The sequence below is a fragment of the Entelurus aequoreus genome, linkage group LG17, assembly GCF_033978785.1.
Source record: "Entelurus aequoreus isolate RoL-2023_Sb linkage group LG17, RoL_Eaeq_v1.1, whole genome shotgun sequence".
In the NCBI taxonomy this organism is placed as follows: Eukaryota; Metazoa; Chordata; class Actinopteri; order Syngnathiformes; family Syngnathidae; genus Entelurus; species Entelurus aequoreus.
Window position 1 is genome coordinate 32,816,626 of NC_084747.1, and position 288,358 is coordinate 33,104,983.

At 39.8% G+C, this 288,358-nt stretch overlaps 3 protein-coding genes across 12 annotated transcripts in view; 2 read left to right on the forward strand and 1 right to left on the reverse strand.

Annotated features, from left to right (window-relative positions):
- Nucleotides 1-77,772, forward strand: part of msh3 (mutS homolog 3 (E. coli)) — a 96,762-nt gene extending 18,990 nt beyond the window's left edge. For 2 of the 6 annotated variants that reach the window (XM_062025491.1, XM_062025493.1), the window contains exons 9-24: nucleotides 2,073-2,182; nucleotides 2,946-3,060; nucleotides 4,559-4,643; nucleotides 5,593-5,702; nucleotides 8,187-8,319; nucleotides 11,203-11,390; nucleotides 11,460-11,628; nucleotides 11,715-11,779; nucleotides 16,135-16,251; nucleotides 16,453-16,560; nucleotides 19,774-19,888; nucleotides 20,190-20,347; nucleotides 44,764-44,950; nucleotides 68,033-68,174; nucleotides 71,524-71,692; nucleotides 77,562-77,772. In XM_062025491.1, the coding sequence (XP_061881475.1) occupies nucleotides 2,073-2,182; nucleotides 2,946-3,060; nucleotides 4,559-4,643; nucleotides 5,593-5,702; nucleotides 8,187-8,319; nucleotides 11,203-11,390; nucleotides 11,460-11,628; nucleotides 11,715-11,779; nucleotides 16,135-16,251; nucleotides 16,453-16,560; nucleotides 19,774-19,888; nucleotides 20,190-20,347; nucleotides 44,764-44,950; nucleotides 68,033-68,174; nucleotides 71,524-71,692; nucleotides 77,562-77,643 (2,053 nt within the window). In that variant the 3' untranslated portion in view covers nucleotides 77,644-77,772. Of the gene's footprint in view, nucleotides 1-2,072; nucleotides 2,183-2,945; nucleotides 3,061-4,558; nucleotides 4,644-5,592; nucleotides 5,703-8,186; nucleotides 8,320-11,202; nucleotides 11,391-11,459; nucleotides 11,629-11,714; nucleotides 11,780-16,134; nucleotides 16,252-16,452; nucleotides 16,561-19,773; nucleotides 19,889-20,189; nucleotides 20,348-44,763; nucleotides 44,951-68,032; nucleotides 68,175-71,523; nucleotides 71,694-77,561 lie in introns of those variants that run through there. The other 4 variants (XM_062025492.1, XR_009821706.1, XM_062025495.1 and 1 more) reach the window with 4 other exon arrangements.
- A 28,164-nt stretch (nucleotides 77,773-105,936) lies between these two features.
- On the forward strand, nucleotides 105,937-242,334 carry rasgrf2b (Ras protein-specific guanine nucleotide-releasing factor 2b). 5 transcript variants are annotated; one of them, XM_062025497.1, is made up of 29 exons: nucleotides 105,937-106,520; nucleotides 172,885-172,991; nucleotides 177,445-177,592; nucleotides 188,763-188,852; nucleotides 188,932-189,068; nucleotides 190,168-190,284; nucleotides 190,382-190,461; nucleotides 194,416-194,609; nucleotides 196,280-196,389; nucleotides 196,468-196,586; nucleotides 198,700-198,860; nucleotides 198,940-199,006; nucleotides 199,228-199,364; nucleotides 199,757-199,839; nucleotides 202,398-202,646; nucleotides 206,660-206,752; nucleotides 211,365-211,849; nucleotides 221,183-221,308; nucleotides 223,452-223,541; nucleotides 223,627-223,736; nucleotides 226,678-226,790; nucleotides 226,983-227,043; nucleotides 227,141-227,244; nucleotides 227,695-227,779; nucleotides 234,490-234,687; nucleotides 236,209-236,288; nucleotides 236,369-236,486; nucleotides 236,567-236,635; nucleotides 240,922-242,334. In XM_062025497.1, the coding sequence occupies exons 1-29, from the start codon at nucleotides 106,245-106,247 to the stop codon at nucleotides 241,012-241,014; spliced, it is 3,900 nt and encodes a 1,299-aa protein (XP_061881481.1). In that variant the 5' UTR covers nucleotides 105,937-106,244; the 3' UTR covers nucleotides 241,015-242,334. The 5 variants fall into 5 exon arrangements, with proteins under 5 accessions (XP_061881481.1, XP_061881482.1, XP_061881483.1 ...); XM_062025498.1 differs by having other exon boundaries at nucleotides 105,938-106,520; nucleotides 223,630-223,736; XM_062025501.1 differs by lacking the exon at nucleotides 105,937-106,520 and adding an exon at nucleotides 170,294-170,365.
- A 30,949-nt stretch (nucleotides 242,335-273,283) lies between these two features.
- Nucleotides 273,284-287,991, reverse strand: LOC133632803 (corticotropin-releasing factor-binding protein-like). The gene is made up of 7 exons (XM_062025496.1): nucleotides 287,899-287,991; nucleotides 287,738-287,825; nucleotides 287,023-287,180; nucleotides 284,932-285,142; nucleotides 279,581-279,735; nucleotides 277,921-278,041; nucleotides 273,284-273,673 (listed from the first exon to the last, which is right to left on the reverse strand). Exons 1-7 carry the CDS (start codon nucleotides 287,977-287,979, stop codon nucleotides 273,519-273,521), a joined length of 969 nt encoding a protein of 322 aa, XP_061881480.1. The 5' UTR covers nucleotides 287,980-287,991; the 3' UTR covers nucleotides 273,284-273,518.
- Nucleotides 287,992-288,358: the final 367 nt, after the last annotated feature.

A 288,358-nucleotide genomic window follows, 5' to 3' on the forward strand; every position in this document is an offset into this window, starting at 1 on the left:
TCAAAGTCCTCCTGGTTGTGTTGCTACAGCCAGCCGCTAATACACCGATCCCACCTACAACTTTCTTCTTTGCAGTCTTCATTGTTCATTAAACAAATTGCAAAAGATTCACCAACACAGATGTCCAGAATACTGTGGAATTTTGAGATGAAAACAGAGCTTTTTTGTATTGGATTCAAAGGTGTACCAATACTTCCGTTTAACTAGTGACGTCACTCGCATATGTCATCATACAAAGACGTTTTCAACCGGAAGTTTAGCGGGAAATTTAAAATTGCACTTTATAAGTTAACCCGGCCGTATTGGCATGTGTTGCAATGTTAAGATTTCATCATTGATATATATACTATCAGACTGCGTGGTCGGTAGTAGTGGGTTTCAGTAGGCCTTTAATACATAAGATAACAAAATTGAGCATTATTATCTTTGCAGAGGCAGAATGTTTGATCCAGTGCTTGTCATATATTGCATTAGATTGGGAGGGTATTTATTTTATTTATTGAAGTGTATATTTTACCTACAAATGTCACAAAGAAGGCACAAAATACTTTAGAGACAGATATTACTATATTAAACAGAGTATAAGACAACTCATTTTTAAGGCCTAATTTTGGAGAAAAATACTCCTTTGGTACCTCGTTGAATTTTAGAACACTTTTTCAGCGGGTCTTTGTGTCGTGGCTTTATCTTTTCAGGTCACCAGAATGCATGAGTGACAAGAAGAAAAGCTCGGACTCGCTTGTATATAAGTCATTTTGCCGCCACCTGTTGGTTTACATGACATGTCGTCACCTTCCTAATATAACGGTCAAAGTCATTTTTTAGAATTATTTTACACTTAAATCAGCTCTTCATGAAAGAAAATAGCTGGGTTTGGTGTTTCTTTTGTCAAAAATGACTGAGAACATTATTATTAGAAGGTGACAATGTTCAAAAATCTCTAGATCAGGATCATAAAATTACCCGTTTCTTTCAGACTTTATTTAAAAGGAAAACATACCTTATCTTTTATGCCTCACATGTCTTGGCTTTTTATTTAAAGCTGAATTGTAGGGTGGCCAGTTCTGCGGGAGTGGTGGGAGATTGGACATCAGGACGTGTGTGCTCAGGGGTTTGCTGGTACCAGGTTAGGTTCGCCTGTGAAATTCATGGTGCATTTTGGCTTCATTCCGGGGTTTAACTGAAGCCTGATGTTCCAAGCCTTTTTGTGATCAGTGCATTTTGAGCACAGGAAGCGAAATAACTTATTGTAACAACTGATATGAAGAAGGGTTATGAGTAAATAAGCTTTGCTTCTTCCTATTGCCATTCGGACATGTTGAATGGTGACCTGTAAACAAGATATTCTGATGCAACTTTGTAAGCATGTTTGAATGGCAGTTATCAGAAGGCTCTTAAAAAGCAAAATATTCTGTAAACTGTATGTTAAATTAGGTCACTAAGGTGATTGACAGGAAATTAAACATCTGTATTGACATCAGGGATTTAGAGAAATCGCTTTGGTAATTCCTTGACATTATCAGTCTTCATGCAACGCTTACTACCTGCACAAATAGCGACAGTCCCCTGAGGCATAATGTTTATTTATTTCATGAGTATAAGGGAAATAATAACGGAAATAATTGGCTAAATATCCTATGACCCCGACTTGAGACATTTTTCAGCTGGTTTTATGTTTGCTAGAAGTGCTTCACTTTCTCTGCATCAATACAAATTCATAATTTAGTTAGGGGTGACTGGTTAAATAATTTATGAATGTTACTGGAATAATAACATTGTTGCACCGAGTCTGACCAGCGGTGGAAGTGATGAACCACAGTCCGTGTGTGTGTATTAAGAGATGGATAAAAGAAAACGGCATCCTTAAGGCACGTGCTTGCCTTGGTTGCCCTGGCAACAAAAGATCAGATAAACCCAACGAGTCCTTGAAAACAGCATTGCAGCGCAGCTGAATGGAGCAAGGGGGAGATGGGATGCAGTGTGTGTATGCGTGCAGAAAAAAAAGATGGATACAGGGTTGTCTTTTTATTTTCCTCTAGTAGAAAATGTGTATTTCTGTTGTTTCTCTTCAGTGCTAAGGCTGACGACAAAGTGCGAGTTGAGAAGAGGGACAGCGCCTGCTTTGAGTTTGCCTCTGCAATGAACACAGTCACTGAATTCTATTGCCACAACCAGGTTGAAGGTGTGTCTGCCGGTGTGTTAAGCTTCGGCATTAATACAACTACTTTTTTTCTTTTTTTTGTTGCTAAAACCGCTCCTGCTCACTACTCCCCTCACCTCCCAGGGGGTGAACATGGGGATGGGTCAAATGCAGAGGATAATTTCAGCACACCGAGTGTGTGTGTGTGACTATCGTTGGGAATTTAACTTTAAAAAAAGTTGACCACAAAAGCTGGTGAAACTGCAAATTGATCAAAAATGCTTTGTTCCTTCATTTTCCCAATAATAATCTGTACTTGTATTAACTGTACAGGCAATGTTTAAGTAACATTTAAATTTGAACATTCTTAACTGTGTAAAATTAACTTCATCACTAGTAAATTATTGTTAAGTAATATTATCTAAAAAAAAAAAGGATTTACATTTTGAAGTTGCCGGACACCAGACATAACACTGACTTTGCGCTGTGCATTACATTCTTTTTTAATTGATCATATCAACATACTTAGTAGCCAGGACAAAGACGAGTTTTACCGCCTTACATTACATTTTAGGGATAATTTTTGCTCTTATGGTCATCATCACACTTTTCCTGTTTTCATCATTGGTACATTTCTGTGGCGGAATTTTAAAAAAAAGCACATAAAAAGAACTTGCGGAGTTAATTTTGTCAATGCTTACAGAGCTGAACTCTTAGAGTTTATGAAGTTTTGATATGATGATTTTTTTGTGCAAGTTTTTCCACCCAGATATTTTCCAAACAGTGTAAGCTTTGTGTCCTCCAGGCTGTCACTCTCTATCCAGTGTGGTGTCCCTGGAAAGCCCAGTAATCTGCTGTTTGGGACCTCTCATCCAGTACCTTCAAGAGTTTAGCTTGGAGAGAGTGCTTAGGAGTGAAAGGTAGAGTCCAAACAAACTTAAACCCTTCCAAAAGACTAAATGGTTAAGTGAATACAATTGCTTTGTATTTACATGGACTGTGTACACACGTGTTGATTACCAGTTTTTGTGAAAGAGGAACATTTTTTCTGGTCCAATTTAGGTCCGATAGCATTTTAGGTAATGTTCAGTGCATCCGGAAAGTTTTAGCAGCGGCTCACTTTTTCCACATTTTGTTATGTTGAAACCTTATTCCAAAATTTAATAAATTAATATTTGAATAAAGATACAAAAAATGTAAATACCATGTACATAAGTACTCACAGCTTTTGCGCAATATTTTGTTGATGCATCTTTGGCAGCAGTTACAGCCTGAAGTCTTTGAATACGATGCCACAAGCTTGGCACACCTATCTTTGGGCAGTTTCACCCATTCCTCTTTGCCCATTCCTCTTTGCAGCGCCTCTCAACCTCCTTCAGGTTGGATGGGAAGCGTTGGTTTTCATCCATGATGTACATTGCTGCATTCATCTTAGTTTAGTCAGGAAGATGACCAAAAACCTTGTGGTCACTCTTGTCAGAGCTACAGCATTCCTCTGTGGAGAGAGGAGAACCTTCCAGAAGGACAACCGTCTGTGCAACGATCCACCAAACGGGCCTGTATGGCATAGTGACCAGACAAAAGGCAATTCTAGTAAAAAGTTTGCCAAAATACGCCTGAAAGACTCCAGACCATGAAAAAATAAAATTCTCTGTTCTGATGAGACAAATATTGAACTCTTTAGCATGAATGCCAGGCATCATGTTTGGAGGAAACCAGGCATCACCAGGCCAATACCATCCCTACAGGGAAGCATGGTGGTGGCAGCATCATGCTGTGGGGATGTTTTTCAGCAACAGGAACTGGGAGACTAGTCAGGATTGAGGGAAAGATGATTGCAGCAATGTATGAAGACATCCTAGATTAAAACCGATGCTTCCCATCCAACCTGATGGAGCTTGAGAGGTGCTGCAAAGAGGAATAGGCAAGGAAAAATGAGCAAAACTGCCCAAAGATAGGTGTGCCAAGTTTGTGGGATTTTACACAAAAAGACTTGAGACTATAATTGCTGCCAAAGGTGCATCAACAAAGTATTGAGCAAAAGCTGTGAATACCTTTTGTACATGCTTTTTTGAATTTGTTTAATACATTTGCAAAATTAAAGAAAAAATATTTTTTACATTGTCACTATGGGGTATTATCTCCTAAAATGTTGATGACAAAAATGAATATATTCAATTTTGAAATAAGGCTGTAACATAACAAAATGTGGAAAAAGTGAAGCGCCGTGAATACTTTCCGGATGCACTGTACACCTTCAAAGGGTACCACTTTGTGTTCACATTACACAGGTCAAATTAACCACTTTGAGGATTTGAAGCAACCCAAACTGAGGACCGAGGACACACTTGGCAACCACTGTATTCAGCAATGTTGTGTTGCCGCTGCTATATGATACAATGGTTTTGTCTTATGCAGCTCCTTCCAACGTCTGAGTTGTGAGTCGGAGGGGATGATACTCAATGCAGCCACCCTTAAAAACTTAGAAATCCTCAACAATCAGGTATTTATTTATTTTAACTTTTCCCATTTCACCATTTAATGTTTGGGTATTTATGTTGTGCATGTTTCACTCAATATTTCATTCTCACCAAATCAAGTACAGTGGTGCCTCGGTTTTTGTTAGTAATCCATTCTAAAAGGTATTACCAAGAACAAATAGTACGAAAACCGTATTTTTTTTTTCATAAGAATTGACATTTTTATCTTCATTACACATAAGGACAATTGGAATATATATTACACAATCAATAACTAATTTAGAAAATCTTACTGTCATGCTGGCCATTAAACTTGTACTGTATACACCTAAATTAGACTTCTGCATTTAAAACTTGAAAGTGAAAACAACATGTTTTCACACTGGGAACAGCTTTCCAGCACCCATAATGCAATTACGCGGACAGGGAGATTTTATAGATTTCAAGCAAAATGTTCTGTGTGCATGCAAAGTCAGAAACTGCCAAGTTTAATTCAGATCTGTTTCAGATTGCGCATTAATCATATATCTAAATTCAAAGTTTTTTGTAGTATTATTGTCTTATCCAAGCCGATCAGGCTGTATGTACGATTGTTATGCATTTTATATTCCCTTGCACCTACAAGTAGGTATAGTAGGGTTGTGCACATGAACAACAAATGCAACTTGTTTGCTAAAGCCGTCTCCGCACAGCAGGCCTGTAAAGATTTAACGCTTGACTTAAATCGTTCCCATCGAATTGTTCAGTGACAAGTTAGGCTTGCGTGGGCGACGGCTCAAAGGTTCAGCACCACTCCTGTGGGGCGCAGGGATGTCAGGCAGGAAGACATCCTGTGCACACATCATTCATGATTTACCCTTTTTCTCTCTAAAACGTCCACAACAAACCAGAAACTATTCTATTATAGTATTGTTCAATGTGTTAGACAACATGTATTACATACTCTCTCTTGTGTTATATGTTCAATAACAGACAGATGGGGATGTGAGGGGCAGTCTGCTGTGGGTGTTGGATCACACTCTTTCTTCGTTTGGGAGGAGGTTGATGAGGAAGTGGGTGACCCAGCCGCTCACAAACATACGGTGAGTTGAAGAGTTGTCGCACCTGTTTTTTAAAACCTTTAATTCCCATTTAGTGGGTAAAAAACACTACAAAAATATACACAGGAACTAATGACAATAAAATTAACACATTACAGGGAACTTCATAAAACTTAAAGCAATTCAGTTGAAATTCTATCCTACCTGTTGCATCCCTCACTGCAATACACACTACTTCCCATCGGGAAGTGCCTAAGCAAAAGACACTTATTAAAGTACAAATCACACAGTATGAAAATGTATTTCAATTTCTCTAGCAAGTGTCAAGTTTCGACAACGGTGGATCCTTGTCTATTGGAAGGAAATAAGGAAGGAACTTTATTGTCATTGACAAGTACAACGAAATATCATTTTCAGCACAAACCCATTCAAGAGCAGACACACATTGTACAGGGTGACCACTTACGACGCCCCGTAAAAGATGAGAAAAAGGTGGACGCGGGGATTGGTATGAGTAAAAAAAAGTAAATCTCATACTGGGCTCTTATGGGGTTGGGTGGGGGTTTCCAGTGCCGAAGCTGCGGCACTTCTGCCGCTATTCCAGCCGTTCATCAGCCCTAAGGACTTAAGCGGTGGAAAAGGCGTGGGGATATGTGTGCACATGTGCAGTCCATGGTGTGTGCGTGTTGTTAAGTCAATAGGCCTGGTGTCGCTCTGCAGGCACAGCAAACACAGGTCAACTCTCTAGGTGTTGTTGAAGGAGGGAAAACTTTCAGAGTGGCTATCATTGTGAAGTCTCCTAGGATATTTACAGCACAGCCTTTGCTAAAGCCATTTGAGGGAGCCGAATTGTAAATAAGCGATGTTTTCCAAGTGAGCAGACACATTTCAATGGCTTGTTCGATCTTAACCATCCATTCTGACTCTCGAGTTGATCAATCTTTGCATTTCAGAAAGACCCTACATAATGTTATCCAGTTTACAATTCAATACTGAGATTGCCAGAGTCTGTGTTCCCACTGCCCAACCCATGCGTCCATCACGACGAGCAGCCTTTGGGCTCCTTGAACCGCTGCCATCGTCTTTCGAATATTTTCCATGTCCTTGACGGAAAGCTCTGAGGGGCACAAGACCGGCCTTTTTTCCCACAAGTCCAGTTCCGTCAGGACAGGCAGGTTCCACCTAACTTCTGCTCCTTGTCGAGAAGATTTTGTCAATTGATTTGAGAGTCCAGTTTATCAATTCCATGTTTAATGTTTAGATTTCAGAGATCAGTGCAGAAAAAGAGGCTCTTAAAGTATAGACTGTACAAGACAAAGAGGCAAGCATGCAGAAGAAACAGAAAGGTAGGGGATGCGACTGCCTTCGCTTAGAGCCAAGGAGACTCAGCATTCGTGGCTCTGCATATTCACAGGTTTCCTATTGGTTTTTTTTACTTTACTTTACTTTTTTTTGTAAAAAGTCAAATGGTACCCTAAATTGGATACAGGTTAGTAAAAAAATGTAAGGTACATCATACATGTATAAAACAATGTCAGAGGGTGATGCCCTCTGTGGCTGCGGCCAAGATACTACTGTATCTTTCGACAATCATCTTTGTTTACTTCCGGCCAGTATTGAGGTAAGCAAAAATTAACAGAAGTTTGGAAGATATGACTGGAATTACAAAAGATAATCAGTCTGGATTATGTTGATGTGGCATTGGTGCAACATCTGCATCATTTCAGACCAGCAGAGCTGTGTACCACTTCTAGTCGATTTAGAGGGAGATTGAAGCGCAGTTGTTGCAGTAGCCTGAAGACCAGGCTATACTCGGATTTCATTTGTTCTTCTATCAATCATCATCATTCCTTAGTAGTTAGTACCTATACATTTTACTATTCAAAATTAATTTGACGAGTATACGATGCATGTTACAGAGCTTAAAGTGTAAACAATGTTGACTATTTATTTTTCGCTATTTGTGACGGATCCCAGTTAATAGCAGGTATCTACTGTATTTCCAAAACTCCCCATGTAATTGAAAATATAATGTGAAATTTTGTAAATGTACAATCATTTATCTGAAATAGCTTTAGGGGTCAAATGACACTTTAAATTGTCTTTAGCGCATGCCGCAAAAAACCTCTTGGTTTAATGTGGCAACTCTTTTCCAGTTCATTCTATTATTGTTATTCAAGTGTATGTGTTTGTCATGCTCACGGCTGAGGGATTAAAGATGTGATTGAGCACTTCTCTCAGATTATCCTGACAGCTCCTCTACACGATTTCAATGTTAATAAATCCCAGATTATGCCATTTAATTCCATGACAATGCATGAAACAAATATGTATTATGTTTCTTTAGGATTTATTTATTTTTTTGACTTTGGAAAGCTTTTCTTTCTTGTTTTTTTCTGTCTATTCTCGTGACAGAACAAGGGCAGGACTGTACACATTTATGTCAAATGAGTACAGTTGGAATTATTACAAGGACAGTGTTACTTTAAATTAATTTACTAAATTTCGCACTTGCGGACCTTGTAGGTCTATCCTGGAGAGGCAGGATGCAGTGCAGGAGATCCTTGATTCTGACTCCCAAACGTTAAATTCCACAAAATCCCTGCTGACCCATTTGCCTGATCTGGAGAGAGGACTTTGCTGCATATACAACAAAAAGGTAACAGCAATTGTCTAAATAGAGTTGAACCTCCAAAGTCAAACACAGTTCATGTATTGGCTGTAGTTCACGTTAAAATGTAATGTTTCAAAACAAATTCATCCCATAGGAAATGAAGTAGTCAATTTATTTGTCGCCATCATGAACATTTATTAACTTAAAAGCCAATATTCAAACATTCATAACTGTTATACAAGTGTAAAGAATACATTTTCCACCGTATAATTACCTAAATAAAACTCAAATAAATAAATAAAAGCTACTCCTTTTTGAAAGACAGATAGATACATGAGATTAATGGACAGTAACGTGCATGGTTTTATGGTTTCCTGTAACACTACATTTTTTGTATAATATCCCCACTTTATTCTTACAGTATACTAATTTTAATACTATGACTGTATTTTTTCTTGTAATATTTTGAATGTATTAACATATTAGGACTTTTTTTCTGTTAATATTACTATTTTGTGGATTTAAAAAGCTTTTAAATATGACTTTTTCCTTTGTATAATTCTGATTTAGTTTGTGTAATATTACTACTTTATTTCCATAAAACTACCACTTCTCTTGTAATATTTTGACTTTATTCATGTAATACTGTGACTTTTTGCACAATTTTCTTTTGCTTAGAAAATTAGTACTAAAAAAAACACACAAAAAAAATGAATAAAGAAAATTTGTACTATATTACTAGTCACTGAATTCTCTTACTGTAGTCTCATCTGGCTATGACACATCTAACCATGATACTTCTTTTAAAGCTTTTAAAGGTTTAAAAAGTATTGAGTCGCTTGAGCCTCTTGAAGGCCGCTGGCACTCCTTCCACTAGGCAATTGCTTGAATCATTTGGTGACATCAGTGTTTGTGTACAAATGTTCTTCATTCATGCTGGTTATCATTTGAATCCACAAAAACAGTTGAAACAACAGCACATCCTTTTTTTGTATTTTGTATGGACATGTTTCAACTTTCTTCAATTTGGCTGTCAATCAAGAAGTGCGTTATGAAATAAAGATAGTCGCCCCAGTGGCACGCACCTGGACATCTAACACGGTCTCATTTCCCATATGACCATTCTTGAAAATATCACAGCTTGTGTAATAGTGAAATGTAATTACGCACGCACGCACGCACGCACGCACGCACGCACGCACGCACGCACGCACGCACGCACGCACGCACGCACGCACACACACACACACACACAGAAAATATACATATATCGGTCATGTGTAGATTTCTGGGACTGTCTGTGTATGGTCGGTAGCTCTCTGACTCCACTCACATAATGACAGAAGGGGGTCATGCTATTGGGATGGTCCAGGTTTGTGTGCCAGGGGCTGCTTACATGAGGGAACCTTTAAAGCAGCGGCGTGTGATTCATACCTGAAAGCATTATCAGGTTGACTCTCATTAACCCTCCATGACTCGCAGCTCTCTTGCAATGCCGCTAATGGGAATCATAAAGTGCAATAGCCTTTCTTCCCCGAGAGGCATTTCCATGTGGTCCATGTGTTAGATCAATAGCTTTGATCTGAAGTGATCAAATGCACTGCCCAAGTTATGGTTTAAAAATTACATATCTTGCTGTTGCATTAAAATTGTATTAGTTCAAAGGCCGGAATGTGCTGATTGAGCCATTTTTTCTTTATTACTATAGTTACCACTCTGAGCATGTTTTTTTAAAAAGATTGTGTACTTTTTCAAATATGATGAAGGAAAAAGATAACATAACATGTACTGAATAAAAAAAGTAAAAAAAAAACATGAACTCCAGCCTCATGTCTTTTGATAAGCTAATAGGGATAATTATGGTTGACAGAAAAATAATAAATTAATATTTTTAAAGAATATTAATACAATTTTATGGGACGTTAATAATTTTTTTAAGATCCAACAATCAGTGCATTAACAGAGGGCAATGCAATAATTGCAACAAATTCGACTATACAATTATGAATTAAAAAGGGAAATAACACAAAAAAGGCTACCCATATTTACCTAGTAAGTCATAGATATACAAGTTTAAAGTTAACCACTGTATTTCTACTACTACTACTAAACTTAATACAAGTAAAATAAAGTAAAGGTGTTCACCCTTTTAACACCAATAATAGACACTAAAACAGTCATTTTGTTTATTGCTTTTATCCCCTATTTTTTTAAATTCTAGTCAATAGCTTTTGCACTTAGAGCTGAACGCTATATTTACTTTGTCATCTGCTTGGCAAAATTTACTTTTTACCCAATTGATCGGTAATTCTATTGCTCATTTTGCACTGAGCTGCACACCTGTTCCTATGTTGTAAGTTAAATTTCTGGTTGTGTGATTATGATCACACTTTTCAATCACTGGTTTCTCTTTTGTGGTGGTGTCACAGGAGACTGCCCTCAAGTTAGTGATTTAATAAAAAAAAATATTGTGTTGTAAATTGATTTAGGATATCGTTATGTTGATGTTTCTCTTTGTTTCTGGGTTTAAAGTACATGCTTTGGCTACAATATTAAGTGCAGATTGGATTTGTCATGCTAGATGCGAGTCATTGTGTTTACATTTTTCCTACAATATCAAGTGTAGACCAAATTTAGTGTGCTAATCTTGTTAAATTTCAGCATAACATCCATGCAAAGAAAAGGGTATGGATTTGGCTACAATATTAAGTGTAGATTGGATTTGTCATGCTAGATGCTAGTCATTGTGTTTACATTTTGCCTACAATATCAAGAGTAGACCAAATTTAGTGTGCTAATCTTGTTAAATTTCAGCATAACATCCATGCAAAGAAAAGGGTGTGGATTAAAAATGTATTTGGAAAAATAGCTTCATATTTTTTGTGTCTTTATGCTTCAAATATTGTAAATAGTGTTTATGTGCTTCAGTCCTCAACACAGGAGTTTTACCTCATCATTAGCAGCCTTTGTCGCTTGGCTCGGCAACTGCAGGCACTGCTGCCGGCTATCAGAGCAGAGATAACCTCTGAGCTGATTCAAGGACTCCTGGTGGACGTCCCGGACTTGTTGGAGCCAGCCCATGACTTCCTGAACGTGCTTAATGAAAAAGCGGCCAAGTAAGTATAAAGAAGAAGAAAAGGATGATCGGGCAATATGGAAAGTGAGTGATCTGTCTTATGTTGCAGGTGTGGGAATAAAACTGAGCTGTTCTCAGATCTGTCCAGCTTCCCAGTGCTGCAGGATAGAAAAGATCAGATCCAAAGTGTTTTAGAGGAGATTCAAAACCATCGCAAATACGTCAGACTGGCACTCAAGGCCCCCACCATGGACTACACCACTGTGTCGGGACTGGAGGTACCTGTGATGCAGCTGGTGAGATGGTGTTGGATGATGTGATGATGACTGTTTTGCTTTTTTGTCTTTGCCTCCTGTGTTGCCAGTTCCTGATTGAGGTGAAGAACTCACAGTCATCCATCGTTCCTCATGACTGGGTCAAAATCAACAGGTGATGGAACACTCAGTGCACACTGCTATGTACTACTATTCTTGCTATGTCTAATTAGCACCAGGTAAAAAAAAATCAGCATTAACAGCTGGTAAAGGGGACCTATGATGATTTCAATCTACATTTAAAACTTTGTTGTGGTCTAGATCAGTGTTTTTCAACCACTGTGCCGCGGCACACTAGTGTGCCGTGAGATACAGTCTGGTGTGCCGTGGGAGATTATCTAATTTCACCTATTTGGAGTATAACATTTTTTGCAAACCAGTAATTATAGTCTGCAAATGATGTGTTGTTGTTGAGTGTCGGCAGAGTAACCGTGTAATACTCTTTCATATCAGTAGGTGGCAGCAGGTAGCTAATCATGATCACAATTTTTCAGACGACAGCGGGAGGCAGTGTGCAGGTAAAAAGGTGTCTAATGCTTAAACTGAAAAATAAACAAAAGGTGAGTGCCCCTAAAAAAAGGCATTGAAGCTTAGGGAAGGCTATGCAGAACGAAACTACAACTGAACTGGCGACAAAGTGAAGAAAAACAGAATGCTGGACGACAGCAAAGACTTACAGCGTGTGGAGCAGACGGCGTTCACAAAGTACATCTGAACATGGCATGACAATCAACAATGTCCCCACAAAGAAGGATAAAAACAACTGCAATATTCTTGATTGCTAAAACAAAGCAGGTGCGGGGAATATCGCTTAAAGGAAGACATGAAACTGCTACAGGAAAATACCAACAAAACAGGAAAAGCCACCAAAATAGGAACGCAAGACAAGAACTAAAACACTACACATAAGAAAACAGCAACAAAGTCCAAATAAGTCAGGGTGTGATGTGACAGGTGGTGACAGTACACCTACTTTGAGATAAGAGCTATAGTGTTGCATGCTTAGTTATGCTTTAAAATCATATCCGACGACTTTTTATTGTCAATATTGAGTTTCATATTTTAATGATTTCTGCTGGTGGTGTGCCTTTGGATTTTTTCAATGAAAAAAATGTGCCTCGGCTCAAAAAACGTTGAAAAACACTGGTCTAGATAATATGTATTGGATATGCTTTGGTGAAAATTCTGTGCAAATTTTGCTCCACACTCACTTTTATAACATGTTTTGTGAGTAGGTGTGCAAAAGTAGCTGTAGAAGTTGCATCCTAGCAGTTCCACTGTACACACGTCACCGAAGCCAGGCGTGCAGTTTTTAACAAAGTTTTAATGTTCAACAATGAATCAAACTGTCCTTTCAGAAGTCTGTGACTTTTCAGTCTCTCCCAGTCCTTCTCCTCTCCCCTGCTCTCGGCCGCTTACTGTTAAAGACAACAGATGATTAGATTAACACGTACCACCTGTGAAATCTAATCACCTGTCAGCTGTGTCTCGCCGTCAGCACCATCTGATGGTGCTCGTCCTCAGCACCATAGACAGATGCGGTGACCTTTGCTCCTGCAGGCGCGCCGGCCACACCTCCCCCCACAGTATCATAATTTATCTTTTGGAAATGTGCACTGTTTAAATATACATCTTGAAGTCATCGCCAATATTTTTTTACAGACACAATCGAAAATAAACTTCATAGACAGTGTAAGGATTTACCCGGTCACAACATTAGGCACACCTGCAAACTATCCAATTGATTCAGACTTGCATAAAAAAGCTGCATGTGGCACTCGAAGTGAATTATATTCATAATCAACAGTGGAACCTTGATAAACAAACTTAAATGGTTCTTGAACATGGTTCGCGGACCGCAAAGTTCGTATAGTGAAACAGATTTCCCCATAAGAAACAATGTAAACATAAATAATTGGTTCTAGCCTCAAAAAAAGTCCCTATTTTATATTAAAAAATGTACAGTTTAAAACCAATATAATGTGTATATATACTGTATATGTATCAAAATAACATAAGTGGGTAATACTTCAACAATCAATTTTTTCATTCAAACATCGCAAAAACAGCTGGCTTAACTGTCAATGCGTCCGCACACACACAAAAGTCCCTTTAGTGCACTTCAAAATGTTACCAAACATGTTGCTACAATAAAACAAGAAGAAATTCCTTTTACCTTGTGTCCTTGAATGTTGTGGCATTTGTTAAACAGTCTGGGAGTGGGAAACAAGCATAGCGTCCACTTCCACATGTTCCAGCCACCGCCAGCATTGGCATTAGCACAAACTAGCAGTGTTTGTGCTAGTGTGCATCGGCTTGTGTCCCGGTACTGCATTCTTCTTCGCTGTAAGAAAGGTCCCGTCTGGTATCTTTTTCTAAAAAAGTCCGGTCTTAGCACAGCTAAAAAGATAGGTAGAAATCCCCCTTCATGGATAAAATCCAAGTTGAAACGTCAGCGTTGTCCAAGCAGCATGCAGCTCCTCTTTTGAAACTTTTCCAAACAGTTACGGCTCGCCTTAAAATTTAGTTCCGTGCTGGTTCCAGCATGCTCACTTTTGGACATCAAGTCGCCATATAAATGGCAAGCCTTCTCTCAAATGATAACCTCGGAAAGGCTTCTCATTTAGCTACACTAGCAACAGCTTATCTACATTGTCTTGCACGTTCTCTCCGTCCTTACGAAGATATTTAACTCCTTCGGCAAAGTCAGCCACCATTAAAACGTCCTTTTTGATAATGGTTGCAATTGTGGACTTGTTTTTGCCATACATGTGAGCAAATCCATGTGCTTTAAGCGTCACCACAGAGAGTAGTACTCTGATCAAAAATAAAAATGGCATGTGACGTTGGGGGCCTGCCTCTTGAAAATGGCTCCATAATGGTTGCAGAGGCAATATTTTTTTATATATAATTATAAAATGAATGAGGTGACCGCACACAGAGACATTGGTGGCACACCAAAGCATATTTGGCTCAATCTCAAAGTTCATAGACCGAAAAGAACACAAATTGAGGCGTTCGTCAATCGATGTTCCACTGTAGTTTTTTTCTCAAGAGATTCAAAGTGCATTATCCACATTTAAGGTATAGCCTGAAGCAGACGAGGCTTATGAATTTGATGCTTTGACAATGTTAAGTATCCAACATTGTGACAAGATTTATAAGTGAGAAAAGACGAAATTCATCATGGGTCCCCTTTAATAAATGGCAGTACTCACATTTGTGGGGTGGTCAGCATCAATAATCTTTATTTACCTACACCTTCGCTTTAAAACGTTAGCTGTGCTATCAGCGGTTGGTGTGAATCTCATGCGGTCAAAAACAGCAAATTTTCCCTTGCAGTTTCTCACACAATCCAAAAATGTTTAAATGTTTTAAATGTTATGTAGGACTTTTGTCCTTTTGCGATTTTGGTAAATAAGAATATTTAAAGATATCCATAATCTTGTCATTAGTTAGTTACTAATTAACTGAATTTAAATTATCAAGGGCATCTCTGCAACGCTCAGACTGTCAGAAATACGTGAACAGCTGCGGTTGTCAGTCGACTTTGTTACCCCCAAGTTACGGTCTACGCTAAAATCCAGCCATTTCCTACCGCTTGTCCCTTTCGGGGTCGCGGGGGGTGCTGCATTTGGGCGGAAGGCGGGGTACACCCTGGACAAGTCGCCACCTCATCGCAGGGCCAACACAGATAGACAGACCGCATTCACACTCACGTTCACACACTAGGGCCAAATTAGGGTTGCCAATCAATTTATCCCCCGGTGCATACCCTACTAATTATTGGACTCCCTAAATAACTGTTTAGAACTTTGAAATTAAGATCAAAGGCACAAAAGCAATATTTGTGAGGATACCGACAGCTGAAAATTCATTGTGCCCAAGGGTGCACTGATCTACATCTTTGCTTTGACCTTCAGTATGTTTTTACTGTTTGAATCAGAGTAGTGAGGTGCTGCTCCGCCGAACCCCTGAGGCCGACTCACCGAACACCTAGGGTTCGATCGAACCCAGGTTAAGAACCACTGCCCTAGTGTGTGAATGTGAGTGTGAATGGTTTCTGTCTCTCTGTTGGCCCTGTGATGAGGTGGCGACTTGTCCAGCGTGTACCCCGCCTTCTGCCCGAATGTAGCCAGGATAGGCTCCAGCACCCCACGCGACCCCGAGAGGGACAAGCGGCAGAAAATGGATGGTTGGATGGTTGGATGGATGGAAGGAGCTTTAATGTCATTGCACAAGTGCAACGAAATATAATTTCCAGCACATACTCGTTCAAGAGCAGACATACATTGTACAAGGTGACAGAACAGGAACGTGACTTGCAAAGGGAGGAGGAGGGGAAGGGTCCGAAGTGTTTAGTTTCTCCTAAACCCTCTGTACTGTATAATATTAGATGTATTTGCATTTATTATTGGTTTGATTTATTATTTAACATCCCCACCGTATCTCTTCTTCATTGCTGTGCAGCACCAAAACAGTCAGCAGGTATCATTCTCCATTTCTAGTGGAGCGCCTCAAGAAGCTGCTGCAGCTCCGAGAACAGCTGCTGCTGGACTGCCAGAAGGAGTGGACCACATTTATGGAGTATGACACATGCCCATTCACACATACATTCATTTATTTAAATAAAAACTAGCTTCGAGCACGCAGTCAGTTGAGAATGATGCCATAATCATGCTCTTTTTAAATGCACCAGCAGCGTGTCATCATCTGAGAATACATTTTACGCGTTTTGACTAATTTACACTTGCAAATCTCTTCCTTCCTTTCCTTGCTCTCTTCCAGTGAGTTTGGGGAGCACTATCACACCATGAAAAGGGCTATTAGTCACCTAGCAACCATGGACTGTCTTTTCTCATTGGCTGAGGTGGCCAAACAAGGGGACTATTGCAGGTGATGTCCTCTCATGGTGACCATAATTATACTGTGTCTACTTGTATTGTATGTGTGTGTGCACTGCTTGAAGGCGTATTTATATACAGTGTGCATGTACTATAATAATGTACGTGTGTGTTTACCGTGTTGTGTCCTATAGTCACGGGCAGGCTTTGCGTGGGTGTGTACATCGGGCTCAGCAGTGTGCTCAGCCACAACGCCAACATCTCTCCCACTCACTGAGAGAGTAACACACACACGTGCGCACACATTCACACACTCTACATAACACAGAGTTTTGTCAGGATCACAAGCAAGCAAAATCTGCAACAATAACATTGTTGTTTGTGTGTCACTCTACTGCAATATCAAAAGCCCTTACATTTCTGTACAATTATGAATATTTTGATTTTGTGTTGCAGTTTAGGGGGGGGGGGGGTGTATTTAAAAAAAAAAAAAAAAAAATTTAATTTTTATTTTTTTTAACATAAATTAATACAATCATGTGTGCTTACGGACTGTATCCCTGCAGACAGTATTGATCTATATTGATATATAATGTATATATTGTGTTTTTTATGTTGATTTCATAAAAAAAAAAAATATATATATATTTTTTATTTATTTATTTTTTTTAAATTTCTTGTGCGGCCCGGTACCAATCGGTCCGGCCCGGTGGTTGGGGACCACTGGTTTAGACCATATGACAATTTGATGTGTTGTGTTATGTGGGCCTGTAATGACACTTCAGTCTAGGTTGCTAATATAAACTGTAAAACCCAGTAATTTTAGCCAAAGTATACAAATATAAAGCTATTTTCATATCAGCAGAGGTGGTAGTAAGCCAGTGTATTGCAAGTCTTTAATCCCAAGTCCAAATCAAGTCTAGTCCCAAGGCAAGACAGGTCGAGTCACTGACTTTGTATTTTCGAGTTCCTCCAAGTCACTCAGTCTGTTAAAAGGGAAGTGCAGTTTTTTCTGAAAAAAAAAAGATTCCACAATCCTTATGTAAGAACACTTATGTTTTTTTTTAATGCATTATAGAGTCGTTATAAATACGCAAGTACAATGCAGCTAATGGGAATACTCTAACACGCCCTTAAAGCCCTCTAAAAAATATCTAAAAAATGCCAACAATACTTCATTTAGATGTCGTGACCTAGACTAGACTAGACTTCCTTTTTAATGTGATTCAAATTTGAACTTTACAGCACAGATAAGAACGAAATTTCGTTACATAAGCTCATGGTAGTGCAGGATAAAAAAGCAATAAGGTGCATATATAAATAAATAAATATATATAAATAATATATAAATATATATATATAAAATAAATAAATATATATAAATATATATAAATACATAAATAGATTACTGTACAGATAAATATATTGCACTTTTTCACATGCGTCCACGTTTATGGATGAATGTTATATTGTCTTTTTTATTCCAGCGAGTTAATCCATTTTGGGGGCAGTTGAGGGGATAATTTAATTATGATGCGTTCAAGAGTCTTACGGCCTGAGGGAAGAAGCTGTTACAGAACCTGGAGGTTCTGCTTCGGAGGCTGCGGAACCTCTTTCTAGAGTCCAGCAGTGAAAACAGTCCTTGGTGGGGGTGGGAGGAGTCTTTGCAGATTTTCTGAGCCCTGGTCAGGCAGCGGCTTTTTGCGATCTCTTTTTTACCTGACCTGAATATTAACCAAGTAATAGCGTCATTGTTATTATAAGAGCTAATGCAGAGGAAGTATTTTTAGTGGCACCTTGATCACAGAGAAATAACTGGCTTATGCAGCTACTGGCATAATGAGCTGGTGAGCTACTGCATCACCTTTGGGCTGGTGAAAGTTAATCATAGATTATATATAATGTCTCATCTGGATAGTAGATTGGTTGGATAGGTTGTAGCTGTAAAATGAGATGTTGGTCAACTTGACAGTGATTTGCAGTTGCATGGGACATGCAACTGCATGACAACATGTGCCTCATGCACTAAGACTTGGCTGGATTTTCTATTTAAAAAATGGTGTATGCTCAAATCCAGAAAACTTTGTACGAACAAAAAAATGTAGATGCATTAAAGTGTGCGCACGCATTAATCCAAGCACATTTCTTTTGTACATCCCAAACAACGTGGAATGGGGTGCACATGCCGGAGTGGCTGACCGCTAAATAAATCTCCCATGTCCTATGAAATAGCAATGCTAAAGTCCGAGTCAAGTCCAGAGTTAGTGATGTTAAAGTCCAAGTCCTTGTTGATATCCTCAAGTCGAGTCCAAAGTCATCAAAATTGCAACTCGAGTCTGACTTGAGTCCATGTTGCGTGACCCAAGGCCACACCTCTCCATATGAGCCCTTATGTTAAAAACCTTACTGCACTTCTATGTCACTATTAGGGCCACAATGGAAATACAATTATAAATAAATTAAGTATACAATGAAAAGAAAAACAACGTAATTCTAGTAGGATAAAAGACCCTTCCATTTTTTTAATAATCATAATTTGATGAGAAAAATTGTCTTATAATATAAAAATTTTACTCTATAAACTAAATTGAGAATTGTTGTTATGTTATAGAAATATGTCACGTATGAGTATTGTCATATTATTACAAAAAAGTCCTAATTTTATGAGAGTATGTTTGTAATATGAAAAAAAATCTTAACTTTATGAGAATAAAGTTCTTAAAATTACAGAAAAAAGTTTAATGCTAATAAATTGCATTGGTATGATGTTATGAGGGAAAAAGTAATATATTTATGACGAAATTGATTAATAAGTCAGAAATAGTTGGAATATTACAAGAAAACACTTTAAACTTTAAGATAGTACAGTTGGAATATTATGCCAAAAAAGCCTGCATCTAACGAGAGTAGCATTGCAATATTTTTAGGAAATAAGTCCTAATTTTATGAAAATACATGATTTTGATACAAAGGCTTGTAGTATAATATTAATAAGTATATTGCAATACACATATATACATGTGTTATGATAAGGACTGTTTACATTTGCAATATGTTCAAGTCACACTTTAATATAACTTCCTATAATAATTTGTGATACATTTATGCTAAAGGTTTTTAGTGTAGTGCATGCGTACAAATGTTTACTTTTGAATTGAATAGCTTAGTGAAGCAATATTACTAAACTGAATTATTGTTTTTGTTAAGACATATGCTATTCATTGGATGTTTGTCTGCAATTCACACTTGTTTTGTGATGCTGCAGGCCAGAGGTGTGCGACAGTGAACGTCAGATTGTCATCAGGGATGGCAGGCACCCAGCTATAGGCCTACTAATGGGACAGCACAGTCAGTTTGTGCCAAACTGTACACAACTGCAGGTATGTACACACAAAGGCTTTGACAAAAAGTAAAGCGAAAACAAACAGATGTTTGCATAAACAGGTCTGAAACAAGATGGCAGTTGCACAAATGCATGCTTTCGCATACAAAAAAACAGATGTGCCAACTGTCTCCAACATCAATATTTTGAGTGGGTTCATGTTGCAACAAGCCAAAGCTTCTAGTCCACCCACCTCCTGGGTTGTGCAGGACATCATCCAAATAGCTTATTATATCTGTCGTTGTCCTTCTGTCTGTGACAACTGCTCTCCTCTCCTCTCCTCTCCTACCTCACTGCAGGGTGATAGAAAGAGAACAATGATCATCACAGGTCCAAACATGGGCGGGAAGAGCTCCTATATTCGCCAGGTGGCTCTCATCTGTGTAATGGCACAGATGGGCTCCTACGTGCCAAGCTCTGAGGCCCGTCTGGGCATTTTGGACGGCATTTATACCAGGTAGGAATATAAGCTAGATCATATTTGATGAGAATATATAAGTGATTGTTCAGTTTAAACATGTACCTAGAGGTCAATGAAATACACTACATTAATGGACCTTCCCTATTAGTATTATTTCCATATTTGGATGGCAATCATATTTTTATTCATAATAATATAACATTTAGGATAATGATGTAGTAATATGTGAAAAAAAAAGTCTGAATTTTAATAGAATAACATTGTAATATTTTCAAAAGGCAGAATTTTATAAGAATAAAGTCTGAATATTATGAGAAAAAAGTCAGAATTTGTGATTATAACATAATTAAGTAAAATAATATAATTTTATGAGGAGCGATTCTTAGAATACCATTTAACTATTATAAAATATTAAAAGGATATTAGTGACTGTTAGTGATGGGTCATACGATACAGAAGCATTTGTTTTCAAATATCCTGGTATTTACTTAAGCACATTTTATTTATGCAAGCAAAAACTAACCAAGAGTGTGATTAAACATTAAGCACTGACAGCCATAGAAAAAACATTTGCAAGATGCAGCTAATGGGAGTCACCGTTGTAGCCTTCAAAGCCCTCCATTAACGTTTTATATATACGCTGCATGTATGTATAAACAGTATATAGCAACAGACACATTCATAACCAAATGTAATATTTACAATTGTTACCGTATTTTGGTAATTTTTGCAATTCCGAAAGTTATATCCTTTGCGCATTTATTTGCACGCTCAAAGCGGCGCACTTTCTACTTCCGGAAACAAATGTGTGTTTTCTAATCATGGCAGACTTGGATTCACAACCTTATCTTTTTGAAGCTGAATATACGGAGGATGAACTGCTGGCTTAGCGAGCAAGAAGAGAGGGTGAAATGTTGGAGCAGGCGGAAGCCAAGAGAGTCTTAACTGTGTAAATGTGGCGCTTGGAGCCAAGCTATGTTGACAGAAATGGAGTGCTTGCTCAAAATTAACTGGGAAGAAACGTTCCCGGTCAGCTTGACCAAACAACTGTTCATCGAGTAAGTCGCTATGCAGCATGTCATGCTTGTTATCACAACTACATACATTGTTAGTTGTGTAAAAACACAAAATTAAATGTGGGCTAATATTTTACAGATACTGTATTATGATTGTAACGGTAAGGCAGAAGATAGCAAGGCGATGAGTTACAATAACAATGTCTCTGCAGCTTGGTTATTATACAGTTTACGGAACGTAAATGAGGTATTGTTGGCGGTTTTTGGATGCATTTGTGTTTTAGAGGCAGGATGGATTGCTCCAATTAGCTGCTTTGCTAGGCACCTAAAACGAGCCGATTATTACAAGTTAGAATGCAACAAAAAAAAACAAACACGTGTGTATCATAAGGATTGTGAATGGCAAAACTCCAAAAAAACGTGTAGTTCCCCTTTAATAGATGGAACACAAATAGAACAAATGACTGGAGCGCCCCTTTTATTCCTCCCTCCTGACTTGAATAATAATAATAATGTTATTCATATTAATAAGTCATTCTATGTATAAATATATAAGTGCATCAATGCTACTGCTAATAATATCAAGAAAGGCTAACTGTCCATAATGAAATGCCTGGTGAGTGTTCGCAACAGCAGCATGGAAAATGACAGTATTTCTCTGGCTATTGATGGACAGTTGCTATGGCGACACTGAAGCGCTGTTATTTCCTATTAGAGTAATTGCATGTGACGAGTCTGTCTGACAACCTGAAGAGCAACAAAAAAATTAAATAAAAAAAGGATAAACTGTCTCCTAGTATCATCATGTGAAGTGTATTTTTAGGAGTGACTCTCAGACTAATCCGTGGTAATCTCATCGTGTCCTTTACCACACGGGAGATGAACCGTGGTGCAGCGGCATGGGAGCCCTCACATAATACAATACATGCGCGTCTTCATAGAGGAGATCCTTGAAGTCTATTAAGCCCTATTTCCACTTTCCACTCCCAACTATACAATATACAATATTCTGCCTGTGTTTGTGGCTGTGCTGCACTCTGCTGCACTCTGTGCTTAGACATAATGTCTTGCAGATGTGCGTAATAGTCCCTTTTTGTGGGTTTAAGCATGTTCTTATGAATTAACTCAGTGGGAGCCAAAACCCTGTCAGCATACGGGGAGCGTGCATGCATGTGTTTCTGTGTGTGTCTGTGTGTGCGTACGTGCGTTTTGCACTTACATTTTTTACCTAAGAAGAATGAGGTTCCATTTGATGTAAACAGGACTGTGATCGACTTTTATTATCACCCCTAGGTAACACTTTCTGCCCAATAGAAAAAGACAACAACAAAAAAACCCCACCTGACCCAGTTTTTCCAATTAGGGAAAAAAACTGCACTTCAAGATGTTCAATATTAATTGAAATGCAATTTTTGCGAACAAATATTGAGAGTCAATTTTTTATTTATGTTTGTTTACCTATTTAGGATAATTAAGTTATTAACCTTCCAATTACAATGATAAAAAATACTACAGTAAACACAGTGTGTTTGAAAGGGTTACTTGCATTGTTATTACTAGATATTATTATTACATTAGTGCTCAATTCAGCCACGGTTTATGCAAATTTTTCAACTATTTAACATTATTATTGTCAAATGCTTATAATTTTGTTTGTAGAGACATATTTATGCTTTTGACTATATACAGTGGGTACGGAAAGTATTCCGGCCCCTTTTAATTTTTCACTCTTTGTTTCATTGCATAATTCATTTGCTAAAATCAAAAACATACATTTTATTTCTCATTATTGTACACTCAACAAGAAAAAAACAAATGTCAAATTTTTTGCAAATGTATTTTAAAAAAACTAACTCAAAATTCACATGTACATCAGTATTCAGACCATTTGCTTAATACTTTGTTGATGCACCTTTGGCAGCAATTACAGCCTCAAGTCTTTATGAATACGATGCCACAAGCTTAGCACACCTATCTTTGGGTAGTTTCACCCATTCTTCTTTACCTATTCCTCTTTGCAGCATTTCTCAAGCGCCATCAAATTGAATGGGAAGCATTGTTTTTATCTCGGATGTCTCTATACATTGCTGCATTCATCTTTCCCTCTATCCTGACTAGTCTCCCAATTCCTGCCGCTGAAAAACATCCCCAGAGCATAATGCTGCCACCAACATGCTTCACTGTAGGGATGGTATTGGCCTGGTGATAAGCGGTGCCTGGTTTCCTCCAAACATGATGCCTGGCATTCACGCCAAAGAGTGAGCATCGAGTTCTTGGTCACTTCCCTGACTAGACTAAGATGAATGCAGCAAAGTACAGAGACATCCTGGATGAAAACCAACGCTTCCATCCAACTTCGATTTAGCTTGAAAGGTGTTGCAAAGAGAAATGGGTAAAGAGGAATGGCCGGAACTGCCAAAAGATAAGTGTGCTAAGCTTGTGGCATCATATTCAAAAAGACTTGAGGCTGTAACTGCTGCCAAAGATGCATCAACAAAGTATTGAGCAATTAGCAAACATTTCTACTATTCTGCTTTTTCTTTTTTTTAATTTAGCAAAGGCTGCAATAGGGCTGGGCGATATATCGATATACTCGATATATCGCGGGTTTGTCTCTGTGCGATATAGAAAATGACTATATCGTGATATTCGAGTATACATTCTCACGCAGTAGCTTATAGCTGCTGGCATTACACTACAGGCTCTTCCCACTCTTTCTTCTCACTCCTTCTCACAGACAGCAAGCGCACCTTGTTACATACGTCACATACGTATACGCCCTCGCGGAGCAGAGAGTTAGCAGCATGGGTAACGTTAGCTGTGGTGCGAGTGGTAATATGAGAGAAAGAAGGTGCGAATCTGGAAACAAATGAAGGAAGAATTAATTCCCAAGAAAAACAGCATGGGGTCCATCGTCTGGCGGTGGTTTGGCTTCAAGTGGGAATATGTCGAACAGACAACCGTCATTTGTCAAGTGTGGGGTAAAAGCGTTGCTACAAAAAGTAGCATTACTGCTAATATGTAGCATCATTTGAAAAGTCACCTGCTAGAGAATGAAGAGTGCTTAATCCGCATGTCAACATCTCCGTTCGGTGCCACACCAACAAAATGCCGAGGCAACCATTTCCACATCAACACCGTATGAAAAAAATAGTCCACAACATAAGGAGATAACGTCCGCCGGAACCTACCACATAGCGAAGGACATACACAATTTGATTTCCCATTTTGCAGCTCATTTTTATTTGACACTTATTGAAATATCTTGTGTGACATCATGCACAAAAGTGCACTTTATTTGTTTTAAAGTATTGTAGTGGCGTTCTGTACAAAAAGTGCACTTTAATTTAGTGTTGTTTTGATATGTCATCTTAGTGACATCATGCACACAAGTGCACTAATCGCTTGTTTTAAAATGTCTCTGACAATCTTGCACTTTCTCTTTTGAAATGACATGAATGTTTGTGCCACTGCTTAATAACTGTTTAATAAATACAGTTTTGGTCAATTGACTTAGTTGTGATTTCCCTCTCCGCATGAAAGTTTAAAATGAGCATATATTAATGCAGTATGAACAAGAATGTTTTAATGTAGACTAGGGCTGGGCGATATAGCCTTTTTTTAATATCGCGATATTTTAAGGCCATATCGCGATACACGATATATATCTCAATATTTTGCCTTAGCCTTGAATGAACACTTGATGCATATAATCACAGCAGTATGATGATTCTATGTGTCTACATTAAAACATTCTTCTTCATACTGCATTAACATATACTCATTTTAAACTTCCATGCAGAGAAGGAAATCACAACTAAAAAAATCACTATTTTTTTCATACGGTGTTGATCTGGAAATGTTTGCCTCGGCATTTTGATGGTGTGGGCGTGTGGCACCGAACAGAGATGTTGACATGCGGAGTAAGCACTCTTCATTCTCTAGCAGGTGACTTTTCAAATGATGCTACATATTAGCAGTAATGCTACTTTTTATAGCAACGCTTTTGCCCCACACTTGACAAATTACGGTTGTCTGTTCGACATATTCCCACTTGAAGCCAAACCACTGCCAGACGATGCTGTTTTTTTGGAGGGATTCATTATTCCTTAATTTGTTACCAGATTCGCACCTTCTCTCTCTCGTATTACCACTCGCCCGGCTGCGCTAGCATCACAGCTAACGTTACCCATGCTGCTACCTCTTTGCTGCGCGAGGGTGTATACGTATGACAGTATGTGACGTGTGTAAGAAGGTGCGCTTGTCTGTCTGTGAGAAGGAGACACAGGAAAGAGCGAGGAGAGCCTGTAGTGTAAGCTAAAAGCAACTGCGTGATAACGTATACTCGAATATCACGATATAGTCATTGTCTATATCGCACAGAGACAAACCCGCGATATATCGCGTATATCGCTATATCGCCCAGCCTTGATTATATGCATCAAGTGTTCATTCAAGGCTAAGGCAAAATATCGAGATATATATCGTGTATCGTGTCATGGCCTAAAAATATTGAGATATTAAAAAAAGGCCATATCGTCCAGCCCTAGGCTGCAATGACACAGAGTGAAAAAATTAAAGGGGTCTGAATACTTTCAGTACCCACTACATAATAAAGATCTGCAATAGGATATCATGGCCATTAAAATAGTTTTAAGTTGCATTATAAAAAGCATTAAAAAGCATCAAATTAGATTTTCTGATACCTGCAGACTAAAGACTAAACCAGGACAGGATGACTGCAAAAAAGAGACATGTTCGTGGACTAAAAAAAACAACTGTAGCTCTGCTTCCAATTTCAAAACAAATGGGCATGATTAAATTCCAAAAGGAATGTATGACTACGTAGAGTGGGTAGCGAGTCCATTCTCGCACTAGTTCATAACTATAAACAGGATTATGATTGGAATACTCTCTATACCTCTCATGTAGACATTGGTGAGACAGTGGTATTTTTTAATCTGTAAAAAAAAGTCAATATTCAGTTATTGCAGTTCATGTAAATATAGCCTTTGAGTCAGCTTGTAAGTAGTCAACACACATTCAGTACCAGTCAAACATTCAGACACACTTGCTGATTGAATAGCATAAGGCACGGAAACTTGTGACTTGTACTGTACAAATACATACAGTTTGACCACAAACATTCATGAATATTGTCCTATTTTTTTATTAGACTAGTGGAACCTTTCAAGTCAAAGTCCACTGCGGCAGTACAATTTGGAATCGGAAAAACATGCCTCCAAAGTCATAAAACTATGTGCCTGTTTTGCATTTTATTAAACTTTTTTCTGGCTTTTTGTTCCACTTTTTTCAAAAGGAAAATAAACAAAGAGGTGTTAAGAACATAAAAAGAAAATAATAATACTGTACATTTGGGCTGTCTTCAAATAGTCGACGATTCGATTCGGAGGAGTCTGATTCGACTTTCAATCTCGCAGTCGAATCGTCAGACATTAAACCCCATGGGAGGGAGGTGGAGTTGAGTACCTGCTGAGGCCCTGCTTACAGCAGGTGTGATGGGAGGATGAATCGATTGCGTTTATCATTAGTAAAAGATTTGTGTGTGCAGACAAATAGTTTTTATAGAGTAAGAGATCATTCTTTATGGCTTAAAGTTCCGTCTGTCACTACAAAGTGATCGCTGATTCCTGGTGAGATGTCACATGTCTAAAACAGCTGGTGGTATGTTGTCTCTTTAAAACCTATTTGTCTGCACACAAGAAGCTTTTACTAACAGTGTTGGTAAGGTGTTTCTTCATGCGGGACCGGGCTTGTCAGGAAGCCCCACAGTCAGACAGGAAGGTCTCCCTGGCACCGTGCGCCTCTGGCCGTCTGAATCCCACCATAGACACAGGTGGAATTAATTGGCAATTAGACATGACGGACACACGGACGCACCGCCTTGTGTAGCTCTTTTTGCTGGTAAAGTTTATGATCTTTTTGCAGATTCCCATACAGAAACTTTGTTACATCTTTTACTTTGTAGTCAAGTTTGATGTCTTATCCGCATACCACTACTAGATTGAGCCGAGGACCTCCCTAAACAATCCAATCCACCTCGTGTTTATTTGTTCATTAGAGTGGTTTAGCCTTTTCTTAAGGTGAGAAAAGTTGCAAATGAGATCTCTGTTTTGTTCACTTTAATGAAAGACTATTCCTGTATAAGCATCTGAAAGAATCACAGATCATGTGACGTTATATTGACGCTTAGTGCCCACTCACTATACACTACAATAATCACAATCTGCTTATTTTATCTTAAAAAAAAACAAACAATGCCATAGAGTCGATCGATAGTCGACTGTAGGAAAAATCTAAACAAACCAGATTCAGCTATGAAAATCTTTAGTCGAAGACAGCCTTACTGTACATACAGAAGGTCATAACCCATCCAACCATCCATTTTCTACCGCTTGTCCCTTTCATGGTCGCGGGGGTTGATGGAGCCTATCTCACACTTTTTATAAACATTTGTTGTTTGTTGTATATTGTAGACTTAGACTTAGACGACTTCCTTTTTATTGTCATTCAAATTTGAACTTTACAGCACAGATAAGAACGAAATTTCGTTACATAAACTCATGGTAGTGCAGGATAAAAAAGCAATAAGGTGCATATATAAATAAATAAATATATATAAATAATATATAATTATATATATAAACTAAATAAATATATATAAATATATATAAATAAATAAATAGATTACTGTACAGATAAATATATTGCACTTTTCCACATGCGTCCACGTTTATGGATGTATGTTATATTATCTTTTTGTATTCCAGCGAGTTAATCCATTTTGGGGGAGTTACAGTGGTTAACTTGTTTTTACATGTGTATGACTGTTGATGTCAAAAAGTTATATGCGTCATGAATCAACTTAATTCGTCATTAAAGTTAAGCTTGAGTGTTGTTGTTCATCCCTTCTATGTTAGACAATGGTTCACTTAATTTCCCCCAGGGATCAATAAAGTACTTTCTATTCTATTCTATTCCATTCTATTCTACTATAACAGTTAAGAATTTAAAAATGTTACTCTAAAAATTCCCTATAGAGTAAATATCATCATTGGGTTTCATTTGCAGTTTGCCGGTTGAGTTCAATGGATTGCCATTTCTCTCGATCTTGTGCCTTTCTGACACATTCACAGTAGCTGAGCCTGGTCCAGTCTCTGATGTTGGTCGTCTATGTTGCCCTGGGTCTCCATTTTCCTCTCTTTACATCCATCATCGTTTTAATAGCTGTTTTTGTAACAGCTGTCTATAGAGTAAATATAGGTTTCATGATAGTGACGGTTTAAGAAAAAAAAACCAGACACATTATAGTTTGTCCGCTGTACGCCAATGATCCACAAGTTCAGTTGAAGACCGTAATGTTGAGCTTCTCAGCAATTGAACTACATTTTTTTTTCAGAAAAAGTGGCCATGATAAACTTGCACGTCAGGTTTAGAGTCAACATTTGTTTCGAAATTAGGAAGCAATTATTGCATGCTCTAGGTAAAGGAATCATATTGCAGAGGCTGATTGTGTTTGATCGTGTGGGAGGGGTTAGTTCCTGTATTGTTGAGCCTGGGGATTTGATTGGGGGTGAAGGTTATTATTCCTGTCTATTAGAAAAATGCATCTGAGAGCTAATTAGTGTCCGCAGAGAAAAGAGTGCTGTCCTGTCTTTACCTCATCCGTCGCCTCTATCATCCTATTAGTTTCTAATTTGGACTGAAGTCACAGAAAGAAAGTTTTGTAAGTCCCTCTCCTATGGCATGTGATGTTTAATTTTGTTAGTTTTGTGCTCTAATGAATGACAAGGAAATGGATGGTGTGGATAGTTTAGAAGCAGATATGGTGAGGGGTAATAAAATGCTGCGTGGGTGTTTAATGGACTATCCTGTCTGAACTGATCCCCATGATTGATTGTCAATGAGCTTTAAAGCAGTGTGCTGTTTCACACAGTTTTAGATGCCACGCCATATATAAACAATGAGGAAAACAATTTTTTGATCTTATAAATATACAAACAGTCCAGAATTGTTATCATAGGTTTATTGTAACATACAGAAATATAATACAAAACTAAAAATTAATATTAAATTGGGGATTTATATTTGATTGAGGAAACTCCTGTAAATAGTTGATCGTTTATGTGCCCATGAAAGGTAAACAAATTTTGCTCTCTGAGGATACTTTAAACACCCAACTTGTTTTTTGGATCAAAACACTTGTCCCAGATACAGTCTCTCCCACTTAATTATAATAATGGATTAGATTTATATAACACTTTTTTAGACACTCAAAGCGCTTCACAGAGATCTGAGAACTCATCATTCATTCACACCACATTCACACGATGTGGTGGTAAGCTGCATTTGTAGCCACAACTGCCCTGCGGCAGACTGACGGAAGTGTGGCTACCAATTTGCGCCTGCGGCCCCTCCGACCGCCACAAAACATTCATACACCAGTGTGAGCGGCACTCACTACCTTTCCATGCACTAAATTAGTCCGATTTTATTTATATATAAATAGTTAGGTTTTTGTATTTTCACACCAATGTGTTAAGTCCAAGTGTCCATGCACTTTCTCTAATGCAACTATTGGTCATACGCCATGTGCCTCCCATACACTGAGGGGCATTCAATCGATCGCAACTAGACTGTTTGATTTGTCTTAGAAGAGGTTTTGCCTCTCATCTGTGTAGGCTTTGTCAGTTCATGCTCAAAGACTCAGATTGGTCAGATCTAGTGTAGACTTAGATTGGTCAGATCTAGTCTAGCGGCTGGTGGCTTCCTGTCCACAATCTTTACATTTTTGTTTTCAAAAGAGTGCTGTTTCTCCCTGAGTCGCAAGTAGACAGCTGAGTCTTGGCCTGAAGAGTTTGTCCGTCTATGCTGTGCCATGTGTCTGCTTTGTGGTTGTTTTGTTTCCCCAATATATGAATCAGTGCATACATCATTTCACTGGATAGTCTACACCAGATTGTTTTTGTGGGTGTGGGGTGTCCGGTCTTTAGGATGCACTAGTCACTGTCTCAAGGTGTTGCCTGGTTTGAAGATGTGTTGGTTAAGAATTATTCTGAGTTTCTTAGATAGACCTGATACATATGGAATGACAATATTTTTGCAGATGTCACATTTTTCCTTCTCATCCACTGTTCTTCTTGTTTCTGGAACTGGATGCACGTTTCACAAACAACTAGCTGGGGTAACCACAGGTTTTAAGGGATTCCTTCAAATGTCTATGCTCTTTCTCTTTGGCCTGTGGGCTGGTAAGAATGTTATCAGCTCTGTGTTGTACAGCTGATATGTTGTGCTGTAGCAAAGACTGACCGGCGTATTTCATTCATAAGACTCTGTCGATTGATGAAAGGAGTTTTGAATCCGAAGGAAAGGACCGTTTGTGCCATGGTTGATACTGTTCCAGATGAAGTTTGCAATGGTCTGAACTATCTTGCAAGTTGTGCAGAATACAGTTTGCAGTGCATAAATGGAGCGTGAAGAGGTTTGTGTACGCTTTATTATTCGCCTTTAATATACCTTCTTTATTATCTTTCATCTAATTCGTATTTCATTCGGGAGTCTGAATTACGCCAGCATTTTACATTTCCTTAGCTGTTCTGTTCTTTTAATTTGTGAAGCAAATAAAATTTCTGACAAATGTTGCTACGTTTTTATTGTATGGTATCTGCTTCCGGGTTGTATCCCACATGTTGAGACTGGCTCATACGTGATACGAAGGGTCCTTTCCGGCCGTACACACCAACTCAAGATATCTGGTTTTCAATCCAGGTGCGTTAGTCCAAAGGTAACAATCAACCGCCGTAGTTATGGAGCTTCATGCAAAATTTCATCTTATCCGGATTGTTTGTCTTTGCTAAGTGTCTATGGAAGACTTTACTGCATTAAGGGGCTGATGAACATGCCCTGTAGAGCCAGATGTTTTAATGTTTAGGTTTCTTATTCTGTCTGTCTCTGTTACAATAAGCCTACTGTTAAAGTTCTGAACTTTTCATATCTTTTGTAAGGGGGTATATCCTGCTGAAAAGCTCTATTAGTTGCATAACAAGGCTATTTTTTAACAGAAATTTGTAACGTTCACAAAAGAAATGGAGCAAAAACAAATGCTCACTGCAGAGGGCGCTGATCCTCATGAGGATATTTACAAATGCGGCATGGGATCAAATACAAAATGTACTTTTTTCCCAATCTGTATGATACTCTACAGTACATGAATAGATTAGTTTTTTCGCTCTTCGGCTGCAGACTACAGTCGTGTAATCCAGCAGGTGCCGCGTATATGTGATGCAAATGTGCATGTATGCAGCTCCAGTGTGTGTTTTCCTGCATGAAGTCCTGAAGGTTACAAAACTTCCATCCCTTCATGGTCGTTATGGAAACAGACGCCAAAAAGAGGCATTTCAAAGTGTGTTTTGAAATGGACTTGATGTCACCACTGGTGCAGGCAAGCAATTAGATATTATTGTTTATTCATCTAAGTGTTAAACAAATGTGTGAAATATCTGGAAAGTTCCGAGATAGTGTTTATGCATCATTATCCTCCTCATTTGAGCAGCGCTGAATCCCAAATGGGTTCCTGGGTTTTTAAAGTGCCGCAGTAGGTGTCAGACCGCCTGTTCCCTCTTGTAGGCGGTGCACATGTCTGCTCTGGTCTATCGCAGCAGGTGCAAGTCTAAAATCAGATATGTCGCAGGATATGCTCTCACACAGAAGTCCAAACTGCCAAGATAAGCAGTGTGTGAAGCATATAGTATTGTGTAACTTCTTACATTGGACACTCAGTATGGAGGTTAATTTGTGTCTGGTTTTTGGTGCAATATCTACATAGGTGTATAGAGGCCCATTTCCAGCAACTATCACTCCAGTGTTCTAGTGGTACAATGTGTTTGCTCATTGGCTCAGAAGGCTAATTGATGATTAGAAAACCCTTGTGCAACCATGTTCACACATCTGAAAACAGTTTAGCTCGTTACAGAGGCTACAAAACTGACCTTCCTTTGAGCAGATTGAGTTTCTGGAGCATCACGTTTGTGGGGTCAATTAAACGCTCAAAATGGCCAGAAAAAGAGAACTTTCATCTGAAACTCGACAGTCTATTCTTGTTCTTAGAAATGAAGGCTATTCCACAAAATTGTTTGGGTGACCCCAAACTTTTGAACGGTAGTGTATGTATATATATATATATATATATATATATATATATATATATATATATATATATATATATATATATATATATATATATATATATATATATATATATATATATATATATATATATATATTAGTTTTTTTTTAATAATATAATATTTGCTAACAATTTTATTTTCAATGAAATCTCACCGCATGGGCTCAGGAACACTTCAGAAAACCACTGTCAGTAACTACAGTTAGTTGCAACATCTGTAAGTGCAAGTTAAAACTCTACTTTGCAAATCGAAAGCCATTTATCAACAATACCCGGAAATGCTGCAGGCTTCGCTGGGCCCGAGCTCATCTAAGATGAACTGATGCAAAGTGGAAAAGTGTTCTGTAGTCTGACAAGTCAAAAGCGACATCGGTGTGTAAAGGATATCACCACATGGGCCCAGGAACACTTCAGAAAACCACTGTCAGTAACTACAGTTGGTCTCTACATCTGTAAGTGCAAGTTAAAACTCTACTATGCAAAGCGAAAGCCATTTATCAACAACACCCAGAAACGCTGCCGGCTTCGCTGGGCCTAAGCTCATCTAAGATGGACTGATGAAAAGTGTTCTGTGGTCTGACAAGTCCACATTTCAAATTGTTTTTGGAAACTGTGGACGTCGTGTCCTCCAGAACAAAGAGGAAAAGAACCATCTGGATTGTTATAGGCGCAAAGTTCAAAAGCCAGCATCTGTGATGGTATGGGGGTGTATTAGTGGCCAAGGCATGGGTAACTTACACATCTGTGAAGGCACCAATAATGCTGAAAGGTACATACAGGTTTTGAAGCAACATATGTTGCCATCCAAGCAACGTTATCATGGACGCCCCTGCTTATTTCAGCAAGGCAATGCCTAGCCATGTGTTACAACAGCGTGGCTTCATAGTAAAAGAGTGAATTGTTGGAATTGTGGCTGAGCATATCCAAATCTAAATTTACAACAAGACCTGCACTCCATGAGTATATCAATAAGTGCATTTCACACTAACCTTACAGTTATTATTTGAGCTGAAATTAAGCATTATTTTACATTTTTAAAAATATATGACTAAAAGGTCATATGAAGAAAATGTAATAACCCGTTAACTGCTACCAATCAAATGGTGAATAAGATACTCTTTAGGGTTCATATGTTTGTAAATCTGACTGTGATGAAGTCAGTGCCTCACCAGCCATGAACCTCACCGCACGTCACTGATATATATACATATCAATCAATCAATCAATCAATGTTTATTTATACAGCCCTAAATCACAAGTGTCTCAAAGGGCTGTACAAGCCACAACGACATCCTATATACTGTATATATATATACAGTATATAAGCATATGTACTGTATATGTATATATCAGTGACGTGCGGTGAGGTTCATGGCTGGTGAGGCACTGACTTCATCACAGTCAGATTTACAAACATATGAACCCTAAAGAGTATCTTATTCACCATTTGATTGGCAGCAGTTAACGGGTTATGTTTAAAAGCTCATACCAGCATTCTTCCCTGCTTGGCACTCAGCATCAAGGGTTGGAATTGGGGGTTAAATCACAAAAAATATTCCCGGGCGTGGCGCCGCTGCTGCCCACTGCTCCCCTCACCTCCCAGGGGGTGATCAAGGGATGGGTCAAATGCAGAGGACAAATTTCACCACACCTAGTGTGTGTGTGACAATCATTGGTACTTTAACTTAACTTTAACTTTACACATACAAACTGTAGCACACAAAAAAACACATTTAATAAAAAAAAACGTTATTATGGTCTTACCTTTACTTATAAATGAAGTCCATGCGCTGCTGTTGTGCTGGATTAATGCACCCCCGCCGTAGAATGCACCCCCTGACGGGAGTGTTATATGAACTAAAGCCCACACTTAAACATTCCACGTGCAAGATTGAATCTATTTAGAAAAGTTGTTTAATAAGAAGCCAAAAAGTGCAAAAACAATAAGGTTCGTGTGGAGGAGTTGTACCTAATGTTGTGGCCCTGCAGTCATTCACAACTCCTCCAACACGAACATTATTCTTTTTGCACTTTTTGGCTTCTTATTAAATAACTTTTTTAAATAGATTCAATCTTGCACGTGGAAAGTTTAAGTGTGGGCTTTAGTTGATATAACACTCCCGTCAGGGGGTGCATTCTACGGCGGGGGTGCATTAACCGGCACAAGGAGGCGGGATTACTGCGAGCCTCAGCCAGTGTGTCTTCGCAGCAGTTTTATGATTGCTCAGCACAAAAAATACGTTACACACATACAGTTGTTGACAAAATACATTGTACATTATATACCGCAGCTAACTAAACTATGGAAATGTATAATATAGTTCATATAGCAATACGGTCTCACTGCACAGCAGGCCAGCAGTTAGCCGAGTCCGCAATCCATGTTGAGGCACAACTGAGTGACGTGCCTCAACTGGCTGCTGATCACCGCACCATCTCTTCTCAGTATTTGAACGGCAAATGTGAAAATTCGGTGATTTTGAATAAAAATAATCTAAAACTGGTGAAGTTAAATGGAAAATAACTTTATAGTATAATCACTGGATACATACAGTATAACAATTTAATAAATTTTTTTTCTTTCCATGACGGCACGTGAGGCCCCGCCTCACCTGCCTCCAGTGACTGCACGTCACTGGTATATATGTATGTATATTTATATACACTAAACAAAAATATAATTGCAACACTTGTTTTTGCTCCCATTTCTCATGTTAAACTCAAAGATCTAAAACTTTTACTCTATACATAAAAACCTATTCCTCTGAGATATTGTTCACAAATCCGTCTAAATATATGTTAGTGAGCATATTTTATTTTCCAAGATAATCCATCCCACCTCACAGGTGTGGCATATCAAGATGCTGATTAAACAGTATGATTATTGCACAGGTGTGCCTTAGGCTGCCCACAATAAAAGGCCACTCTGAAGTAGTTTTATCACACAGCACAATGTCACAAATCTTGCAAAATTTGAGGGAGCGTGCAGTTGGCATGCTGACTGCAGGAATGTCCACCAGAGTTGTTGCCCGTTATTTGAATGTGGCAGTACACCCAACCAGTCTCACAACCGCAGACCACGTGTAACCACACCAGCCCGTGACCTCCACATCCAGCAGGTGCACTTCCACGATTGTCTTAGACCAGCCACTCGGACAGCTGCTGTAACAATTGGTTTGCATATCCAAATAATGTCTGCACAAATTATGAAAAACTGCCTCAGGAAAGCTCATTTGCATGCTTGTTGTCCTCATCGGGGTCTCGATCTGACTGCAGTTCGTCGTCGTAACCGACTTGAATGGGCAAATGCTCACATTCAATGGCGTCTGGCACGTTGGAGAGGTGTTCTCTCCCGGTTTTCACTGTTCAGGGCAGATGGTAGACAGCGTGTGTGGCGTTGTGTGGGAGAGTGGTTTGCTGATGTCAACATTGTGAATTGAGTGGCCCATGGTGGGGGTGGAGTTACGGTATATTATGGGCAGGCGTATGTTATGGACAAAAGAACGCAAGTGCATTTTATTGATGGTGTTTTGAATGCACACAGATACCGTGACTAGATCCTGATGCCCATTTTTGTGCCATTCACTCGAAACCATCACCTCATGTTGCAGCATGACAATGCATAGCCCCATGTTGGAAGGATCTGTACACAATTCCTGGAAGCTGAAAACATCCCAGTTCTTGCATGGCCAGCATACTCGCTGGACATGTCACCCATTGAGCATGTCTGGTATGCAGTGGATCGGCATATACGACAGTGTGGACATGACACAGATGTCTCCTAGAAGATAATAAAAAGATGTACAAGAGGCATCATTGTGGGAAAAAAATGTTTCTCAGCTTTTATTTCCCCTTTACCAAAAAGTGGCATGTCCAAAATTATTTGTACCCTCTGCAAACTGTCACAGTCCATGGGAAAATCCTACATTTTATACCATTCCAAAGAGTCCAAGCAGTTCTAAAGCATCTTAATTACGGTACCCTGATTCACTGGAACAGTTGTTTTAATAAACTGAAAAGGTGAAAAACACCACCTCTCTTCAGTTGGTTTGTGGACAGGGTGGAAAATCTCACAGGACGTGGTCGGATGCCGAAAGTGACACCTGTGCTGGCCAGGAGGTTTGTGAGAAGAGTGAAAAATAATCCAAGGATCACCACAAAGGCCATTTTGGTAAATCTTGGCTCTACTGGTGGCAACATCTCAAGGCGGACCGTCCAACGGACACAACACACTTCTGACTGCCATTTACGCAGGCCAAGGAAGACACCCTTCTCCTGATAACGAACTTTGAACTTTGGCCTTTGCAAATGTTCATCTGGACAAAGAACAATATTTCTGGTGTTCTGTTTTATGATGACATAAAAATGTAAATGTTTGTCTACAATAATGTATTCTTCATTTGGCGTAAAAACGGAGATGCCTTCAACCTTAAGGACATCATCCCTATTGTCAAACATGGTGGTTGGAACCTAATGCTTTGGGGGTGTTTTTCAACTAATTAACCAGGGAACCTAATCACAGTAAACAGCACCATTTAAAAAAGAGCAATACATCGAGATTCTCAACAAGTCTGCACAGACTTTTGACCTTGGGCACCAGTGGACATTTCAACACAACGACCCAACACAAACGGCAAAAGTGGTGAAGAAATGATTCGCGGACAAAAACATTAACGTTTTGCAGTGGCCTCGTCGGAGTCCTGACTTGAATCTAATTGAGAATCTGTAGAGGGAACTAAAGATCAGGGTGATGACTAGGAGACCTTGCAACTTGAAAGAGTTGGAGCTCCTCGCTAAAGATGAATGGGCAAAAATACCAGGCAAGACATGCAAAAAGGTGGTCTGCAATTATACGAAGCGTCTGATTGCTCTAATAGCCAATAAAGGGTTTTCTATTGATTATTGAGAAGTGTATGAATAATTTTGGACATGCCACTTTTTGTTTAAATGTAAATAAAAGCATACAAAGCAAAACATTTTTTTCCACAATGATACCTCTTGTGGGCAGCACGGTGGATTGATTGATTGATTTAAACTTTTATTAGTAGATTGCACAGTGAAGTACATATTCCGTACAATTGACCACTAAATGGTAACACCCGAATAAGTTTTTCAACTTGTTTAAGTCGGGGTCCACTTAAATTGATTCATGATACAGATATATACTATTATCATAATACAGTCATCACACAAGATAATCATCAGAGTATATACATATATACATTGAATTATTTACATTATTTACAATCCGGGGTGTGGGATATCGAGGGGGGGGGGTTAGGTTTGGTTGGTATCAACACTTCAGTCATCAACAATTGCATCATCAGAGAAATGGACATTGGAACAGTGTATGACTGACTTGGTAGGATATGTACAGCAAGTAGTGGACACAGAGAGAGATCAGAAAGTATAAGAAAAAGTGTCTACATTTGATTATTTACATTTAATTATTTACAATCCGTAGAGGTATGATGTGGAAGGGAGGGTGTTAGTTTAGGGTTGAATTAGTGCGGTTTTGAAGGAGGATAGAGATGCCCTTTCTTTTACACCTGTTAGGAGTGCATTCCATATTGATGTGGCATAAAAAGAGAATGAGTTAAGACCTTTGTTAGATCGGAATCTGGGTTTAACGTGGTTAGTGGAGCTCCCTCTGGTATTGTGGTTAAGAAAGTAGTTTGACATGTACTTCGGTATCAGGGAGGTGTAGCGGATTTTATGGGACAGGGGTTAGTCAGTGCATGTGCCTCACAATACAAAGGTCCTGAGTTCAATCCCGGGATCGGGATCTTTCTGTGGCATATCAAGATGCTGATTAAACAGTATGATTATTGCACAGGTGTGCCTTAGGCTGCCCACAATAAAAGGCCACTCTGTGCATGCAGTTGGCATGCTGACTTCAGGAATGTCTACCAGAGTTGTTGCCCGTTATTTGAATGTGGCAGTACACCCAATCTGTTTGCATGTTCTACCAGTAAGTGCGTGGGTTCCCTCCGGGTAGTCCAGCTTCCTCCCACCTCCAAAGACATGCACCTGGGGATAGGTTGATTGGCAACGCAAACAATTGGCCCTAGTGTGTGAATTTGAGTGTGAATGCTGTCTGTCTATCTGTGTTGGCCCTGCGATGAGGTGGCGACTTGTCCAGGGTCTACCCCGCCTTCCGCCCGAATGCAGCTGAGATAGGCTCCAGCAACCCCGAAAGGAACAAGCGGTAGAAAATGGATGGATGGATGGATACCCCTTGTTTCATTATCTTCTGCGTAACGCCTGTGTCATTCCCAATCAAGAAAATTTGGTGGTTGAATTAAAAGTAACTTTATGTCGAAATTTGCCAGGGGTATGAATACTTGTGTGCTTATATAGTGTGTGTGTGTGTGTGTGTGTGTGTGTGTGTGTGTGTGTGTGTGTGTGTGTGTGTGTGTGTGTGTGTGTGTGTGTGTGTGTGTGTATATATATATATATATATATATGTGTATTAGGGCTGGACGATTATGGCAAAAATAATCATAATTATATTGATAGATATTGTTATCACGATTAATAACACAATTATTCATTATTTTGGAAAACTTTCGTATTTATTGCACTACCAAAACTCATCTTTAATTTAAAAAAATATACAAACAAGTATTGAATAATCCACAACAAGTAAAATAACTATGCAATAAATAAAATTAAGTTTTTCTGTTTTACACCTATTTTACCACCATAGAGTATATGCTTTTTGTGTAAAATATAATGTTATAAAATGTTTCTCAATTTAAAGCAAAAATCCTCACATTTATTGGTGCAATACATCTTTGGACAATTTTGACCAGTATTTTGAGTCAAAGCATAATAATTTTATGAATGTATCAGTAAGTGCTTTAAGTACATTATGCTTGTCTAACGCACTTATTTGAAACCTTTATTTCGTTTGCGCAGTCAGACCGGATGTGGTGTACCGTGCTATTATCGTGAAGGGGGGAAGTGTGCTGTACTGTTTTTCTCAGCTTGATGAGTAAAAAAAGGACTGTCAAGTTGCGCCTGCAGGATACTGTTTTCCTGTTTTTACATTGATGTTACATCCATGATGTCGTTGCCGCTGTTTCGAGTTACCGTATCGACATTGTTGTCATGATCCGTTGCCCGGGTCATGTTTTGTTTGCTTTTTCTTAGTTGTTTATTTCTGTTTCAGCACCCTCGTTGGGTTTCCGAGTTGCCATGGGTGCTGATTTTCATCACCTGCCTCTGATTAGTTTATTGGGATGCTCACCTGCTCCTGGTCACTAATCAGAGAGCTATTTATTCATGCCTCGCGCCACACTCTGTCTGGCAGTGTCACTCGCTTTTTGCGACAGCTTGCGTTTTTGGTTTCTCCTATTTGTCACTCACCGTTGATCGTTCCTGAGTTAAGCTTTGCCGAAGATTTTTCCCCTCACTTATTGATGAATAAAGGAGCATCTTACCTGCATGTTGCCTCCCTGCCTTCCTTTTTGCCTCTTGGGGACACAACCACCGCAACCATGCGGCCAAGACGTAACAATTGTTTAGTTTGGGACGTGTTTTGGGGATGAAAGAGCGGTCCAGACACATTATTATGTATAAATATGTACTGTATGTATGTGTATATATATATATGTATATGTATGTATATATATATATATATATGTATATGTATATATATATAAAATGTATAGGTGTATATATAGGCATATGTGTGTATATATATATATATTTGTATGTGTATACATAAATATGTATATTTATGTGTATATACATGTATATAAAACGTTTAATCAGCCTTAGTCTCTCGCAACTGCCCCAATGAAGACCACTGATCTATACCACAAGGAAGTGTGATAAATGTAGATTAAATCTTAGGTCTCCTTATGATTTTTAAAACTAAACATAAGAAATGGCAAACTGCTGGTAGGTTACACAATTCTAAAAAAAAAAAAAAAAATAAGGACAGTTTTAACTTTTACTTTTTTAGGGAGTTAAAGTTCCTGTGCAGCATTAATAGCATTATTCCAGACAGAAGACTTTAGCAATGTAATAGGGTTTTTTAAGCTCTGGCTTCTCCTTGGCATGAGGTAGATCACCTCGACTTGGTCATTTGGTAAGTGGATCGCCTGCTGAAAAAGTGTGTGTGCACCCCTGTGCTAGACAAAGGCAGGGCTGCACTGCGAGGCAGTTTCCCAGTTACCCTTTATTCAGTACTTTCTCTGTGTCTCTGTTCAATGCTGTCTCTGTACTGCACCATGTTTCTACCTAAAAATCTGATTAGAGTAACATTTACGGATATACTCCTCTAGTACTTGTCGGACAGAAACGATTGTGTTCAACACCAGGCGGGTGAAATAGATTTAGGGTTCCACACAGCCATCCCACTTCTTTTACAGCTCTGATACTACTTCTGAAGCTTGTCGAAAATTGTAGTGTGAATTAACAAAACAAACTTTTTGACACAGCTTTTCAACTGTTGGTGTTCCTAATTTTGTGGTCAGTGAGGGAACACATCTCCCTAATAGAAAAACAATGCTTTTAAAGAGCTGATATATTTAAAAAATAAAGTATTCATTAATGTTAATGCATGCCATTATGCTCTACATGTGTGTGTCTTCCTGTAAGTTGTATTTAAGCTTTCATTTAGTGATCTCTCCACTTATGGTCCTGCCGCTAAAATGCCATAGGACTGTTTGATTATGCATGCAAACATGAGTGACAGCAGCACTTTAATGGAACTATTACTATGACCAGCATGATAATGGGATTGTGAATCCAGTGAGGCTGAATTTAAAACTCATGAAAAGAACAACACTAAATGCATGTTTTCTGGAAAGTTGTAAGTGATAATAAATGGAGACTACCTTCACCATTAATGTTTTGGATGGAATGTGAGATTTGCAAACAGGCACTGATAGTGCACGTCCTCCTGTCTGCCGACAGACGCGCGCCCTTTTCATTGGATTGTGCCCTTGTCTTACACACACACACACACACACACACACACACACACACACACACACACACACACACACACACACACACACACACACACACACACACACACACACACACACACACACACACACACACACACACACACACACACACACACACACACACGGCCATAATTTCCCCTGAGCCTTTGCTATGCCCGCACACACTCCTGTTGTAAATTAGCTAATGTAATGCAGCTGCATGCCCGCCACGCCCTACGCCCCTCTACCATATAGCGTGTGGCGTAACCATGGTAATAGGGGAGGATTAATGTCTGTGTGCTTCATTGAATGTTAGAATGTCGAGAGTCAATCAGGAGAGGAGAAGACACGCTTGAATGTGAATGGGAGACTGTCTTTGGAATTTATGTACATTTAAAAAAAAAAAAACAACTACAGTGGCACTCACTTGACTGCTTATCTCCTCCAAGGCCAAACACATTTTCATACAATCTACAATTGTATACTTGTGGGCATGAATGTCATCTATTTTGAGCTACAAAATTATTTGATCTGTTATTTTTCCAGGGTGGATGTACTTCTTAAATTATCTTTGAAAACAAGAATTGGGTGCACATTTTTTTTTAGTTTATGTTGGATTTTCCTTAATTTAGACAGGATCAAAATCATACATACAGTACGTGCTAAACACTATATGATTAATCTTTTCATAGTTAGAGCTGAAGGTTCCAGATAGCCCTATTAACTTATCACTAGTGACCACGACCGCTGGTAGTTTTTCCTTCGGGGTGTAGCAGTATGCCATAATCATATATTTTTTTCCCCCCAGGAATATAAATTACTTTTTTTCCACATTATTGGCTTTAGTGTTATGGTTGTGATTCAGCATTGTTGGCGTGATCCCAGGATGCAAAGAAGGCAGGTGGTGTGAGAGTAGAAGGTCCCTTTATTAGGTACCAGGAAATCAAGCATTACAAAAGAAAAAATTGCATTTACACATTTCACCAGAACACAGACTCGGAGCAGTTGGTAACGTCCAATGGGTTTTGGTCTAGGTCAGAGGTGTCAAACGTATGGCCCGTCCAATGAACAGGTTTAATACGGCCCGCAAAATAAGTTTAAGTATAAATTTAAGCTGTAGTTTTTTCATTAAATAACCTGCTGTTCTAAATGTGTCCACTGAATGTCGCAATAGCAATTCCAGTGTAACCCACATCACACTGTTTAGGATGACATGTCAGCTGACTTTAAGCGCCCTGTGGATTGGCTTCCGCTACTCCAATCAGCGCAAGTACTAGCAATCAGCTGCTCCTGTTGCGGCTGGTGGCAGACGAATGCTGTAGTGACGCACCATATCTTTTTTTATTGTAAATTATCCACTCAACAGATAAAGTAACAAAACGGTAAGATGCAAAGATTCAAGCCAACATGACCATTATCTTTGTTGTTAAAATTATGTGCAGCACTTGCAATTTGTTGACTGCATGAAATGCACTCTGAACTCCATTGTAAAAATGTGTTGTTTCTTCTATTTTATTTTATGCATAAATCTACGATGTTCACATTGGTTAAAGGCCTACTGAATTGAGATTTTCTTATTTAAACGGGGATAGCAGATCCATTCTATGTGTCATACTTGATAATTTCGCGATATTGCCATATTTTTGCTGAAAGGATTTAGTAGAGAACATCGACGATAAAGTTCACAACTTTTGGTCGCTGATAAAAAAAGCCTTGCCTGTACCGGAAGTAGCGTGACGTCACAGATTGAAGAGCTCCTCACATCTGCACATTGTTTTCAATCATGGACGCCAGCAGCGTGAGCGATTCGGACCGATAAAGCGACGATAACCCCATTAATTTGAGCGAGGATGAAAGATTCGTGGATGAGGAAAGTGAAGGATTAGAGGGCAGTGAAAGCGATTCAGATAGGGAAGATGCTGTGAGAGGCGGGTGGGACCTGATATTCAGCTGGGAATGACTAAAACAGTAAATAAACACAAGACATATATATACTCTATTAGCCACAACACAACCAGGCTTATATTTAATATGCCACAAATTAATCCCGCATAACAAACACCTCCCCCCTCCTGTCCATATAACCCGCCAATACAACTCAAACACCCGCACAACACACTCAATCCCACAGCCCAAAGTACAGTTCACTTCCGTAAAGTTCATACAGCACATATATTTCCCCAAAGTTACGTACGTGACATGCACATAGCGGCACGCACGTACGGGCAAGCGATTAAATGTTTGGAAGAAAGCTGCGTACTCACGGTAGCGCGTCTGCAATCCAACTCAAAGTCCTCCTGGTTGTGTTGCTGTAGCCAGCCGCTAATACACCGATCCCACCTACAGCTTTCTTCTTTGCTGTCTTCATTGTCCATTAAACAAATTGCAAAAGATTCACCAACACAGATGTCCAGAATACTGTGGAATTTTGCGATGAAAACAGAGCTGTTTGTATTGGGACACAATGGTGTCCCAATACTTCCACACAATCCGTGACGTCACGCGCAAACGTCATCATACCGAGACGTTTTCAGCCGGATATTTCCCCGGAAATTTAAAATTGCACTTTATAAGTTAACCCGGCCGTATTGGCATGTGTTGCAATGTTAAGATTTCATCATTGATGTATAAACTAACAGACTGTGTAGTCGGTAGTAGTGGGTTTCAGTAGGCCTTTAAGTTTCTAGTTATGTCGCCTTTAATTCGGTCATTTTGACAATTGTTTTGATTATATTATAATTGTAAGATTTGAATGATGATACATTAATGTGTTGTGGCAGTTGTGGATGTCAGTTGAGGAAACACTTGTTTTCTTTTCCAAACATGTCTTTAATGGTGAACTGCCAACATCAGAATGCTAAACAGGAAGTGCTTAACGTTTAATGGCTTTGTAAAAACACTAAGACAAAGTCTAAGTTCATTGTGTTCTTCATGGTGTTTTGAAACTGCACCAATTTTTTCCTCAGAATTTTTAACCTTATTAAAGTGTTTTGCCAATAAGATTATTTGTAATGTGTATATTTTTAGAATGAGATTGTTCTATTTTTGGCTAAGGTAAAACAAAGAAAACTATTTTCAAAGTTGTCTTTATTTTTAAATTATTATGCCATGATTTTACCTGTCCAGCCCGTGTGGGAATAGATTTTCCTCCACGCGACCTCTGAGCTAATGAGTTTGACACCCCTGGTCTAAGCATTCAATTTTTTTGAAGTTTTCTTTGTCTAAGCCATTTTATTCTTTGAACTCTCCTGTGTGCCTTGTCATCAGAATGGGAGCGTCCGACAACATCTACAAAGGGCGCAGCACCTTCATGGAGGAGCTGATGGAGGCGTCAGAGATTATTTCCCACGCAAGTGAGCGTTCCCTGGTCATCTTGGACGAGCTTGGTCGGGGCACCAGCACCCACGACGGCATCGCCATAGCCTATGCTACCCTTGAGTACTTCATCCGAGATGTAAGTCAGTGACTTCTTTGTCTTTTGACAATAAGCATTGTGGGATGTGGATGCCTGTTCTATTAACATTCAAGTTAATTGCCTTCAATAAGGAGATTTGAGTGCATGTTTGTGCGCGCCTTTGACCGAACTCGCAGGCCTTTTATTGTTTTGAAAAGAAAAGACACAAGGCAACTGGGAGGCTTGGGCAGGACAGCAGCTCTTCAGAACTAACATAAATTAAGGAACAACTTAATTGATAGTGTTAATAACAAGTTTTGCTGCAATGGAAAAGAAGGCATAAAGTGATCCCGCAGTGCCTCATTTGTTCACAGGGACACGTTGGTGCTGCAGCGGTCCTGTGAAACAGCAACACATAATAAAGACAGATGCAGGGCTGCTCACCTCTGTGGTCACAAGGGGATGTTTGTGTGCGACCCTGTGATGTTCATGTCTGTTTGTTATTATAGTGATTTATTCTGTGTGGATCCAGTTTAGAAACGTGCAGATACAGTGTATGGATTATAGGCGCCGTGCACATACAGGAAGTCAAAATACACCTCTTCCACTCTTTGATAGGCTTATTAGACCCCTATCTCCACCGTGCTGAACTTGGCCATAATCCCCCCTTTCTCTCCTGGCCTTGCCTGTGCTCACACTGGGTGTCTGTGCTTTTGCCAGTTTGCTTGTTTTATTGTGCAAGGTGGCGGCTGTTTCAATTAATTGAAAGAACCATGTTTACATTAATTGAATTTACTTCATTGTCATGCTGCTAAATGTAGTATTATATAGTCCGGAGTAAACAAGCATGCCATGAAGTTTGATTGCAAGATTGTTTTCAGTATTTGTGTTATGTTTCTATTGTCGTTAGTAACCTGCATTACAATCATATCATGACTTGGCTACATTGCGTGCATGCATGCAATTGCACTGTGCCATAGCCCGCCTATGTCCTTCATGCCTGAGGAGCTGAAGTGCTCTGAACTTAAAGGTGGCACACGATGCAAAACCAACTTTTCTTACCTTTTGGCACCTGTTTTTGTGTATTTGGGATCCCCATAACTCTCGGAAATTTGAATCCAAACCATGGAGGTGTGGCGTAGATATAATGAAAACACTTTTGCCTCTTTCCAAACAAGCCGTTTGGAATTTGAGACGATTGTGACGCATTTTGTCTTAGTATCTTTAGCGGATATCTCTATACATGGTAGAGGTTTACCCGAAGAGCTTTGCGTGTGTCCTCCATTTAATGTAGTCATATTCTGGAGTTGTAGTCAATAAGTTCCTTATTTTTCTCGATCCTCCTTTTGTAGGGCAGACTGGCTTGCATGGCTTTGCACATGCATGCTAAAGTCTTTCTTGCCATTTCTAAAAAAAAGTAGCGTATAGTTCTAACTAATATCTTTCAGTAGACTCAATAGTAAGTTCTAAAAACTACAACATGGCTAATGGCATGGAGACCAGTGTTGCCAACTTTTCAGTAAGGAAAACAGCTATTGGCTGTCCTAAAAGTCGCTAGATGATGCCATCGCCTCATTTGCATACTTCATTGCAATGATGCTTGAGAGGATAGGAATAACATTGTGCTAAGTATGATCAGAGCTGCAAGGTAAACTTTCTTCTGTTGATTTTTTAGCTTGTTTTCTTTAAATGTAAATCAATTGAAATATTGGAGAATCAAATTTGATCAAAAGACAGGAGGGTTGTGACATTATTCCCATCGATTTACTGACTCATTAACTGAAATGATGGGATTAGGACGTTGCAGTGAATTATTTTAGCTTGACATATTTTATCTTGCTTTTGAAAACCAAGGCGAAAACAGCGGCAGCTTTGCACATGCATATTTTGTTTGCAGTCTGTACTTTGAGTGGTGAGGGTCTCTGCTCTGTTCGCGCAGCAAACTGTCTGCCTGGGAATGCTCTGGAACGGGGGAGAGGCTTACGGCAGCACCCACCAATGCTTGTTGAGGACAGTAACTGCAGCGTGCTTTCACATCCGAGTCTCCAAGACACAAGAAAATCCTTCAATAACAACAGAAAAAGTCGCCAGATTTGTTGCTACAAGCTGTTTACAAAAAAAGTCGCCAAGAGGATTTGGAAAGTTGCTAGATTTAGCGACAAAGTCACCAAGTTAGCAACAATGATGGAGACGCAGTCGAGGGGGCTTGGCCTTGAAGAGGGCTTTTGCATGTAAATAAGACCACCTACAAAACTGTGAATTCTGAAGGGACAGTCAGAATGTGGCTAGAAAATGGTCTGTAAAACATGATCTATGCAAAATTTGGACCAAAGCACCACAATTGCATGTTATGTAGACCAAAAGGAAGTGTTTCAAATGTTGAAAAAAATCTGAATATGACCCCTTTAAGCATGTATCAAGCACCCACACTAATTGAAAAGCCATGTCTGAGGTCAAATGTCACAGATATTGAATAATGATGTGCTGCTGCTGGGTTTAGTGTAAAAAACAAAAATTGTTTATCTGCAACTGCTCTGTATGAAAGAGACTTTACATTTCGGTTAATATTGTGGCATCTTCCTACTTTCATTGAATATAGTGAACTGCCGTGGGTCAGAATAAAATACAAGCTATGTCTCAAAGCAAAAAGGTTTTTGATTACACGAGAAATCACACTACCAGAAATATCGACACAAATGATGGAGTACTCCTCAGAAATAAATAGGAACTATGTGTGTTCTGATGGGATTACTTGAACTGACTGACTCATCCTTCTTTTTTCTCCTTTTTATTCCCACTCTTTGAGAATGACACTTTTTTTGGACATTCGAATCAGAGGCAAAAAACTTTACAAAAGTGTGGGATAATTCTATTGTTGCCTTATTTGTATTTGACTTTATTAAATGTTTGGGTAGAATTTTACTAAACAAAACCTGTTTTCTTTTAAGTTATAAAGACATTTATCACAGCTGTTTACATATTTTATGTAGGAATGTAGTTAATCATAGAACTGGCACCCAATCTTATTAAAAATTATGAATTTTAAACCGAGAATCTTTTAAAATCGAGAAATCGATTCTGAATCGAATTGAATCGTGCGGTGCCCCAAGATTCACAGCCCTAATCGTTACCCAGAACTATCCTATTGGGCATGTAATTCACCAGAGCTGCACAGGTTGTTAATGTAATCTTCCATTTTTCTGGCAGATATTAGACACCTTGCATACTCTACCTTAGCCCTGCTTGAGGATGCTCCACAGGTGCTCAATTGGATTCAAGTGTGGCGGAGACATACTTGGCCACTCCATCACCTTCACTTTCAGCTTCCTCAGCAAGGCTCTTGTCATCATAGAGGTGTGTTTGGGCTCGCATCATGTTGGAAAACTGCCATGCAGCCCAGTTTCCCAAGGAAGGGGATCATGCTCCAATTCAGAATGTCACAGTGCATGTTAGAATGCATTCATCAATCAATAGATTGCAGCTCGTGCCAGTTGCACTCATGCTGCAGCCACAGACTATGATGCTAACCACAACCATATCTTGGTAATAGGGTTGTACTGTATACCGGTGCTAAAAAACTAATAAATTAAAAAAAGGTACCATACTGCCTTATTTTTTCATGGGCATGATGGCACGCCGTAGTAACGTTGTTGGTAATATGAGCCGAGGCACATGTTGAGTGAGTCAACACACACACATGGCAAACACAAGCGGAAACAGTGTGCAGAGGAAAAATGGCAGAAACTTCAATTTTACTGGTTAATAAAGAGGGTGATCGAAGCTCAATATGGAAGATTTGGCTTCAAAACTATTGATAAAAGTGAAGCTATTAAGACGGAAGCACCGCTCTGCAAGCGGTGCCTTAAAACATGCCTCGCCAAATGTGGCAATACTTCAAACTTATTTAAACATTTAAAGGACAAGCATCCAGATCTGCGTAAGGAGTTTAAAGACAGACAGGTAAGAATGTCGTTAACTAGCTTCCCTGTTGTGCCCATACAGATATGTAGACGTTGCATACAGGTGGTTGGCCAGTTGACAAATATTAGCATATTAGCGGAGTCAAAACCTCCCACATAGCCTAAACTAAATCAAGTGAATTGACCGAATTTCGTAACACATTTGTACAATTTGTGTTTTATCTTTAACAATGTGTGTTTTACCTGCTACCTGTCTTATCTGTGTAGTTTTAGCCAAAGTATCGTTTTTAGTATTTTACTATATATTGTATCCGTCTTAAAGCACAGACAAAGAGTAGCAAACATAAATCATGATGCATATAATACAATTTCCAAAAAATGCTGTATTGTATTTTAACAACATTAGTTACATGTGCCCACTTTCCGATCAATTCAGCATAAATCCTGCTGTTTTAGCAGTGTTTGTGTTCCTGCCTATCGCATGTCTGTGTTATTTTTACAAAAACAAGATTAAATGAAAATAATACTATAGCTTACATTTTTTTCGGTTTTCTAATTTTCTCCGGCTGAGAGCTTGACTTAAAGGCCTACTGAAATTAATTTTTTTTATTTAAACGGGGATAGCAGATCCATTCTATGTGTCATACTTGATCATTTCGCGATATTGCCATATTTTTGCTGAAAGGATAGGGTGTACCCCGCCTTCCGCCCGATTGTAGCTGAGATAGGCTCCAGCGCCCCCCGCGACCCCGAAGGGAATAAGCGGTAGAAAATGGATGGATGGATGGATTTAGTAGAGAACAACGACGATAAAGTTCGCAACTTTTGGTCGCTGATAAAAAAAGCCTTGCCTGTACCTGAAGTAGCGGTACGTCGCAGGTTGAAAGGCTCCTCACATTTCCCCATTGTTTACACGAGCAGCGAGAGCGATTTGGACCGAGAAAGCGACGATTACCCCATTAATTTGAGCGAGGATGAGAGATTTGTGGATGAGGAACGTGAGAGTGAAGGACTAGAGTGCAGTGCAGGACATATCTTTTTTCGCTCTGACCGTAACTTAGGTACAAGGGCTCATTGGATTCCACACTTTCTCCTTTTTCTATTGTGGATCACAAATTTGTATTTTAAACCACCTCGGATACTATATCCTCTTGAAAATGAGAGTCGAGAACGCGAAATGGACATTCACAGTTACTTTTATCTCCACGACAATACATCGGTGAAGCACTTTAGCTACGGAGCTAACGTGATAGCATCGTGCTTAAATGCAGATAGAAACAAAAGAAATAAACCCCTGACTGGAAGGATAGACAGAAAATCAACAATACTATTAAACCATGGACCTGTAACTACACGGTTAATGCTTTCCAGCCTGGCGAAGCTTAACAATGCTGTTGCTAACGACACCATTGACGCTAACATAGCAACGGGACCTCACAGAGCTATGCTAAAAACATTAGCTATCCACCTACGCCAGCCAGCCCTCATCTGCTCATCAACACCCGTGCTCACCTGCGTTCCAGCGATCGACGGAGCGACGAAGGACTTCACCCGATCATCGATGCGGTCGGCAGCTAGCGTCGGATAGCGCGTCTGCTATCCAAGTCAAAGTCCTCCTGGTTGTGTTGCTGCAGCCAGCCGCTAATACACCGATCCCACCTACAGCTTTCTTCTTTGCAGTCTTCATTGTTCATTAAACAAATTGCAAAAGATTCACCAACACAGATGTCCAGAATACTGTGGAATTTTGCGACGAAAACAGAGCTTTTTGTATTGGATACAATGGTGTCCGAATACTTCCGTTTCAACCATTGACGTCACGCGCATACGTCATCATACATAGATGTTTTCAACCGGAGGTTTCGCGGGAAATTTAAAATTGCACTTTATAAGTTAACCCGGCCGTATTGGCATGTGTTGCAATGTTAAGATTTCATCATTGATATATAAACTATCAGACTGCGTGGTCGGTAGTAGTGGGTTTCAGTAGGCCTTTAATGTATAAATAAGTGCTTTCCCACTTCATGATGAAGTCACAACGTAGCCAGACTGCAACACCTCGCGAACATAGGCATCCAAAACGGTGTGCAAGCTCCTGCAAAAATGCATGAATCTTATGATGTTTTGGTGTTGTTTAACATGAGTTTCCAATATTGTAACCACATTTATAAGTCAGAAAAGACAAAATTCATCATAGGTCCCATATAACATACATTATTTTCAGACAGAATCTTGTGGATTATAGAATTTTGCAGTAAAACAGAAATGATCAGACCAGTAAAGCTGGAGCTGCTGTATGTAACAACCTGTTGCATAACCACATTGATTTGTTAGAAAAGCCTAGCTAAAAAAAAATCAAAATAGAAGTTTGGCTTTGCAGCAAAAACCCTTCTTGGTATTCGAAGACCAACAATGGCTTTCATGCTCGCTTCCACCCACTCCTCCTCCACCTCTCTCTCCTCCTCCACTGCCACATCCTCTTCCTCCTCACCAGACTCGCCTGCTCGCGTCAAATTCAGACTTCTCCTCTTTTGACTCCGTTGTTATAGTAACACACCTTTCCCTGCCCTCAGCACTCACCCGGTAGGTAGTTAAGAATGTTGATAGATTTCATAATGCCACTCGTGGACGCGATGGCCTTGATGCTGAAAGAGAAAAAGCGAGAAAACTCACTTAAGCTACAAGTTGCTCGATTTAATACATGTAGGAGTCGCAGCCGGCATGCATTTTGGTGTTCCCTCCTTGTTAAAAAGTCTCATTGTGCCCTCCTTCGCCTCAGCCATTATTCTCTCGTGACTGTGAATTTTATCAGTTGACTTCACACTAGCAGCAGGTCATGCCATCAGCTTTACACCACAGTTAGCGCCACGTACACATCACACTCATCTTTTTGCATGACCCCAAATGGTACAGTAACACTTCAGTAAACAGGTGTGAGATGACACGTGTTCACTGCAAAACTACGACTCACAACATCTCACTTACGGCTTATGGTTTCTCAGAGAATCACACAGTGTGGCTGTAAACAGCCTAGTGTGCTGTTCGTTATGTCTGCACTAGTCTCCTTGCACTGTGCTAACATTGTATATTGTATAACACCTGCACAATCCAATTAAAACCATAAGCGGTAGCAAATGGATGGATGGATGGTGTTAGAGACATACATTTTTTTTTATTGTTTTCTCATAAATTCCAGTTGTCAATTAACTGACAAGTTAAAGTTAAAGTACCAATGATTGTCACACACACACTAGGTGTGGCAAAATTATTCTCTGCATTTGACCCATCACCCTTGATCATCCCCTGGGAGGTGAGGGGCGCAGTCTTCTTCTATGGCTGCTAGGTGTGTGGTCTACAAACACACAAATCGGGTAAAGAAAACATTGGAAATAACAGTTGTGGCTGTAGGAACCCTCAGGATTAAGTTTTTAAAATTCACAAGATGGTTGTAGTTGTATTTTAAGTATCATGAGTGGTTAGCATCCAGCACCTTTATCTACCTCTGCATGCACTGTAATTAATGCACAATCAACTTTCTGGACTGTTGTTTACAATCAAATTACATTTTATTTAATACACATTTTTGTAAATGTGTCAGTGTTAGCTATAGAGCTATTTTTAACTGTAGTCTCTCAGTAAGATATAGAATGCCAACAATTAATGCCAATAAAATGAAACAGGACATAATCATAAAGATGGTGGTAGCGGGGGGTATTTTGTAGCGTCCCGGAAGAGTTAGTACTGCAAAGGGTTCTGGGTATTTGTTCTGTTGTGTTTATGTTGTGTTACGGTGCGGATGTTCTCCCGAAATGTGTTTGTCATTCTTGTTTGGTGTGGATTCACAGTGTGGCGTATATTTCCAACAGTGTTAAAGTTGTTTATACGGCAACCCTCAGTGTAACGTGTATCGCTGTTGATCAAGTGTGCGTGGCATTCACGTGTGTGTGCGTTCAGAAGCTGCACATATCTTGTGACTGGACCGGCACGTTGTTAGAAGGGATGAAAAGCGGACGTGACGACAGCTCGTAGAGTACGTTAAAGGCAGTGCATTTAAGGCACGCCCCCAAGACTGTGGTCCGGGTGGACTACGAGATATAATGACTGATGAACACCTTCGTTCGATAATGAAGGTTGCCTCAGCTCAAAGCCTGAGCCCCGACATTAATGAACTAGCATCCAAGAAAAGATGGCAGGTATCTGGCTTGGGCACATCAGATTAGATCAGTGTGTTGCAAACTGAGCAGTTTAAAGTCCTGAATGGTTGGTTTATTCATTATTTTATTTTCAAATTTATTAGCCTGTGGAAAAAGTTAATGTTGATATTTACCTCAGAAGGCTGCAAATAGAAAAGAGGCATTCAATTTTTATTTAAATTGTATTTGATATGCCATTGATATTTTTTTTAAAATTATTATTATTATTATTTGAAACTCGATTTTGCATGTCACTATAAAGTTATATAAGCCTTGCTTGTTCAATATTCAATGCAAAACTTGTTTGGGTCCCTATTAAAAGGTTAATTTGTTCAACCTTGGCCCGCGGCTTTGTTCAGTTTTGAATTTTGGCCCACTCTGTATTTGAGTTTGACACCCCTGATGTGATGTCCAAAAACTGCTGTACAGATTTACTTTACAAAAGAGAAGTGTGGTATACTTCTCTTGTGTCCTTATTTGTATTTGACTTTATTAGATTGATTTATTTAATGTTTGGCGCAGCCTGACTGGAGCAGGGAGAATGGAAAGAAGAAAAAAAGGAAGACAGAGGGAGATAATTGCGAAGACAAAAGGGGGATACGACAGTGAGACAACAACAACAACATCAGCAAAAACGATATGTGCAAATATGATACGAAAAGTTATAGCAGAGAAGCAGTTAGTGAAGTAAATATTAATAACATAGAAATCCAATTAACATTATTGCACTACGAATGGAGCAATAAAAATACCAATAGAAATAGCACTATTGAGCATGAATGATGACAATAATTAACAATACAATTGTTTCAGATGAAACAATACATGTATGTAATGAAAACTTGAATTACGGGGAAAAAACAGATAAAAGAAAGAGGGAAAGAAAGAGAAGTGAACTTAAAAAAAAAAAAAAAAAATATATATATATATATATATATATATATATATATATATATATATATATATATAATGACTTTTTAAAGTCCGGACTCTCTTTAAGTATTGCTTGCTTTGAATTAACATGGTCATTTTAAATAGGTCCAGTTACAGTTATAGGTCTTTGGGTATCCTGATATGATAGACCAGTATCGTAAAGTCTATAAAAGCTGCGCCAATCAGTGTTTCAGCAAAACTTAAAATATTTCTTAAATGGGTCCAGATCTTTATAGGAACATGGTTCACCAGTTAGTGATCCCTGTGTAAGCGTGACAAGTTGGTGTCATCATATAAGCTTTATTAAATGATAAATTAATAATGATAAATGGGTTATACTTTTATAGCACTTTTCTACCTTTAAGGTACTCAAAGCGCTTTGACAGTATTTCCACATTCACCCATTCACACACACATTCACACACTGATGGCGGGAGCTGCTATGCAAGGCGCTAACCAGCAGCCATCAGAAGCAAGGGTGAAGTGTCTTGCCCAAGGACACAACGGACGTGACTAGGATGGTAGAAGGTGGGGATTGAACCCCAGTAACCAGCAACCCTCCGATTGCTGGCACGGCCACTCTACCAACTTCGCCACGCCGTCGTAACTATATTATAATTATTTTAAAGGGGACCTGATTGGGTCTAGACATGCTTTGGTGTTAATTTAGAGTAAATTTTGCTCCAGAGTCACTTTTACAAACCCGCTTTTTTGAGTGTCTGCATGATGTTTGTTTGTGGAGGCGTTCCCAGATTGCAAATGAAACCTCGCTCCACCCTCTCAAAAGTATAAGAATTTATCATTTGAAAAAAAAACACGGTTTCAATGTATATCTTCAACTTGTCACCACAATTGCTTTTCCAGACACGGTTAAAATTAAACTTCACAAAAACATTTTATAGATTCACCCAGCCACATTAAGTACACCTGCAAAAAAGCTGCTTTTAGCAGCATTTACTACAGCATGTCACTGCATGTCACACGCCTATGTTATGCCACGATTAGATGAAAATGAAAGTGTAGCCTACATTTTTTTGTCTTGCCTCACAGCCTGAAACATAGGGGGAAAGGCTTCTCCTCCTCGGACTGAGCGCTTTACTAAAGCCTGGTTTTTATTCTCGCGCCATGTAACTTACGTAATCGACGCTCTTGTCTCCTCCCGCTGCGCACCCTCCCGCAAGCCTTGCGTACACCTCCCAAAAATTACTAGCTTTGCGTCACCACAAAGCTGTGATTGGTAACTTTTGAAAATGGTCCCCAAGCACAGGAGAGAAAATGTTGTGCTCGAAGCACAAATTAATGTATGAGATAAAGCACCAGGAGTTGTGTACTTAATATCTTGGTGCACTTTAAAAACAATTACTTAATGGGTCGTTGCGTCCAGAAGAAGTCACAAAGTACGACACTCTTTTTAACTTTTATTGCCAAGCTTGTGCTAACAGGTTCAATTCTGACACATATTATTTTTCTTGCACACATGTCTTTTTCTCTCTCACACATTTCCTCAGTCTCCGTCAATCATCTTTCAAGCAGGTTATGTTCGCGAACATGAAAGCTCTGAACATCAGTAACACATGAACACAAAACATACTATCAGCAAGTCATTACAATAGTTATTTAACAGTTTTGTTAATTTAAAATTTCCTAACGTGTTCCAAACGACAAAATGTGTTGCAAATTTTCCCATCCTCTTCTGCGACTCGTTCAGGGCTTGCACAATCAATCTTCAAAAACAGATTTTTCTCTGGTTTATGAGTAAAACGTCCATTAAAATTAAACAGATGTTTCTGAATTATTAGTTCCAGTGCCAACAAAATTGTCGACCTTGTGGTTGTCTTTTGTTCGTCACAAGATGGTAAATATCTAGCCAACAACAGCTGTGTTTGCTTTTTCTGGAGACGCTGCCCTTTAGTGTTTTGGAAGAGAATTGCACTTTAAAAGTCAGCCCCAACGAATGGGCTAAAACCAACCAAAACGCCTTCACACGGGACGCAAGTTATGTAGCACGAGAGTGTATCCCAGCCTTAAGTGTCCTAAAAAGTGCATTCACCCCGCTGTGAGGTCACAATGTAGCCAGACTGCAAAACCACGTAAACAGAGACATCCAACACTGCGTACAAGCTCACACTAAAATGCATGAACCTTATGATTTGACGCTCTATTTTTTTAACATATATCCAACATTGTAACAGTTAAGTCAGAAAATAAGAAAATCATTGTAAGTCCCATTTAAGTAAATTCTTTAACCATTTTACCAATGTAAAGAAAAATTAACCACTGCAAAACAGAAAACATCACCATACTCTGATAACAAGTGACATTTTCACCACTTTCAATGAGAGACATTTTACCTCATGTAATTTAGGTATATTCTTCTATTTTGGGGATAAATGTCACCAAAATCTAAAGAAAAAGAAAAAAACATGTTTAATTATAGAGGCTTCCCTGAGGTCTGGTTACGTACGAGTAAGTCGAATAAAACTAATGAACTATCAATTCAACAACTTCCCAATTACATACCCCAAAACCAGTGAAGTTGGCACGTTGTCTAAATCGTAAATAAAAACAGAATACAATGATTTGCTAATCCTTTTCAACCTATGTTCAATTAAATAGACTGCAAAGACAAGATACTTAACGTTCGAACAGGAAACCTTTGTTATTTTTTGTAAATATTAGCTCATTTGGAATTTGATGCCTGCAACATGTTTCAAAAAAGCTGGCACAAGTGGCAAAACAGACTGAGAAAGTTGATGAATGCTCATCAGACACTTATTTGGAACATCCCACAGGTGAACAGGCTAACAGGTGGGTGCCATGATTGGGTATAAAAGCAGCTTCCATGAAATGCTCAGTCATTCACAAAGAAGGATGGGGCGAGAGTCACCACTTTGTGAACAAATGCGTGAGCAAATTGTCGAACAGTTTAAGAACAACATTTCTCAACGAGCTATTGCTAGGGATTTAGGGGTTTCACAATCTACGGTCCGTAATATCATCAAAAGGTTCAGAGAATCTGGAGAAATCACTGCACGTAAGCAATGATATTACGGACCTTCGATCCCTCAGGGAGTACTGCATCAAAAACCGACATCACTGTGTAAAGGATATCACATGGGCTCAGGAACACTTCAGAAAACCACTGTCAGTAACTACAGTTTGTCGCTACATCTGTAGTTAAAACTGTACTATGCAAACCGAAAGCCATTTATTAACAACACCCAGAAACGCTGCCGGCTTCGCTGGGCCCGAGCTCATCTAAGATGGACTGATGCAAAATGTAAAAGTGTTCTGTGGTCTGACGAGTCCACATTTCAAATTGTTTTTAGAAACTGTGGACGTTGTGTCCTCCGGAACAACGAGGAAAAGAACCATCCGGATTGTTACAGGCACAAAGTTCAAAAGCCAGCATCTGGAATGGTATGGGGGTGTATTAGTGCCCAAGGCATGGGTAACTTACACATCTGTGAAGGCACCATTAATGCTGAAAGGTACATACAGGTTTTGGAGCAACATATTTTGCCATCCAAGCAACATTATCATGGACGCCCCTGCTTATTTCAGCAAGACAATGCCTAGCCACGTATTACAACAGTGTGGCTTCTTTGGCCTGCCTGCAGTCCAGACCTGTCTCCCATTGAAAATGTGTGGCGCATTATGAAGCCTAAAATAGCACAACGGAGACCCCGGACTGTTGAACAACTTAAGCTGTACATCAAGCAAGAATGGAAAATAATTCCTCCTGAAAAGCTTCAAAAATTGGTCTCCTCAGGTCCCAAATGTTTACTGAGTGTTGTTAAAAGGAAAGGCCATGTAACACAGTGGTAAAAATGCTCCTGTGCCAACTTTTTTGCAACGTGTTGCTGCCATTAAATTCTTTGATTGATTTGATTATTTGCAAAAAAAAACATTGTCTTTGCAGTGTATTCAATTGAATATAAGTCAAATCATTGTATTCTAGTTTTATTTACGAATTACACTATGTGCCAACTTCACTGGTTTTGGGTTTTGTAGACGAATTGAGATTTTGGAAGACAAACTACAATATTTACATTGTGGTAGTATACTAGTTAACATAGTATTATTCTGGATAACCACAAAGTCTTTGTTCTTATGATGAAGCGACTCAACAGCATTGCAAACCACAACCATAAAAACGAACACATTACATCCCAAGTGTGTCCATATTATGGCATCATTTAGCTGAGCTTTATTCCTCAAGTTACCAGACTCCCAACCAGGCCCCATTAAGCTGCCTCTGTGCTGTCCACCTAATTGTTGAACCCAAACAAGATAACATATGAGCGACATGTTATTACATATAGTACTCTTTATCCATGTTGGCTCTTAAATGCACAGAGGAGAGCTTTGTTAGCTCTGAAGAATTGCAGTTGCGTCTAATTGGATGGAAAAGTACTACTGCGTGGAGATGGCGATGCTGTGCTGCCACCTCTAGCCTTTCGCTTAGGACCACATTGCCCGCAACTTCAATGTGTGCACATGCTGGCATCCCACTGGCTCTTTGACAGCATGTAATTAGGAAACAGCAATCAGAAGAGTCTCTATCGGGGACATGAGCCAGGCGACAATTTAGAGTGTAACATTACTGTAGAAGAGGAAGCTGGTGGAATTTTTTTTAGAGGATTTTACTTGGCTTTGTTGGATCTCTTTAGTGTATACACAGTAGGCACTTTATTATAAGTGTCTCATTGGCTCTTCAATCTTATCGAATGCTGCACTAATTGCATATTAGAACATGTTACATGCATTTATCATGTTACACTGACTGCACAATCATTGACGATTCCTAAACATCAAACTCCTTTCATTGAACATATTGAAGTGCCTGGTCAATGCTATTGCATTCTGGTCCTATACTGCAGTTGGTAGTGATGCACATGATAGCAGACTGTTTCTCCTTAACTCCATCTGTTTATTCTGGTAGTTCCCTTCCGCACTTTGTCTTACTTGTTTTTTGCGCGATCCTACAAATGTATTACCTCACAATTGTCAATTTAACTCGATTCACACTTGATTGTGGTAGAGCAGGGGTGTCAAACTCATTTTAGATCGGGGACCACATGGAGAAAAATCTACTCCCAAGTGGGCCGGACTAGTAAAATCACGTCACGATAACTTAAAATTAAAGACAACTTCAGATTGTTTTTTTTGTTTAAAAATAGAACAAGCACATTCTGAATTTTTTTTTTTTTTTACACTTACATGTTGCGGTTAATAGTATTCTACCTTTATTTGTCGTTATTTCCACTTTCTGAATAAATTATGTGATAATGTTCATCAGTCAACTCATTGGTGTTAATTTTCAATCTATCAAGATAAAAAAATAATATCAAATTAAAATTACAAGATGTTATTTATGTAGTTTGCTCATTTTCCTCGACTGATGTACTAACATCATGTGGTTTATTTATTTTTTACATATGTAGCATCATCTACAAAGATACAAAGAATTGCTATTGCGACATCTAGTGGACACATTTAGAACAGCAGTTTCTTTCATTCCAAAATTTCGGCTCATTTTTATACTTAGAAAACTCATCTCGCGGGCCGGATAAAACCTGTTCACGGACCTGATCCGGCCCACGTTTGACACCCCTGTGGTAGAGGTAATGAAAGTATTTTATTCTATTGTAAATTATTGTGAAACTGTGTTGCCGCTGCGATGAGAAGGTGACTTGTCCAGGGTGTACCCCGCCTTCCGCCTGAGTTCAGCTGGGATAGGCTCCAGCCCCTCTGCGACCCCGAGAGGGACAAGCGGTAGAAAATGGATGGATGGATGAAAACTTATAGGGGGGCTTTATTGCCTCAGAATTAAATGGAATAACATTTTAATTTTGACTAGTGAACAAATGAAATAAGTCGAGTAAGCTTTATTTGTATAGCTCCAATGAACAACAGAAGCTAACTCAAGACACATGTGGTTGTCCAAAAGTGGGGCCCAGTGGTCATTTTTGGACCCTGTCTTCTTTTAAAAATAAAATTGGTTGTCAATTAGATGTATTATTAAATATTACGGTAATTGGCTTTATCACATATACAGTTGTCCCTCGTTTTTTGCTGTTCATTGGTTCCAGATATGCTGCCGATAAATACATTTATGAGTCAGGAATCATTTACTATAAATCAAGTATTTTCATTGCTAGAACATAAAAAGACTGTTAAATACGTTTTTCAACATTTTGAGAGCTCTCTAGAGATGAAATAACACCCTTGTGTCACCTTTACACTCTTAATTCAATATAGTAATGCTGTCTGAGGCTGAGCCAATCAGTGGCCACAATACTGAACAGGGGCGACTGACAGTAGTTTTGATATTTTTAATTTATTTAGCCATTTTTATGCTTGAAAATGCTTAGTTTAGGACCAAGAAAATTGTAGAATATGCTAAAAAAAATACAAAAAAAAAGATTAAAAATAAATTGCAATGTTGTGAAGCCTCAATATTTGAAAGTGATGTGGCCAGGAATGACTGCAAAAAAAACGTATATAATTTATAATACAGTATATCGACCTACATTTGATGCGTTTTGGACTTCCGGTAGCTCTCTTGGCACGCGTCATTAATACCCAGTTGCCAAACAGAAGGTCGTGTGTCCGATCCTCGCTCATATTGAAAATATAGTAAGGTTTATTATTCGTTTTAATTATGTTAAAATTGTTTAATACGCTAAACTTCATCATATTAATAAAGTAGTCCATTCTTTCTATAACACCATCAAGCTTATTTCATTGCAGCGCCATCTGCTGGATGTGGTGGGTGACACCACAATGCAAGCAGACCCTAACAGGAATAAGTGAAAATCAATACTTTCCAGATCTGTATCAAGTCTTTTGTTAGCCCATCCCACACCTACAAAGTTTTCTTGAAATAAACGTTTTAGTTTTTGCTAACTAATTCAGCAACAAATCCACGCTTTGTAGTGTTAATAATTAATAATAATGTATTCTATTCTAAACAAAGATTGTTTTATTTATACTAAGGAATCCTAAATCTGTCTTTGAAAGTGTTTAAACTACCGTACTGTGCTGGCACTAAGATGTACAAGACTGGAAACAATCAAAGTGAATAATCTTCCCTAGCGCGTGAACTTTCTATCAACTAATCGATGACTGTCAACTAATCGCTTCAGCTCTAATTTCATCTGCAGCTTTGCCCAATGATGCTGTCAGTGCACCCTGGGGTGGTCTGCTAACGAGCGACCGTTAGCATCCAATCAGTCCATTATTCAGGTTGCCTGCCGCTGACATAGCTCTCCATTTGTTTGTACCTTTCAATGTAGGTGGACAACAGTGATTTAAAGTAATGTGAGTGTGTGTGTAATATATGCGTTACCGTGGGTTCAGGTCTGTCTTTAGTTGGGAAGTGTGTGGGCGTCGCCATGCTCGCCTCGTTTATAGAGAGGTATTTCTACTGACATGTGACCTTTGTCACACCAAGCAAGGTACAGTAGTAGACTGGATTTAAGAGCCAGCAGTTCTGATGGAAAACATGCAGAGAGCCATGTGTTGCCAACCCACAATGCATCATTCTTACTGGTGGTTTGGGACATATTTAATCCAACTTTCAGGACTATGTGTCCCATTTGCATCCGAGCGAGGCATTAAGATAAGCGGGAGAATTAAATGCATTTGTTGTGGTGAGGAGTCGTACTGCGAGGGCCAGCTGGTGCGTATTTGAGTTAGAAGCATAACAATTTAATGAGAGAGTATATTCAGTAACACTCAGGCTTGTCATTGTTGAGAAAATGAACGTCAGTGTTTCTGCCAAAAACCTGCAAAACTCATGTTTTCTAAAAGTGGTTTATTAGTCCACTAAGCTTGTCCTAATATGGATACAATGTAGTCACAAATCCTCTTTGTTCTTCAGCAGGGACAGACTGTTAATGGTTATAATGGTTACCACCTACCGTTTGTTGTGTGTTTTACTTTTTTTTAATCCTTATTTTTTCCGTTCTACATATCTCTCTTGTACTCGGATAAAGAAACCATCCTTGTCAAAGCATGTACATGAACAGTAAACATCACATCTTGTTAGAATAAAAGTCCAAGGACACACATTTTACAAACCCCAAAACCAGTGAAGTTGGCACGTTGTGTAAATCAAAAATAAAAACAGAATACGATGATTTGCAAATCCTTTTCAACCTATATTCAATTGAATAGACTGCAAAGACATGATACGTTAACGTTCGAACTGGAAAACGTTGTTATTTTTTGCAAATATTAGCTCATTTGGAATTTGATGCCTGCAACATGCTTCAAAAAGGCTGGCACAAGTGGCAAAAAAAGACTGAGAAAGTTGAGGAATGCTCATCAAACACTTATTTGGAAAATCCCACAGGTGAACAGGCTAATTGGGAACAGGTGGGTGCCATGATTGGGTATAAAAGCAGCTTCCATGAAATGCTCAGTATTCACAAACAAGGATGGTGCGATGGTCACCACTTTGTGAACAAATGCGTGAGCAAATTGTTTAAGAACAACATTTCTCAACCAGCTATTGCAAGAAATTTAGGGATTTCACCATCTCCCCTCTCCCCTCAGGCAGGAGACTACGCTCCATCCAGACCCACACCTCCCGCCACCTGAACAGTTTTTTCCCCTCGGCCATCAGGCACATGAACAATAACTCCTAACAGTAGCTCCTTGAATTCTTTGAATATCTTCTAAGTCTATAACAAGATCTGATAGCTCAGTACAGCTCTTTTTATTACCAAATATGTGTTATATGTGTTTCATGTTGCACGATTGCACCAAGAAAAATTCCTAGGTTGTGAACCCGTTCTCAAACAATGGCAATAAAACTATTCTTATTCTGATTCTGATTCTGATACAGTCCGTAATATCATCAAATGGTTCAGAAAATCTGGAGAAATCATATTTAATTCAGGAGTTGAATGTGCTTTGGTGGCTGTATCTCTCCTTGTCCATAAACATGGTATTGTGGGATTACATTATAATCACTTCATTGTATTGTTGTCAACTATTCCCCCATAGTAGTTAAAGTTGTGCGTGTGTGAGTAACCCTGTTATTATGTAACTGTATTATGCCTAACACTGGTTGTCAAACATCTCCTTTTCTTCCATATTTCTCCTTTAGTAGGTATTTCCATGGTTCTGTACTTCGGCTCTTTTCCATCTACAACTTGTTTATGCTGCTGCGTTTAGGCGAGCTCTGTCGTCCCCCTCCAAATCCTCTTGTGAGACTAACCTTGTGCAGCAGCTACGCCTCAAAGGCTGTAATTGGTTGGCTTTTAGTACCTGTCCTGTGTTGATGCGATTCAATGAGGCATACTGCCCACCTTTGCAAAAATGCCATCTTTGTTTGCAATTAAAGTATTGTAAAACAGCACCATTTCCTATGAAACGCAATCCCTCTCTAGTTACCATTATTTATTAGTAACAAAGGAAGCTAACAAGGTAAATCATGACACGTTAAGTGTCATAGTTTCTTACCAGAAAACACTGCCCCAAGAATTGAATGGCTGATGCAGAACTTTGAAAGACTCATGACGGTGCCTCATGGGACAGCGTATTTACTACAGTACACAGAAGCATAAACTAGCTGGAGTCGCAACAAAGGGATAGAAGAGCCGCAGGTTGCAGACCCCTGTTCTAGATTCATAATGCTAATTGTTGTATTTGAACGGGACAGTGGCCAAAACGCCTAATTGTGTACCCACAGTGTTGTAATACACAATATAAATTAAAACTAGTTTGTTTCTTCATTTGACCATTTTAGTCGTATTTTATTCAACAATTGAAAAAAATGCTTAATTTCAGCTAATCTCAGGGCATTCAATCGATCGCAACTGGACTGTTTGGTTTGTCTTAGAAGTCATCTGAACCAGCCGCTAGACTAGATCTGACCAATTTAAGTCTAAGACTAGATCTGACAAATCTAAGTCTTTGAGCATGAACTAGTGAAGCATACTCGGATGAGAGGCGATAGTCTTCTAAGACAAACCAAACAGTCCAGTTGCGATCAATTGAATGTCCTGAGATTACAAAGACCTGGATGAATGACAACATTCATAGACATTTTAATTTCAGCTAAAATAATATCACACAGTAAAGTTAGTGTGAAATTTACTTCTTGATCTATTTATTTAGTGCAGGTGTTGTTATGAATTTGTTTTTTGAGACGCTCTGCAATAACCTACCTACTGTATATAAAAGTGGTTTCGAGACAACTTCAAAGATATGTTATCCTATGTCTTATTTGTATGTATTTTAGTTGACAAAGTTTACTGTAATTTTATTCGACTAAAACTAGACTAAAACTAAATCAATTTAGTTTACTAAAATATGACTAAAACTAAAATACATTTTCCTCAAAAGACTATGACTAAAACTAAATTAAATACTGTCAAAATTAACACTGTTGTTCTGGAACACACAGGAAGTGGAGTCTCTGCTGTACATTTTTGACCAATGCTGCAATGTTGAGGTCCTCCAAGTTGTAAGTTCCCAGGCACTCAAATGAGGTCACAGTCTCCACACATGCTCCATTTACTACAAGTGGAGCATGTTCCCTTCTCTGTCTCCTAAAATCAATGACCATCTCCTTGGTCTTTGTGGTGTTCATCCTCAGGTTACTCTTGGTGCACCACACTGCCAGCGCCTGTATTTCCTCTCTGTAGGCTGTTGATAGAGTTTGAGGGATGAATGTGGACAGTCATATGTATATAGGGTGTACAGGAGTGGGCTCAACACGCAGCTCTGAGGGGAGCCAGTGCTGAGTGACAGGATGGAGGAGCACAGTTGACCCACATTAACAACCTGGGGTCGGTGGTCGCAAAGTTTTTTATCCAGGAACAGATGAGATGGGGTGGACCCAGTAAGCTCAACATCTCTACCAAAATGTCAGGGATGATGTCATCTGTTGTTGACGAACAGCATCCTGACATGGGTATTCGGGAGTTACAGATGTTTCACAGCTGATTGGGGAGCAGTGACGATGGCGTCCTCTGTTTACCGGTTTGGCCTTTAGTTCTTGGGGAGACAGGCTTTGATATATAGGAGAACAAGCCTTTCAAAACACTTCATAACCTGCAGACATCAGTGCCACTGGTCTGTAATCCATCCATCCATCCATTTTCTACCGCTTATTCCCTTCGGGGTCGCAGGGGGCGCTGGAGCCTATCTCAGCTACAATCGGGCGGAAGGCGGGGTATACCCTGGACAAGTCGCCACCTCATCGCAGGGCCAACACAGATAGACAGTCATTTAAGCCTTTTATGGCTTGTGGACTGGGATGACAGTGGCTGCCTTAAGTCAGGGCCGGACTCAGTCCCCGAGTACCTTGCCCAGTATGCCAACCGGCCCCTGGTGTTCTTGGAGGACGAGCAGCTGAGGACTATTGCGTAGGAGGGGCATGTAGGGTGTGGCTGGCCTGGGTGACTTGAAATGGGCAAGGAAGTGATTGAGTTCCTCCGCTAGTGAGTCTTTTAAATGATAAATGATAAATGGGTTATACTTGTATAGCGCTTTTCTACCTTCAAGGTACTCAAAGCGCTTTGACAGTATTTCCACATTCACCTATTCACACACACATTCACACACTGATGGCGGGAGCTGCCATGCAAGGCGCTAACCAGCAGCCATCAGGAGCAAGGGTGAAGTGTCTTGCCCAAGGACACAACGGACGTGACTAGGATGGTAGAAGGTGGGGATTGAACCCCAGTAACCAGCAACCCTCCAATTGCTGGCACAACCACTCTACCAACTTCGCCACGCCGTCCCTTTTGTGTTGTTTGCTGCTGATGAGTTACTTTTGTAGCTTGTCAGGTGTTGGATGTCTTGCCACACCTGCCGTGAGTCTTTCTGGTCCAGGTGTGCCTCCACTTTCCTCGTAAACCCCACTTTAGCAGCCTTAATGCCTATTCTGAGGTCAGATCAAGCCCTGCTGTAATGCTCTCTGTCCCCAGAGTGGAAGGCAAAGTTTCAGGGCCTCAAAAGTGCCTCTGAGGTCACATTCATACACTAAGGTCAATTTAGTGTTGCCAATAGCTGGGTTGCAATCACGTGACCTAGAGGCACATCCTGGCACTTATGGGCTTCAGGCAATGGTCTACAGCAGTGGTTCTCAAATGGGGGTACGCGTACCCCTGGGGGTACTTGAAGGTATGCCAAGGGGTAAATGAGATTTTTGAAAAATATTCTAAAAATAGCAACAATTCAAAAATCCTTTATAAATATATTTATTGAATAATACTTCAACAAAATACATGTTTAGAATTAAGTTCATGAATCCAGATGGATCTCTATTACAATCCCCAAAGAGGGCACTTTAAGTTGATGATTACTTCTATGTGTAGAAATCTTTATTTATAATTGAATCACTAGTTTATTTTTCAACAAGTTTTTAGTTATTTTTATATCTTTTTTTCCAAATAGTTCAAGAAAGACCACTACAAATGAGCAATATTTTGCACTGTTATACAATTTAATAAATCAGAAACTGATGACATAGTGCTGTATTTTACTTTTTTTTCTCTTTTTTTCAACCAAAAATGCTTTGCTCTGATTAGGGGGTACATCACTGAAAAAAGGTTGAGAACCACTGGTCTAGAGCCCCGTTAGGGTACTGTCTGCACCTGAATCAGTGCAGATTTGGGCGTGTTTTGAATGGTTTAGAGGCAAACATAAAAGCAATCATGAAAAAAATATTTAAAATGGTATAGAGTAGATTTTTACACTCTGAAGAAAAATATATTTTTTAAAGATTTAAACCATTTATCATCATCAAGAGGTTACTGTTCCCTATGATCTCTCTTCATTTGACACTCACGGTATTTAGAGAAGAAAAGATTGAAGGCACATGTCTTTACATCTAGAGGGGTCCACACATTAATCCGTAAAAGACAAAATTTGTATTATTTGTGCATCGCTAAGTATCGTACTTGATTGACATAAGTGCCGTGCTGCTGTGATTGGGACGATAATGAGAAAAAGGATATGTTTGTTTGCAGTTGATTTCCTGCTACAAATATTTCTCTCATCTACAATTCATGTTTGCGGTTGTTTTTATGGTGTGAAGTTCATATTTTGTCCCATTATTTATGTATTGGACAAACAATTAAAATATTTATGACGAGGACTTAACATGACGTTAGTTCATTTGCACAACCAGGTCGTCAGAGTTATTTTTAGGCATAGAAACTACAAAAGACCACAATGCGATCTTTTGTCCTTTCTTTTTGTTAAATTCTGCTCTCAAACACTACTAATATAGTAGAGAATAAACTCAATTGCATCACATAAATGTTCTCAAACAAATCAAATGTTCAAACAAACATTTTACAAAGTGATCGCCGCAGACACAAGCGGTCCGATTGTACTCCAAAAGATGATGAAAGTGATTTGTTTTAAGAGCCATTTCCTTCGACACACTTTCGTTTTTTTCCTGACTTTATTACCTTTTTGAACCACTTCTTTCGGGACTATATGAAAGCTTTTTCCTATCTCTCTATTTGAACAATTGGAACACCCAAGAACAGAACAGCAATACGGCATTTTCTGCTCAAACTCTACACTCACTCTCACTTGTATTGATGCTATGCTCAAGCTGCTTGACCATGGTGTGAATTAAGCCGTGAACAAGAAAAACGAATACAACGTCATATGAAACCCAGCTATCAGCCTATCCCCAGGTACATGTTTTTAGAGGTGGGAGGAAGTCGGAGTACCCAGAGAGAGAACCCTTGCAGTCACAGTGAATTGTAAATAGTATGCCCATTTTTCTGCATAATCATATTTATGTATGTTTGTATTTTCTTTCGGACCCCAGGAAGAATAAACAAACAAACAAACACAGCTAAAAAAACAAAACAACCTTTGGGTTTAGAGGCTTGCAAAGCATGTTAGTAGGTGGGGAGGGGGCGACTTGCTTACATGGCAGCTGTTGGTTCAATACCACTAACTTTAATCTCTTACTTTGTTTTCATACTTCTACTACCATACTCTATCCTTACTACATGTTGCAGACGTGATTGTTACTATCTCCTAATGTATGTTTTCTTTAACATAATGCATCACTAAGCACTTTTATCTCTGTCCTTTCACTACTACAGGTGAAGTCTCTCACCCTGTTTGTGACCCATTACCCTCCCCTGTGTGAGCTGGAGAGGATGTATCCACAATGTGTGGCCAACTACCACATGTCCTTCCTACTCAATGAACCTAATGAGGCCACTGACAAGGATGGTATGTACTGTATGTTTAATCCATATATTGTATGCACATGAGGATGTTTTATGCCCTTATTATGTCCAGCCTATTCAACTGCTGCCCCCTGCCAATTCAGTTCAAAACATACAAGCGACTTTGTACTGAAGATTACTAAAACTGCAGAGCACTATAGTCAGATATTTGCCCAGGTAACTAAAAACTATGCAGCGCTCCTGTCATAACCTCCTTAGAACCAACATCCTCTGTCTTCTGTCCACTACACTTCTGTCTGCTGCATAGAGAATCTTTGACTAGGGTTTCTTGCAGTAGGTCGTAAAAAACTGCAGAGCGATCTTCTCATTGAGAGAATCTTTGACTGGGATTCTTGCAGTAGGTGCTTAAGACAGCAGTAGAATCTGCACATCTTTGATTTGGATTTTTGCAGTAGGTCCAAAAACCGTCAAAGGGGAACTGCACTTTCGTTTGGAATTTTGCCCATCATTCACAATTCTAATGTGAAACAAGCACACATATTTTTTTAAATGCATTTTAACTTGTAAATAAACGCGAACAAAAGTCAGCTAAGAATGGAAGTAATGGGGTTCAATCAATGCCGCATGCTAAGCTCTCTAAAACATCCAAAAACCTCCACCAATGATTTATATACACACTGTAAGAATAGAATATGTGTAATGTGGTAACAGGCACATTCCTAATGAAATAATAATAATAATAAATATATATATATATATATATATAATAATAAAATGTAATGTGCATTACACGGCGTGGCGAAGTTGGTAGAGTGGCCGTGCCAGTAATCGGAGGGTTGCTGGTTACTGGGGTTCAATCCCCACCTTCTATCATCCTAGTCACGTCCGTTGTGTCCTTGGGCAAGACACTTCACCCTTGCTCCTGATGGGTGCAGGTAGCGCCTTGCATGGCAGTTCCCTCCATCAGTGTGTGAATGTGTGTGTGAATGGGTGAATGTGGAAATACTGTCAAAACGCTTTGAGTACCTTGAAGGTAGAAAAGCGCTATACAAGTATAACCGATTTATCATTTATTTATTTATCATTAATTTTACAGACGCATCACAATGTTTGCTATTTCCTTCAACAACAACTATCACTAATCATGGCAGCTTAATGAGAGCCAAAAACAACTAGTTTGGGACAAATAATGATCCAGAACGTTATTTTTTTTTTGCCAGAATATACGTAGGATGAGCTACATGTTTTAAAAGCTGAGTGATAAACCGATCCAACAAGTAACACTATTCCCAGTTAAAAGGGAACTGCATTTTTTGGGGGAATTTTGCCTATCGTTCACGATCATTATGAGAGACAAGAAAATGTGAATTTCTTGCTGTATAGTTTGTAAAAATCGGCTTGTTCTTGGTGGCTGGCAATGCAGCTAATAAGAGCAATCCATTCTGCCTCTAAATCACTTTAAAAATGCATCTATAAACTGCCAACAATACTTCATTTACGTTCCGTAACCTGTGTAATAACCAAGCTTTAGCAACATGGTTTTTGTTAGAGCGAACACTGAGAAACTGTTTATCTACCGTAGTAACATAACGCCTTGCGACGGCATACTACCTACCGCATTAGCTGTAAGCTAACTACGGCAAGAGGTAAGCTAGCTTTTGAGTTTGTAATTCACTACACAATGCGCAAGGACACCAATCTGTACTGACTGAAAAACATAAACAATCATATTACAGTATCTGTAAAATCTTAGCCCACATTTCATATCTTGTTTTTACACAGCTAGCTCAACAGTGTATGTAGTTGTAATAACACGCATGATGCATACATGAAAATATTGATCATGTATAATGATCAATTATATAGTGACTTACTCAAGGGACAGTTGTCTGTTTGGTCAAGCTGGCCGAGGAAGTTTTTTCAAGTTGATTTTGGGTAAACACGCCCTTTATGTCGGCATATCTTGGCCCCAAGTTCCACATTTGCACCGGAAAATCACACCAACCTTACTTTCTGGGCTTCCGTCTGCTCCAACGTTTCACACTTGGTTCGTGCTCGCTTCTATAACCAGCAGTTCATCCTCTGTATATTCAGCTTCAATAAGACAAGGTTGTGAATCATTGAATTTGTTCATCGTCTTTGTTGTCTGTTACTCAGTCTGCCATGATTATAACACACTCGCGTTTGTTTCCAAAAATAGCGATAGAAATGAATTAAAATGCTCTGAGGAAAGAAATTCCGGTAATGCATAAAATGACCAAAATACGGTAAATATTGAACATATTACATGTTGTCATTATTGTTTCTGTTACTACAATATATATATACTTGCAGTGTGTATATAAAATGTTGATGGAGGGTTTTGAAGTTGTTTTAGAGGGCTTTGAAGGCTAGCCTAGTGGTTAGAGTGACCGCCCTGAGATCGGTAGGTTGTGAGTTCAAACCCTGGCCGAGTCATACCAAAGACTATAAAAATGGGACCCATTACCTCCCTGCTTGGCACTCAGCATCAAGGGTTGGAATTGGGGGTTAAATCACCAAAAATGATTCCCGGGCACGGCCACCGCTGCTGCCCACTGCTCCCCTCACCTCCCAGGGGGTGAACAAGGGGATGGGTCAAATGCAGAGAACAAATTTCCCCACACCTAGTGTGTGTGTGACAATCATTGGTACTTTAACTTAACTTAACTTAACTACAACGGTGATTCCCATTAGCAGCATTTTGCAAGTGTTTATTGTCTTTAAAATCCTAAAAAAAAAGATGTGTTTTTGTCTGTCATGTTCATTGTGAACAATAGGCAAAATTCCGAAAAAAAGTGCCAAAAAAAGATATACAAACAAAATAAAACAATCACTTACTGTACAATGTCTGCTCTGACTGGAATGCCAAATGATGGGATGTTTATATAGTTTAGATAAAGAAGTAATCATAATCCACACGCAGGTTAAAAAAAAAAGGGTGGACCAAAGCAATCGTCTTTTCGTGTCTTTCTCGTCTAATTTGAATGTCAAAATTGACCAACTGCTCAGTTTTTAGGCCACAACCTTCTACTATACAAATGAGAGCCATTATTTATAACCCAGAATTAATTTACCAACTCAGATGCAGTGCAGCAGCTCTCTTAACCGCGTAGGCTAGTTATCTCTCTGTAAGGATTTTTGACTAACATACAGTAAACATATGCATTCTGATTTAGTGCAGGACTTAATTTTTTGGCTATAATAGCCGTTTGGTTTGTGAAGGTATGACACAGGCTGGCAATGTTACAGAATGTACACAATACGAATAATAGTGAAAGGAAAAATCTGATCCCCACAATCCTTGGCTTTCTGAATACAATTTAGTTGGCTCGAACTGGTAATGCTATATTTAATGACTGGAGACGTGTCTTGGTTGGCAGATGAAGAGATTCGACCACAGTTCATCACCTTCCTCTACCAGTTAAGCGAAGGAGCTGCAGCGAGGAGCTATGGCCTTAATGTCGCCCGCTTGGCTGACATCCCAATATCAATAATACACACTGCGGCCCTTAAAGCCCGAGAGCTGGAGGACACAGTCAACAAGCGAAGGTCAGCATACACTCAGTCACTTTTCCTTAACTCTTTTAAGTCAAATATGTTTTTTAAATGAACAAAAATCATAATACCAAAAATGTTAACATTTGTCATTGAAATGAGTGGGATCACCTTCCAGGATTAGCCTGTTCTGTGCTGCTTTGTAATTGGTCTTAGTTAAAGGTCAAATCATTAAGGCATCTATTTGAAGATATTCAGTATTCATTAAAAATTATGTCTCTGAAGGGGAGCGCTTCACATGGTGGGCTTCAATGACGATAGAAGAATATAATTTTCCAAATTTTTGCTTGCCAGTGAAGCCGTCCTTCATTGTGATCTACATCTCACACTCACCTTTCACAAAACACAGTCCTCTTACTAAGTGATTCTGACATCTGCATGTCGTGAGGGTGAATTCACAGCAGCTCCAGTGGCGCTAAATGGAGTGTTTATGTAAGGTTTAACACTCAAATGAACCTGATTTCATCCCTGAGCTTACAATTCTGAAGCCGAAATTGCACATAATATTCAGAGAAAGCTTTAAAAATGATTTGAATAATGTCCGAGTTATTACACAAAGCCTGTATAAATGAAGGACTTCTATTTTGTAGCCTCGTGTAAAATTTAATGTTTCCTATTATGCAAAATTGACTTTTTAAATGGTGTTCTATGTGTCCCTCGAGCCTGTTTATGAGCACCAAACATGAGAAAAATCTATTATCTTCCAAAATTCCATTTTTGAGATAAGTTTGGTGCTTTCATGAGGTCATGATGGACATGATGTCTCTTCTGTCCTGACCCTAGCTAGAGCAGCCCGCTCTGTTTATAATCAATGTTTATCAATCAATGTTTATTTATATAGCCCTAAATCACAAGTGTCTCAAAGGGCTGCGCAAGCCACAACGACATCCTCGGTTCAGAGCCCACATAAGGGCAAGGAAAAACTCACAACCCAGAGGGATGTCAATATGAATCACTGTGAGAAACCTTGGAGAGGACCGCAGATGTGGGTGACCCCACCCCCTAGGGGAGACAGGATGCAATGGACGTCGAGTGGGTCTAGCATAATATTGTGAAAGTCCAGTCCATAGTGGATCTAACATAATAGTGAGAGTCCAGTCCACAAGGGAGAGGGGGGCAGAAAAGAAAAACGGCACATCAACTGGTCTAAAAAGGGGGTCTATTTAAAGGCTAGAGTATACAAATGAGTTTTAAGATGGGACATAAATGCTTCTACTGAGGTAGCATCTCTAACTGTTACCGGGAGGGCGTTCCATAGTACTGGAGCCCGAATAGAAAACGCTCTATAGCCCGCAGACTTTTTTTGGGCTCTGGGAATCACTAATAAGCCGGAGTTCTTTGAACGCAGATTTTTTGCCGGGACATATGGTACAATACAATCGGATGCATACATGGATGAAGATAGGATGGAGCTAGACCGTGTAGTATTTTATATGTAAGTAGTAAAACCTTAAAATCACATCTTAAATGCACAGGAAGCCAGTGCAGTTGAGCCAGTATAGGCGTAATATGATCAAACTTTCTTGTTTTTGTTAAAAGTCGAGCAGCCGCATTTTGTACCAACTGTAATCTTTTAATGCTAGACATAGGGAGACCTGAAAATAATACGTTACAGTAATCGAGACGAGACGTAACGAACGCATGAATAATGATCTCAGCGTCGCTAGTGGACAAAATGGAACACATTTTAGTTTATAAGGCCCCCAATTTATGGAGAATGTTTTTTTAAACCCTTTCCCCCTCTCAAAAACTGGCTTGACCAAATATCTTAAAATGTCAGTGTAATGTTAGCATTGTAGCTCACATATGTTTGTGTCCTCCTGTCACACTCATTACTGTTACTATGTTGTTTGTCATATACTGTATGGCATCAATGGACAAGTGTGTAGTTACAGGCCACCGATCAGTATTGGCCAATTTTCTTGTAAAAGTACATTAACGCCACCGACTTTTATTGCCCATAACAAACGCCAATCTCCTCTGTCTGACACTGTATTTATTTTAAGTCCCCCAGCTGACCAGCGGCTAGCAGCCAATTGTGTGTCTCCGTACACAGTGTTGAGCCGCTGTCCGAATAAACTGCATTTCTTTGTATCTCAAACACCAATATGATACACCATTATCGTGTACCATTATCACTAGAGGACGAGGCGAAACATTTCGTATACGGAGAGGAAGCCAGTAGAGGGCTAAACTAATAATAATAATAATAGCTTTGATAACAATAATAATAGCTAAGATAATTACTGAGCTAGCTTAAAATGACACCATCAAATAAGTGTTTCTAAAGTCTAAGAAATGTAGATGGAAACACGTTACAGCATAAAGTAAGCAGTTATTAAAAGGACATTAATAAGTACAGTAGGAAAGGTATTCATATGGCCCCATTCCTGGGTGGACCCCCACGTGATGCAATGCAGTCTGCTGAAAATGATTGAAAGCGCCATTCTAAATAGAAACTGTCGCTGTGGTCAAAACTGGAATCACACATATCACATTTTAAGATATTCAACACTCTCCTGCCATCGGGCGTCTAAAGTGGATCGTGCACCCCCCCCAATTCGTGACGTTTCACGTGTCGAGTGAACCGCGGCGAATGGGGCCTTATGAATCCCCTTCCTACTGTGGATTAATAAGAGTCTAGAGCAGGGGTCCCCAAACTTTTTGATTCGGGGGTCGCATTGGGTTAAAAAAATTTGGCTGGGGGCCGAGCTGTGTGTATGTATGTATGTATGTATATATATATATATATATATATATATGTATATATATATATATATATATATATATATATATATATATATATATTAGAGATGCGCGGTTAGCGGGCACACCCGCGGAGTCCGCGGGTCAGGCGGATGAATGACGAAAAAAATAGATTTTAAATAGATTCGGGCGGGTGGCTGTTGAACCAATTCAGAAAAAAAAATACATAGTTAAATGTTGTTACCCATGTAAATGATCGAGGGCGAGTTCTTTGTTTCTTTAGGTGGGTTTATTGTAGGCAGTTTTCATGAACGTCCACCCAGTGCGGCAACATCACACAACAACAACAGTCACGTTTTTGTCCTACCGTAAAGCAGGTCGTCTGCCGTAAACAGCAATGCTGTGACAGTCTCAAACAGGGCAACACTGCCATCTAGTGTACATGCATATGTGACAACCCACATACGAAAAACGAGCAGCACTCTTTAAAACAGGCAATTATTCCTCAGGCGCTGCTGCAGCTGTCACGCCAAATTTCTTCCCCCCTACAAAAGCCTTCCTCCCCCATTTACTTCCGGGGCTGCGTCCAATAAAGTCACAAAGTTGCCGGGGGTCCTTAACCCGCACGCGACTGTCCTGTTTCGCGCCTGTACAAAAAAAAAAACAATCATCGATTTCTTCAGATTCCAGCAGCTGTCAAAGACGAAGTATCCTTCCAGCGACGGGCAGTCAAAGCCGAAGTGCTATCGATCGCTGTCAATGACGTAAGAGGAAACATGACCACGGAAGTAAATTGGGGGGGGTTTGTAGGGGGAAGAAATTGTGGTCGGGGGTGGGCGTGGTTGGGCCTGGGTCGTGGTTGGGGGCGTGGTATATTTAAGCTAGAATTCACCAACTCAAGTATTTCATATATATATATATATATATATATTTATTTATTTATTTATTTTATTATACATATACACTACCGTTCAAAAGTTTGGGGTCACCCAAACAATTTTGTGGAATAGCCTTCATTTCTAAGAACAAGAATAGACTGTCGAGTTTCAGATGAAAGTTCTCTTTTTCTGGCCATTTTGAGCGTTTAATTGACCCCACAAATGTGATGCTCCAGAAACTCAATCTGCTCAAAGGAATGTCAGTTTTGTAGCTTCTGTAACGAGCTAAACTGTTTTCAGATGTGTGAACATGATTGCACAAGGGTTTTCTAATCATCAATTAGCCTTCTGAGCCAATGAGCAAACACATTGTACCATTAGAACACCGGAGTGATAGTTGCTGGAAATGGGCCTCTATACACCTATGTAGATATTGCACCAAAAACCAGACATTTGCAGCTAGAATAGTCATTTACTACATTAGCAATGTATAGAGTGTATTTCTTTAAAGTTAAGACTAGTTTAAAGTTATCTTCATTGAAAAGTACAGTGCTTTTCCTTCAAAAATAAGGACATTTCAATGTGACCCCAAACTTTTGAACGGTAGTGTAAATAAAAGAAATACTTGAATTTCAGTGTTCTGGAGGCTTTCCAGTAGATGGTAGTATTGTCCTGTTTAAGAGTGTCACAACATTGCAGTTTACGGCAGACGAAAACGTGACTGCTGTTTTGTGTGTTGTGACCGCGCTGGGAGGACGTTAATGAAACTGCCTAACAATAAACCCACATAAGAAACCAAGAACTCGCCCTCGATCATTCTACAGTTATAACGTGATTGGGCAGGCACGCTGTTAATATTGTGGGAAAGCGGACGTGAAAACAGACTGTCGCCGCTGTCCCCACTCAGGTCCGCATTGAGCTGGAGGGGGCGTGGCCTCCAGCTCCGGCTGAATACCGGGAGTCTCCCGGTAAAACCGGGAGGGTTGGCAAGAATGCTCTAATGCGTGGCCAAGAGATATTATTGCGTGGCACGCATTGAATGTCTCTGCTGCATTGAATCAGTCTCATTTCTTTAACAGGAATGCCTTGTATCGTCTATATTAGATGTATAACAACGGGTGGGTGGCGGGTGGCGGGTGGCGGGTGGCGGGCGGTTGTGGTTTTGATAAAATGTTAGTTCGGGTGGATGGCGGGTGGATGACTACTTTTGTGATGCGGTTGCGGATGAAATAATTGCCTATCCGCGCATCTCTAATATATATATATATATATATATATATATATATATACATACTCTATATATATATATATATATATATATATATATATATATATGTATAACATCTTTATGTAACAAAGATGTTACATAAATATCGTAACATCTTTAGTTTGAGTGTATATGAAACAAGTGGAGACACCCACTCTATTGGAGACACACGCAAACAAACCTAGTGGAGCGTACTAAAAGCATTTTATTTGAGCATAAAGGTTAGATTTCTAGGTTGATTGGCTAGACTAAATTGGCCCTCGTGTGTGAACGTGAGTGTGAATGTTGTCTGTCTATCTGTGTTGGCCCTGTGATGAGGTGGCTACTTGTCCAGGCTGTACCCCGCCTTCCGCCTGAATGCAGCTGAGATAGGCTCCAGCAAATACCCCGTGACCCCGAAAGGGATAAGCGGTAGAAAAATGGATGGATGGGTTAGATTCCGGGCAACACTCCTCTAATATATTGTGTGACCCTGAGAGTTATTCAATATTGTTTTAAAAAAATCATATAATGACACTAAATTGTTGCCAAACATAAATGAAAGAAAATCTAATTTATTAATGGTTGATCAGCAAAATTGTTTAATTAAAAAAAAAAAAGCCAACATATGACCTTTCCCCCTCCCAAAACATGTTAATGTGTACATCCTGGCATCTAATGGCTGTGGAACAGACGGCCTGCTGGGAGTTCTGTCTAAGTAATCCTCACTATATGAACTGTACATCCAAAATACACACGAAGCCTTACACCCTCATCAGTGTAATCCTTCCTATATGAATTGTTTGTACTTTGTTGGAGTGAAGCCACAACTGAGTACGCAGGACACAAAGACGCATAGGTGTGTGTGTGTGTGTGTGTGTGTGTGTGTGTGTGTGTGTGTGTGTGTGTGTGTGTGTGTGTGTGTGTGTGTGTGTGTGTGTGTGTGTGTGTGTGTGTGTGTGTGTGTGTGTGTGTGTGTGTGTGCCCTGTATGTGAGTCTCAGCTTGATGACGTGTTGTTTTTGTTTTTTCAGGAAAAATAAGAAGTTACTGACAGAGCTTTGGAGCATCACAGATAAACCCTCTCTGACCGAGTGGCTGAAGTCTACTTCCTGACACCCTCGCAACTAAATACACAATCAGGACATAGATGTGCACACAAATCAGATGCCAAAGTGTGCATATTTTTTTAAGCATCTCAGGCTGTTTTAATGTGGTGCTATCCCCAAATAAACAATAGTGTAAACATGCACTAAGTGTCATTTTTGCTCGAATCCCTCAAATAATAACAGACACGTTTTTAGCGTTAGGGTAGGGGTGTCCAAACTTTCCCCACCCAAGGGCTGTATATACGAAAAATTAAAAGAATATATATTTATACACTACCGTTCAAAAGTTTGGGGTCACATTGAAATGTCCTTATTTTTGAAGGAAAAGCACTGTACTTTTCAATGAAGATAACTTTAAACTAGTCTTAACTTTAAAGAAATACACTCTATACATGGCTAATGTGGTAAATGACTATTCTAGCTGCAAATGTCTGGTTTTTGGTGCAATATCTACATAGGTGTATAGAGGCCCATTTCCAGCAACTATCACTCCAGTGTTCTAATGGTACAATGTGTTTGCTCATTGGCTCAGAAGGCTAATTGATGATTAGAAAACCCTTGTGCAATCATGTTCACACATCTGAAAACAGTTTAGCTCGTTACAGAAGCTACAAAACTGACCTTCCTTTGAGCAGATTGAGTTTCTGGAGCATCACATTTGTGGGGTCAATTAAACGCTCAAAATGGCCAGAAAAAGAGAACTTTCATCTGAAACTCGACAGTCTATTCTTGTTTTTAGAAATGAAGGCTATTCCACAAAATTGTTTGGGTGACCCCAAACTTTTGAACGGTAGTGTATATACAATCGTGGTCAAAAGTTTTCATACACTTGTAAAGAACATAATGTCATGGCTGTCTTGAGTTTCCAAAAATTTCTGCAAATTTTTATTTTTTGTGATAGAGTTATTGGAGCCCATACTTGTTGGTCACAAAAAACATTCATGAAGTTTGGTTCTTTTATGAATTTATTATGGGTCTACAGAAAATGTGATCAAATCTGCTGGGTCAAAAGTATACATACAGCAATGTTAATATTTGGTTACATGTCCCTTGGCAAGTTTCACTGCAATAAGGCGCTTTTGGTAGCCATCCACAAGCTTCTGGCAAGCTTCTGGTTAAATTTTTGACCACTCCTCTTGACAAAATTGGTGCAGTTCAGCTAAATTTGTTGGTTTTCTGACATGAACTTGTTTCTTCAGCATTGTCCACATGTTCTCAATGGGGTTTAAGTCAGGACTTTTGGAAGGCCATTCTAAAACCTTAATTCTAGCCTGATAGTAGAGGGCGACAACGCCAATAGTGACACGTCACATACAGTGTTTGGTGTGTGAACGTTGTGTAATTTCCCTATGTGTAAACATTTGTAGTTTATTGTGTGAATATATTAACACAAAATCTTGTATTTTATTTATGTGAAACACACAATGGACATTATTTATGTAAAATACACAACAAATGTTATACTTTTATGTTTATTTTATGTTTATATTTTCAGTCTTACAAACCTAAATGAAGGAAGAAGTGTAAAGAAATAAAACTAAGGAAATAAAATATTTCAAAGGAAGGAACATCAATCAACAAAAATTTGAGCTTTTTTTTTTCATTCTGTTAACTAGCAGCACACGCTGGAAACTGTGGAGATTGAAAGCCAATGTGTTTACTTTGCAATTAAGTAAATGCAGTCTTAAAGAAATATAACTTGCGTAGGCACTTTCTGACGAAACAGCCACATTTCAATGTCTGGCCCCTGAGCCCTTGGGCTCTTGAAACTGTGGCCCTCTTCATTATGTAGTTGAATAGCCCTGATTTACAGTAACTCTAGCAAAGGCGGGAACAATCCCTCTCACGGACATTATTTTGTTACTTTCCTCCACCATGGCCAACTTCCTGGTTGGTGACGTCACGTAAAAACTTTTAATATGAAGCACATCGCACCTTCTAAAAGAAAACTTTGAGCATGAAGTCATTGGAATTCCATGGCAAATCAGAAAAATGCCTGTTTGTTGGCCAATATTTATTTGAGTTCCAAACAAATATATTAGTTTAAGAGGCTTCTGGTGTTTTTAGTTAGGTTAAATTATGTTTTGCAATGTGAAAAAGCAGTAAATAATATAATATGATAAAATGCCTTTTATTGTACCTATATGCGAAGAAGCTCCATCTCTGGTGAAAACATGCAATAGAAAACAGGATTATATATTTAAAAAAAAAAAAAAAAGAAACATTAAGATGAAATATAAAAAAAATAGTGCAATTAGTTAAACAAAGAACTAAGGAATAACTGTTCTGACTACATGTGTGAATAGGTAGTATGTGTGGATTATTGCACATTTAGTAATAAATATAAATATTGCAAAGATTGAATCAAACAATCAATCAAACTGCATTCATATAGTACTTTTCATGCAGAGTGCTTTATACCAAATAAGATATGAAGAAAACACATACACATACTTGCACACACGTGCACACAGCAACATCGACAATACCAAAACATGGCGTGGTACTGAGAATTGAGGCATCATTAATAAATGAATAAAAACATAAAATGACAGAATAACGGTAATAATCATAACAATAGATAAGATTGAAAATAACGGAATAAAAATTAAGTACATAAGACTTCTGGTTAAGCATGGACGGTGTAGGGCGGGGGTCAGCAACCCGCGGCTCTTCAGTGCCGCCCTAGTGGCTCCCTGGAGAATTTTAAAAAAAGGATTGAAAATGGAAAAAGATGGGGGAATTTTTTTTGTTTTGTTTTAGTAACATGACACAAACCTTCCCAATGGTTAGAAAGCCCACTGTTTAATATGTTTGTGTGTATGCTTCACTGATGAGAGTATTTGGTGAACATCGTTTTGTCCTACTCATTTTGGCGGTTCTTGAACTCACCAAAGTGTGGACTGTGACGCAACAGTTTGTTTACATGTAAAATCTTCCACTCCTTCTTTGTCTCATTTTGTCCACCAAACTTTTCATACTGTGCGTGAATGCACAAAGGTGCGCTTTGTTGATGTTATTGACTTGTTGGAGTGCTAATCAGGCATATTTGGTCAGTGCATGACTGCAAGCTAATTAATGCTAACATGCTGTGTGTACATATTGCATCATTATGCATCATTTGTGAGTATATTTGAGCTCATTTAATATGCTTTACTTTTATCCTCTTTGTATATAATTTAGTTTTGCATGTCTCATGACACATTATCCGTATGTAATATTGGCTGCATTTCAGATGTGTGCCACGTTGTTCCAGACCACAGCAAACATTACCTAGAATGCCAAAGATTGTTGTGATTGATTGATTGAGACTTTTATTAGTAGGTTGCACAGTGAAGTACATATTCCGTACAATTGACCACTAAATGGTAACACCCGAATAAGTTTTTCAACTTGTTTAAGTCGGGGTCAACTTAAATTGATTCATGATACAGATATATACTATCAGATATATACTATCATCATAATAAATCTAATAAATCTATAAAAAGAAGACAGCCTACCGTTTCCTTTAACTTGGACACACACATCTATACCTTTGGCCTTTAGATTTACTAATGGTTTCTAATGTTGTAAAAATGTGTAGAATAAATATTACATTTCAACATTTCTGTCAATGAAGATTTGCTTCAGCCTGCGACACAGTCATTTTGATAGTAGGCTATTATAGCTAATATAGACACTTAAGTCATGTGTTGCCTTCACTATAAGACTTATATAAGACTTTTCATATTTTGCAGCTCCAGACAGATTTGTTTTTTGTATTTTTGGTCCAATATGGCTCTTTCAACATTTTGGGTTGCCGACCCCTGGTGTAGGGTGTGCTTAGCGGGGGCTCCATTTGAATTTTAATGTTTTTTTGGCACTTTTGCTACTTTTACTAACCTGTCGAGTGCAGCCTCTTTTTTGTGAATTGCGCCTGTGAATTCCGTAATGTCTGGTCGAGGGAAATCCAACAAGCAAAGCTGCTCCATGCATTGTGCGTCTCCGGATCCAGATATCATGGCGGGGTCGGCCGTCGTCTTGGTCCTTTTTAGGAGCATAAGTTGGAAGATGGACGAAATGTGAGCCGAAATCCTCAACAATTTTAAATCCGTTGTCGGAGGAGACATAGTGGCCGTTATGAAACCATTTGAGAGCATTCTCTCGTCCCATAGCGAGGCCATCTCTAACCTGGAGCTTGCTGCTAATGCTAATATTAACGAGTTAACCGGCATCTGTGCTAGCGTCAACAAGCTGTAGATCTTCTCTGTAAAAAATATGAGGATGTGAAGGGCCGCTCAAGATGTAATAATATCCGAGTGGTGGGCCTCCCTGAGGGCTGTTAGGGCCACCGTCCAACTGAGTTCACCGCTCAGTTCTTGCAGCATATGCTGGGGCTCGGGGTCAAGCCCATGTTGAATCGTGCTCTCTGGACCCTGTGCGCTAGGCCTCAAGATGGCGAACCTCCTCGGCCGCTCGTTGTACAAGTTAATTTTTTTAAAGTCAGGAACCAGATTCTTCGACGTGCGGGTGAGGCTTCTCTGCTGTCCTTAATGGGCGAGAGGATTTCGATTTTTCCTGATTTTACTCTGGCCGTAGCTCGGAAACGCGACATTCACGTCCCGACGTTGCGGATCACTATATCCAACTGCCAGACTCACAGATTTGAGGACCGAGTACAGGCGGCAAACTTTGTGGAGAAAAATATTAAAATGGGAGTTGCACTGGACTCTATCTAAGAGGCATGCTAACTTGCTTGCTGATCGCTGCTGTCAAAGCCTTAAGAACTGCAAATCCCAGGAGTGTATCCATCCATCCATCCATTTTCTACCGCTTCGGGGTCGCTGGAGCCTATCTCAGCTACAATCGGGCGGAAGGCGGGGTACACCCTGGACAAGTCGCCACCTCATCGCAGGGCCAACACAGATAGACAGACAACATTCACACTCACATTCACACACTAGGGCCAATTTAGTGTTGCCAATCAACCTATCCCCAGGTGCATGTCTTTGGAGGTGGGAGTAAGCCGGAGTACCCGGAGGGAACCCACGCAGTCACGGGGAGGACATGCAAACTCCACACAGAAAGATCCCGAGGCCGGGATTGAACTCACGACTACTCAGGACCTTCGTATTGTGAGGCAGACGCACTAACCCCTCTTCCACCGTGCTGCCCCCAGGAGCGTAATACTTCTTTATTTCTTTCTTTTCTTTTCCTTTTTTTAGTTTATTTTGAACATGAACACACTCACAGTATAATACATCACACAATTTCATATCATTTCTCTTTACATCATGTCCGAAAAGGAGTAGGAAGAAGCAAAGCTTATTTAATCCTACCCTTTTCCCACATCAGAGTGTTTACAAATACATATGTTCATTTACTGTCTTCTTTTTGTAACACAATGACATCGGTGAATGATTAATACAGCAGTTCTTGTAATAGATAATTAAGTCAGTCATGATAAACATACTGAGATGAAGAATATCCCATTTTCAATAAGGTTGAAGGTGTTTCTCATAATTCTTTTTTGGACTTTGTAAGCAGTATTAAAGAACCATATGGATAAACTGATGTTGTTGTTGTGCTGGGACTCTTCACCCGTGAGCGTACTCCGGTTAGGGAATAAGGACACCGTTTTACAAACCCCGTTTCCATATGAGTTGGGAAATTGTGTTAGATGTAAATATAAACGGAATACAATGATTTGCAAATCCTTTTCAACCCATATTCAATTGAATGCACTACAAAGACAAGATATTTGATGTTCAAACTCATAAACTTTATTTTTTTTTTGCAAATAATAATTAACTTAGAATTTCATGGCTGCAACACGTGCCAAAGTAGTTGGGAAAGGGCATGTTCACCACTGTGTTACATGGCCTTTCCTTTTAACAACACTCAGTAAACGTTTGGGAACTGAGGAGACACATTTTTTAAGCTTCTCAGGTGGAATTCTTTCCCATTCTTGCTTGATGTACAGCTTAAGTTGTTCAACAGTCCGGGGGTCTCCGTTGTGGTATTTTAGGCTTCATAATGCGCCACACATTTTCAATGGGAGACAGGTCTGGACTACAGGCAGGCCAGTCTAGTACCCGCACTCTTTTCCTACGAAGCCACGCTGTTGTAACACGGGGCTTGGCAGGCATTGTCTTGCTGAAATAAGCAGGGGTGTCCATGGTAACGTTGCTTGGATGGCAACATATGTTGCTCCAAAACCTGTATGTACCTTTCAGCATTAATGGCGCCTTCACAGATGTGTAAGTTACCCATGTCTTGGGCACTAATACACCCCCATACCATCACAGATGCTGGCTTTTCAACTTTGCGCCTATAACAATCCGGATGGTTCTTTTCCTCTTTGGTCCGGAGGACACGACGTCCACAGTTTCCAAAAACAATTTGAAATGTGGACTCGTCAGACCACAGAACACTTTTCCACTTTGCATCAGTCCATCTTAGATGAGCTCAGGCCCAGCGAAGCCGACGGCGTTTCTGGGTGTTGTTGATAAACGGTTTTCGCCTTGCATAGGAGAGTTTTAACTTGCACTTACAGACCAACTGTAGTTACTGACAGTGGGTTTCTGAAGTGTTCCTGAGCCCATGTGGTGATATCCTTTACACACTGATGTCGCTTGTTGATGCAGTACAGCCTGAGGGATCGAAGGTCACGGGCTTAGCTGCTTACGTGCAGTGATTTCTCCAAATTCTCTGAACCCTTTGATGGTGTTACGGACCGTAGATGGTGAAATCCCTAAATTCCTTGCAATAGCTGGTTGAGAAAGGTTTTTCTTAAACTGTTCAACAATTTGCTCACGCAATTGTTGACAAAGTGGTGACCCTCGCCCCATCCTTGTTTGTGAATGACTGAGCATTTCATGGAATCTACTTTTATACCCAATCATGGCACCCACCTGTTCCCAATTTGCCTGTTCACCTGTGGGATGTTCCAAATAAGTGTTTGATGAGCATTCCTCAACTTTATCAGTATTTATTGCCACCTTTCCCAACTTCTTTGTCACGTGTTGGTGGCATCAAATTCTAAAGTTAATGATTATTTGCAAAAAAAAAAAGGTTTATCAGTTTGAACATCAAATATGTTTTCTTTGTAGTATATTCAACTGAATATGGGTTGAAAATGATTTGCAAAATATTGTATTCCGTTTATATTTACATCTAACACAATTTCCCAATTCATATGGAAACGGGGTTTGTAAGTCAGTCATGATAAACATACTGAGATGAAGAATATCCCATTTTCAATAAGGTTGAAGGTGTTTCTCATAATTATTTTTTGGACTTTGTAAGCAGTATTAAAGAACCATATGGATAAACTGATGTTGTTGTTGTGCTGGGACTCGATCTTCAACCGTGAGCGTACTCCGGTTAGGGAATAAGGACACTGTTCTACGTTTCAACTTCTCCTTTATATGTAACTTTTAGCAGCAGCAGCTAAGTACACTCTCACATACACACTGACTCAAGGACCCCGGAAAGTAAACATAGCTGCCCGATTTCTGACCCCAATGTGTGGTACGTTATCGTTACTTCTCAGATTCAAACACTCCAGTAGCCCTCCTCGTAAATGTTTATGCCCTCAACTATGATGATGACACCTTTTTCAAACACATTTTTCTGAATCTCCCTGATTTGTCAATGTACTATTTAACATTAGGAGGAGACCTTGACTGTTGGCTTGATCGCTCATCACCCAAAACTTGTCCACCACCAAGATCGGCGAAGGTAATCCAGTCTTTTATGGAGAAATGTTCTGTTTCTTTATGAATCCTATAAAAAGGCAATGTTCATTCCTTTCTCACGTTCATCAGACCTTCACCTGTATTGATGACTTTTGCGTTGATAACAAATTACTTTCATGTACACCTACATGCAAATACGATGCAATTGTTATCTCGGATCATGCTCCAATTTAAATGCATATATGCGTTAAACCCTAACAACCACACATGCGCTGTGGCGTCTTAATAGCTGATTACTCTTAAATGAGGATTTTGTTGATTTTGTTTAACGTCAAATAGATTTCTTCATACTCTCAAACAAGACACCCAAGGTGTTGGCTTCCATGCTCTGGGAGACGCTGGAGGCGTACATTGAGGGGAGATTATCCCTTATACAAGTTATGAGAAAAGACTCAGGAACTAAGCTGACATGATGCATATCCTTGGTAGACAACTCTTATGCTGTCTCTCAAAACCCAGATGTTTACAAGGAAAGGCTCTCTTTACAGAAGGAACTGGATTTTCTTATGTCAGATCGCGCCACTGAACAAACGCTGCACTCAAGATCCCAGTTCTTTGAATATGGTAATAAGGCCAGCAAAATAATAATTTACGCCACATGTCGGCATCCCATCATATTACGCAGCTTCAAACGGATTCAGGTGATCTTGAGATAAATAACGTATTTAAGGATTTTTGTACATCCCTATACTCGTCTGCTCAATGTTCTACCCCTGAACTAGATGACTTTTTTGAAAATCTGGACATCCCTCAGTTCATCAGTCCACTGCGATGGAATTGGAGAGACCAGTCACTGCTGCAGAACTGAATGTTTCAGCATTATCACTACAAAGCAGTAAATCTCCAGGGTTAGATGGTTACCCTTGCCATTTTATTATCAAATATGTATAATTAGTCATTTAAATCTGTCCACGTCCCACAAAGGCTTAACCTTGAAAAAAGACAAAGATGACAATGTGCAGGTGAAAGTCTCTCTACACCGATGACTAGGGTTGGGTATCGTTTGAATTCGAACGATTCCGATTCCGATTCCGGTTCTTTGTTTCGATTCCGATTCCTGATGATCCTCAATTCCGATTCTTTTAAGAGGCAGGGTCAAAAAAAAGTTTAGGATATTTTAAATGAGCTAGCTAACCTACAGTCTTTCTGAATGAAATAGTCTGACATTCTCCATCAATTTTAATTCTATTAACTTTTTATGAACTTTACTATAAATTCCTCACAGGGCTGTTTTCAACTAGAATATAAATATCAAATCTATGAACTTGAATATAAATATTATAAATTATGAATACATTTTCCCAGGGGTACACTTTCCTCAAGAGAGCTTTATTTTTGAAAACCTCATGAAAACACATTTACACACACAAGTGTATGATGCTGCAGGTACTTAAACATGTTACCGTGCTCCCACTGATGGGCTAACCTGGTGCAGAAAAGCAAATAAACAATAAGAAACAACTTGCAAAACCCAGTCCAGATTAGCAGCAGGTACAGTATAAAATCAGAGACAGTTCTTGTTTAGGAAAATGACCATATCCGCCTTCTCAGGCAGGATGCGTGAGCGTTCTGGACAGATAGTGTCTCCTGCTGTGGAAAATACACGTTCGCTGGGTGTGGAAGAAGCTTGAACGCATAAATAGGAGAAAGCGCGATCTGACAGCAAAGGATAAGTCTTTTGTTGGTTCCACCGGACCACCACCATGCAGCAGGGTCGTCAGACATAAGTATCGGTGGAACGTCCTGGTACATCTGCAGCTCTCTCTCCACTCGTTTCTTGATGGACATGGAGCTCTGTTATTTCGCGGTTATTTCTTTTTTTTTTTGTAAAGTAAAGCCACACTTTCGACCGCCGACGCCCGCTATCCATGCTTGAGCTTGACTGACTCGCTCGGCTATGCTAACACTTCCGGGGGTGGGCGCTTCTTCGTTGGTGCTCAGCGGCTTCTTCTTCCGGTTCGGCGGACATTTTTTTTAATTTTTTTTTTCCCGGTCGGCGGACTGGGTATCGAAAATAGGAATCGAAATTTAAACTTTTGAACGATACCGGGAGAATCGGAAAGTTAGTCCCGGTTCCAATCGATACTCGATACTCGATACCCAACCCTACCGATGACCTCTTCTTATATGTCTCGGATCTCTCCTAATCAGTCCCGTCTGCCCTGTGTACTCTTCAAGCTTTTGGTCATGTGCCTGGTTACAAACTGAACTTGGGTAAAATGAAATATTTCCGATAAATTCTGCTGCAAATAATTATCCTCTACACAATTGTTGTCCTTTAAAATTGCCTTGCTAAGTTTCACATACTTGGGCCTCCAGGTCACACATACGCTTGCAGAGCTTTAGAAAGCCAACTTTGGTCCACTGCTGTCCATAATCCATGTTGTTTTTGATCGCTGGACCTTACTTAATTTATCTACAGTGGCTTGTGTGGCAGTCCTTCTTTCGTAAATTAGTCAGATTTTAAACTTCATTTGGAATGAAAAGACTCACATAAACAATATTTACAGAGACCCAAATCGTCGGGAGGATTAGCACTTTCTAAGTTAAGGTTTTATTACTGGGCCACCAACATTTAACATTTTTAATATTGGCTGAAATATTAAGCATTTGATCCCCCTCCATTCTGGCTGGTTATGGAGGCTAACTCAACTAAACCAGTATCTCTTAGGGGTCTTGTTCACTCTCCCATCCCCTCTTCTACTTCCGCTTTTACGAAAAATCCAATCGTAATAAACTCATTCAGGATTTGGGTTCAGTTTAAAGGCCTACTGAAATGAATTTTTTTTATTTAAATGGGGATAGCAGATCCATTCTATGTGTCATACTTGATCATTTCGCGATATTGCCATATTTTTGCTGAAAGGATTTAGTAGAGAACAACGACGATAAAGTTCGCAACTTTTGGTCTCTGATAAAAAAAGCCTTGCCCCTACCGGAAGTAGCGTGACGTAGTCAGTTGTTCGCCTCCTCATATTTTCCTATTGTTTTCAATGCAGCTAGAGCGATTCGGACCGAGAAAGCGACGATTACCCCATTCATTTGAGCGAGGATGAAAGATTCGTGGATGAGGAACGTTAGAGTGACGGACTAGAATGCAATGCAAGACATATCTTTTTTAGCTCTGGCCGTAACTTAGGTACAAGCTGGCTCATTGGATTCCACACACTCTCCTTTTTCTATTGTGGATCACGGATTTGTATTTTAAACCACCTCGAATACTATATCCTCTTGAAAATGAGAGTCGAGAACGCGTAATGGACATTCACAGTGACTTTTATCTCCACGACAATACATCGGCGAAGCTCTTTAGCTACTGAGCTAACGTGATAGCATCTGGCTCAAATGCAGATAGAAACAAAATAAATAAATCCCTGACTGGAAGGATAGACAGAAGATCAACAATACTATTAAACCATGTACATGTAACTACACGGTTAATAATTCTCAGCCTGACAAAGCTTAACAATGCTGTTGCTAACGACGCTGAAGCTAACTTAGCAACTTAGCAACCGGACCTCACAGAGCTATGATAAAAACATTAGCGCTCCACCTACGCCAGCCAGCCCTCATCTGCTCATCAACACCCGTGCTCACCTGCGTTCCAGCGATCGACGGCGCGACGAAGGACTTCACCCGATCACAGATGCGGTTGGCGGCTAGCGTCGGCTAGAGCGTCTGCTATCCAAGTAAGTCCTCCTTGTTGTGTTGCTAGAGCCAGACGCTAATACACCGATCCCACCTACAACTTTCTTCTTTGCAGTCTCCATTGTTCATTAAACAAATTGCAAAAGATTCACCAACACAGATGTCCAGAATACTGTGGAATTATGAAATGAAAACAGAGCTATTTGTATTGGCTTCAATGGGGTACCGATACTCCTGTTTCACTGGCTACGTCACACGCATACGTCATCATCCAAAGGCGTTTTCAACGGGAAGTTTAGCGGGAAATTTAAAATTGCACTTTATAAGTTAACCCGGCCGTATTGGCATGTGTTTCAATGTTAAGATTTCATCATTGATATATAAACTATCAGACTGCCTGGTCGGTAGTAGTGGGTTTCAGTAGGCCTTTAAGACCTATTTTGGTTTGCAGACTATTTTTAGTCTCGCATCCATCACTACTAATCATGATTTCCCTCCCTCTCTTGTCAATAGTGCCTTTTTAAGATTGTCAAGTCTGGGGATCAACAAACATTAAAGATGTATACATTGATAACACTTTTACCTCGCTCCAGCAACTTTGTGATACATTTTCACTCTCTAATCAACACTTTATTTGATATCTACAGATCTGCAGTTTTGTTCGTAATACTTTCCCTAGGTTTCCAGATTTACTGACTTTTTATGTGTTTCTAACACACTTTCCAACTTTAAAATGACCAATTACACCTACTTTTAAAATGTTTTTCTTTTATGCCCTGATTCTTTAAATTTAATAAGGGGAGGAGAATTTAGTAATTACCTTATCTAAAGAAAACTGGACAGAGATTTCAAGTAGAGTTCATTAGTCTTCTTTTAGTGCAAGACAAAGCCTCATCCAATGCAAGCTAATACATTGTACCGGTACTTATTATAAGCAAGGTTCGACTAGGTAAAAATTATGACGGAATATCTGTATCGTGTGATTGGTGCCAACAGTTTCCAGCTAATTTAATACACATGTTTTGGCTCTTCCCATCCCTGAAATGTTTAACACTTTGTCTGTGGTCACTGGCGAAAGGACTGAACCGAATCCTCTAAGTGGACTATTTGGGGTAGCACCTCAGTCATCTATCCTTAACAAATCCAAATAGAATCTTGTATCATCCACTACTTCGTTGGCTAGAAGACTCATTGTGTTAAATTGTAAGGCAACAGCGCCTCCTTGCCACACCCGCTGAATTAAAGATGTTCTGTATTTTCTCAAACTGGAGAAGATTAGGCTGGCATTGAATGCTTGTTCTGCAAAGTTTCACGAACTGTGGGGTGCCTTTTAGAGATATGTAGGAGAAACTGCTCTCCAAATGACCCCTGATTGAAACACAACTGGGACGTGGGTGGTTGATGAGCCTTTTGTGTGCTTCTTGGTTATTATGTCTCTGCAAAGCCATTCAAGAATGCAGCTGTCTGCGGTTTTTGTGTTGACATCTGTCCGTGGTTCCTTTTAAACTTGGTACTATTATTTTCTCTGTTTTTAGTATCATCCATCCATCCATTTTCTACCACTTGTCCCTTTTTGGGTCGCGGGGGGTGCTGGAGCCTATCTCAGCTGCTTTCGGGCGGTAGGCGGGGTACATCCTGGACAAGTCGCCACCTCATTGCAGGGCCAACATAGATAGACAACAAATTTCCAAATGCTTATATACTTGTAGGAGGTGACTTAAATACTGTCATTGACAATTCACTTGATAGATGGCCACCAGGCTCTCAAAATAGTGTCAGCTCAAATCTAAAGTTACTAATGCAAAGGCTTGATCTAATTGATGCCTGGAGATATAAAAATCCTGATAAGACATCCTTTACCTGGTCTAACAAGTCAGGCTCAAGAAAATCTAGAATCGACATGTGGTTAATTTCTAAATCACTGCAAAACAATGTTACTGTTCAAATTCTCTCCACTCCTTTGACTGATCATAGAGCTATACAGATTCACATCTCTCTACATCCCTCTCACAATTGTTTAAAAAGCTCATACTGGAAACTCAATAGTTCGGTTTTATGTCATGAAGCAGTTGAAATAAAGATTAAAGGTCTAATAGAATTGTTTTTTAATAAAGCCAAAACCCAAAACAATTATGGTAGTAATTGGGAACTCTTTAAATATGAGGTAGGTAAATTTATTAGAAAATAATGCAGTAATCTAGCTAAGAATAAACGTTCTGAGGAAGAAAATGTGATTTCCATCATTACTGCATTATCCTCTTTATGTCCAGATAATATGTCAGCAGAAGAAAAGAAAGTCTCTTAGAAAACCAAAATAAATTAGACAAAATGTATCAATCGAAAGCAGAAGGAGCCTTTGTAAGATCTAGAAAACAATGGCTGGAGGAAGGTGAACAAAATTCTGCGTATTTCTTTCGTTTAGAAAAATCGCAGGCTCAAAACAACACCATTGATCAACTGAAAATAAATGATTTGATTTGCAATGATGCAAAACAGATTGCAAATTATTGTTCTCAATTTTACAAAAAATTATACAATAGTCAATACTGTGAAAGTGATGCTATTTCGTTTATGGATGCCTTAACTGAAACTAAGTCAATCAGCACAGCTGACCAGGGATTCTGTGACCGTCCAATCTGTCTCAAGGAAGTAGTGGAATCAATTAATAGTTTAAAAAATAACAAATCTCCTGGGGTGGATGGTATTACATCTGAATTCTATAAAATATTTTCAAAAGAGCTAGCTCCTTTCTTACTAGAAGTGTTTTGTGAAAGTATTGATACAGGTGCCCTTCCTCCAACTTTAACACAAGGCCTCATTACCCTTATACCCAAACCAAACAAAGATTTACTGATTATTGATAATTGGCGTCCAATTAGCCTCCTAAACAATGACTATAAGATTGTAGCTATTATTTTTGCTAAACGTTTAAAATTGGTTCTGGATGACATAATTGATGAGACACAGTCAGGATTTATGAGAGGGAGACACATTTCGAATAATATCAGGCTTGTACTTGACATACTGGATTACCCAGAGGTCATTAATGATGAAGGCTTCCTGCTTTTCCTGGACTTCTACAAAGCTTTTGACTCGATCGAACATGAATTTATCTTCCGGACACTTGACAAATTTGGCTTCGGCAATTTTTTCCGCAAAACAATGAAGACTTTGTACTGCAATGGCAATAGTTCAATAAAGCTAAAATCTGGTACATCCCCAAGATTCGAATTAAAACGTGGGATACGGCACGGTTGTCCTATTTCTCCATATTTATTTTTGTTAGCCACCCAATTGCTATCGGTTCATATAAAATCTAGCTGTTTAAAGGGGATCTCTATATTAGACAGAGAAATAACTATCAGCCAACTGGCTGATGACACAACACTCTTTTTGAAGGACTCTTCTCAAATTCCTCTTGCCTTGGATGTAATTCATGTTTTTTCCTTGGCTTCTGGTCTCCGTCTGAATGTGAATAAGTGTGAACTAATGGCTGTGAAGAGATGTGAAATGATGTCTATATGTCAAATTCCAGTTAAGGATAGTATTAATTACCTAGGAATACTTATCACTAAAAATCAGAGTTCTAGATCGGTCTTGAACTTTAATCCAATTGTAGAAAAAACTAAGAAAAGATATAACCAATGGCTACAGAGAGATTTATCCTTAAAAGGCAGAACCTTGCTTTCCAAAGCAGAAGGTATTTCCAGGCTTACGTATGCGGCTATTTCTTTAGATGTTAACCAAAAAATATGTAAAACTATTGACAAAATACTTGTTGACTTTGTTTGGAAAAACTAAATTCATTATATTAAGAAATCTGTTATAATGAACAATTATAATCAGGGTGGTCTAAACTTTCTGGATTTCACTACACTAAACAACACCTTCAAGATTAATTGGATAAGACACTATTTGAAAGACCCTACCTCAATTTGGAACTTCATTTCTCATCATGTATTTTCTAACCTTGGAGGCCTAAAATTTTTGCTATTGTGTAACTACAGCATTGATAGGATTCCTGTTGCTCTTTCAAACTTCCACAAACAAGCCCTTCTGGCATGGTCTCTTATATACAAGCACAATTTCTCACCTACCAAATACTTCATTTGGAACAATAAAGATATATGTTACAAAAGGAAATCTATTTTCCTCAACAATTGGTTCAACAATGATATTATTTTAGTGAGTCAGCTTTTCAATAAGGAAGGTCAACTTTTTAATTACCAAGAATTTCTCAACCACTTTAAGGTCCCTGTAACTCCCAAACAATTTGCCATTGTATTTGATGCCATTCCAACGGGTGTTGTTATGTTGTACAGGGCTTACTCATCTCCTCTTTCTGCTGTAAAAATTGTGAATGATCCACTTGACACTCCTGTGGGGAAACTTTGCTTTGATCAGAAAAATAACAGAAAAATCCGCAGCTTATTCCAAAATGATTGTGTGTCTGTCTCCTATGTAATTGCGCTCTGGAATAATATTGTGAATGACATCTGCTGGGTCAAAACATGGTCCCTTCCTAACAGGTATTTACTTACCAACAAAGTCAAAGAGATATCTTTTAAAATCATTCATTGTTATTACCCTGTAAAGACTGTGATGGTTAGATACAAGAAGGACATTGATGTTACCTGCACCTTATGTAACATGCATCCAGAGACTGTTTACCACCTGTTTTGGACTTGTGAAAGCACTCGATCACTATGGCAGGGCATCTGTCGCTTCATCCTGGACAATATTCATGACAAATTTGTGCTTTGTTTTAAAGATGTGATATTTGGTTTTACACTATATGAACAAAAATTTGAAAAGGAATTTTACCTTTGCAACCTCATTATACTATTGGCTAAGTTTTATATTCATAAATGTAAGTTTCTCAATACCCGACCTGTCTTTTGTGCCTTTAAAAAAGAGAGAGAACTGTACATTAAGACACTCTCTACCTCTAGCAACCAGAAAGCTGTGAAGACGATTATGCTGTGTTCCAAATTTGAGTTGTTTACTGAAATTGAGTGAGCCTATGGCTTTGCACTTTGTTTATATTATATATATGTTTTTTTGCATTCTATTTTAGTTACTTTGAATTTATAACCCCCTGGCGCTGCTTTGTATTCTTTTTGTACTGTTTTGTACTACTTTTGTACTTATTTCATTGTTGAAATGTTGAAATGTATAAATAAAACTTAAAAAAAAAACAAAAAAAAAAACATTCACACTTTCTTTCTTTCTGTCTTTCTTTCTTTCTTTCATGTTTATTTCGAATATGTAGACAAAACAAAAACAAACAAATTTTGCAAAAAACAACAAAAAAGCCATTCAAGAATGAATAACAAAAACAATAATAATAATAATAATAATAATAATAATAATAATAATAATAATAATAATAATAATAATAATAATAATAATAAAAAGCAAAAAGAAACATGAAATGAAAATAACACTCGCAGTCACACTATATATATATATATATATATATATATATATATATATATATATATATATATATATATATATACAGTATATGTTGTTTTTTGGTCATTTTATTTTACTTACTACTCAGTGGCCTAGTGGTTAGAGTGTCCGCCCTGAGATCGGTAGGTTGTGAGTTCAAACCCCGGCCGGGTCATACCAAAGACTATAAAAATGGGACCCATTACCTCCCTGCTTGGCACTCAGCATCAAGGGTTGGAATTGGGGGTTAAATCACCAAAAATGATTCCCGGGCGCGGCTACGCTGCTGCCCACTGCTCCCCTCACCTCCCAGGGGGTGATCAAGGGGATGGGTCAAATGCAGAGGACAAATTTCACCACACCTAGTGTGTGTGTGACAATCATTGGTACCTTAACTTTTTTAACTTTAACTTGGGTAGAGGGTAACAGCATTTGATGAATTTGTGTTTACTTTTTTCAATTGTATGTCTGTAAAAACCCATTAAAGAAATGTTTAAAAACATTAAGAACTTTAAAAGAGGTTAACTTGATCAGTAAAAAGCCTGATTAAAAGGCCTTTCTAACCTCTTTTAAAATGCTTTTTTAATATCAACGGTCTGAGAAGCTCACAGAAATGATAAGTGGTATTTGACCATTCTGGGCCTCCGATTTTCATCCATGTCTTCAGACTTTTTTGTCAGTATGGATGTGAAATGGGTCTTAATTGTTTTCATTATTGTCTTAAAAGTCCTCCATTTTACTTGTTGAAACATGCAGAAATGCAGAAACCCTGATCGAATTATCAATAGTGTCACAGAAGTGACTTGTGGAAAACATTGATACATTGGCCTGATTTTGGTTTTATGATATACTGTCCAGTCTTTCCTCACCACATACAGTAATTTCAAAAAAGCTTCACCTATTGCAATATTTGAAAAGAAAATTCTACAAAATGTTTGCACTAAATTACACATTTTCAAGCATGAAAGTGGCTAAATAAACTAAAAATGTCAATACTAGAGTAGTAGTAGGCCTATAGATGAGACTAAACCAATCAGATCACGCTGTGCAGTATCATGGCTGTCATGATCCGTGGTCCGGATCATGTTTTTGTTATGTTCTGTTAGTTCTGGACTCTTTTAGTTCCTGTTTGACACCTGAGTTTGTTTTAGTTACCATGGCTACTTATGATTTTCACCTGCCTCTGGTGTTTGGGACGCGCACCTGCTTCTAATCATAGGACTATTTAAGCTTGCCTTTGCCAGTCAGTCGTCCTGGTGTCATTATTGGTTTCATGCCACAGTTTCGTGTTTGTTCTATGCCATAGTTAATGCTATTGGTTTCATGCTACAGTTTCGTATTTGTTCTATGCCATAGTTAATGCTATTGGTTTCATGCCATAGTTCCGTGTTTGTTTTATGCCATAGTTAATGCTATTGGTTTCATGCTACAGTTTCGGGTTTGTTCTATGCCATAGTTAATGCTAGTTGTTTCATGCCACAGTTTCGTGAGGTTCATGTCTATAGCTTCATGTCCTAAGTTTTTGCCTTAGCTTCCGCGTGCGATAGGCACGCTTGTCTTCGGATTGTTTTCTGTTTGTACCTCGTTGATTTTTTCTTAAAATTAAATCATGTTCCTACCTGCAAGTCTTGTCCGGAGTCGTCCGTTTGCCTTCCTGGGAGAACGATCCCGCAGTAAGCGAAAACCACGTCGTGACAGTGGCTACTGATTGACTCAGCCTCAGGCAGCATTACTATATTGGATTAAAATAGTGTAAAGGTGACTAAAGAGTGTTATTTCATGTCTGGAGAGGTCATATTAAAATATATATATATACACGTATATATATATATTTAAAAGGTTGTAAACAGGTAGTTTATGTACTCGCTATTAAAATAGTTAATTCATTAAGGATTCCTACTTTGCGGGAATTAATTTTTCGCGGTCACATCCGGAACTAATTAACAGCAATAAACGAGGGATTACTGTAACGGTAAAATGCAGATCGGTGTAAAAAATATTCTGTGTTTTGTGTGCCAGGAGTGCACTGAGCAGAGTACGCGCAGTGGTAGTCCTCTGCAAACTCCGCTTACATATGTTTGGGCCTTCGATAAGGCGTCAGGGATTGAGGTATGCGTTATTTTCTAACTAACTAATTAAGATGGCTGAAATCCGTCACACTGGAACAGCAAGCATCTATTTGTCTTCTATTTGTTCATGTCAAGCTTATTATGACTCACTGCTCAACAGATTGTGACGCAATCAAAAAAGGTAAAATTGTTGATCTGTTTGCGACAGGTGAGCTTTTCGTTTTCCTCAGACCACTTTTTCTGCATCTCTCAGCATTCTCACAAAATCGGAGTGGATTGCAATTTCGAGTTATTGTTCCTTCTGCTCTTTTTTTTTTTTTATTGCTCAACAGATGCAAAGCAAAGAACAAAACAGGCGGCTGGTCCGGGATTATTGTTCTTATTACTGCTTCCCAGTTTTGCTGTGTAGCAGTATCTCTCAATGGATTACGACTACAACGGCAAACAACATTTGCGGCATGGCATCGAACAAGTGCGGTGTTATTAATCTTGTGTGGTCTGTTCCGAAATATATTGGACTTTACCAGCCAATATGATGAAAGGCGAGATCTTGGACGGGAAAGCAATGATATGTTGGCTTTGATGTCTCTATTGCACTTTTGACATCAATCTGATTTGTTTTTATGTCATCCATGATAGTACTAACAATTATCTGGGGGATTGCTATGATATGTTGTGACATATGAAATATACAGCATCGCACAAAAGTGAGTACACCCTGCACATTTTATTACAGTATAGCTGTTACAATTTAGACGGCCTTTAAGGATTGCTTATAGAATATTCATGCATAATAAAGATTAGTATAAAAGATAGCATGCTTGCAATTACATATGAAGTGAATTTATTTAGAAACTCATGACCTGATTATAAATGATGACGAAGTGGATGTTTGGACCTTTGACTAACTTTTAGTTTGACTCACAATACCTTGTTGTTGAACATGAATAGGGCTGTTTGAATAGAGCAGGGGTCGGCAACCCAAAATGTTGAAAGAGCCAAAAATACTGGAGCCTAGAGCCGCAAAAAGGGAAACGCCATTGTATATAAGTCTTATAATGAAGGCAACACATGACGTAAGTATCTATATTAGTTACAATATGTGTCACAGGCTGAAGCAAATCTTCGTTGACAGAAATGTTGAAATGTAATATTTATTCTACACATTTTTACAACATTAGAAACCATTAGTAAATCAGAGGCTACTCAGAAGGTGAGATAACTCCTGGAAATGACTGGCTTTTAATGGCCAAAGTTATAGATGTGTGTATCATGTTCTTCAGTAGACTGTCATGGACTTCGCTGAGTCACTGATTGAATCAATTTGATCAAATCACTGGTTAGGACTTTGCTCAGAAGAGTCTTGTGAAGTCATCAATTGCTTGTGTCCCATCAGTGCCTTCTTCCTGGAAGTGAAAACCAGTGGTGGCCAACGAAGCAAAGATGGCTCTTGTACAGTAAGCAGCGCGCAAACTATCTGAGTACAAAAGAGGCTTAAATCTTCCTGCAAAAAGCAGATACGAGCAAAAAATATCAAACTATGCAATGTAATAGATCCCTATACGTGATCAAAAAAGGATTTGTCGAGTGATCAATGATTATACACCGGCCGCGATCTCAGACATGTCGAACTATTGTGTTCGAGACGCCATTCTACAGAACAAAACAGATTTTTTTTGGAAAAGCCTTGGAAAAGCATGGAGGTCTACAACTTCTTTGAGTGTGGCTGGGTCAAGGGCATTGGTATCAAGACTCTCCCGATAAATATGCATCGTTTCTGCTGGGTTAAGGTTGCGTTTCATGATTTACCTTTGCGTCTACTGCCATGTTTGTTGCTGTTGCACGCGCCGTTTACGAGTAGCGTGTTTTTCCCCGTCTTTATCAAAATATAACTATACATGTCAAAATTGTGTATGTGCTGAAGGCTTCATTTATGGTTGGTGCCTTTGATCAAAGCTTAAGTCTTAATTTTTGCTGACATGTGTTTTCTTTTATTTAGACTCGCCGAGTTGGTGGTTTTCGAAACACTCGTAGCGAACATGTGTTTAAGAAAACACAAATAATATAAAGATAATACTTAAATGGGAAATCTAACGTTAAAAGTATATAAAACAAACCTTTAACGAAGTGATCACTGCAAACTAGGGTTGTACGGTATACCGGTATTAGTATAGTGCCGCGATACTAATGAATCATATTCGGTACTACACACCTCTAAAAAGTACAGCCATTGAAACAAATGCCATTGGTGGATCTACACCTAACATCCACTGTAATAATCAATCAATCAATCAATCAATGTTTATTTATATAGCCCTAAATCACAAGTGTCTCAAAGGGCTGTGCAAGCCACAACGACACAATACCAAGTATAGGAGCGTATAGTCGACACTACTATGATTACGTCGATGTCTTGTTTCGTTTTGGGGACAGGCCCGGCCACCAGGCGCTCGCCATCGTGCCCCACTTCCGGGCCTGGCTCCATAGGGGGGCCCCGGTGACCCGCGTCCGGGCGAGGGAAACCTGGGTCCTTTGATTGTATTTTTCATAGAGGTCTTCGAGCTGCTTTTTGTCTGATCCCTCACCTAGGACCAGTTTGTCTTGGGAGACCCTACCAGGGGGCATAAAGCCCCCTGGACAACATAGCTCCTAGGATCATTGGGACACGCAAACTCCTCTACCACGATAAGGTGGCAGCTCAGAGAGGAGAAATGAACAAGTACATTAATAATTCATTTTCTACCATTTGTCCTTAATAATTTTAATAATAATAATAATTTTGACAAAATAATAAAATGAAAAATTACACAATATGTTACTGCATACGTCAGCATACTAAATTAGGAGCCTTTGTTTGTTTAAATACTACTAAAAGACAAGTTGTCTTGTATGTTCACTATTTTATTTAAGGACAAACTTGCAATAAGAAACATATGTTTAATGTAACCTAAGATTTTTTGATAAAATAAAGCCAATAATGCAATTTTTTTCTGGTTCCTTTTATTTAGAAAAGTATCGAAAAGTACCAAAAAGTATCGATATAATTTTGGTACTGGTACCAAAATATTGGTATCAGGACAACACCACTGCAAACTCACGCATTCTTCGGCTCCCTTGGACTGGAGTGTGTGCTGCTTTTCTCGTTGTTTTGTAAAATCTTGCACTCTTCCCCCCTTTTTAATTACCTCTCGAGGAACTGTGAAGAAACGATTCGTAGAGCGGAAAACACAAGCATCGGGCATTTTTTCCTTTGAGAAAGGCTAAATTGCACCTTGCACTCATTGAGAACACAGCTACCTTGACCACCCCACATATTTAATTTTTGGTGGAGAGCACCCTCAGCCACAGCATAAAGACGTGGCACAGCAGCCCCACGACCGGCACACCCTCTCCTCAGGCAGGAGGCTGCGGAGTAATGGATAACAATGTCCAACCAACACCCACCATCCCCATCCTTACACACAAGGAACACTTGACTTACACTTCTTGGTACGCTCAGAAAAAGTTGGATCCCAGAAGAAGAGAGAGACGTCTGTGACAGGCAAAAAGTCTTAAATATTCCAATTAGGGAAAGAACAGAAAAACAATGGTGCTGGGTGGAGGAACCAGTGCCATGAAAAAACTAAGGGAACGGAGTACAAAAATAAAGTGACCAAAAGAAGGCAGGCAGAAAAAAGCAGGGAATAAAACCAAAACCAAAACCAAAATACTTGTGCGTGAAGTGGCAAGAGTAAGGTAAGCGTGGTCTTGACTCACGAAGGAACAAACTAACCAGCATCAAGCAGGTGCAAGCAATCAGTATAAAGCCAGGTAAGCTCAGGACCTTCCCGCCTTCCTCTAATGCCATGGCAATTAATGAGAGGGGAAAACAAACACACGGGGAGCAGAGTGGCCAAGGAAAAGCAAGCACGTAGAAATCGTAACACCAGCTGTGCGTGCAGAACTGGGAATTTATTTTGTTTGGTTCGCTGACATTGTTTTTCCATTCCAATTGAACTACAGAATCACTATCTATTTTATTTTTCCATTTATACTATTCTAACTATTATTTATTCCGTCTAATTTATGCTATGTGCAAGCGATTCTATTTATTACATATTCTATTTAAAATTACGGTAACACTTTAGTATGGGGAACACATATTCACCATTAATTAGTTGCTTATTAAAATGCAAATTAGTAACATATTGGCTCTTAATTAGTCATTATTAAGTACTTAATAATGCCTTATTCTGCATGGCCTTATTATACAACCAGTAAGCCATTAACTAAGAGTCTTCCCTCAATAACCTCAGAATTATTGCTTATTAGTAACCCTAACCCTAACACTAACCCTTATATGTTCCCCTAGTGTCCAAATAACTCTAAATTAAGTCTTTGTTACTTTAATAAACAACTAATTATGAAAATGTTCCCCATACTAAAGTGTTACCAAAATTACATACCATTGTTCTTGTTGGCCTAAATCTGGGACCTTGGGTACTAAATGTCATGCCATCTCATGTGTCTCATACGTGCGGGTATGACAGTTAGGTTCATTGAACCCTATTATATGTATTATAGTACAGTATATATCTAATTTTTGTTATGTCTGCTATATTAGGCAAAACAAGTGCAAATGTGACCTGGAGGGTTTAGATGGCTCTAAAAATGTTAAAAACCTATTTAGAAGGTTATAAAATGAGTTTAAATGCTATAACCATGAAAATATTTGATTTATATACAAAAACTCCTACTTTGCGGAAATTGACTTACCAGATTAAATGAACAGAACCATTTAACAGCGATAAACGGGGGACGACTGTACCTTTATACACGCTGTACAGTATATGCATGATGAGGGACGCATGATGAGGGACGGCGTGGCGAAGTTGGTAGAGTGGCTGTGCCAGCAATTGGAGTGTTGCTGGTTACTGGGGTTCAATTCCCACCTTCTACCTTCCTAGTCATGTCCGTTGTGTCCTTGGGCAAGACACTTCACCCTTTGCCTCTGATGGCTGCTGGTTAGCGCCTTGCATGGCAGCTCCCGCCATCAGTGTGTGAATGTGTGTGTGAATGGGTAAATGTGGAAATAGTGTCAAAGCGCTTTGAGTACCTTGAAGGTAGAAAAGCGCTATACAAGTACAACCCATTTATCATTTATTTATTTATGATATATAGAACCTCAACTTACGAGCTTCATTGGTTCTGTGACGGCGCCCTTAACTCAAAACACACTCAGATCTGCATCTCCCCATGAAATTGATTGAAAACCATTTAATTGGTGATATTAATTTTTTTATTTTATTTACTTAATTTATATTTTTTAATGTATTTATTTTTTAATTAATCTTCATATGTCTTACTTGTATTTAGTTTTTTTTAAAATTTTATCTCTACTCATGGTTCTTACTATTTTAGAACTTTTATTATTTGTATTTTCCAATGTTTCTCATATGAGCCATCTGCCTTAGGGGGCGCTTTTGTGTCAACGTCCTGGTGGCCATGGTCTGATGACCTCCTGGTGCAGATGGCTCCTGTGATAGTGTTTACTCACATGTCTCCTCTGTACTCAGCCATGCAATCATGTGTCCATATAGTTGCATATGTGTGTATGTTGTGTGTGTGTGTGTGTGTTTGTGTTTGGTATCTATGTCCGTGCGTACGTATGTGATAATGGGGGTATGGGTATTGTTTTTAACTTTGTAAAGTACTTTGCGTTACATTTCTTTTATGTATGAAAAGCGCTTTATAAATAAAGTTTGATTGATTGATTGATAGACCGTTTCAAAACACCACAATTTTAACATGCAACATGCCTTTTCTGAGAAATATTGCATAAACAGCAACACAATAGAATGCACTACAGACAACTACAATAGTTTTATGAAGTAATGTAATAATAATGTGCAGCTGCTTCTCCATCCAACATACCATGAGCAGCGTTCCCATATTTTTATGGATAAATGTTCGCCGTTTAGATATTATTTCTCCATCCTTGGCATGACATTATCGACTCGTTCTACTTCAGCATGGTACAGACCAGCTGTGATACGCATAAGTTGTTTTGGCAACACGTTGAGTCATTTTTTTTCAAGATCTATTCCTTCATTTGCTTCTTCTTCTCGGCATAGTAAACAAAACATTCTAGTTCTAAGCTAATGCTCGTGACTAAGATGTTTTGGTCGGATCTTACGGGGTTCACTGTGACATTATCTCCACCAACTAATGGCGGGGATGTTTCAACATAAAACATTTTGATTGCAACTTAAAGCGAAACAATTAGCCGAGAGACAGCTCTTATCTCAAAATTTTTTTAAGTTGGGGTACCCCTGTTTTGTCCCTGGAGAGGACATACGGTAATAGCTTAAATGTAATTGGCTTTTGTAAGATGCTGTCCTTCCGTAATCAACATGTGTAAATAACAACACATAAGTGTAACACTGTCTTGTATGTTCACTATTTTATTTAAGGACAAACTTGCAAAAAGAAACATATTATATAATGCAGCTGAGATAGGCTCCCGCGACCCCAAAAGGGACAAGCGGTAGAAAATGGATGGATGGATGTTTAATGTACCATAAGATTTTTTTGTTAAAATGAAGCCAATAATGCAATTCTTTCTGGTCCCCTTTATTTAAAAAGTACCAAAGTATCAAAATAATTTTGGTACCGGTACCAAAATATTGGTATCGGTACAACACTAGTCTAAGTCTTACGTATGTATATACTGGCCATAATTATTAGCACATTGTTGGAGTGAAGTGAATTATATTTTATATAGCGCTTTTCTCTAGTGACTCAAAGCGCTTTACATTGTGAAACCCAATATCTAAGTTACATTTAAACCAGTGTGGGTGGCACTGGGAGCAGGTGGGTAAAGTGTCTTGCCCAAGGACACAACAGCAGTAACTTGGATGGCAGAAGCGGGGATCGAACCTGGAACCCTCAAGTTGCTGGCACGGCCACTCTACCAACCGAGCTATACCGCCCCAGTCATGATGGCAAACTTTGCTGATGTTGATTGATTGATTGAAACTTTTATTAGTAGATTGCACAGTACAGTAGGGAGGGTGTTAGTCAAGGGTTGAAGTTGACTGGAGGTGTTCTTTTAGTGCGGTTTTGAAGGAGGATAGAGAGGATAGAGTTCTTCTTCAGGAGTCCAGGGGTCTTTATTATTGAATAATCACACCTTAAATCAGGGGTGTCAAACTCAAACACAGAGTGGGCCAAAATTTTAAACTGAACAAAGCCGCGGGCCAAGGTTAAACAAATTAACCTTTTAATAGGGAGCCAAACAAGTTTTGCATTGAATATCGAACAAGCAAGGCTTATATAACTTTATAGTGACATGCAAAATCGAGTTTTAAATAATAATAATAATAATTAAAACATATAAATGGCATATCAAATACAATTTAAATAAAAATGGAATGCCTCTTTTCGCAGCCTTCTGAGGTAAATATCAACATTAACTTTTTCCACAGGCTAATACATTTGAAAATAAAATAATGAATAAACCAACCATTCAGGACTTTAAACTGTTTAGTTTGCAACACACTGATCTAATCTAATGTGCCCAAGCTAGATACCTGCCATCTTTTCTTGGGTGCTAGTTCATTAATGTCGGGGCTCAGGCTTTGAGCTGAGGCAACCTTCATTATCGAACAAAGGTGTTCATCAGTCATTATATCTCGTAGTCCACCCGGACCACAGTCTTGGGGGCGTGCCTTAAATGCACTGCCTTTAACGTCCTCTACGAGCTGTCGTCATGTCCGCTTTTCATCCATTCTAACATCGTTCAGACCCAGTCACAACATATGTGCGGCTTCTGTACGCACACACACACACACGAGAGAATGCAACGCATACTTCATCAACAGCGATACAGGTTACACTGAGGGTGGCCGTACAAACAACTTGAACACTGTTACAAATATGCGCCACACTGTGAATCCACACCAAACAAGAATGACAAACACATTTCGGGAGAACATCCGCACCGTAACACAACATAAACACAACAGAACAAATACCCAGAATCCTTTGCAGCACTAACTCTTCCGGGACGCTACAAAATACACCCCGCTACCACCAACCCCCACCCCCCCCCCCCCCCCCCCCCCCACACACACCTTGTAGCGTCCCGGAAGAGTTAGTGCTGCAAAGGGTTCTGGGTATTTGTTCTGTTGTGTTTATGTTGCGTTACGGTGCGGATGTTCTCCCCAAATGTGTTTGTCATTCTTGTTTGGTGTGGGTTCACAGTGTGGCGTATATTTCTAACAGTGTTAAAGTTTTTTATTCGGCTACCCTCAGCGTAACCCAGGGGTGTCAAACTCATTTTAGATCGGGGGCCACATGGAGAAAAATCTACTCCCAAGTGGGCCGGACTGGTAAAATCACGGCACGATAACTTAAAAATATAGACAAACTTCAGATTGTTTTCTTTGTTTAAAAACAGAACAAGTACATTCTGAAATTGTAGAAATCATGTTGTTGGGTTTTTTTTACACTTACATGTTGCAGTTAATAGACTTATATCTTTATTTGTTGTTACTTATATTTTCTGAATAAATTATATGGTAATGTTCATCAGTCATTGGTGTTCATTTTCTTTTTTTTTTTTTTTTTTTTGGTGTTCATTTTCAATCTATCAAGATAAAAAACTTATATCAATATCAAATTACAGTATGTTATTTATGTAGTTTGATCATTTTCCTCGACTGGTGCACTAACCTTATGTGGTTTATTTTGTACATATGTAGCATCATCTACAACGATACAAAGAATTGCTATTGCGACATCCAGTGGACACATTTAAAACAGCTGTTTCTTTCATTCATAAATTTCAGGTACATTTTTATACTTAGCAAACTCATCCCGCGGGCCGGCTAAAACCTGTTTACGGGCCGTACGTTTGACACCCCTGGTGTAACCTGTATCGCTGTTGATGAAGTATGCGTTGCATTCAATTGTGTGTGCGTGCAGAAGCCGCACATGTCATGTGACTGGGCCAGCACTCGTTGGACTGGCTGAAAAGTTTGGAAGACTTCCGGGAGTGTTGGCAAGTAGTAGAATTAGCGGTGAATGCGGTGTTACCGCGGCACCGCCGCAATATATAATCGGCGGGCCAGTTTTAGTGTTAATTTGATATCGCCTCAAGGGCCAAGTGAAATTACACGGCGGGCCAAATTTGGCCCGCGGGCCAGAGTTTGACACCCGTGCCTTAAATAATAATGACACAAAAACACACATGCACTTCTCCTTTGACTGCTCTCTTTTAACATGAGTGTGCGCATCATTTGCCGAGAGGCAACACCGCGCGGGGCGGTGCTTGTGCTCACGTCTGCATGTGCGTGCGTGCGCATGGGAGAGTTGACCACGCTCAAAGCGGATTACAGCTGATCTCCTCCGTCATTCTACCCTCGTCCACTTGAGGCGTCTCTTCGCACACACGCACGCGTGTTTTCCCCACCCACCCCACCCCACCCCCGTCATTGAAGTTGTGAACAAGCACCATGGTGGATTCCTCTCCAGCGCCCCTCCGCATGAGGAGCTCCGCGGACGCAGCGCTTCCGCCGGCGGGACGACTTTTACGCGCGGCTCTGCCTCGCTGAGCCCGGTGGGACAAAAAAAACAAAACAAAACAAAACAAAAAAACCCTTCACACGAACATGGCCGAGCGTTGAAAACCAAAGAAAAAAAGGACGAAAATGCAGAAGAGCGTGCGCTACAACGAGGGCCATGCGCTGTTCCTGTCGGCCGTGGCGCGTAAAGAGGGCACCAAACGCGGCTTCCTCAGCAAGAAGACGGCGGAGAACAGCCGCTGGAGCGACAAGTTCTTCGCCCTCTACCAGAATGTTCTCTTCTACTTCGACAACGAGCAGAGCGCGCGCCCCGCCGGGATTTACCTGTTGGAAGGGTGCACCTGCGAGCGCGCACCGGCACCCAAGATGTCCACCACTGGGAAGGAAGCCCTGGAGAAACAGGTGGGACCTTCATTTAGACACTTCATTTAGAAAACACATAAAGTTGATAAATTAGACAATTAAGACTTCAATGTTCAGTGTCCTACTGTGTAAAATCATTATTAATATTACATATTAATTTTTCCAGCTTTTTTCAGCAATGACTATAGTACACAAACAAGTATAATATTAGCATGTATGCCTAAAAATGCATTTAATAGTTTGAATGATTGTGCACAACTTCACTGCACCATACTAGTATGATTACCTCATGTTAAGTACATTTATGATTTTTTTTTTACCTTTATAAAGGCAGAACGCCCGCCTTATTAGTTCTCATAAGCTTGTGCAGATGATGTGTCCTTTTTTAAAGTTGCAGAATGCTGCAGTAGCACAATTTCAACATCCCTGCAGTGTCAAAGGACTCCTCCCTGCAGGTGATCCTCCTCCAAGGAGAGGCATTAGTTTTCCCTCTCTGTGTTGCAGTAGTTTGCTTGACTGAAGCGTTGAACCTGCAAGCAACAAGTACTGCATTACATATGGGGCGGCATGGCGTAGTGGGTAGAGCGCCCGTGTCAGAAACCTGAGGGTTGCAGGTTCGCTCCCCGCCTCTTACCATGCTGTTGTGTCCTTGGGCAGGACACTTCACCCTTGCCCCCGGTGCCGCTCACACCGGTGAATGAATGTTGAATGAATGATAGGTGGTGGTCGGAGGGGCCGTAGGCGCAAATTGGCAGCCACGCTTCCGTCAGTCTACCCCAGGGCAGCTGTGGCTACGAAAGTAGCTTACCACCACCAGGTGTGAATGAATGATGGGTTTTTAACATGTAAAGCGACTTTGGGTACTTAGAAAAGCGCTATATAAATCCCAGGTATTATTATATACAGTCGTGGTCAAAAGTTGACATACACTTGTAAAGAACATAATGTCACTAATTTCTACAAGTCTTATTTTTTAGCGATAGAGTGATTGGAGCACATACTTGTTGGTCACAAAAAACATTCATGAAGTTTGGTTCTTATATGAATTTATTATGTGTCTACTGAAAATGTGAGCAAATCTGCTGGGTCAAAAGTATACATACAGCAAAGTTAATATTTGGTTTCATGTCCCTTGGCAAGTGTCATTGCAATAAGGTGCTTTTGGTAGCCATCCACAAGCTTCTGGAAAGCGTCTGGTTGAATTTTTGACCACTCCTCTTGACAAAATTGGTGCAGTTCAGCTAAATATGTTGGTTTTCTGACATGGACTTGTTTCTTCAGCATTGTCCACACGTTTAAGTCAGTACTTTCGGAAGGCCATTCTAAAACCTTAATTCTGGCCTGATTTAGCCACTCCTTTACCACTTTTGACATGTGTTTGGGGTCATTGTCCTGATGGAGCACCCAACTGCGCCCAAGACCCAACCTCCGGGCTGATGATTTTACAAACCCTGTTTCCATATGAGTTGGGAAATTGTGTTAGATGTAAATATAAACGGAATACAATGATTTCCAAATCCTTTTCAACCCATATTCAGTTGAATGCACTACAAAGACAAGATATTTGATGTTCAAACTCATAAACTTTATTTTTTTTTGCAAATAATAATTAACTTAGAATTTCATGGCTGCAACACGTGCCAAAGTAGTTGGGAAAGGGCATGTTCACCACTGTGTTACATGGCCTTTCCTTTTAACAACACTCAGTAAACGTTTGGGAACTGAGGAGACACATTTTTAAGCTTCTCAAGTGGAATTATTTCCCATTCTTGCTTGATGTACAGCTTAAGTTGTTCAACAGTCCGGGGGTCTCCGTTGTGGTATTTTAGGCTTCAAAATACGCCACACATTTTCAATGGGAGACAGGTCTGGACTACAGGCAGGCCAGTCTAGTACCCGCACTTGTTTACTATGAAGCCACGTTGATGTAACACGTGGCTTGGCATTGTCTTGCTGAAATAAGCAGGGGCGTCCATGGTAACGTTGCTTGGATGGCAACATATGTTGCTCCAAAACCTGTATGTACCTTTCAGCATTAATGGCGCCTTCACAGATGTGTAAGTTACCCATGTCTTGGGCACTACTACACCCCCATGCCATCAAAGATGCTGGCTTTTCAACTTTGCGCCTATAACAATCCGGATGGTTCTTTTCCTCTTTGGTCCGGAGGACACGACGTCCACAGTTTCCAAAAACAATTTGAAATGTGGACTCGTCAGACCACAGAACACTTTTCCACTTTGTATCAGTCCATCTTAGATGAGCTCAGGCCCAGCGAAGCCGAGGGCGTTTCTGGGTGTTGTTGATAAACGGTTTTCGCCTTGCATAGGAGAGTTTTAACTTGCACTTACAGATGTAGCGACCAACTGTAGTTACTGACAGTGGGTTTCTGAAGTGTTCCTGAGCCCATGTGGTGATATCCTTTACACACTGATGTCGCTTGTTGATGCAGTACAGCCTGAGGGATCGAAGGTCACGGGCTTAGCTGCTTACGTGCAGTGATTTCTCCAGATTCTCTGAACCCTTTGATGATGTTACGGACCGTAGATGGTGAAATTCCTAAATTCCTTGCAATAGCTGGTTGAGAAAGGTTTTTCTTAAACTGTTCAACAATTTGTTCATGCATTTGTTGACAAAGTGGTGACCCTCGCCCCATCCTTGTTTGTGAATGACTGAGCATTTCATGGAATCTACTTTTATACCCAATCATGGCACCCACCTGTTCCCAATTTGCCTGTTCACCTGTGGGATGTTCCAAATAAGTGTTTGATGAGCACTCATCAACTTTATCAGTATTTATTGCCACCTTTCCCAACTTCTTTGTCACGTGTTGCCCGCATCAAATTCTTAAGTTAATGATTGTTTGCAAAAAAAAAAAAAAGTTTATCAGTTTGAACATCAAATATGTTGTTTTTGTAGCATATTCAACTGAATATGGGTTGAAAATGATTTGCAAATCATTGTATTCTGTTTATCTTTACATCCAACACAATTTCCCAACTCATATGGAAACGGGGTTTGTAGGTTGTCCTGAAGAATTTGGAGGTAATCCTCCTTTTTCATTGTTCCATTTACTCTCTGTAAAGCGGTGGGAATGGTGTTCCTGGGATTAAAGGCCTTACCTTTTCTCCTCCAAACATATTGCTGGGTATTGTGGCCAAACAGCTCAATTTTCGTTTCATCTGACATCACATGGACAAAGATAAGACCTTCTGGAGGAAAGTTCTGTGGTCAGATGAAACAAAAATTGAGCTGTTTGGCCACAATACCCAGCAATATGTTTGGAGGAGAAAAGGTCAGGCCTTTAATCCCAGGAACACCATGCCTACCGTCAAGCATGGTGGTGGTAGTATTATGCTCTGGGCCTGTTTTGCTGCCAATGGAACTGGTGCTTTACAGAGAGTAAATGGGACAATGAAAAAGGAGGATTACCTCCAAATTCTTCAGGACAACCTAAAATCATCAGCCCGGAGGTTGGGTCTTGGGCGCAGTTGGGTGCTCCAACAGGACAATGACCCCGAACACACGTCAAAAGTTGTAAAGGAAATCAGGCTAGAATTAAGGTTTTAGAATGGCCTTCCCAAAGTCCTGACTTAAATGTGTGGACAATGCTGAAGAAACAAGTCCATGTCAGAAAACCGACAAATTTAGCTGAACTGCACCAATTTTGTCAAGAAGAGTGGTCAAAATTTCAACCACAAGCTTGTGGATGGCTACCAAAAGCGCCTTATTGCAGTGACACTTGCCAAGGGACATGTACCGTATTTTCCGCACCATAAGCCGCACCTAAAAACCACAAATTTTCTCAAAAGCTGACAGTGCGGCGAATAACCCGGTGCGCTTTATATATGGATTCATATTAATATTTATTTTCATAAAGTTTAGGTCTCGCAACTACGGTAAACAGCCACCATCTTTTTTCCCCGTACAAGAGGAAGCGCTTCTTCTTCTACGGTAAGCAACCGCCCCCATAGAAGAGGAAGTGCTTCTTCTTCTACTGTAAGCAACCGCCAAGGTGAGCACCCGCCCCCGTAGAAGAAGAAGCGCGCGGATATTTCATTTCATATGTGTGTTTCTGTAAAGACCACAAAATGGCTCCTACTAAGAGACACGCGTACAAGGTTCCACTGACTTTTGATATTCCTGTGAACCGCAGTGTGGATACAACGGGAGCACGTACGGTGAATATCCGTTAGCTTGCCATGCTAACGGCCAGAAACTTCCACCCAAGGTGATATTCAAAAGGAAGACCTTGCCAAAAGAGAACTTTCCAGCCGGCGTCATCATAAAAGCTAACTCGAAGGGATGGATGGATGAAGAAAAAATGAGCGAAGAGACCGGGTGACTTTTTTCACGCAGCTCCGTCCCTGTTGATCTATGACTGCATGCGCGTCCACATCACAGATGGTGTCAAAAAACAAGTGAAGCACACCGAAGAAGAAGAAAGATTTGAGGGATTTGTGGATGAGTAATAACTTCAGAACGTGAGCTTCAAATGTTTATTTTGTGTGTTGTGTGACATTAACGTTCGAGCAACGTTGAGTTATTGATGTTGCTATTGCTCTGCACTATTTTGAGTGTTACTATTTTTGTGATTGCACATTACATTTTGGGAGTGAACAGAGTTGTTAGAACGCTGGTTTGTAATATATTATTAAAGTTTGACTGACCTATCTGACTGTTTTTTTGACATTCCCTTTAGCGCAGCGTAGGTGCGGCTAATAACACGGGGCAGCTAATAGGTAAACAAAGTTTTGAAATATGCCATTCATTGAAAGTGCGGCTAATAACACGGGGGAGCTAATAGGTAAACAAAGTTTTGAAATATGCCATTCATTGAAAGTGCGGCTAATAACACGGGGCAGCTAATAGGTAAACAAAGTTTTGAAATATGCCATTCATTGAAAGTGCGGCTAATAACACGGGGCGGCTTATGGTGCGGAAAATACGGTAACCAAATATTAACATTGCTGTATGTATACTTTTGACCCAGCAGATTTGGTCACATTTTCAGTAGACCCATAACAAATTCATAAAAGAACCAAACTTCATGAATGTTTTTTGTGACCAACAAGTATGTGCTATCACACATACATACATAATCTATCACAAAAAGATAAGAGTTGCGGAAATTATTGGAAACTCAAGACAGCCATGACATTATGTTCTTTACAAGTGTATGTAAACTTTTGATTGAGACTGTATGTACTCTATCTTCTTTCATTTTTGGGGGTTTCTGTGACCCTTTGACTGGGATTCCGAGCATTCTTAACAAAGTTTCATGTTTAAGTGCGTGTCACAGCAGTGATTACATCTTGCTATAGGGCTTGTATCCGTCACTGGTCCTGTATGAGCATGTTTGAGGAGACTGAGGACAATGTATTGGGAAAAACTTTGGGTCTTTTTTTTAATGTTAGGGTAGTTTGGTGGCGACACAATAGTGAGGAAATGGTGACGAAAATGTGAATGCATGCACAAAATGAATAGTACGTAAAAGAAAAAAATATATATTCATCTCTGAATATTCTCAAATATGTACATAAATACACCTACACAATATCACCTAAGGATACCTTCATTTTGAGTTTTGGATGTTTGTTATTGTGGTTGTAGTTGACTGGTGTAAAAATGCACTGCAAGATATTGAGCGGTTTTAATATTGTTATAGAGCAAGGGTGTCAAACTCATTTTAGATCGGGGGCCACATGGAGAAAAATCTACTCCCTAGTGGGCGGGACTGGTAAAATCACGGCACGATAACTTAAAAATAAAGACAACTTCAGATTGTTTTCTTTGTTTAAAAATAGAACAAGCACATTCTGAAAATGTACAAATCATAATGTTGTTGTTTTTTTTTTACACTTACATGTTGTGGTTAATTGTATTCTATCTCTTTTTGTCGTTATTTATACTTTCTGAATAAATGATGTGATAATGTTCATCAGTGAACTTATTGGTGTTAATTTTCAATCTATCAAGATAAAAAATAATATCAAAATCAAATTACAGGATGTTATTTATGTAGTTTGTTCATTTTCCTCGACTGGTGCACTAACATCATATGGTTATTTTTTTTTTTACACATGTAGCATCATCTACAAAGATACAAAGAATTGCTTTTGCGACATCTAGTGGACACATTTAGAACAGAGGTTTTTTTCATTCAAAAATGTCGGCTCATTTTTATACTTAGCAAACTCATCTGGCGGGCCGGATAGAACCTGTTCGCGGGCCTGATCCGGTCCACGGGCCGTACGTTTGACACCCCTGCTATAGAGCCAATTAATACACCATTGTGTTAATATAATAAGGCTATGTTCACAGTTGTGATTTGGTTTAGACAACCGGTCTGCAACCTTTACTATTCAAAAATACATTTTGTCGCTTCTTCCACTAAAGACGGTATAGATCTGCAAAACGTAACACAGCTCATAAACTTTTAAAAAGTTGAATATGTTGTATTTTACAGGAAAAGCAATCTGTCCATGTGAAGTTAAACTATTTTTCCTTGTCTCTCTTTTATTTGTGCAAAGTATTCATGGTTAGCTTGCACACTTGAGAAGCTGAACTGAACACAAAGGCTTCCAGTCTCTTTTATTTGTCTTCCTCGGGCCTCAGAACTCAGCCTATTCGCATTCACGGCCTCACAGACAGTCGGAAATTATATAAGACCCTTTTTAAAATGCAAACTTTTATCTCTCCTGGGTTCAAACAAATCTGAGGCGGAAGAGTTGCACGTGGCTCCAGAGGTACGGGTTGCAGACCCCTGGTTCAGACTATAAATTAAAAAAAAGTTTCATGATGTGCACTTTGCAATTTGTATGTTCTGTCAGGAAAGGGATTATGCAAAATTATCCCTATCCTGCTATATTGACAAGATTAGATAGAATTAAAAGCTAGTACTAGTAGAGTGGAAAAACAAGTTGACTTTATATGATTGTTTGTGTTTCATTGTAGCCATTAAACAATATCCAATTGTACCGACTAAAATGTCACAAAATGCCACAAATTCAGTCAGCCATTAAGAATATTCCGCTCCGAACACCTTTTGTAATTTCTGTAGATTCTACCTCACTGGAGTAACCCCTCTGCACTCTGATCATATTATTAGATCAATCATGCTGGAAATATGCAAAAAATTTAAAGAAATGTGCTGTTTATCATTCACAAGTCATGAAACACATGTTTTTTTTATGCATTCAAAATTGTAAATAAATGGCTAACAATTGAGTCAACAGATCGCGGGTCCTCTGTTGCGCTCATTATACTCTCTCTAAAAACATCCAGAAATGTACATGTCATGACCTGAAAATTAACCAAATAGTGATAAATGATAAATGGGTTATACTTGTATAGCGCTTTTCTACCTTCAATGTACTCAAAGCGCTTTGACAGTATTTCCACATTCACCCATTCACACACACATTCACACACTGATGGCGGGAGCTGCCATGCAAGGCGCTAACCAGCAGCCATCAGGAGCAAGGGTGAAGTGTCTTGCACAAGGACACAACGGACGTGACTAGGATGGTAGAAGGTGGGGATTGAACCCCAGTAACCAGCAACCCTCCGATTGCTGACACGGCCACTCTACCAACTTCGCCACGCCGTGATATTGTTATTATAAGTGCGAATGCAGACAGACTATTTTAGTGGCGCATTTATAGCATTGAGCTAATGGTATCTTGCGCTGCTGTTGTTGACACACTATAAATCGGCTTCATCTCAAACTTGCTAAAAGTAAATTCTAGATTGAAATTCATGCATCTCTCACCTGTTAGTAGACAAATGTCATCATGGACTGACTGGCTGTTCAACAAAAAGACGCTTGGAGCAGACACTTTTTATTCAACCCTTTGTGAGGATCGTGATTAAATCGTGATCTTAACGTAATTATGTGAGCGTGCCGTCGGTCAACATACCAGCGAGAGTGGAAATGTTACAATAAGTGTTTGTTTTATTATGGTTTAATATGGTTAGTTTGTATGTTTAGCGCCTAGCAATGCTGCAGATGCTAAAGTCACAATGAAGTTGCATAGTTGGGTAGCAGTCTGCTTTTTAAAGCTTATTGCTCATCCTCTTTGTGTTCGGGCTCAAAAATATAAGTTCCTGGATCATAATTTTTCCCAAAGTAAGCGTTGTTGGCTTTCACAAAGTCTGCTTGATTAGCATTGCTGTTGATGGGAAAGGGATCTTTGTACGCGATTATGTGACTGGCTTCCTCATTATCTCTCAAAATGGTTCAGGAATCTCTGTAAGCTTGATACTATTTTGAAACATATTTATTTATTAGCAAACTCTGGAAGTCTTTGTTGTCATAAATCAGATATATATACAGTATATGACAATAGCTTTAATAGAGGCAACTTCTTTTTCCACCCTCCTGGTACTTTAAGGTTGTTTTTTTTTGTCATTTTAACATTGGTCAGGAGTAGAGATGTCCGATAATGGCTTTTTTGCCGATATCCGATATTCTGATATTGTCCAACTCTTACTTACCGATTCTGATATCAACCGATACCGATATATACAGTCGTGGAGTTATTAACACATTATTATGCCTAATTTTGTTTTGATGCCCCGCTTGATGCATTAAACAATGTAACAAGGTTTTCCAAAATAAATCAACTCAAGTTATGGAAAAAAATGCCAACATGGCACTGCCATATTTATTATTGAAGTCACAAAGTGCATTATTTTTTTTAACATGCCTCAAAACAGCAGCTTGGAATTTGGGACAAGCTCTCCCTGAGAGAGCATGAGGAGGTTGGGGGGGGGCGGGGGGACTAGGAGGTAGCGGGGGGTGTATATTGTAGCGTCCCGGAAGAGTTAGTGCTGCAAGGGGTTCTGGGTATTTGTTCTGTTGTGTTTATGTTGTGTTACGGTGCAGATGTTCTCCCGAAATGTGTTTGTCATTCTTGTTTGGTGTGGGTTCACAGTGTGGCGCATATTTGTAACAGTGTTAAAGTTGTTTATACGGTCACCCTCAGTGTGACCTGTACGTCTGTTGACCAAGTATGCTTGCATTCGCTTGTGTGTGTGTGTGAAAAGCCGTAGATATTATGTGACTGGGCCGACACACAAAGGCAGTGCCTTTAAGGTTAATTGGCGCTCTGTACTTCTCCCTACGTCCGTGTACACAGCGGCGTTTTAAAAAGTAATAAATTTTTGAAACCGATACTGATAATTTTGAAACCGATACAGATAATTTCCGATATTACATTTTAAAGCGTTTATCGGACGCTAATATCGACAGCCCGATATTATCGGACATCCCTAGCAGGAGTCTTTGGTCTATGTTATGTTCGCGTTTGAGCGCAAGTGAACCGGACTGCACCAGAGTTCACTTACAAGTGGATGAAACTGAATTTGAAAACACCTCACTGGCCAGATTTCTTTTAAAACTCCTGACGTCTCACGGGCCAAATTGAAGACTACAAGTGGACACCATTGACCTAAACATATTTTTTTGAGCTTTGTGTAATATTCTCAATGAAACATCAGAAGTTTTAGTCTTGCTTGCCTACGGTACTTGCTCGCGTCATTTATTAAACTGGCGTCAATCTACTGTCCACACATATCCCTTATGTGTGACTGCCATCTACTGGTCACACTTATCATTACAACATGTACCACAACCAGAATGAATACATATAAAAGGCGCACCGGGTTATAAGGTGCCTTATAGTTGTAAAAATACAGTCCATTAATCTAGACGTGACGCACATAAACACGTAGACTGCTACCTTAATGCTATTGTACATTGGACGAGCCCATTGAGAGGCAAACGAAAATGAGCAGAGGTGTAAACCTGAGTCACACGATTTGGACTCAAGTCAGACTCCAATCACAATTTCGATGACTTTTGATTGTACTTGACAATATCATCGAAGACTTCCAACTCGACTTGGACTTTGACATTACTGATTCGGGACTTGAGAGAACAGGTGAGAAAGTCCATCAAGAGTGAGCATTTTGCAGACATATTCATTACGACTATGAATATCTTGCCCACGTGACCAATTTGCATTGTAGCGTAATCGCCAGGTAATGTTTCAGCATCAGCACATTGATGTCAAAGATAATATGCAATGCTAATGTGTAAGCACTTCTTACCGCCATCGGTGACTCTCTCTAATTACAGAGTTCATTACAGTCACATTTGACAATTACTAGATACAAGCTGGTAATAATAGGTGAGAAATTGACTATACAATAAACTGTCTTAACTTACGGTCACACAAAATTAGAACACAACACATGAAACAAAGTAAAAAACTCACCAATTACTTCAATACTTTGTGTGTGTGTGTGTGGTGGTGGTGGTGGTGGTGGTGGGGGGGGGGGGGTTAATGATCATTAACTAACAATAAACACATCATAAAACAAAACTTTATACTACACAAATTGTGACACAAAGGACGATGGGAAACCAATTGAGGTTAATTTGTGTCTTTACCACCAAATATTTTCATATTTTAATTGAAAATTTAATTGAATAAAAATTGGTAAGGAAAATGCATGTGTTTGAACATTCAGTTGGTTCACAATACCCTTTTTCAAAAATTAAGTTTATAAAAATGTCATGTACAAAATCCAGTGCAAAAAAATCCAGTGCAGACATATTTGTCGTTTCAAAACTCAAGACCCACTGCCGGTAAATTAAGACTGAAGCAATTGATGGTGTAGCAGAACCAGCCACAGAAACCGTATCTCCCCCTTGGTACCTCAGTGCAAGCATAGGAGCAGTTTGCAATGCAGTTGCTGTGTGGCGGCCATCTTAGTCAGGGCAATGGTCAAATTCAGTGCAATACCTGTATAGTGCAAATAAATCATCCATCCATACATCCATTTTCTACCGCTTGTCCCTTTTGGGGTCGCGGGGGGTGCTGGAGCCTATCTCAGCTGCATTCGGGCGGAAGGCGGGGTACACCCTGGACAAGTCGCCAACAGCTAATAACACTACCTACAAGGGTGTGTGATTCCACCCAATCAACCATAGATCTCATTCTCACTTCAGACCAGCCTAAAATGAAAAATAGTGGGGTCATGATCTGTGGTCTTAGCGACCACTATCTAACCTTCTGCACCCGCAAAATAGCTAAACCCAAAGCCAATGGCCACATAACAGCCCAATCCAGATCCCTTAAAAAATACTCCAGTGATAATTTCAATTTAAAATTAGATCACTGGGACTGGTGCCCTGTGCTCACGAGCAACCTGGTCGATGTTGCTTGGGATCGCTTCAAAACAGTGTTCCTAAAGATACTAAATGACATGGCTCCTGTGAAAACTGTCAGGATCAAAGCCCGCTCTGAACCATGGATAAATCCGGACCTATTAGCTGCCATAAAAGACAGAGACAGAAAATACTCCGAATACCAAAAGTGTAAAACTGAAGTAGATAAACAACCCAATAATAATAAATCACTCATTTCAACTCTCAAAAAGCAATGCAATAAATTAAGAAATAAGTCAACGAACCTGACTAAATCCTTAAAAAAACATTACATTAACGACAAAATAGAGGAAAACACAAATAAGCCACGTGAGCTCTGGAAAATTCTCAACAACCAGCTTCCCGGTTGCAGCCAAAAACTTAAAACCAGACTCACCAACATCAGCATCAAGGAGAGTGACTCCCTCATTACAGACAAAATGGAGGTAGCTAGCAGACTTAACGCCTTTTTCACCAGCATAGCCGCAACTCTTGTCAACAAGCTGTCCCACCACTCTGGTCGCTTTGGTGTAGAACACATTAAAGCCTTCTACAGAAAGCTACGAGTATCCAACAATGATTTCAAATTAGAAATGGTCACAGCTGATGGGTGCTTAAAAAATTGAGCGCGCTCCACCCAAACAAGGCCACCGGCCTTGACAATATCCCCTCCAGATTTCTCAGGGACTCTGCCTCCATCATTGCCCCAATTATCACGCACATAATAAACCTCTCAATTTCACAAGGCCAAGTACCAAAAGATTTTAAGATACCAAGAGTAACTCCCCTCTTTAAAAAAGGATGCAAATTGGAACCTGGCAACTACCGACCTGTTTCTATTCTCAGTTCCATTTCGAAAGTAATGGACAAAATAGTTTATGAACAGGTCGATAGTTACCTTGTCACTAATAAACTCGTGTACAAATTCCAATCCGGCTTCAGAACTAACCACTCCACTGACACATGCCTTCTCTATCTGACCGACCACATCAAAAATGAGGTGGACGCGGGCAAATACTGCGGCATGGTCATGCTGGACCTTCAGAAGGCCTTTGACACCGTTAACCACGCTATACTGTTGGATAAGCTCAGAGCAATTGGATTTAACAAAAACTCATGGAGCTGGATGCAATCTTACTTGGAGGGGAGGGAGCACGTGGTAGAGGTGAACGGCACCGTGTCCCCCCCCCTCTCAGTAAGCTGTGGAGTCCCCCAAGGCAGTATATTGGGGCCTTTACTGTTCCTAATATACATAAACGACTTGTCATCGGCATGCGACTGTGAATTGTTTTTGTTTGCGGATGACTCTGCCTTGCTGGTGTCCGGCAAGGACAAGTCACAGGTGGAGAAAATCCTCAGTGCTGAACTCTGTAGAACTTGCACCTGGCTCGCTGACAACAAGCTATCCATACATTTGGGTAAAACGGAATCCATCCTGTTTGGGTCCCACATCAACCTTAAGAAAGTCAATGACTTCACTATAAAAGTGGGTGACATTGTTATCACCAGGAAGGATGAGGTCACCTACCTAGGTTCCATTCTAGAGGCTAATCTTTTCTGTGATAAAATGGCAACCAAGGTAATCAAAAAGGTCAACCAACAAACGAGATTTCTCTATAGAATCTCCTCTCTGGTCAACAAAAGCACCATGAGGATTCTAGCGGGAACTCTCGTTCAACCCTTTTTCTATTACGCATGCACCTCCTGGAACCCTAGCACCTCCAAAACCCTCAAATCTAAACTCCAAACATCCCAGTACAAGCTAGTCAGATTACTTCTAGACCTCCACCTCAGATCCCACCACACTCCTACCCACTTCTTCAAAGTGGGCTGGCTCAGGGTGGAGGACAGAGTAAAACAACTTGCACTGAGCCTAGTCTATAAAATCCGCTACACCTCCCTGATACCGAAGTACATGTCAAACTACTTCCTTAACGTAAATGACCGCCATAATAATAATGAGCTCCACTAACCACGTTAAACCCAGATTCTGATCTAACAAAGGTCTTAACTCATTCTCTTTCTATGCCACATCAATGTCGAATGCGCTCCCAACAGGTATAAAAGAAAGGGCATCTCTATCCTCCTTCAAAACCGCAATAAAAGTACACCTCCAGGCAACTTCAACCCTAAACTAACACCCTCCCCGGATTGTTAATAATCAAATGTAAATAATCAAATGTAGAAACGTTTTCTTATGCCTTCTGATCTCTCTCTCTCTCTCTCCTCTCTCTCTCTCTCTCTCTCTCTCTCTCTCTCTCTCTCTCTCTCTCTCTCTCTCTCCCTCTCTCTCTCTATGTCCACTACTTGCTGTACATATCCTACCAAGTCAGACCTACACTGTTTCAATATCCATTTCTCTTTCTGATGATAACAACCAAACCTAACCCCCCCACCCCTCTCCACACCCCGGATTGTAAATAATGTAAATAATGCAATGTATATACTCTGATGATTATCTTGTGTGATGACTGTATTATGATGATAGTATATATCTGTATCATGAATCAAGTTAAGTGGACCCCGACTTAAACAAGTTAAAAAACTTATTCGGGTGTTACCATTTAGTGGTCAATTGTACGGAATATGTACTTCACTGTGCAACCTACTAATAAAAGTCTCAATCAATCAATCATCGCAGGGCTAACACAGATAGACAGACAACATTCGCACTCACATTCACACACTAGGGCCAATTTCGTGTTGCCAATCCATCTATCTCCAGGTGTATGTCTTTGGAGGTAGGAGGAAGATCATAACTTACTAAATTTTCAACTGATTTCCATTTAGTTTACTTTAATGTCAACGTCAAAATGTGTGTTATTAATGCAAAAACATTTACATTACAACGTAGAAAAATATTACTGTTAAAGCCTTATTCCTATCTTCAAGGGGCGTGTTGGTGCTCAGCTGTAGTGTCGTGTGGTTATTAGAATTGTTATTGACATAATTGCTGAATTTATGTGTATATTGTTAAAGGAGAACTGCACTTTTTTGAAATTTTGCCTATAATTCACAATCCTGATAAAAGACAAGATGTATTTTTTTAATGCATTCTGACTCGTAAATAATAGTCTGCTTGAAATGTAGCTAAATAAAACCCAATAAATAACCATACAAAAAGTGCCAACAATACCCCATTGACATTTCGTGACCTGGATATTGACCAAGTATTAGCAATGTTGTTATTTTAAGCGCAAACGTTAAGGACCTGCATTTAGCATTGATCAGAGAAAGGCAACTAACTACCTTTTGCTGCTGTATTGACATCATCATCTGGTGAGCTGCTCTCTCACCTCGGTGCTCGTGAAAGTCAATTCTCGGTTATAAATCATGCCTCTCACCTTGATACCAATACCCCCTGGACATTAACTGGGAAGTTGGTGAACTTTGACAGTCAATTTAGACCCGGACATGGCAAGAAAGACATGCAAATGACGCTGGTTTGCCCCCACCCCTTTTTTTGTTAACCCTTCGAGAGGATTATGAGCATACTCGCCAACCCTCCCGATTTTCCCGGGAGACTCCCGAATTTCAGTGTCCCTCCCGAAAATCTCCCGAATTTGTCCGATTTCCACCTGGACAACAATATTAAATTAAATTACTTAAAGGCACTGCCTTTAGCGTCCTCTACAATCTGTCGTCACGTCCGCTTTTTCTCCTTACAAACAGCGTGCCGGCCCAGTCACATAATACATGCGGCTTTTACACACACATAAGTGAATGCAAGGCATACTTGATCAACAGCCATACAGGTCACACTGAGGGTGACCGTATAAACAACTTTAACACTGTTACAAATATGCACCACACTGTGGACCCACACCAAACAAGAATGACAAACACATTACGGGAGAACATCCGCACCGTAACACAACATAAACACAACAGAACAAATACCCAGAACCCCTTGCAGCACTAACTCTTCCGGAACGCTACAATATACACCCTCGCTACCACCAACCCCCCCCTCAACCCCCCCATCTCCCGAATTCGGTGGTCTCAAGGTTGGCAAGTATGATTATGAGTCGTTTTCCATATAAACTGGAATATATCAACATCCCATCAGTCGGCATCCCAGTGAGAGCAGATTTTGTACAGCAAGTGATGTTTTCCTATGATTGTTGACTCCCATGAAGTCCGCATGAGTAACAATCAGCGATGTTGTCGAAGGAAAAAGCAAACGTTGTGATGCGTTTTTTGAAATCAATACGGCACCGTATGCCTAAAATGAGGAATATACATACATTTTACATGTTATTATGAATGTGCCTGTTACTAGATAACATATTTATTTACAGCATGTATAAAAAACAGTGATGGAAGTATTTGGATGTTTCTTTTAAGCGCTTTATAGGCAGAATAGAACGACTCCCAAAGGTTCTATTTAAAGCAGATTTTTGATTGCATTTTTTAAATATTTAGAATGCATAAACATATCTGTGCTTGTCTTACATAAGGATTGTGAATGACAGGCAAAATTCTCCCAAAAATGTGTAGTTCCTCTTTAACATATAGGCTGTCCTATGTTCCCCTGTATAGAAATAGTCCTTGTGTATAAGTATTTTTCTTTCTTTCTTTCTTTCTTTCTTTCTTCCTTTCTTTTAACTTAAGGTTGATAGTCTCTCTAGGGTTATACAGTATAATGGTACTAATAAAGTTGTCACGTTGTGACATTGCTCGTTATACAAGCAGAGGCACATGTTAGTTAATGCGCAAGCACAGAGCCTTTACAAGCAGACACAGCGTGGAGACACAGGAGGGAGAATGGACGCATTTTGATTTAAAAACTAACGATACAATTGCATACTTGCCAACCCTCCCGGATTTTCCGGGAGACTCCCGGAATTCAGCGCCTATCCCGAAAACCTCCCGGAAGAAATTTTCTCCCAAAAATCTCCCGGAATTCAGCCGGAGCTGGAGGCCACGCCCCCTCCAGCTCCATGCGGACCTGAGTGGGGACAGCGGCGACAGTCTGTTTTCAAGTCCGCTTTCCCACGATATAAACAGCGTGCCTGCCCAATCACGTTATAACTGTAGAATGATCGAGGGCGAGTTCTTGGTTTCTATGTGGATTTATTGTTAGGCAGTTTCATTTACATCCTCCCAGCGCGGTAACAACACACAAAAGCTGCAGTCACGTTTTCGTCTACCGTAAAGCAGTTCGTCTGCCATAAACAGCAATGTTGTGACACTCTTAAACAGGACAATACTGCCATCTACTGGATAGCCTCCAGAACACTGAAATTAAAGTATTTATTTTATTTATATGTATAATAAAATAAATATATATATATATATATATATATATATATATATATATATATATATATATATATATATATATATATATATATATATATATATATATATATATAGCTACAATTCACTGAAAGTCAAGTATTTCATACATATATATATATATATGAAATATATATGAAATACTCGAGTTGGTGAATTCTAGCTGTAAATATACTCCTCCCCTCTTAACCACGCCCCCCACCCCCGACCACGCCCCACCGCACCCCCCACCTCCCGGAATCGGAGGTCTCAAGGTTGGCAAGTATGCAATTGGCGTTATGAACACTGAAGCGCCGCTCTGCAAGCAGTGCTTTAAACTAAGCATAGCTAGCTAGCTAGCGGCTACTGTCCATTGGCAGTCGACAGTGTTTTAGCTCCTTACTTAATGACTAATCCTTGCCTCTATGGCGACAAACAAACTTTTTCTTAGAAATCCCATCCCTGCTGGACGAGGAATAGCTAAACACGATTCACTATACACCATAGCTAGCGCTCGTGAATGTAAACAAACATCGATTGTAATGATACCAAGTACAAGAGCCATACATAGTCGATACTACAATGATTATTTTGATATTTTAATATCACAAAATCTTTTCTCATTTTGTTATTGTTTATAAACTCAGGAAATACGTCTGTGGAGGTCTCGTTCCTCCGGGTTCTTTGGACCATCAATGACGGACATGACAGCCTCGTTCATCTTTCTTAACAATGATTTATTTTGTCCGTCTCGCTCTTACTCTCGTTCATGCTGGTTTTTCTGTTCCACCATCAACAACAGCTCCCCTCTCTCTTTCCCGACTGCTGCCTTTAACAGAGCAACGGGTCATCAGACAAACACTCTCAGCTGGGTCATCTACGCACCTGTCGCTGATCTCGAAGCTGGTCCTGGCACACCCCGCTTCGCTGCAGGTCCGCAGGCCACGCCCCCCCACAACGTCCTGGACACGGGAGGGCTTTAATTATGATCAATGTATGACCCCGTAACTACTTGGTATCAGATTGATACCAAACTTTGTAGTCTCACCCAAGATGTATCTAAAGTATCCAAAAGACAGAAGAATACGTGATTATTACATTTTAACAGAAGTGTAGATAGAACATGTTGAAATAGAAAGTAAACAGATATTAACATTAAATTAACAAGTATATTAATAATGCATCCATTTTCTACCGCTTGTCCTTAATAATTTTGACAAAATAATACAATGGGAAATGAGACAATATGCCTCTGTCTGCAGCCAAATTAGGAGCCTTAGTAACCCGTTTGCTCACCTACTATTAAAGCCCCACTCAGGAACTTTCAGTTTTGGTTTACTTTAGCGGCGCCAGGGGTTTTGCCAGAAAGAAGACCACATTTCCCATGAGAACTAGTGCATACTGGCATGATATTGGCAATATTGGCACAGATTACAAATATTACGTCTCTAATGGCTATGCTGCTGTTAGAGAGCAGAACCTATCAGGAAATGATCTTAGATTGCGCTACAAACATGACGCTACTACCAAGATTGTATCAGGACGGATGCAGGTCCAAAGCAAAGAAAGACCAGCGAAGGTTTTTTTTCCGAAGGAAGTAGTGTAGAACCGCAAACTATCAAGCTGGTGGCTATTTATTGCTACCACACACATTTCCAATAGCAAACATTTTGATTTGATCATCAAAAGTCCCTTACTAGTTTAGCAGGAACAGAACCAAGTCAGCCGAAAATCCGTCGTCATCGAGTAAAAGCCGGGCCAATGTTGATCCTTTATTGTCCTTTTTAGGCTCCGTTTTTATTTTTTTGTCTCCACAGACCAAACTTTTCATTTCTTTGGTTGTTTAGGAGCTTCGGCCATGATAGTACTAATTGCACGTGCCAGTTAAAGTGATACAGAGCCCCTCAGGCCATGACAGAGGTGTCATTCAACTAGTTGTAAGTCCATGTAGGATTATGAAAATATTTTATGAATGTTGAAATTCACATGTTATATAATTCATTCGTACTCCCATATCTTAATTATTGTGTTGAAATCTGGGGTAACAATTACAAATCAAACATCAATTCTATGTTCTTACTTCAAAAGAAAGCGATTAGAATTGTAAATTATGCGGATTATCACTACCATACCAATGCTCTGTTTATTAAATTAAAAACATTAAAACTGCACAATCTTGTTGACCTCAACACTGCTCTTGTGACGTACAAAGCTCATAACCACATGCTGCCTCGGTGTCTACAGGAGAGGTTCAAACCTAGGGAGAGTCCCTATGACCTCAGAGGTTCAGCTGTCTTTCAGAAAGCAAACATAAGAACGAGCTTAAAACGTATATGTGTTTCTGTCAGGGGGGTTCAACTGTGGAACAGCTTGGATGATTCCTTAAAATGTTCCAGTTCCATTCACACATTTAAAAAAAACTTTAAGACCAATGTCTTTGAAAAATATATCACTCTTGAATCAACACTGTAGTTAATACTATGATCAATGTTAATTAAAAACTAAATGTGGGATATAAATATAATGGAAGTATAATTTTTTGTATATAGTATATAATTGGTGCAAAGTTTTAACATGTGTAAAAGGATATTTCACATGCCTTTACTGTGTATATAATTGAACAGTATTTATGTTGTGTACAATGTGTATTTATAATATGTTGTGAAAAGGAAATTTCATATTTTTTTCTCGTACTTGACTTTGTTTATAGGGTTAGGCGCAATAAGTGTTCAACTTAAGCCTAAACCCTTTCGGTCTGCAACTTTTTTTTTGAAATTTATGAATGTACAACTGTTTATTTATGAATGTACACTACCGTTCAAAAGTTTGGGGTCACCCAAACAATTTTGTGGAATAGCCTTCATTTCTAAGAACAAGAATAGACTGTCGAGTTTCAGATGAAAGTTCCCTTTTTCTGGACATTTTGAGCGTTTAATTGACCCCACAAATGTGATGCTCCAGAAACTCAATCTGCTCAAAGGAAGGTCAGTTTTGTAGCTTCTGTAACGAGCTAAACTGTTTTCAGATGTGTGAACATGATTGCACAAGGGTTTTCTAATCATCAATTAGCCTTCTAAGCCAATGAGCAAATACATTGTACCATTAGAACACTGGAGTGATAGTTGCTGGAAATGGGCCTCTATACACCTATGTAGATATTGCACCAAAAACCAGACATTTGCAGCTAGAATAGTCATTTACCACATTAGCAATGTATAGAGTGTATTTCTTTAAAGTTAAGACTAGTTTAAAGTTATCTTCATTGAAAAGTACAGTGCTTTTCCTTCAAAAATAAGGACATTTCAATGTGACCCCAAACTTTTGAACGGTAGTGTACATCTGTTTGTTTATGTAAAACTGTTTGTTTATTTTGTTGACCATTGACCGAAGAAATAATAAACTAAACTAAACTAAATGTTACTTAGTGCTGCTTTAAAAGAAACGTTGTCTAGTATAGTCACTATGTTATTTAATGCCAACATTGTTGTTTGATTGCAATAAGAAACATATGTTTAATGTATCATAAGATTTTCTGTTAAAATCAAGCCAATAATGACATTTAATTGCGGTCCCCTTTCTTTTTAAGTGAATCGAAAAATATAGAAAAACATTTTGGTATTGTTATGCGTGCTGAGTAACTACGGAAGCCTGTTGCTCACACCTCAAACTCTAATTTAAAAACAGATATCATAGTCGATGTTTTGTAGAGCATGATTGGCAGGAGATGGCAACACATCGTATACAACCTGAAAAGTGAAGTGTTACCTTATATTGACTCGTTAAATGGGCTGTTTGCAACATTTACACAGATGTCTAGAGGGCGCCAACTTTCCAATGTATTTCACACGGCTTCTCGTACGTAATGACGTAACTACGTACGTACGTAACACATGCACGCGCGTTAGCTTTAGGTTTTGTTAGCTAATAATGGCAATCTGGATAGCTGCCGTTAACTGTCATTGAATGTACTGTATATTCTATCATAACAACAGCAAGTGTTAGGAAGGGAGGTGGCACAGCATCAATAGCCACACATTCCCTAACATCAAAACAGATTTTATTTGATTACTATACCACTTTTGAATATCATGCAATTGTTTTTAGCAGCCCCCCAGTTTTGTGCGTCACTGTTTATAGACCACCAAAGAAATGTGCTGCTTTTATGAATTATTTTTCAAAGTTTTTATCAATCATCCATTCAACATAATATGATCATTTTAGCTGGGGATTTTAATCTACATCAGAGCTGGGCAAATATTTTCACTCGGGAGAACCACATTGAGAGAAAAAAATGTCTCTAGGGGGCAATGTGCATGTGTGTATAAATTATATATACACATTTAGCTGTAAAAATCTGCTGTATAATATGTGTGTTTGGTTCCCTTTTTTTCAGGTACACTAATACCAAAAGTCACAATGTCCGATAGAATTCTAAAAACAGACCACCTCAAAAACACGGAATGGAACTTTACAGTTTTTTACTGAATGGGACACCCAAAATGCACAATAAAATAAAGAAAGTGGGATTTAAAATATTAACTATGAGCAATAAAACACTGAATATTAACATTATATGAACATCGCTCCTCTTTTACTTCTCAGACCAGCTCCTTGATAGACATCTTTTACAATCAAGCAACATGTAACAAACAGCAAAATATGAATGCAAAGGGTAATAAACACCTACAATATGATATATTATCACTTTTATGCAGAAATTTGTTGTAAAAATTTGGTTCCGCATCTCTTTCCGGGACATGCGTTTCGGGCAGGCCGCTCTGAAAACAAACCCCACCCACCTACTTTGTTCCTCGTCTGAGCTGCTGTGACGTAAATTACTGTAATAACTCGTATAACACCCAAAAGCGCAGATTTTGACCATTGAAATACTCTCTATAGTTTAAGACTTACAGTAATTTAAAAACAGCATTGCACATCATAATGGCGGGTCCGTGTATTCTATTTCCAATTCTGAAACACAAATCAAAAAATAAAATTAGGGCCGTTTTTCAATTTTTATTTTATATGGCAGTTTAAAACAAACAAAAAAGGGTTGATTTTTGTTAAAATATTACCATTGAATTGGATTTTGTGCTGTTTTGCTTTTATGGATTTGAATTTTTCCAGATAAACGGCCAAAAAATTTCAATAATTCGTGGTTATCTGTGTGATGACAAATTGAACCGGAAGCAGTATTTTAGCCTTTCCTTTGCGTTTAACATGTTTTCATTAAATAGTTGTCCAACTTTTGTTTCAGAAATGAAAATAGAAAAAATGGTCCGAAACTTGTTTTTTAGGACTCCTGCTGAACAAAGATGTTACCGTTGTGCTAAAAACATGCTAAACGCAAAGGAAAGGCTAAAATACTGCTCCGGGTTCAATTTGTCATCACACAGATAACCACACATTTTTGCACATTTTTTTTTCGATTTTTGTGTCTATCTGGAAAAATAAAAATCCATATAAAGAAAACAGCACAAAATCAATTTTTTATGGCAATATTTGAATGAAAATCAACCCCTTTTTGTTTGTTTTAAAATCTGCCATGTATAATAAAAATCGAAAAATGGCTCCTAATTTTATTTTTTGATTTGCGTTTCAGAATTGGAAAAAGAATGAACGGAAGGTACACGGACCATGGCGGCTACAGTTTTGATGTTAAAGGTCCAAAAAAATGTATGTAGAACGTCCGGCGGATTTTGCCCAGGTCTGATCTACACACTGATAATGTTTTAGACCAGTGGTTCTTAACCTTGTTGGCTATACCGAACCCCACCAGTTTCATATGTGCATTCACCGAACCCTTCTTTAGTGAAAAATAAAACGTTTTTTCAATTCAAGAAAAAGTTATGTTTTTTTACTAGTGCACAAAATGAACTGTGCATGAACATCACCTTGTTCAAAGAACAAAACCAACACCGTGCATGAACTCACAACAAATTACACACCTTACACACATTACCATGAATTGATTGACATGGACCCCTACTTAAACAAGTTGAACAAGTACAAGTGGTCAATTGTACGGAATATGTACTGTACTGTGTAAACTGTACTGTTTCATATAATGTATTCTCCTCCTTTGCAATCTACTAGTAAAAGTTTAAATCGATCAATCAAAAAACCTGCAAATCAGATGGAAAATTAGAGGGAACATTGTTTGAGGGTATCCATAATACGCTGATAGGGAGAAGTTTTTATTTACACGATAAGTCGGATGTCTCTTTACTTCCGTGGCGGAGGCTCCGCCGAACCCCTGAGGCCGACTCACCGAACCCCTATGGTTCGATCGAACCCAGGTTAAGGACCACTGTTTTAGACCCTGTTTCAAGGGACATTTTAAATATGTTATGTTTTATGAATTTTACCCAACATGTCACTCAGCCAACTCACAACAGAGGTCACACTCTGGATTTGGTCATTACTTATGGTCTGTCCACCAGTGTGTCCTCTGTTGTCGACTTGGTTGTGTCTGACCACCACTGTGTGTTTTTTAATATAACAGCTTTTATCCAGTGGGAGACCAGCTCATTGCGAACTGTGATAAAACGCTATCTAACTTCTGAAGTGGCTGCAAATTTTATTAGAGTTTTTAGTAACGGTCCACCAATAGTTTTACCTGCACCCTGTGATTTTATTGTTGACAATTTTTAATCAAAACCTCAAATCCAGCCTTGACGCTGTTGCTCCTCTTAAAACGAAGAAAGGTCATTTTAATATCAAGACCTTCAAGGAGAAATGATGAGGAAATCAAAAAAGAAATTGCAGGATCGCAGAGAGGAAATGGAGGAAGAATAAACTAATGATTAACCATCAAATAATACGTGAACAGCAAAAAATATACAACACGGCGGATAAGAAACCATTTTTTCTCCACAGTAATGGCAAACAATAGGAATAACCGCAGAGTCCTTTTTGCAACAATTGACCATTTGTTTAACCCTGATTTTAATAATATGTGGGCGGTATAGCTCGGTTGGAAAAGTGGCCGTGCCAGCAACTTGAAGGTTCCAGGTTCGATCCCCGCTTCTGCCATCCTAGTCACTGCCGTTGTGTCCCTGGGTAAGACACTTTACCCACCTGCTCCCAGTGCCACCCACACTGGTTTAAAAATGAAACTTACATATTGGGTTTCACAATGTAAAGCGCTTTGAGTCACTAGAGAAAAGTGCTATATAAATATAATTCACTTCACTAATATACGTTGCATACCTACAGACTCCCTTTGTGAGCAGTTTGCAGACCACTTCAGAGAAAAAATAAACACCATCTGATGTGACATTTTATCTTCTCACACTGCTTTTAATCCATCTGAGTGTCTGTTTAAAGGCCTACTGAAATTACATTTTTTTAATTCAAACGGGAATAGCAGATCCATTCTATGTGTCATACTTGATCATTTCGCGATATTGCCATATTTTTGCTGAAAGGATTTAGTAGAGAACATCGACGATAAAGGTCGCAACTTTTGGTCGCTGATAAAAAAAAGCCTTGCCTATACCGGAAGTAGCGTGACGTCACCGGAGGAAGGACTCCTCACATTTTCCAATTGTTTACAATGCAGCGAGAGAGATTCGGACCGAGAAAGCGACGATTACCCCATTAATTTGAGCGAGGATGAAAGATTTGTGGATGAGGAAAGTGAGAGTGAAGGACTACAGTGCAGTGGAGGACGTATCTTTTTTCGCTCTGACCGTAACTTAGGTAAAAGGGTTCATTGGATTCCACACTTTCTCCTTTTTCTATTGTGGATCATGGATTTGCATTTTAAACCACCTCGGATACTATATGCTCTTGAAAATGAGAGTCGAGAACGCGAAATGGACATTCACAGCTACTGAGGTAACGTGATAGCATCGGGCTCAAATGCAGATAGAAACAAAATAAATAAATCCCTGACTGGAAGGATAGACAGAAGATCAAAAATACTATTAAACCATGGACATGTAAATACACGGTTAATAATTCCCAGCTTGGCGAAGCTTAACAATGCTGTTGCTAATGACGCCATCGAAGCTAACTTAGCAACGGGACCTCACAGAGCTATGATAAAAACATTAGCGCTCCACCTACGCCAGCCAGCCGTCATCTGCTCATCAACACCCGTGCTCACCTGCATTCCAGCGATCGACGGAACGACGAAGGACTTCACCCGATCATCCGTGCGGTCGGTGGCTAGCGTCGGCTAGCACGTCTGCTATCCAAGTCAAAGTCCTCCTGGTTGTGTTGCTACAGCCAGCCGCTAATACACCGATCCCACCTACAGCTTTCTTCTTTGCAGTCTTCATTGTTCATTAAACAAATTGCAAAAGATTCACCAACACAGATGTCCAGAATACTGTGGAATTTTGAGATGAAAACAGAACTTTTTTGTATTGGATTCAATGGTGTCCGAATACTTCCGTTTCAACGATTGAAGTCACGCACATACGTCATCATACATAGACGTTTTCAACCGGAAGTTTAGCGGGAAATTTAAAATTGCACTTTATAAGTTAACCCGGCCGTATTGGCATGTGTTGCAATGTTAAGATTTCATCATTGGACACTGGACCTGTAACTACACGGTTAATGTTGTGCTGCCTGTCGAAGCCTAGCAATGCTGTTGCTAACGACGCCATTGGAGCTAACTTAGCTACGGGACCTCGTCAGAGCTATAATAAAAACATTAGCGCTCCACCTACGCCAGCCCTCATCTGCTCATCAACACCCGTGCTCACCTGCGTTCCAGCGATCGACGGCGCGACGAAGGACTTCACCGGATCATCGATGCGGTCGGTGGCCAGCGTCGGATAGCCCGTCTGCTATCCAACTCAAAGTCCTCCTGGTTGTGTTGCTGCAGCCAGCCGCTAATACACCGATCCCACCTACAGCTTTCTTCTTTGCAGTCTCCATTGTTCATTAAACAAATCGCAAAAGATTCACCAACATAGATATCCAGAATACTGTGGAATTTTTCGATGAAAATAGAGCTGTTTGTATTGTGATACAATGTCTCCGAATACTTCCGCTTCAACCATCGACGTCACGCGCATAAGTCATCATATCTAGACGTTTTCAACCGGAAGTTTCCCGGGAAATTTAAAATTGCACTTTATAAGTTGACCCGGCCGTATTGGCATGTGTTGCAATGTTAAGATTTCATCATTGATATATAAACTATCAGACTGCGTGGTCGGTAGTAGTGGGTTTCAGTAGGCCTTTAAGGTCTGGTTAATGCTGAGATGCTTGACAGGGTTTTTTCTACAATAAGACCCACCAAATGTGTTTTAGATTCAATGCCAACCAATTTTTTTGTACAATATTTTATGGAGCTTTTAAACATCTTAAATTGCTCGCTTCAAACGGGGGTCTTTCCTGCTGCTTTTAAAAAAGCGGTGGTGAGGCCCCTGCTAAGTTGGATGCTGACAATTTTAATGATTACAGACCTGTATCAAACTCACCATTTTTAAGTAACATTTTAGAAAAACTTGCCTTTGAACAACTATTTGATTTTTTAAATAAATGCAATATTTTAGAGAAGTTTCAGTCTGGTTTTAGGGTGAACCACAGTACAGAGATTTAAATCTTTTAAAGATTGTGAACAATCTCAGGTTGAGTGCTAATCCTCAAAAACTGTTAGTCTCGGTTCTGCTGGATCTTAGTGCTGCCTTCGATACAGTAGATCATATCCATCCATCCATTTTCTACCGCTTGTCCCTTTCGGGGTCGCGGGGGGTGCTGGAGCCTATCTCAGCTGCATTCGGGCGGAAGGCGGGGTACACCCTGGACAAGTCGCCACCTCATCACAGGGCCAACACAGATAGACAGACAACATTCACACTCACATTCACACACTAGGACCAATTTAGTGTTGCCAATCAACCTATCCCCAGGTGCATGTCTTTTGAGGTGGGAGGAAGCCGGAGTACCGGGAACCCACGCAGTCACGGGGAGAACATGCAAACTCCACACAGAAAGATCCCAAGCCCAGGATCGAACCCAGCACCTTAGTATTGTGAGGCACACACACTAACCCCTGTCATTCTTTTAAATAGCCTGACACACCTAGTGGGCCTCTCTGGTACTATTCACAAATGGTTCACTTCTTATCTCTCAGACAGAATATTCTTAGTAAGTAGGGATACATGCTCCTCAAAGACCCATGAAATCACATGTGGTGTGCCTCAAGGATCAATTTTAGGTCCTGTTATTTTTAATATTTACATGATTCCACTTGGCAGTGTCATCGGGAGACAAGGAATTAATTTCCACAGTTATGCTGACAACACACAGTTGTTTATTTCCATGTCTCCTGATGACACAAGACCAACTGATACTCTTTTTAAGTCCTGGATGGCAGATACTTTTTTACAGCTTAACCAGGACAAGGCTGAAGTATCAGTCATTAGCCCTGAGGCCCTGAGAGAGAGAAACACATATCAAAACTACAATCCTTGTCTTTAACTCCATCACGACAAGTGAAAAATCTGGGCTTAATTTTCGTCTGTGGCCTTAGTTTTATACCACATATAAAATATATAACAAAAATAGTTTTTTTTATCATTTTAAGAATATCGGCAGAGTTCGCCCAATTCTCTCTCAGGGCAACACGGAGACACTAATGCATGCTTTTATTACAAGTTGTATAGATTATTGTTACGCCCTGCTTTCTGGTTTTCCTAAAAAGGTTATTATTGCACCTTTGCAATTACTCCAAAATTCAGTGACACGTGTCCTGACGAAGACCAGAAGGCTGGCTCACATTACACCAGTTTTAAAATCTCTGCATTGGCTCGCCGTGTGTTTCAGGATACATTTTAAGGTTCTTCTTATGGTCTATAAATGTTTTTATAGTATTGGGCCTTCTTATCTTTCAGATTAGCTTTTACCCCACGAACCTTCACGGGCCCTGAGATCCTCCGGCACTCAAGTCACGGGATGGCATCTTTCCACCATTATGGCCCCCGTCTATTGAACAGCTTTGCCGGAGGACCTCAGGGCTGCGGAGAACGTTCATGTTTTTAAGAGCAGGCTTAAGGCCCACCTTTTGATTTGGCTTTTACCTAATATTTATTAATTTTATTGAAGTACATGAGTGGAGACAAAGGATAAAACATAAGTAAGACATACTTTACTTTTTATCTTATTAGTTATGCACAATTGTATTTTGTTCTATTTATTTATTATATATTTACTGTATATTCGTTTTAGTTTTTTCTTTTTTATTCAATATTTTATTTTTATTTTTCATCTTCATATGTGTTACTTGTATTTTATCCTTTATCTCCACTCATGGTTCTTACTTATTATTTTTACTTTCCAACGCTCCTCAGAGGGAACCATATGCTTCTGGGGTTATCGGCCGTGTTGTGGGGGCGCTTTGTGTCAGCGTCCTGGTGGCCATGGTCTGGTGACCACCAGGTGCAGATCATACTTATAAATGATAAATGGGTTATACTTGTATAGCGCTTTTCTATCTTTTAAGGTACTCAAAGCGCTTTGACACTATTTTCACATTCACCCATTCACACACACATTCACACACTGATGGCGGGAGCTGCCATGCAAGGCGCTAACCCGGATTCATCAGGAGCAAGGGTGAAGTGTTTTGCTCAAGGACACAACGGACATGACTAGGATTGTAGAAGGTGGGGATTGAACCTGGAACCCTCAGGTTGCTGGCACGGCCACTCTCCCAACTGCGCCACGCCGTCCTTGCCAACCCCAATCCCGGGAGACTCCCGAATTTCAGTGCCCTCCCCGAAAATCTCCCGGGGCAACCATTCTCCCGAATTTCTACCGATTTCCACCCGGGCAACAATATTAGGGGCGTGCCTTAAAGGCACTGCCTTTAACGTCCTCTACAATCTGTCATCACGTCCGCTTTTCCTCCATACAAACAGCGTGCCGGCCCAGTCACATAACATATGCAGCTTTTACACACACATAAGTGAATGCAACGCATACTTGATCAACAGCCATACAGGTCACACTGAGGGTGGACGTATAAACAACTTTAACACTGTTACAAATACGCGCCACACTGTGAACCCACACCAAACAAGAATGACAAACACATTTCGGGAGGACATCCGCAACGTAACACAACATAAACACAACAGAACAAATACCCAGAACCCCTTGCAGCACTAACTCTTCCGGGACGCTACAATATACACCCCCCGCTACCACCAAACCCCGCCCCCCCAACCGGCCCCCCACCCCCCATCTCCCGAATTCGGAGGTCGTAAGGTTGGCAAGTATGGTGCAGATGGCTCCTGTGATAGTGTTTACTCACATGTCTCCTCTGTACTCAGCTAGGCATTCATTTGTTCATATAGTTGCATATGTGTGTATTTGTGTGTGTGTGTCCGTGCGTGTGTGCGTGCGTATGTGATAATGGGGGATCTGGGTCACCGGGGTATTGTTTTTAACTTTGTAAAGCACTTTGCGTCGCATTTCTTTTATGTATGAAAAGCGCTCTATAAATAAAGTGTGATTGATTGATTGATTGAACATGACTGCAAATAGTTTGTTGATTCTCTCAGACTCCTTTTTTGTACTGTATGTGTACGTGTTGTTAAACACCAATCATTTTATTCGGGCCAGTAAAAATGTTTATTACATAAACTTTGTTATTGTAAAAAATATAGACACTTGTCAAACAAATGTGTTCTGTTAAACTACGAACGGAAGCATAAGGTGTTACTTGTTGTAATTTTTGCTTTGGAAAATGTTACTGTGAGGAAGTTGCGTCATTCTCTCTCACCCTCTTTATGACGTCATCATCAGTTGGCTCTGTAGTTCTTTACTATCACATTTATGCCACAAGTCTGCTTTTTTCAATGAGTGCGACTAGAATAACCCATCATAGGGCCAGGTATGGTATTTTTATTTTATTTTTTGTCATAAAGAAATACAATAATGTGTGCTTACGGACTGTATCCCTGCAGACTGTATTGATCAATATTGATATATAATGTATATATTGTGTTTTTTATGTTGATTTAATTTTTAAAAAAAAATTAATAAAATGTTTTTTTTTGTTTTTGTTTTTAATTTCTTGTGCGGCCCGGTGGTTGGGGACCACTGCCTTAGGGATGCTAAGAAAATAATACATTTTCATGACTTCACCTTTTTATTAAAAGCAGTTATGATACACAGCACACGCAACTTAGTTTGAATTGCATTTGATCAACAAATAATTAACACAATTAGTAAAGCTCTACACAACCAACAATGGCAAAAAATATTCGCATGCAAAGGTGACAGATACAGCAGGGCTGTACAGTGCAAGCGTTTCACTCGCATATGCGCCTAAAACCAAATTGTGCTGCTATAAAAATTAAAATGTAGCACACATATGAGTACAGATTTCGATCCTTTCATTCTTATTTTGCTCCTGAAGCCTCCATTCCTCAGAATGTTACAATACTTAGAAGCGGGGATGGGTCTGGAAGAGAATGGCTATTTGTGAAAGTTTTAATGTTTTTTTATTAGAATAAATACAAATATAAAATAAAATGCTGTCGGGGCTTAACTGGGATTATATAGGAGGAAGGGATTTGTATGACCCCATTAATTGGTGGATCTAGCTTGAGAGGAAAGTGGGAGGTTAATAATTTGGCAATGCGGTCTGCTGAAAATGATGGAAAGTGCCACTCTACATAGCCACTGACGCTCTGGTCAAAGTTGGAATTGCCACAAAACACATTTTAAGATATTCAAAACTCTACTGCCGCCTGGCGACTAAAGTGGATGATGCACCCTCATTCGTCACGTTTCATGTGTCGGCAAACTGCGACGAGCATATGAATCCCCTTCCTACTTACTATACATATTTCTGACAAGGCTACAGCTCCTTCTAGCCTCGGTGTACCACCGTCCCTTGTACAATTGAATTATGCACTGCAAAAAGTCAGTGTTCAAAAACAAGAAAAAAAATATACAAAAATTAGGGGTATTTTATTTGAACTAAGCAAAATTATCTGCCAATAGAACAAGAAAATTCGGCTTGTCAAGACTTTCCAAAACAAGTAAAATTAGCTAACCTCAATGAACCCAAAAATACCTTAAAATAAGTATATTCTCACTAATAACAAGTGCACTTTTCTTGGCAGAAAAAAAAAACACCTTTTTGCTCAATATGTTGAAAAATATTCTTAAATTAAGTAAATGCTAGTGTCATTATCTTGACATAATGATATGCGCTTGGCATCATGATTTTTTTTTTTCATGCTTGAAGTAAGAAATTATTGTCATGTCTGTTGATCATGTTTTTGTTTGGCTATTGGCAACACTAAATTGGCCCTAGTGTGTGAATGTGAGTGTGAATGTTGTCTGTCTATCTGTGTTGGCCCTGCGATGAGGTGGCGACTTGTCCAGGGTGTACTTCGCCTTCCGCCCGATTGTAGCTGAGATAGGCTCCAGCGCCCCCCGCGACCCCGAAGGGAATAAGCGGTAGAAAATGGATGGATGTGCTGTTTGTTTTTTGGACTCTTTTTAGTTCCTGGTTGTGCACTCTTGCTTGTTTTGTTACCAAGACTACCATTAGTTCCACATGTTTCACGTTTTCACATTTTGAGTCACGCACCTGTTTTCACTAATCATGTCACCAGTATTTAAATGCCTACTGAAACCCACTACTACCGACCACGCAGTCTGATAGTTTATATATCAATGATGAAATCTTAACATTGCAACACATGCCAATACGGCCGGGTTAACTTATAAAGTGCAATTTTAAATTTCCCGGGAAACTTCCGGTTGAAAACGTCTAGATATGATGACGTTTGCGCGTGACGTCGATGGTTGAAGCGAAAGTATTCGGAGACATTGTATCACAATACAAACAGCTCTATTTTCATCGAAAAATTCCACAGTATTCTGGATATCTATGTTGGTGAATCTTTTGCAATTTGTTTAATGAACAATGGAGACTGCAAAGATGAAAGTTGTAGGTGGGATCGGTGTATTAGCGGCTGGCTGCAGCAACACAACCAGGAGGACTTTGAGTTGGATAGCAGACGGGCTATCCGACGCTAGCCGCCGACCGCATCGATGATCGGGTGAAGTCCTTCGTCGCGCCGTCGATCGCTGGAACGCAGGTGAGCACGGGTGTTGATGAGCAGATGAGGGCTGGCGTAGGTGGAGCGCTAATGTTTTTATCATAGCTCTGACGAGGTCCCGTAGCTAAGTTAGCTCCAATGGCGTCGTTAGCAACAGCATTGCTAGGCTTCGACAGGCAGCACAACATTAACCGTGTAGTTACAGGTCCAGTGTTTGGTTCGGTGTCTCCTGATAGTAGTATTGTTGATCTGCTGTCTATCCTTCCAGTCAGGGGCATATTTATTTTGTTTCTATCTGCATTTAAGCACGATGCTATCACGTTAACTCCGTAGCTAAAGTGCTTCACAAATGTATTGTCGTGGAGATAAAAGTCACTGTGAATGTCCATTTCGCGTTCTCGACTCTCATTTTCAAGAGGATATAGTATCCGAGGTGGTTTAAAATACAAATCTGTGATCCACAATAGGAAAAGGAGAAAGTGTGGAATCCAATGAGCCCTTTTACCTAAGTTACGGTCAGAGCGAAAAAAGATACGTCCTGTACTGCACTCTAGTCCTTCACTCTCACGTACCTCATCCACAAATCTTTTATCCTCGCTCAAATTAATGGGGTAATCGTCGCTTTCTCGGTCCGAATCGCTCTTGCTGCTGGTGTAAACAATGGGGAAATGTGAGGAGCCCTTCAACCTGCGACGTCACGCTACTTCCGGTACAGGCAAGGCTTTTTTTTATCAGCGACCAAAAGTTGCGAACTTTATCGTCGATGTTCTCTACTAAATCCTTTCAGCAAAAATATGGCAATATTGCGAAATGATCAAGTATGACACATAAAATGGATCTGCTATCCCCGTTTAAATAAAAAAATAATAATTTCAGTAGGCCTTTAAATCATGTACCTACCTTCATCCGATGTCCACTTCTATTCTTGCATCTCGGGAAAACAAACACCCCATAGTCCATGTCGATATGACAATTATTACTTTAAAAAAGTAGTTTTATACTTGTGAGTGTTGATGACACAGCTTTGCAACAGTTGATATTCTAGTTTCAAGCATGTTTTACTCAATATAGGTCATAAAATCTCAGCAACAAGCTGTAATATCTTACTTAGATCATTTAGGACCAAAACCCTTAAAACAAGTAAAACACTCTAACATCAAATCTGCTTAGTGAGAAGAATTATCTTATCAGACAGAAAATAAGCAAATATCACCCTTATTTGAGATATTTAATCTTACTTAGATTTCGGTTTTTGCAGTGTGGAAGTAGTTGACAGTGGTGTAAAAAGTGGTGTACTGGGAGCTGTTTCTAATATTGTGGTAATAGTTCCACTGTAAAAGTGCAGAGAGTAGACATTGTACCCCCTGAAAAAAACAGTTAATTATATTTCTTCCTGAATGAGTGAGATTGAGTGTCATTGCAAAAACACTGCATTTTCACTAACCTTCAAGAACATTTTCAATACATGCTTTTTCCTCCCAACTCTTAACACAGTATTAATACTCAAGTTAGCAAGCACTCTCCATCCTGCATCACTCTCGCACTACAGCTGTGACGCTTAATTGGGGTTATTTTCAAACTGCCTTAAGCTTAAAGCATGTGCGCCGCCACACGTACTGTACATGCATAGCCGTGCACTCAAGAATCACAAAGCCACTCGTTACTAGGATGTGTCCTTTATGTACATACAAAAAAAGGATGATTGCCAACTTTTACTGTACATCCTGCAGCGTGACACCCCCACAGCGAGCCCGCCTTCTCTGTACGCTCACAGAGATACAAACCCTTCAAATAATTTGGAGTGCATTCACACCGGTCTGAATGGTTTCCACAGCGACCGTGAAACTGCTATGTGAGCATCAGTGTTCTCCTAGTGTGCATATTTGGCTTTGTGTAGCCGACACACAGACGCAGTTTGCGCCTTCTTCTCATCGTGCAGCGTTGATTATTGACCACAGATAAACTAAGAGGTACACCAAATAGATTGATCTCTGGCCACACATTAGGTATCTGCTCCACAGGTGTGTGAAAAAATAAGAACATCCTCGCTGTGGCTGATATTCCTGCACACAAATGGGTGAAGATTTGTCGTAACATTCACCCCGACTGTGTTGCCTGTGCTATTATTTTATGACAAAAACACCAGATGGTGGCTATGTTATTAAACACCATAAGTCAGATTGACTGGAAATTGTACTCCACAAAAAACACCCACTGTAACTTCAGGGTGTTTTGCTGCATGGCCATAAAACTTGCAACTCACCTTTAGGGGACTGACAGGTAAGCGTGTAAAGTTTGAGCAAGATTGGTTTAAAAACATGTCGGCTGTCAAGCAAAACGTATTTGCAAGGGCACAGGTGGGACTTACCCAGCAGGCACAAGACATTGATACAACAATGATTATACATACCGTATTTTTCGGACTATAAGTCACAGTTTTTTTCATAGTTTGGCCGGGGGTGCGACTTATACTCAGGAGCGACTTATGTGTGAAATTATTAACACATTACCGTAAAATATCAAATAATATTATTTAGCTCATTCACGTAAGAGACTAGACGTATAAGATTTCCTGGGATTTAGCGATTAGGAGTGACAGATTGTTTGGTAAACGTATAGCATGTTCTATATGTTATAGTTATTTGAATGACTCTTACCATAATATGTTACGTTAACATACCAGGCACGTTCTCAGTTGGATATTTTTGCGTCATATAACGTACACTTATTCAGCCTGTTGTTCACTATTCTTTATTTATTTTAAATTGCCTTTCAAATGTCTATTCTTGGTGTTGGGTTTTATCAGATAAATTTCCCCCAAAAATGCGACTTATACTCCAGTGTGACTTATATATGTTTTTTTCTTTCTTTATTAAACATTTTCGGCAGGTGCGACCTGCGACTTATACTCCGAAAAATACGGTACATGTTTTTCAAAACCGACTACTCAAAAACGTTGCAAAATAGTGGTATATGTAAATTGAGACAAGGTTGATGTCTAAAGTTGGATCCTTAGACTTAGACTTCCTTCCATGTTGTTAGTTGGAAAATTACCACATTTCAATGGTCAAATCAACGTCACAACATTGACTAAATGTCGTCAAAAAGCATGTTGTTGCAACGTTGTATTTGGGTTGTAGAATATTGGTTGGGAAATGACCAAATTTCAATGGCCAAATCAACGCCAGAACCCAACATTGTCAAAAAGCATGTTGTTCCAAAGTTAGGTTTGAGTTGCTCAACTTCAGGACCTAATTCAGTGGTTCTCAACCTGGGTTGGATCGAACCCTAGGGGGTTCGGTGAGTCGGCCTCAGGGGTTCGGCGGAGCCTCCGCCGCGGAGGACAAGACACACCCGACTCATCGTGTGAATAAAAACGTATCCCTATCGGCGAATTATGGATACCCCCAGTCTTTGCGAGCAATCCTTTTCGAGGGTGCTGGACATAAAAACGAAGAAAAGGAACAGACCTTACTGTGAAAATGACATGAGAGTGGCACTTGCCAAGGTGAAGCCACGCATATCTGAACTGGTCTCTCAAAGGCAACAACAGAAGTCACACTGATTTGCAGGTGTGTAATTTGTTCTGAGTTCATGCACTGTGTTGGTTTTGTTCTTTGAACAAGGTGATGTTCATGCACGGTTCATTTTCTGCACCAGTAAAAAAAAACAACATATACATTTGTCTTGGATTTGAAAGAAAAAAAACACATTTTATTTTTCACTAAAGAAGGGTTCGGTGAATGCGCATATGAAACTGGTGGGGTTCGGTACCGCCAACAAGGCTAAGAACCACCGCAATAAGTTCTCAACATTGTTTTATTGTCTCGTGCAACTACTAATTTTCATTTGCTTAATGCAGGGGTCGGCAACCCAAAACGTTGAAAGAGCCATATTGGACCAAAAATACAAAAAACAAATCTGTCTGGAGCCGCAAAAAATGAAAAAAACTTATAAAAGTGTTATAATGAAGGCCTTTGCCTCTGATGGCTACTGGTTAGCGCCTTGCATGGCAGCTCCCGCCATCAGTGTGTGAATGTGTGTGTGAATGGGTAAATGTGGAAATACTGTCAAAGCGCTTTGAGTACCTTGAAGGTAGAAAAGCGCTATACAAGTACAACCCATTTTATCATTTTATCATTACTATCAAAATGACTATGTGTCGTAGGCTGAAGCAAATCTTCGTTGAGAGAAATGTTGAAATGTAATATTTATTCTACACATTTTTTCAACATTAGAAACCATTAGTAAATCAGAGGCTACTCAGAAGATGAGATAACTCCTGGAAATTATTGGCCAAATTTAATGGCCAAAGGTGTAGATGTGTGTGTCCAAGTTAAAGGAAACGGCAGGCTGTCTTCTTCTAATAGATTTATTACAGTCTTTGGCAAGTTAGGTAATGTTTGCTGTGGTCTGGAACAACATGGCACACAAACAACTATCTGAAATGCAGCCAATATTACATACAGATAATGTGTCATGAGACATGCAAAACTAAATTATATACAAAGACGATAAAAGTAAAGGATATTAAATCAGCTCAAATATAGCTACAAATGAGGCATAATGATGCAATATGTACATACAGCTAGCCTAAATAGCATGTTAGCATTGATTAGCTTGCAGTCATGCACTGACCAAATATGCTTGATTAGCACTCCAACAAGTCAATAATATCAACAAAGCGCACCTTTGTGCATTCACGCACAGCATAAAACATTTGGTGAACAACATGAGACAAAGAAGGAGTGCAAGATTTTACATGTAAACAAACTGTTGTGTCACAATCCACAATATGGTGAGTTCAAGAATCGCCAAAATGAGTAGGACAAAACAATGTTCTCCAAATACTCTAATCAGTGAAGCATACACTATATTACATATTAAACAGCAGTCTTTCTAACAATTGTGTCCTCAAAAATGTTTGTCCTCAAACAACAAACATACTAAAACAAAAACAAAAATCCCCCCCCCCCCCATCTTTTTCCATTTTCAATCCTTTTTTAAAAATGCTCCATGGAGCCACTAGGGCAGTACTAAAGAGCAGCATGCGGTCCGAGAGCCGCGGGTTGCTGACCCCCGGCCTAATGTGAGGGTGTCCAATTTGGCCAGGTCACAATTATGGCTGCCCTCAGAGGGCCACCGCTTCTGACATTGGATACATATACAGTATATAAAAAAATATATATGAATGAACGTTTAATTAATAGCCTTGTTACACAATTTGCAAAGGCAACTGTTTTTGATATATGTTTTACTAACAGATTGATGGATACCTTAATTTGAAATTGTAAGTCAAGATATTCAAGTATTTATTTTACATAACTCCCCCAAAAATGCTTGGAACACCTGCGGGGCCACTTTAATACATTTTCTATATTAAAGATGCTAAAAACTAATACAATCAGAATATGCTAAGATATTTGAAAATAATTTAGGTTTTGTGTAACAAATAGTTTTTCGTGTATATTCCTCATTCATAATTAATTAATGTACGTTTCAGAACATGTCGTTTTTTAGAGCCCATAAAGCGCTCTAAAAAACATCCAAAATCCGCCAACAATACTCCATTTACATCTTGTGACATGAATATTAACCAAGTATTAGCAATAATGTGTCATAAGCACTAAAGTTAAGGAATTACTTTTAGCAGCAACGTGATCACAGAGCGGTTACTAGTTCATGCAACTACTGTGTTGACATACTGAGCTGCTGCATTGCCTCTGAGCTGGTGAATGTTAATTCTAGATTATAAATCATGGCTCTCACTTGTATAGTAGAATGTTGTGGCCATAAACCAAGAAGTTGGTCAGCGTTGACAATTGACTTAGACACGTAGATGGCAAGAACGACACGAAAAGATGCTCATTTGGGTCAGCTTTCCTTTTTTTTCCAGTCAGTATTCCAGTGAGAGCAGACATTGTACAGTAAGTGATTGTTTTATTATGTTTGTGGTTGTTTAGTACTTAGCAAAAGTGCTGTATGATGCTAGTGTTTCACCAAAGTTGGATCTGTTTAGCACAACACTTGCTCATGCGTCCTCCTTATATTCAGGCTCAAAAATATGAGGTTTTGCATCATCACTTGTCCCAAAGTAGTCATCGTTTGCTCTCATAAAGTCTGTCATGAGTCGTAGTGTTGTTGCTGTTAAAGGGAAAAGCGAACGTTGTGATGCGTCTGTGAAATTAATATGCCGTCGTATGCTTAAAGGGGAACTGCACTTCAAAAAAAAATTGCCCCCTGTAAGTTTATGCATCTCACCTGGACATGAGACGTCTGAGTAGGTATTCCAACAAGTTGGTTCACTTTGACAGCAAATTTAGGACCCCAAACTGGCGAGGACGACACGAAAAGACGCTTGATCCCCCCACGCCCTGTTTCTTTGTGAGGATTATGCAACATTCGTCATGTAAATGGGAATATATTAACATTCCAGCAGTCGGCATCCTAATGACAGCAGACGTTGCACAGTAAGTGATGTTTTATTATGTTTGTTGGCTCTTATGAAGTCTACAGTGAATAATGATCAGTGACGAAGAAAACAAAAAGCAAACGTTGTGATGCTTTTTTAAAAATGTGTGCTTAAAATGATTAAAATACATAAATATTAAATATTATTATAAATATGCCCGTTACTACATTACATATATACTTACATCACATATATAAAACCTTAATGGAGGTGTTTGGATGTTTTTTAAGGGCTTTATTGGCAGAATTGCGCGACTCCTATAGGCTCCATTGTAAGCAAACATTTGATCGCAATAATGTAATCTTTAGAATGCATACAAAATTAACATCCATCGTCATGTCTTTCATAATGATTGTGAACGATAGGCAACTTTCCAAAATAAGTACAGTTCCCCTTTAAAATGGGCAAAATACGGTAAATATTACATGTTATTATGAATATGCCTGTTAGTACATTACATACATACTCACAGCAAGTATATACAACACTGTTGGAGGTTTTTGGGTGTTTAGAGTGATTTATGGACGGAATAGAGAAAATCCCATCATCGCCATTGTTAGCTGACTTTTGCCAGTGTTTATTTTTGAGATAGAATGCATTAATAAAGAAAAACATATGTGTGCTTGTCTCACATAAATAAGGATTGTGAATGATAGGCAAAATTCAGAAAAAAAGTGCAGTTCTGCTTTAATGCCGCGGGACAATTTTTTGTCAAAATTGAACAAATACATTTAGCCAGAAAGTGATTCATTATTTCCAGACTTTCTCAGGCTACATAAGATATCATACTGAGAGAGTTGTACCTATTGTGTCAAACTTACTCAGTGGCCTAGTGGTTAGAGCAGGGGTCGGGAACCTTTTTGGCTGAGAGAGCCATGAAAGCCAAATATTTTAAAATGTATTTCCGTGAGAGCCATATAATATGTTTTAACAATGAATATAACTAAATGCGTGCATTTTTTAGTAAGACCAACATTTTTAGAGTATAATAGGTCTCTTATTATTTTTAATAACATTGTTATTCTGCAGCTAACCAATAATAAATAAAACACTTCTTACCATTAATGCGACTTCTTGAACAGGTGCGATAGAAAACGGATGGATGGATATAAATGCATGAGAATGATTTACATTTTGACACTGTGATTACCAGCGTAATTAGGTAGGTGGGTAGGTCTTTATTGTTATTGCACAAGTACAACAAAACGTTGTTTTCAGCAAAAACCCGTGCTAGATTAGACAAACAAACAGTGTACAGGGTCACAGAACAGCTATGGGAAAAAAACTCCAGAGCAAAGCACATATACGTATTACAACATACAACTCGAGACTTGCAACAGAGGGGGGGAGTGGGGGCTACGGTGGCAGGCTGCAGCTCTTCGGGCACTGCCCAGCCGTCCATCACCCCTAAGGGATTCGTGTCAAGGGCGTTGGATGATTTATTCATTACTTATCGTGTTAAGCAATGTCAGCTAAGATTGATCTGAGAGCCAGATGCAGTCATCAAAAGAGCCACATCTGGCTCTAGACCCATAGGTTCCCTACCCCTGGGTTAGAGTGTCCGCCCTGAGATCGTTTGGTTGTGAGTTCAAACCCCGGCCGAGTCATACCAAAGACTATAAAAATGGGACCCATTACCTCCCTGCTTGGCACCACGTATCAAAGGTTGGAATTGGGGGTTAAATCACCAAAAATGATTCCCGGGCGCAGCCACCGCTGCTGCCCACTGCTCCCCTCACCTCCCAGGGGGTGAACAAGGGGATGGGTCAAATGCAGAGGACAAATTTCACCACACCTAGTGTGTGTGTGATAATCATTGGTACTTTAACTTTAACTTAACTTTATTCAAAGTCCTCATGTGTCCAGGGACATTTTTCCCGAGTTTATAAACATAATATACATTTTTTTAAAAGATGTTGTGATGCCAAAAAATATCGACATAATCATAGTAGTATCAACTAAATACGCTCCTGTACTTGGTATCAGTACGGTGGATGTCAGGTGTAGATCCACCAATGGCGTTTGTTTACATTTTGACGCTGGTGAGCTACGGTGTGTAGTGAAGCATGTTTAGCTATTCCTTGTCCTGCAGGGATGATACTTATAAGAAACTTACTTTATTTGTCGCCATGGAGGCAAGATTAGTGATTTAGAAGTAGCTAAAACACTGTGGCTGGACTTTAGCCGCTAGCTAGCTAGCCATGTCCTAAAGCACCTCTTCCTGAGGGCGTTTCAGTGTTATAACTTCACCTTTATCGTTAGTTTTTAAGCCAAAATGCGTCCATTCTTCCTTTTCTGTTTACACACCTTGTCTGCTTGTAAGTACTCCGTGATTGTGCGCTGCCGAACATGCTCCTCTGCTCGTAAACCAGCAATGACGACGACGTGACAACGACAGGGGTGCGGGGGTTTGGGTGACCGGTACTTTTCAGAGGCGGTATAGTACCGAAAATTATTCAATAGTATCGGGGTACTATACTAATACCTATACTATACCGTACAACCCTAGTAAGCACACAAACACACAAAAAGAAATGTTCAGATTGCCACCACTCTTGTCCACACAAACTAATGAAACAATGTCTTCCCAGCATATTTAAAAGTCGATAGGTGGACACATTCTATTTAAGCTATATTTTTAACATCAAATGAAAGGCAGAAAACACATTGTTGATAAATAATTAAACAAAACAGTGCTCTAAATAACAAATATACAAAAAAGGAATATAACCAAAATAACAGCCAAAACAACAGTGTCACAGCCCATAGTTAAATTGTTTATACCAGCCAGACAAGTCGTGCTGCACCCGGCATGCACCCAACGTGGAGCCCAAAGTAACCTGTGGCAGCTGCACTGTGCAGGCTTAATTGATGATTAGCACTGCTGTTTCACCTTACCGCCATACCGGCTGCACTGCACGGGGAACAAGAAAGCGAACCTTCGAAACAGTACACCCTTGATTATCAGACAGGTAAGAAAGCACACTTTTTTTGCCCCATGCACTTCTCTCAGAACCACAGCCGGACTGCGCAACACTCAGTGGCTGTCCTCGTCAATAGCCCACCTGCCGCAAGCATGCCACACACCAAATGCCAAGACCAGAGTGATACCACCCTTTCAAAGGCGTGCCCCAATCAACATTTCATGTTTATGCACACAGCGCCACCCAAAAGCAAGGAGTGTACTAAAGGGCTCCCTGCCACACTAACGTAAATAAATAGTAAATAAAAGTCGGAGCCAATGGGAGGTCCTCTATTCCGCCCACCGAACCCAATAAATAACCATCCAAAAACCGCCAACAATACTCCATTTACATTTCGTGACTTGAATGTTCACCAAATATTAGTGATATTGTTATTATAAGTGCTAACGCAGACGAACTATTTATAGCGGCACCGTGATCCCTACCCTATCATCTGCTGCCTTCTCGCTTCCTTGCTCCCTGGAAGTTTATTGTAGATCATAAATCATGCATCTCACCTGGATAGAAGAAGGCTGAGGATGTATTCTGACAAGTTGGTACACTTCGACAGCCAAATTAGACCCGGAAATGGCGACAACGACACAAAAAGACACTTGGTCGTTCAAGCACCTTATGATGGGCCATTTCGCCTCCTGTAGAGCGGAGACAAGCATTTCCTGTTGGATATCGGGGGTCGGTCTGAAAGAATCACGGTAGACCGGCTTAAAGCTGCCCACTTGGATCTTAGTCAGCCGGTTACCACGGCCGTACCCCCGTGCCGGGGTCGTACGCCCGCTCTACCTGGGCCCCGTGATAATGTTTTGCATCCTTCTACGCAGGCCCTCGGTACCTTCGACAGTGTAGATACCCTGCCGGTTCCCCCTGCAGACTCCGCAGTCCGGCGCCCCCGGTCTGGTCGGCCAGTCCGTGCCTCTGTCCATTGACTGTACAGTTTTTTTGTGATGGCGAATTCTGGGGGGACGTGTGTAGTGACTTTGTCATCATTATTCACTGTCATTGTTCGATTGTGCACATAACAATGTTGTTCTGGGTTAGCATTCATATATGCAGTTAAGAGTGAGTAATTCGGAGCGGCCCCTTTAAGTGACCGTCAGGAGATTTACCCAAAGGTGGGGGTTTGTTGTGACCACCATTTTGAGTCACTTCATTCTCGTTTTTGATGTTGTGTTGTTAAACCCCACATGTATTTGTTAGATAATAATAATAGCAACAGTAGGGGTGGATGCTTTGACCCATTTTACCCCTTTTGTGTGCAAGGGTTTTGAAGTAAAATAGTTATTATACACAAAAAAATGTGTATGTTACATAACTGTAGCTTAATAAGATTACAGTGTCATTCAAAACTGAACATTATTATTATTATATCTTTTAGTGTTTCTGATCTCTGGCCCAAATAATTGCTTGGCACTCATAAACAGTATTATACACTATCAGTGCATGTGATCTTCATACATAAACACACAGTTCAAGTAGGTACCCAGTGGGCGATAAAGCTCTGGGGGCATGAAGATTCTGCTCTGCTGTAGTGTGCTGTGATGTTATTGTTATTGCTGGGGCTGCATGCATCTATAATAGTCACACATGGAGTGGAAAGGTGGCACAATTTACAGCATGTGTCGTGTATTGGAGTGTCTTACACAGTCTATAAGAAAAAGAAAACACAGTAAAGCAGATTTACAGTGTATTCAGGCAGCACTGCTGCTGCACTGGAAGTGCAAAATCCTCTATGTGACATTTATGGACTCACAGTGGAAGATCCTTATAATCCTCATGGCGATGCACAGACACAGCAATAGTAAAGCAGAAAATGAGGGAAATGGCATTGTAATATGTGCATTGGATGATGGGGAGAGTTATACGACAAGCTATACTATGACAACTTTATGAGCGTGTACGTTGTTCTGGAGCTCCTAATCTTTTGAGCTGCAGCATCAGTTGGTTTGGATGCTCCTGTCCCCGCAGGAAGTTACATTTAAAAAATTAAAAAAAATGTCGCCCCTGTGGAAGCCCAGCAGGGTCGAGGAGAGACAGGAGTCTGATCCAGAAGACTGGTGGATGTGGGGTAATTGAGCCCACTACTACTTCAAATGACTTGTGTTGTTTCTGGTGTAACACTTTAATGCAGGGGTGGGCAATTAATTTTTACCGGGGGCCGCATGAGCAACCCGAGCACTGCTGGAGGGCCACATCGACAATATTTCAATTAAATTTTGCTAAATTTTAATTTTTGATATATACCGCAAGATAAATAATAATGATAATAATAATAATAATAATAATAATAATAATAATAATTAATAATAATAATAATACTTTCATTTAACCTAACTTAACTTTATACCAAAAGCACTGCTTTGGAAATCATTTGTACCCCTTTCAGAGATCACATTTAGTTCCCCTTAAACATCCTCATGTTGCACAATGAAATGTAAGCATAGGATGAAGTGTGCATTCCTGTAACTTTCTCTAGTAACAGCATTCCATGATTAATATAAATAAATTAACATTAATAATAAATGACAGTAGAATAAGCACACGTATGACTGAGGAGTCATAGTGTAACTTTGTGTGGTGTTTGAGTTGTCCGACTTTTTGTGTGGCCATAAACGCACCAGTGGTTTGGTGGTATGCGTGTTGGTGACAGATGACAAGTTGGTTTTGGCCTGGTTTGTACCACAGAAAATGACTAGTTTTTCGAGATAGAAGTGTTTTACTCATGTTTTTGGTGTGGTTATGGCCGAATGTAAACAGTTTTGCTCAATAAAGTGATCGATATAATTCCTCAGCCTTCCCGGTAAGGTCTATTCAGGTGTGCTGGAGAGGAGGCTACGCCGGATAGTCGAACCTCGGATTCAGGAGGAACAGTGTGGTTTTCGTCCTGGTCGTGGAACTGTGGACCAGCTCTATACTCTCGGCAGGGTCCTTGAGGGTGCATGGGAGTTTGCCCAACCAGTGTACATGTGCTTTGTGGACTTGGAGAAGGCATTCGACCGTGTCCCTCGGGAGGTCCTGTGGGGTATGCTCAGAGAGTATGGGGTATCAGACTGTCTGATTGTGGCTGTCTGCTCCCTGTACGATCAGTGTCAGAGCTTGGTCCGCATTGCCGGCAGTAAGTCGGACACGTTTCCAGTGAGGGTTGGACTCCGCCAAGGCTGCCCTTTGTCACCGATTCTGTTCATAACTTTTATGGACAGAATTTCTAGGCGCAGTCAAGGTGTTGAGGGGATCTGGTTTGGTGGCTGCAGGATTGGGTCTCTGCTTTTTGCAGATGATGTGGTCCTGATGGCTTCATCTGGCCAGGATCTTCAGCTCTCACTGGATCGGTTCGCAGCTGAGTGTGAAGCGACTGGGATGAGAATCAGCAACTCCAAGTCCGAGTCCATGGTTCTCGCCCGGAAAAGGGTGGAGTGCCATCTCCGGGTTGGGGAGGAGATCTTGCTCCAAGTGGAGGAGTTCAAGTACCTCGGAGTCTTGTTCACAAGTGAGGGAAGAGTGGATCGTGAGATCGACAGGCGGATTGGTGCGGCGTCTTCAGTAATGCGGACGCTGTATCGATCCGTTGTGGTGAAGAAGGAGCTGAGCCAGAAGGCAAAGCTCTCAATTTACCGGTCGATCTACGTTCCCATCCTCACCTATGGTCATGAGCTTTGGGTTATGACCGAAAGGACAAGATCACGGGTACAAGCAGCCGGAATGAGTTTCCTCCGCCAGGTGGCGGGGCTCTCCCTTAGAGATAGGGTGAGAAGCTCTGCCATCCGGGGGGAGCTCAGAGTAAAGCCGCTGCTCCTCCACATTGAGAGGAACCAGATGAGGTGGTTCGGGCATCTGGTCAGGATGCCACCTGAACGCCTCCCTAGGGAGGTGTTTAGGGCACGTCCGACGGGTAGGAGGCCACGGGGAAGACCCAAGACACGTTGGGAAGACTATGTCTCCCGGCTGGCCTGGGAACGCCTCGGGATCCCTCGGGAAGAGCTGGACAAAGTGGCTGGGGAGAGGGAAGTCTGGGTTTCCCTGCTTAGGCTGCTGCCCCCGCGACCCGACCCCGGATAAGCGGAGGAAGATAGATGGATGGATGGATGGATATAATTCCTGGCCTCGAAGCATCTCAATAGACGTTACAATAATTGAACGGTGTTCATTTGAACGGTGTTGACGAAGACCGTTAGGGCCGCTTGTTGTCACTGTCACTCAGAGTTGCATTGCAAAATTATACAGAATAAATGTGTTTATTTTGTTTAGAATTCAAATGGGATTTGATTTGGTGCGCTGCATATATTTGCTGTGCGCTGAGGACGCGTGAGCGGTGCGCAATTGCGCAGGCGCGCACCTTAGAGGGAACGTTGCTCGGCAGTCCATGTCTTGTTGAAAACACGCCATTCGTCATCAACTTTTCTCTTTTTAGCGTCTCGGGTGTAAACCGTGCATCACTTGTCGCTGTGCACCTTCACTCACAGGTTACACACGGACATATGCCCATAAATAACACTTTTCAAAATAAAAGCAGCACAGCTGTATTGCGCGCACGACATAGATGTTTTTTCAACTTTATTTTGTAATTTGTGATTGCAGCTGTTCACATTCACTCACAATCACGCACGCGCATACGTCCATACGGAAGTAATACAAATAACGCTTTTCAAAACAAAAGCAACACCGTTGTATTGCACACTCGACATAGATACTTTTTTAAATTTATTTTTTAATTTATGATTGGCCTGACGCGGGCCGGACAGGGACGCACAAAGGGCCGGATGTGGCCTGCGGGCCGCAGAATGCCCAGGTCTGCTTTAATGGATAATTGCTGCTGCTGCTGAGATATCATTTCAGTGCCTTGTCATGTAAGGGTTTAGCATTTAGTATGACCAATCAGTGCTTTAATATGTGTTTTTCCTACCAGCCACCTGATTTTATTCATGCTTTTATACACTATTTATCAATGTGTCTATATAAAAAAAAAAAGTAAAATAAATAAAAATATTTACCCCAATTAATTATTTTATGTTTTTAAATTATAGTTATATTCTTATTAAATGTATTGTTGTACACTACAATATTTTTCTAACTACATAGCTTTTTAAAAATATATTCATAATAACGACACCGTTTATTTTTAATTCTGATTTTATTTAAGGTATTAAAGGAGTGGAAAGTGGAAAATAAAATGAATTCTCTTCTGCCCAACATAGCAGTATGAGAACCAATGTTGTAATAGTGCTAAGCTAACTGCTCAGTCAGCATTTATAGTGTTTATCATAGGCGTGGGTGTTTCGGGGCCCGAGCACCCACGTGGGATTGATGGCAAATCTTTCTCACCACCAAGCAAAAACTGCGCATGCTCAGAATAGTAGTGTCAGATTTACCGCCCATCCGAGCACCCACTGGCGGAAATGTAGATCGGCGCCTATGGTGTTGATTATGTTGTTGTTGTTGTTGTTGTTGTTTTTGAGTCATCCAAGGTGCCTGAGTATGATCATCAGAGGTGCTTAAATCACTTTCGGGAGGCTGCTGAGTTCTCCAAAGGAATTGCCCATTTGTCGATAGTACTGGGGCACCGGAGCGCTGATGTTCATTGTAAACAACAGTACGGCAAGTGTCACATGCATACCTTTTAGGATTATTTGCAGACAACATGACAGCATTTTGTTCAGGAGAGAACACATAGAAGCCAATAATAACTGAAGAAATTAAGAAATTCAAGAGATGGTTTAGGAAAAGCACACTATCCTTGAATCTCAGTAAAACTAAAATAATATTTGGTCATGGTAGAAAAGAAAGCTCTACAAATAGAAGGAGAAGATACTGAAAGAGTAAAATAAATTACATTTTTGGGTGTAATAATAGATGAGGAAATGAACTGCAAGTTTCATATAAAAATATATAACATAAGGCAGCAAGAAATATTTATAAAATGAAAAAGCAAAATATTTTCTAAACCAAAAATCACTTCATATTCTCTACTGCTCCCCTGCGACCCCTAGGGGTACAATCGGTAGAAAATGGATGGACTGCAGTGTTTTTCAACATTTTTTGAGCCAAGGCACATTTTTTTTCATTGAAAAAATCCAGAGGCACACCACCAGCAGAAATCATTAAAAAATGAAACTCAGTAGTCGATACTGACAATAAAAAGTCGTTCTTGCAATTGTTGGATATGACTTCAAACCATAACCAAGCATGCATCACTATAGCTCTTGTCTCAAAGTTGGTGTACTGTCACGATCTGTCACATCATGCCGTGACTTATTTTGAGTTTTTTGCTGTTTTCCTGTGTGTAGTTTTTTAGTTCTTGTCTTGTTTTCCTATTTTGGTGGCTTTTCCTGTTTTGTTGGTATTTTCCTGTAGCAGTTTGATGTCTTCCTTTGAGCGCTATTCTCCGCACCTGCTTTGTTTTCAAGATTATTTAAGTTGTGTTGCTATCGTTCTTTGTGGAGACATTGTTGATTGTCATTTTCATTTCGGATGTACTTTGTGGATGCCGTCTCTGCTCCACACGCTGTAAGTCTTTGCTGTCGTCCAGCATTCTGTTTTTGTTTACTTTGTAGCCAGTTCAGTTTTTAGTTTTGTTTTGAATAGCCTAAGCTTCAATGCCTTTTCTTAGCGGCACTCGCCTTTTGTTTATTTTTGGTTTAAGCATTAGATAGCTTTTGACCGCTGTCGTCTGCATATTGTGATCACGACAAACCATGTTCCCGACATCTACAAAGCAATTAACTACCTGTTGCCACCTACTGATATGGAATAGTATAATATGGTTACTCTGCCGAGCTCTAGACAGTACAGACACTCACCAACGGCACATTATTTGCGGATTCTAATTACTGGTTTGCAAACATTTTTTTTAACCCAATTAAGTGAAATTACATAATCTCCCACGGCACACCAGACTGTATCTCACGGCACACTAGTGTGCTGTGGCACAGTGGTTGAAAAACACTGCTCTACTGCTCGCTAGTGTTATCATATCTGAGTTATTGTGTAGAAATATGGGGAACTAATTATTAAAGTACACTTACTTCGTTCACTAACCCTGTTACAAAAAATGTCAGTTCGAATAATCCATAGTGTCGGATATAGAGAACACACAAACTCTTCATTTATTGAATCAGAAATATTGACATTTTATGATTTGGTGAGTTTATTATGTACAAAGTACCAGTGTTTATAAAGTACAAAGAATAATTATGACAAACGTCTTGAACTTATTCAAAATAAGATATTATTCATATTATTATGTGAGTCATAAATGACTTAAATTTTTATGAAAATAACTCTTGTATTCAGAGCGAATTGATGTAAACTATGTACAAATAAAGAACAGGAATTGAACATGTGTTAGTACTGGAATAGCTATGTAGTAGAGAAGGTGTAGGGTGCTCTTGCTTCCCTGCTCCTTTTCAGACATGTTGTAAAGAAAAATGAAAATATGTTATGTACAAACCCCGTTTCCATATGAGTTGGGAAATTGTGTTAGATGTAAATATAAACGGAATACAATGATTTGCAAATCCTTTTCAACCCATATTCAATTGAATGGACTACGAAGACAAGATATTTGATGTTCAAACTCATAAACTTTATTTTTTTTTTGCAAATAATAATTAACTTAGAATTTCATGGCTGCAACACGTGCCAAAGTAGTTGGGAAAGGGCATGTTCACCACTGTTACATGGCCTTTCCTTTTAAAAACACTCAGTAAACGTTTGGGAACTGAGGAGACACATTTTTTAAGCTTCTCAGGTGGAATTCTTTCCCTTTCTTGCTTGATGTACAGCTTAAGTTGTTCAACAGTCCGGGGTCTCCGTTGTGGTATTTTAGGCTTCATAATGCGCCACGCATTTTCAATGGGAGACAGGTCTGGACTACAGGCAGGCCAGTCTAGTACCCGCACTCTTTTACTACGAAGCCACGTTGATGTAACACGTGGCTTGGCATTGTCTTGCTGAAATAAGCAGGGGCGTCCATGGTAACGTTGCTTGGATGGCAACATATATTGCTCCAAAACCTGTATGTACCTTTCAGCATTAATGGCGCCTTCACAGATGTGTAAGTTACCCATGTCTTGGGCACTAATACACCCCCATACCATCACACATGCTGGCTTTTCAAGTTTGCGCCTATAACAATCCGGATGGTTCTTTTCCTCTTTGGTCCGGAGGACACGACGTCCACAGTTTCCAAAAACAATTTGAAATGTGGACTCGTCAGACCACAGAACACTTTTCCACTTTGTATCAGTCCATCTTAGATGAGCTCAGGCCCAGCGAAGCCAACGACATTTCTGGGTGTTGTTGATAAACGGTTTTCGCCTTGAATAGGAGAGTTTTAACTTGCATTTACAGATGTAGCGACCAACTGTAGTTACTGACGTGGGTTTCTGAAGTGTTCCTGAGCCCATGTGGTGATATCCTTTACACACTTATGTCGCTTGTTGATGCAGTACAGCCTGAGGGATCGAAGGTCACGGGCTTAGCTGCTTACGTGCAGTGATTTCTCCAGATTCTCTGAAACCTTTGATGATATTACGGACCGTAGATGGTGAAATCCCTAAATTCCTTGCAATAGCTGGTTGAGAAAGGGTTTTCTTAAACTGTTCAACAATTTGCTCACACATTTGTTGACAAAGTGGTGACCCTCGCCCCATCCTTGTTTGTGAATGACTGAGCATTTCATGGAATCTACTTTTATACCCAATCATGGCAACCACCTGTTCCCAATTTGCCTGTTGACCTGTGGGATGTTCCAAATAAGTGTTTGATGAGCATTCCTCAACTTTATCAGTATTTATTGCCACCTTTCCCAACTTCTTTGTCACGTGTTGCTGGCATCAAATTCTAAAGTTAATGATTATTTGCAAAAAAAAAAAGTTTATCAGTTTGAACATCAAATATGTTGTCTTTGTAGCATATTCAACTGAATATGGGTTGAAAATGATTTGAAAATCATTGTATTCCGTTTATATTTACATCCAACACAATTTCCCAACTCATATGGAAACGGAGTTTGTAAAACCCGAGGCGGAAATGTGCCGACCCGGGGTTGAGATGGGCGGAGGAGGTGTTAATGATCTGCACCTTTAGGAGTATTTTGGAAAAAGACGAATATTACGCCTCCGTTTTAGAATAACAGGCCAGCAAATTGCCGCCCTTACCTTGAAGCAATTGTGCCGCCTTCTCTATTTAAAAAGGGCCACTAATGAGAATGAGCGTCAGTTGTCTAGAAAAGTGTCAAGTTTTGTTTTGATCTTTTAAAAAAAAAAAAAAAAATTGCAAATGCGCCCTCACATAGATTGCGGTCTGGGTGGTCGTCCACCCTGCCTATAGTAAAAGCCCAAAAGCCGTCCCTGAGCAAGAGGGCACTTTACACAGCTCCAGTGATGATTTGAAGATCTGCGTGAAGATAGGGGACATCTGCTCAGCATAGACTCTCAGGCTTGAGGGGAACACACTGTCTCATTCTGGGGCTTTTCAGATCGTTTGTTTCTGCAAGAGCTGGCACACACCCTTTTCATATATCGTTAGTGCAGGTGAAGGGTCATGGGAAAGGGGAGGGGGACTTGGGAGAGCAGGTAGAGCAGAGTCTTGGGGTAATGTTGATGGGCTGGGTGATGGTTTTGAAAACCTGCAATAGAAGCTGTTCAGGTCCTCACCCAGTCTACTGTTAACTGCTGATGTGGGGCGACATAGCTCAGTTGGTAGAGTGGCCATGCCAGCAACTTGAGGGTTCCAGGTTAGATCCCCGCTTCTGCCCTCCTAGTCGCTGCTGTTGTGTCTTTGGGCAAGACACTTTACATACCTGCTCCCAGTGCCACCCACACTGGTTTAATTGTGACTTAGATATTGGGTTTCACTATGTAAAGCGCTATATAAATATAATTTACTTCACTTCACACTGATGAGTCGTTCGCTGAGAAGCTTTGTATTAGCTTCTCAGTGTAGCTTCTCTTAGCTACACTGATCTCCTTTGTCAGTTTGTTCTTGGCCTCGTTGAACAGGACCCAGTCCCCACTTCTATAAGCGTCCTCCTTGGCCTGACGCAGGTTTATGCAGAAGGTCCTAGTCTACACACACATGTCATCCCACAAGCTGATGTATGATGATGTCACAGTGTCAGTAAGTTCGTCAAGAGTTTCCGATGCAACTTCAAAGACACTCCAATCAGTACAATCAAAGCAGGTCTGTAGCTGCAGCTTGGATTCTTTTGACCATCTCTTCAAAGTCCCTACTACTACTACTTAACTTAATATTTATTGGAATTTTAGACTGGATTGCCGTACATTTCTCTATCATCTGATAGGTTAATGAAAATGTTTCTTATGTGCACCACAGGCCTTATTATTGCCTAACTTCATCACAATATAATTTAGTTCTTGTGCAGAAATAATCACATCTTATTTTTTGTCTAAATTGTCCACCACAAGGGAATCCCTTCTAACACAATTAAACAGCCGTAAGTGAAAAATTGCATCCAGTCCGCTTGCCCCATCAATATTTGTTCAATCAATCAATCAATCAATGTTTATTTATATCGCCCTAAATCACAAGAGTCTCAAAGGGATGCACAAGCCACAACGACATCCTCGGTACAGAGCCCACATACGGGCAAGGAAAAACTCACCCCAGTGGGACGTCGGTGTGAATGACTATGAGAAACCTTGGAGAGGACCGCATATGTGGGTAAACCCCCCCCCCCCCCCCTCTAGGGGAGACCGAAAGCAATGGATGTCGAGTGGGTCTGACATAATATTGTGAAAGTCCAGTCCACAGTGGATCCAACACATCAGCGAGAGTCCAGTCCATAGTGGGGCCAGCAGGAAACCGACCCGAGCGGAGAAGGGTCAGCAGCGCAGAGATGTCCCCAACCGATGCACAGGCTAGTGGTCCACCCGGGGTCCCGACTCTGGACAGCCAGCACTTCATCCATGGCCACCGGACCTGTGCAACTTCCCCTCCCAAGGGAGAGGGGAGAAGAGGAGAGAAGAAAAGAAACGGCAGATCAACTGGTCTAAAAAGGGGGTCTATTTAAAGGCTAGAGTATACAAATGAGTTTTAAGATGGGACTTAAATGCTTCTACTGAGGTAGCATCTCTAACTGTTACCGGGAGGGCATTCCATAGTATTGGAGCCCGAATAGAAAACGCTCTATAGCCCGCAGACTTTTTTTTTGGCTCCGGGAATCACTAATAAGCCGGAGTTCTTTGAACGCAGATTTCTTGTCGGGACATATGGTACAATACAATCGGCGAGATAGGCTGGAGCTAAACCGTGTAGTATTTTATACGTAAGTAGTAAAACCTTAAAGTCGCATCTTAAGTGCACAGGAAGCCAGTGCAGGTGAGCCAGTACAGGCGTAATATGATCAAACTTTCTTGTTCTTGTCAAAAGTCTAGCAGCCGCATTTTGTACCAACTGTAATCTTTTAATGCTAGACATAGGGAGGCCCGAAAATAATACGTTACAGTAATCGAGACGAGACGTAACGAACGCATAAATAATGATCTCAGCGTTGCTAGTGGACAAGATGGAACGTGTTTTAGCGATATTACAGAGATGAAAGAAGGCCGTTTTAGTAACACTCTTAATGTGTGACTCAAACGATAGAGTTGGGTCGAAGATAATACCCAGATTCTTTACCGAGTCGCCTTGTGTAATTGTTTGGTTGTCAAATGTTAAGGTGGTATTATTAAATAGATGTCGGTGTCTAGCAGGACCGATAATCAGCATTTCCGTTTTCTTAGCGTTGAGTTGCAAAAAGTTAGCGGACATCCATTGTTTAATTTCATTAAGACACGCCTCCAGCTGACTACAATCCGGCGTGTTGGTCAGCTTTAGGGGCATGTAGAGTTGGGTGTCATCAGCATAACAGTGAAAGCTAACACCATATTTGAGTATGATGTCACCCAGCGGCAGCATGTAAATACTAAAGAGTGCAGGGCCAAGAACCGAACCCTGGGGAACTCCGCACGTTCCCTTGACATAGTCCGAGGTCACATTGTTATGGGAGACGCACTGCATCCTGTCAGTAAGATAAGAGTTAAACCACGACAAGGCTAAGTCTGACATACCAACACGTGTTTTGATACGCTGTAATAAAATATTATGATCGACGGTATCGAAAGCAGCGCTAAGATCAAGAAGCAGCAACATAGATGACGCATCAGAATCCATCGTTAGCAATATATCATTATTGTTGGCAAGGGTGTTTTGAAAGCAATCAGTCTTTTTATTTCTTTCCAAAATTCTGTAGGACTGTTATTTTGAAGAATCGTTGTCTCTTCAGTTCCAGTGTTACGTTCTACACCACAAATGTGTCCATCACTGAGTGCATCCAGCAAAGCAGAAGGCACGCTTGCATCATTGCGGTCTATTCCAGTCGTTGACGGTCGTCAGGGGAGAGATGCTGTCATGTCTGCTTTTTAATATTCATAACAGATGAATGTATCTGGATCCCTCTCAATCGTCGTTTGCCTGATGAATGTACTGCTTACGATCCAATTTCATTATTGATTCTTATATTACAAAATATGTGTTTCATCGCCAACCTGGAGATGAATGTGCGCTACTGTAGGTTCTTTTACCATCTTGCTATGTTAGGCTGCAAGTTATGTGTTATTATGCTTCCAAAAAGCTCCAAATCTTCTCCCAGCTGGTGGACCTTAATGACCCATATACAATTAGCTGCGCCTGCCCCTCATTGTGCATCATTTTGTATCTTTGCACTCATTTCCCTAATTTCCCCCCTCAGATGAGGTTTCAGGTGAGGGAGTGAAAGACTCCATTAGTTCTTCTGTGCCTATTTGCTTCTGAAATCTTTGGCCCAGTGTCTTTATTTGTCTAAATTGGATTTCTTACAGTACATTGGAAAAGTTCAGTGATGAGGAGGCTACATTGGAGACCATTTGAAGACAGCCTGAGCATGAGAGTGAAATTGGGAAGATGACAGGGAAAGAATTGAAACGCTGTAAAGTTCTAATAATTAATTCATAGTCAAACTATTAGTACCAGCTTTAAGTATCACACTGTGCAGAGCCAAATACAACTATAATATTCTTTATATTATTTTCATATTCTTATCATATTCCTTATGCAATGAGAAAAGTAAGAACTTTGCACACGTTTAGCATTATTTAGAATTATTTTTAGAGGGTTTATCATGTGTACATAACTCTCGAGTCCACAACCTCACATCCGCGGTATATGCAGATACAAAATAATACGTGTGCATAGAATTATGACACAGCCATATAGACTCGTGTCGAAAGGGCAGACTTTACACTGCATATGAGTCTACAAATGGTGTGAATCAGTCAAGTAAAACCAGATTTGTGATCAATAATCTTTGTTGTAGTGGCTGCTGGTTGCAGGAGCTCTGTGCTCTTGTGTATCCTTTTTTGTGTTCTTGATGTTTCCCTCTTTTTTTCGAGTGCTTTTTGCCTTTTTGTTCGGGCCTCTTTGGGACTGCGCAACAATGGGTGGTACTTTCGTGGGCTCTGCGCTGCGTTTTGGTGCTTTTTTGTGAACTTTTGGATCTGCCTTGGGGAGCCATGGGGATGTTTTCACCGGAGACCAGCTGCTGGCTATCTGCCCCACCTGAGTCCGTGGAGAGACTGGAGGAGATGTGGAGGAAGAGACGGGCTGCAGAGCTAGCGTTGAGCGTTGGGATGGACGACTTTTGCGGAGTCCTGGCTGATTGAACATGTATTGGACACTTTGGTCTCTCTCTACGGATTTCTCGCTCATCTGCGTGGACTGCACATTAGCCTGGAGCTAGTGGTCAGCCTAGGATGGCGTTACTTGTTTGTTGGGTCTGTTCCTGTCTCTGGCCGTGCTGCCCCCCACCTCAGCAGACAATGGCGTGGTGTGTGTGTAAAGCTTTAGTTTTATTTGTTGTTGTTGTTTGTTTGTCATGGCATGGTATGTGTGTAATATTTATTATTTATTGTAAATTTTTGTTTTTTTTGTTGTGTTTTACTTTTGAAGCTGTATGTAGAAATGACACCTCTGAATTGGAAGTTGGTTGCATCAGTTTTGTGTATTTTAATGTATTTTTTGTCCTTTGTGTTCTTTAATGTTTTACTCTTGTTTTCTCGCATTGAACAAAGAGAGCACAGTCTATCAAGTCATATTCCTTGTGTGTTAAACATATTTGGCCAACAAAGCTGATTCCGATACTGGTTATGTGGTGTTTGTCTTCACTGCTCTGCTGCCGCTTGCCTGCCTTTTCTTGCAGCACCATCTCTTGGCATTCCGGGGCTGAGCCACGAACCACTCACACCTGTTGCCAGTTGATTGTTTGCCTCACAGTTCCCCAGCTATTGTGTATTCTTCCCAGGTAGTCTTTCTCTTGTAGAGTCCATGTTGGCTACTACTCGTTTTCTGCACACTCAGTGATTAATCGCTGGGTGTTGTAGTTGTTCCAAACACTGCCAACGCTCCTTTTGTTCTGTTGTTATTCATGTGGCTTCGTCTACTTTATGTTTGTACCTTGTATTTTTATCCAATCCATGTGAGTGCGTATATTTATATTTTTGGATCCTGTGTCTCTCTCTGCTTTGGGGTCATACTCCAAGCCTATAGTAACAGATTTAGGGTGCCATGACATTTTTGAGTTACATTTTTTTTCTGTGACCGATCTGGTAACTTAAAAATACCCATATTTCAAATCAATATTGCCCATTAAAATAATTGAAATTTAATTAATCAGTTCTGGTCCCTTCCTCCCTGAGCTGCTACTTTACCGTGGTGGAGGAGTTTGCGTGTCCCAATAATCCTAGGAGCTATGTTGTCCGAAGCTTCTATGCCCTTGGTAGGGTCTCCCATGACAAACGGGTCATAGGTGAGGGACCAGACAAAGACTTCTATGAATACAAAAAATCGAGGACCAAGGTTTCCTTCACCCGGACGTGGGTAACCGGGGCACCCTTCTGGAGCTAGGCCTGGAGGTGGGGCTCGATGGCGAGAGCCTGGTGGCCGGAACGGCCAAATGGGGCCCGGCCGGGCACAGCCTGAAGAAGCAGTGGGGGTCCAATAGAAGTTAGATGCTCTGTGAGCTGGACGGAAATCGAAGTCAGGGTCCTTGGCAGTCCGATCCTTGGCTGCAGAAGGTAACTCTTGGAACATGGAACGTCACCTTGCTCGGATATAGTTGGACTCACCTCAACGCACAGCATAGGCTCCTCAACTTACCTCATTGAGCGGGGTTGGACTTTTCTCTATGCTGGAGTTGCCGCTGGGGATCATTTTTAGCTCTCCTGTTTGCCGCCTGTGTGTTGTGTTGTGAACTAGAGGGTTATTTCCCTGCACCTTCAGATTGGGGTACAGACTCTGGGTGTGGTTTGCGCGTGGTAGTACCCTGCCTCTTTAGGCAACCTGGAGGGAGTGCTGCAAGGTGTGTTCCCCCGTTATACTAGGTGACTTCAACGCTCAACGTTGGCAGCAACAGCAAAACTTGGAGGAGCGAGTTTGGGAGGAACGGCCTCTCCGATCTGAATCAGATTGGTGTTCTGTTATTGGACTTCTGTGCTAGCTACAGTTTGTCTTTAACAAACACCATGTTCAAGCATAAGTGTGCCCACAAGTGCATGTGGCACCAGGTCACAGGTCGATGATTGACGTAGTCGTATCAACAGATATGCGACAACATGTCTTTGACACTTGGGTGATGAGAGGGGCTGAGTTGTCAACTGATCACCACCTGGTGGTGAGTTGGATCAGGTGGCGGGGGAGGATGCCAGACAGACCAGGCAGGGTAGTGAGGGTTACGTTGGGAATATTGGGCAGAGGCTCTCGTCCGCCAAATATTCAACTCACACCTCCGGCAGAGTTTCTACTGCATTTCAAGGAAGGTGGGGATCATTGAGTCCGAATGGGTCGTGTTCCGTACCTCCATTGTTGCTGCTGCTGATCGGATTGGTGCCTGTCGTGGTGGCAACCCACTAACCCGATGATGGACACCAGCTGTAAAGGGAGCTGTCAAGTTAAAGAAGGAGTTCTACCGAGCATGGCTTGCTTGTGGGACTCTCGAAGCAGCTTGCAGGTACCGACAGGCCAAGCGAGCCGCAGCCTCGGTGGTGGTGGAAGCAAAAACTCGGGCGTGAGGGGAGCTCAGGGAGACCATGGAGCCGGATTTTCTGTCGGCCTCGAAGAGAACCATCCGACACCTCAGGAAGGGGAAGCAGTGTCATGTCCACATTGTGTATAGTGGTGGCGGAAACCTGCTGACTACTACTGGGGATATAGTATGGTTGTGGAAGGAATACTTTGAGGATCTCCTCAGTCCTACAGACACACCTTTCATGGAGGAGGCAGAGTCTGAGGCCATAAATGCGGACATGCCCATCACTGGACCCAAGGTTGCTGAGGTAATCAAAAAACTGCCCAGTGGCAAGGCCCCAGGAGAGGACGAGGTTCGCCCTGAATACCTCAAGGCTTTGGATGTTGTGGGACTGTGGTGGCTGACATACAGTATGTCTTCAACATAGCGTGGAAGTCCGGGGTGGTACCTCTGGATTGACAGACCGTAGACTGTTCCCGGGTGGCTGAGAAGTGTGATCCCTCCCCTGGTCCCCCTTTTCAAAAAAGGGGACCGGAGGGTGTGTTCCAATTGTAGAGGGATCACACTTCTCAGCCACCCGGGAACAGTCTACTCCAGGGTGCTGGAGAGGATTTGGTAATTTCGTAGATTGACATCACTAGAGTTACACTTCTGCACTCTGACCATAGTATCAATCAATCAATGTCAATCAATGTTTATTTATATAGCCCTATATCACAAGTGTCTCAAAGGGCTGCACAAGCCACAACGACATCCTCGGTACAGAGCCCACATCAGATCATTCATACTGGAAATACACAAACATCAGATCATTCATACTGGAAATACACAAACATGTGTCTGTCATTCACAATCTCTACATAAGACATGAACACATATGTTTGTCTTTTTTTAAATGCATCTAAGTAGTAGATTGTAAAGACATAAATAGTCTGTCAATGGGGGCTCTCTATTCCGCCCACAGAACCCTCTAAATAACCATCCAAAACCTGCTAACAATACTCTATATAGATATTGTGACCTGAATATTAAATGATAAATGATAAATGGGTTATACTTGTATAGCGCTTTTCTACCTTCAAGGTACTCAAAGCGCTTTGACAGTATTTCCACATTCACCCATTCACACACACATTCACACACTGATGGCGGGAGCTGCCATGCAAGGCGCTAACCAGCAGCCATCAGGAGCAAGGGTGAAGTGTCTTGCCCAAGGACACAACGGACGTGACCAGGATGGTAGAAGGTGGGAATTGAACCCCAGTAACCAGCAACCCTCCGATTGCTGGCACGGCCACTCTACCAACTTTGCCACGCCGCCCCCAAAAACCAAAAATTATTATAAGTGCTAACACAGACAAACTATTTTTTAGCGGCGGATTGATAACACACAGCTAAGTAGCCCTCTGCTGCTTTACTGTGAGCTGACCGCGATGTCCTGCTGCTCCTGCATCATCGTGTCTCGGCTCGTCAAAGTTATTGTAGATTATAAATCATGCCTCTCATCTGGATTTTTGGATGATTTAGCCATAAATCTGGTAATTGTTCATCTGTGACATTCAATTCATACCCGCAGATAGAGACAAACACACACAACCGAAGACAGTTTCTGTAGGGAGACTTTTCCTTGTCAACCCTTCATGTGTATCATGAGTAATTCTTCATATAAACGTGAAGATGTGGACATCCTATCAGTCGTCTTCAAAGTAAGAGCAGACATCGTACAGTAAGCTATCGTTTTATTATGTTTGTAGTATGTATTTTTTGTTTAGCACTTAGCAATACTGCTGAATGACGCTTCATGTTTTACTAAAGCTGGATATTATAAGTTTCTGGATCATAATTTTTCCCAAAGTAATCATTGTTGGCTCTCACAAAGTCTGCATGATTTGCATTGTTAATTGAAGGGATTTTTTTACTTGCACGCTTTGTAAATCTGTTGGTGTCATACATCAGATATACAGTGTATGATAACAGCTTCAATATAGAGGCCACTTGTATTTCCATTCTACTGGTACTTTAACAGCCACTTTAAGTCAACAATATTAGCAGCTTTTTACCACCTAAAACATTCCCACAATCCGAGGAATAATGTCTAAATCAGATTTAGGAAGACTAATTCATGCCTTTGTCTCCAGCAGATTAGAATAATTTAATAACCTTTTCACTGGGCTCTCTAAAAGAGCTGTAAAGCAGTTGCAGTCCATCCGGAATGCTGCTGCTCGAGTCCTGACTAGAACCAGGACATACAGTATGCACGCTTAGGTCACTGTTGCTCAGAGAATATACTTTAAAACAACTCTGCTTTGTGTGCAATTATTTTCATGGTCTTGTGCCAAAGTACATCGCTAACATTTTAGAACCTCACAAACCATCTCGGGCTCTGACAACCTCAGGGAGTGGTCTCGTGCTGGTGCCTAGAGTCAGGACGAAACACGACGAGGCTGTGATTCAGTTTTATGCTCCTAAAATCTGGAATAGTCTTCCAGAAGATGTGAGACAGGCCTTAACGTTGGCAATGTTCAAATACAGGCCGTAAACTATTTTATTTAGTTGTGCATATGACAACTGAAAGTATTTTATCTACACTCTTTGATTTTTACATTTGAATTATAATTGTTATATGATGATTTTGTTCAATGATTTTAATTTGAATGATGATTATTTTTATTAGTTTTTTGCCTTCTTGTAATTTTCTGTACGGCACTTTGAATTGCCTTTTGTACGAGTGTTGCCCCGTAAATAAACTTGCCTTGCCGTTATGTTTTAGATTTTTAAAATACAAAAATACAAATGTTCTTTTTAAAGACGCATGTCATCACATGCACAGGCGTTCATAGGAGCACTGTGTAGTGATAAAAGCTTTTATTCCAATGCTCATGTCCTGGGGCACTGGGTTAGCACAAGAGCTGCTATTCTTAGTCGGGCAAAGACTCTGAGCTCTGAGTGGACTTTGGCTCTCCACCTATCATCCCACTCTGCGTCCTCTCCAAATTCAACCCCCTCCCCATCTCGGCATTCCCTCATGCTTTCATGCTTTTCTTTGTGTCTCAGTGAGGATTCAGTGAAGCAAACAATCCAGAGAAGACACATTTGTCCCCCCCAGGATGATGGACACGCTACTGGTTGGGGTTATTGGGACAAAAACATCCACATCTCCATCCTCCTATCTTGTCGTCTTCTTTTATTTTCTTTTAAAATGTACCTGTCACTTTGATTCAATGGCTGCGGGATTATTATTAAATCAACGCTAATCAGCGGCGTAACAGTCTTTGACAGAGCAGCACAGAGGCATCCAGAGTGAGGAGAAGAGCTATTACATAACATTTAAACGCTCACATCTTTCGAGATTGTGTCAGCAGCCACTAACAGGATAGCATCTCCATGGCAACGCAATATCTGACTTTTACTGCTTCCTAGCGCAGCCACCATGGCTGTTTGCATTTTGAACTATCTATTGATCCATCTGACAAGTTAAAGCACACGAAGGGAAAGAGGCGGAAAATTAAAAAGATATATGTAATATCAATTTTGAAATGAAAGTACCCCAATTTTTGGGCTACTGGATTTTTTATGTGTTTTGACAGCTGCTCAGTGGAACAGAAGTTGTATAGACAGAATTGTTTGGCAGATTTTTTTTTTTACAATTCAGTTGGAAATATTAATTTAAATCTCTAAATATAAATACTAATTAATATTAAGCTTATTATTAATGTTGATGACAGTTTATAGCAGGGGTTTCAAACGTATGGCCCAGTTTTTGAACAGTTTTTATCCGGCCCGCGGGATGAGTTTGCTAAGTATAAAAATGAGCCAGAATTTTTGAACGAAGAAACTGCTGTTCTAAATGTGTCCACTAGATGTCGCAATAACAATTCTTTGTCTCTTTGTAGATTATGCTACATATGTAAAAAAAAAAATTAAACCCCATGATGTTAGTGCACCAGTCGAGGAAAATGAGCAAACTACATAAACAACATCCTGTAATTTGATTTTGATATTATGTTTTATCTTGATAGATTGGAAATTAACACCAATGAGTTGACTGATGAACATTATAACATAATTTATTCAGAATGTATAAATAATGACAAATAAAGGTAGAATACTATTAACATGTAAGTGTGAAAAAAACCCTAACAACATTATGATTTGTACATTTTCAGAATGTGCTTGTTCTATTTTTAAACAAAGAAAACAATCTGAAGTTGTCTTTATTTTTAAGTTATCGTGCCATGATTTTACCAGTCCGGCCCACTTGGGAGTCGATTTTTCTCCATGTGGCCCCTGATGTAAAATTAGTTTGACACCCCTGGTTTATAGCATAATCAATTATTAATGACACATGTAAATCATATTATAATATTATTGATAATGATACATCAAATATTATTACTATAAATATGTTCTACTAATACAAACATTAATAAAAACATTTTAATATTTTAGGGCTTTTTTCAAATAGTCTGTCATTCGAGGATTCGATTCGGAAGAGTCTGATTTGACAATGAAGCTTACAGTAAATCGTCTGGTTAATATTACCTCCACTCTGTGGGAAGATGAATTGATTGCGTTCATCATCCATCCATCCATTTTTCTACCGCGTGTCCCTTTCGGGGTGGCGGGGTTTGCTGGAGCCTATCTCAGCTGCATTCATGTCTTCTTTAAATATTGGAAAAATATTATTGTGTGCAGACTAAACATTTTTAGAGAGTAATAAATTAATCTTGGTTTTGTCACGTCAGCTGGCGTGTTTTGACGTACTACACCTCTAATTATAGAAAATGTATTCTTCTAAACACAAGAATATTTGACTCAGTGTTGGGAGGCTGTTTCTACATTGGGGACGTGATTGAGGCCCGTCTGGACGCGTTGCGCTCACACACTGAGCTCGCCATGCCATCGCGCGCCTCTGGCTGAAACCCGCTGTCGGTCTCAGTGGGACTGAATGCCGGAAATTGCACATAATACTTCGCCCAGGAGGTGTAACTCTCCTCTGGAAAAAGGTTATGATCCTTCCGCTGGTTGACATACAGAAACTTTGTTTTCGCCTTTTACTTGCTCTATTTAGCAAAGTTTGATGTCTTCTTGGTGCTGCACCAAAGACGAAGACCTCACTAAACTGCGGTTTAGCCTTTTTTTGGTGGTGGTAAAAGTCGCATATGAGATCATTAATGAAAGACTGTATTGGTGACTTGTCCATGGTGTGATTGATTGGCGGTCACTCAAAACGAGTATGACGATCCTCCTGGTAGGGGTGTATGCCTTTATGGAGGATGCCTGTGCGTGACTTTGTTTTAAGTGGGGAGACTGGTGCACAGACAGTCACCACACGATCCTTGACAGAATCGGGTCAGGGTCCAGTGGCATGAAGTCCAAGACGACTGGGGACCCTTTTCTGCTGCAGCCTTCTTCCACCATCGCAGCCGTTGTGGTAGTTCTTAAATCTACCGTCTTCTGCCTGCTCCGCCATTGATGTCTTCTCCGTATCCCTGGCTAGGGGGCAGTCAGGTACTAGGCCTTTGCCAAGGGTCACCTGGGGTAACAGTAGTAAAGGGGTTAACCTCCTAGTGCCCCAAGATCCCTTAGAGGAGCCTCCACTGCCGGATGCACTTTAACGTCATGCCCAGGACACAAATGGTGTCCATGGTGTACCCTGCCTTCCGCCCGAGTGTAGCTGGGATAGGCTCCAGCACCACTGCCACCCCAAAAGGGACAAGCGGTAGAAAATGGGTTGATGGATGTATTCTTTTTCATAAGTACCTTTAATTAACTTGGAAATATTCACCTATATAAGCGCTACAGCACATCTATGTGAGGTTACTGAAAGCTAGGGACCAGTCGGTATACACTACTACATATCATCATTGTTTATTTCTCTTAAAAAAACACCATCAATTTGACAGTCGGCAATTGGTAAGATAAGACGGATCAGATTCGATTATGAAACTCCTTAGTCGAAGACAGCGCTACTTATTACTATAATTGAACCTTTCTTGGTATATTTGGGGTGTCAATGCCTGTGTTTTGGTTATGGTTACGGTTTTAATTTAAGCTTTTCAGTATAGGGTGGGATTTAACGCTTTTTTTGTTTACCTTGATATCTCACCATTAAAAACTGTTTTTTTTGCCTCACCTGGTTACCTTTTTTTTTGGTACAACCTTAGAAATAACAAACAGCCAGCCAGCAATTTTTTTTTGCACTTTGAGTTACACTAAAACATGTTCAGAATGTAAATACTACAGTGGAGTCCTGTCTAACTGGAACATCAGATGTCATTCCACATGAACCGGGAAGGAGTGCGCTCTCAAACAGGCTGACAGGAAAGTGAACAAATTAGGCACTCCCTCATTGTTTTCACTTATAATAGAACGTATTTCTGCTATCCAATCGGAACACAATGTACTATTGTGAGAAACAGTACAAGAGTATGGTGTTTACAAGTTATATCAAAGAAGAAGAATGGTGACAACTGGTGTCTGACATCATTTGGTCTGATTTATTATTATTATTTAATAAATTATTTCTGAGTATGTATACTGCAATTATATTATCAATTATACAATGTTTCTGTTTGTTGTTTACACCGGTATTTATCTATGAATTATTTTAGCTTCAATCTTATATTTTTTAATATATTCTGCAAAATTGTTGAATTGTATTGGTATTTATTCATTTAAAAATAATTTAATTAACTACAATTAATTAACACTTTATTTTCATTAGTATTTGTTTTCCTCCCTATTAAGGCTAGTGGGTAATTTTGTCATTTGTCATCTGGCAACGCTGGTGCCCATGAACCGGTAGGAAGCCTGCTAGCTAACATAGGTAAACACATCATTACAAATACAAATTATTAGTCAACTATGTTAAACACACATTCTTCTTCAATATTTTTTTGTTTGTTTTAAGTTATAATGGTCCTGGAAGTGTCGAAGGCAAATGGTAGCTGAGTATCCGTCTAATGCTAACATCTCATGTTGTTCTCCGGAAACCAGGAAGTAGCTTAATTATTAGCCAACAAACTGACAAAACAAAAATATGGTGTTCCTGCTGTATTTTTACTTTTTGGTTTTCTTTTCCTCATTTGAATTATAATGAATTTGTCCATTACCTTGGCGGAGGACTGCTAATTACGTATGTTTTGTGTGTTGAGCCTCTGTTCGTCATGTAAGACTTTTTTTTTGTTTTTTTGTTGTCCTGTCTAGCTTCTCAGGCAAATCATATAGTTAATGTAGATGCCCATATCGGCTGTTCAGATTTACTTTACAAAAGAGAAGTGTGGGATACTTCTCTTGTTGCCTTATTTGTATTCGACTTCATTGTATTTATATTATCATTTGGTGCAGCCGGGCCGGAGCAGGAGGGGATAGAAAGAGGGAAAAAAAGGAAGACAGAGGGGGAAATTGTGGGGACAAAAGGGGGATTAGACAGAGAGACAAAAACAACAACAGCAAACACAACAATAACAACAACAACAATAGAGCAACATCAGCAAATACGATATGTACAAATATGATGGTAAAAGTGATAGCAAAGAAGCAGTTAGCAAAATAAATAATACAGAAATGACAATGAGCATTATTACACTACAAATGGAGCATTACAAATACCAATAGAAATAGCGCTATTGATAATGAACAATATCAATAATTTACCTCTGTTATCTACAATACAGTTGTTCAAATGCAACAATACATATACGTAATGATAACTAGAGATACAAAAGAATGCAGAAAAATGGAGGGGAAGAAAGAGAAGCAACTTATATTAACCTTGTAGATTGTTATAGTAACACTAGGTTAAGCTTTGTCAGTGTGCCATGTGTTACCCAGTTTCCCCTAGGGCAGGGGTCGGCAACCCAAAATGTTGAAAGAGCCATATTGGACCAAAAATACAAAAAAACTAATCTGTCTGGAGCCGCAAAAAATTAAAAGCCATATTACATACAGATAGTGTGTCATGAGATATAAATTTAATTAAGAGGACTTAAAGGAAACTAAATGACCTGAAATATACCTAAAAATGAGGCATAATGATGCAATATGTACATATAGCTAGCCTAAATAGCATGTTAGCATCGATTAGCTTGCAGTCATGCACTCACCAAATATGCCCGATTAGCACTCCACACAAGTCAATAACATCAACAAAACTCACTTTTGTGCATTCACGCACAACATTAAAAGTTTGGTGGACAAAATGAGACAGAAAAAGAAGTGGCATAAAACACGTCCTAGAAAGTCGGAGAAAGTTGTACATGTAAACAAACTAGGGTGAGTTCAAGGACCGCCAAAATTAGTAGGACAAAACGGCACTCGCCAAATACTCGAATCAGTGAAGCATGTTTAATATAAACAGTGTGAATTCTAACAATTAGGGAGGTTTGTGTCATGTTTGTCCTCCTACAGAAACCATATTAAAACCAAAAATATTTTTTTCCCCCTCATCTTTTTCCATTTTTCATACATTTTTGAAAAAGCTCCAGAGAGCCACTAGGGCGGCGCTAAATGCGGCTCTAGAGCCGCGGGTTGCCGACCCCCGCCCTAGGGCAACAACGTTAATATATGTTTGATGAAACGTGATTATGTGCATGAGTGTATGTACGTATATGTACTTGTATATGTACAGAATGTGTATATGTATGTTTGTTCAGTGAATGTATATGTACAGTATGTGTATATGTATGTTTGTACAGTGAATGTAATGTATGTAAGACTTAGAGACTTAGACTTCCTTTTATTGTCATTCAAATTTGAATTTTACAGTACAGATAAGAATGCAATTTTGTTGCATTAGCTCCTTGTAGTGCAGGATAAAAGAGCAATAAGGTGCTGATATAAATAAATAGATTACTGCGCAGATAAATATATTGCACTTTTGCATATGCATCCACGTTTATGGATATATGTTATATTGTCTTTATATTCCAGCGAGTTAATCCGTTTTGGGGGGGAATTGAAGGGATTATTATGATGCGTTCATTATGGCCTGAGGGAAGAAGCTGTTACAGAACCTTAAGGTTCTGCTCCGGAGGCTGCGGAACCTCTTTGTAGAATCCAGCAGTGAAAACTGTCCTTGGTGGGGGTGGGAGGAGTCACTACAGTTTTTCTGAGCCGTGGTCAGACAGCGGCTTTTTGCGATTTCTGATTTCCGATTTGCAAGTAAGGCCTGTAGAAATTGCATTGCATAATAGTGGGTAGGGAAAGCATGTTAATAGCAAACATCTGCACCAGACATATTTACATACTCAAATGATCAGGCAAAATAATGTTGGTTTGCTATTTATACATTTTTGTGACAATGCGTCTGACAAGCGCCTCCCTTTTATTTCTGTCTGTCCGCAGCACTATTTCCTTGTTGTGTTCGGCCATGATGGACAGAAGCCTCTGGAGCTGCGGACGGAGGGGGAGGTGGAGTGTGACGAGTGGGTGGATGCCATCCAGCAGGCCAGGTACACAAAAATCACCCTAACCATTAGCATCCAGGGCCCTGGTTTAAATGTCTCATATTCAATGTTTTTTTTTTTTTCTTTTTTTTTTTTAACAATTTCATTTAAGTATTTATGGTCCCACAATAATGTACTATAGAATTGCCAAAATATTTCCTTAAATGTTAATTAACCAGAAATTACAAATGAAAATCATCTCCAGTTTTTTCTCTGCTGGCTCTTCTGTCTCATCCTCTGCATCTGTGTTCTCAACTTGTATCTCTTCTACACCTCCGTCCTCACTGTCCTCTATCTCTTCGGATCTCTCCATCTTCAAGTGTTGCCAATGCCTCAGTAAGGAAATTAGCTATTGGCTGTCATAAATGTTTGTAGAGGTTGATAGATGACATCATTGCCTCAATTGCATAATTGATTACAATGGACGTTGTAGGAGAGAGGAATAACGTAGTGAGAGACATAAAAAGTGAGTTAAAAAATGCAAATTATGATTAGAATTGTAAAATTAATTTTCTTCTGTTGAATGTGAGTGTGAATGTTGTCTGTCTATCTGTGTTGGACCTGCGATGAGGTGGTGACTTGTCCAGGGTGTACCCAGCCTTCCGCCCGATTGTAGCTGAGATAGGCTCCAGCGCCCCCCGCGACCCCGAAGGGAAAAAGCGGTAGAAAATGGATGGATTCTTAGTTTCTTGTATTTTTGTTTTGTTTTACATTGTCAAATGGGGGCAGCACGGTGGAATAGGGGTTAGTACGTGTGCCTCACAATACGAAGGTCGTGGGCTCAATCCTGGGCTCGGGAGCTTTCTGTGTGGAGTTTGCATGTTCTTCTCGTGACTGTGTGGGTTCCCTCCGGGTACTCCGGCTTCCTCCCACCTCCAAAACCATGCACCTGGGGAGAGGTTGATTGGCAACACTAAATTATCCCTAGTGTGTGAATGTGAGTGTGAATGTTGTCCGTCTATCTGTGTTGGCCCTGCGATGAGGTGGCGACTTGTCCAGGGTGTACCCCGCCTTCTGCCTATGTGCAGCTGGGATAGGCTCCAGTACCCCCCGCGATCCCATAAGGGACAAGCGGTAGAAAATGGATGGACATTGTTAAATGTTAGAGTATCAAACTTGATCAAAATACTGAAAGATTGTGATTTTCACGAACAAACCAAATCTATTGACTGGCCATAACGTAGTCTCTAAAACATCCCAAATGTTGCTAGATTTCTCGCTAGTCGCATTTGAGAAAGAAAGCCACTAAGAGGAGTTGGAAATATACTAGATTTAGCGAGAAATTCGCCAAGTTGACAACACTGCGCTGAGCTGTGTGTGAAAGATACAGACGCCAAGACCTGCCTTCGGTTGCTTCTGATTGGTTCATATTACGTGGTGCCTTCCGGGGTTGGCTAGATTTAGGCACAATAATTTATGGATTGGTCTGTGATTGGTTCTTTTGGTAAATCAATCAGAATTACTCAACTACGGCAGGCCACAAGGAAACATGTTTATTAGTATAAAATAAACTTGGCGTGAGAAAGGGTTAAATTGTGTGACTCTAATGCTCAAAGCGTGAGGCTTGGCAGCCCTACCTATAACTATGTGAGGTATAGTGCTAACATTGCAGTTCCATAATTGTCATGCTAGGTTAGCCTAGTTGCTGAAAAACCAAATATGATCAAACATAAAGCTGACACGTCTGTCGCTGACTGACAGATAATTGGCAGGGCTTTATTTTAAGATCCATAGCGAAGCTTTCTTTTGTCCAAAGTCGTTGACATATCCAACGTGCAGGCTGATATAGCTTGAAGCAACTCTGAAGCGGTATCATGACGATGAGGAATTAAGTTTTTCCTTCAGAATATCGTGAGCACTTTACTATACGATTGTTAAACTGCAGTGTTAAGCTAGGCTTTCATTTGGTTTGGTTTGTTGTCGTATACCTGTAGTACCTAGGTCAAGACTATTCAACTGGGAATGTGGCCAAATTCCCTAAAAACACTAGAGTGCTTCTGTTGTATAGATAGATTTGGACTACTGTAAACACATTGGCAGATCCTTGCATTGAAATGTTAACCTTGCTAGCAAACACAGAACACTGGGGTCCAGACATAAGTGAGGCGTTCCTCAAGGCACCCCTTTAAGTTCTGTCCTTTTCGTAATTTGATTTTTGTGACTAAGGTGTTGCTGTAGCTTGTTTACTTCCAGTGCAGTCAGTAGTCATTGGTTATTCAACGGGTGGCTCAGGAGTTCAGTTCAAAAAACTTTTAAGAGACTCACATCTTTGCGGCAGATTTTTAAAAACAATTGAGTGCTGTCATAGAGATGATCTTTGACTAGCTGTTTTTGCAGAAGGTCTTTAAAAAAACAGAGCGCTCCTTCAACTCTGGGAAAATAAATAGACCAGAATCAAATGTGTACTGTAGACATGGTGGTTCTCTGGAAAATACAAAATAAGAATGATAATAAGACGTCGTTGATACCGATACCTTTTTACTTTTGAATTCATTACCTATTGGAAACTATGTTAAGTATTTAAGATCACTTTACTTCAACATCATTTTGAACACAATTCAAATTGCAGTAAATATAAAAAAAAAATCAAAAACATATCGTATCATATACATATATCAAAAACAAACAATACTTTACTCGTAAATATTCCCATTAAAAACAACAATAGTCAACTTTTTTACATTGTAATAAGGACAACGTTGGAGCCTTCAAGTATTTAAAACAAACAATGTGGTTCTTAATAGTCTTTAGTGGTAGCGTGATGTAATCATGTCATTTGTAATGAAATAGACTAATAAAAAGGCTAAACCATATTTTTAAAGACACATATTTGTGTTTTTAGTTGTTAATTATATCAACATTCAAAACATTTCACATTACTTTATGCCTTTTTTAAAATTTTTGCTGTGTTTTTTTGCTTATTTTATTTCTACATGTGTCACATGCCAAACAAAAAAAAAAAGGGCTGAGTTCAGCAAATGGCCCCCAGAGCCACACTTTGCCCCCCTGGTGAAATAAATAAATCAGTGAGTTCAAAAGGTTACCAAATGATGAAAGAGTGGCTCTAAGCAGTGTTTTCTTAGCTCTGATGCAAGTAATGAACGTTAAGTTGCACACTTATTATTGTTTTCTGCACACTATGGTTATGCTCACTCCCTGGGCTTGTGGTGGCGGATCTCTGCTCTTACTTGCACGGCGAATACTTTTGCGAATACTCTTGTATTTGATTACCAAACACATGCATGTCGCAAGTTACACCTATCTTTCACTTTTAGTATATACTGTAGCTCTACTCGCTAAATATAGCAACAAAGTTTCTAAAGTGCATTTCAGATAATTTTTGCTACATTTTATTCTCTGGCAAACCAGCGGCATATAAGGCGTGTTGTGAAGCAGAGTTACGCCAGATCTGCTGTTATGCTACACTCCCACAGTTGCATTATAATTTCTTTTAGAGAGTGGGTCAATTAAAATTTGTAGTCGTAAAAAGCTTTCACGAATAAGAAAAACAATACGGGAAACACTGGGTTTGTCTTTTTTTAAGATAGCAGGCGTTCTTCTTTACCGCCAGCTCATTTCTCACACGCAGATAATTTAAAAAAAAAACTGGAGCAACTGGACTGTTTGGTTTGTCTTAGAGCAGTGGTCCCCAACTACCGGGCCGTGGCCCGTTACCGGTCCGCGGACTGATCGCAGAAGAAATAAAAAAAAAAAAAAAAAAAAGTTTTTTAATTTTATTTTTTATTTTTATTAAATCAACATAAAAACACAATATATACATTATATATCAATATAGATCAATACAGTCTGCAGGGATACAGTCCGTAAGCACACATGATTGTATTTCTTTATGAAAAAATAAATAAAAAATATATACCCCCCCCCCCCGGTCCGTGGGACCGGGGATGGGCTTCATCAGCCATCTACGTCAAGGTTGAAAAAAAACATCCCTGAACAAAGGTGGTCTGCAACACCACCTATCTCCCACATACAACACTGTCCTTTCAACCATTCCTAAAACACTCTGCAAGTTAACCCACCATTTTATTTGTCCCACGAAAGCCAGGAACGAACATGTGTCAATACAGTACCTTATCTTTTCTTACTAAATGTATTTGTTTTTTCCATTTTCACAGAAAAAAATACATGTACTCAATGCAATCGCATATTTTTTAAGCTTGGATATTATCTAATAATGCTATAATATTATCAAACATTTAAACCATTTTTCTTTTGTTAAAATATAAGTAAATACTTTATCTGCTTGACCTATGATTACAAAGATTCCATCACACTGTACACTGTAAAAATGACAATATAGTTTACGGTAAAATTTGGACATTTACAGTGTTTTGTACACCATGTTACTGTAAATGGAAAAAAGCAAAGTACATCGTGGACAAATCACCACCATCTAAAATGAATAAAATAACGTTCTTTCTTTTCTCCCCTTTTTCAGTTATTCTGACATCATCATCGAGCGAGAGGTGCTCATGCAGAAATATATCCACCTGGTACAGATTGTGGAGACTGAGAAAGTGGCGGCCAATCAGCTGCGCACACAGTTAGAGGACCAGGACACCGAGATTGAGAGGCTAAAATCGGAGGTAGGTTGTAAACACACCATAGACACTCAATTAGGTACACATTTGCAATCAAATGAGCTCCAATTCAAGAAAATTATGTCTTTAGAAAGACAATAATGCTCAGTTTTGATTGACAGATCAGAGAGGTAGTTACAGTCACTATCAAAAGTTTACATACACAGAACTTTCCTCCAGAAGGTCTTATCTTTGTCCATGTGATGTCAGATGAAACAAAAATTGAGCTGTTTAGCCACAATACCCAGCAATATGTTTGGAGGAGAAAAGGTGAGGCCTTTAATCCCAGGAACACCACACCTACCGTCAAGCATGGTGGTGGTAGTATTATGCTCTGGGCCTGTTTTGCTGCCAATGGAACTGGTGCTCTAAATAGGACAATGAAAAAGGAGGATTACCTCCAAATTCTTCATGGGCGCAGTTGGGTGTTCCAACAGGACAATGACCCCAAACACAGGTCAAAAGTGGTAAAGGAATGGCTAAATCAGGCTAGATCCAAAGTTTTAGAATGGCCTTCCCAAAGTCCTGACTTAAACGTGTGGACAATGCTGAAGAAGCAAGTCCATGTCAGAAAACCAACAAATTTAGCTGAACTGCACCAATTTTTTCAAGAGGAGTGGTCAAAAATTCAACCAGAAGCTTGCCAGAAGCTTGTGGATGGCTACCAAAAGCACCTTATTGCAGTGAAACTTGCCAAGGGACATGTAACCAAATATTAACATTGCTGTATGTATACTTTTGACCCAGCAGATTTGGTCACATTTTCAGTAGACCCATAATAAATTCATATAAGAACCAAACTGCATGAATATTTTTTGGGACCAACAAGTATGTGCTCCAATCACTCTATCACAAAAAAACAAGAGTTGTAGAAAGTACTGGAAACTCAAGACAGCCATGACATTATGTTCTTTACAAGTGTATGTAAACTTTTAATCGCGACTGTATGTGTTTGACCAGTAGTATTAAGTTGTATCTTTTAAAAAGTTATGCAAAATCTACTTTTCTTACCTATTGGTACTTGGTTTTGTGCATTTGAGATCTGCATAAGTCCTGAAAATGTAAAATCAAACCATGAAGGCATTGCGGAGATGCTTATAAAACAATCCTGCCTTCTTTCAAACTTCCTCCAAACGTGCCGTTTGGAATTAGCCCAATTTGTGACAGTTTTCCCACATGTGACGTCAGTGGATATCTCCATATATGGTAAAGTTCTATCTGCCATCGTAGTCCGCGCTGTAGTCAATAAGTTCCTTCTCTTTCTCTGTCAACCTGTTGTGGGGCAGGCTGGCTCGTACATGCACATGCGTCCTCCACTGTTGTCATTTCTAATACAAAGTAGTGTATACTTCTAACTTATATCTGTCAGTAGACTTGACATGAAAGCGATACAAACTACAACATGGCTGACGGGGAGATAACACAGTCGAAGTAGAAGCACATAAATAAGACCACTCACAAACTGGCGCATATTTTGACCAAATAACCCGTGTTACATATTATGTAGACCAGTGGTCCCCAACCACCCGGCCGCGGCCCAGTACCGGTCCGCGGACCAATTGGTACCGGGCCGCGCAAGAAATTAGAAATTAAAAAAAAAAAAAATATATATATATATATATATATATATATTTATTTATTTTTTAAAACATTTAAATGAAATCAACATAAAAACACAATATATACATTATAGATCAATACAGTCTGCAGGGATACAGTCCGTAAGCACACATGATTGTATTTCTTTATGGAAACCCCCCACCCCCTCCCCCCCCCCACCCCCCACCCGGTCCATGGGACAAATTTTCAAGCGTTGACCGGTCCCCAGCTACAAAAAGGTTGGGGACCACTGATGTAGACCACAAGGAAGTGGAAGTTCATCTTACACAGCATAATACGTTTTTTTGTTATTTTTACTGAAGAGCTGGTGCTCCTTAGAAATGCTTGAAATTGATCCAATTTGATATTTTTAAACTCTGAAAAATACTGTACAGCAAATAAGGAAAACATTTTCTGTGTATTTCCCATGATGCAACTACGTCCACAAAAAATGTCTGACAGTTTTGATTAAAAAAAGAATCTGAGCATTATTTTCTTTGTAAAGGCTGAATTTTTGATACAACTCTAGTATTACGACTGTGAAGGTGTACCTAATCCTGTGACCAGTGAGTCTAAACACACACATACACAACGCAGATAATGCACATTTGAACATGTGGTCATTCTCGTTTGATATACAAGGTATTTGCATTCAGAAATTGTGTTTTTCTTATGCAATTCGAAATGCACACCCACTAAAAACTGCATGCATGATCAATAAACATGTTGTTTCCTCACATGTTCACACATCTCTGTGGTTGCATTCTGTACAAACGTGTATTCATCAGCAACATATAGTCATATCCCTGTTGGTTAACGTTATGTGTGTGTAGGGATTGATCAGGTCTCTGAGCGTAGGAGTAGAATCATGATAAGCCATCACATTCTGACAAGGAAATGCTATACACTTATATGTAACGCTGCATGTGCATGTATGGCTTTCTTACAACACACACACACAAACTAACACACTTGAGTGACCTTTACTTTTGATTGATCAGACCTTATTCTACATAAACACAAGTACTGTAATTATTGGTTTATAGGGAAACAAATGTGTTAATTTCTCCTAAAGCAAAAACGCTACAGAAAGCTATATAAGTATATGTAATTCTCTATTTGTGTATATGTGTTAAAGAGGGCACTTAGGAACGGTAGGCTAAAATAATCACTGCTTATACAGTATTTATTATCATGTCAACACAACTGAAATACTTAACCTAATGAAAAAGTGCATAATTTGCACAAAAAAAAAAGAAGAGAAAAGTCTGTCTAACCAGGCAGAATACTGCATGTGTTCACAATACCATTGTGAGGGGGGAAAAGCCATTCATACCAACAACACTGTTTCCCTAGAAACAGCAGCAACTAAACAACTGGGAGAGTCGGCATAATTAAAAAGAATATTGATATGCAAAATAAAATAGCATTAAACATATTTATAAATATTATATTTTCCAATATTTGTTTAAATGTATTTGTAAGCAAATATACAAAAAACATACCCATAAATATTATGTTTGATTTAGTATTTATTAAATACATTTAAATTAAATGAATTCAAACTCATGCGATTAATCACAAAAAATAATCACATTAATAATGTATATAAGAAGATTAATCGCACAATGTATTTTGACTAGAGATGTCCGATAATATCGGACTGCCGATATTATCGGCCGATAAATGCTTTAAAATGTAATATCGGAAAATATCGGTATCGGTTTCAAAGAGTAAAATGTATGACTTTTTAAAACGCCGCTGTACGGAGTGGTACACGGACGTAGGGAGAAGTACAGAGCGCCAATAAACCTTGAAGGCACTGCCTTTGCGTGCCGGCCAAATCACATAATATCTACGGCTTTTCACACACACAAGTGAATGCAAGACATACTTGGTCAACAGCCATACAGGTCACACTGAGGGTGACCGTATAAACAACTTTAACACTGTTACAAATATGCGCCACACTGTGAACCCACACCAAACAAGAATGACAAACACATTTCGGGAGAACATCCGCACCGTAACACAACATAAACACAACAGAACAAATACCCAGAACCCCTTGCAGCACTAACTCTTCCGGGACGCTACAATATACACCCCCCCATCCCCCACCTCAACCCCGCCCACCTCAACCTCCACATGCTCTCTCAGGGAGAGCATGTCCCAAATTCCAAAATGCTGTTTTGAGGCATGTTAAAAAAATAATGCACTTTGTGACTAAATATGGCAGTGCTATGTTGGCATTTTTTTCCATAACTTGAGTTGATTTATTTTGGAAAACCTTGTTACATTGTTTAATGCATCCAGCGGGGCATCACAACAAAATTAGGCATAATAATGTGTTAATTCCACCACTGTATATATCGGTATCGGTTGATATCGGAATCGGTAATTAAGAGTTGGACAATATCGGAATATCGGATATCGGCAAAAAAGCCATTATCGGACATCTCTAATTTTGACCTCACATGCTCATTTACCCTAAAATGTTGATGATTACCTGAAAGGTGGTGTGCGTTGTTATACGGTCAGTGATCTGACCAATGCATTAGTCAGTGCAAAGATAAGTGAAAATACTGGTGTGCTTGTGCGCGACGGGACGTAAACTTAAACTGTTACTAAGTTTTGAGCAAATAAATGATGTACAATCATGTAAAACATTTAAAAATGTTTCTGTAAGACATTCATACCATAAAAGTGTATTTGTATAAATATTGGGATCTTTTTTAAGCTAATTTAAATTATGCAAGATGGTTTATACCTGTGCTTAATCATGATTAGTCCTACATACAAAAGAGTGATTAATCTGAATGAAACATTTTATCATTTTACAGCACTTTATTAAAGGTTTGCATGTACTAAAACACGTGCAAACCTGATAGCACACGCAAAGCTGATCTACTAAACGTGTCCAAAGTGGATTGCGTCTGTTAAGTAAGCTCTGACTTTAAAATATGCACAATATATGCTGATCATCAAAACGCTCACAATACAGGGAGGAGAAGATGCAAATATATTTATTTAGCACCCGCAATGTGATTTATCAGCACTCATCATCGTTTTGCGAGCAATATTTAACGTTTTATTTAGCACGTGTCAGGCGGACGTGCAAACTTACAGTTCCACACACGGCTGCATGATCGGTGCTGGCCGACATAGATAGACAATGGACAGAGAAGAATCCTCCTTCCTACACGTGTGTTTGTCAGCATTTTGGTCGGTCAGAAATTAAAAATAGTAGACATATCGTCTAATTAACGACATTATTTTATAATTTATAGCTGCTAGATAACTTAAGGGGTTGATTAAGACACATTCAAATGATACGTTTTGGTGTCCTTTAGTATTTTTTTTAATGCCGTCTGTTTTTTCCCCCCCACATATATTATTATTATTATTTCCACATAATATGTATTATTAAAATATTTCTTATATGAAAAAAACACTTATTTAAGTATGCATTTTTTTTTGGCATATTGAGTGGCGTATGTGCAGCCTCTCTCCAATGAGGGCAGCTTTGGCGGTAAAAAAGAAAAAAAAAGAAAAGAAAAAAAAAAGTGGTTCCTTTGTAGATGCACTGCACGTCTGCTCCTAAAATGCCCATAAAAGTGGTAGAAGTCTCCTGCTTGTTTGAAAACATAGCTAAACGCCACAGGTAAGAAGAGCATGATAGCATGAATGTGCAGTAAATGAGAGTGTCTCCATGGTGATGCCCCGTATATCCATCCATCCATCCATTTTTCTACCGCTTGTCCCTTTCTGGGTCGCGGGCGGTGCTGGAGCCCATCTCTGCTGCATTTGGGCGGAAGGCGGTTTACACCCTGGACACCTCATCACAGGGCCAACACAGATAGTTCACGCAAAATCCTCATTTAAATAAGGCGGTTTGCACCACTTTGCAATTGCACACACAGTCTTAGTAGATCACACGCAACACGACCACAAATAGTATCAATCAATGCCAATCAATGTTTATTTATATAGCCGTAAATCACAAGTGTCTCAAAGGGCTGCACAAGCCACAACGACATCCTCGGTTCAGAGCCCACATAAGGGCAAGGGAAAACTCACAACCCAGTGGGACGTCGATGTGAATGACTATGAGAAACCTTGGAGAGGACCGCAGATGTGAGTGACCCCCCCCCCCCCCCCCCCCCCCCCCCCCCCCCCAGGGGAGACCGGATGCAATGGACGTCGAGTGGGTCGAGTATAATATTGTTAAAGTCCAGTCCATAGTGGATCTAACATAATAGTGAGAGTCCAGTCCATAGTGGGGCTAGCCGGAGACCATCCCAAGCGGAGACAGGTCAGCAGCGCAGAGATGTCCCCAACCGATGCGTAAGGGCGAGCGGTCCACCCCGGGTCCCGACTCTAGACAGCCAGCACTTCATCCATGGCCACCGGATCTGTGCCCCCCCGCCCCCATCCACGAGGGAGAGGGGGAGCAGAGGAGAAAAGAAAAGAAACAGCAGATCAATTGGTCTAAAAAGGGGGTCTATTTAAAGGCCAGAGATAACAAATGAGTTTTAAGATGGGACTTAAATGCTTCTACTGAGGTAGCATCTCTAACTTTTACCGGGAGGGCATTCCATAGTACTGGAGCCCGAATAGAAAACGCTCTATAGCCCACAGACTTTTTTTGGGCTCTGGGAATCACTAATAAGCTGGAGTTCTTTGAACGCAGATTTCTTGCCGGGACATATGGTACAATACAATCGGCAAGATAGGCTGGAGCTAAACCGTGTAGTATTTTATACGTAAGTAGTAAAACCTTAAAGTCACATCTTAAGTGCACAGGAAGCCAGTGCAGGTGAGCCAGTATAGGCGTAATATGATCAAACTTTCTTGTTCTTGTCAAAAGTCTAGCAGCCGCATTTTCTACCAACTGTAATCTTTTAATGCTAGACATAGGGAGTACATGCTATTTTATAGATTGCACATGCTGTTTACCGCGTGGTGTTGGGATTAGTAAATCAAGTCAATACTGTACATACATGGACATAAAAAAGATGAAACAAAAAAATACACATATCACTTGCCCCTGATTCTGAAAGATTCTGGCTAATCCAACACTTTTTATGAGTTATGGCTTGACATTATTCTTGTCCATGTGAAAAATGACATCACAGTCTCTGTACCATTGCTGTGTTTTAATGAGGTGGCTGTGCAGAAATATTGTCGATGTGCTGGTGCTATAGTCCTGGTCGAAGCAACTATTGGTCCCTTGGGGACCAGCAGCTATCATCTCCATAAATCTCACCTTCACCGCCATGCATTATGTTGTGCCTCAGTAATTGCACTTATAAACATTTCCTTTGCTATGTCTTCTGGCCATGATGTCTTCACATCCTATGTAGCTCCGCAGATAATCAAAATGCTAACACAGGCCGTTTTTGGTAAGGAACATCTGCTGCTCATGAAAAGAGATTACAATTTGACAACCATTTTGCAGCCGGCGATCCTTCTCATTAAAAATACCCACTTGCTTTTTGTGTTTGTGTGTGTGTGTGTGTTGCTCAGTGTATATGAATAATTAAAATGGCTAGCAACTGTAACTCAACAGTTGCAGCATCCTATTTGCTGCTGAAGGGAAGGAAATGAAGATGGCTTTTTAGTTGATGTTTAATATGCACACAAGCTGAAAGGTAAAACAACTAATGTTACATTGCACAGAAGCAGGTGTTGCTTTTATTAGCCGTGCTTGCAGAATTGTCGCTTGATTATGTGTAATGACCATGGAAATATTATTATTTCCTTCCCTTACAAGCATTGATAATATGGCAGCTTTTCTCGCCCTCTTCTGAGAAACATCTAAATGCTAATCTGACTGGTATCTGCTTGTAGCTAATGTGACACTCATAAAGGAGCTGACAGGTGTATTCATGGGTCTTTAAAAGCCTTTCTGTTAGCCAATATCACACCCTTTGTAGTCTGATGCCAGATAATAGAACATACAATTAATCTAAAGATGATTTCCCATCCCGTATCCTGCTTTAAAACCTTTTCTTTGCTTAATGTCACAATCCATCATGCATTCTTCTCGTAAAAAGCACTTCACTTAAATTACAATGTAAAAAAATTGCACTCATTTGTTGGCCCTGTGTTGAGGTGGCGACTTGTCCAAAGTGTAACCCTGACTTCTGCCCGAGTGACCACCCCCCCGACCCCGAAAGGGACAAGCGGTAGTAAATGAATAGATGGATGGATGAGTGACTCTGTCAGGTTCAAACACTGATGACATCTATTAATCAGACAAGAAGCAAGGAATCATGCAGAGACAGAGTTCAATTTAGCTCATGAGGAGAACGCATGGAGCTGCACACTTAGTCACAGTCTCGCCCTACGCTCTAAGGTTCAGCTCCCGCGTCCCTCTATTTATTCAGGAGTTCCACAGTCAACATCACTAAGGCCGCCTCTAAAAGGAGTGGTCACATATATTATGCAAAGATGGTCCAGGACGCACAATAAGTGACGGAATGTGCTGGGGGCCTTGTGATTTCAATACAAATATATGAACCACACATTTAGGTTTGAGTGCACTAAACACTGTAAAAAAAAAATCAATATTATAGACAGTAATCAGACTCACCAAAACATTCGGTACACTTGCATGAGATCCGATAATATCCGATACAAGAGCTGTATTAAAAGAGGAATTACGTGAACCATTTGTTTAGTATTGTGGTGTTGAACTATACTGCACTGGGTTTTCTAATATTTTGGCAGCCTTGTTTAAGTATGGGAAAAGGAAAGAATATTCAGATAACTAGAATATACATTTCCGGTATAAATTGCATGTGAATGCCTTATGTGCGCAAGCCGCCGATACGCGTCAGTGGAACTGAAATGTTTGAATGTCCAGGGTGAGTGGAGTATGTGGATGTTGGAGTGGTTCAAATGGGATTTGAAGAGGTTTGTATATTGCCAATTTATTTTCAATGGGGGAAATGGTAATTCAAGGTACTCCGGAAATTTTCGGAACCGGGAAACATGTTGGCTTGAATGTTCAGGATGAGTGGAGTGTGTGGATGGTGGAACGATTCAAATTGGATGAGAAATTTGAGATGTGCATGATATATTATTTACCTATTAGTTATCACTGGAGATAAATTCCTGGTAACTACAGCTTCAATATCCAGGGTGTGTGGATGGTGGAATACTTCAAATTGGGCGAAAAATGGGAGAGAAAAATGCCCTGGAAAACCTGTAATTCCTGGTAATCAGGGAACTTTGGGAAGAAAAAAAATATAGTTGCCGGCCGAGCCAAATGTTTTGATACTTGAACGGTTCTGATCGGATGAAAACTGGGGGAAAACGAGTCAAAAGAAAAAAGGGCAAAAACAGTGTTGTTTTTAAAAGCCAGAATTTGTAATAATCAGGGACATTTTAGAACCTGAAACAATTTGAATCGGATAAGAAATGTAGGATATTTAATGATTTGTTTTTGCCAAAATTATTTTCAATGGCAAAACGTTCCTGTAATTCATGGTAATCAGGTACATTTTCGAACACTTTGGCTTGAATGTCCAGGGTGAGTGGAGTGTGTTGATGGTCAAACGGTTCATATCGGGTGAGAAATGTGGGAGTTATGCAAGTCTGAAAATTGGCCCATTCAATGGGAAAAATGTCCTGGAAAACTTCAAATTCCTGAAAATTTGTGATACTTGGGAAGATGAACATTTGGTAGATAACGATTCCTGGACAGGCAATGTGAGATGAAATGGCCATGCTTAACAATAAGGTAACAAAGACCATGATAATAATCAAATGATTATATTAAAATGACGAAATGACATGCATATTGTGTTACATACTGTATGTATAGTACCTAATTTTATCAATACAATGAGTTATAAGTATTATTATTGTTATTATAATTAGGTTTGAACTGGTGCCGTCAAACGATTAATCTTTTTAATAAGATTAGTCACACTTTTGAAATTTGATTAAACACTATTAATCACTGTTAATTACTCGCTTGCACAATTTAAATCAACTTAAAAAAAGACCCCAATATTTTGTCACAAATATTTTTTTCAATAAATGATTGTTCGCTAAAGTGGGGAACAAATGCAGTTGTGTCAGTCCAAACTAGGCATTAGCTCCGCCAAGCATGAAAAGACTGTGGCAAGTGTTTTTTGTTCTCCTTTTCTGGGGCCAAGTGTTGCAGTGACCCACCAGAGTCAGCAGATGGCAGTTTAGTGCAAAAAGCCTTGGTGGAGGTCTGCACCCTGTTGGGGTAAAATAGTTTTTGATACAGCGCTTGTGTTGTACAGTATTGTGCAGATGTACCTAGTGTATTGCACCTAAGCATTGCCTCTTGGAATGTATATTGGGTAACACTTTAATATGGGGAACACATATTGACCATTAATTAGTTGCTTATTAACATGCAAATTAGTACCATATTGGCTCTTAATTAGTCATTATTAAGTACTTATTAATGTCTTATTCTGCAGGGCCTTATTATACAACCAGTAAGCCATTAACTAAGAGTCTTCCCTCAATAACCTCAGAATTATTGCTTATTAGTAACCCTAACCCTAACCCTAACCCTAAGTTCCCCTAGTGTCCAAATAACTGTAAATTACGTATTTGTTATAGAGATGTCCGATAATATCGGACTGCCGATATTATCGGCCGATAAATGGTTTAAAATGTAATATCGGAAATTATCGGTATTGGTTTCAAAATTATTGGTTTCGGTTTCAAAAAGTAAAATTTATGACTTTTAAAAACGCAGCTGTGTACATGGACGTAAAGAGAAGTACAGAGCACCAATAAATCTTAAAGGCACTGCCTTTGCGTGCCAGGCCAGTCACATAATATGTACAGCTTTTCACACACACAAGTGTGAAAAGTGACAAGTGTGGTCAACAGCCATACAGGTCACACTAAGGGTGGCCATTTATAAACAACTTTAACACTGTTACAAATATGCGCCACACTGTGAACCCACACCAAACAAGAATGACAAACACATTTCGGGAGAACATCCGCACCGTATCACAACATAAACACAACAGAACAAATAGCCAGAACCCCTTGCAGCACTGACTCTTCCGGGACGCTACAATATACACCCCCCGCTGCCCCCAATCCCCGAAAAACCTCACCCCCCCCAACCCCGCCCACCTCAACCTCCTCATGCTCTCAAATCATTTCCCAAATTCCAAGCTGCTGTTTTGAGGCATGTTTAAAAAAATAATGCACTTTGTGACTTCAATAATAAATATGGCAGTGCCATGTTGGCATTTTTTTCCATAACTAGAGTTGATTTGTTTTGGAAAACCTTGTTACATTGTTTAATGCATCCAGCGGGGCATCACAACAAAATTAGGCATAATAATGTGTTAATTCCACGACTGTATATATCGGTATCGGTTGATATCCGAATCGGTAATTAAGAGTTGGACAATATCGGAATATTGGATATCGGCAAAAAAGCCATTATCGGACATCTCTAATTTGTTACTTTAATAAGCAACTAATTAATGGTGAATATGTTCCCCGTACTAAAGTGTTACCGTATATTGTTAACAATAATACAATGTTTTGTGTTTTGCAGATTGTAGCTTTGAACAAAACAAAGGAGCGCATGAGACCCTACCACGTCAACCATGAAACAGAAGACCCCGACATTAAAAAGATCAAGAAGGTATACAAACGCATATCGTTAAGAGGCGAATGAAACGAACGCCTGCTCTCTGCAAGGTGATGTGTTTGTCTCGCCTCAGGTACAGAGCTTCATGCGAGGCTGGCTCTGTCGGAGGAAGTGGAAGATCATCGTGCAGGACTACATCTGCTCTCCTCACGCTGAGAGCATGAGGAAGAGGAACCAGATTGTCTTCAACATGGTGGAAGCAGAGACAGAGTATGTCTGTTTGCACATTGAAGGTTGAAGGCCTTTCTTTATAAGGGGTCAAATTATATACCGTATTTTTCGGAGTATAAGTCGCATCAGAGTATAAGTCGCGCCTGCCGAAAATGCATAATAAAGAAGGAAAAAAAACATATATAAGTCGCACTGGAGTATAAGTCGCATTTTTGGGGGAAATTTATGTGATAAAACCCAACACCAAGAATAGACATTTGAAAGGCAATTTAAAATAAATAAAGAATAGTGAACAACAGGCTGAATAAGTGTACGTTATATGACGCATAAATAACCAACTGAGAACGTGCCTGGTATGTTAACGTAACATATTATGGTAAGAGTCATTCAAATAACTATAACATATAGAACATGCTATACGTTTACCAAACAATCTGTCTCTCCTAATCGCTAAATCCCATGAAATCTTATACGTCTAGTCTCTTACGTGAATGAGCTAAATAATATTATTTGATATTTTACGGTAATGTGTTAATAATTTCACACATAAGTCGCTCCTGAGTATAAGTCGCACCCCCGGCCAAACTATGTAAAAAACTGCGACTTATAGTCCGAAACATACAGTACATATTTTTTGTACATCTAAAACACTTTCTTGTGGTCTACAAAACATGTATTAGTCGTTCTTTGGTCAAAATGTTGCATAGATTACATTATGTTTTAAAGAACGTCTTCAAGCCGTTTTCTGACCATCTCCTCAGGATGCGCTGTTTTGTGTCCGGTCTTATTTACGTGCCTCCACTTTGACAGTAGCTGCGTTTCCATTGTAGTTTTTCGCAAAAAAAGCCATTAAAGGACATCTCTAGTTTAAATTATATCCGACATATAGCTAGCCACTATTAGAAGGTATACAGTCTCAAATACCACTGTTAAAGTCACAATAATGTATTTGATAGTTCGATAGTTACTTTAAGGCTTTACAATCCTTTTAAAAGCACATTGGCTCAGTAATAACAGCATCGATGGCGTTTCCATGGCGACCGAGCATCGGCTACTGCAGCGATATATAATACATGTATTGGTGGACCAGCCAGATCTGCTCACATGTGCTGTTGTGTTTCTGTGTTCTTTAACACAGGTATGTCCACCAGCTCTACATCCTGGTCAACTGCTTCCTCAGACCATTGAGAATGGCTGCCAGCTCCAAGAAGCCCCCCATCAGCCACGACGACGTCAGCAGCATATTCCTCAACAGGTGCGCGGTGACAAACGGACCAGATTTGTTGCTAATCAAAAGGAAGACGTGTGTGCTATGTAAGGGAGCGTGAACACTGTGTTGTGTTGTGTTGCAGTGAGACCATCATGTTCCTACATGAAATTTTCCACCAAGGCTTGAAGGCCAGGATTGCCAACTGGCCCACTCTGGTGCTGGGTAAGCTGTTACCTGACCCCCTGCCCCCAAACACACGCACACATACACACATTGTGTGCAGTCGCTCAGTGACGTCATAGTTTCTCTACATCCAATTTGACTTCTTCAAACATTAGCGTTGACGTCTTAACGCAACACACACACACACTAATTTCACTATCTCTGTCACCAACACGTAAACACATTGTAGCGACAAACAATAAGCACCTAGGGTAGAAGGCGCCTCGGTGTTTTTCACCTCTTTTTAAAACAGAAGGGTGCGCACTGATTAGCATCGCCAAGGAGACACACTGCCGACATACACTGCAGCAAATTGCTAGGGACAAATTCAAAAGAGGAGAAATGGAACCACTGAATACAATTCCGTCTTATCACAATTCTGACTGAAGCAAAAGGAAATATTTTTGCGTTAAGTCTCAAATATAGCCCAATAACTGATTGGTTAACTAAATTTGGTAACAATTTAGTATGGGGAACATATTCACCATTAGTTAGGTGCTTATTAAAGTAACAAAGACTCAATTTAGAGTTATTTGGACACTAGTGGAACATATAAGGGTTAGGGTTAGGGTTAGGTTTACGAATAAGCAATAATTCTGAGGTTATTGAGGGAAGACTCTTAGTTAATGGCTTACTGGTTGTATAATAAGGCCATGCAGAATAAGGCATTAATAAGTACCGCATTTTTCGGAGTATAAGACGCACCGGCCGAAAATGCATAATAAAGAAGGAAAAAAACATATATAAATCGCACTGGAGTATAAGTCGCATTTTTTGGGAAATTTATTTGATAAAAGCCAACACCAAGAATAGACATTTGAAAGGCAATTTAAAATAAATAAAGAATAGTGAACAACAGGCTGAATAAGTGTACGTCATATGAGGCATAAATAACCAACTGAGAACGTGCCTGGTACGTTAACGTAACATATTATGGTAAGAGTCATTCAAATAACTATAACATATAGAACATGCTATACGTTTACCAAACAATCTGTCACTCCTAATCGCTAAATCCCATGAAATCTTATACGTCTAGTCTCTTACGTGAATGAGCTAAATAATATTATTTGATATTTTACGCCACATATGTCAGAGTCAAGGCCCGCGGGCCATATCCGGCCCGCGAGAAGGTTTTTTACGGCCCTTGGGATGATCTTGATTTATTATTAGAACCGGCCCGCAGACCGCAGATCTTTTTTTTTTTTTTTTTTTTTTTTTTTTTTTTAGACCGCAGATCTTTTACACGCACCAAGCGGATGCCGGTCCAAGGTTCCGAAAGGGGGCGAGCGGCCCGCCGGGACGCGCCTGCCGGCCGAAGGGCTGCAGCCCGGCCGTCAGTCGCGGAGCCCGCCGTGCCACGCGCGCCAAGGGGGCGGGCCGAAACCCGGCCCCGAGGCCCTGAGACTTCTGCTTTGTTTCCCCAAACCGCGCGTCACCGCCGGGCCCGCACCACCGTCGGGCTGCAGCCCGAGCGTCGGTGGCGGAACCCGTCATGTGCCGCGCGCGCCAAGCGGAGCGGGGGGGTCAAGCGGGCCGAAACCCGCAGGCCACCCCCTCACCACGAGGCCCTGAGACTTCTGCGTTTGACCCCTACGCGCGGCCCGTCGGGACGCGCCCGCCGTCAAGCCACGAGGGCCAGCCGTCGGGTCGCGGAGCCCGCCGTGCCACGCGCGCCAAGGGGCGGGCCGAAACCAGCGGGGGGTTTCGGGCACCCAACTCGCCTCCCTCCCACGGAGGGAGGAGGGGGGTTTAATGTGAACATTACTGTGCAATCACATATTTAGAGTTTTTACTCAATTCAAGTTTAAAAGTTAAAGTTTAATATTTGTTTTCACTGCATGTTACTTCTCCTTAAACAAAGTGTTGTTTTTGATTTATAGATTTTTGCACTTTATTTTATTGTATTTCAATTTAATTATATTTTAAAAATATTTCAGTTGAGTGGATGATAGAAAATTGCTATTATTGTTTTTTTCTTTGAAGTAAATTTAGCCCACTTTTGCTAAAATAGAAAATATAGGCTACTGATGGTGCCTTGAATACCGGTTTCTTTCATTTAATGTTCATGTTATGGGGATTTTTATATAAAGGAAATTTGTCTTTTGTGTCTGTTGAAAATTAAAGATTACTGACAGAGCCATAAGAAAATATTGCTTTATTTATCTGATCATATTGGAATATATTTGTTAGGTTTTCAGTAGGTTCAATTAGGTTCACTAGACTATATGCGTCATTTAAAAATTTTTCAATGAACATTCGAACAGTCCGGCCCTCGGCTTGTAGCTAAATTTTTTATTTGGCCCTCCGTCCATTTGACTTTGACACCCCTGTTTTACGCTAATGTGTTAATAATTTCACACATAAGTCGCTCCTGAGTATAAGTCGCACCCCCGGCCAAACTATGAAAAAAACTGCGACTTATAGTCCGAAAAATACGGTAATTAAGAGTCAATATTGATTTACTAAATTTGGTAACACTTTAGGATGGGGAACATATTTACCATTAGTTAGTTGCTTATTAAAGTAACAAAGACTTAATTTAGAGTTATTTGGACACTAGGGGAACATATAAGGTTTAGGGTTAGGGTTACTAAGAAGCAATAATTTTGAGGTTATTGAGGGAAGACTCTTAGTTAATGGCTTACTGGTTGTATAATAAGGCCATGCAGAATAACGCATTAATAAGTACTTAATAATGACTAATTAAGAGCCAATATTGATTAACTAAACTTGGTAACACTTTAGTATGGAGAACATATTCACCATTAATTAGTTGCTTATTAAAGTAACAAATACTTAATTTACAGTTATTTGGACACTAGGGGAACATATAAGGGTACGGGTTAGGGTTGGGGTTACTAATAAGCAATACTTATGAGGTTATTGAGGGAAGACTCTTAGTTAATGGCTTACTGGTTGTATAACAAGGCCATGCAGAATAAGGCATTAATAAGTACTTAATAATTCTACAGCGTGAGTCAATTACAAACCGAAGGCTGCAAAGTATTGACTGTGTAGTTACTGTGTGTACAATCGGATAAAAGAACATCTAATTTACATTAAGATGCATTTGTATTTACTTTTTTATGTGCAAGTTATTTTTTCCTTTTCCTGAATTGCGCCACACGAAAGGGTAAATAAACATTGGCCAAAACTTGTCCCGCTACTCTGTTGCCATTATTTTTCGGAAAAATACGAACACACGGTGGCACTGTCATCAAACCAGAGTGACTTAAAAAGCTAAAAAAAAACTAAACAGCTCAATGTGCTCTAGTCTAATTAAAATCTTAAAGGTACTGGGAAGCACGTACGTAAAATTGGACCATAATTGGTCGAAACATCAAGCAAAACTTCTTTGCAAAGGCACAGGCGGGACATACGGTAAATGACTGTAGGTCATTCACTATTGCTCTTATTATTCAACTTTCACCTTCTATGTATTATGTGTATGCTAGCATTTTCAGCACAATGGCACAAATTTAATTCACAGTCATGAAAATAGTGAACACTTATGTACAGTACATGTGGTATTTTATTTTAGTAAAAATATGAATACAATTATTTTAAAGATGTCATTACAGGGTGTTATGTGCAGACTTTTTAGCCCAAAAATGCATTCAATACATTTTTGGATAAGGCTGTAAAAAGAGAAGTTGTAAGTATACTTTCCTAATGCAATGTATTGGTATGTCCATATGAGGGTGTCCCATGATGGGCCAAGTCGGTGTTCAAGGTAATCACAATGAGTCAATGTTTTTGAAACAAGTGGTAACCACTTCACTGATTATCTAACAGGTACTGGTTCACTCCTACCTCCCTGAACCATAACATAACATCTCCATAGACAAAATGAACAATGTCATGTACAGTTTTGCCGTCCAACCACTCCATGTACTGTACATAAGAAGTCAGTGGTAAAGAGATGTGATTCTTTGTTCGCTCTCTTCCCAGCCGACCTTTTTGACATCCTGCTGCCCATGCTGAACATCTACCAGGAGTTTGTAAGAAACCACCAATACAGCCTGCAGGTTTTGGCCAACTGTAAGCAGAACAGAGACTTTGACAAGCTGCTTAAACAGTACGAGTCCAATGCCGCCTGTGAGGGGAGGATGCTTGAGACCTTCCTCACCTACCCCATGTTTCAGGTCTGCGCAACGAATGGAGATTTTCAATCAATTAGGATAATAGATTACAGAGAGTGCATTTTTACTAATAGTAAATAATATACCGGTACAGTATCTCGTGTCTGGCTTTTTTACAACCGTGTGTATTTTCCTGGAACTAAAAACACAATCATTGTTGTTTAAATAGCTGGGAAAAAAGTGCGTATCAAAATAGTTTTCTTGCTTACAGTTAAGCATGTTGGTGGTTGCATCACGGACTGGGGATGTATGAGTGCTGCAAGCACTGCAGAGCTGTGGTTCATTGAGAGGAAAAATTAATACTAACATGGACTGTAACTCACTAATGTAACGGACTGATAATGAGCACAGGCACACACCTCCACAAGGGCCTGATGTATACATCAGGTGCTAAAGTAGCGTATGCAAACTATAAAAACGCATGTACTATTATCGTACTATTATCGGATGATCTACTGTGTGCATTGTGTGTAACGCTACAGTGGCCAAAAATAGTACATAAGTGCAAAAGTGATGCAGACTGCCGTATTTAAATTAAGATTTTTGGACGTGTTACCAGCTGTCATCATGGAGACAATCTTCTTTTTCTTCTTCTTTGTGTTTTACGGCGTTTGGCATCCAGCTTAATGGTGCATTACCGCCACCTTCTCCTCCGGAGTGTGGGTCAGACAGTTTTTTCTCAAATCTAAATCCCTTGGAGACAATCATTTCCCTCCAAATTCATGTTACCAAGCTTCAACATGTGGCATTTTGTTATGTTTTGAAACATGCAGCACACAACTATATTCTGTGCCACCTTTTATGGACAATAAAGAATGCTTCTGCAGTGCGGTCTACAACGGAACCCACTTTTTAGCACACCGAAAGAGACTGCGGCACAACCGTTTGTGCGTAACTGTGCCAGTTTGCTCGTAGATTCCAAACATGATGAATATAAATGCAAACGTGCGGCTTTGATGAATCACAGTGCGAGTGGTAAATGATTATATTTGCATCTCCTTCTACTACTCTTGTGCGTCTTCTGATAATCTGCATATATTCTGCATATGCATGATGACAGACAAGCTAAATGGATTGTTTTCGCTATTTTGCAAATTAGCTTTGCTTGCGCAATCAAGTTTGCACGTTTTAATACACGCAAACCTTTATGTTGATACTTTGGACACAAATTGGACACGATTTGAGCATGTTCACTGTGAAGTGGGCTTACTTGTTGTGCTGGCTATTTAGACAATAATTGTTGTGTCTTTAATTATTTTTAGTGGATACCTAAAAGCTGTACACAGACTACTTTAACCTATATACAAGTTTCATTTTCATAGTGTTGACTCTTTAGACAACCTAATAAAAGTGGTTGCTAATATGACTGTAAAATGCATATGTTCCTTCTTGACTGCACTTAAATGTAGAATATATGTAGAATATATTTATATTATTCATATATTATATATATAATATATTATATATTAATATTATTTGTATTATTTATTATTATTATTGTCTATTGTGAGCGAACTGTGGTGCTGAATTTCCCCCAGGGATCAATAAAGTACTTTCTATTCTATTCTATTCTATTCTATGAACTCACTTTTGAAAGACTATTCATACTGTATGACTACACCATATTTTTCCTAATCAAATCAAATACTGTTATTACTCCTTTGTTGTACCAGATTCCTCGTTATATCATCACCCTGCACGAGTTATTGGCACACACGCCGCACGAACATGTGGAGCGTAAAAGTTTGGAGTTTGCAAAGTCCAAATTAGAGGAACTATCAAGGTAAAGGGGACTGTTTTTAAATTGTTCACCCCTTGTTTAGTTTTAACACTGACAGCTGATTTGTGTTTGCGTGCTCAGAGTAATGCACGATGAGGTGAGCGACACTGAAAATATTCGCAAAAACCTGGCCATCGAGAGAATGATCGTGGAGGGTTGTGACATCCTGCTGGACACTAGCCAGACCTTTGTCAGGCAGGGTGAGTCTTCATCAATTCCACATTTTGCAGTGCCACATTGCGCCAAAGCGAAAAAGATTTGTGTTGCATGAATTCCACAACAACTAATGAACATCAACTAATTATTTTGACTGGGAAAGCAGGACACAATAATTAACTTTGAAATTATTGGTTCTTTTTACATGTTTTATTACGCAGAGTTTGTATTCAAAGAAAGAAACACCAACAGCTCTCCTCATAACTAAACATCAAGTGCTTATTAAAACAAAAGCCTGAAACTCCAGATGATTCTTCTGAGACCGTTCTGATATCCATCCCTAATTTAGCCACAGTTACACACCTTACCTCTGCAGTGTCTTTTCCTAACACAGGCATCAACAAGTGTAATTTTCCTCTCATTAACATACATGGACATTCAATATTGAACAATATATAGATATATTTTTTTAGTGAATAGTAAAGGCAAATGCTTTGAATTAAACACTGTAATGGTACGACATTAAAATACTCCCCCTTTTATCACGCACAAATGCATGCCATATAGTTGCCTCACATGACTTAAAGCTCATTTTACATACCAATCATTATATATTATATTATCATTATCATTATCATATTGTACGGAGTAGCCAGACATACATTTTTGGGCCTCTGGTTAACATGACATAAAGTGTTACATGTATAGTCTGTGTATTGTGCTGTAAAAAATAGATAATTAAACTTTAATAAAATTTGAAGATTATTAAAAAATTTACTTCCTCTGAAAATGTATTATCAGTTGTTATTTTAATTTTTTTTAATAGATTAGGTCTGTGTTTCTCAAACTCTATTCACCAAGTATCGCCTCTCCAAGTACCACGATAACGACCGACATTAAAATACAGTAGCCTAATAGGCCTAGGTATTATTTAAAAACAAGGCCGAGGTTTTATTTAACAAGTATATATGTATTATTTGTGGCCATTGTAGCATTACACACAATGCGCAGACATCAGTAACAGTGATACTCTATATACGGTACATATTTACAGACTTCGCCAGTTGGGGCCCGCGACTACAGTTTGAGAATCTTTGGAATAGGTGAATTTCTAGTGAATAATCTGAACGGATGTTTCCATGGAAATGTTGCGCAGAAAAATACTGTTGACGCACATTTTATATGTATTTATAGAACTTGCAGTACTTTGCATTTTAAAAACAAACATAATTTACAACGCGGATCAAATAATTACAGGGCAAATGTTGCTAATTTCCGCAGCTGATGTAATGTTGTTTCATTAGACAGCTTACTACTTGAGAATGAATCAATAGCGGCTCTGCTCCAGTAGGAAAGGGATTCATATGGCCTCATTCCTGGGTGGATCTCGTGTGAGAGGAAAGTGGAGGGTTAATCATTCCACTCTACATAGGGAGGCTAACCTCCTCCAACCTCCGAGGACAAAGCTACGAACAATGGGAGACCGGGCTTTCTGCTCCGCCACTCCCAGCCTGTGGAACACTCTCCCTGACCACCTGAGGGCACCACAGACTGTGGATGCTTTTAAAAAAGGCTTAAAAACCCTTCTTTTTTAAAAAAACTTTTTTTTTTTTTTTAGATATATGCATAGTAGTTCTAGCTGTTTGGTTGTTCTAGTTTTTATTTATTTATTTTTTTAATTATCTTTTTATTTTTTTATTTTTATTTTTTAATACACTGTAGCACTTTGAGGTTGTTTACACAATGTAAAGTGCTTTTTACAAATAAAATCTATTATTATTATTATTACATATAGCTGCTGACTCTGTGGTTAGAGTTGGAATTGCCACAAAACACATTTTAAGATATTCAACACTCTATTGCCATCTGGCAGCTAAAGTGGACAGTGCACCCCCCGAATTCGTCACGTTTCATGTGTGAGGTAAACCGTGACAAATGGGGCCATATGACTCTCTTTCCTATTGTGGTTGCATCCATAAAGTGCACAGAATTTATCCTCGAATGCTTTAAGATGCAATTAATCAACTTTTAATTAATCGATTATCTCTTCCTACTATCCACTATGTGCTGTATGTAGTAGTCGCAGTGCAATACGTCAATAAGTATCTAACAAAATGTGCTTTGGAAATTGTATTGAGCTTAATCTGCTCTGTCCAGGTTCTCTCATCCAGCTGCCGTCAGTGGAGCGGGGCAAGCTCAGCAAGGTCCGACTCGGCTCGCTCTCCCTGAAGAAGGAAGGCGAAAGACAGTGCTTCCTGTTCACAAAACACTTCCTTGTGTGCACGCGCAGCTCTGGAGGGAAACTGCACCTCCTCAAGGTGACTTCTCCACCCCTTTTCTTCATGTTGTTTGATTTGAATGGCAACATTTGACTGCATTTTTGCTCCACTCCTGCAGCAAGGCGGCGTCTTGTCCCTAATTGACTGCACGCTCATCGAGGAGCCGGATGCCGGGGATGAAGAGTGTAAGCTGTCCACACACATTTAAGGTTAATTGGCTGCCAGGTGATAAGTGAGCCGAAATGAGTTCCCTTTAAATATCAGCAGCTCGCCCCTTTAAAAGTCAGGGTAGGATCTTTTGACATTAACAGTCCATTAATTTGCTCGCTTCTCAGGATGCAGAAACACACTTATACGTAGAGATAGCAGGTGCACTTAATTAACTTGCTTATCCGTCATTGTTCAGCTAAAGCCGGAGGTCAAGTATTTGGTCAGCTGGACTTTAAGCTGGTGGTGGAGCCATCCGACTCGGCTTCGTTCACAGTGGTGCTGCTGGCGCCCTCGCGGCAGGAGAAGGCTGCGTGGACAAGCGATATTAGTCAGGTGATACACACACACACACACACACACACACACACACACACACACACACACACACACACACACACACACACACACACACACACACACACACACACACACACACACACACACACACACACACACACACACACACACACACACACACACACACACACACACACACACACACACACACACACACACACACACAAGCATACTGAATAACAAGAACCTCCAAAGAGCGGGAGCTTGCCTCCACCGGGCTTTGGCGAGGCTTAGTGAAGCGTAAACACATACATGGGTGCAGCTCCCTGGAGGTGAGCTTCACAAACACAGAGGCTCCATGCTAGCATTCCTGCAAGACAAAAACTGATTTCAAGCCTCATTTGTCAACTCCTCTCGCTCCCTCCTAGTGCATTGACAACATCCGGTGCAATGGCCTGATGACCAGCGTCTTTGAGGAGAACTCCAAAGTGACCGTGCCTCATATGATCAAGTAAGTGTGGAAATGTGTGTGTGAAGAGGAGCACCCATCTCTTCATGCTGCATAACATAAAGCATTAAGCGGGTGAAGATGTTGAAACACAAAGTGTACCTTTTTTTGGTATGATGCTTTTTTTCTTGATTTATTTTTAATAGTTTGGTTTCTATTCTTTATTTGCAATACAGTGGAACCTCTTACGTTGAACATATAGTTTGCTCCAGTTTTTTTTAATGGATTTTACACTTTATTTCCTCTAAAGCAGGGGTAGGGAACCTATAGCTCTCGAGCCAGATGTGGCTCTTTTGATGACTGCATCTGGCTCTCAGATAAATCTTAGCTGACATTGCTTAACACGATAAGTAATGAATAATTCCGCTGGTAATCACAGTGTTAAAAATAACGCTCACAATATAAAACGTTCTCATGCATTTTATACCATCCATCCGTTTTCTACCGCACCTGTTCAAGAAGTCGCATTAATGGTAAGAAGTATTTTATTTATTATTGGCTAGATTCAGAATAATAATGTTATTAAAAAGAATAAGAGACTTATTATACTCTAAAAATGTTGGTCTTGCTTAAAAATGCACGCATTTAGTTGTATTCAGTGTTAAAAAATATTATATGGCTCTCACGGAAATACATTTTAAAATATTTGGCTTTCATGGCTCTCTCAGCCAAAAAGGTTCCTGACCCCTGCTCTAAAGCAATGGTTCTCAAACTTTTTTCACCAAGTACCACCTCAGAATACACTTGGCTCTCCAAGTACCACCATAATGACCAACATTCAAATACAGTAACGTAGCATTGTAGGCCTAAGTATGCATTAAAAACAAGGTTTTATTTAACTAGTATATTTAATATTTTTGGCCACAGTTTCAACAGGAACGCTGTTTTTGGATATAGGAAAATAAAGTGATTCTGTTGTGTTTGACTAAGGGGAGATGACGGTTCAGACACCAGGGGGCAGTAATGTTCAATAATTTATTATATATATAGTCAATATATATAATAATAATAAACAATACTAACTAATAAACTACACTGAGGAAATGGAGAGTGTCAAAACCCAAGCGTGTGTGTGTGTGAGGCTATGTGTGTAGTTAGCTGAGGTGTGTGTTACCAAGTGTTGTCGAGAGCGAAGGAACACAGAAGTCCGTGGGACAGGCAGATGATCCAGGGCAGGAGAGAAGAGACAAGGTCCGTGTCCAAGCGGGAGGTCGAGAATCCAAAAGGGCAGTCCGGGAAGCAAGGGCACAAAATGGTGACAGGACGCACAGCTCGCCAACACAGGAACAAGGGCAGACGCTGGAAGGACAAGGAAGATCAATGAAACACACGGGGAGAGAGAGAGAGCATAAAGATCCCATGATCGCTTTCTGTACGCCAACAGAAGGTTATATTCCGGCCCGGGACGGCAGGTTGAGCAGGCTTAAGAAGGCAGCTCGTTCATCACAGGCAGGTGCGCTGATTGCCGGTGAATGATTGCAGCTAGCGGCTGCTGCAGGGTGGAGACGCGCCCGGCACGTCCCTGGATGTGAGCGGCCGTGGCCGTGTCCCGAGGTGCGACAAGCAGAGCGCAAGGATGAGCCGTGACAGATTCTTTGTCGTACAAATAGATGGGGCCCGCGTACCACTAGTTGTACATGTACCATGGTTTGAGGATCACTGCCCTAAAGGAAACAATATAAACAGAAATGGTCTTCTCCAGGGTCAAACTGACCCTATGAGAGTGGTATATTGTACGCCCCAATTTTCTTGTGATTCAATTTTCTGTGTTGGTGACTTAGTCGTTGTCATTTTTTTTATTGAGTATGACTGCAAAATAACGCTCCATGGGGACATAGAAAGTTGCGAGTTGTTGCATACTGCTGTGGAGTTGCAGAGTCACGACAGTGTGACGTGTTGTGCCGTAAAGCGCTGCATTCGTTGAGGTAAACAAAATCGTTATCGTAGGCAAGAAAAACTTTTTCTCTCCTTCCCTCCTCCATTGCAGCTACTACTATTATCACCGTACAGGAAATGTTTCAAGTAACATTTTGACAATATAAACTATCATACATTTGTGAAAAGAAGTTGACACTGTAAAACATCAAACTTGTATAAAATGTGATGATGCATATGATCACACTCAACAAAAGCATTGGGACAGAGATGTAGTTTTTCTGCATTGAATATGAGTTCTGTTCAAGTTTCTTCAGATTTACTGTGCATTGTTCTAATTTGCTTCTTAATGGTCGTTATATCGACATCCCTTTTGGACAAAATGTGTTTCCAAAATGCCAAAGAAAAAAAGGTTTTATCTCAAGAGTTCTTTTGACGCCATGCGGGATGACGTCACATCTTTTAGAACATGCGTTGCATTATATTAATTCAAACAACATTTTGTGCAATTTTCAAATCTGAATTGTAACACAACATTAGAGGTTCTGCTGTACAGTACAGTATATTGTTTTTTAAACCATTGTAATTCAGCTCTTCTCATAGCCTTGCTTATCAATCCAACAAGTCACCCATGCTAGTGTGTGTTGTGTTTTGTGTGTGTGTGTGTGTACACGTGTACCCATCAGATCCGATGCACGTCTCCATAAAGATGATGTTGACATTTGCTTCAGCAAGACGCTCAACTCCTGCAAGGTCCCGCAGATTCGTTACGCCAGCGTGGAGCGTCTGCTGGAGAGGTTGACCGACCTGCGCTTTCTCTCCATCGACTTCCTCAACACCTTCCTGCACACCTACAGGATCTTTACCACTGCCACGGTGGTCATGGACAAACTGGCTGACATCTACAAGAAGCCTTTCTCTTCTATTCCCATCAGGTCAACCCACAAATATTAACTTTATCTAAAGTCTTTGTTTTTAATGTTCTAATTACAGCTGTGGTCATGAACTGGTAGCAGGCAATAATTGGAGAGACACATTTGAAAACACGTATTTGTTTTATCTTTAATAATGAAGTAAGATTCACAGCAACAGAGCCGATGTTGTGATAGTACTCAGCCAACTTTAATATTTCTAATACGTTCCTTGTAAACTACAGTACGACAAGTGTAACACACACCAATACCTAAATAGCACAACCAACATTTCAAAACAAGGTAGATACTACTGACACTTAGGATACTTCAATTGCAACTACTGTACTAGCATTTTGTGGAGTTAATGAAAAAGTACAATCAGGAGGTTGCCCACAGACACAGTTGTTCACACCAACGTATTTTGGTGCTGCATTCATTACCCCAGAATTTATTTAGCTATTTTGCACCATTCAACTATAGGGGACTCACAGTTAATTGAATAGATGCGTTAATTTGAGCTTTTATAGTATTTTGCAAATAACTTAATAAATTAATAAAGTTTATTAGGGAAGCTGAACAAAATTGATTCACAGCCAAATCACAAATCATATTTATTACGATTGTAAATCAATTTGTAATTTTCAAAATCGATTAAAAAAAAATATATATATATTTTTTTAAGAATACATTGTTTTCAATCAATCAGTCAGTCAATCAATCAATCAATCAATCAAAATGTAATTATATTGCCCTTTATCACAAATGTCTCAAAGGGCCAACAATGATAAACCGTGGACGGGGACCACCTCGGGTCCCGACTTGGAAGAGCTAGTGTGGCCGAGCAGAAAAGAGAAGCGGCAGGTCAACTGTTGAAAAAATAAAATAAAAAATAAAAAAGGCCATCTCTGCGCTAACTCGCTGTGCATATACAAACGTTTGTATATGTCATATGTAAGCAGTCAAGAGAAGCTGAGAAACTGTAACCTGTTTTGAAAGGTTTTACTGCATCATATTTCTTGTACCAAATAATATAATTTGAGAATCGGTTAAATTTGAGTTGTGTTAATGGAGAATTGATTTTAAATTCGAAATTGAATCAAATCGTGAGTTGTTGGAAGATTCACATCCCTAGAGGTTGTGGAACAATGGAATACTTTTTTATTTAGACTTTTTCTAATACACAGGTTGCAGTTTTATGGAGGATCTTATTCCAATGTAGTATTTCAGTAACAGTGCTTAAGAGCTCAATTTAGGCGATAATGACACATTCATTGTGACAAAGTATATAATAATGTTCACATTGTGGTTTATGACCATACATTTCTAATTTTAAGACAAATTCACAGTATTGTCGTTTTTCAAACATTTGTGTTTTATATTTGTGCATACTGTACATCCAATAGTAGCAGTACTTAACCAGCTTTTTGGCATCTATATAGGAATATATGAAAGAAGATTTCCTCTCACTCACTCATCCCTTCATGTTCCAGTAACCTTATTAGGATTCTGGCCACATTGGATATCTGTGTTTATATTCCCTCACCGGATTTACTGGGATTTTCAATAGGAAAACGCATTTTCATGTGTGGGAACTCTGGTTTGAAAGTGGAGTTCAGTTGTTCAGTAGTTGTGGCTTTGTATTCAGGCTGGAAAGGAAACACAGGTAGTGAGTATTAACGTCTAATTACATGTTTATATGTTCAACTACTCAAACGTGTAATGGCAACAATGTGCCCATTAAATGCCATCAGTTCCATTTAAATCATAAAGCAAATATAACTATATTAAATGATAAGTAATTGTGAAAAATATGGACATGCGTACATTGTCCCACCTAAAATAATATAAAAAATAAAATTGCAGTACTTTTCAAGATACTCAAATGATGCAAATACATTCCATCAACTCTTAAAGGGGCTGTTTGCAACTTGCTCTCAAAAACAGTTTGACCTTGGCTGGGATTTATTCATAGACAATTTATAGACAGGTGCATGTGAATAAATTAGAATAGTGTGCAAAAGGGTTTGAATTCAGGAATTCTAACTGAGATTACTAAGATCCAAATACCAGGCGCTAGACAGTGTGTGCAAAAAATAAAATTGTCTGTACTACGAGTGGGCGTGTTGTGTGTGATCAACTAAAACTGCGTGTGCGGTTGAAAAGTGGTGCACAACGCCCTATTTAAATGAGGATTTTTGTCATCATGCTCCTACTTGTGTGTGATGTGTTGAACCAGCAGCACACATCTATCCATTAGTGAGGTGAATTATATTTATATAGCGCTTTCTTCCATGACTCAAAGCGCTTTACATAGTGAAACCCATTATTTAAGTTACATTTAAACCAGTGTGGGTGGCACTGGGTGCAAGTGGGTAAAGTATCTTGCCCAAGGACAGTGACTAGAATGGCAGAAGTGGGGATCGAACCTGCAATCCTCAAGTTGCTGGCACGGCTACTCTACCAATCGAGCCAGGCCACCACTATAATCCGTAAAACCATTTTTGAACAGACACATATGCACAAATCCACAATGCAAGACTTCTTTTAATGTTGAAGATATAATATAATTGTATATTTCCTGAATAAACCAAACAAAAACGACAAAGAAAAGACAGACACCAAGATGCATAAATCGAAGCTATACAATTATAAAAGGAAATTGCTGAATAGACAATGTGCCTAATATGTTTTATTTTTGGATGTCCAAAATGTTGACCCACACACTTAGGATGGCCTGCAGCCGTGTGTGGAAATGTCAATATAAAACGCAAAAAAGTGCTCGCAAAACGGCGAAGCGTGTTGATAAATCCCGTTGCGTGTGCTAAATTATTATATTTGCATTTTCTCCTCCCGTTTTGTTGATCAGCATGCATTTTGCATTCTAATGAAGACAGAGACGCAAAATGGATTGCACGTCTTATTCTGCTCACTTAACAGACGCAATCCACTTTGCACACGTTCAGTAGATCAGCTTTGCGTGTGCTATTAGGTTTGCACAGATTTTAGTAGTGTACTGCATGTTCCACAACGCTGCAAAACACCACAGGTTTTAGCATGTTGCCATGGACGTGACGGTAAATTACTGTCTCAATGGTGACAGCCGAGGCTGGCCACAAAAACCTCAATTAAACAGAGCAGTCTGCACCACTTTTGCCCTTTTCATTCAGTTGTACACTGCTGCACGGTCTTACTAGACCACTCATAACGTGCCCACTAATAGTAGGAGCAATTATTTAGTTAGCACACATTATTTATGACTTGTTTTTTGGATCTTAGTCAATCGGGCCCGTAGCGTAGTAAAGAATATGAGAGTGAATTAAAGTAGTGAAATAGATCAACTTTTCAGATGTATATTTTCATTTATTTTGACATACTTGTAGGTCATCATGTAATTAGGTGATAAGTCAGTAAGTGTATGTTTATATTCATGTTAAATTGCTCTTTCTCTTTTATTATGCTAACATGTGTGCTATGTATATATTTTTAGTAATGTTTAGCGCTGATATTGTCTCTCTTTCAATTACATAAGATTGTATTATTGGTCATTTTCATATTCTTATGCTGTAATTAGCATTGGCATAACGTTGGGATATTATTATATCACGAGTTACCTGCAGTGATTTCTACCCCTCGCATTGAAAGAAAATGTGAATGAAAAAAAGAGTGATAAGCAAAAGTAATTGAGGCAATTCTTTACATTGGGCAGAAAACCCACCATTATATTTAACCAACAACTGGTGGATACCAGTTTGGATATGTTATTGTTGTCTAAAACCGTATATTCTGGTTTCACTGAAAAGGCAGACATTTCAATACGTGGTCATGTTGTGTCTTATTAGAGATAGAACCCGATACAGTAGCTTTAGATAAAATGCAATATGATCCCATGTACTGTATCACATTGTTAACCTCACTTACATGTTTTGTGCCTCCATGTGAGCGACTCAAATACTTCTCTCTTCATTGTTACATCATCTATTTAACTGATGTTTCCACATGGCTGTGTGTCTCGTCATGCTCCGTCCAAACCGCAGGGGGCAGTACCACTCATTTGACCGTCTGTCCATTTCATCCATCTGTCCTGACTACAGTCTGAAGATCAAGAAGATAGCCGTGGATCAATCCAAGTAACCACATACTTTTTGTCCTTTCTTGTTAAGTCTCTCCCTCATGCCCTTTAGTCTTATATTTATTTGATGCATGACCTTCTATAAGTTTATGATGAATGGACACCACCATCCGGCCTGAAAACATTGTAGTTTAATTTAAGATGGCATGTTCTCTGACTTTGCATCCAAACTGAGTTCAATCCAGTCTTCTATGCTGCCTGCAATATATCCTTGTATATCTCATTTCATTTCAACCCATGCAACACCATTTTTGCTTTTGTTACGCACTGACTATCTTTGATTGCTGCTCTGTCAAGTGCCTTTGGATTTATTTATTAGCATTTGTCCATTTCGAAAGACAATCCTGTTCATAGGATATCATTTAGTCAATGAAGCTTTTGTCTGGATGTGAAGACAGTAAGAAAAGTAAGATGATGTAGGTACGAATTAAATAACGCCTGTTTAAAACGTAAAACCAAATATGTATGTTAGGATGACGACAATTCAACAACATGGACAACAGTATGGTGACACTTTTCAATCAAATAATTACTATATGAATGCAAAAAATATACATCAGCACAGTTATATAGAGTAAGTAATAGGACATTATGTTTTTATTAGAAAAACTAATTGTTGGGAACAGGTGTCTTTGGATATTTTCCAGGCCAACGATCCCCAAACTGAAGTACTGTTAGGATGGAGCGATGTTTTAATTAAAACTGGTCCTAAAGGTACCTTGTTATTGTGCAATACAGGTGATGGTCCTCTGGGTATAAATGAGTTATGTTCCTAGACAGTGATCTAAGCCAAGTTTTAAAGTGTAAGTAGACTAAAATATACATAGACCCCATAGCCACTCACACTACACGGAACACACAGGACATTTATATATACACTACCGTTCAAAAGTTTGGGGTCACCCAAACAATTTTGTGGAATAGCCTTCATTTCTAAGAACAAGAATAGACTGTCGAGTTTCAGATGAAAGTTCTCTTTTTCTGGCCATAATGAGCGTTTAATTGACCCCACAAATGTGATGCTCCAGAAACTCAATCTGCTCAAAGGAAGGTCAGTTTTGTAGCTTCTGTAACGAGCTAAACTGTTTTCAGATGTGTGAACATGATTGCACAAGGGTTTTCTAATCATCAATTAGCCTTCTGAGCCAATGAGCAAACACATTGTACCATTAGAACACTGGAGTGATAGTTTCTGGAAATGGGCCTCTATACACCTATGTAGATATTGCACCAAAAACCAGACATTTGCAGCTAGAATAGTCATTTACCACATTAGCAAAGTATAGAGTGTATTTCTTTAAAGTTAAGACTAGTTTAAAGTTATCTTCATTGAAAAGTACAGTGATTTTCCTTCAAAAATAAGGACATTTCAATGTGACCCCAAACTTTTGAACGGTAGTATATATATATATATATATATATATATATATATATATATATATATATATATATATATATATATATATATATATATATATATATATATATATATATATATATATATATATATATATATACACACATATATATATATATATATATATATATATATATATATATATATATATATATATATATATATATATATACAGTACAGGCCAAAAGTTTGGACACACTTTCTCATTCAATGTGTTTTCTTTATTTTCATGACTGTTTACATTGTAGATTGTCACTGAAGGCATCACAACTATGAATGAACACATGTGGAGTTATGTACTTAACAAAAAAAAGTGAAATAACTGAAAACATGTTTTATATTCTAGTTTCTTTAAAATAGCCACCCTTTGCTCTGATTACTGCTTTGCACACTCTTGGTATTCTCTCAATGAGCTTCAAACATACCTGTGAAGTGAAAACCATTTCAGGTGACTACCTCTTGAAGCTCATCAAGAGAATGTCTAGAGTGTGCAAAGCAGTAATCAGAGCAAAGGGTGGCTATTTTAAAGAAACTAGAATGTAAAACATATTTTCAGTTATTTCACCTTTTTTTGTTAAGTACATAACTCCACATGTGTTCATTCATAGTTTTGATGCCTTCAGTGACAATCTACAATGTAAACAGTCAGGAAAATAAAGAAAACACATTGAATGAGAAGGTGTGTCCAAACTTTTGGCCTGTACTGTATGGTTAAATATCGGTTACACTTACTTTTATCCATGTGGTCGATTTGCAATTGTGTCTAACTTGTATCTAACTTGTCTTTCAGGTGTCTCTACCTTGGTAAAATATTTTCCTGGGCTAGCCAGAAAAGATAACCACTTCTTCTCCCCATCTTGTAACGGCATAGAATCAATGACCACTCACCCTTACTTGAACATACATTATCTTTAGTTTTAATGATGGTCTATCGCGATAGTAAAAAAATGCCAACATTGGTGGCCATTTTATCCTCTCTAAGCTTTTTATGATGTTCATTTTCACTTCCATGTCACATTGCTGCATGGGAGACATAATGACGTCCGTAAAGTTGATAAAAAAGTGGCATCACTGTATTTTCAGTGTACTGTAGCTGTAGAACTGTCAGCTCTCTGACATTAAACAGCAAGTACACAGCGCAGGTTCAGCCTCACACACACACACACACACACACACACACACACACACACACACACACACACACACACACACACACACACACACACACACACACACACACACACACACACACACACACACACACACACACACACACACACACACACACACACACACACACACACACACACACACACACACACACACAGCAAGGTGGCGTAGACAAGCAACTGTGTCCTTCCACCCTGTGCGCTGCAACTAGTTCTGGTGCTAATCACTTGTTGAAAGCCCATTCTTCTGTTCTGTTGGATTAATGTCAATGTGTATTCAAAGACATTTAAATTTGTGATACATATAAATATATGCAATTTTATACATGACAATATATATATTTTTAAAAGTCTAATTAGGTAAAAATGTCATAAATCCCCCATAAAACAAATATTATATTAGTACTATATCAAGATCATATATAATATGCAATAATATCCATCCATCCATCCATTTTCTACCGCTTATTCCCTTCGGGGTCGCGGGGGGTGCTGGAGCCTATCTCAGCTACAATCGGGCGGAAGGCGGGGTGCACCCTGGACAAGTCGCCACCTCATCGCAGGGCCAACACAGATAGACAGACAACATTCACGCTCACTTTCACACACTAGGGCCAATTTAGTGTTGCCAATCAACCTATCCCCATATATAAAATAAAATAATTACATCAATAGAAACAAAACATTAAAAATATATATTTTTTAAAATTACTATTAATTATTTGATTGGAAAACATTTTTTTTTGTTGAATATTCATTACTTTTACATTTATAATATTATAATATATGGAAACCCAATATTAATTGAATACATAAATGCATGCAACATTGAGAAAATACAATACATTATTACAACGCAATACTTTACAATTTATTTTTTAATCATATAATCACTCTTTTTACATCTGATTAATCGTGTTCAAAAAGAAAATTACTTGCTTGTATAATCTAAATTAACTGTAAAAAACTAATGCATTTGGACACAAATGCAATTTTATTGTCAAACGACATACAGTATATTAACATTTTTCAATGTTTTACATGAATTTGTTTGCTCAAAACCTGATAATGATATTATATAAAGTCACGTCTGGGTTTATTTTGAAGTTACATTTTCCAGCAAGAACAGCCATTGGAGTTTCCTCTGACATTTGCATTGACCTGATCACTGACCATATAGCAACCCCGGCCGCCTTTCAGGTAACCATCAGGAGATTGTGCTGTCAAAATAAATTGCGTTATTGATCTGCGTTTATACATGATTAATGCGATAATTGTTTGTGATTAATCGCATGCGTTAACTTACAGCCTAAGTACAACCTTAATATAGATATATTTATGAATTTAGAATGTTTAAGTTTTAAATATTGATCATTAAAAGTATACTGTGATTTTTATATAAGAAAAATAAATGTAAATATATAAGAATATTATAACATAATAAAATCATATTTAGTAGTTAATTACATAATTAGATAAATGTGGAACATTATGAAAAAATGATAACAAAGTATTACATCTAATGAAATAATATTTAAATTAAATAAAACATTACAATTAAATAATATAAATCTGTGCATGGATTATTTTTTTATACATTTCAATGATTTAAAAATGTATTAGATCGCCAGCATAATTCTTCCTTTAAACAAGATATTTTTTGTTGTGTTTCCAACTTTGTGGGAACAAAATGGGGAAGACCCTTTTTTCATAAAAGCAGACTTTGTGATACAGTAAGTTTGGCGTAGAGAAGAACCTGACTTTAACCCTGACCTAAACCCCATCACCTTTGACATGAATGAGAACAGAGATGACCGCTAGTGACCCCTGACATTACAAATTGACAAACATTTCCAGACACATTCCAACATCCTGTGGAAAGTAATTGTAGCTGCATGTTACTTCATATGTTACGTTTAATGCAAGGGTCTGTATGTAATGTCTTTGATCAATAATAAAAAATAATAAAAGTTGCACTGACACTTGATAACATGACTTTGTAACTCTTTGTCTTCTCCTCTCAGGTCCTTGGAATTGTTCTTCGCTACCAACCAGAACAACAGAAGCGGCGAGCACGTCAACGACAAATCTCCCAGACTCGGGCGCAAGTTCTCCTCCCCGCCTCCACTCTCCATCTCCTCCCGCACCTCCTCACCAGTACGCACCAGGAAGCTCTCGCTCCACTCCCCCATCAGCGCCAGGGTGGGTGGGCTGGACCTAACCAGTCCACTTTCCGGCCTCAACCACAACACGTCCCAGTCTGCCGGCAGTAGCCCCACGTCGGCCCACACCCCCAAGATCCCGACGCCTCAGACGCCGACCACCTCCTCCTCGCCTCCTCCTCCTCTCGCCTCCACCTCCCCTCCGCCCAGCGCTTCCAAGCTACCGCAGGATCAAGCGCCCCCGATTCCCTTGTCTCCTGACCAAAGTCCTGTTGGGAGCACAGAGGGGGAGGAGATGCCCAAGATTGACCCTTTTTGTGGAAAACTGCGGCGGAGCATACGCAGAGGTCAGCTGTTTTTTCATACATGTTCACACACACACACACACACACGCACGCACGCACGCACGCACGCACGCACGCACGCACGCACGCACGCACGCACGCACGCACGCACGCACGCACGCACGCACGCACGCACGCACGCACGCACGCACACACACACACACACACACACACACACACACACACACACACACACACACACACACACACACACACACACACACACACACACACACACACACACATACTGGTTATCATTTGGAATGGGGACCAAGTTTTTGATCATCACTTGTGGGGACCACCCGTTCTACGGGTTGTGGAGGCATAAAAAAAAAAAAAAAAAGGTAAAATGGCCACTGCCCAGTTAGCTCATACACGTCTTTAAGTCTTTGGGTCGATGAAGTAATTTGCTGATCATTCTTACTGGGGACCCTGGGAAAAAAGAGTTAATATGGTTCATGGGGACCAAATTTAAATAATTTAGCATAATTCACACAAATTTGTACGTGACGACTGAGGACCATTTAAAAAAAAAAAAGTTCAAATTAAATATGACATGATCCTCAGAATACAGCACTACAGCTGTCCTCTTATAGGAAGTTTCACCACTTAAATGTTAAAGCAAATCCTGCATATTCTGTGACATTACTGAGAACTGCTATTTAGCAGTAATGAAGTTGTCTGCAACTCCAACTACCATATATAGAAGGATGGAAAATACTGAATGTGAATCATACTTTAAGGTAATAATGTTTTATAATCATGCTGTATGAAAATGTCATCCTAAGGAACACTAAACCAGATTTTGTTTTTGGAAAAATATATTAGTTTTAACTAAGGATGGATACCATACAGAATCATAGTACTATTAATGCCTGGATAACAAATGTTTCACTTTTCAAGAACATTTTTATTTTCTCTTTTACCAATATTTGAAACACGTAAACAAAGTAACCCAAATTTCCCTGTAAACATGTTTTATGGGCCAAAGCTTAAAAATCACTTAGGCATCTTCAGAATTGATCTGACTATCATTTAAAAAGGTTTCCCTTTAGGGCAGTGGTCCCCAACCACCGGGCCGCGGCCCGGTACCGGTCCGCAGACCGATTGGTACCGGGCCGCGCAAGAAATAAAAAAAATAAAAATAAAATAATTTATTTATTTATTATTTTATTTTTTTATTAAATCAACATAAAAAACACAATATATACATTATATATCAATATAGATCAATACAGTCTGCAGGGATACAGTCCGTAAGCACACATGATTGTATTTCTTTATGAAAAAAAATAAATAAATAAATAAAATAAATCCCCCCCCCCCCCATCCCCCCCGGTCCGTGGGACAAATTTTCAAACGTTGACCGGTCCCCAGCTACAAAAAGGTAGGGGACCACTGCTTTAGGGGACCTGTTTTTTTGTCCCCATACTGTCAGAGGTCCCCTAAAGGTGACTGTGTCCCCATTAAGTAAGCATTGCCAGAACACACACACACACACGCACACACACACACACACACACTTACACACACTTCACTTTTTTCTATATGACTGACGTCAGGGCTTTTCAACTACATAATGAAGAGGGCCGGACATCAAAATTTGGATGTTTCTTTAGAAAGTGTCTCCGTAGGTTATATTCCTTTGAGACTACGTTTACATGTTTACAAAGTAAACACATTAGTTTTCACACTGCACTGTCAATACATTCATTATTCTGCCCTCGCACCTCGTTTCCAGCATGTGCAGCTAGACAGATAGTTAACAGCATGAAGAAACAGAAGCTAAATTTAGTTGATGATTGATGTTCCCTCTTTTGAATGATTTTTCTTCTTCAGTTTTATTTCTTTATACGTCTTCCTCTATTTAGGTTTGTAAGACTAAAAATATAAACATTACAAAAGTATAACGTCCAGTGTGTATTTCACATAAATAATGTCCATTGTGTGTGTTACATAAATAAAATAGAAGGTTGAGTTTTAATACACACATGTGGTTTAACGCAATTAAACCTAAGGTGTAGCTTCATCGCCTGCCGTTGGTCAAATTCAGCACTACTTGTATTAAACCAGTTTTGATCGCCAGAGTTAAACAGACAAAAATAACACAGCCACGAATACAAAAGACATCACAAAGTCAGCGATTTCAATACATTCATACTGTGTTGTCCAGTCGCTGTTAAAAGTCAGAATTTCTCGATTTATTTTGATTTTTTTCAGGGTCGATTGAGCCATTCTCTTCTACTCACCGAATGCTGCTTCATTGTGACACATATGCGTCACTGTTGCCCCCTGCGGGGTGGTGGGAGTACTGTATACATGAGCAACCCTGGTTTGAATGGTTTCATCAAGCCTATTTGGGTGTTGTTCAGCGGGGCAAATTAAAAGCTTTGGCGGGCCGGATGTGGCCCGCGGGCCGCGAGTAGACCTACATGAAGACTGTTGAATAATATAATCAGGCCCTCTCCCCAAAAACACAAGTAGTGTATTCCTTTCATATATATTTTTTTATTGCTATTTGACTACTTCCCCTTTTGCCAGAATCTAAAATGATATAGTCCCCTAGTCTTACTCTGCTACATGCTAACTTACTGACAAAAAACACAGATACACTTTTTGATCCCACTTGTATGCATCACAGTAAAGGTTCACCCCAATGCAATAGTCAATAATGCTATAATCTACAGCAGAGGTGTCAAAGTCGTTTTCACTTAGGGGCACATCGCAGTTATGTTTGGCTCCAGAGGGCCGCTTCTAACAGTGAATAGTATTATTACACAACTTTTAATGCATTTTATTAGTAAATATTTTGTTAAGTAAAATGTAAAAAAAATATGGTAAATTGCAATAATTCCACCTCAAAATGTAGTGTATATTACCGTATTTTCCGCACTATAAGGCGCACGGGATTATAAGGCGCACCTTCAATGAATGGCCTATTTTAAAACTTTGTTCATATATAAGGCGCACCGGATTATAAGGTGCACCGCATTATAAGGCGCATAGAATAGACGCTACAGTAGAGGCTGGGGTTGCGAGAACTGTTGTGGCTCAATATTGGTCCATATATAAGGCGCACCGGATTATAAGGCGCACTGTCAGCTTTTGAGAAAATTGGAGGTTTTTCGGTGCGCATTATAGTGCGGAAAATACGGTACTGTAAATAGAAAAACAGTACTGCTGTTTTTATGGTAAAAAAAAAAAAAAAAGGCAGCTCAGTTGCCAGAATTGTACTGTAAAATTGACATTAGTTTTTTTTACTGTAAATAAAAAAAACTGCAATTTTACAGTAAAATTTTGGCACCTCAGCTGCCAGATTGTTTTTGGTTTTTTTACCGCAAATTAACAACTGTACATTTTTGGTGTATTACTGTAAATGCCAAAACAGCACCACAGCTTATTACAGTAAACAAAAGCACCGTTTTTTTCATTTATAGAAAAATGCAGTAAAAACCACAGCAAATTTCACAATTTTACCATGAAAATATTTGCTACTTTATACATTGCACAATTTGATGGATAACTTGCTTTGAAATCATTATTATTAGTATTTATTTCTATTTAAAAAATGGTTTGAATGTTTGACAATATATTTTTGTATAATTAGACAGTTAACATCATTTACGATTACATGGAGTACGTATATTTTTTATGAAAGAATACATTTCGTCAGAAAAAATACAGTACTTTATTGATACATATTATTTGCAGGCTTTTGAGGGCCGAATAAAATGAAGTGGCGGGCCACATCTGGCCCCCGGGCCTTGAGTTTGACACCTGTGATCTACAGGGTTGCGCGATATAAACGATGTGCGATACAAGTGATATACATTTGACGCACAGTAGATAATTAATGCATGTTGATGACAAATTCTAGCTGTATCCCGCAAATTTGACAGCAAAAGAAGACGCCCTCAACAATTTGGCTTTGAAATCACTAATCCTCGCCTACATGGTGGCAAATAAACTTCGTTTATCCTCATCACTTTAGAACAAAAGGACAAGGAATAGCTAAAAATGCTACACTACACACTGTAGGAAGATACATGAAAATGCATAGCTACCTGCTAAGCAAGAGCTCTTGAATGTAAACAGGGGTGGGCGGATCGATACAAATAACAGTGACCCTAACGATACCTGGTGTAGTATCAGTATATGATCAGTATTACAATGATTAGATTTTTTTATTATCACAAAACCGTTTTTTGTTGTTATTGTTCACAAACACAGAACCTACTGTAAGAGCCAGTAGTAGGTGTACTTTGGTTTAGTTATTTTGCACTATTGACTTTATTGACATTTGAATAAAAAAATGGAAATAAGGAAATAATGTAAAAAAAATTGATATTGTTGTAGAGTTGTTAATTAAAAGTTTAATCATTTAACGATCCTGAAAATTTTAAGGATGAACATTAGTCTGACCATTACTGCCCCTGTAACTACTTGACATTGGATCGATACCCAAATTTGTAGATTTGCCCAAAACTAATGTATCCAAAAAACAAAAGAGTAAGTGTTTATTACATTTTAACAGAAGTGTGGATGTTAGAGCAAAAAGTAACAAACTGCTACCAGTAAATTAGCAAGTAGATTAATATCCATCCATCCATTTTCTACCGCTTGTCCCTCTCGGGGTCGCGGGGTTGCTGGAGCCTATCCCAGCTGCACAGGGGCGGAAGGCGGGGTACACCCTGGACAAGTCGCCACCTCATCGCAGGGCCAACACAGATAGACAGACAACATTCACACTCACATTCACACACTAGGGCCAATTTAGTGTTGTCAATCAACCTATCCCTAGATTAATATTACATTTGAGAAAGTAATACAACCGGGAATGACGCAAAATGTTGTTGCATACGTCAGCAGATAAATAAATTAGGAGCCTTTGTACCCATACTTGCCAACCCTCCCGATTTTTCCGGGAGACTCCCGAATTTCAGTGCCCCTCCCGAAAATCTCCCGGGGCAACCATTCTCCCGAATTTCTCCCGATTTTCACCCGGGCAACAATATTAAGGGCGTGCCGGGATGGCACTGCCTGTCCCAGTCACGTGATGTATGCGGCTTCTACATACACACGAAAGTGACTGCAGGGCATACCTGGTCTACAGCCATACAGGTCACACTGAGGGTAGCCGTATAAACAACTTTAACACTGTTACAAATATGCGCCACACTGTGAACCCACACCAAACAAGAATGACAAACACATTTCGGGAGAACATCTGCACCGTAACACAACATAAACCGCGCCCCCCCCAACCCCGCCCACCTCAACCCCGCCCCCCACACCTAAACACCCCCCCGCCCCCCCAATCTCCCGAATTCGAAGGTCTCAATTGATTGATCGATTGAAACTTTTATTAGTAGATTGCACACTACAGTACATATTCCGTACAATTGACCACTAAATGGTAACACCCGAATAAGTTTTTCAACTTGTTTAAGCCGGGGTCCACATAAATCAATTCATGGTAAGGTTGGCAAGTATGTTTGTACCCCCTTCAGAAATGGTTCTGTTATCATTTTATTGTGATGTATATATTGTTATCGCAAGAGGATCCAATATTTATCGTGATATTTTAGGGCATATCACCCATCCCTGCTATAGTCCCATCATTACATGCATGACCCATGCTATCATAAGATGCGGGCAAACACACATTCCTTTTTCGTTCAACAATGGCGGAGGTTATTTTTTGCCACCTGTCCTGCTTTAAGATGTTGTTTTTTTGTGTGTCAGTCCTTATGACTAAATTCATCACACGCTATTGTCGTGTTCACCATTCAAATTAGCTGAGGTCTAACTGCCATGACATCATCACCACCTTTAATTTGAGCCCTTAAAGTGCGCTGAATAAGGCCACTACCCTCACACACTCACTTCCTCTAATTGCGACGCTAAACGCCACTTTCGGACCGAGCAGGCAACATGTCAGGACATCTTCAGGCTCTCATTAGCACACCTCAGACACACACGCGCATCATCAAGTGTGCGCCCAAGCATATTCTCAGGCTTCACCACGCACAGAAGGAGCAATTAGGAGACTAGTGTCACCTCCTCTGCATGTGTGCTTCATAACTACTCTTGAGTATTCATGTTGGTTATGTTCTCCTTTGTTGTACTGCTGGTGACCTTTGCATGCCTGCAGAGTGCAAATATGACCTAATCTATGGTCAGATAACATTGTAATTAGAGATGTCCGATAATGGCTTTTTTGCCGATATCCGATATTCCGGTATTGTCCAACTCTTAATTACCGATTCCGATATCAACCACAGTCGTGGAATTAACACATTACTATGCCTAATTTTGTTGTGATGCCCCGCTGGATGCATTAAACAATGTAACAAGGTTTTCTAAAATAAATCAACTCAAGTTATGGAAAAGAAATGCCAACATGGCACTGCCATATTTATTATTGAAGTCACAAAGTGCATTATTTTTTTTAACATGCCTCAAAACAGCAGCTTGGAATTTGGGACATGCTCTCCCTGAGAGAGCATGAGGAGGTTGAGGTGGGCGGGGTTGGGGGGGCGGGGTTTTGGGGTAGGAGGTAGCGGGGGGTGTATCTTGTAGCGTCCCGGAAGAGTTAGTGCTGCAAGGGGTTCTGGGTATTTGTTCTGTTGTGTTTATGTTGTGTTACGGTGCGGATGTTCTCCCGAAATGTGTTTATCATTCTTGTTTGGTGTGGGTTCACAGTGTGGCGCACATTTGTAACTGTGTTAAAGTTGTTTATACGGTCACCCTCAGTGTGACCTGTATGGCTGTTGACCAAGTATGCCTTGCATTCTCTTGTGTGTGTCAAAAGCCGTAGATATTATGTGATTGGGCCGGCACGCAAAGGCAGTGCCTTTAAGGTTTATTGGCGCTCTGTGCTTCTCCCTACGTCCGTGTACCACTCCGTACAGCAGCGTTTTAAAAAGTCATAAATATTACTTTTTAAAACCGATACCGATAATTTCCGATATTACATTTTAAAGCATTTATCGGCCAATAATATTGGCAGTCCGATATTATCGGACATCTCTAATTGTAATGGTAATGTTTGGATGGATGGATGGATTTTGCAGGTTTTTTTGTGATCGGGCTAAAATGCCCGATTTTGCGGTGGCTTTTTCACAAAGTTGCGGCAAATGTACAGTACATGTTTAGAGGCGTACTTTTTTTTTTTCAATAACATTACATCAGCTTGTGATATGACAAATTTGTTATCACTGTTTTAAGTGTTTTTTTTTTTAACTGTGACACTCGGAAATGTGTCACATTATGTAATATGTTTTTAAACTGCGCTTTTTAGAATTTCGTTCACAATCATTATGAAAGACAGGACGACACATGTATTTTTTTTAAATGCATTCTAACTTGTACATAAACATAAATAAAAGTCAATCAATGGGAAGTCCTCCATTTTGCCCATAAATCCTTCTAAAAAAACAGTCAAAAAGTGCCAACCAAACTACATTTACATTTTGTGACTTGAATATTAACCAAGTATTAGTGATATTGTTATTATATGTTATTAATATAAACGCTAACACAGACACACTTTTTATAGCGGCTCCATGATCAAAGGGAGCGAACAGCTTGTGCTGGCTGTATTGGAGTGCGGAAGTTTATTCTAGATCAGGGATTAACAAACTCTGGTACGTGTACGCAGGGTCTGTAAATATGTATTGGATATGTAATACCCTGCGATGAGGTGGCGACTTGTCCAGGGTGTACCCTGCCTTCCGCCCGATTGTAGCTGAGATAGGCTTCAGCGCCCCCAGCGACCCCGAAGGGAATAAGCGGTAGAAAATGGATGGATGGATGGATGGATGGATATTTATGCATTGTGTGTAATGTTACAGTGGCCAAAAATTATTAAATATACTTGTTAAATAAAACCTCAGCTTTGTTTTTAATTCATACTTGGGCCTACTACGCTACTGTATTTTAATGTTGGTCATTATAGTGGTACTTGACGAGCCAATGCTTAAATTGATCAAAATACGTGAATATGACACATTATTATACATTACTACATTACATATATACTTACAGCATGTATATAAAAACTTAATGGAGGTGTTTAGATGTTTTTTTAGAGTGCTTTCTAGGCAGAATAGAGCAATTCCCATCGGCTCCAGTGGACGTTTGCTCGCATTTATTTTTTAGTTATAATGCATAACAAAAGAAAACATATGTGTTCTTGTCTCACATAATGATTGTGAACGATAGACAAAATTCCCCAAAAAGTGCAGTTCCCCTTTAAGAGCGTTATTCGCAAAATTACAAAAGTCAATTTAAAACATCATATAGTTACGCCTGCGCAATACATGTCTGAAAAGGAATAGGAAGAAGCAGAGCTTATTTAAAACCCTATCCCCTGGGCGGGCAAGCTATTTGGTTTGGGTTTTGTTTTTTTACATCGCAGCAGGTAAAAAAAGGATGAAAACTAATCAAAACAAAGGCTCGTTGACTAAGACGATGGCACAATTAACTGACATTTTAGTTAACGAATAAAAACAGAGACAAAAATGTTGACAGAAACGATACCAATAATAATTAATTTTGTCGTGTTGATTGGTGGGACAAGTTCGAGTTATATCCAATCACAGTTCTTCAACAGCGTATATATGAAAGAGGGGTGAAGGTTTTATTTATGGAGGAGAGCCAATCAGATGCTTTTCCTTGTGGGATGAGGAAGTTTGATTTCTCAGCGCTGAAACAAACATGTATGGATTTAACTTACATGTTCCACATGTGTACGCCTGGTCGGAGGTGAAGAGGACACATTTTGTTTTTGACGCTATATGATGCCATCAGCAGGCGAGTCATCGATTTTAAATTTTCCTGAGGGAACTATCTATCTATCTGTCTGTCTGTCTGTCTGTCTGTCTGTCTGTCTGTCTGTCTGTCTGTCTATCTATCTATCTATCTATCTATCTATCTATCTATCTATCTATCTATCTATCTATCTATCTATCTATCTATCTATCTATCTATCTATCTATCTGTCAATTGTGAAAAAATGTAACGCCCTTCTCCATGTCTCCACTGTTACAGATAGTTTGTTCACTTCCTGTATTTAAATGTTACCATTTTTTAATGGGTACACAGCACAATAGAGAATATTTGCCAAAAATAGATAAATGCATTGAAAATAAAATAACAAAGTAAAAAAAGATGAATTAATACATAAATAAGAGGAAACATTGTGTAATATGAAAAACAATGCTGGATATAGATTAAGCAATAACTTTGAATTAGTTAAATAATATAAATGAATTAAATAAAGATAACAAATGGGATTATTATCTTATTTATCATTCTTATTTTCTCTTCTAGCTGTCCTGGAGTCAGTGTCACTGGAGAAAATCATTCCAGAGTCTCCTCAAGGCAGCGAGGCAGGAGACATGTCCCCGTGTCGCTCGCCATCCACACCGCGACACCTGCGCTACAGGCCGCCAGGAGGTACGACCACCACCACTTTTCATATTTATAGTATTCATGTACTTACTATACGTGCCTATGAGCGTATGTGTGGAGAGTGGGTTTTTTGGATTTATTTTCTAGCTGTGATTGAATTTAAATTGAAAAAGGGCAAATATGGAAATATTAAGGAAGACAAAATCATAGCTTTGCAGGGATCATAGGGAATACTGCATGTGTCGTCTTCAAATGACTGGGGACTGTATTTTTATCAATTTAAATTGAAGACACTCCCGTGTGATTTATCCCACCCAATCCATGAAGAAAGGTTAATATATACCGTATTTTTCGGAGTATAAGTCGCACCGGAGTATAAGCCGCACCTGCCGAAAATGCATAATAAAGAAGGAAAAAAACATATATAAGTCGCACTGGAGTATATGTCGCATTTTTGGGGGAAATTTATTTGATAAAACCCAACACCAAGAATAGACATTTGAAAGGCAATTTAAAATAAATAAAGAATAGTGAACAACAGGCTGAATAAGTGTACGTTATATGAGGCATAAATAACCAACTGAGAACGTGCCTGGTATGTTAACGTAACATATTATGGTAAGAGTCATTCAAATAACTATAACATATAGAACATGCTATACGTTTACCAAACAATCTGTCACTCTAATCGCTAAATCCCATGAAATCTTATACGTCTAGTCTCTTACGTGAATGAGCTAAATAATATCATTTGATATTTTACGGTAATGTGTTAATAATTTCACACATAAGTCGCACCCCCGGCCAAACTATGAAAAAAACTGCGACTTATAGTCCGAAAAATACGGTATATATTTTTAAGTTTTAACTGAATATAATCAAAAAATGATTTTGCTGGTTTATAATGATTATTAATAAATATATAATTATATTCATTAAATGGTATTACATAGATAATAATAATAATAATAATAGTAATAATAATAATAGTAATAAGACATTTTACTTATAAGGCGCCTTTCTAGACACTCAAAGACATTGTACAAAAACAAAACAATAAAATTAATTGGATATAATAGATGGATAAACTTTACAATAAATAAGCAGTCAGGAATAGGTGTGTTTTGAGTTTTGATTTGAAGAGGGAAATTGAGTTCAATTTGCGAAGGTCTGGTGGTAGTGAGTTCCAAAGATGAGGGTCTAAGTGGCTGAAGGCTCGGCCCCCCATGGTGGACAGTCCATATAAGGGGACAGTGAGATGGACAGATGACGAGGATCTTAAGGAACGTGATGGCGTGGCAACATGGAGCAGGTCAAAAAGATAGGACGGGGCAAGGTTATGGGTAGCTTTGGATAAGGTGTTTGATGGGTAGCCAGTGGAGTTGCTGCAGAACAGGGGTGATGTGCTGGAGTGAAGGGGTTCTGGTGATTATCTGGGCAGCAGAGTTCTGGAGAAATTGAAGTTTGGAGACCAAACAGGAGAGAGGGGACAAGGCTATGAACCAATATGGGAGGGGCGAAGGCGATTCATATTGCATAGATTAAAGTAAGCAGACTAATGTAGTTTATGTGGGCTTGTAAAGAGAGTGTGCTATCGAGGATGACACCCACACTCTTAACTTGGGAAGAGGGTGAGACGGAGGAATTGCCGAGAGTGATGGACAAGCTGTACAAGTACGATGTTGGTATTATTACTGTTGAGTTGGAGGAAATTGGATGAGAACCACTACTGGAGTTCGTTGAGGCAGTCTGTAAGGGAGGAAGGAGGAAGAGAAGCAGTGGGTTTGTTCGAGAGGGAGAGCTGGGTGTAATCTGCATAACAGTGAAAATGTATTTTAAATTTACAAAAAATATTGCCAAGAGGTAAAATGTAGATGATGAAAATCAGGGGACCCAGGACAGAGCCCTGGTGCACACCAGAGAAAACGGGAGATGGAGGGGATTTGGATGAACGGAGTTGAACAAACTGGAAATGTTCATAGGTTATTAGGTTAGGATGGTAATTATTGGTTAATAAATTGACATTTGTATAAATATTTTAATGTATATTTAATATATATATATATTATTATATATATATATATATGTATATTTCATATTGTATTTTATTAAAAATAATAAATAAATTAATTAATGCAAATTTGGCGTTCCTGCAAGCCAATATTATTATAATTTTATCTTCTTACAGTCCAGTCGGGGGAGAATTCACGCTGTGCGGTTTCTCCCACGTCAGCTTTTGCTATTGCTACCGCAGCAGCAGGGCACAGCACACAGCCAGGTACACACGCACACACACACACGCACACACACAAACACACAAACACAAACAGACAGAACAGTTTGATAATCCTCTTCTCTGTCAGCAGTGTTCACCAACTCTGAAAGAACATGTGATAAAGAGTTCATCATCCGTCGGGCTGCGACCAACAGAGTTCTGAACGTCCTGCGACACTGGGTCTCCAAACACTCACAGGTGTGTGTGCTTGGGTTTGTTTTTCAGTTCAGTTCAGTTTCAGTTTATTTTGAACATGTATATACGATAGAATGTAATGCATCACATATTTCCAGTTGTTTCATTACAGCATGTCCGAAAAGGAGTAGGAAGAAGCTGAACTCATTTAATCCTACCCATTTTCATACCATAACTATATTTTCCCATTTCCTTGTTCTCTGTAGCAGAACAGTGAATAAATAAATAATATACCATAGTAAGTAAACAAATATTAAATGCATAAATAATCTTTATCTCAAAAGAAAAAAAAAAGGGTTCAAGATGTTCATCATAATTATTGTTCTGTGTACTTTGTGAACACTTGTAGTATGAACAGTCTCTTAAAATGAATCATATTGGTGCTTTGTTTGATTTCTTTGGTTAATCCATTCCATAATTTAATCCCACATACTGATATACTAAAGGTTGTAAGTGTTGTATGAGCATACAAATGTTTTAAATTAGATTTTCCCCTAAGGTTATATTTCTCCTCTTTTGTTGAGAAGAATTTTTGTACATTCTTGGGTAGCTGGTTATAGTTTGCTTTATACATACTTTTAGCTGTTTGCAAATGCACCAAATCGTTGAATTTCAATATTTGTGATTTAATAAATAAAGGGTTTGTATGTTCTCTATATCCAACATTATGTATTATTCTAATTGATCTTTTTTGTAACACCGTTAGTGAATGAAGTGCACATTTGTAGTTGTTTCCCATATTTCTACACAATAACTCAGATATGGTATGAAGTGATTTTTGGTCTAGAACATGTTTTGCTTTATTCATTATTGATGTGTTTCTTGCTACTTTATGTTGTATATTTTTTACATGAGATTTCAAGTTCAATTTATTATCTATTATTACACTAAAAAATGTGTTTTCTTTTACCCTTTCAGTATTTACTCTATTTGTATTTGTCTTTCCCTTCTACTGTTACCAAATAGCATTATTTTAGTTTTGCTGAAATTCAAAGATAGTCTGTTTTTGTCAAACCATCTTTTTAATTTGTTCATTTCTTCTGTTATTATTTGTATTATCTTCTGTGTGTTCTCTCTTGAACAAAACGCAGTTGTATCATCTGCAAATAATACTAACTTTAAGTCCTTTGTAACTTTACAAATGTCGTTTCTATAGAGATTGAACAATGTTGGTCCAAGTATTGATCCCTGAGGTACGCCGCAAGATATTTTCAGCTCTGTAGAAGTGTGTAAACCTATCTTCACATATTGCTTCCTGTTGGTTAAGTAGCTTTAACCCAGTTCAAGACCAACCCTCTGATTCCATACCTTTCTAATTTGTTTATTAAGATGCTATGATTAATTGTGTCAAATTATTTTGTTAAATCCATAAACACTGCAGCAGCACATTTTTTGCTATCTATTGCATTTGTGATCTCTTCCGTTATTTCAATAAATGCCATTGATGTTGAGATGTTGGCTCTGTATCCGTATTGGTTGTCTGTGAGTGTTTTGTTTTTATATATGAACATGTCTAATCTGTTGTTAAACAGTTTTTCAATAATTTTCGAAAATTGTGGAAGTAGAGAAACAGGTCTGTAGTTTGTAAACTGGTGTTTATCACCGTCTTATAAATCGGTACGACTTTTGCTATTTTCATTTTATGTGGGAATTTGCCTGTTTGAAATGATAGGTTGCTGACATATGTTAAAGCATCTGAAATCTCTTCAATAACCTTCTTTATCGTTTCCATATCAATTTTGTTGCAATCAGTTGAGGTCTTGGATTTACCGTTTTTCACAATATTGATTATTTCCTCTTTTGTCACTCCTCCTTTTTGCATATCGGATGAAGAAAATGTGCACACACACACTACTACTGTAGCATCATCCTGACTTGCAGAGTCAATTGGATCATGGGTTCTTCTAATGAATTCAATATCACAGCTCTTTAGTCCAACCACATTGATCTACTTGTTTTCTTTCCTCACCATACTATAACGCTATGTTGGGGGCCAGCCATATGCCTCATATTTATGCCTCCTATCACCAACACACACATCTCATACTAAAGGCCAAATCAGCTTGTTACAGATGACCTTTAGGAAGGAGTTATAAAAGGCAAGACAAAGAAGAAGGAACTGATGATTAGAGAGGTTAGATCAACAATTTACCAGCAGTGACTGATAATCAGTCAATAGGATAGGGCAAATGTTGTGAAAGAAAGTTGGTCGACCCAACTTACAAGCAGTAGAAGATGGATGGATGGATGAATGGTAATAACAGGAAAAAATAAATGGGATATAATAACAGATAGAATACAAAGACATTTCGGAATACATTTTCTTTTAAGAAATAAAAAGAGAAGTTTTGATTTATTATTTTTTAATAATTTAAAAAAGATGCAATGTGAACATAATAATGCCAAGTAAAAATGAATGCTGAATGGATATAAAACCATAAAATGAATGTAAAATAAATATTGCGAAATTTAAAAAGGAATGCTAAATCAAAAAGACAAAAATATAAAGTAATACAAAAAAGGATATTCAAAAAGAGGAGGAAAGCAAATAATTTAATAGAACATATATATATATATATATATATATATATATATATATATATATATATATATATATATATATATATATATATATATATATATATATATATATATATATATATATATATATATATATATATACACACAGTATATAAATATATACACATATTTGAATGGAATTACAAATAATTATTCATCATAAATAATGAATTAATAAATACATAAATGTTTGACGAATGAATGAATAACCAATGTCACCAACATATCTCAAATTCAGTTATCTTTCCTTTTTTTTCTTTTGGAGAATAGCTTAAGAGAAAATTACCTTTTGGTTAACTTTTACTTCTTTTAAAATGGCAAGATGACTAATAGATGTTCTACTTCTTCTTCTTTGTGCAATGAGGACTTTGAAATGAATGGAGAACTAAAGATGTCAGTCATCTGTCTGCTGGAGGAAGTCCTCCGAGATCCTGACCTTCTGCCTCAGGAGAGAAAAGCCACTGCCAACATACTCAGGTTCACACACACACTCACAAACTTACACACACACACTGCACATTACATTTAGATTATTAAGGCATTATTATCTTAGCAAACGCAACATCTGTGATATTGCTCTTGTTTTAAACCCTACTATATTTTTCTGTAACTCCTTACACTTTGTAACCATTTAACCGAACCTTCATTCCATATTCCTAAATCCCTTAGTGCTCTTTCACAAGACGAGCAGGATGACGCCCAGATGAGGATAGAAGACATCTTACAGATGGTGAAAATACACACAGTCAACCTTGAATTCAACAGCTTTGTTTTATACATTTACTCCTGCATTGTGCATCTGTTTGTGTGTTCATATGTGTGTTCAGGCAGACTGTCCAAAGGCGGAGTGTTTCGAGTCCCTTTCTGCGATGGAGCTGGCCGAGCAGATCACTCTGCTGGATCACATCGTCTTCAGGAGCATTCCTTACGAGTAAGTCCTCAACTGTCATCAAGTCGTACAATATATAGTAGAAATGTATATACAGTATTTAACCCTAAGTTTGTGTTTCGTTTACTTTACATGTTTTCAGTTGTAAAAACTATTGTACACATATATTGTTATTATTTTAAACACGCTGGAACTAATTCGCTGTTGTGTAGGTTTGCTTAGTAAATATTTCTTATTGTACCTTGTAACGTCCAATATATTGCAACGTATCAGTGGACCGGTAAGATATTGCTTTTTTTTGCCCTAAAAGCGCAAATAAAATGAAGACACAGACACAATCATGGTGAACATTATTGGTCTTCCGACCGATTTCCCCCATTTCAAGGCTTGCAAGCATCTCCGTGGTTGGCTGCAACCTATTATGCTGCGCCTGCATTTTCAAGCCCGTGAGGTCAAAGTGTAATTAGAATATCTTGATCTGCCCTCACTTAGAGAGTTCCTGGGCCAAGGCTGGATGAAGTTTGATAAGACAGAAAGGACGCCATTCATCATGAAAACAAGTCAACACTTCAACGACGTGAGTGTTTTTCATAACACAGTCAGAAAAGTATTAAAAGGCCCCTCTATTGCTGACAACATTTGCACTTATTTAATAGTTCTGAAAATAAAAATGATGTTTACAGTTAAAATTCTACCCAAAATAGGCAGTAGGGATTTTAGGCTTATTTTTTTAACATATTTCAGCCCATTTTGGAACGCCCACTTCAAGCCCCAAAATATGGACGGGACTGCATCAGTCTGTTGACGTCACCTACAGAAGACTGGAGGCAATTTCATATCGCATAGTATGTGTTTTGGTAGCATCTTCTTCCAAAACCACAATATTTTTCTGCAGAATTTGAAAGAATGACCAAATATGTCAGCCTGATGAATTGTTGCAGGTTCTAGCAATACTACTAAAGAAGGCGTCAGCCTGCATACATTTCGAAATCATGGGAATTTGCGGAAAGTATGGACTTTTTAGTCAAATTAACTCGCACAAAACAGGATGGACCAAGCGAGAGGAGAGTAATTTTCAGCAATCATTTTAATGATTTTGACTTTGAAGAGGAAAGGTTTTGGTCGGAGTTTGGATTGAAAAATATGTAAAAGACTCTAGCCAGATGCGATCCCGAAAATGAGGAGCACCATATGAGGAGGAAAAACTCAGTCAGAACCTGTGCTAAAACAAGAGGGGGGAGGAGAAAAAGTAAGCAACTACTATTGTATTTTGTGTCCTCTTCTACTGAAGCTTTCCTCAATTTGCATGAGGAAACACAGGCTATGGTGTCTATGGAAGAGGAGATAGAAGAGCAGGGAAGTCTGGAATTGGTGATTCTTTTAGATATATTTTTTGGCCGTAATGTTAACCATATAAGTTATGAAGTAATCACATGCAATTAAGTGATCAAAAAAATAGTTTTACATGCCTTTATCCACACTGTCTATGATGGGAAATAGGTCCAGTTCTGTGGATGACGTCACACCGGCTCTGTTTACACTGCACACCAAATCTGATATTTTTTGCCAGTCTCAACGCTCCAGAGTGCTTGAAATCTGATTTTATCGCAGCAAATTATATATATATATATATATATATATATATATATATATATATATATATATATATATATATATATATATATATATATATATATATATATATATATATATATATATATATATATATATATATATATAAAACGGGTATAAGAAGTACTTTGATTATTTGAGTGAAATTTCTGCTAAAATATGTATATTGTTTTGTTATGCAATGAGAGGTCCAATTGCGCCATCTGCTGGTACCTAAAAGTCTATAAATATGACCGCAAACCGGAAGCTGTTAGCAGACTTCCCGCACTCTGTTAATGGTAAGCCACGGTCTGATATTGCTCTGCAAAGTATTACGCATATTTTAGCAGGAATTTCACTCAAATAATCAAAGTATTTCCTATACCCGTTACATATATATACATACACATATATGTATGTATTGTAATAATCCCAGGAATGTAGGCTCATACGACTTCTTTGTTTGTCTTGTCTTTATTGTGCAAGATGCAATTCAATCACACAACAGGTCCAATGTGTGTCTACCCTTTTTCCCGGCAAAACTCGAACTCTCACTTCCTATCAACAACGTCACTTCCCTATCTCTCCCGGAAGTCCCGCCCCCCAGCCAAAGTCATTGGCTAACACCCCGTAGCCAGCCGCTACAATATTATATATATATATATATATATATATATATATATATATATATATGTGTGTGTATATATATATATATATATATATATATATATATATATATATATATATATATATATATATGTGTGTGTGTATATATATATATATATATATATATATATATATATATATATGTATTATGTATATATATGCATATGTATATATATACAAATGTATATGTGTATATATATTTACATAAACAGTATGTGTGTATATATATATATATATATATATATATATATATATATATATATATATATATATATATATATATATATATATATATATATATATATATATATATATATATATATATATATAAATATATATATATTTGTCAATTCACTTGTCAATAGTGCCTAAATAATAGGCAATATGTAATATGTGAAGGCATACACTGTATATATATATACAAACTATATAATCATGCAACTAATGATGGCTCAGTATACTTTGATTCTGAAGAAATAGCGATATTTGAAAGACCAGAAATGATGTGTATGCTGTGGCATATTTGCTTACATATTATGTTCATTGCGTAAATTGTTTACGTAAGTCAGGGGTATCCAAACTTTTTCCACTGAGGGCCGCACACGGTAATATTAAAGCATGTGGGGGCCATTTTGATATTTTTCATTTTCAAACCATAACAAAATATATGGATTTTTTATTTATTTTACCTTTAGGGGTCCCGGAGACCATAAAGGGTCTGAGTCATTAAAATGTTAAAAGTAAGTCAGATTATATTTTTTTTAAATTATTTAACGCTTACAGTAAATCTCTATATCAACTTCAATCAATCAATCAATCAATCAATCAATGTTTATTTATATAGCCCTAAATCACAAGTGTCTCAAAGGGCTGTACAAGCCACAACGACATCCTCGGTACAGAGCCCACATACGGGCAAGGAAAAACTCACCCCAGTGGGACGTCGGTGAATGACTATGAGAAACCTTGGAGAGGACCGCATATGTGGGTAACCCCCCCCCTCTAGGGGAGACCGAAAGCAACGGATGTCGAGTGGGTCTGACATAACATTGTGAAAGTCCAGTCCACAGTGGATCCAACACATCAGCGGGAGTCCAGTCCTCAGCGGGGCCAACAGGAAACCATCCCGAGCGGAGACGGGTCAGCAGCGCAGAGATGTCCCCAACCGATGCACAGGCTAGTGGTCCACCCGGGGTCCCGGCTCTGGACAGCCAGCACTTCATCCATGGCCACCGGACCTATGCGACTCCCCCTCGCAAGGGACAGGGGAGAAGAGGAGAGAAGAAAAGAAACGGCAGATCAACTGGTCTAAAAAAGGGGGGGTCTATTTAAAGGCTAGATTATACAAATGAGTTTTAAGATGGGACTTAAATGCTTCTACTGAGGTAGCATCTCTAACTGTTACCGGGAGGGCATTCCAGAGTACTGGAGCCCGAATAGAAAACGCTCTATAGCCCGCAGACTTTTTTTTGGCTCTGGGAATCACTAATAAGCCGGAGTTCTTTGAACGCAGATTTCTTGTCGGGACATATGGTACAATACAATCGGCGAGATAGGCTGGAGCTAAACCGTGTAATATTTTATACGTAAGTAGTAAAACCTTAAAGTCGCATCTTAAGTGCACAGGAAGCCAGTGCAAGTGAGCCAGTATAGGCGTAATATGATCAAACTTTCTTGTTTTTGTCAAAAGCCTTGCAGCCGCATTTTGTACCAACTGTAATCTTTTAATGCTAGACATAGGGAGGCCCGAAAATAATACGTTACAGTAATCGAGACGAGACGTAACGAACGCATGAATAATGATCTCAGCGTCGCTAGTGGACAAGATGGAACGAATTTTAGCGATATTACGGAGATGAAAGAAGGCCGTTTTAGTAACACTCTTAATGTGTGACTCAAACGAGAGAGTTGGGTCGAAGATAATACCCAGATTCTTTACCGAGTCTCCTTGTTTAATTGTTTGGTTGTCAAATGTTAAGGTGGTATTATTAAATAGATGTTGGTGTCTAGCAGGACCGATAATCAGCATTTCCGTTTTCTTAGCGTTGAGTTGCAAAAAGTTAGCGGACATCCATTGTTTAATTTCATTAAGACACGCCTCCAGCTGACTACAGTCCGGCGTGTTGGTCAGCTTTAGGGGCATGTAGAGTTGAGTGTCATCAGCATAACAGTGAAAGCTAACACCGTACTTGCGTATGATGTCACCCAGCGGCAGCATGTAAATACTAAAGAGTGCAGGGCCAAGAACCGAACCCTGGGGAACTCCGCACGTTACCTTGACATAGTCCGAGGTCACATTGTTATGGGAGACGCACTGCATCCTGTCAGTAAGATAAGAGTTAAACCAAGACAAGGCTAAGTCTGACATACCAATACGTGTTTTGATACGCTCTAATAAAATATTATGATCGACGGTATCGAAAGCGGCGCTAAGATCAAGAAGCAGCAACATAGATGACGCATCAGAATCCATCGTTAGCAATAGATCATTAGTCATTTTTGCGAGGGCTGTCTCCGTAGAGTGATTTGCCCTGAAACCGGATTGAAAAGGTTCACAGAGATTGTTAGTCACTAAGTGTTCATTTAGCTGCTGTGCAACAGTTTTTTCGAGAATTTTGGAAATAAACGGAAGGTGGGAGACCGGTCGGTAGTTTACCATGAGGTCAGGATCGAGGTTAGGTCTTTTGAGCAGAGGATGAATAACCGCTTTTTTGAATGCTAGGGGAACAGTGCCGGAGGAAAGTGATAAGTTTATAATATTTAACACTGATGGACCTAATAATACAAACAGTTCCTTGATAAGTTTCCCAGGAAGTGGGTCAAGTAAACATGTTGTTTGTTTTATCCCACTTACACGCTGTAATAATTCCTCTAATGTTATTTCATCAAAAATAGAGAGACTATTTTGGAGGGCAGTGTCCGTCGTATATACAGTCGTATTTGTGTTAATAGAACCCAGTTGTAGCTGGGATGCGTTGTCTTTAATCTCCTTTCTAATGAGTTCAATTTTCTTATTAAAGAAATTCATAAAATCATCTGCCGAGTGGGTGGAGCTACTGGGAGGAGTCCCTTGTTGGGTTAGCGATGCTACTGTACTAAACAGAAATTTAGGATCGTTTTTGTTGAGGCGGATGAGATTTGAGTAGTATTTAGCTTTAGCTAAGGTAAGCATGCGTTTATAAGTTATTAAACTATCACTCCATGCTTGATGGAAAACCTCAAGTTTAGTCGCGCGCCATTTGCGTTCCAGTTTTCTACATGATAATTTATGAGCTCTAATTTCTTCTGTAAACCATGGGGTGCGCCTTTTAGGGGCCCTTTTTTGCTTTAGCGGTGCTATACTATCAATAATTTCGCGCAAGGCATCGTCAAAGTTGTTAGTGAGTTTATCAATAGAGCCGACATAATTTGGGAATGGTGCTATTACCGAAGGCAGTAGGTCAGCAAGAGTCATCGTTGTGGCAGCATTAATGTTGCGGCCGCTATAGCAGTTATTATTATTATTAGCTTGTTGACAAAGAGTCAAAACTTCAAATTTTATAAGGTAATGATCGGACATTACTTTAGTATATGGAAGTATCATAACTTTGGAGGTGGTGACACCCCTGACAAGCACTAGATCTATTGTATTACCGTTGCGATGCGTGGGTTCATGTATTATTTGTGTAAGACCACAGCTATCAATTATGGTTTGGAGCGCCACGCACTGAGGGTCCGATGGGGTATTCATATGGATATTAAAGTCCCCCATTATGATTATATTGTCGGCGTGCGTCACTAGATCAGCAACGAACTCTGAGAATTCACTGATAAAGTCCGAATAGGGCCCAGGGGGGCGGTAGATAACAGCCAGGTCGAGAGGTAGCGGTGTGACGGACCTCATAGTAAGCACCTCAAACGATTTATATTTATTATTTAGGTTAGGGGTAAGGTTGAAATTTTCATTGTATATTAGTGCGACACCCACTAACTTCAAGTTGATATAAAGTAATACAAAATAAAATAACAATGTTTTATGGCTTTTCTGTCAAAAACAACTTTGTTTTTTTTATAGTAAAACTGAAATATGCAGTATTTCGTAATTAGAGCCCTAAAAGATCAATAATGCAGGACACCATTGATTTTAATTATTTAATATTTTTGAGTAATCACAGTGAAAAGATAAATAAAATACCACTAAATATATTTGGGATACAAAAGGTGCCCCACTCATAAAGTGATACATTTTTATTAGTTTTTTCTTTTACTTTCAACACTTAAGTTACGAGATCAACTTCAGATATATCTGTCGATTTTATGCTGGAGGCACACCACCAGCAGAAAAAGTTAATAAATGAAACTCCACCAGGTCGTCGTGCCTTATTTTGAGTTTGTTGGTGTTTTCCTGTGTAGTGCTTTAGTTTTTGTCTTGCGCTGTTATTTTGGTGGCCCTTCCTCTTTTGTTGGTGTTTTCCTATAGCGGTTTCATGTCTTCCTTTTGAGCGCTATTCACCGCACCTGCTATGTGTTAGCAAGCAAGGCTATTTAAGTTGTTGCTATCCTTCTTTGTGTGGACATTGTTCATTGTCATGTCATGTACGGATGTACTTTGTGGACGCCGTAAGTTTTTGCTGTCGTCCAGCATTCTGTTTCTGTTTACTTGGTAGCCAGTTCAGTTTTACTTGTGTTTTGCATAGCCATTCCTAGCATTATATACGTTTTTACCTGCATATTGTGATCACAACAAACCATCCTTGTCTCACCCGACACATTCCGACTTTTACAAAGCAATTAACTACCTGCTGCCACCTACTGACATGGAGTATTACGTGGTTACCCTGCCGAGCTCTACACAGCACAGGCACTAAGCAACGGCACATTATTTGCAGATTATAATTATTGATTTGAAAAAAAAAATTTTTGGGACCAATTAGGTGAAGTTGCATAATTTCCCTCGGCACACCAGACACAGTGGTTGAAAAACACTGCTTTAATGTAACAATATGTTTCATGAACTGCTTAAATTTCTAGATGAGTAACCTAGTGGCGTCGCAGATTATGACCCACACAGATGTGGGCTCCAGGGCCAGCTCCATAGAGAAGTGGGTGGCCGTGGCCGACATCTGCCGCTGCCTCAACAACTACAACGGCGTCCTGGAGATCACGTCGGCGCTCAACCGTAGCGCCATCTATCGTTTGAAGAAGACCTGGGCTAAAGTCAGCAAGCAGGTAGCCGGACATCCATCTCCCCAACAGGTGTAAACAAACAAAACATTAACCTTTGCAGGGATTATTGAAACAAGTTCATTTTGTTGTCGGGTACAAAGATGTGGACCCCCAGGGGGAAGAATGGATGTGATTAGAAAAGAGGCAGAAAGACAATAAGCTGCCATGTTTAAACGTTAGCTTTTGGTCTAATTCTAATGAACACTAAGGGATCCACTTCTCACTCACACACACACACACACGCACACGCACACCCACACACACACATTCTTGTATTTGTTACCTTCTTGAGACCTCTGAAAAATGAGTTGGAATTTCACAAGAAAAACGTAGAATTTTGGCAGTATTATAATAAAAGTTGGAATTTTACTAAAAGCAAGTCAAAACTTTACAAGAAAAACTGAACATTTGTGCAATATTATGATAAAAGTTGGAATTTCGCTCAATAACAGTTGCAATTTTACAAGAAAAGCTTAAAATGTTGGCAATTTTATGAGAAGAGTCATAATTTTACTCGACAAGTCAAAATTTCATAAGAACACTTTAAAATGTTGGCAATATTATAATAATCGGAATTTTACTTGGCAAAGTTTGTCACAATTTTACTCAAAACATTTCACTGTTTTACAAGAACGACAAAACAATTGGCAAGATTGTGATAAAAGTCAGAATTTTATATGACAAATGTCACCATTGTGCATTAAAAATGAATAATGTTACATAAAAACAGTCATAATTTTATGAGAAAATATTGCAATATTGCAGAAACAGAAAGGATATAAGAAATTGTTCCCAATTTTATAAGAAAAAAGTCGACACAAAGACTGTTTTTTGTTGGTAATTGTTTTTTAATCTTCATTATTTACTTTAAGTTATTACAGTATGTCTCTCTATATATATTTATTTATTTAACAAAAAAGTAATTTTGGCCAAAGGGGGCGCATTTCAATTTCTTACACACACTTGTTATCACATATGTTGGCCAGAGGGGGAGCACTTCAAATGCTTACACACACTTGTTATTTCATATGTTGACCAGGGGGAGAGCACTTTTATAACCGACACACAGTCATCTTGAAAAATCCCTCCTTTTTGGGACCACCCTAACTTTGATAGATTTCACCACCTGGGGTCCAAATGAGACATTCTCTATTAGATGCAATGGTTTTCCGTATTGGGACCATGATTTATGTCCTAACTTGTTCACACCTCCTCATATGGAAGGTACTTTTCCTTGTTGATGGTAGCAATACAAGAACACACACACACACACACACACACACACACACACACACACACACACACACACACACACACACACACACACACACACACACACACACACACACACACACACACACACACACACACACACACACACACACAGGGGGAAAAACGTGAAGCATCTGTTTGAGGTGTGGTGTTTAATATTTGAAGCGGACAAAGCCCCCGTGTCTATGAGTGCCGAGGCCGCAGTTTGTGAGATGGTTCTTTTTCAAAAATGTGTCCTTTTGCTGGTCTCAGCCAAAAGCGCTGATGGACAAACTGCAGAAGACAGTATCCTCAGAGGGAAGGTTCAAGAATCTGAGGGAGACCCTAAAAAAGTAAGACATCTTCTAGCTTCTTCACAGCGTACAAAATGTCCTGGCGTACCCCTCACACTGTTCATGTGTTTCCCCCTCAGCTGCAACCCCCCATGTGTCCCCTACCTGGGAATGTACCTGACAGATTTGGCCTTCATTGAGGAGGGAACGCCCAACTTCACAGAGGAGGGGCTGGTCAACTTCTCCAAAATGAGGATGGTAGCGTCCCGCGTGTGCATTTGTGTGCGTGTGCATGTGTGTGTGTTCTTCTAGTTAATATGACACCTACCTTTGTTTAGATCTCACACATCATCAGAGAGATACGACAGTTCCAGCAGACCCCCTACAGGATAGAACATCAAGTTAAGGTATCATTAATATTATAACCAGGGCATAAACTCAATGTGGATGTTCACAGCCACAACCACTAGGGGGGGCACATGATCATGGCCTGGGCTTTTGTGAACTTTATTTTCTTAGTTAAAAAAAGACCAAGTCATAATCAACCAATTTTTCTGTCAAAGTAATAGGGTTGTTTGAATCACATTAGGAATGTGTGTGTACCTACATCCGCTTGAAACATGCAAAATGGTGCATTCCTTCTGGTAGTAAACCGAACATGGAGTGCTTCACTCAACTTAGACTTCATAACATCATCAAAGCTCACCTTTAAGCATTCGCACATAGTGCCAACATTTGGGAATCAAGACGAGGCGATGAAAGAAAGGTAAAACTATAATTTGTAGCAGCGTCGGACAAAGTAGTGTTTAAGTTTCATTTTTGCATGTAGTAGCACAAACCGGTGTGCGTTCAAGGACCCTTGATTGAAATTCGAAATAAAGGCGTCACTAGGTTTTATAGAAAGGGAAGGCTTTTACCCTGTAGATGCACTTATAATAATATTATGTTATTTTTTTTATTTTTTTATTTTTTATTTATTTATTTATTTAAATTAAATCAACATAAAAAACACAAGATACACTTACAATTAGTGCACAAACCCAAAAAATCTCCCTCCCCCATTTACACTCATTCACACAAAAGGGGTTGTGTCTTTCTGTTATTAAATTTATGGTTCCTACAATATAGAACAATACAGTCTGCAAGGGATACAGTCCTTGAAGCACACATGATTGTGTGTGCTGCTGGTCCACTAACGTTTTCATTAATTACTATTTTTTTTATGTAACTGTTTTTGTATTGTTTTACTTTCTTTTTTATTCAAGAATTTTTTTTAAATTTATTTATCTTATTTTATTTTATTAAAAAAAAAAAAAAAGGATCTTACCTTCACCAGACCAGGTTGTCAATGAAATTAGATTGTTTAAAGGGTTCTTACAACCAGGTCCTGTCCAGATTATGTCCAGGTCGGGCTCAGCAACACACACCTTTATTCATGTACACTGAAAATTAGGGAACACAACAGATTGCATATAATCTATAAACAAAATTACATTTTCAAAATAAGCATTTATGTGCAGTCCAGATGATGTCCAAGTCGGACTCAGCAACACACACCTTCATTTATGTACATTCAAATTAAGGAACACAACAACAGATTGCATATAATCTATAAACAAAATTATTTTCAAAATAAGCCTTTGAGGACTTCCCATCTTTTTTTAAATGTTTTTTGGCATCATTATCGTTTTCAACCATATCACTTTCTAAAGTTAAAAAAATACTGAATAAATGTTTTTGTATTATTGTTATCCACTGATGATAATCTTACACAAATCAGCAAACCTTACAGTTTGAAGTAAAGGGAAACTTGACAGACTAATAATCATATAATGACAGGTTGTATGATTATTAAAACATTCACATTCTGGCCACTTCATGTTAATTAAAAAAAAAAAAAGTAAAACCAACACCAAATAGTTTAAAGGTGTTTAAGAATATTTTAAGGGGCCTTCCCCCTAAAGGGCCAAATTACCCCAGTGGTTCAAACCATTGATGAAACGTAACCTTGTATATATTGTGGGATTTCTGCTGATGGAGTGCACCATGCACGGTTCTTTTGGGTTATCACGCTGGCAAGACTGGCACGGGTACAATGAGCGATTAATGGATGTGCATACATGCAAGAGGGAACTAGTTTACAATCACATCATTTTAGATATGGTAATCTCTTTAAAAAGTCATTAAGGTATGTACATGTGTTTTAACAAATAGTTTTAACCAAATTAAGTCAATAATTATTTTTTTAGTGCAAGTAAACATACCGAGTGTGCGTAAGTGGGGTGGTGACTTTAGGGTGGGGTTGTGTTAGGGTTCCTTCAGGAGTCTTATAATAAAAAATAAGTAATTTTAAAAACTGAAATGGGGCCACAAACAAAATCTTGTTCAGGGCCACATTAAGCCTGATTATAACTGTTTTACTAATAATATGTGCCCCCTTTATGGGCACCAAACATGAGAAAACACCATCATCTCCATCACTTCTTTGAGAAAAGAGGCGCTCAAATGGTAGTTTTTGAAGTTCTGTGTTTCCACAACGCCATGAAGGTAAAAAAGAAACCCTCCTCTGACTCTGACCCACCCCGAGCTAAACGATCTGACTCCCTGCATGCACCCACCACAAATCAGGCTTCACTACACATCTTAAAATATTGAGCGTGGAGCTCTGCTAATGATCCAAGACCTCTGAAACTAATTTAAAATAGTTGAAAATCAATACAATATCTTTCTATTAAATCCTCCATAATATTTGACCAACTCACGATTAGGAATGGGTACCTTTCACATTTGAACCGATACGATACCAATCCCCGGTACATGGGAATTGATACCAGTACTCAATGGTACTAAATGTTCGTACTTTTGTAAATGTCAATTGTTCAATAATCAATCAAAGTTTACTTATATAGCCTTAAATCGCGAGTGCCTCACATCAGGGCAAGAAAAAACTCAACCCAATGGGATGACAATGAGATTGTCACTGAAGGCATCAAAACTATGAATGAACACATGTGGAGTTATGTACTTAACAAAAAAAGGTGAAATAACTGAAAACATGTTTTATATTCTAGTTTCTTCAAAATAGCCACCCTTTGCTCTGATTACTGCTTTGCACACTCTTGGCATTCTCTCGATGAGCTTCAAGAGGTAGTCACCTGAAATGGTTTTCACTTCACAGGTGTGCTTCAAGCACATTGAGAGAATGCCAAGAGTGTGCAAAGCAGTAATCAGAGCAAAGGGTGGCTATTTTGAAGAAACTAGAATATGAAACATGTTTTCAGTTCTTTCACCTTTTTTTGTTAAGAACATAATGTAAAATAGTCATGAAAATAAAGAAAACGCATTGAATGAGAAGGTGTGTCCAAACTTTTGGCCTGTACTGTACGTTCGAGTGTTTTCTATCAGGCAAATTTGCTTTGTTGGCATTGAAAATAAGCGGTAGAAAATGGATGGATGGATGGATGGGCATTGAAAATTGCAACATTACTTAGAAGCAGTTTGTCTTGTCCGCTTGAGTTTCCTCGCCAAGTGTTTGAGCCGGTGTTTAGTCAGCAACCGGACGTGGCTTCACGTGCAACAAATGTATAGAACATATGCACCATTTGATTTTCTGTGAATCGACAACCGGTAGTGCTGATGAAATTCAGTTGGTGTCTAAAAACAGTACCAAATTGGTCACCCATCCCTATCCACGACATACCGTAATAATATTTGAAACTTTGAACCAGTGCAGCTATGAAGCACCAACATAGTTGCCTAATGCATTGTTTTTCAACCACTGTGCGATACAGTCTGGTGTAGGAGATGATCTAATTTCACCTACTTGGGTTAAAAATATTTTTTGCAAACCAGTAATTATAGTCTGCAAATTATGTGTTGTTGTTGAGTGTCGGTGCTGTCTAGAGCTCGGCAAAATAACCGTGTAATACTCTTCCATATCAGTAGGTGGCAGCCGGTAGCTAATTGCTTTGTAGATGTCAGAAACAGCGAGAGGCACAGTCAAGGTAAAAAGGTATCTAATGCTTAAACCAAAAATAAACAAAAGGTGAGTGCCCCTAAGAAAAGGCATTGAAGCTTAGGGAAGGCTATGTAGAACGAAACTAAAACAAAGTAAACAAAAACAGAATGCTGGACGACAGCAAAGACTTACTTTGGAGCAAAGATGGCGTCCACAATGTACATCCAAACATGACATGACAATCAACAAAGTCCCCACAAAGAAGGATAAAAACAACTTAAATATTCTTGATTGCTAAAACAAAGTAGATGCGGGAAATATCGCTCGAAGGAAGACATGAAACTGCTACAGGGAAATACCAAAAAAGAGAAAAAGCCACCAAAATAGGAGCGCAAAACAAGAACTAAAACACTACACACAGGAAAACAACAATAAACTCCAAATAAGTCACGGCGTGACGTGACAGGTCGTGACAGTACACCTACTTTGAGACAAGAGCTATATTGATGCATGCTTGGTTATGGTTTAAAGTCTTATCCAACAATTGCGACAATGACTTTTTACAGTCAACGGAGTTTAGTTGTTTAATGATTTCTAATGGGGGTGTGCCTCCGGATTTTTTCAACGCAAAAAATGTGCCTTGGCTCAATAAAGGTTGAAAAACACTGGCCTAATGGTTCAACTGCAAGTCATGGAGCATTAGGGAACAGAATGTAAGTGTTCTCCCTTCCTTAGGTGACCCAGTATCTTCTGGACAAGACTCTGATCATGGATGAAGACACGCTCTATGACCTCTCACTAAAGATTGAGCCCAGGCTTCCTGCCTGATTGATTGCTAGCATTATCTGCCACAACATGTGATCTCAATGAAGAGGAAGTCCGTTTTAAAAGCAAGAGAAGGAACGGCGGACGAGAGTGCCTGAGGAAACCACGCTCCTTCACAAGTGCAAGAGGGAGCTTTTTTTCAACGGCGACTGTGGTGCCGCTCGCTGGACGGAGTGGATCTATAGACATGTAGCATATAGAGAGGGCGTGGCAGCGAGATACCTGAGCTGAAGTCTCTGTGTTGTCATCTGTGTTGCATCTTTGAGCCTCCCTAAAATGCTTTCTCCTGACTTTTGCATGATTTTAGCTTGGGTTGTGTGTGCATCTCCTCAGCTTGACCTCTGACCCTTACCGCTTAGCAATATGCAGCCTCCATGAATGGCTTGGCTATGGCGACAGGCCTTAAACCTTTCAACCCTTCGATAAAAATGCAACATACATTTTTTTTTTTTTTTAAGTCAAATATTTTGATAAAATGCCCGACATCTTACTGCAACGTATTTTCGACACATTCTTTGTCAAATGGGCACCTTAAAAAAAAAAAAGAATGGTAATTTAAAAACCCTTTCAGGTGCCTTCTGATCACAGGAATGCACTGATAAATATTATATATAGTAAGTACAGAGTCCTCACAGTTGTTCTCCCCAGCATGTTTGTGTGAGCCAACAGCACCCTCTAGTGGTCACATTTCGTAAATACGACTGTCTTCAAAGCTTCTGCAGAACCTGTGCGTTTGAAGTAATTTCTGTTCTGACTTGGACTGCCTGTTTTTGCACTCTCTGACATGTAGCTTTGCTTGATTGATACACGTTGATTACTTTTGTATGCATTTACGGTTCAACACAGGAAAATATTGTGTCCATCGCTTTCATGTATGTATTTTCTTGTTTTGTGTGGCAAGGAAAATATGTTTCATTTGTAAAGACAAAATGACAAATAAGAGTTTGAATGTTTTTTTTTTTTTTTTTCAAATGTAGCATTTGAATATTCCAACTTGATGAACATTGTTGTCTTGCATGCACACAACAGCTGCATGTTGTGCATGTCTGACCAGCCCCTCTGCTTCTCTAAGATTATTATGGTCTGTCAGGAAGTGTTTGTTAGTCACCAGGTCAGCTGTCTGGGTCGTCTTCTAAAAATGTTGCTTTTTTTGTTTGTTTTTGCTTTAGTTTTTTATTTGAAGCGCCAGTACATGCTGGCAAGGGACTAATGTATGCTGTGTTTTGTATCGTTAAAAATCATGTGTATGTTTTTGTGTTTGTTACTACTGTATTTGTCTGCATTTTTCACTGACCGGGGAAAAAAATAAATCAACATGCCTTATGTGTTGGTGTTTTTTTCCAAACTGTGTTGTGGGTCAGACTTCAAGCCCCGGGTCATACCAAAGACTATAAAGATGGGACCCATTACCTCCCTGCTTGGCACTCAGAATCAAGGGTTGGAATTGGGGGTTAAACCACCAAAATGATTCCCCTCACCTCCCAGGGGGCGGAACAGGGGGATGGGTCAAATGCAGAGAGTAATTTCACCACACCTAGTGTGTGTGTGACTATCAGTGGTACTTTAACTTTAACTCAAAGTGACTATTATTGCTAGACTAAGAAATGAGAGACTGTTTTGCAAGATGATTTGAGTAGAAAGAGGAATTCATCCAATCACTAGAAATATGTAAAATATTGCTGGCTTCTGTCCACATTTAATGTAACAATATCAAAGCCAATTTAAACAATAAACAATAACCCTAACTTTAAGCTCCACTTAAGAACTTTCAGTTTTGGTTGATTTTGTCGGTGGCACAGGGGTTAGTGCAATTGCCTCACAATACGAAGGTCCTGGGTTCGATCGCCGGGCTCAGGGTCTCTATGGAGTTTGCATGTTCTCCTCTCTCCGGGTGCTGCGGCTTCCTCCCACTTCTAAAGACATGCACCTGGGGATAGGTTGATTGGCAACATGTACAATCAGTAATGATTTTGTCTCCTACTTGAAGTTTATATTGGGTTTGGGTGGTGTTACCCTCTGGGTTTAATAGGATATGCAGTAGTTTCCAGATAATTTTGCCATTTATAGTAGCATGTGGATGTAATAGTTTGATTGGGACATTCTGAGCTGTTTAACTACTTGATTACGCAAGCCTTTAAATATTTTCAAATCGGTGTCACTACGAGTTTTTATAAAAGTTTTTAAGGCATAATCTCTCTTTTTCATTAATTTCCGGATATCATCATTAATCCATGGTAACTGAAATTTTCTCTGGGATTTTTTTCGCTTTCTAATAAATGTATCAATAATGCGTCCGATAGTAGACATTAGCTGATTACAGGCGTGTACTTGGTCATGTTGTTGGAGCTTGTCCCAATTAATACCCTTTAATTAGTTTTCAAATGCAGTTGTTGATTGGCGAGGGATCTCAAGTTTAAAAGTTTTCTGATCTTGGCCTCGTCAGACGTTTCTTTGTGAGTTTTCTTACAGCTAATGTCAGATTCTGATCTGACAAGCCGGTGACTAGATTGTACGTTTTTGAGATTCTGTCAGGCTTGTTTGTGAAGATTAAATCAATTAGTGTCTGAGCGTTTTTAGTGATACGTGTGGGGGTTTCTATCTTCTGACAAAAGTCATGTTTAGATGTGAGGTCTGTTAGTTTTTTTCTGCAGTGTTTGTCTAGCCAGTTTAAGTTGAAGTCTCCGAAGACAAGTACTTCACTGTTATTCGTAGAAATTTTTAAACAGTACATCTAAGTCTTCGCATAGCGTTACAGCGCATGCAGATGGAGGGCTGTATACCACCAATACATTGAATTGCATGTTTTGTGATAGTGTGACATTAATACATAAACTTTCGGTAGATATATCAGCAGTCAGGGGAATTTCCTTTGCATTAAGTGAGTCCTTGACATATATCAGTACGCCCCCTCCCCTTCCCACAGTTCGGTCCCTTCTAAAACATTTATATCCCGGAACACTGATTATGCTGGTTAAAATGTTATCATGCAGCCACGTTTCACTAATGCATAGAAAATCAAGATTAGACTCGTACAGTAATAATCTGATTTCATCACACTTGGGAAGTAGGCTTCGGATGTTTAAGTGGCCTCCCAAAATACGTTTGGGTTTCACTGCAGGATCCTAAATCACTTTAGCATGATCAACAGTTTGAAAAAACCAAGTCTGTTTTTGGCCACTAAACACAACTCATCACGTGACTCTCCTGCCAACATGGCCACCAAGCACAACTAGTCACGTGACTCTACTGCCAACATGGCCACCAAACACAACAGTCACGATTCTCTCCTGCCAACATGGCCTCAAACACAACTAGTCACGTGACTCTCCTGCCAACATGGCCACCAAGCACAACTAGTCACGTGACTCTACTGCCAACATGGCCACCAAACACAACAGTCACAATTCTCTCCTGCAAACATGGCCTCCAAACACAACTAGTCACGATTCTCTCCTGCCAACATGGCCTCCAAACACAACTAGTCATGTGACTCTCCTGCCAACATGGCCACCAAACACAACTAGTCACGTTTCTCTCCTGCCAACATGGCCACCAAACACAACTAGTCACTATTCTCTCCTGCCAACATGGCCACCAAACAGAACTAGTCACGATACTCTCCTGCCAACATGGCCACCAAACAGAACTAGTCAATATTCTCTCCTGCCAACATGGCCACCAAACACAACTAGTCACGATTCTCTCCTGCCAACATGGCCACCAAACAGAACTAGTCACGATACTCTCCTGCCAACATGGCCACCAAACACAACTAGTCACGATACTCTCCTGCCAACATGGCCACCAAACAGAACTAGTCACGATACTCTCCTGCCAACATGGCCACCAAACACAACTAGTCGCGTCTCTCTCCTGCCAACATGGCCACCAAACACAACTAGTCACGATTCTCTCCTGCCAACATGGCCTCAAACACAACTAGTCATGTGACTCTCCTGCCAACATGGCCTCCAAACACAACTAGTCATGTGACTCTCCTGCCAACATGGCCACCAAACACAACTAGTCACGTTTCTCTCCTGCCAACATGGCCACCAAACAGAACTAGTCACGATACTCTCCTGCCAACATGGCCACCAAACACAACTAGTCACGATACTCTCCTGCCAACATGGCCACCAAACAGAACTAGTCACGATACTCTCCTGCCAACATGGCCACCAAACACAACTAGTCACGATACTCTCCTGCCAACATGGCCACCAAACACAACTAGTCACGATTCTCTCCTGCCAACATGGCCACCAAACAGAACTAGTCACGATACTCTCCTGCCAACATGGCCACCAAACACAACTAGTCACGATACTCTCCTGCCAACATGGCCACCAAACAGAACTAGTCACGATACTCTCCTGCCAACATGGCCACCAAACAGAACTAGTCACGATACTCTCCTGCCAACATGGCCACCAAACACAACTAGTCACGATTCTCTCCTGCCAACATGGCCACCAAACAGAACTAGTCACGATACTCTCCTGCCAACATGGCCACCAAACACAACTAGTCACGTCTCTCTCCTGCCAACATGGCCACCAAACACAACTAGTCACATCTCTCTCCTGCCAACATGGCCACCAAACACAACTAGTCACGATTCTCTCCTGCCAACATGGCCTCAAACACAACTAGTCATGTGACTCTCCTGCCAACATGGCCTCCAAACACAACTAGTCATGTGACTCTCCTGCCAACATGGCCACCAAACACAACTAGTCATGATACTCTCCTGCCAACATGGCCACCAAACAGAACTAGTCACGATACTCTCCTGCCAACATGGCCACCAAACAGAACTAGTCACTATTCTCTCCTGTCAACATGGCCACCAAACACAACTAGTCACGATTCTCTCCTGCCAACATGGCCACCAAACAGAACTAGTCACGATTCTCTCCTGCCAACATGGCCACCGAACACAACTAGTCACGTCTCTCTCCTGCCAACATGGCCACCAAACACAACTAGTCACGTCTCTCTCCTGCCAACATGGCCACCAAACACAACTAGTCACGATTCTCTCCTGCCAACATGGCCTCAAACACAACTAGTCATGTGACTCTCCTGCCAACATGGCCTCCAAACACAACTAGTCATGTGACTCTCCTGCCAACATGGCCACCAAACACAACTAGTCACGTTTCTCTCCTGCCAACATGGCCACCAAACACAACTCGTCACGTTTCTCTCCTAACAACATGGCCACCAAACACAACTAGTCACTATTCTCTCCTGCCAACATGGCCACCAAACACAACTAGTCACGATTCGCTCCTGCCAACATGGCCACCAAACACAACTAGTCACGATACTCTCCTGCCAACATGGCCACCAAACAGAACTAGTCACGATACTCTCCTGCCAACATGGCCACCAAACACAACTAGTCACGATTCTCTCCTGCCAACATGGCCACAAAACACAACTAGTCATGTGACTCTCCTGCCAACATGGCCTCCAAACACAACTAGTCATGTGACTCTCCTGCCAACATGGCCACCAAACACAACTAGTCACGTTTCTCTCCTGCCAACATGGCCACCAAACACAACTCGTCACGTTTCTCTCCTGCCAACATGGCCACCAAACACAACTAGTCACTATTCTCTCCTGCCAACATGGCCACCAAACACAACTAGTCACGATTCGCTCCTGCTAACATGGCCACCAAACAGAACTAGTCACGATACTCTCCTGCCAACATGGCCACCAAACACAACTAGTCACGATTCTCTCCTGCCAACATGGCCACCAAACAGAACTATGCACGATACTCTCCTGCAAACTTGGCCACCAAACACAACTAGTCACGATTCTCTCCTGCCAACATGGCCACCAAACACAACTAGTCATGTGACTCTCCTGCCAACATGGCCTCCAAACACAACTAGTCATGTGACTCTCCTGCCAACATGGCCTCCAAACACAACTAGTCATGTGACTCTCCTGCCAACATGGCCACCAAACACAACTCGTCACGATTCTTTCCTGCCAACATGGCCACCAAACACAACTAGTCATGTGACTCTCCTGCCAACATGGCCACCAAACACAACTCGTCACGATTCTCTCCTGCCAACATGGCCACCAAACACAACTAGTCACCTGACTCTCCTGCCAACATGGCCACCAAACACAACTAGTCACCTGACTCTCCTGCCAACATGGCCACCAAACACAACTAGTCACCTGACTCTCCTGCCAACATGGCCACAAAACACAACTAGTCACGATTCTCTCCTGCCAACATGGCCACAAAACACAACTAGTCACGATTCTCTCCTGCCAACATGGCCACCAAACACAACTAGTCACGATTCTCTCCTGCCAACATGGCCACCAAACACAACTAGTCACCTGACTCTCTTGCCAACATGGCCACAAAACACAACTAGTCACAATTCTCTCCTGCCAACATGGCCACAAAACACAACTAGTCACGATTCTCTCCTGCCAACATGGCCACCAAACACAACTAGTCACCTGACTCTCCTGCCAACATGGCCACAAAACACAACTAGTCACGTCTCTCTCCTGCCAACATGGCCACCAAACACAACTAGTCATGTGACTCTCCTGCCAACATGGCCACCAAACACAAAAAGTCACGATTCTCTCCTGCCAACATGGCCACCAAACACAACTAGTCACCTGACTCTCCTGCCAACATGGCCACCAAACACAACAGGTCACGTGACTCTCCTGCCAACATGGCCACCAAACACAACTAGTCACGATTCTCTCCTGCCAACATGGCCACCAAACACAACTAGTCATGTGACTCTCCTGCCAACATGGCCTCCAAACACAACTAGTCATGTGACTGTCCTGCCAACATGGCCACCAAACACAACTCGTCACGATTCTTTCCTGCCAACATGGCCACCAAACACAACTAGTCACCTGACTCTCCTGCCAACATGGCCACCAAACACAACTAGTCACCTGACTCTCCTGCCAACATGGCCACCAAACACAACTAGTCACCTGACTCTCCTGCCAACATGGCCACAAAACACAACTAGTCACGATTCTCTCCTGCCAACATGGCCACAAAACACAACTAGTCACGATTCTCTCCTACCAACATGGCCACCAAACACAACTAGTCACGATTCTCTCCTGCCAACATGGCCACCAAACACAACTAGTCACCTGACTCTCCTGCCAACATGGCCACAAAACACAACTAGTCACAATTCTCTCCTGCCAACATGGCCACAAAACACAACTAGTCACGATTCTCTCCTGCCAACATGGCCACCAAACACAACTAGTCACCTGACTCTCCTGCCAACATGGCCACAAAACACAACTAGTCACGTCTCTCTCCTGCCAACATGGCCACCAAACACAACTAGTCATGTGACTCTCCTGCCAACATGGCCACCAAACACAAAAAGTCACGATTCTCTCCTGCCAACATGGCCACCAAACACAACTAGTCACCTGACTCTCCTGCCAACATGGCCACCAAACACAACAGGTCACGTGACTCTCCTGCCAACATGGCCACCAAACACAACTAGTCACGATTCTCTCCTGCCAACATGGCCACCAAACACAACTAGTCATGTGACTCTCCTGCCAACATGGCCACCAAACACAACTAGTCACGTTTCTCTCCTGCCAACATGGCCACCAAACACAACTAGTCACGTGACTCTCCTGCCAACATGGCCACCAAACACAACTAGTCACGTGACTCTCCTGCCAACATGGCCCCCAAACACAACTAGTCACGTGACTCTCCTGCCAACATGGCCACCAAACACAACTAGTCACGATTCTCTCCTGCCAACATGGCCACCAAACACAACTAGTCATGTGACTCTCCTGCCAACATGGCCACCAAACACAACTAGTCACGTGACTCTCCTGCCAACATGGCCACCAAACACAACTAGTCACGTGACTCTCCTGCCAACATGACCACCAAACACAACTAGTCATGTGACTCTCCTGCCAACATGGCCACCAAACACAACTAGTCACGTGACTCTCCTGCCAACATGGCCACCAAACACAACTAGTCACGTGACTCTCCTGCCAACATGGCCACCAAACACAACTAGTCACGATTCTCTCCTGCCAACATGGCCACCAAACACAACTAGTCACGTGACTCTCCTGCCAACATGGCCACCAAACACAACTAGTCACGTTTCTCTCCTGCCAACATGGCACCCAAACACAACTAGTCACGTGACACTCCTGCCAACATGGCCACCAAACACAACTAGTCACGTTTCTCTCCTGCCAACATGGCCACCAAACACAACTAGTCACGTGACTCTCCTGCCAACATGGCCACCAAACACAACTAGTCACGTGACTCTCCTGCCAACATGGCCCCCAAACACAACTAGTCACGTGACTTTCCTGCCAACATGGCCACCAAACACAACTAGTCACGTTTCTCTCCTGCCAACATGGCCACCAAACACAACTAGTCACGTGACTCTCCTGCCTACATGACCACCAAACACAACTAGTCATGTGACTCTCCTGCCAACATGGCCACCAAACACAACTAGTCATGTGACTCTCCTGCCAACATGGCCACCAAACACAACTAGTCATGTGACTCTCCTGCCAACATGGCCACCGAACACAACTAGTCACGTCTCTCTCCTGCCAACACGGCCACCAAACACAACTAGTCACATCTCTCTCCTGCCAACATGGCCACCAAACACAACTAGTCACATCTCTCTCCTGCCAACATGGCCTCCAAACACAACTAGGAGAGAAATGTGACTAGTTGTGTTTGGTGGCCATGTTGGCAGGAGGGAATCGTGACGAGTTGTGTTTGGTGGCCATGTTGGCAGGAGAGTCACATGACTAGTTGTGTTTGGTGGCCATGTTGGCAGGAGAGAATTGTGACTAGTTGTGTTTGGTGGCCATGTTGGCAGGAGAGAATCGTGACGAGTTGTGTTTGGTGGCCATGTTGGCAGGAGAGAATCGTGACGAGTTGTGTTTGGTGGCCATGTTGGCAGGAGAGAATCGTGACTAGTTGTGTTTGGTGGCCATGTTGGCAGGAGAGTATCGTGACTAGTTCTGTTTGGTGGCCATGTTGGCAGGAGAGTATCATGACTAGTTCTGTTTGGTGGCCATGTTGGCAGGAGAGTCACATGACTAGTTGTGTTTGGTGGCAATGTTAGCAGGAGAGTCACATGACTAGTTGTGTTTGGTGGCCATGTTGGCAGGAGAGAAATGTGACTAGTTGTGTTTGGTGGCCATGTTGGCATGAGAGAAACGTGACTGTTGTGTTTGGTGCCCATGTTGGCAGGTGAGAGACGTGACTAGTTGTGTTTGGTGGCCATGTTGGCAGTAGAGAATCGTGACTAGTTGTGTTTTGTGGCCATGTTGGCAGGAGATAGACATGACTAGTTATGTTTGGTGGCCCTGTTGGCAGGAGAGAATCGTGACTAGTTGTGTTTGGTGGCCAGGTTGGCAGGAGAGAGACGTGACTAGTTATGTTTGGTGGCCATGTTGGCAGTAGAGAATCGTGACTAGTTGTGTTTTGTGGCCATGTTGGCAGGAGAGAGACATGACTAGTTGTGTTTGGTGGCCATGTTGGCAGGGGAGAATCGTGACTAGTTGTGTTTGGTGGCCATGTTGGCAGGAGAGAAACAAGACTAGATATGTTTGGTGGCCATGTTGGCAGGATATAATCGTGACTAGTTGTGTTTGGTGGCCATGTTGGCAAGAGAGAATCGTGACTAGTTGTGTTTGGTGTCCATGTTGGCAGGAGAGAATCGTGACTAGTTGTGTTTGGTGGCCATGTTGGCAGGAGAGAAACGTGACTGTTGTGTTTGGTGGCCATGTTGGCAGGAGAGAGACGTGACTAGTTGTGTTTGGTGGCCATGTTGGCAGGAGAGAATCGTGACTAGTTGTGTTTTGTGGCCATGTTGGCAGGAGAGAGACATGACTAGTTATGTTTGGTGGCCATGTTGGCAGGAGAGAGACGTGACTAGTTGTGTTTGGTGGCCATGTTGGCAGGAGAGAGACATGACTAGTTATGTTTGGTGGCCATGTTGGCAGGAGAAAATCGTGACTAGTTGTGTTTTGTGGCCATGTTGGCAGGAGAGAGACATGACTAGTTGTGTTTGGTGGCCATGTTGGCAGGAGAGAGACGTGACTAGTTGTGTTTGGTGGCCATGTTGGCAGGAGAGAGACGTGACTAGTTGTTTTGTGGCCATGTTGGCAGGAGAGAATCGTGACTGGTTGTGTTTGGTGGCCATGTTGGCAGGAGAGAATCGTGACTAGTTGTGTTTTGTGGCCATGTTGGTAGGAGAGAATCGTGACTAGTTGTGTTCGGTGGTGTTGGCAAGAGAGAATCGTGACTAGTTGTGTTTGGTTGCAATGTTGGTAGGAGAGTCACGTGACCTGTTGTGTCTGGTGGCCATGTTGGCAGGAGTGAATCGTGACTAGTTGTGTTTGGTGGCCATGTTGGCAGGAGAGAGACGTGACTAGTTGTGTTTGGTGGCCATGTTGGCAGGAGAGTCAGGTGACTAGTTGTGTTTGGTGGCCATGTTGGCTGGAGAGAATTGTGACTAGTTGTGTTTGGTGGCCATGTTGGCGGGAGAGAATCGTGACTAGTTGTGTTTGGTGGCCATGTTGGCATGAGATAATCGTGACTAGTTGTGTTTGGTGGCCATGTTGGCGGGAGAGAATCGTGACTAGTTGTGTTAGGTGGCCATGTTGGCAGGAGAGAATCGTGACTAGTTGTATTTGGTGGCCATGTTGGCAGGAGAGAAACGTGACTAGTTGTGTTTGCTGGCCATGTTGGCAGGAGAGAGACGTGACTAGTTGTGTTTGGGGGCCATGTTGGCAGGAGAGAATCGTGACTAGTTGTGTTTGGTGGCCATGTTGGCAGAAGAGAGACCTGACTAGTTGTGTTTGGTGGCCATGTTGGCAGGGGAGAATCATGACTAGTTGTGTTTGGTGGCCATGTTGGCAGGAGTGTCAGGTGACTGTTGTGTTTGGTGGCCATGTTAGCAGGAGAAAATCGTGACTAGTTGTGTTTGGTGGCCATGTTGGCAGGAGAGTCAGGTGACTCCTGCCAACATGGCCACCAAACACAACTAGTCACGTCTCTCTCCTGCCAACATGGCCACCAAACACAACTAGTCACATTTCTCTCCTGCCAACATGGCCACCAAACACAACTAGTCATGATTCTCCCCTGCCAACATGGCCACCAAACACAACTAGTCAGGTCTCTCTTCTGCCAACATGGCCACCAAACACAACCAGTCACGATTCTCTCCTACCAACATGGCCACCAAACACAACTAGTCACGTGAGGAGAGTCAGGTGACTCCTGCCAACATGGCCACCAAACACAACTAGTCACGTCTCTCTCCTGCCAACATGGCCACCAAACACAACTAGTCACATTTCTCTCCTGCCAACATGGCCACCAAACAAAAACTAGTCACGTCTCTCTCCTGCCAACATGGCCACTAAACACAACTAGTCACGATTCTCTCCTGCCAACATGGCCACCAAACACAACTAGTCCCGATTCTCTCCTGCCAACATGGCCACCAAACACAACTAGTCCCGATTCTCTCCTGCCAACATGGCCACCAAACACAACTAGTCATGTTTCTCTCCTGCCAACATGGCCACCAAACACAACTAGTCACGATTCTCTCCTGCCAACATGGCCACCAAACACAACTAGTCACGATTCTCTCCTGACAACAAAGCCACCAAACACAACTAGTCACGATTCTCTCTTGCCAACATTGCCACCAAACACAACTAGTCACGATTCTCTCCTGCCAACATGGCCACCAAACACAACTAGTCACGATACTCTCCTGCCAACATGGCCACCAAACACAACTAGTCATGTAACTCTCCTGCCAACATGGCCACCAAACAGAACTAGTCATGATACTCTCCTGCCAACATGGCCACCAAACACAACTAGTCATGTGACTCTCCTGCAAACATGGCCACCAAACACAACTAGTCACGTGACTCTCCTGCCAACATGGCCACCAAACACAACTAGTCACGATACTCTCCTGCCAACATGGCCACCAAACACAACTAGTCACGATTCTCTCCTGCCAACATGGCCACCAAACAGAACTAGTCCCGATACTCTCCTGCCAACATGGCCACAAAACACAACTAGTCACGATTCTCTCCTGCCAACATGGCCACCAAACACAACTAGTCATGATACTCTCCTGCCAACATGGCCACCAAACACAACTAGTCATGTGACTCTCCTGCAAACATGGCCACCAAACACAACTAGTCACGTGACTCTCCTGCCAACATGGCCACCAAACACAACTAGTCACGATTCTCTCCTGCCAACATGGCCACCAAACAGAACTAGTCACGATACTCTCCTGCCAACATGGCCACCAAACACAACTAGTCACGTCTCTCTCCTGCCAACATGGCCACCAAACACAACAGTCACGTTTCTCTCCTGCCAACATGCCCACCAAACACAACTAGTCATATTTCTCTCCTGCCAACATGGCCACCAAACACAACTAGTCAGGTCTCTCTTCTGCCAACATGGCCACCAAACACAACTAGTCACGATTCTCTCCTGCCAACATGGCCACCAAACACAACTAGTCACGTGAGGAGAGTCAGGTGACTCCTGCCAACATGGCCACCAAACACAACTAGTCACGTCTCTCTCCTGCCAACATGGCCACCAAACACAACTAGTCACGTCTCTCTCCTGCCAACATGGCCACTAAACACAACTAGTCACGATTCTCTCCTGCCAACATGGCCACCAAACACAACTAGTCACGATTCTCTCCTGCCAACATGGCCACCAAACACAACTAGTCACGATTCTCTCCTGCCAACATGGCCACCAAACACAACTAGTCATGTTTCTCTCCTGCCAACATGGCCACCAAACACAACTAGTCACGATTCTCTCCTGCCAACATGTTCACCAAACACAACTAGTCACGATTCTTTCCTGACAACAAAGCCACCAAACACAACTAGTCACGATTCTGTCTTGCCAACATTGCCACCAAACACAACTAGTCACGATACTCTCCTGCCAGCATGGCCACCAAACACAACTAGTCATGTAACTCTCCTGCCAACATGGCCACCAAACAGAACTAGTCATGATACTCTCCTGCCAACATGGCCACCAAACACAACTAGTCATGTGACTCTCCTGCAAACATGGCCACCAAACACAACTAGTCACGTGACTCTCCTGCCAACATGGCCACCAAACACAACTAGTCACGATACTCTCCTGCCAACATGGCCACCAAACACAACTAGTCACGATTCTCTCCTGCCAACATGGCCACCAAACAGAACTAGTCACGATACTCTCCTCCCAACATGGCCACAAAACACAACTAGTCACGATTCTCTCCTGCCAACATGGCCACCAAACACAACTAGTCACGTCTCTCTCCTGCCAACATGGCCACCAAACACAACAGTCACGTTTCTCTCCTGCCAACATGGCCACCAAACACAACTAGTCATATTTCTCTCCTGCCAACATGGCCACCAAACACAACTAGTCACGATTCTCTCCTGCCAACATGGACACCAAACACAACTAGTCACGATTCTCTCTTGCCAACATGGCCACCAAACACAACTAGTCACGATTATATCCTGCCAACATGGCCACCAAACATATCTAGTCTTGTTTCTCTCTTGCCAACATGGCCACCAAACACAACTAGTCACGATTCTCTCCTGCCAACATGGCCTCCAAACACAACTAGTCATGTGACTCTTCTGCCAACATGGCCACCAAACACAACTAGTCACCTGACTCTCCTGCCAACATGGCCACAAACACAACTAGTCACGATTATCTCCTGCCAACATGGCCACCAAAAATAACTAGTCTCGTTTCTCTCCTGCCAACATGGCCACCAAACAACTAATCACGATTCTCTCCTGCCAACATGGCCACCAAACACAACTAGTCACCTGACTCCCCTGCCAACATGGCCACCAAACACAACTACTCACATACTCTCCTGCCAACATGGCCACCAAACACAACTAGTCACGATTCTCTACGGCCAACATGGCCACCAAACACAACTAGTCACGTCTCTCTACTGCCAACACGACCACCAAACACAACAGTCACGTTTCTCTCCTGCCAACATGGCCACCAAACACAACTAGTCATGATTCTCTCCTGCCAACATGGCCACCAAACACAACTAGTCATGTGACTCTCCTGCCATCATGGCCACCAAACACCACTAGTCACGATTCTCTCCTGCCAACATGGCCACCAAACACAACTAGTCATGATTCTCTCCTGCCAACATGGCCACCAAACACAACTAGTCATGTGACTCTCCTGCCAACATGGCCACCAAACACCACTAGTCACGATTCTCTCCTGCCAACATGGCCACAAAACACAACTAGTCACGATTCTCTCCTGCCAACATGGCCACCAAAAATAACTAGTCTCGTTTCTCTCTTGTGTAGTGGATTGTCCGAAGCTTAAACAGGCAACAAAAGTAGTTTAGTACAACAAATTTATTTACCCATTATCAGAAGTGCAGGTTGAATTGAGTTGGCCGTGCAGACAGACCACATGTCACTCCGGAGCAAACAAGACACACACAAGCCAAAATCACTGTCGAGTTCCGGTCTTCTGCCATTTTTTATGTCTTTTGTGCGTCATTGTTTGTTATCTAAATGCGTCAATGTCTTGTTGTTTTTCCTATCTGTTCCATAACAACTCGAATCCTTTAGACAGTCAACACATTCTGTAGACAGGTTGGCACGACTTAATATTCACTTTTGTCCCACCACTGGTCCATTCAATGGCACAATATACAAGAGAATTGAAAATGAGCGGACATTCTTAAAAGACAAGAAATATAGGTCAAAAGGTCAGGCCAAAACAATTTCTGATATAGACCACTAACTTAAATCTCCACCGCAGATAGAGGCAAAAACCTCAATGTTTTTATACGAGGCAAAAATTCCGTCTATGACCCTCCTTCAAGAACTACTGGTTTAGACTATAAAGAATCCTTTGTCCCACACATCATTAGACCGTGCAACTCCTCTTTGGGGGGGCTAGGATGACAGGGAATGCAAAACAATAACAGTGCAATACTTTTTTATATCATGGTCGTTAATGCCTAGTTTCTCTTATTTTACTGTTCTATTTTTATTCTCATTGTGATATTTTTCTATTTTGTTTCCATTTTTACCCCCATTAGTTATGTTTATGGAACAAATATGGACCCTATAATTATTATTATAAACTTAAAAACAAATCATTAGAATACTACACAAAGCGTGCTACTCTGAACATACCCATCCATTATTTATAAGTTATAATATGTTAAAATTTCGTCTGACCACGGGGAAATCTGCAGTTTCTGCGCATGTGACCACTCCTTCCACAGTTGTAGCATCTCATTCTTTCCCCCCTGCAATTCTCCGTCCTTTGTCCTGTCATTCCTCTTCCTCTTCCCATCATTGGACCTCCTCTCCAGCTCTGTGGCTGCATATATATTACCTGAGGGGCAGATATTGGTGCAGGTACTGGAGCAAATGGTGTTGGATCCGCTGGTGACATACCTGCCCGCACCTTTCTCTTTCCCCCAGTCAGCTGATGTTGTGTCAGTCTTCTCACAGCTTCCTCATCAGCCTGCTCTTGTTGTAGGCTTGTGGTTCTTGTGGCCAGCAGGTGGTTCGCTGAGTGTGTTGATCCTTCCAGCACTGTTGTGGTGGCAGGTGGTCCCTGTGTCACTAATCTGATTTCACCATTTACCTGTCCTCGTTCTTCCACAACTTCATCACCACCAGGAAGCGTAGATGCTGCAACTCTTGGATGAGCCTCCAACTGGTTCTGATGCTTGAGTATGGCTCTACCCACGCTTGTGTTAAAAGTCCCGTCCACTGGCCAGGGTGACAGACAACTCTGTGTCCGCCTGTTCCATGTCTGTGAATATCTTTTTATTTCATCGGCTACCAGTGGTTTCAGTTTACTGAGGACGCAACCTGCTGACCAACCCTGCGACTCAGATTCCATGATTTACACCGGTGTGACTATAAACGTCGACAATATTTTGATTTAAACCCAGTTACACAGATAAAAGTAAAAAAATAACCAGATTCTAATTTTTAAATTTCCTTTTATTGTGATTATTCTAAAAATTAAAATTCAATATATTTAAATAACTAATTTATCTTTATCCTATTTAAATTCAATATTATTAATTTATGTGTTGTATAACTACTAATTCAACGCTACAATGTTTTCTAATCTATGATGTACGTGCGTGTGTGTTTTGTTTCAGCTCCACACAGGAACTGTATGGATCAGCAGAGCATCAAGGCTGTGCCAAAAAAGTATACTAAACATATAAATGAATGATGAATTAAACAATGTTTCAATGTCCCACAATCCGTATTTATTTATTGATATTTAAACATGTAATTTTCCATATATCTATTATTTTACTGGACTTAGCAAGCACCTACTACTAGCACACTCTACAGACCGAGAATAACTGTTCAACCACACTTAGTAATGCCAAGCTAGATGCTAACTTAGCCTTACTATGCCTCAGTAAGCAAATTTTTGCTAACCTAGCCCAATGCTATGCCAACACAATGCTAACCTAGCTCAATGCTATGCTAACACAATGCTAACCCAGCTCAATGCTATGCTAACACAATGCTAACCCAGCTCAATGCTATGCTAACACAATGCTAACCTAGCTCAATGCTATGCTAACACAATGCTAACCTAGCTCAATGCTATCCTAGCTCAATGCTATCCTAACATTGTCACACCTCTTCGGCCCACGCCTCGTACAACTGACACTCACACAGCCTTGCCACACGCACACACTCTTATCTCAAAATGTCTTCCAGCTGAGACTCCTTTTTTTAAAATTTTTTAATTTTTAATTTTTTTATGTGCGTCACACAGTCACTCACACACAGAGAATTTACCAGCACAGTTAAAAGTAAATGCAATAGACAACTATTTTTCTCATCCAGAAGCACAGCTGTATCATATCAGAACCTTAATAATAAGAACAACATTCATCATTCACTCTTAGATGGACAAATAGTCAAGTTTAAGGAGGGTATTCTGGGCTTCCCTGCTTAGGCTGCTGCCCCCGTGATCCAACCTCAGAGAGCGGAATAAGATAATTAAATGGATAAATCATTCACTCATATGTTTTCTGTACATAAACTTTGTCTACTTTCTCACGCGCACACACATTTTAGACAATTTCCAGACTTATACAGATAGCGGGGCTGTGAGAAAAAGCGTGAAGGGAGGTTGCGAGAGGGGGGGAAGGAAGGGGGGGAATAAAACCAGATAAGAAACCAGGTGCTACACAAAAGTTATTAAAATATGCAGATATATATATATATATAAATTTAAAAAACACACATTTTTATCCCACAAACCACGCCCCCCTGGTCCGGACCAATATAAACAACTAATGCACGCGTGCTTTTGTGGAATCGGCCGTCTCATATCACAAAAACCAGGTTCCATCATTGCTCATAAAACGGCGATTAACCCGTTTCATTGGAGCAACACCTGCGTTATCCCTGACCAGCACGGAAAAACCTGGCCTAACGCCCAATAGGACCACTGGAAATCACCCAGCATCCTACAGACTCGTGTCTGGTCAGTCCATACAGTTTCACCAAGTTTCACCAAAGCTCTACCATATGCAGCCCGATCAATACCTGTCTATTTGCAGCAAATTTCCAAATTCGTCGTGACAGCTATACGCTCAGTTGATCTCCTTTGCCGGAGTCAACGAGCGGTCACCTATAAGAGGCTTTTCCCACCGCTGCAGTTTCCACATAAACAGATATGTCGCACCTTCATAGACGTCATCAATTTGTATGGGCCAAATGTCACATCAGTTAGCCAACTCTTGCCTATAATTTAGCTGTATCCAACTCCGGCTAACCTAATGTACTTGCAGAAAAAAGCATCCTCTGCCAACAACGACAGAGGATGAAGAGGTTAAAAGAAATTTTTCGTCTCACATCGTCTTATGCTTCAAAAACACTCCAAACCACCAAAATTCTATCAACAATCCCCTTATGTTAAAAACAAGAAATCACAAGTTTTCAACAAACACACAGACAAATGATCACATATAAAACAACTCAATCCAACCATAATTTACCCCATTCCAGGTTGTTTTTGGAGAACCTGACTAAACCTATCTTTTATCAAAAATAGATTCAGCAATTAGTCTTATCGATCCGGCTCTCTCCAGGCAGAAAATGTTTACACTTTAAGCAAAACGCTTACATTGTTATGCGCGCGTGCAGCACACTGTCTGCCTGACTGAGAGAGCGAGAGCGGCTGTCGACCTGTAGCTTCTAAACCATCCTGTTCGTGACGCCAATTTGTGTAGTGGATTGTCCGAAGTTTAAACAGGCAACAAAAGTAGTTTAGTACAACAAATTTATTTACCCATTATCAGAAGCGCAGGTTGAATTGAGTTGGCCGTGCAGACAGACCACATGTCACTCCGGAGCAAACAAGACACACACAAGCCAAAATCACTGTCGAGTTCCGGTCTTCTGCCATTTTTTATATGTCTTTTGTGCGTCATTGTTTGTTATCTAAATGCGTCAATGTCTTGTTGTTTTTCCTATCTGTTCCATAACAACTCCAATCCTTTAGACAGTCAACACATTCTGTAGACAGGTTGGCACGACTTAATATTCACTTTTGTCCCACCACTGGTCCATTCAATGGCACAAAATACAAGAGAATTGAAAATGAGCGGACATTCTTAAAAGACAAGAAATATAGGTCAAAAGGTCAGAAATTCTACTACACTTGCCAACATGGCCACCAAACAACTAGTCACGATTCTCTCCTGGCAACATGGCCACCAAACACAACTAGTCACCTGACTCTCCTGCCAACATGGCCCCCAAACACAACTACTCACGTGACTCTCCTGCCAACATGGCCCCCAAACACAACTACTCACGTGACTCTCCTGCCAACATGGCCACCAAATACAACTAGTCACGTGACTCTCCTGCCAACATGGCCACCAAACACAACTAGTCACGTGACTCTCCTGCCAACATGGCCCCCAAACACAACTACTCACGTGACTCTCCTGCCAACATGGCCACCAAACACAACTAGTCACGTGACTCTCCTGCCAACATGGCCACCAAACACAACAAGTCACGTTCCTCTCCTGCCAACATGGCCACCAAACACAACTAGTCACGTGACTCTCCTGCCAACATGGCCACCAAACACAACTAGTCACGTGACTCTCCTGCCAACATGGCCCCCAAACACAACTAGTCACGTGACTCTCCTGCCAACATGGCCACCAAACACAACTAGTCACGTGACTCTCCTGCCAACATGGCCACCAAACACAACTAGTCACGTCTCTCTCCTGCCAACATGGCCACCAAACACAGCTAGTCACGATTCTCTCCTGCCAACATGGCCTCCAAACACAACTAGTCATGTGACTCTCCTGCCAACATGGCCTCAAAACACAACTAGTCATGTGACTCTCCTGCCAACATGGCCACCAAACACAACTAGTCACGTTTCTCTCCTGCCAACATGGCCACCAAACACAACTCGTCACGTTTCTCTCCTGCCAACATGGCCACCAAACACAACTAGTCACTATTCTCTTCTGCCAACATGGCCACCAAACACAACTAGTCACGATTATCTCCTGCCAACATGGCCACCAAACATAACTAGTCTCGTTTCTCTCCTGCCAACATGGCTACCAAACAACTAGTCACGATTCTCTCCTGCCAACATGGCCACCAAACACAACTAGTCACCTGACTCTCCTGCCAACATGGCCACCAAACACAACTAGTCACATACTCTCCTGCCAACATGGCCACCAAACACAACTAGTCACGATTCTCTACGGCCAACATGGCCACCAAACACAACTAGTCACGTCTCTCTCTTGCCAACATGACCACCAAACACAACAGTCACGTTTCTCTCCTGCCAACATGGCCACCAAACACAACTAGTCCCATTTCTCTCCTGCCAACATGGCCACCAAACACAACTAGTCATGATTCTCTCCTGCCAACATGGCCACCAAACACAACTAGTCATGTGACTCTCCTGCCAACATGGCCACCAAACACCACTAGTCACGATTCTCTCCTGCCAACATGGCCACCAAACACAACTAGTCATGATTCTCTCCTGCCAACATGGCCACCAAACACAACTAGTCATGTGACTCTCCTGCCAACATGGCCACCAAACACCACTAGTCACGATTCTCTCCTGCCAACATGGCCACCAAACACCACTAGTCACGATTCTCTCCTGCCAACATGGCCACAAAACACAACTAGTCACGATTCTCTCCTGCCAACATGGCCACCGAACACAACTAGTCACGATTCTCTCCTGCCAACATGGCCACAAAACACAACTAGTCCCGATTCTCTCCTGCCAACATGGCCACCAAACACAACCAGTCACGATTCTCTCCTGCCAACATGGCCACAAAACAACTAGTCACGTCTCTCTCCTGCCAACATGGCCACCAAACACAACTAGTCACGTCTCTCTCCTGCCAACATGGCCACCAAAAACAACTAGTCACGTCTCTCTCCTGCCAACATGGCCACAAAACACAACTATTCACGATTCTCTCCTGCCAACATGGCCACCAAACATAACTACTCACGTCTCTCTCCTGCCAACATGGCCACCAAACACAACTAGTCACGTTTCTCTCCTGCCAACATGGCCAACAAACACAACTAGTCACGTGACTCTCCTGCCAACATGGCCACCAAACACAACTAGTCATGTGACTCTCCTGCCAACATGGCCACCAAACACAACTAGTCATGTGACTCTCCTGTCAACATGGCCACCAAACACAACTAGTCATGTGACTCTCCTGCCAACATGGCCACCGAACACAACTAGTCACGTCTCTCTCCTGCCAACATGGCCACCAAACACAACTCGTCACGTTTCTCTCCTGCCAACATGGCCACCAAACACAACTCGTCACGTTTCTCTCCTGCCAACATGGCCACCAAACACAACTAGTCACGATTCTCTCCTGCCAACATGGCCACCAAACAGAACTAGTCACGATACTCTCCTGTCACGATACTCTCCTGCCAACATGGCCACCAAACACAACTAGTCACGATTCTCTCCTGCCAACATGGCCACCAAACACAACTAGTCACGTCTCTCTCCTGCCAACATGGCCACCAAACACAACTCGTCACGTTTCTCTCCTGCCAACATGGCCACCAAACACAACTAGTCACGATTCTCTCCTGCCAACATGGCCACCAAACAGAACTAGTCACGATACTCTCCTGTCACGATACTCTCCTGCCAACATGGCCACCAAACACAACTCGTCACGATTCTCTCCTGCCAACATGGCCACCAAACACAACTAGTCACGATTCTCTCCTGCCAACATGGCCACCAAACACAACTAGTCATGTAACTCTCCTGCCAACATGGCCATCAAACACAACTCGTCACGATTCTCTCCTGCCAACATGGCCATCAAACACAACTAGTCACGATTCTCTCCTGCCAACATGGCCACCAAACACAACTAGTCATGTAACTCTCCTGCCAACATGGCCATCAAACACAACTAGTCACGATTCTCTCCTGCCAACATGGCCACCAAACACAACTAGTCACGATTCTCTCCTGCCAACATGGCCACCAAACACAACTAGTCATGTAACTCTCCTGCCAACATGGCCACTAAACACAACTAGTCATGTGACTCTCCTGCCAACATGATGGTCAGTTGCATCAGATGTGAGAGTTGACTTTAGATGTGTAAGTGGTGATCATAGTTGCTAAGAATCAAAAGTTTATAGAAGATTCCATAAAAAAACCAACTCCTACTCTAATCTAAAGTAGTAATTGACTTCTTCATTGGTGTCTAATAAGATGACATCAATGTACTTGGACCTTTCTAAATGAAATGTCCAAATAGCTGAAAAGCAGCATGCAGAATAAACACATGCATAGTTATGTTCATGTTGTTAACACTCATCTAGCAGAAGTGGGGATTAGAGCTCATAAATAAATGTATCCTGCCATGACAAATTACTCTTGGAATTATTTGCGTGAATGCTCCTTTTAAATCCTGCTGCTTTGCGCACGCTCATCCTTTTTCTAGCTACAGATTACAGGCGTAGTGACGCTGAACACGGGTTTTTTGGTCATAAAAGAATACTGTAGTTATTCCATTCATTATGAGGGTTGGGATTTAATGGGGGGGGGGGGGGGGGGGGCGGGGGGGGGGCAGTCCAAGGCTATCGATAAAATAGCTAATAGCTAACTAAAATGATTATTGTAATCTTAAATTATTAATATCTGAGGCTAATTCCTCCTTTTAAGACTTTGATTTGTGTACTATTGGAGGAGAGTTTGAACATGGGGTTACACAGTTACAGTATCATTATTTTCAGCCCTGTACAAGTGATTAGAAATGACAAAAACACGTATCAATGTCTCCAGAACAACACATAGTAGTTGGAAAGGCCTGACGGTCAAAGATGCAGATGCCAAAAGAAGATCAAAACAAAAGGGTGAACAAAAGTTGTTTGTGTGCGCTTATTCAAACAGTCAAATGGATTTCATAACAAACGTATGATTTCAAGTGTATATTTGCAACAATATTCTAACACCAAAAATGATAAAATAGTCTCAATGGTTTGCGCTGTTAAAATAGTTGTTTGTGCTATATTAGTTTTTTGGAGTTATTATTAAATTTAAGTTCACCCAGCCCCCCTTTAATTCAAATGAAAAATGTTTTTCTATATTTGTCTGTGCTAGATTTGTGCCGTTGGAATTATTATTCTTCATGCTGCTTTACGTTTTGACCTAATAAATATGCCCTTTTCTGGAAATTATGTCATCAGCTCGCCATCATACACACGAATTTAACCAAAATAAGTTAAAGTTAAAAGTTAAAGTGCCACTGATAGTCACAGACACACTAGGTGTGATTAAATTACCCTCTGCATTTGACCCATCCCCTTGTTCCACCCACTGGGAGGTGAGGGGAGCAGTGAGCAGCAGCGGTGGCCGCGCCCAGGAATCATTTTTGGTGATTTAACCCCCAATTCCAACCCTTGATACTGAATGCCAAGCAGGGAGATAATAGGTCCCATTTTTATAGTCTTTGGTATGACTCGCATTCTTTGCAGCTGCGTTAATGCTGTTTTGTGACTGTAAAATGTTTGTTTTTAACGCTAGAGTATATTGTTTGATTAATTTTCCAGTCACAATGTCACCCAGTCCTACAAAAATGGTGTTTGTCCATCTAAACTGCCATGATGACCTACCTGATCGTTAATTCTTTATCCCTCCTTGTTAAGTCCTCCTTTCAACACAAAGCATGTTCAGAATTCACATTAAAAAAATATGCAGTATTTTGGTTCTCATTTTTTAGACTATGCCTCAAGGCCTATACGGGGAGGTCAGACAGGTATGTCTGTGGAATTAAAAGTTCAAAACAACAACTTTTATGCAGTTTTCTCATGTTTTATCTTTTCACCACAGCATTTACGACCCTCAGTCAAACGGCATCTTACATCTGGGGCCAATGTGATTATATTTTAAAACGTAGTTCATACGATGCAGAAATTCAACGTTATGGAATTGATTAGAGGTGGAACGGTTTGCAAAAATCCACTGTTCGGATCTCATCACGATTTATGGTCACGGTTTTCGGTTTGTTTCGGTGTACCTTGTCATTCTTTTTAACACCCCAGAACACCATATACGCCAATAATCAACTATTACCATTTTTTTAAAATCAATTATGTCATGTATAGTTACAGAGCTGCCAACATTAGGTGTTGGCAATCCTGTAGATTTTCTTTCATGCACTTTTATCTAAGCTTGATACTTGGCAACGACTTCATTGATGTTTGGGGTAAAAGTTCTGTGCTGTTGAGCCTCTCAGGATTGCAGCAGGTTTTCATGTGTGAGTAGACTCCTGATAAATCACTTCATTAATGAACAGAGATATTATGTGCCAGCCATCTGTGGTTGTGATGGACATTTTTTAAATTATTTTTTAAAACTTTGAATGTGTCTTGACTGGTGATTGGATGAGCCCGAGAAGACAGATGGGAAAGGGAAATGTTTCAGTAAAGTACATTTTTTGAAATTACAATTTTTTATTATTTATTACAAAAATCACACATAATATTAAACATGCAAATAAAATAAAACGGTATAGAACAATCCCAACTGCAAACACCAAACACAGTCAGTGTGGCTGTGCCTGTCCACAAAGTCAGCCTTATTTGGGTTTTGTTTTTTTTACATTGCAAAAGGTAAAAATAGGAGGATAACTAATCAAAACAAAAGCACGTTGACTAAGATGATAACACAATTAACTGACATTTTAGTTTAACTATAAAAAAGAGACAAAAATTTTGACAAAAACAAAATCCAATCATATTTAATTTCGTCTTGTCGATGGCTGTTCGGAATTGCTTGTATTCCATCACGTGACTTCTTCACGGAAGTGAGAGCCAGTGGTGGTCAGCCAAGCCAAGATGGCTGTTGTACTGCAAGCAGTGCGCGAACAATCTGAGAACAAAAGAGGCTTAAATCGTCCTGCAAAAAGCAGATACGAGCAAAAAGCAGATACGAGCAAAAAATCTAACTATGCAATGGAATGGATCCCTATACTTTATCAAACAACGATTTGTCGAGAGATACCAAGGATCATACGTCGTTGGGGTTCCCAGACATGTCGAACTATTCTGCTCCAGAGATCATTCTACTCGACAAAACAGATGGAAACTTGGAAAAGCATGGATATCTACAACTTCTTTGTGTGTGACTGGGTCAAGGGCATTGGTATGAAAACTCTCCCGATAAATATGCACCGATTTTGCTCGGGTAAGGTTGCGTTTCATGATATACCTTTGCGTCTACTACCATGTTTGTTGCTGTTGCAGGCGCCGTTTACGAGTAGCGTGTTATTCCCTGCTTTTATTCAAAATATAACTACAGATGTCAACATTGTGTATGTGCTGAAAGCTTCATATATGAGTCCTGCCTTTGGTAAAAGCCGAACTCTTTTAGGTTTTTCTCACATTTGCTTTCTTTTCTTCAGACTCGCCGAGTCGGTACTTTTCGAAACACTTGTAGCAAACATGTTTTAAAAAAATACAAATAATATCAAGATAATACCTAAATGGGAAAAAAAAACGTTAAAGGTATTATTCAGGTGTACTGGAGAGGAGGCTACGCCGGATAGTCGAACCTCAGATTCAGGAGGAACAGTGTGGTTTTCGTCCTGGTCGTGGAACTGTGGACCAGCTCGGCAGGGTCCTTGAGGGTGCATGGGAGTTTGCCCAACCAGTCTACATGTGTTTTGTGGACTTGGAAAAGGCATTCGACCGTGTCCTGTGGGGAGTGCTCAGAGAGTATGGGGTATCGGACTGTCTGATTGTGGCGGTCCGCTCCCTGTATGATCAGTGCCAGAGCTTGGTCCGCATTGCCGGCAGTAAGTCGGACACGTTTCCAGTGAGGGTTGGACTCCGCCAAGGCTGCCCTTTGTCACCGATTCTGTTCATAACTTTTATGGACGGAATTTCTAGGCGCAGTCAAGGCGTTGAGGGGATCCGGTTTGGTGGCTGCAGGATTAGGTCTCTGCTTTTTGCAGATGATGTGGTCCTGATGGCTTCATCTGGCCAGGATCTTCAGCTCTCACTGGATCGGTTCGCAGCTGAGTGTGAAGCGACTGGGATGAGAATCAGCACCTCCAAGTCAGAGTCCATGGTTCTCGCCCGGAAAAGGGTGGAGTGCCATCTCCGGGTTGGGGAGGAGATCTTGCCCTAAGTGGAGGAGTTGAATTACCTCAGAGTCTTGTTCACGAGTGAGGGAAGAGTGGATCGTGAGATCGACACACGGATCGGTGCGGCGTCTTCAGTAATGCGGACGCTGTATCGATTCGTTGTGGTGAAGAAGAAGCTGAGCCGTAAGGCAAAGCTCTCAATTTACCGGTCGATCTACATTCCCATCCTCACCTATGGTCATGAGCTTTGGGTTATGACCGAAAGGACAAGATCACGGGTACAAGCGACCTAAAGGAGTTTCCTCCGCCGGGTGGCGGGGCTCTCCCTTAGAGATAGGGTGAGAAGCTCTGTCATCCGGGGGGAACTCAAAGTAAAGCCGCTGCTCTTCCACATCGAGAGGAGCCAGATGAGGTGGTTCGGGCATCTGGTCAGGATGCCACCCGAACGCCTCCCTAGGGAGGTGTTTAGGGCACGTCCGACCGGTAGGAGGCCACGGGGAAGACCCAGGACACGTTGGGAAGACTATGTCTCCCGGCTGGCCTGGGAACGCCTCGGGATCCCCTGGGAAGAGCTGGACGAAGTGGCTGGGGAGAGGGAAGTCTGGGCTTCCCTGCTTAGACTGCTGCCCCCACGACCCGACCTCGGATAAGCGGAAGAAGATGGATGGATGGATGCTATATCAAACAAACCTTTAACAAAGTGATCACTGCAAACTCATGCATTCTTTGACTCTGCTCCCTTGGACTGGAGTGTGAGCTGCACACTTTTGTCGTCGTCGTTTCATAAAACCTTGCACTCTTCCGCCCTTTTTGATTAGCTCTCGAGGAACTCTGAAGAAACGTTTATCCTTTTCGCGATTTGAACGATTCGTACAGCCGAAAAACAACACAAGCATAGGGGCATTTTTTTCTTCGAGAAAGATTAAATGGCGCCTCGTACCCATAGAGAGCAGACACTTGCTTGACGACCCCACACATTTAATAGACGTGATGTCAGTAAAATCCAATTATTACAAACAATCGCAGCTCTTTAACGGCATACTTAAGAGGGGTGGGGGTTTGTATGAAGGACAGCCAATCAAATGCTTTTCCTTTTGAGATGAGGAAGTCACCGCAAAAACCTAAACCAAAATGTGGGGCTTTAACATGTTCCACATTGCAATATGTGTACAACTGAGATAAAGTGAAGAGGACACATTTAATTTGTACCGCTATGCTATGATGCCATCAGCAGGCAAGTCATCGATGGTGACATCTGCACAACTGTAAGTTAAATCTATTATTTCTGCCGACGTGTGAGCGTGCTCGCTTGTTAAAACTGCACTTCCTGGGGCTTCGTCTGTCCACAACTGATTACTACATGTAAGACAAACACTTATATTCGTAGTCGTTGTCACGATATGTGTTGGAAATTATTTAAGTCTTTATAACAACAAGAGTTGTCCATTTCTGTGGTATTAATGAGATTATAAAGGGATCCGATGTTCCATGCATCCATTTTCTACTGCTTATCCCTTTCGGGGTCGCGGGGGGTGCTGGAGTCTATCTCAGCTACAATCAGGCGGAAGGCGGGGTACACCCTGGACAAGTCGCCACCTCATCGCAGGGCCAACACAGATAGACAGACAACATTCACACTCACATTCACACACTAGGGCCAATTTAGTGTTGCCAATCAACCTATCCCCAGGTGCATGTCTTTGGAAGTGGGAGGAAGCCGGAGTACCCGGAGGGAAACCACGCAGTCACGGGGAGAACATGTAAACTCCACACAGAAAGATCCCGAGCGCAGTATCAAACCCAGGACCTTCGTATTGTGAGGCAGACGCACTAACCCCTGTGCCACCGTGCTGCCCATGATCCGATGTTGATGTGCTCAAAACCTTTCTTGTTTAAAACCCTGCATACAATATTAAGTGTTTGGATGTATTCATTAAATCAATGTATTCTTGGTTGTCAAAAAGTGATTCAGCATAATATTTTGATATAATCACATCTCATCTGTGCATAAATTATTAGATTACCAATAGAAAAGTTACCTATATGATAATAAAGTACATACTGTACTGTTTACGTGTTGAAGTACCCTTTAAAAGCTGTAATATACCCCAAAAGACAATTTATGGTTGCCAAAGTGATTCAAAGTAATAGTTTGTAATGGTAACATTTCATCTGTGCTTCTCCTAAGCGTATTCTGGTAAATTATGCACAGATGAGATGTGTCCATATCAAAATATTACTTTAAATCCATTTTTGGCAACCAAGAATCCCCCATCCATCCATTTTCTACCAACGTTGATTTAATGAATACATCCAAAGACGTTATTATGATTTATTATATGCATGACAAAGAGCAGGTAGCTTTTAAGTAAGAAAGTAAAGTGAATTATATGTACAAAACCCAAAACCAGTGAAGTTGGCACGTTGTATAAATCGTAAATAAAAACAGAATACAATGATTTGCGAATGCTTTTCAAACTATATTCAATTGAATAGACTGCAAAGACAAGATACTTAACGTTCGAACTAGTAAACGTTGTTATTTTTTGCAAATATTAGGTCATTTCGAATTTGTTGCCTGCAACATGTTTCACACAAGCTGGCACAGGTGGCAAAAAAGTCTGATAAAGTTGAGGAATGCTCATCAAACACTTATTTGGAACATCCCACAGGTGAACAGGCTAATTGGGAACAGGTGGGTGCCATGATTGGGTATAAAAGCAGCTTCGATGAAATACTCAGTCATTCACGAACAAGGATGGGGCGAGGGTCACCACTTTGTGAACAAATGCGTGAGCAATTTGTCGAACAGTTTAAGAACAACATTTCTCAACGAGCTTTTGCAAGGAATTTAGGGATTTCACCATCTACGGTCTGTAATATCATCAAAAGGTAAAGAATTTGGAGAAATCACTGCACGTAAGCGGCAATGCCCGTGACCTTTGATTCTTCAGGCGGTTCTGCATCACAAACTGACATCAGAGGATATCGCCACATGGGCTCAGGAACACTTCAGAAAACTACTGTTTTCTACAGTTTGTCGCTACATCTGTAAGTGCAAGTTAAAACTGTACTATGCAAAGCCATCTGTGATGGTATGGGGGTGTATTAGTGCCCAAGGCATGGGTAACTTACACGTCTGTGAAAGCACCATTAATGCTGAAAGGTACATACAGGTTTTGGAGCAACATATGTTGCTATCCAAGCAACGTATTTTTCATGAACGCTCCTGCTTATTTCAGCAAGACAATGCCAAGCCACATTCTGTACGTGTTACAACAACGTGGCTTCGTAGTAAAAGAGTGCGGGTACTAGACCGGCCTGCCTGTAGTCCAGACCTGTCTCCCATTGAAAATGTGTGCTCTGGTTATTGCTCTTCTGAATGTTGCTGGGTCGGGTTTGGTTTTGGAATTGGATTGCATTATTATGGTATTGCTGTGTATTGTTTTGTTGGATTGATTAATAAAAAAATAAAAATAAAAAAATAAAATGTGTTCTGCATTATGAACTGAGACCTTCAGTAAAACTTGTTAATTAACTTAAGCTGTACATCAAGCAAGAATGGGAAAGAATTCCACCTGAAAAGCTTCAACAATTGGTCTCCTCAGTTCCTAAACGTTTACTGAGTGTTGTTAAAAGGAAAGGCCATGTAACACAGTGATAAAAATTCCCCTGTGCCAACTTTTTTGCAATGTGTTGCTGCCATTAAATTCTAAGTTAACGATTATTTGCACAAAAAAACAAGTTTCTCAGTTCGAACATTAAATATCTTGTCTTTGCAGTCTATTCAACTGAATATAAGTTGAAAAGGATTTGCAAGTCATTGTATTCTGTTTTTATTTACGAATTACACAACGTGCCAACTTCACTGGTTTTGTATATAGCGCTGTTTCTCTCGTGACTCAATGCGCTTTACATAGTGAAACCGATTATCTACGTCTTTAAGCTACATTTAAACCAGTGTGGGAGACAGTGAGAGCAAGTGGATAAAGTGTCTTGCTCAAGGACACAACGACAGTGACTATAGGATGGCGGAAGCGGGGTTCGAACCGGGAACCCTCAAGTTGCTGGTAATAAAAGAGCCATGCCGCCGAGGTTTGAACACATCAACATCAGATCAATAACAGACCTTAATCTTATTAATACAATGGAAATGGCAGACTCTATCATTTTTCATGCGCGATAAAGGCTTAATTAACATATCGTTACAATAACCACAAATATATGTGTTTGTCTTACATGTCAAGCTTTGCCATTCTGCCTGAATGTTCTGGACCTTGCAAGGCTTCTGACACCGAACCCAAACACAGGAAGTAGAGAAGGTGGAACTTCTCAATTCCATGCTAAAGGAGATGCATGACTGTCGGCTACCATTAGCCTAAGCTAGCATTCATTTTTGCTACATAAAGGACAACAATAATATAAGAGGGTGGTAACTGGCACCAATAAAACATTTAATCATTCATTCATCGCCATCAGTACTGCACAGCTGATTAACTAGCAACATTGTGAGTACCGTATTTTTCGGACTATAAGTCGCAGTTTTTTTCATAGTTTGGCCGGGGGTGCGACTTATACTCAGGAGCGACTTATGTGTGAAATTATTAACACATCACCGTAAAATATCAAATAATATTATTTAGCTCATTCACGTAAGAGACTAGACGTATAAGATTTCATGGGATTTAGCGATTAGGAGTGACAGATTGTTTGGTAAACGTATAGCATGTTCTATATGTTATAGTTATTTGAATGACTCTTACCATAATATGTTACGTTAACATACCAGGCACGTTCTCAGTTGGTTATTTATGCTTCTTATAACGTACACTTATTCAGCCTGTTGTTCACTATTCTTTAATTATTTTAAATTGCCTTTCAAATGTCTATTCTTGGTGTTGGGTTTTATCAAATAAATCTCCCCAAAAAATGTGACTTATACTCCAGTGTGACTTACATATGTTTTTTTCCTTCTTTATTATGCATTTTCGGCCGGTGCGATTTATACTCCGGAGCGACATATACTCCGAAAAATACGGTACCCATTGCATATGTTCAAATTACTCATTTTTATGAGTGTACAAGGCTTTTAAGAAGAAATGTTTATAAAAGCGATGAGGGGTTTTAGGAAATCCATAAATATGTATAAAAAATAAAATTTGACTGTAATGAAGTCGTCTTATATTCGGGTCAGTCCTGTACTCATTGGAACTAATGGGTTATTTTTAAATGTGCAGAACAAAGAAGAAAGTCTGTCATTTCCTACTATTAAACTCCCTCCTTCCTCTTTAATAGCTTCTGTGGAGAATGCATATATGTTTAAGAGTTATTTCTTTATTCATAGTCATGTTTAAATCAGCTAGTGTTTTTCCATTTGTACTCTTTCTATTTTTTTAGGAATATGTCCGCAAGTAAACTGTGTGTGTTACCTTGAAGGCTTGCAATGTAGGGGTTGGAGTACTCCCTTATATCTTATCTGTAGTAGAACAATGAGCCTGTGTTCCTTTCTGGAGAGGGTGGGGGTTGTTTGCGTATTCAAGAAGTTGTCTCTTCGTGTTTGAATGTTAGAGCATACCGAGATGACGGTATGACTGTATTGATATGGGCTGGTCTCCTGAAGCTTCAGTAAAACTTGTTAATATTCCTATTCTGTCTTGATGGTCCTTCTTACTCTGCATATATGTCATCTGAAAGAATTTGGGATCGACCAGTGACTTTAATTCCCTGAGAGGGAATACTGGCAGACGCAATACTTCCAAAGCACATTTCCATTTTTTTAACAACGAAAAGTGAAAAAAAAAAAAAAAAAAAAAAAAGCTATAGCCAGCTAGTTTAATTAAATCATCACCGTTGAGCAGGTTTGAGATGAGTCCCGCGTAAGCAGAAGATCAAAAGGCAAGCCAGCTCGCCGGGAATGTCTAAGGGAATAAGAGCATGTGGGATAATCCCATTAACAGCTGCACATTCATGCACATGGTGGAGTTGGAGACCATGGAGGTCAACAAACAGAACCTTCCTACAGACGAACGCTAATTCCGCAAATAAGCCTTTGTAATTATGGCATAGCATTTCCATAGTTTGCCCGTGGAACATATCGGATTAGGAGGAATTAAAGGGGATGTGCCACAGTGTGACGCTGAGTGCCAAAGACATGTTTTTAATAGGAAGATAAACACGCAAACATTGTCAATGACTCTCAGGCTCGGCTTGTAATTGTCCTAAAATTAGATGGTTTGTTTATGGAGATTGGAATTAGTGAGCATGGGTGAGTCCTTTGAGCAACTGCAGAAAAAAAAAGACAGTTTTAATATAGAATACCGGTACTGTACACTGCATGACATTGAAAAAACAACATGTTTTAAAACAGACCATTCAAAATCTGCTTTGTCGTGCATTATGGTATGTTTTTTTATTTTCAAAACGTCAAGGTAATACCAACAAGAGTGACTACTCAGGAAGGCAATAGAAATAAATGACTATTGTCCATGAATTAACCCTGATTTATTCAATAAAGCAAAAGCTAATATTGTTGGAAAAGTAAAATGAATATCTGCTAATAAGAAGAAAACAGTTATTTACTGTGAACTCATGTATTTACAGGTAGTGTAGTGCATGTGATTATTCTACAGTGCACACGTGATCCAGGGTGTTGTCAGTGGCCTTCGGCAGCTGGTTGCGTTCCAATAGTCGGTACTGGAAAGACACTCGGTTGATGTAGTTGCCACTGGAGACCAGTCTCAGCACAGAGTTATCACAGCCGATCTTCATCTGGGCTGAGGAACCGCACAGATAACCACAGTGAGGATTTAACATTACATTGAATATGAGAATGTTCTTCCAGTGCAAGACTTTTTGCCTTTGCAAAGAAAGCAATGCCTAGTTTCGATAACCACTGTCATGGAGTTGGTTGTTGAAATATAGCTGTTGATGATATTATGGGCCTTAGATTTGTGCAGGGGTACCCAAACTTTATGACTCGGGGGCTGCATTGGGTTAAAAAAAATTTGGCCGGGGGCCAGGCTGTATATATACGTATATATATATATATATATATATATATATATATATATATATATATATATATATATATATATATATATATATATATATATATATATATATATATATATATAGTCAAGGTTTCTGTGGTTCATCCGTTATACAGTGCTCAATACTGGGGTAGAGCGGAATATACGTTAGGTCAGGAAAAAACACAAGAACCTATATCATCCCTAAAAGCCTGTTTCGCAGGTTTCCCTGCTCGTCAGGGGATTTTATAATTAAAATGTTATAAAATCATCTGACAAGCAGGGAAACCTGCGAAACAGACTTGATATAGCCTCTTGTTCTTGTGTTTTTTCCTGACCTAACGTATATATATATATATATATATACATATATATATATATATATATATATATATATATATATATATATATATATATATATATATATATATATATATATATATATATATATATATATCATCCCTACAAGCCTGTTGTTACAATAACCACAAATATATGTGTTCGTCTTACATGTCAAGCTTTGCAATTCTGCCTGAATGTACTGGACCTTGCAAGGCTTCTGACACCGAACCCAAGCATATATATATATATATGTATATATATATATATATATATATGTATATATATATATATATATATATATATATATATATATATATATATATATATATATATATATATATATATATATATATATATATATATATACGTTAGGTCAGGAAAAAACACAAGAGGATATATCATCCCTACAAGCCTGTTTCACAGGTGTCCCTACTTGTCATATATATATATATATATATATATATATATATATATATATATATATATATATATATATATATATATATATATATATATATATATATATATATTCAGAGGGCTGCTGTCCCTGCTTGTCATATATATATATATATATATATATATATATATATATATATATATATATATATATATATATATATATATATATATATATATATATATATATATATATATATATATATATATATATATTCAGAGGGCGATGATGTCACGTTATCGATGGGAAAATGCATTTTTAGACAATATGATTTGCCTGAACGGCTAGGAGACACAGAGAGTAACAAACGGTAGAAAATGGATTAGAAAGGACATATTTCAAAAAATTATAATGAAAAAAAAATATTTAAAAAATATATTTAAATTATTATTATTTTTTTAACTTGGCACTTCCCACGGGCCGAATTTTGGACGCTGGCGGGCTGTAGTTTAGGGACCCCTGGATTACCTGAAGTACCACCTCAGCAAAAACCTGCCTCTTTAAGTTCCATCATAATGACCAACATTGAAAAACAGTAGCGTAGCAGGCCAAAGTAGTCACTAAAAACAAGGCAAAGTTTCATTTAACAACACATATTTTTGGCCACTTGTAACATTACACACAGTTTGAACAGTAAGACTGTGTTTGAATGTAAGAAAATGAAACACTGTACTTTAACCAAGTGATTCTTTGGCGTACCACGAAATAGAGCCCGCGTACCATTAGTGGTACACGTACAACAGTTTGAAAATCCCTGCCTTCGCGTTCTCTGGTAGCCATTTTTCAACAGTTTTTTTTTAAAGCAAAACAAGCTAATTAGCCGACTATGAAGAAAACAATGAAGAAAATAAGCATTAGATATTAATTTGTGTGTCTCATTTCTACATAAAGCAAACTAAACTTTGTTTAGTAGGGAATTACGCCTTTTTGAGTTGTTTTGCTTTTATTTATATTTTTATATAAAATATCACATATATGATTTTATCATGCAGTCATATATACAAGCGGATTAACATTCAACAATGAAGCATCTGTAATAATAATAAAAACAAAACATGTTAAACATATTTGTTAAAGTTCAAGTTAAAGTACCACTGATAGTCACACGCACACACTAGGTGTGGTGAAATTATTCTCTGCATTTGACCCATCCCCTTGTTCAACCCCCTGGGAGGTGAGGTGAGCAGTGGGCAGCAGTGGGGGCCGCGCTCGGAAACAATTTGGTGATTTAACCCCCAATTCCAACCATTTGATGCTGAGTGCCAAGCAGGGAGGTAATGGGTCCCATTTTTATAGTCTTTGGTATGACTCGGCCGGGGTTTGAACTCACGACCTATCGATCTCAGGGCGGACACCCTAACGAAAAGGCCGCTGAGCAGGTTTCTCAGTTGTCAAAAATGCTTCGCTTTGATTGATACCCCAGTAAAAATACTGTGTTTCCCCAAATAGGTGTGGTGGGCATTTATTCACTTCACTACTTAAAAAGGAGCTATGATCATTTTCATTATATTCTGACTTAGAAATGATGATACAAAAATGGATACTCGTGTTCGATAATGGCAAATCGTCAAATCATAAGGTTTATGCATTCCAGCGTGAGCTTGCACGCTGTTAGGATGTCTCTGAACGCTGTGTTTTTCAGTCGTTTTAACAGTGTGACATCATCGTGTACTTAATGTCTTAAATGTACTTATTTGGACATTTTAAGTACATGCTGTCGGCCAGGCGTTTACCTGTGCAAAGTAAGTTAACATCCAAAATGTCCTCCCATAAATCCACAAGGTTGCTCTTTTCTTGTATTTTAGTGAAGTCATTTATGAAAGGTAAACATGGTAAGTTTTACTGTACAGCAGGCTATTAGGATCTCACAACTACACAACAACTAAGCACACAAGCTAGACTTATGTACAATAAGGGTCCTTAATTGAACAATACTGCTGTGTAAAACATGACGTTTGTCAATATAAACAAGCATCAAATAATTACAGTTGCATATTAACTTACAGATACAAAGTCTCCAATGCGTAATAGAAAGTATCCAGTCACAAACGTGTCCGCATCATTCAACTTACTGCGATTATAAGGGTTATAACATATTGAATTATTGTGGCCGCGCTGTCGCCAAACAATCACTCCCCTTCAATTTAAAGACAGCATCAATCCAATCCAGAGAGTTAATACTAAATAGGTTAGAGTTTTTCATATTTATCATTGTTCCCTGTTTGCCTAAATATTACAAGTACCGTATTTTTCGGACTATAAGTCGCAGTTTTTTTTCATAGTTTGGCCGGGGGTGCGACTTATACTCAGGAGCGACTTATGTGTGAAATTATTAACACATTACCGTAAAATATAAAATAATATTATTTTGCTCATTCACGTAAGAGACTAGACGTATAAGATTTCATGGGATTTAGCGATTAGGAGTGACAGATTGTTTGGTAAACGTATAGCATGTTCTATATGTTATAGTTATTTGAATGACTCTTACCATAATATGTTACGTTAACATACCAGGCACGTTCTCAGTTGGTTATTTATGCGTCATATAACATACACTTATTCAGCCTGTTGTTCACTATTCTTTATTTATTTTAAATTGCCTTTCAAATGTCTATTCTTGGTGTTGGCTTTTATCAAATAAATCTCCCCAAAAAATGCGACTTATACTCCAATGCGACTTATATATGTTTTTTCCCTTCTTTATTATGCATTTTCGGCCGGTGCGACTTATACTCCGGAGCGACTTATACTCCGAAAAATACGGTATGTCTGATTTGTGCTAATATTGTATTGGATCAATATCAATGTTGGCCAATACTAAAGGCTCCAATGTCGGTATCGTATCGGAAGTGAAGATGTTGTATCGCGACACCACCAGTTATTTTAATCATACTTATGTTGATGATTAAATTTTTTTTTTTTTTATATATTTTAAAATTGCTAGACAAATAGATTATTAAACATTATTTTATTATATATATAACATTTATTAGAATATGACTATATATTTACAAGGGGGATTTTCTGTGGAGAAAAATATCTAAGGAAATGATGATATTTCTAAAACTGTCCATATTAGCATATGCTACCATCTTAAAAGGTTGTTTAGTTCAACAGTAGTTTTCATAAGACATCTTCGCTGCTTAGTGAATTGTACTCGAACGAGACCACTTCTCAGTGAGATTCTCACCGAGTCCGTTGAGTGGGAAACAGAGATCCGCCATAGGGAACATGCGAGATGTGTCCACTCCGTTTCCTCCCAACAGCTCCACGTAGTCCCCAGAACCTGAACAGCCGGACCGGAGCCTCGCCTTCGCAGACACAGAAAAGCAATCATTTCTATTTTCATGCTATGCTATTGAGTTTTATTTATAACATAGTCATTGAACAAAAGCATTCTTGTCATGTTAATATGATATTTATATTTAGTAATGACTGAATTATGGAATGTAATATGTGTGCACATAAACCTGTTTGACAGTATTTATTTTTAGGTTTTTTTAGGGACTCCTGCTGACTTGCCTCGTTCGTTCTCGCCTATGTGCCACATGCAAAATTTATATTTAATACAGACTACTGACTAAATTGTGAAATTAATATGTATGAGTACATTTGTTTCATAATATGCATTCATAATTATGTCTTTTTCTTCCAGTGGAAGAGAGGTTATAGTTCGTGTCATACCACATATTTCTATTCACTCAAAAATGGTCGTTAATTAGACGCCATGTAAATAGTTTATAACTGGGTAAGCAAACCATGTGTTTTGTACACATAACTGGTTTTACGCCTCAAGCCCCTTTTTGTAAAGTATTTCTAAAACATCAAATAAACCCTTAAATTAAGGCTTTAATGATCCGTCATATCTTGCAACACCACTTTAGTCCTGCAGAGTAGTATTGTCCCCATACCAATATTTTATTTCGATAATATTAATATTTCGATAAAATTATTTCAATACTTTTCGGTACTTTTTGGTACTTTTCTAAATAAAGGGGACCACAAAAAAATGCATTATTGGCTTTATTTTAACAACAAAATCTTACGGTACATTAAAAATATGTTTATTATTGCAAGTTTGTCCTTAAATAAAATTGTGAACATACTAGACAACTTGTCTTTAAGTAGTAAGTAAGCAAACAAAGGCTCCTAATTTAGTCTGCTGACATATGCAGTAACATATTGTGTCATTTTCCATGCTATTATTTTATCAAAATTATTAACTTCTACTTATATCTACTTGTTCATTTACTGTTAATATCTGCTTACTTTCTCTTTTAACATGTTCTATCTACACTTCTGTTCAAATGTAATAATCACTTATTCTTCTGTTGTTTGATACTTTACATTAGTTTCACAAATTTGGGTATCAATCCGATACCAAGTCATTACAGGATCATACATTGGTCATATTCAAAGTCCTCATGTGTCCAGGGACATATTTCCTGAATTTATAAACATAATATACATTTTTTTTAATGAAAGAAGATGTTGTGATGCCTAAAAATATTGACGTAATCATAGTAGTATCGACCAGATACGCTCCTGTACTTGGTATCATTACAGTGGATGGTAGGTGTAGATCCACCAATGGCGTTTGTTTACATTTTGACTCAGGTGAGCTACGGTGTGTAGTGAAGCCGGTACTTTTCAGAGGCAGTATAGTACTGAATATGATTCATTAGTATCGCGGTACTATACTAATACCAGTATACCGTACAACCCTACTGCAGAGGAACCGGTGAGTCTCTATAAAATGCTCCTTTGGCCAACAAACCTGTGTGGTAATTATAGACACGAGATAACCTCTAATGCAGTATATCCATATGTTCCTATCATGTGTGTCTCACCTCGGGGCTGATCTCATTACTTTTGGCTTGTTCCAGGCTCAGTTGTGTCAGCTGGATCTCCACCGGGTAGATGATGGAGAAGCTGCAGTTCCTGCGCTGATGCGGCGTCACCATGGTGAAGCTGCCCTCTGGACTCTGAGACATGATGTTACACGCTTGACACAACAGACACGGGAGGACAGGTTTTAAATGCCGTACTGTTCTCTCGACATCATCAAAGCGTGTTACGGTGGTTCAATCCATTAGTAAATTATGCATCAGAGGAATGAGAGAATACAGAAGATGCCAGGGGGACATACATTGTGGTTGTCTGCACGTTATAGGGTAGGGAATCGTATTTGGTAACTTCACACCTCATACGGCAGTGGAACTGTGTGAATTTGAATCCTGTCGAGTAATGATTGACAGGGCTGAAATGTTTTGTAACTTGAACCTTTGGGGCGGCGTGGCTCGGTTGGTGGAGCGGCCGTGCCAGCAACTTCAGGAATCCAGGTTCAATCCCCACTGTTGTGTCCTCGGGCAAGACACTTTACCCATCTACTCCCACTGCCACCCACACTGGTTTAAATGTAGCTTAAAGATGGAGATAACAGGTGCTATGCAAAGCGCTTTGAGTCTCTAGAGACAAGCGCTATATAAATATAATTCACTTCACTTTAAGGCATGTGGTACAATAAGCTTCTTCGATTGCTTTGATTCTCAGTATCCGTTTGAAAAATGTTTGATTTAAAATTATACGACCGTCTTTCTTCCAAGGAGGAAATTAATTTGCTGCACCCTCGGGACCCATTTGGTTCCGTTGACTCCCAATAAAAATATGTTTTTGAATTAATTAATCTTAAATCTTGATTTTCCCATTAATAGCTAAAAAGTAAAAAAAAAAATAGAATGGGTATTATCAGTGGCGGACCGTGCATTTCCCACCTAGGCCTTCAGTGATGTCCGACTTCTATGATTACCTCTCAAAATACCATAATTGATGTCACCACATGACCATTGCTGGAGAAATACTATACAGAAACACATTTACGCACTCCTGCGGATTGAACCACATCAACAGTGTACAAAACTAGTTATTTTCTGGCGCATTTAAAAATCAATAAACCCACATCAGTAATTAAAACATATCTTATGTGGTACTGTCAAAATTAAAATGGCAAAAAACCTTTTGAAATAAAATATTTGAACTCACAATTTGCAGAACTGTATAAGCCAGTGGCACCGCTCGTAGTCGGCTGATTCGAGTGAAAATGGCAGGCATTTCCCCATTTCATTGCCAACATCGTCTCACAAGAACTAGTTTCTCTTTAAATATCCTTCTTGAAAATGGCCTTGCAAATATACTGTATATCTGCCACCTAATCAACGTTTCGTTCTCCTTCGTTGTGGGTCAACACTTCCTGCTTCCTGCTAAATTGAAACTAGTGATTGGATGCTCATTTTGGAACGACAAGTGAGTATCCAATCACAGTCTCGTTAACATCAGGCTACTTAGACAGGCTACTGTCAATAACTTGTGATCAGGCCAGCTTGAATGCCTTACTGACAACAACTCGTGATCTGATTGGCTATCGCAACTGTCTATCAACTGTATGTCCCCGTTCACTTACAGTGCATAGATGCCTTCATTGTTGATTCTGAAGGCCCCGGGCAGATTTGGTACTGCATGGCAACATAAACTAGCTGAATTCTGATTGGTTAAAAAATCTAACTTAAAAACAACAGCACTGGAAGGAGCATAATATGACATGAAGAGAATATGAATACTTTTAGATATTTAGGAAAAGTAAATACAAAAATATTTGTATCTTTAATTATGATCATTATTTATGGTTATGTTAGGCCAGCAGAGAAGGCCTTGTTGGCCCTGATGGAACACCAGTAGGTATTATGTTATGAGCCATCTTAAGTTAAGTTAAAGTTAAAGTACCAATGATTGTCACACACACACTAGGTGTGGTGAAATTTGTCCTCTGCATTTGACCCATCCCCTTGTTCACCCCCTACAAGGTGAGGGGAACAGTGAGCAGCAGCGGTGCCGCGCCCGGGAATCATTTTTGGTGATTTAACCCCCAATTCCAACCCTTGATGCTGAGTGCCAAGCAGGGAGGTAATGGGTCCCATTTTTATAGTCTTTGGTATGACTGGGCCGGGGTTTGAACTCACAACCTACTGATCTCAGGGCGGACACTCTAATCACTAGGCCACAGAGTAGGTAAACAACAATAGCACAAAATCTTCATCATATAAAGTTTGATTGAACACTTTGCACGGCAATACAATGTAGTTAAATATATGTTTTATTATATTCATACATGTTAACATGAGGGACCATATTAGCCTGCTCAGTGGCCTTGTGGTTAGAGTGTCCGCCCTGAGATGGGTAGGTTGTGAGTTCAAACCCCGGCCAAGTCATACCAAAGACTATAAAAATGGGACCCATTACCTTCCTGTTTGGCACTCAGCATCAGGGGTTGGAATTGGGGGTTAAATCACCAAAATGATTCCCGGGCGTGGCCACCACTGCTGCTCACTGCTCCCCTTACCTCCCAGGGGGTGAACAAGGGGGCGGGTTAAATGCAGAGGACAAATTTCACCACACCTAGTTTGTGACAATCATTGGTACTCTAACTTTAACTTTAAATTAACTTAGAACCTAAGGGTCTAAAGTGTGAAGTTTTTCGGTTTTCCTCTAACATTGTCGTCACAAGTTTGTCCCGGTTTTCGTATACAGTCTTGATTATTGTGTCGGCCAAACATTGCACGTAACAAACAAGTCCGTTTGTGCCCACATCATTCCGTGCAAAAAAGAACCGCAGGAGTTGGTGACTCGTGCTACCATGGGGCCAAAGAAAGTTGCAAGTGCCAGCACTTTGAAGAAGAAGGTGAGAAACACCATTGAATTTTAGGAAAGAACTTGTAGCAAAGTACGAAGGTCCTTCTTCTCCCATCATCGCCATTCAGTTGTATGTATCGCACATCATTTTTAACAAGTAATACTATAAATAAATGTGTTTTGTATTGATAATATTTATGGCCGTCTGGGTTTACGTTATATCTTACTAACGAAAGTCTTTATAATTTTAAAAGGGTTAATCATGGGGTACGATATGAAGATAAGCCATTTTTCTGACTGTAACTCCAATAAAATCAGTCTAAAAGAGACTGTAGACCTCGATTTTCATTGTTTACCAATAGATGCCATTACTTTCATTATTTTGCTATTTTTTTTGCTGTACTCGCCCTCGCTGTCACACATTATTGACGCCGAGAGACTTTTCTTGGCTCTCGGCGTTGATGCACAACTGAGCGTAAAATGACCTGCGTTACCTTGTTTTTTTGTATTTTATATTTACATTCATCACAATATTGCAGGGATTCTCAAACCGTGGTACGTGTACCACTAGTGTTACGTGTGCTTCATCTAGTGGTACATCAAATAATCACTTGATTAAAGTACAGTGTTTTATTTTTCTACAAACCCCGTTTCCATATGAGTTGGGAAATTGTGTTAGATGTAAATATAAACGGAATACAACGGTTTGCAAATCATTTTCAACCCATATTCAGTTGAATATGCTACAAAGACAACATATTTGATGTTCAAACTGATAAACATTTTTTTTGTTGCAAATAATCATTAACTTTAGAATTTGATGCCAGCAACACGTGACAAAGAAGTTGGGAAAGGTGGCAATAAATACTGATAAAGTTGAGGAATGCTCATCAAACACTTATTTGGAACATCCCACAGGTGAACAGGCAAATTGGGAACAGGTGGTTGGCATGATTGGGTATAAAAGTAGATTCCATTAAATGCTCAGTCATTCACAAACAAGGATGGGGCGAGAGTCACCACTTTGTCAACAAATGCGTGAAAAAAATTGTTGGATAGTTTAAGAAAAACATTTCTCAAGCAGCTATTGCAAGGAATTTAGGGATTTCACCATCTACGGTCCGTAATATCATCAAAGGGTTCAGAGAATCTGGAGAAATCACTGCACGTAAGCAGCTAAGCCCGTGACCTTTGATCCCTCAGGCTGTACTGCATCAACAAGCGACATCAGTGTGTAAAGGATATCACCACATGGCCTCAGGAACACTTCAGAAACCCACTGTCAGTAACTACAGTTGGTCGCTACATCTGTAAGGGCAAGTTAAAACTCTCCTATGCAAGGCGAAAACCGTTTATCAACAACACCCAGAAACGCCGTCGGCTTCGCTGGGCCTGAGCTCATCTAAGATGGACTGATACAAAGTGGAAAAGTGTTCTGCGGTCTGACGAGTCCACATTTCAAATTGTTTTTGGAAACTGTGGACGTCGTGTCCTCCGGATCAAAGAGGAAAAGAACCATCCGGATTGTTATAGGCGCAAAGTTGAAAAGCCAGCATCTGTGATGGCATGGGGGTGTATTAGTGCCCAAGACATGGGTAACTTACACATCTGTGAAGGCGCCATTAATGCTGAAAGGTACATACAGGTTTTGGAGCAACATATGTTGCCATCCAAGCAACGTTACCACAGACGCCCCTGCTTATTTCAGCAAGACAATGCCAAGCCACGTGTTACATCAACGTGGCTTCATAGTAAAAGAGTGCGGGTACTAGACTGGCCTGCCTGTAGTCCAGACCTGTCTCCCATTGAAAATGTGTGGCGCATTATGAAGCCTAAAATACCACAACGGAGACCCCCGGACTGTTGAACAACTTAAGCTGTACATCAAGCAAGAATGGGAAATAATTCCACCTGAGAAGTTTAAAAAATGTGTCTCCTCAGTTCCCAAACGTTTACTGAGTGTTGTTAAAAGGAAAGGCCATGTAACACAGTGGTGAACATGCCCTTTCCCAACTACTTTGGCACGTGTTGCAGCCATGAAATTCTAAGTTAATTATTATTTGCAAAAAATAAAAAAAGCTTATGAGTTTGAACATCAAATATCTTGTCTTTGTAGTGCATTCAATTAAATATGGGTTGAAAATGATTTGCAAATCATTGTATTCCGTTTATATTTACATCTAACACAATTTCCCAACTCATATGGAAACAGAGTTTGTATATTTACATTCATCACAATATAGCAGGGATTTTCAAACCGTGGTACGTGTACAACTAGTGTTACGCGTGCTTCATCTAGTGGTACGCCAAATAATCACTTGATTAAAGTACAGTGTTTAATTTTTCTATATTCAAACACAGTGTTACTGTTCAAACTGTGTATTGTAATGTTGGTCACTATGATGGTACTTGGAGAGCCAAGTGTTTACTGGTGAACAAGGTTTGAGAACCACTACAATACTACAAATTGCTTTGTTGACCTTTAACAGTCTGTACAGATGTTGCGTTCACTTACGAAAAGGATTGCGCAGCTTTTTCACTACAAGGGTGAAACCACTGTCGGGGCTTTGGATGCGGAAGAAGATCATGGCCACGTTTTGGGACGAGCGACTGGTGTGTCCCGGCGCCGTGGAGGAGCAGAAGTCCGTGTAGCGCTGGTGCATCGGCAGCGGGTGGTCTTCACCGCTGGGGAACTTCTCCCCCTTTAGGACCCAACCGTCAAACATCTGCAAATACACAATTTAGTGTAATAACATCCAATACAAAACATGCCTTCCAAAATGTATCTGAATAGTCAATGATATTTCGACCATGACTGAGAAAATCTCAGCAGAGTCCTGTGAATCAACTATTTAATATAGTGTCAAAACTATATGAGCATGCATTGAAAGTACTTATATTTGATGTATTTTCTAATTCTAAGTTAAAAAACGCACTCCTGTTGCTTTCAGTCCTGTTGCATAAATGAGTTATATTCACCATAGCAACCTTGTGCAACATTGTTTCGCCTGAGATGGGCCTATAGTCATTTGGAGTCGGTCAAATGTGTATTTTTTTTTTTTTAAAACACACAAAAATATGTTTATTTTAAGAAACTAACACTTGAACTCGTTTTCATTGCAATCCCGGCTGCCACTCAGAGACACTTGTAACGGTGAATATATTATAGATATAATACTGTATAATTGCCTAATGACATATTTACATAAGTGCTTTTGTATTTATGAAAAATATTATTTTTACCAAACAAATTGATGGATCATTTGCTTTGAAATCACAAGAAAAAAAAGGTTTATTTTATTTTATTTTTTTTTACTCAAAGAGTAAAAATGCATGTCTTTCAATATGCATAATAACAAAAAGGGTAATATTTAAAAAATGCATAGATGTTGATAGTCCAACTCATACTGACTGGTATACACAAGCTATGGAGATGATATCAGTAGAAAAAACTGCATTTAGTTTAGATAATAATGAGTGGGATATAATGGAATATGGGATCCATTATTTAAATTTGTTTTAACTATTAAATGAACCAAAATATGACTTATTATATCTTTGTGGAAAATATTGGACACAATGTGTTGTCAAGTTTATGAGATGCGATGCAAGTGTAAGCCATTGTGACACTATTGTTTTTTTTTTTTTTTTTTTGTATTAATGTTTGTAATGATAATATCAATGAGGGATTTTTAATCACTGCTATGTTGAAATTGTTACTAATATTGATACTGTTGTTGATAATATTCATTTTTGTTTAACTACTTTTAGATTGTTCCGTGTCATGTTTGTGTGTCCTCAATTGCTCTCAATTGCTCTGTTTATTGCTATTCTGAATGTTGCTGGGTCGGGTTTGGTTTTGGAATTGGATTGCATTATTATGGTATTGTTGTGTATTGTTTTGTTGGATTGATTAATAAATTTAAAAAAAAAAAAAAAAAAAAAAAGTCAAAATGTTTGCATAATCTTGTTAAATGATAAAAAAACATTCAATTTTAGAATAAATGCAATTGCGTCTAGTGCATTTTTGCCTGTTAAAAATAAAAGAACAAATACATCCAGCAAGAAAAATGAAGTGCTCTATTGACACTATCCACTATTTCGAGGGCCACATAAAATGAAGTGGTGGGCCATATCTGGTCCCCAGGCCTTGAGTTTGACACCTGTGCTTTAAACACAAAACATCAACACATTAATCATGTATAAACGCTGATTAATCCTGCAGTTTTTTTTATAGGCGGCACATGCTCCTTTACCATAAGTGCGGATGCTTACCTAAAAGGCAGACTGGCTGGACTTTAGATAAAACTGTTTGAACAAATACATGACGTGATATTCTGACAACAAAATTGCATTTGTGTCAAAAAATTGGGGTCGTTTTTTAAAGTCAATCCAAACTATACATGCAAGTAATTTACTGCGATTAATGAAAATGCAAAAGTGTGATTAATCTGGTTTAAAAAAATGTATCTTTTGACAAGTAGTTGTTTCTAAGGATTCAGTTGCATGCATGTTGAGCTGTATGAATAGGTCAGAATATTAGGAACGGCTCTCAGTGTGATGCAGCAACAATAACAAACACATTGTTTGGGATCTATGGCGGGACCTTGACGAAGTCGCCGGCGTTGCAGTCGATTCTGACGTCAGACAGCTCCATGGCGATGACCTCGCTGGGCTCGCCGATGACAAAAGTGGCGCAGGCGAGCTGCGGCTTCGACGCCACGAAGGTAAAGTGGCCTTCTGTGGCCAACATGTCCAAACATCCTGACAAAAGTGGAGAATGAGTGTGGACAACATGGCAAAAAAACACAGTAATAATGTAGATAAAGTAGCCTAACATACATTAATATTTGCACATATTCTTATAATCAATTGGAGAATGCCTGGCGGTGTACATTGTAGTGAAGACAATCATGCATTTTAAGACAGAGATGCCAAATATTGTTGTTCAAAGAATGCAGACAAACAAAGTGTGGAAGATCAGCAAATAAGTGATAGTAATGAAGGCACCACAGACTGTGGATGCTTTTAAAAAAGGCTTAAAAGCCCTTCTTTTAAAAAAAAAAGCCTTTTTATATATATATGCATACTAGTTATAGCTATTTGGCTGTTCTAGTTTTTATTTTTATTTATTTATTTATTATCTTTTTATTTATTTTTTAATACAGTGTAGCACTTTGAGATTGTTTACTCAATATAAAGTGCTTTTTACAAATAAAATATATTATTATTATTATTATTATTATTATTATTATTATTATGAAGGCATGAATACAATTAATATGCATAATTGACACGTCACTTAGTACAAAGCAGCTTACTGAGAGGCCGTCTGAAAATAAAATCCTCTGACTCTCTCTTCTGGTCCAAACTGAGGAGAGAATGTAATCCATCTGAAGCGTCGTCATCCTTAATGCAGAAGAAACAACACATGATTATGATGAATTCCTGATGGAGGCATTGTAAAAGTGACCTTTTTTACCTGGATGTGGCGGCTCAGCATCATCCGGGATGAGAGAGACAGGAGGAGGAAGAGAAGCTGTGTGCGCACGAAGGCAGACATGCTGATGCTAAAGTCTTGGAAAGGAGAAAGAACAGCTGGGTCTGCACCGTGGACGCTTTTATAGCGCAGCCAGGAGCTCGGTGGAGCAGGACTTTCTCTCATTTCCATCCACACAGATTACAGCGCTCATGTAGAAGACACAGTATAACTTAATACTTTACTGCGTGCAATTGTACGGGAAGGACTACAATTAATTCTAATAGTATTATTATTCCCTCTGACTTAATACAAATAAAACATACAACAAAATGATGATTAAAAATAAAAATAACTTCACTCGAATTAAATAAGTGAAAATTCTAGTACAGTAGTTCTCAAACTTTTTTACCACCTCAGAAAACACATGGCTCTCCGAATACCACCATAATGACCGACATTA

What these genes read in the sequence shown, in the direction of transcription:
- rasgrf2b (XM_062025497.1), top strand. Translation starts at nt 106,245, where the DNA reads ATGCAGAAGAGCGTGCGCTACAACGAGGGCCATGCGCTGTTCCTGTCG. An exon ending in AAATTAGAGGAACTATCAAG is followed by an intron (nt 196,390 to 196,467) that starts GTAAAGGGGACT and finishes TTGCGTGCTCAG; the next exon opens with AGTAATGCACGATGAGGTGA. An exon ending in GGGCTAAAGTCAGCAAGCAG is followed by an intron (nt 234,688 to 236,208) that starts GTAGCCGGACAT and finishes TGCTGGTCTCAG; the next exon opens with CCAAAAGCGCTGATGGACAA.
- LOC133632803 (XM_062025496.1), bottom strand. Translation starts at nt 287,979, where the DNA reads ATGTCTGCCTTCGTGCGCACACAGCTTCTCTTCCTCCTCCTGTCTCTC. An exon ending in TGCTGAGCCGCCACATCCAG is followed by an intron (nt 287,826 to 287,898) that starts GTAAAAAAGGTC and finishes TTCTGCATTAAG; the next exon opens with GATGACGACGCTTCAGATGG. An exon ending in TATTTTCAGACGGCCTCTCA is followed by an intron (nt 287,181 to 287,737) that starts GTAAGCTGCTTT and finishes CACTTTTGTCAG; the next exon opens with GATGTTTGGACATGTTGGCC.